This window comes from Falco rusticolus, chromosome 17 (assembly GCF_015220075.1).
Source record: "Falco rusticolus isolate bFalRus1 chromosome 17, bFalRus1.pri, whole genome shotgun sequence".
Classification (NCBI taxonomy): domain Eukaryota; kingdom Metazoa; phylum Chordata; class Aves; order Falconiformes; family Falconidae; genus Falco; species Falco rusticolus.
The window spans coordinates 5,943,971-6,221,149 of record NC_051203.1 but is presented as its reverse complement, the minus strand read 5'-3'; the positions used below and the strand labels follow the sequence as shown (position 1 = coordinate 6,221,149).

The 277,179-nt window shown below is 48.5% G+C and overlaps 16 protein-coding genes across 35 annotated transcripts in view; 6 read left to right on the top strand and 10 right to left on the bottom strand.

The window, feature by feature from the left end:
• Positions 1–40,447, bottom strand: part of RAP1A (RAP1A, member of RAS oncogene family) — a 42,440-nt gene extending 1,993 nt beyond the window's left edge. Inside the window, exons 1-8 of one of the 4 annotated variants that reach the window (XM_037410168.1) lie at positions 40,250–40,447; positions 20,378–20,448; positions 16,339–16,422; positions 12,589–12,657; positions 10,950–11,006; positions 9,352–9,492; positions 4,239–4,382; positions 858–973 (exon numbers count right to left, since the gene is read on the bottom strand). In XM_037410168.1, the coding sequence (XP_037266065.1) occupies positions 887–973; positions 4,239–4,382; positions 9,352–9,492; positions 10,950–11,006; positions 12,589–12,657; positions 16,339–16,395 (555 nt within the window). In that variant the 5' untranslated portion in view covers positions 16,396–16,422; positions 20,378–20,448; positions 40,250–40,447 and the 3' untranslated portion in view covers positions 858–886. Of the gene's footprint in view, positions 1–857; positions 974–4,238; positions 4,383–9,351; positions 9,493–10,949; positions 11,007–12,588; positions 12,658–16,338; positions 16,423–20,377; positions 20,449–31,749; positions 31,816–39,309; positions 39,433–39,766; positions 39,894–40,249 lie in introns of those variants that run through there. The other 3 variants (XM_037410166.1, XM_037410167.1, XM_037410169.1) reach the window with 3 other exon arrangements.
• Positions 40,448–62,208: 21,761 nt separating this feature from the next.
• On the bottom strand, positions 62,209–63,630 carry LOC119158351 (adenosine receptor A3-like). 3 transcript variants are annotated; one of them, XM_037410148.1, is made up of 2 exons: positions 63,266–63,630; positions 62,209–62,505 (listed from the first exon to the last, which is right to left on the bottom strand). In XM_037410148.1, the coding sequence occupies exons 1-2, from the start codon at positions 63,607–63,609 to the stop codon at positions 62,301–62,303; spliced, it is 549 nt and encodes a 182-aa protein (XP_037266045.1). In that variant the 5' UTR covers positions 63,610–63,630; the 3' UTR covers positions 62,209–62,300. The 3 variants fall into 3 exon arrangements, with proteins under 3 accessions (XP_037266045.1, XP_037266047.1, XP_037266046.1); XM_037410150.1 differs by lacking the exon at positions 62,209–62,505 and adding an exon at positions 62,622–62,877; XM_037410149.1 differs by lacking the exon at positions 62,209–62,505 and adding an exon at positions 62,785–63,183.
• A 2,308-nt stretch (positions 63,631–65,938) lies between these two features.
• ADORA3 (adenosine A3 receptor) lies at positions 65,939–69,223 on the top strand. The gene is made up of 2 exons (XM_037410147.1): positions 65,939–66,381; positions 67,383–69,223. The coding sequence occupies exons 1-2, from the start codon at positions 66,032–66,034 to the stop codon at positions 68,008–68,010; spliced, it is 978 nt and encodes a 325-aa protein (XP_037266044.1). The 5' UTR covers positions 65,939–66,031; the 3' UTR covers positions 68,011–69,223.
• Positions 69,224–77,039: 7,816 nt separating this feature from the next.
• On the bottom strand, positions 77,040–80,324 carry ATP5PB (ATP synthase peripheral stalk-membrane subunit b). The gene is made up of 7 exons (XM_037410151.1): positions 80,084–80,324; positions 79,923–79,965; positions 79,349–79,494; positions 78,689–78,852; positions 78,166–78,291; positions 77,776–77,955; positions 77,040–77,196 (listed from the first exon to the last, which is right to left on the bottom strand). The coding sequence occupies exons 1-7, from the start codon at positions 80,307–80,309 to the stop codon at positions 77,125–77,127; spliced, it is 957 nt and encodes a 318-aa protein (XP_037266048.1). The 5' UTR covers positions 80,310–80,324; the 3' UTR covers positions 77,040–77,124.
• WDR77 (WD repeat domain 77) lies at positions 80,249–85,483 on the top strand. Its single transcript, XM_037410146.1, has 10 exons — positions 80,249–80,458; positions 80,581–80,766; positions 80,949–81,090; positions 81,163–81,212; positions 81,872–81,942; positions 82,336–82,390; positions 82,664–82,735; positions 82,836–82,944; positions 83,409–83,477; positions 83,690–85,483. The coding sequence occupies exons 1-10, from the start codon at positions 80,308–80,310 to the stop codon at positions 83,847–83,849; spliced, it is 1,065 nt and encodes a 354-aa protein (XP_037266043.1). The 5' UTR covers positions 80,249–80,307; the 3' UTR covers positions 83,850–85,483.
• A 1,479-nt stretch (positions 85,484–86,962) lies between these two features.
• Positions 86,963–103,385, bottom strand: C17H6orf132 (chromosome 17 C6orf132 homolog). Its single transcript, XM_037410144.1, has 5 exons — positions 103,177–103,385; positions 98,614–98,729; positions 93,970–94,045; positions 90,774–93,627; positions 86,963–90,392 (listed from the first exon to the last, which is right to left on the bottom strand). The coding sequence occupies exons 1-5, from the start codon at positions 103,319–103,321 to the stop codon at positions 90,287–90,289; spliced, it is 3,297 nt and encodes a 1,098-aa protein (XP_037266041.1). The 5' UTR covers positions 103,322–103,385; the 3' UTR covers positions 86,963–90,286.
• Positions 103,386–111,639: 8,254 nt separating this feature from the next.
• LOC119158563 (guanylyl cyclase-activating protein 1) lies at positions 111,640–116,867 on the top strand. The gene is made up of 4 exons (XM_037410681.1): positions 111,640–112,075; positions 113,989–114,138; positions 114,696–114,786; positions 115,168–116,867. Exons 1-4 carry the CDS (start codon positions 111,878–111,880, stop codon positions 115,326–115,328), a joined length of 600 nt encoding a protein of 199 aa, XP_037266578.1. The 5' UTR covers positions 111,640–111,877; the 3' UTR covers positions 115,329–116,867.
• Positions 116,868–119,483: 2,616 nt separating this feature from the next.
• Positions 119,484–126,505, bottom strand: GUCA1B (guanylate cyclase activator 1B). Its single transcript, XM_037410682.1, has 4 exons — positions 126,027–126,505; positions 123,770–123,919; positions 122,241–122,355; positions 119,484–121,618 (listed from the first exon to the last, which is right to left on the bottom strand). Exons 1-4 carry the CDS (start codon positions 126,228–126,230, stop codon positions 121,491–121,493), a joined length of 597 nt encoding a protein of 198 aa, XP_037266579.1. The 5' UTR covers positions 126,231–126,505; the 3' UTR covers positions 119,484–121,490.
• Positions 126,506–130,703: 4,198 nt separating this feature from the next.
• Positions 130,704–138,213, top strand: IRF6 (interferon regulatory factor 6). Of its 2 annotated transcripts, none has more exons than XM_037410679.1 (8): positions 130,704–130,847; positions 134,058–134,234; positions 135,133–135,337; positions 135,787–135,909; positions 136,013–136,159; positions 136,389–136,781; positions 137,216–137,334; positions 137,643–138,213. In XM_037410679.1, exons 2-8 carry the CDS (start codon positions 134,061–134,063, stop codon positions 137,862–137,864), a joined length of 1,383 nt encoding a protein of 460 aa, XP_037266576.1. In that variant the 5' UTR covers positions 130,704–130,847; positions 134,058–134,060; the 3' UTR covers positions 137,865–138,213. The 2 variants fall into 2 exon arrangements, with proteins under 2 accessions (XP_037266576.1, XP_037266575.1); XM_037410678.1 differs by lacking the exon at positions 130,704–130,847 and adding an exon at positions 131,226–131,387.
• Positions 138,214–138,695: 482 nt separating this feature from the next.
• C17H1orf74 (chromosome 17 C1orf74 homolog) lies at positions 138,696–140,020 on the top strand. The gene has a single exon (XM_037410680.1). The coding sequence runs from the start codon at positions 138,857–138,859 to the stop codon at positions 139,694–139,696; it is 840 nt and encodes a 279-aa protein (XP_037266577.1). The 5' UTR covers positions 138,696–138,856; the 3' UTR covers positions 139,697–140,020.
• A 561-nt stretch (positions 140,021–140,581) lies between these two features.
• On the bottom strand, positions 140,582–156,637 carry TRAF3IP3 (TRAF3 interacting protein 3). 9 transcript variants are annotated; one of them, XM_037410501.1, is made up of 17 exons: positions 156,068–156,636; positions 155,749–155,958; positions 152,907–153,265; positions 151,497–151,611; positions 150,911–150,968; positions 150,661–150,685; positions 150,206–150,235; positions 149,865–149,960; positions 145,720–145,791; positions 145,312–145,452; positions 144,480–144,608; positions 144,128–144,263; positions 143,288–143,350; positions 143,147–143,206; positions 142,439–142,587; positions 141,020–141,292; positions 140,582–140,846 (listed from the first exon to the last, which is right to left on the bottom strand). In XM_037410501.1, the coding sequence occupies exons 3-17, from the start codon at positions 153,207–153,209 to the stop codon at positions 140,763–140,765; spliced, it is 1,734 nt and encodes a 577-aa protein (XP_037266398.1). In that variant the 5' UTR covers positions 153,210–153,265; positions 155,749–155,958; positions 156,068–156,636; the 3' UTR covers positions 140,582–140,762. The 9 variants fall into 9 exon arrangements, 8 of the variants coding, with proteins under 8 accessions (XP_037266398.1, XP_037266400.1, XP_037266397.1 ...); XM_037410503.1 differs by lacking the exon at positions 155,749–155,958 and having other exon boundaries at positions 141,020–141,133; positions 141,275–141,292; positions 156,068–156,634; XM_037410500.1 differs by lacking the exon at positions 155,749–155,958 and having other exon boundaries at positions 156,068–156,635.
• Positions 156,638–156,713: 76 nt separating this feature from the next.
• Positions 156,714–160,859, bottom strand: LOC119158489 (corticosteroid 11-beta-dehydrogenase isozyme 1-like). Its single transcript, XM_037410509.1, has 6 exons — positions 160,669–160,859; positions 159,574–159,704; positions 158,870–158,981; positions 158,552–158,737; positions 157,855–157,998; positions 156,714–157,422 (listed from the first exon to the last, which is right to left on the bottom strand). Exons 1-6 carry the CDS (start codon positions 160,754–160,756, stop codon positions 157,202–157,204), a joined length of 882 nt encoding a protein of 293 aa, XP_037266406.1. The 5' UTR covers positions 160,757–160,859; the 3' UTR covers positions 156,714–157,201.
• Positions 160,860–162,088: 1,229 nt separating this feature from the next.
• Positions 162,089–167,065, bottom strand: HSD11B1 (hydroxysteroid 11-beta dehydrogenase 1). 2 transcript variants are annotated; one of them, XM_037410807.1, is made up of 6 exons: positions 166,664–167,065; positions 165,877–166,007; positions 165,185–165,296; positions 164,365–164,550; positions 163,348–163,491; positions 162,089–162,665 (listed from the first exon to the last, which is right to left on the bottom strand). In XM_037410807.1, exons 1-6 carry the CDS (start codon positions 166,749–166,751, stop codon positions 162,445–162,447), a joined length of 882 nt encoding a protein of 293 aa, XP_037266704.1. In that variant the 5' UTR covers positions 166,752–167,065; the 3' UTR covers positions 162,089–162,444. The 2 variants fall into 2 exon arrangements, with proteins under 2 accessions (XP_037266704.1, XP_037266705.1); XM_037410808.1 differs by lacking the exon at positions 162,089–162,665 and adding an exon at positions 162,790–163,256 and having other exon boundaries at positions 166,664–167,053.
• Positions 167,066–173,415: 6,350 nt separating this feature from the next.
• On the bottom strand, positions 173,416–174,278 carry G0S2 (G0/G1 switch 2). The gene is made up of 2 exons (XM_037410476.1): positions 174,194–174,278; positions 173,416–174,003 (listed from the first exon to the last, which is right to left on the bottom strand). Exon 2 carries the CDS (start codon positions 173,971–173,973, stop codon positions 173,668–173,670), a length of 306 nt encoding a protein of 101 aa, XP_037266373.1. The 5' UTR covers positions 173,974–174,003; positions 174,194–174,278; the 3' UTR covers positions 173,416–173,667.
• Positions 174,279–179,349: 5,071 nt separating this feature from the next.
• LAMB3 (laminin subunit beta 3) lies at positions 179,350–211,634 on the top strand. Of its 4 annotated transcripts, none has more exons than XM_037410645.1 (25): positions 179,350–179,425; positions 183,255–183,333; positions 185,538–185,610; positions 186,218–186,282; positions 186,801–186,955; positions 195,964–196,078; positions 196,287–196,360; positions 196,818–197,000; positions 197,407–197,470; positions 197,809–197,984; positions 198,695–198,818; positions 199,202–199,390; positions 199,475–199,630; positions 200,111–200,307; positions 201,223–201,334; positions 202,108–202,480; positions 202,991–203,151; positions 204,207–204,415; positions 205,540–205,743; positions 206,439–206,583; positions 207,933–208,140; positions 209,121–209,262; positions 209,606–209,782; positions 210,247–210,400; positions 210,879–211,634. In XM_037410645.1, exons 2-25 carry the CDS (start codon positions 183,273–183,275, stop codon positions 211,013–211,015), a joined length of 3,654 nt encoding a protein of 1,217 aa, XP_037266542.1. In that variant the 5' UTR covers positions 179,350–179,425; positions 183,255–183,272; the 3' UTR covers positions 211,016–211,634. The 4 variants fall into 4 exon arrangements, with proteins under 4 accessions (XP_037266542.1, XP_037266541.1, XP_037266540.1 ...); XM_037410644.1 differs by lacking the exon at positions 179,350–179,425 and adding an exon at positions 180,078–180,172 and having other exon boundaries at positions 198,698–198,818; XM_037410643.1 differs by lacking the exon at positions 179,350–179,425 and adding an exon at positions 180,078–180,172.
• A 79-nt stretch (positions 211,635–211,713) lies between these two features.
• On the bottom strand, positions 211,714–227,775 carry CAMK1G (calcium/calmodulin dependent protein kinase IG). Of its 2 annotated transcripts, none has more exons than XM_037410647.1 (13): positions 227,590–227,775; positions 222,955–223,072; positions 219,896–220,024; positions 219,291–219,365; positions 218,407–218,545; positions 218,162–218,285; positions 217,521–217,596; positions 216,854–216,966; positions 215,736–215,814; positions 215,223–215,310; positions 214,018–214,445; positions 213,363–213,496; positions 211,714–212,348 (listed from the first exon to the last, which is right to left on the bottom strand). In XM_037410647.1, the coding sequence occupies exons 2-12, from the start codon at positions 223,044–223,046 to the stop codon at positions 213,400–213,402; spliced, it is 1,440 nt and encodes a 479-aa protein (XP_037266544.1). In that variant the 5' UTR covers positions 223,047–223,072; positions 227,590–227,775; the 3' UTR covers positions 211,714–212,348; positions 213,363–213,399. The 2 variants fall into 2 exon arrangements, with proteins under 2 accessions (XP_037266544.1, XP_037266545.1); XM_037410648.1 differs by having other exon boundaries at positions 213,363–213,493.
• Between the last annotated feature and the right edge of the window lie 49,404 nt (positions 227,776–277,179).

Below are 277,179 nucleotides of genomic sequence, written 5' to 3'. Positions count from 1 at the left end.
CAGCATTTACTCCTCCCCAACGCATGCCCGCTGCGCTCGCAGGCTGAACGCGCTTTGCACTACAACCAGGGCCCAGGACCACCTGCTTGCAGCCTGCCCATGTCTTACTGCCCAGCACCGAGATGGGCCGCTCACCCAACGCCCTTCTCTGCTCAGAACAGTGCCACGCAGCACACTCGGCACACTCGCGTGCTAACACGCTGACAGCTCACAGGGCAGCCTAGGTGGTATTTCTGTCCAAAACCTGAAGCTACAGAAATGCTGTTTTCTTTCAGGAGTGCGATGGAACAGCTGCAGGCACACAGAGTACCCTGCCAAGATACACAGGAAGATTATTTATAACTATGTCCAACCTCGGGGTGGCTTTTTTTTTTTTTTTTTTTTTTTTTGGTGGGGAGCTTTTTATTTCTGTGCCATTGATATCCATGTCCCACCCAAACCAATCTCCTATCGGCCCTGTAACACCTAGGACTGAGGCAGCAGCTGCAGCAATAACACAAGTCATATAGATGCTACCAGATTTCAGCAGAGGATAAGCAGGAAGCAAAACTGAGCCACGGTGGCTCAGAGCAGTGTCACAACACAGAGGAAGAACCTGCAAGAGTAAAAAGGAAGCTCCTGCTGTCACACTCATCAACCCAAGCAAAAGGAGAAAGGGAGAGAAGCAGGTATTGCTCTGCCAGGTCAGTCAGCGCCACTGACCTTTTAAAAAAACAGGTCCAACAACTGCAGAAGTTTGTATTTGGGAGCAGACAGAAGAAAGAGGAGTGGAGGGAAGGGCAGCGAGTCCTCTCTCCGCTGGGAGCAGCCCACGGTCTGAGCGCCTGAGCTGCAGGAAGAATTCAGACACCTCTTACCTGGCTCAGAGCTGCTGCGTGATGAGAGTCTAAAGCAGCAGACATGATTTCTTTTTAGGCTTCTTCTTTTCCACTGGTGTTTTTCTATTTATCTGTCTGACCAGGTCATAAAAGATCTGAAAATGAGAAACACAAATTGAAAAATCAAAGTGATAAAAACACTACACATGTCAAAAATTAGGCAGATTGGCAAACGGATACTCTTTCCTGGTGGCTGCAGTTTTATCAATTCATTTAAACTGCTTGCATTTACTCCAACATGCTTTCAAGCAGCCGCTCATGGAACAAGAGAGCACAGAGCTCACAGCAGCGTGCAGAATATAAGGGAGCTGCATCTTGCAACTCCTATCTTGCAGCATCCAGCTTTCTCCTTCAGGCTGCATACAACCAGAGGCTTCAGAGAGTACAGCAATGAAATGGCAACGAGTCCCTTGCTTTGGAAAAGTGGGAGAAAAGGAATGACAACAGGCTTTTTTAGAAGGCAGACATAATATCCTTAAGGATCATCTTCTCACTGGTGATCCCTGGGCTGGTAAGCGTCTCGGCAGAGCGCTGCTTCGCCAGCAGCAGCATGTTCTCACTGCTGTATGGAAAGGCATCTTTTTTCCTTGGCTGTCACCTTCAGAACCAGTCTTTGTTCACCCGCTGCATAGGATGTTGTGATAATTTCCCCCTTTGCCAAACAGATTTGAGCTGTTAATCACTTCACCTTTTTGCCTGGTCTAATCTTTTGAGTTTATTAATAAAACTAGCAAGTAGAAGCAAAACATCTGCCCTGAACTCAGACATTTCCAGACGGGGACGATTACAGGGGCCTCTTTCAGCTGCAGATACAAGTTTCTTGTGAACGCTTTTGCTGTGAGTTGTTTCCCCAGCAATACTCAACCCATTTATAGCAAAATGAGCTTTGCAAAAATGCTTGGAGCTGGGTCGCAGTATTGAGGAGAAATATTTAAACCTCCAGAAGGCTCCACCCTTGTCCTTGTTTACTTTCTTCCTTCCTGGAGTGGCTGACAGCTCACAAATTCTTGTTGATTCCAAGGAAATTCAGAAGATTAAGAAACAGTTTATAACAAATTGCAGCAACTGGTAGTTTAAGATTTTCCAGCTACTACCTACATGAAAAAGCACCCCTACACAGTTAAACAGTTGCAAATAAATGAACGTGACAAGTGGCTTTATCAAGTTCTCATGGAAAATATTTTGTAATATGCTACTGTCTTCTACTGTAAGATTCCAGCAAAAGTAGCAGTCTGTACTCGCAAGAGGACACAGCCAAAATGTTCAAAAGTGTACAGATGAGATACAAAGGAAAAGTTTCTGTAGGATAAACCGATTAATAAGTGGCATCTCCTATGCTGATGCAAACCAGCTTTCAGTATTTAAGCCTCTACAAACAAGAGCCAGGATAATCTGAGCGTGATCATGATGTGCAGGAGTCGTCAGAATTTCTGGAGGCACCAACCATCTCTGCTCTGGCAAATGAGATCCCTGAATGTTTTGAGGCAGTCCCCTCTAACCTTCTCAGGGCTAAGGTAGGGGAAAAGATCCCTCAAAAAAAAAAAAAAAATTCAGAGTTAGAGCACTTAAGTGCTAGTACTGACTGTAAGTACAGAAGTCTGCAACAAGGTTTGAGGAATGCCACTGTCTCTAAGGAAAGTCAGCGTGGTGCAAGAGCATCACACAGACCACCAGAAGGACACCTGAAGTGCTGCTACAGAGATTGACACTGTATTAAAAACTTACTATCTGGATGAAAGGCTTGTCTCACTTCCAGCAAACGCGTGCAGAAATTTATCTCCCTTTAGCCCAGATTTTAAGCAAGTTAGGAAGTCTAAAAGTAGTGAAAAAGCAAAACCAAAACCTAGAAAAATGCAAATGTTTCCTCAGTCCAAGAGCCAGCAGAACAAATAACCAGTAGAGTAAGGTGCTCGATTCACAGTGCTTCTTCTCTGATATCCTCATCTTTTCATAACTAGACAATATAAATTGGCATAAACCTAGAAAATTAAGATCACACTAAAACCAGCAACTGATCTTCCAGATAATTTTCTTCTCTATGATCTGAGTGTCACTGGAGGCAGTAGACGTGACAGGGAAATACGGAGACGCAGGATTCACATGTTAGGGCTGACTGTAGGTAAACCATGGGCGTGCTTTCGCCCCAGGACAGCTCAGTGTTCTGCCCGTGGGACAATCCCCTTTCCCACACAGCTCTGGGGACAGCTTTAAGGCACCTCTGGCTAACGAGAGGTCAGTATCTGGCACAAACTGTGGAAATACAAATAAAACCAGAACTTGTTATACTCCATGGTGATCTGTTCAACGACGGAGCCGCTAGTTTCCTCATTAACAGTCATGGTTTTACTACAGCTCAGACACACACACATGCACAAAAATCCCTTCTGGCAGGAGTCTAGCTCAGCGAGCTATATTTACCGGGTTAGATTAGTGCACACTACAGCTAGGCTAATCCCAGCCACAGGAGCTGCAATTCATGCAGCCCCGAGCTCCCTTCCCTTTCAACAGGGTAGCTGCAGTGCTGCACATGTCCCGCTTGCTGCCAACTTAACGCTGGGTCCAGTCCAAGATCCGACTGCTCCTGCTTATCACACAGCCTCCTAAACGGTCCCAGTTATCTCCTGGCACCAAACCAGCTATGCTCAATGGGGTCACCTTAGCTTTTGTGCCTGGAAACCTGGCCTCTGTCACAGTCAGATAATTCACAGCAGAGAATAAAAACTTGGTGCCTGATGTCAAGCAGAGCTCCCTCAGCAGAACTACTCTACCTCAGGTAGCAGTAGGAGGCACACCGATGGCAAAGGCATTTCTCACTTAAACACGGGAAACTGCTTAAACAGGTATATGTCTGGACACGGTCTAGTATGTTAGTGGCTTAACAGAGGCGACCGTGATGGGATCTCTGCTTGAGCAGCCAGATGTACCGGGAATGTGAAAGGCAAATACTTCAGAAACAGCCAGCACTACACAGCACGACAAGTAATACAATGGGGCATAATCCACCTTCTACATAGCAGCAGCAGCTATCTTGAAAAGGTACACTTTCCAGATAAAGTTTATCTGAGAGTCATCTAGTTAACTGGGCTTACTCAGGACCCTCTGCTATTCACACCCTCTTGACATAGGCTATAGAAAGCACTTATCTGCAGAAGTCACCCACCCTTACAGAGAGAAAGGAGCAGATCTCCTTAAAACAAACAGAAACCAGTAGCTAACACCCTGCGTTGCAAGACTTTCTCAGGCTGAGATTTCAGAATCATCCTGAATCTTCCCGATCAAGAGATATATGAAGGACCACATGCTGGATTAATGCAGCATTCATGCTGAAGTAGGAAAGACAAGGGAACAGTTCATAGTTACCTCATTAACGTTGATTTTGGACTTTGCAGACGATTCTAGAAAGGCACAGTTACACCACTGTCTTGCTAAGTTTTGACCCTGTTCTTTGCCGACTACACGCTCTTCCTCCAGGTCACATTTATTGCCAACCAGAATCATTGGAACCTGAAGAGGAGACAAGCAAGGACAAGAGATGCATCAGCAAGTTAATGTACAACATGGACTGTAATACTATGGCTTCCAAAGGCACATGAGGAGGGAGGAAAATACAGACAGTATGAAACCCAACGAAAATCAGAAGGTCAGCAGAGCCGACAGACTGCTGGGAAAGGGTGGAAGAAAGTCCATACTACAGACACCCTGGTTCACAAAAATTAAACACATGGAGGACACCGTAAAACCAAATGGCAATTTGTCAGCATAATCTAAAGTTAGTAAAGATTTATTTTCTGGTCTCTATATCCAACACCATTCTAGTAAAAAACTTCATTTCCAACTGAAATGCATTTCAGGACCTTCACAGGACAGTAGGCTCAACTGCCTGCCGACTTCATCTATTTCAGGCAACTGAACATACAGCACGTGTTTTAAGACACACATTATACATTTCAGCCCCTCTGACCTGTCTTGTCAACCTGTTGTCAAGCCACACAGCAAGAAATGGAAACACCTTCGAAAAGCACTTCCCTGGACACGGAATAAAAAGGAACAGTCCTGTGCAGCCAAGCACTCCCACAGCCCTGTGCACAGGATGACCTGCCTTTCTCAGTTCAACACAATATCACACTACTGACATGTTTTGCATGCACACAGAAAAGAGGATGTTCAGTACAAAAGCCACAAACGCTGTGCTTGGTATTTGCCAGCTTCGAGTAATTAAAATTTCCAGCTAGTGACCACCTAGCAGCTCAGCTCCTGAAAGCACATCGCTTCCAATAACTAACCTCATGCAATATTAAAACAAACATTTGATACATGTTCAACAGATTCATCCTACACCCATGGGGCAAACACAGGCAAATCATTTGTCCAAGACAATGATGAAAGGGCACCTGCCCTTCTCCTTAAGCCGCTGGCCTTCTAAAGTGTCTGGGCAAGTCACCTTCTCGCTCCTTCATGAGAAAGAAAGTGCCTTGGGGAAACCATTTTCCTTGTGACATTTCCTACAGAAAAGCAGAGAAATTTAATACCGTAGGAAAACGACCTTGGCTGCGGTAAATGCTTATTACCAACGTGTTTGCATCAGGCTGCGCAGAAAGGAGGGGTCCTTGGCTGACAGCCCTGCCACAAATGGCACAAGGGGCAACAGAAAGGACAGGGCTCTTGCTCAGCCATAGCTCACTGGTTTCTCACAGGGGCGGTGATTGTATTTGCTTGGTGCAGTGCGGAGCGCCAAGTACAATCTGCACTCATTAAGTTATAAATCCATTTGTCTCAAAGTATCAGGGTAAGCACTGGTGAGTGTAAGCAGTAGGAGACTTGCTCTCATCAGTTACGTTTAGATACTGAGTTAAAACTCTTTCAGCAGAAAGAAATAGGGCAAAAAGATTAAAACTAGTACTAAGACATCTTAGAAATTAAGGCCTGATATATAATCTCAGAAGGCCTTCTCTGCTTCTCAGGCAGTCTCTACCAAAACTGTAGCTCACCAAGAGGTCACAAATGGGTAGAAAAGACCTTAAACAAGCAAAAAGAAACCCCACTCAAAACACACACAAAAAATCTCTCTGTAACAACCCAAACTACCCACCCGCCGGTGCCATTTCCATACCTACACGGTGATGAGATCGCAGTGCAGCCCCTCCTGCAGGACCCCTCCCCAGCCTGACACCGCGCCCCAGCTCCAGCCCACGCGTTTTCACAGCCAGTTTGGAGACAGACACACAGTTCAGGACTGTCTACGCCTGAGAATTGCGGGTTACTTATCAGTCTGAAGTTTGCTTTTACCACCTGCATCTCTTGGATCGCAAGGGGCAAGAGAGCCAGGGCTCAGGTGGATTCTGAAAGGCGAGCCCACAGCAAGGTCTGCAGGACGCGCTGCAGCACACTGCGTGCACACAGCAGCACAGCATCCTGTTTCCCTTACACTGTGTAAAAGTAGAAAAAAATACCTAAAGAACTGCTGATAATGGGCGTGCACCCTGCTCCATTTCCTGAAACATTTAATTCTTTGAACAGAAAATGAGTACTTTCCAGCTGGAAAATACATCATTATCCACTTCCTTTGGTAATTTACAACACACTGTACATTTTTTATCTACTTCAATGTTAGTATTTGTAGTCTCTTCCCGATTCAACTACACTCAAGATTATTTTCTGTATTTAAAACTCACAGCCACACTGATTAGAAAGTGATCACATATTTATTTTTGAGAAGTTTTACTTATTACGTCAGAAACCTGGAGTCACAATACAGATGAGGCAAATCCAAATAAAAGCTTATTTCGCATTAGAGACTGACAGGGTATTAACAACTGTATCAGCTTAATCCCATTCTTTACAATTTTCTAGACAGTCAAGAGAAATTTTCTCACACCAAAACATGAAAATGTGTTTTCAACATGTTCAGCAATAAAAGATGTGAAACAATAGGGAAAAAGGGTGATACTTAGTTGGGTAAACACTGCACCTTTGGAAGACATGAAAACCTGCATCGGGTTATTTCAGAAGGTTAACTGTTCACCATGGACCCAAACCCAGAGTTTGATGAACAACTAGCTTTGGATCATTTACTATTTCATGTAGAAGACTGAAATTTAAACTTTGTTAGACATAGATAATTTAATGGCTTAAATACTGGGATTTAAAAAGACAAGTTCTGCGAGTAAATACAGGGAGGAGTGCATTTTCCTAACTCAGCAGAACGCTGCTCCAACGTTCAAAAGGTTCTCAAGCTTGGATTCAACAAGTAACATCTCCCTAACAAAATAAATACGTGAATTTTAATAATTAAATCAAATCACTGAAGTAAAAATGAAAGCAACAGTCTCTATTGTCCGACGAACTTGACCAGCTTACAGTGCAAATTCCCCTCCAGCGAGTGCAGCTGAGCGAAGCGCTGGGCTCTGAGCGAGAGGCTAATAAAGGACTCGCGTTACCAGGGATTTATGCAAGCATAATCCCTACCTAAATGAAAATCAGTTTTGCATAAATAGAAGTTGTGCTTGTTAAACCAAGGAGGGAACCAAAGCCATTCAAAACAAGGTAATCGGGATACGGGACAATGAAGATCCAGGAGAACAAAGCAGCCCGAGCGGTTGCCCTCGGCCGCCGAACAGCTGAGCTGCGGGCTGCGCCCGTCACCACACACTGCTCAGACTGCACCTTCCTGAATGGCCACTGAAATACAATGCACACTGCTTATTTAGGATTTGGCCTAAATACATGTGCCAGCCCTGTTTGCCTCTCACCACCGCTGCCCCAGCGCCGGACGGAGAGAAGGGCTGCGAGCAAGAGGCTGCTGCTTCCACCGCTCCGCTCCGGAGCCGCACGGCAGCTGACACAACCCAAAAGCAATCGGCATCGAAGTGGCTACGTTTAAACTGTCACTGGAAAAAAACAGACAATCTTTTTCACACTCCTCAGGGCAAACCCCTGAATACATTACCAGCTGTTAGGCAAAAAAAAATTTAAAAAAAAAAAAAAAATAAAATTCAGCTTCCTTTGGAGGAAGCCTACACAGCAAGAGTTCCCACTCATGTCCAACCAGCCACATGGCTACCACAGCAAAAGCCACCTGCAATCTCACCTACATCACATGTTTAGAAATTAAAAACCCACCAAGGAGTCCCCTGTGGGAGCTGGGGCCTGAACTGGAAACATGGTAAATAGTTTTCTGTTTTCTTCTGTCAAACAGGACTGAATGCAAACTATCTTAATGTAATTTTTCCTTATTTTAAAAGGGTTTTAAACAACTAAAATTATGACCTTGCATCACTAGCCAAGGCTCTTTCAGAGTCTCTTAATGATTTAATTCATTAACTGTGTGGTCTCCTTAGGGTTACAGATTTTGTATGACAGAATGAACGAAGAGATCTGTTGAGAATTTAAAAGCCTCAGACTGAGGGTGGCCTGCAGAGTGCCGTCACCGTTCACAGGGACGGGCACGCCGCAGTGCGAAGCTGAACCCTCCCTGCTCACACGTGCATGTCACAGGAGCAACAGACCCTTAAGCATCCTCCTGTCCTTCAGAAAGGGATAAGCACATTTTCACAGGATAACCTAAAATCCTGTAGAAGTTTTGGTTCTGACGGATTTGGGTGGAGCTCACAAACCAAGAGACTCCGCACAGCTGCAGTAAGGGCATCTCTACTTCACGCGACAAGACCCAGGGCTTGGGGTCTAACAAACCGCTTCAGTTACTGGAGCGGAGGCGACCAAACAGGCTCCCATCCCTCCTTACCAGCATTCTTGCACAGAGGAATGAAAATAAAGGAACATTCAGTGATTTTTTTTAAAAAAAAAGGCTGTTAATACTAATTACAATTAAATTACAAAGCACAGTTTGGCCAATAAGCTGAATGTGTCCTTTCTATTTGCAGTTCAAGTTCATCAACCTGGATTACGACCCGTACGCCTGTGAAGGGCACAGAGGGCGCAGCGTACAACACCGCCCCGCTCCAGCTGGAGAGCCCTCCCAGCTGACCTTCAGGAGACGCCATGGCTTTGGACTTCAACTTCTGCTTCGTACATTCGGGAAAAGCAATGCTAGAGTCTCCTTTAAGAGAGCTGCACACCTACTAAGAACATAATTACTGGCGAGTTCGACTGTTATTTTTCCTTAACTTTGAGGGAAATCAAGTACCACTAAAGCACAGTTAAAGAAGAAAAAGCAAATACTGGAGTTAAAAGGAGCGGGGCAGAAACTAAATGTTTTCAATCAGCTCCCACCATTTCCAAAGACTGTTACAGCTCCCAGCACATGTGAAGATCTGCTTTCACTATGCCCCTCAGCAGGTGTTGGACCTCAAACACCACCACTGAAAATAACAAACAATGCTAATGAAACTTCCTTCGACGCTAAACTCTGCTATACAAGCAAAGAATATTCATAGAAATGTTGCTCACAAACTCCTGGATGTTTACTTACAGACACATTTTAACCATTTGCAGAAGAAAAAAATAGTCTACTTACATCTTCAGTGTCCTTAACCCGTAAAATCTGTTCCCGCAGGTCCTGTAAGTCGTTAAATGTGGACTGTGCTGTTATAGAATATACTAGTGCAAACCCCTGGCCATTCTTCATATAGAGATCTCTCATTGCTGTAAATTGCTCCTGGAATCAAATATTTTTTTTAAATAATTAGCTAGTGAATGCAGCTAACGAACATTTACAAAGAAACACTTTTACTGTAATGGACAAAAAAATAAATCACCGTACAGCATGCATTTATATTTTTACTCCTTACAGAAATCTACTGATGCATGCAAATTTAATAAAAGCACTAACACATCTCTTTCGCTTTGTTCCCCCCCCCCCCCCCCCCCGAGAAAAAGACTTCTTGAAAAAATGGGAAAAAGATCAAGAAGAGCAATGAAAATGTATCTGCAGACAGACTGTTGTATGCCCCAAATATAATACAAGGTATTAAGATTTGGTTGACATATTTTGTAGTGATCTTCCATTTATTTTCTGATATGGTGTTAAGCACGAGTCTGCCATCGCAACAATTCCCCAGACAACAGATATGGACTGGAAATTCAGTTCCTCCTCTAACACCACATTGAAACAGGCCTAGGTGTCCCACACTCACGATTTACTGTGAGCACGACTGCGTGGGAAGGCACTGCCTGACCACCTCTGAACATACGCAACTGTACAGTAGTCATCTCTAGCATGAAAGTGGCTTAAAGGTTCAATGCAATGAAATGCAAGAGCAGGCTGGAAAATCTGTACCAGATCAGAGCTGCCTTTGTCCAAGCCTTTGAAAGGAAGCTTTACCAGAACTGTGTAACAATGATTTCTGCTTCCACGCCTTCACATTGCTGTTGATAGTTTTCAAAGCTTTCTAAATAAAACTAACTGTTAGGGAGCGTGTCCTCCCCTTGTGATGTGCACTCAACCATTACAAGGTCTGTTTACTTAGTGACAGGCCTGTGTGTGGCTGTCGGTGACACTGGTGTGGCAGTAGGCGACACTGGCACGGCAAAGGGCGCCGCGGCGTAGCCCCGGCTGCTCCCAGGCTGGAAGGATGACATGGGCCTCCCAAAGCTGCAACGGCAGCGCCAGGAAGGTGCCACCTGGGTAAAGGAGTATTCCTTGGCAGGTACAAAATCTTTACTGGTGCAATCCTCTCCACGTACGCTGAGGCGACCTGCTGTGAGGCACTCCCTATGCACTGCCTGGAAGCAGCTTCAGTCTGTGTCTGTGTGCTCTGGCCACCTGCAGACTTCACACGTAAAATTATCCCGTATCAGTATGCTGATAGCGCGACGACGGTGGATGGCAGAGCAGAGGTGAGTGGCACAGCACGCACCAACCTTTGTGTCCCAACACTGGGGCACCAGCTGGCAACAGGTTCACAACGCTGCTGGCAGGGCTGCAGAAGGCTCATTCACCACGCTGGGTTTTGGTTTGCTTAACAAAAGCATCCCGTTTAAATTACTGCAGCTGATCTATTGGTTTTGCTTGGGCCGGATTACTGTTCTAGTCTAAGTTGTAATCTTAACATCTCATCATCTCATTCTTAACAAAGAAACCCCATACCAATTAGAAAAAGAAATTATACTTACTGTCCCTGCTGTATCGAGGATTTCAAGCATACACTGTTGACAGTCTACTTCCACTTGCTGGGGAAAAAAAAAAAAAAGAGAAGAGACAAACACAATTAAAACTAAAATGTCTGAAATGGGACAGGCAAGAGGAATCTCAGCTTAATTTTTACTTCTGTCGCAAAGAGCTCTGTAAGCAAGCTGCCCAGCTGCACTTCACCAACACTAAGAGAAGCACCACTATTAGAGGATTAATTATGCCCCAAGCCAGGCATTTGGGTCAGCTCAGGGACTCTGCTGATTACAAAGGCTTAAATGAGCAGCTCATTGTAAACGTCTCAACATAAGTGAGATAACATCCACCCTTACAAATCCAAGGACCTTAAACTTCAATTTCTTTTTGCTGCTGGGGGAGAAGGGAGTAAGGAAAAAGAAAAAGTAAAATATTTAGTAATCCTCACAGTTAGGCTTAGCAAGTCTTCCACTCACTGAGAAATGTCTCAGATCCAACAACGGTAATTCCAGGAAAGTCAAATAAATTTAAAAGCAGAATTCATCACACAATTTACATTTAATTATCACAGGCACAAATGCTACAGGATTTTGTTTTATGTTTTGGTGCCTTTAATTATGGTAACATTTATGCTAATCTGTAAAACAATGGATTACTTGACATCAATCGAGTGAAGAAAGCGGCTCTGTTGGTAGAATTACGTAACATGGCAGCATCAGGGATCCTAACAAGGACTTTTGCTCAGCAATTACAAGCCTGCATCTAAAACAGCTGTAAAGAATTCTATATGCCTTCAAACCAAGCAGAATGCATTTATACTACATGGCAAATTAGCCATTCCTAAAAGAAAACAACAAAAGGCAACTGCTACGCTACAGTAATATAACCTCTGTGATGAATGGTGTATGTATCCTCTATAACAACTCCTACAGGTAGCACACATGTAGCAAATACGGGTATCTTTTATGTTTTGAAGTAATAATTATATGTCAAATTACAGCAAACAGATCTGAGTAACAGTCTGACCCTAGTTTGGTTGAGCTGTTTCTATCCCCAGGCATCCAGCAGAAGCACTGGCAGGAGGACAGGCAGTACATTCACCTGCCAACCACCACAGCTCATATCCCAGTACAAGTGGAAATTGGTGATGGTTCAGGAACACACACCAGACTGATCTCTGGGCAGGTGTAGTAACCTCTAATGAAGAAACAGGCAAAGAGTGGAGAGCTGCAGCCTCAAACCGCCTCAACTTGAGTCACCGGAGATTTAAAGTGAAAGCTCTTGGATGTATGGAGTAACACAGGTTTAATCCTCCTGTTAAACAGAGCTAAGTTAGGGAGCAGCCCAATTAACAGCAAAATTTGTCATTCCCTGGTAATAAAGCTTTATAGTAGCCGATACAATTTGTCTGATTGCATTCTGATGCCCTAAGCTAGCAAGCTCCCTTTGGCTTTACAGAGTACTTATCTGCATGAAACCATTTCCAAGACTGATGCTTTTCTACTCATCGCTTTCCTGCTCCGCTTTTATGCAGCCATTACATTTTCTCAGAAAAGATCCCTTCTCATTCCGATAAGCTTTTGTTGCACTATTAAAAAGAAGCGAGCTCTCTGAGACTTGAAAGAAATAAAAATGATGTTATTTTACCTTTCTGTATGAATCTTCTATTGTTGGGTCATATTTTTCAACAAAAATTCCCTGAACAAACTGTACAGTCTGAGGAGAAAGGAAAGAATAAAAAAGTTAAGTGAACTGAACAGGACCAGTAACATTTACCAAAAAGCAATTCATGAAAAAGTAACACCACAAAAACTACTCAACACTGCTGTTAAAACTCAACAGAGCACAAAAAACCACACAAATTTTCAATTTTTAAAATTAAAAGTTTGCATACATTCTCTTGTTTTAAGAACCGCTTTATTCAGGCTTTTTTTCCAAACTTTTTTGAAATGTAAACCATTTGCTTGCTTGCTTCTTTCATAGAAGATTATATCCTCAAAAATGTCTTTACTTCACATTGACTTTAGAAGACTAAAAAACACCAAATATGGAAGACTTGAAATTTAATCAGAAGATCTGGCAATCTGTACAGTGTGGAAAAGTACGGTATGGAAAATCCACATTTCAACTCAAATCATAGTAGAGTTACAGTGGAGCTACCCTGAATTACATGCCCTGAGCACAGACATATTTCAGAGCAGCAAGTTAAACCTGGAGTGTCTCCAGACACTCAATTTGTATTGAACCACTAAAGGAAGAGGCATCATTCATTTCAAAGAGGAAGCCTTTCTTCTATATAATTATTGAAAGCAAATCTACTCCAAACATTCCACCCAGCTGTCATTCGGACGTGGCCCGTCTCTGGACATGCAGGCTCTGTGCGTGGCCTGCTTTGGCTCCTGTCAGTCCGCAGCTTTACTGGTCCTCTGCACGGCAGAGCTTGCCGTTTCTTTTTGCCCCGCGTCCCCACGCTCTTACCTACAATAACCTGTAATAACAGTACTGCAGCACAGGAGTGTCCAGAGGTTGCGCTGATGTTGGTAAAACAAGGTGGTGTGTGTTTGTAAAATTAAGCGCCAAGATCCCAGCACTTAATTTTGTCTCTTTAAAAATCAACAAACGCACCCACTACCTTTTGCCAACTGAATTTCCCACAAGTTTTTAAATACAAATCCTGCAAAGTTGCTACCTGTTTTGAGAAGCTGTATTTTATCTGGACGGAAGGCTGAGACTTTTCTACAAGAGCATTCACACTTGTCACGCAAGTACTTGCAAGCTTTTTGAGTGGCATATGCCAGATACACATAGAACATCTTGCTGTATGCTGGAAACCGAGCAGTTCTTCAGTTTGCTTTCTTTTATCATAAGAAGAAAAGATTTCTAGCACTACCTCATTTAAAAATCATCCTGTATCACTAAACCTCTTTCACACTCTAACAATCAAAGCCTTTGCTTCTCCAATATTTTCTTGTCACACTGAATGGTTGTCCCAGCCTGCCTTTCAGATAACAGATCTCAGCAAAATCATCATCTTAAGATACCACTGTTAACGTGGGTTAGTGTTATACCAGCAATGGAAACCAATAATAATAATTGTAGGTTACAGATGACATTTTAGGATTCTCAGCAGAGCTGCTAATCAAAGAGGATCCAAAGAAGGTTTCTATTTGCCAGGAGGCTAACATTCGAGCACTGAAGTCTGTCACATCTGTACCACTCTATTCTGGGAACTGTGTTTGCGCACCAGCCTTCACTGTGGGACTCTGACAAACCACTCACGACATTTCAACTTTCTACAGTAACACTCAAGAGTCTTATTTCATATCCACAAACACAGTATTGCTCTGAAAGAAAATTAACTGAACCCACGCATTCTCTTTTCAAGTTGTTTTATTTCCAATAAATCGCTGTTCTAACTTTTGTTATCTCAGCGGGTGCTTGTGTGTTCACACAGACATCACTTACACACAAGCATAACTACGACAATATTCAGCTTCATTCATAACCTATGTTACTACGTAATACTCTTGATCTCTGATGTATTTCAGAGTATAGGTGGAAAGAGAGGCCCAGGGAGAAGATACAAATCTGGGGTTGTTTTCAGGTTATGCATGGATCCAAGATTTTTATAACTTTCCCTTTGTTTGGGGGTTGTGCATCCCAACTTCAGTTTCCAGCTCTACATAAGAACGATGCACAACTGGATACTCTTGGTAATACTGTCTACCCACTGACACTCCCGAAAATTTTTACCCTCAGAAATCAGGAGAAAACTACTGCACAGGAAACAAAGAAGTTACAAAATAACTGTGCCTTAATAACGGTGAAGTTTTTTCTGCTATCCCGTCATCCTTACCAAAAGGCACAATCAGCATCGTATCAGCACAGAAGAGTTAGAACAATAAGGAGGATTTGCAGGGAAACAACACCATCTTGTAACCTACACTCTCAATGAAAACACACAACTGAAAACGAACACCAGCCCCTTTGTCAGGCAGTTTAGTTTATACTGTTTGAATAAAGAAATTTTAAAGTGACCTCTGTATTATCTGAAATTCCACCTTGCAACCTTTCCTTGCTAAGGCTTGAAATAGGTAGACAGTCATCTTGAAAGCTAAATATTATTCACTCTTAGCTGCTAACTGGCACTTATTGTGTCCTGTTACAAACATAATGGATCAATGTTGCATATGAATTACAATATATGCTTACTTAGCACCCAGATTTTCAAAAGGAATTTAACTTTTGTTTACCAGACTCAGTATTTGCATTTCAGCTTTTAAAAAGGCCAGAGATGGATGCTGACTAAGATTTCACATCACAAATAAGGAAATTAAAGTATTTCAGATACTGAGTAATTTTTATGTACAGCATTATTACTAAAGTGCCCCATTTTACAGTGAGGTTTTCAATGTCATATAACAAAGGGAATATAGTCCATCAAGGGGATGCTGGTGGAAAAAGTAATACAGATTGCTTAAATTGCTCGAGAAGAATAGAGCGTATCAAAAAAATTTTACACCTACATCTTTTGAAGATTAGGATAGGATCTCTGAAAAAGTATACCAAATTTGATACCTAATTGAATAATCTTTCCTCCTGTTCATCTGGATTCTGCAGGTGATTTACCAAGATTATGAACAGCCCATTTCAGCAGAATAAACAATGGTGTAAGAAGCAGTGTCTACCACATGAACGGCTGGTCAGCTATTATCATCTTCTGTGAAAAGGAACACAGTGTTGTTCCTTGTTTTAAGATAACTTTACACTTGACCAGTTCTTCGCCTTTCTTGTTGGAGTGAGCTGCTTGACTGATCTGTGATAAATATGTGACAGAAATCTCTCTTACAATGCTTTACTATCAACTCTGCTATGTAAACCTCTTACTAGAAACAACACAAGTACTTAAGGATTGCAAAGTGTCATCAGTCCGCTCAACCCTCTGCTCTGCAACACGCTGGAGGTGCCTTTCTCATTCTGCCCTGTGCTTTCAGTCCTGGCTTTTCATCCAGGTTCTATCCAGGATGGAAAACACACAGCCTTCAAGGTACGTAAGGCTGCAACCATCCCTGATTCACTGCTGTGCACAGTGAGGCTTCACTCCCTGTCCCAGTGTAGGTTAGCCTTTTAATACTTGGATATAGCCATTCAGTCATTTATAATATTACACCATGCAGGAAGCAGAAATGAAATGCTGGCTATTGTAACAGTGACTAATCACCTGACGCTTCTCCAAAACATGACATGCACAGCTACTTCAGCAGCGTAAGAGTGGCTACATGGAAGTCACTACACGTTAGAAGTAACATATCCCAATGCATTTCATAAACGTCTGCAGCGACAGAGGCCAAGTTTGAAGCTTGTGTATGGGTTTCAGAACTGCTTCCCAAAACTCACCAAAGCGGACTTCCCCACACCTCCTGAACCAAGGACCACTAGCTTGTACTCACGCATGGTGTGGTCTGTTCAAATAGCGACAACCTGGAAAGGAGGAAGAAAGCCAACAGTTAAAAGCGTACCTGCGCATAGTACAAATACATGGCGCTGTCTTCTGAAAGCAGCAACGCTCCCCTGCTCCCACTACTCCTGAGAACAAAAATCTCTTTAGCAACAGCTATGGTTTTTATTTTTCCACTTGGGTTCTCATGTTTAGAAGGCTGCTCCAACAGCCCCAGGTTATACACGATGCGCAAAGCCGGACCGGTGAGGCTGCTGGTGCTGTGAGAGGAAGAGGATGAACACACCATGGCACAAACAGCGCAGCCACACGCACCCGCTCCCAGCTGCGCTGGGTACCACAAGCTCTCACTGCCTGTCCTCTGCGTTCTCAGCATTTTATAGCATAAAACAATGAGCGTTGGACAAGAAAATTAGATCAGAAAGATGCAAGTAGAGAGGTTTACTTCTCCCACCCAGCCCCAGCAGGGAAGGATTCAGGTCAGTATTTTCTCTCTGGAAAAGGTCAGGCCTAACTTACAGCTGCCAAGGCAGAACCTCTCTGCTCACCCAAGCAAGGACTCTGCCTTTTTATGGAAATCTTGCAACTCCTTCAACTCACTATGCAGCACCAGAAAACTTCTCTTTCTCATCGAGATTCCCTGACAAATAAGGCAAATGACAAAGCTGGTGATAAACATTTTACACTATGTTGACATTATAAGCCAGGCTGGGCTGTCCCTATCAACAGAGCTCAAGCAAACAATGACCTCAGCAGCTAATTATCTTCCCCAGCAAGATACGCTTTCTTCCCAAGTAAGGCTTCAGAAACACGAGCACTATGAGGCTGGGCAAGCTGCATTTCTCAAAGGCATTTCAAACTAACATTGCCATAGGATTCATGGGTTCACTGGCTACAGTTTGAAGATTGCTTTAAAAATCAAAATGTATTGCAAGTAGCTTGATAGAGAAATGCATCACCTTGTCGACTGCTGTTAACAACGGTCTGCAAAGAACAGGGATAGTATTTTTAGCTTTGCAACTGTGGACAATTCCCTGACAATCTGTGTCTCACATTTATATAATCATTAAATCAGGACAGGTTTTTTTCTATCATTTGAATTCCCAAGGGAAAGCTCTAAAACAGAGGCAAAGGGAAACCCACGTGCTGCTGCACACCCATAGCTAGTCCCTGCCTGGGCGCAGCAGCTGAACACATCACTGGAGACCTTGCCCAAACATCCTACTTTTAACCCTCATCCACAATATGTTTTATGGTCTAAATGTGACACAAGTACAGGTTTAAACAAAAATAAAAATCCCATGTGCAGCTGGAGAGGGGCATACAAATTCTGTGGCCCGTTCAGCACAACTGTAAGCTCATTTGCAAGAACAGAAATACAGGGTTTGCCTGCCCGCTTAGCCAAGCTGCCCATCCCTCACCCAGGCTTTAAAGGGGGAATAAAGCTGAAGCTATCAGCAGCAGCCCACAGTTTTAAGCACCCTGGGGTGGTTCTTCAACTCTTGCAGCCTATATTAACTGCCGTTGCTTAACTTCAGAGAAATTGTGAAATTAAGTCAAACTGAAAGGGATTTTCCAGAATGATAACTCTGAATATATCTAAAAGCAGAGCAAGCAATTATCTATGCACTCTAGTAAGTTGACAACATTTCTGGTTAAAATTCTGGCAGCTGTAAGCTCTTCTGCTTGAAAACTTCCGCAACAAGTAACATTCACTTCCTTTCTTTCAAAAATCATGACACTGGATGGGAAGGAAAGGGGAATTCCAATTAGCAATGATTTTCCCCTTGATAATCCTTAGAAATTAAAAGGTGATGCATTTTTTGTAAAGTATACATGCAACTTATTGATCCAGTTTCCTTTAATCTTCCTACAGTTCCACTGTCTGTTCCACCTAAGAAAACCCAGAAGGCAATTAAGCTAAGGGTTAAATTTAGCTGTGAACTCTTTCACTTCTTATTTATAGTAAAAATAGTTGTGGGAAAGTTTCATCTGGGAGCAGTACAAGACTAACTTCTCATTTCTTCGCTACAGTATTTGCTGATTTTTTTTTTTTCAGGTGCAACAGGAAACCAAGATCCTGAAACGCATGAGCCTTATTACTGTAAGCCCCACATGCCTTAATTATCTTGTAGTTCTTTCACAAGTCGGTTAATGCTATCTGTTTATACAACATGAATAGACTGCTCAAGAAATTACTATGCTGCATCCTAGCCAACTTTTCATTTGGCAACTGTTTATGCCCACCTATACAGTTAGACACAGTAGCATTCACTTCCATCCAGAGCTCTGTGTAGTGGAGTTAGATGCTGTGAAGCAACAGCAATGTTTGAAAATGCAATGAAATTATGGGTGTTAAGTGTTTCTTTCAAGGCAAGAAAAGAATATGATCACCAAAGACTGTAAAAAAGAAAGTAACTTTCAGTGCTGTCATAGATGTCGTGAAACTGGTCTCATTAGTTTTGAACGATGTGATGCAAAAATAAAGCAAAAGCTGAGCGTGTCTCCTTGCTCATGCTCCCTTTTCCCATACACACACAGCCACTAGCTGCGGCAGGACAACTGCAGGGCACAGAGCGTGTTTCACACCAACCCATCGCTGCCCAGCGCAGCAGGCTCCCTCTTCCCTGCTGTATCAGACTCTCCGACCTACCCAGCACCTGTACAGCCATTTTAAATACAGAGTAATAAATTAGCAGGGTTCGGATTTAATCTATATTAATTAACAAACTTTGCTTCTACACTGCAGAGCACCCGACATGTCAGGATTAATCTCTGCTTTTCTTTATTCTTTAACAGGGGCATCTAGGCTACTGTCCCCAGCACTGTCTGGGAAGTGACAGTAAAAGATGCTCAGCTATTCACAGCATCAGCCCTAAGATGACCAGCTCCTACACGAATGGTGAAGGGTCCTACCCTGTGAACAGATGAGAGGTGAGGAAGAGAGACAGAGCATTTGTTTTAATATACAAAAATGAAAGGCAGTGCAGGCAAGATGGCAGAAGGATCTCTGAGGAGGACCCGCAGATGAATGTAAATACAGATGAAGCTGGAACCTGAAACTCTGCTCTGAGGGCCTGCTCACCTGCACCTTTATTCAGCCAAGCACTCACGCACTCTCTTAACGGCACGAATCATCTTTCAGCCTGTTGCAACCGGGTGGCTGAATCAGGGTACAAAGCAGCAAAACTTTCAGGGTATTTCCCAACCAGCGGAAGAAGCAGGCAGAGGCTGCTGGGAGGGTGGCACAGAGAGAACAGCTGAAGCCCTTCAGAGATAAACCTGATGCAAATACTAGCCGCTCCACTTACAAAAATTTCACCAGTTTATCAAGAAGTTTATAATTTGGGTCGTGGGGGAGAGAGAAGTATGAACAAAGAAGATAAGCGAACACAGCACTGAGAGTGGGTGCAAGAACTTCACACTGACCTGAAATGCAACATGCACCCTGTGAAATGCAAATGCACGAGTACAGTTTTATACATCTGAAGGAGGCAGCTCGTGTTTATCAGTTTCTCCTTCCTCCTCCAAACACTGACAGAGCTACGAGTAACAGGAGGTGCAAATACATGGCTCAACGCGAAGAAGGCAGTGTAACAGCACGTGGTCTGATGGTTTTGCATAACCTGATGAAACGTTGGCCCTAACCGATGACACAATCTCCATTAAGACAATAATACAACTCTTAAAAAGATAAAAATCAGAGCAGACACATTCTCTGAAGATTCAGCCTTAAAAAGAAAAGCTATGGACTGTAATCACAGATCTGTATTTTGTACAATAGCAGAGACGACATCAGGAAAGACAATCCAAAACTTTGCGTTTCATTTCCCCACTACAGGAAACAAGATTCAGGCAACATTTTATTTTAAATGATGCATTACACACTTAATCAATTCTCAAATTTCCCCAACTGCCAATGTTTTCCAAGTCAGCAATTTAATTTGAAACATATTGGGAACATTAAAAAACTCATACCTTGGCATAAAAGATCTCTCATCAGTGTTAGCAGCCCCTACAGAAGGTTTTTCGAGGCTCCCTACAAGGGACTGGAAGAAAAAGAAGAATTAATAACTTTTCAAATGACAGTGTATACATCAAATATTCTCTTTATGGTTTCAAACCACAACACGCCTGTTAAAAAATTTGCTCTTTGCTTTACCAATGGAGCTCTACGTGATTTCTGAATACTCAAATCAAATTACCTTAAGAACAAGAACTCCAATACAATTTAACCTCAACAGCGAAAGATTGGGAGGGTCAGGTGGAAGCCAATGGCAAAACACAATTCCTACTTGATTATGTCATTAAAAAACACTTTACAAACTGGACTTGCAGTTACTGAGACACAACATTAAACTTTCTTAGGTTAAAAAGTAAAAATCAAGCTCACAACTGTAAAGTTCATGTTTCTGTTTAACACAGGACTGCACTGGCTTTTGGAAGCAAGAAGTAAAACTTGTCCCTGGGCTACACAGCGCCTGGAGCTGGATGGCTGAGCTGACACTATCTCACACATCCAGTGATGAAGCTTCAGCCCAAAAGCAGAGTAACCACAGCTGACGAGTCTCACGTTCCGAGAGCCACAGCGTCCCCACCGCCCTGCTCAGGGCGGGCTGGGCCAGCGCTCCAACATCTCTGGTCGCGGGACAGGCTGTGGCAGAACTGCAGCAGCGCAGGATCGTGCTCTGGCTCGGTCCTCCTTGCCTCCCATCGGCTCGGGCAAGGGCTGCTCACCCTGTCACCTTGTTGGATTGAGATTTCATTGACAGGCACAGGTTACTTGCGGTTTTGGGGTTTCCCTCCCCCCCTCCTTTTTTTAAACAAAAATTTCAAGTTCCTTATTTTTGCCTACCAGATTTGATAGCAATAAAATACAGTCTGCAGCCATGGTAGGAAAAGACAGCCATCACAGGGAAAAGTACTTCCCTTCTTATGCACAGTTTTCAAATCATTATCTAAATAGCTTGTCTGTTGTTCCCTTTACATCAGTTTTTACTGGATTTATGCAAAGTTGCCGCTTCTGTCCACGACCCCCTGTACCTGTTACTTGATGACTGCATTTGCAGAAAGTTCACACAGATTTCTGAAGTCCCACTTTTTCCCTTTCCTCTGACAACACTTTCTACCCCAATACCATGGATTTCACTCCTAAATAGATATTTACAGCTATCCTCTCTTGATTTCTAACCGTTCATTGTTCAGCTAACCTCGTGGGAGTTTTAAAGAACAGTTCAATGACCAACTACTATTGAAAGTCAACAGGATCTGGGCGGGCTCCCACCTCCCTTCTTCCAACTTACTTGGAACTCCCTGGCTGCCACTTTTGCACCTGCAGCATGCCGTGCCTGCACCAGCGTGGGAAAGCTTTACCCCAGAAACCTGGGGAAATGTGCTTCTGAAGAACAAGCTACAGATAACAGATCAGCAAAGATATTTAAAAACTGGGTTGGTACTAAATGAGTCAGAAGGTCATGGCTGGACTGAGAGGCAAGGGGGAGGCAGGGCAGACGGGGAGGCATCTGCTGCTCTGCAGCTCCCACGTGCTGCGGTGAAACCACCGGGGCAGGCGCTGGATTACTTGGCAGCTGAAGCAGGGCTGGAAACACCACCAGGGGTACCGGCTGGGCTTCCACTGTGTGCTGAGCACACGTCCAGTAGGTAGGTTTAAACAGACACAGCCAGACTTTAACAGATTAACAGACTACATCCACTCTGACAAACTGGATTAATCAAACCCTCACCGAAAGCTGGCTGCTATGGAGCTCCAAGCACACGGGAGCTTCCTGTGCTCTCTGGGTTCTCTCCTCATCTCCCACAGTTTGCTTTTCCCACAACAAAAAGACAATTTTCTCCTGCAGGAGGGATGGGCCCTGCTTAAGTCAAATCACCATGTTCCTGTGGACTTTTTCTCCCTAATATACTCTACACACGACTTCAGAAGACAAACTGAGGTCAGCCTAACCCCATTTGAGGTTGTATCAAGTTTGCAACGCGCTTCAGGAGATGAAAACTGTACTTTCTAATATCAAGAATGTAGGAGAAAGCCAGCTGTGTTTAAAGCATCCCCCAGCCCTGAGTGATTTTAAAGGGGAGAAAACATCACTTAACTACTCACAATCAGCACTGCCATAGTGAAATCTAATGACTGCTCCAACACCTACGAAGTAAAAATATTTTATGGAATCCATAAGGTTTCTTTTTTGTAAGGAACACACAACGCCTGTGCAACCACGCTGCACCTCCGCAGCAGAGCTGCATGATCTCGGCTGCTCACCCCTGCGGGGAGCTGCACCACGCACCAGTGCCAGGCGCAGTATCACCGCACACAGGAAACAGAAGCATCTGGCACTGATGCTATCGACGTCCCTCTGAAACGAATCTGGCATCCTGTTCCGTACCTCTCCAGCTCCTGCACCAGCCCTGCTGTGCCCCGGCCCCCGCTTCCTCCTCCAGCCACCTGGCTGGCCCCAAACCGCAGCAGGATGAGGGGGACAGGTCGTCCTCCCAGCCCTGCCCGGGCATCACCGACATCACATGTGTGACACTGCTTGAAGAGCACCTACAAGCTGTGACAAAAAGAAAAGGGCAGAGGGGAGAGCATGGAGGTGTACCCAGCCAGCAGATACAGCACGCTGCCAGTCCTCGAGAGCAGACTCGGTCCCAGCACCACTGTCTCCCTGCCCCAGTAATCCTGCTGGCTCCTTGTCCGTGTGCTTTAAAAGGCTGTACCACTTGCAATATCACAACTCACCAGGACTGAACTGCAACAACAATGTTACTTCCAATAGCAGTCACGGCCATGGCTACACCCTACAGCCTGCGAAGGGTCCTTTGCCTTCAGCCCTTCATAGCTTCATTGCCACCAGCTACACCAAAGTCTCTATCCACTACCAAAAGCTGACAGCTCAGTGTTTCTCTCTGGTTTCAGAGTAGCAGATCAACATCCATAGGTAAGCAAGGGCTGTAGTGCAGGAAGCCTCGCATTTTCCTTTTCCCTGACGACTCCGGGCTCCCCTGGCCGGGGTGGAAACCAGTACGCGCCAACTCCTGAGCCTGCAGCCTGGGGAGCGCAGACTTACCCGTCAATGTGGGGGGTAAGTTCAATGAAATCAATGAAAGCCACCATCTCCCTGGACACTGGACCACTGCAGCAGGGTCCTGTCCTGCTCCCAATGCGTCCATAAAGAGGCAGAAGACAAGGCGGTATTTCCCAGTCGCACGCTTGCCCTACGCTGCCAGCGGTGCGGGGGCACAGCGAGACAAGCCCTTGGAACATGTCCCTGGTCCTTCCAGTCCCAGATGAGGCTGTCTGGGTTTATGTGGCTACACACTCTTCCCAAGAGCATTTCTGAAAGCTTCCAAGGGATTAAAGAAACAACTGTTCCTCTTTTAATGCCAGAATCATAGGAAGTTTAAATGAAAACCTAGGAAATTATTTTTTTTTTCAAAATATTTCTTTTTAGTAGCTCTGCTTCCAATGCTCCAGAGCCATAGGCACATGCCACACTGGAGCCACAGAAATCAAAATTTTTAGAAAGATAATGAAGCTGTCATAATACTTGTCAAATATTTTTCCAAATGTAATAGGAATTGAGTGTACAGCAATGCAGAGAACATTCAGGCAGCTCTTGCTGCAAGCATCTGCCTGGATCTAATTTGTACAAACTTGAAAACAGGGATTTCTAGTGAAAGCACTGACAAAGTCTCAGCTGTAAGACTAAAGATAGACGAAAACTCAGCGCCGCAGACTGCATTTTCACTCAAGAAGCACCATGTGCAGCCCTACTTTAAAAAAGGGTGAGTGAAAAGGAACAGAAAAGCGAGGCACCGAATGCGCACACCCCAAACCACAAGCATCAGTCCCTAGAGACAACATGAAACGGCCTCTCAAGGTGCAGCTTCTACAGCCACATGCACTGTTAACCCGACATCTGTTTTGCTCTCTTGCTGTTCCCCAGAAAGATGCACTGGGACAGAGAAAGACAGGGAAAGGTGTCCTCAAGACAGAGGGGAGAGGTGCAAGGAGCAAACACCACTCCCTCAGCTTTAGAGAAGAAAAAAAAAAAAAAAAAAAAAAAAAAGAGAATAAACACCTCCTGAGTGCTGGCTTGCTTATCCTCCGCACCTCCCTTTTTCTAGCAGTTTGATGTTCACATGCGGAAATCAAAATATTTCCATGGGGAAATGTGCTGTCAGCATTTTACAGATTTGGGAGAGAAAGGCACAGATGTCTGTGTGAACTCCAGCACCCCCGGTCTGGAGTCACTTCAATGTGACTTTAAAGTACAATTATCCTGCTGCCACCCCAGCAGCCATCGCCTTCCCGTTTTCCCGAGAAAGGAGTAGATTCTTGGGACGTTACAGCCACATGTCTTGGTTATTTTTACCCTGGCAGCTAAATACTGGATCATGGCTACTATAAACAAACCTGTTTAATTTTGAACTTGTAAGTGTTGTTCGTGCCAGTTTTTTAAGTTACTATAAACCAGGCCATGAAAAGGGATGGATTTTTTTTTTTTAAAAAGCATCTACTAAACATTGCTTAATATCCTACCAAAATCCTTTCATTGCTCATAGCCATGTTTGCAAAACAAACTCAAATCCAGCACTTTCGCAAAGGAAAGATTTACGATGATCAAAATCACACTAAAACTGGCAGATCCCTTCCACAATAAAAAACCCAAACAAATACAAAGAATGATACGGCAATGAAGTCTGGAAACACGGGACCTGGGGCTGTACCCTTGGCTTCACCGAGGACCTGCACTCGTCAGACCACAGGCTGCAAAGCGCCAGCAGCACCGCACCAGTCCGACTGCCCAGCTCCAGCAGTGCCGAACCACAGCTCCACTCACCATCTGCTCCCTAATATGTTATACACCATGTTCTTAGATATTAAATTACTCAATGAAGTCAAAAGCATGTTAAATACTTCCCTAACATTAATCAAAGCTGCCAACAATTATGCAATTGTTACATGTGAGCTAAGGAAATGTGCCGGGAAGAGGGATGGTGGATCACACATGAAAGGGTGTTTGTCTGCAAATCACACAATTAATTAACAAATACCTTCCCTAAAAAGTAACGAGACAAACACCCCCATAGAGTTATCCTGTTAGTTAGCACAGAATTTACTTAAATAATAAAAATCACTGCCATGGACGCACTCGCCAAGTCCCTTCCCCAAGGCAGTCAATCTCCCCATCACCTTTAGGGTACACAGAAAGCCTGCTCCACCTTTCCTGAGGCCATCAACACCAGAAGAATGAGAGGGACAACGCACCCCCCCCCCCCCCCCCCCCCAAAAAAAAAAAAAAAAAAAAAAAGAGACAAAACTAAGCAGAAAGCAGGACTTCAATGTGACTTTAAAGTACAATTTGACAAACCTCCATTTGCCAGTCTTCAGAGTCTGCTTCTGTTTCATTAGTCGTTGTCACTGCGGTAGTTGACACCCAAGTCAATGTATTTTATATAATGACATTATATAATAGCATACATCTTCATACATTACGGCAGGAATCTCACCCCCAATTTTGCAGTTTTAACAGTAAAAATATTATCATTTCCACTGACTGCTTTCAACATCCGATCAAATACAAATCAAGACAAGTGTATAACCGTATGCATAATCATGTTGTAGGACGAGTCGCCACCCAACTGTGGAGCATTACTGCTTCTGCACTACACATCCAGTCCCTCCAGGTTTGTAAGCTTCTGTCCTCCTAAATTCAATGCAGGCCAAAACCTAAGTGATTTCGTGTAAAAACAAGGAAACATTTTGGTTCCAGGCAGGAATTTACATTGCCTAATCAACCTATTTTATAGTTCAGTAATTTCAGCATTTAGAAAACAGGTATTTTGGACATTCAGAAACACATGTGCTTCTCAGGGGAAGCCCAAGTATGCCAAAGAACTGAAGCAACTCACAAGTGAGTTCCAGTTCCCTACAAGAAGACTTGGGAATTCAATTTAATCCTGAGCCACTACTACACTAAAAAGCATTTTAATAAATTGAATTCACCGTGATGAGTGAAAAGCGTAACAGTATTTCAATATCGTAACATTCTAGTATTTCTAATTGAGAACTTTCATCGATAATTCATAAATTTACAAACAAGAAGGCAGCAACATTTTAATAATATACCTTGTCTAAGTGAGAGGCAATCACAAATCAGTAATTTCAATCTAAACATGGGGGGGTGGGTGTTTTTGAAGTACTAGATAAAAAAAAAAAAACAAAACCACAGCAAGAAGCACACACGAGAAATAAGCTAGTGACAAGCCAAGTAAGCAAACAGGTATTTGAGAACCCTTGAGAAGAACGTCATTGTTCTGAGATGTTACTTGAGGTGTTCAACCAGAAAATGCCAGAGACCAGCCTTCAAATCTCGCACGCATCCATTCTGAAAATCTCAAAGCCTGACCATGCGCTGCTCTGAGCCACATCCAAAACGCCAGTTTCTGCGTAATTCCACATCTTCCGTGGTGTATTGTGAAGGTTACTGATGCAGGGCCAAAGCCATAAAAGCCTGGGCTAAGAGTAAAGTCCTCTAGCAACAGAGCCGTCCTTTCCGACTTCAGTTTGTGCTGAACCGGAGCTTTCAGCAAATTAACTACAGCACACACAAACAAGTCGGCGACACAAACGTCTTTGAAAATAGCAGCAATTCTGTAATTTGAAAAAGTGATTTTACACACAAAGATACTGAGATTGATCCTCCCCAGTCTGCAATTTGCTGCAACCAGCTTCATGCTGAACTTGCAGTTTTGAATATCATAATGTTAACTTCTGCGGCAGTGACTGCCGACTTATTTTAAATTGCTTTGCAATAGAAGCCCTTCAGACAAGGAACAAGTACTCTGGGCAGCTAAAGCCTGCCCTGCTGAAATGGCTAATTTATTTTTTGTCCTATTGGTCTGCATTTGCAGAAAGTTGCTAGGGGCATGTGCCAGACTGACAAAGGCAGGGGAAAGGAAGCCAGGAGCAAAACTCAAAGACCAACACACACTGCATCCCCAAATTAGAACAAGCCTCTACGTCACTCGCTGTAATTGGCAGTCTCCCCTCCAAATGGACTGCAGCACTGCTGCAAATTTAATACTAATGAGCACTGATCTGCTAACAGGAGGAGAGACATCCACCTAAACTGTGCAGATTTAGGAGAAAATAGACTTTTTTCAATTATATATACAAAACAGTTTAAGAGTAAGTGTTGTGCAGCCACATTATGGAAACAGAATGGCAATGAATCAGACAGCCGATGCCTGCGTAGCAGCCAGCCGGCAGAACAGAGGTCCTCCCAAGCAACACCACCATCAGCCACAGCTCTCCTCATCTAGAGCTACTCGAGTATTTTCAGCAGAGAAATTTGCACAGTTCACAGGAGTTCTTGACAGCTTCTTCGAAAGAAAAAAAGAAAAATAATTCCTTTCCCCCTCCCTCATCAGCAAAACATGTAAATGGTTAAGGGCATAAACATCAGACCTAGAAGCTGTTCATGGGACTTCCTCCATCTGTTGTCTACCACATCCACCACTTGCCACGGAATTTTAAGTCCTATAAAGGTTTTCTTCCTCCCTTTTCTGTAGTGGAAAAAAGCGTTCTGACCCTTTCAAATACAGATTAAATTCCAAACAGACTCTAGGAGGCTCAATCACCGCAAAACACAAACTATATTATATTTTGTAAGAGCAATTCATTGTGCTGATAGTAGCTTGGCAACATTCTTAACTATGTTCTTCCTGGTTTATGTAATTAGAGTAAATAAGTGACATGAGGTAGGCAGACCGCCACTGCAATTTCAGCCTGTACTTTAATTATTTTATTTCTGCAGAAACAGTGACCAGACACTGGCCACAAAGCCCAGGCACTGGTCACTGCTGGGGGCTAGAACCCAGTTTGGCTGTATTTGGTCCCCAGCATCAAACCTTTCATGGAGAGACCGATACAGATTCCTCCCGATTAAGGTTTCTTTGAAACTTCTTGAAAAAACTGTAATGTTTAAACCACTCTTTGAAATGTATTTCTACCCATCAGTAATAAATTCCAAGACTAATATTAAGCCTCTAAAAACGTGTCATCTGTTAGCATGGACCACTGCCCAGCTTTTCAGGAGACTGGGCTAACTTACAAATTCCAGAAAATATTAAGATTCTTTAAATCTTACTGGCAAAGCTGCAATAATCAGTTTGTGTGTATATACTGGATGTGACCATGTAGACTGATCTAAAGGTCAGGTTTGCATATGCAGTCTAGAGATTTTCACTGCCTTAAAAATACTTTACTGTTTAGTGCATGTCAGCTACAAGCAACGAAAACACCTACTGTTCCCACACAACGGCGGCTAATTAAACGCCTGTTTTAACAATGATTTTTTGAATTAAAAGCCCCACTTACCATATGGCCACTTATTAATACTACATTGTTTATCAGTTTAACAAAAACCCCTACAGCAATGAGTATCCATGTAATGAGTACCTAAATACAGTTAATGATGGATGTGTTTTAGCATCACAAAGTGGAACAGTACCTCTTGAAATGTTTTCACTACAAATTTTAAGGCTTGATAGGAACCTGAATAGCAGTTCAGAATACCTAAAATAGAGGGGAAAGTAACAGTTTCATCACTTTTTATAAATTAAGTTCTTCAATACAGTACTTAATACTTCAGTATTTAGCTCAGTCCCTTTAATGCTGCTTTCTGGAACCTGGGGGCAGATGGGGGTGGAAACGGAATTTTCTTTTACAATGAAAATGAAATTTTCTTCTATGATTGTAACTGAAGGAATATTCAAAAATGTTATTAACACTTTAGTGCTGGAGCCTGAAGGGCATCACAAAGAGCACTTCCAGGTCAGGAGGGTAGAGAACCGAACCGCTGGCAGATCCCACCTCTGCACTGGGGATTCTCTGAAGTTTTTAAATCCTCCTGAATCGGCTGGGCCTAAGAGGGCAAAACTACTTAGACAATTCATCCTGGAATTTCCTTTATGGAAAATAAAAGGTGACATTAACCCCTAAAGGAAACAGCTCTGACAGTTTAAATCAGTTTTACATGAGCCATTTCAGTATTTATAGGTCAAACTTGATTACAACCAAAATAGATTATTATACAGCTGTCTTTAAACAACAACAACAAAAAAAACCCACAGGCAGTCAGACTCCTGCTCCCAGAAGAAGAGATGCTATGCTTAACTCACAAGGAAGAGAGGACACATCCTACAGCAGCTAACACGATGAGCACGACTGGCACCAGCCAGTTCTTCCCCTCCACCTCAGGAACAGTATTCAAACAGGAACAAAAAAAGTCATCTTTCTTTCTGTGTTTGAAATGATAAGGCATAAGGCAATAGGAAAAAAAACCTCTCCCATATTAGTATGCAAACTTGCTAAACGTATGGCCTGGAGACAGTCAGTTCTGCACTCTGAGCAAGACCTTAGAACATACCACACTTCATTTGAATGTTAATTGCCGTTATCCACGATTTCTATGATTTCCATTTTGGTTAAGACACCTTTCCATCAAAGTTCAAACCCCCATTCAACTGTTTTTCCTAGAGTAAATCTACAAATACAACATCAGCCACACAAACGCAATGGGCACTTACTGTCATTGGTTTTAAAATACTTTTCAAACTTTTTTCAAATTTCTGCCCATACAGATGCAGTTAATATGGACTTGGCATGAAAAGGACAATAAAAGAAGTTTCAGCCTCTCAGCCCTATAGACATGGCTTAGTCTTTCTGACACCTGCTGATGGTATGTGTAGCTACCCCACCGCCCCACTCAAGCTTGCTTTAGTACTAAACTGACTTGGACTTCGTATTGTGTTTACGGTGAAGGTTTAGAGAAAGCAGTTCATCTAACAGACAGAGGCTATGAAGTCCTGCAATTACAGAATAAAGGAAAAGGCCCACTTTCTTGGAATTGCACCATTGAGGAAAGCTCCCTGGACCATTAAACATCTGTTTGATCACTTTAAATGAGATTCCTGAAAAAGCTTTATTCTAAATTTGAGTGCATTCTAGTGATCAATATGCCAATGCAGTGTATTCATGAAACAAGACAAAGCCACAATAATATTGTAATCCCTATGAGTGATCTGATGAGTTAAAAGCCCTAAATGCATAAATATTTCATGAGAAAGGCTGTCTGGAACTATTTCAGTCAGTATCTTTAATCTTAATGTTATTTTCAACTACAATTACTGTTATAATCCAAAGCAGAAAGCAACAATTGGCTAAACTTATTTTATCTTCACCTGTATTTAAAACTTCTGCTCTTTAGGCCCAACAGCCAGTAATGGTTACGCAGCACAGTACTAACACACCAAATCTCAGGGTAAAACAAGATGTGCTGGAATGTAACTACTTACGCAAAAAAGGAGAATTGCACCAGAAATAACCTTACCCAGTGAACTATGATTTACTTTAAACTATCACATGATAGGCGGCATATAAATAGATATTATTCTGCATGTCAGCTGTCTGTAATGAAAGTTTTCCTCTTCACTGGAGCCCCTCCCTACAGCTTCAAGTTTATTTGCATTAGAGAAAAGTATATTACATAAAAAGCAACATAAAAGGCACTGCAACCAACACATCCAGCCAAACTGCTCCTCCCACATACTCTGCTTTCCAGAATAAGGGTCTATTTCCAACAAATGTGTTAAAAACGTGAGAGATGCCCAATTCCATACAGATTATTCACTTGGACAAAAGCTAATAGTGCTCTTACTTCTAAAAGCGCCAAGCTCTCAACTACAGCTGCAGCCAGCTACAGCCATAGGATGCTCAGATCTTTCAAAGAGCAGATTTCATACCTACCAGTTCACACACAACACCTGAATTTAAATTTCAAAAATTCAATTTTTTCCAGTATTATAGCACTCCAGAACACAACATCATTTGATTCAACAAATACTTCAACAAACCCCCCTGAAAATTCCAGCCAGCCCTGAATTTGCAGTTCTAGCCACTCAGAAGAGCAATGCAACTGTCTGTTTTTCTGTAATGCTCCAGCAAGCAGCAGTTATGCAACAAAACCGATTGACAAACACACTGCATGCTACTAGTTGCAGTGCATTTCCAAAAATAAGGTTTTTTGCAGTAACTTTTGACAGGGAAACAATTACCTATTACAGCAATTCTCGTTCTACACCTTACACGAGCGCATGAAGCACTAGCGCAGCAGATATTTTTGACTGCATCATTTAAACGATTAATAAAGATCTGTTTCAGCCATAACACTGCCACTGCTGTGGACATACCCAGACCTCTTGTTTACAGTGCCCCAGATGGACTTAAATATTTTCTCTCTTATCAATATTCAAAATAAACAACAAACCTTAATGACTCAGGCCACCTGCTCAACAGGACTGCTACTGCTTGGCTCACCATATTTTCAGTCAAAGTGAAAAAGTTGAGAAAGCCAAGCCAGTCACCTGCAGCCCTGGGCAGTAAGCAGCCTTTTTTTTTTTACCATTTGACCTACGTTACCTGTTACAAAAGTCCGGTGATGGGTCAGACTTTCTCCCCAGATAAAGGATTTTGTTCAAAGGAAAACAAACAGCAGCTTTCAAAACATACTGAGGTCTGCTTTTGTCAGCATCTGAATTTCTCAATCAAAAAAATTAAATATGCGCTTTCACCTGGGTCCATGTCAAGCCACTGCAGCTGCGCTGAGGAAGTGCCTGTTCAGGTATAGCAGGTATTTCCAACCCCCAGCACCCAGTACCTGCTGGGCCACTTGCAGCACGAAGCAGTAACACACATCAAAACATCGTCTTCATGTGGCCACATTCAGATTCACGCAGAGCTACCCTACCTGCTTCAGCCAGCTGACACTGTGAGAAACGAGCCCTTTGTCATGCCCTGTGGACTACTATCACAGGAGAAACAGAAACAACAGCTTTAAATCTCACCTTCAACTAGATGTACTGGCTACTACAGTGCTGTAAGTGCAATCTGCTAATAGGAAGTTGTAAAACCCAAAATGATTGGCAATCAAAATTAGGGAAGATTCCTGGTGTCCCATTTCTTCCCACACACACCTCAGAGGATCTTCCCACAGCAGATGAATGTAATTTAAGTTTAAACACACCATTTCTGATTAGGAATGTAACATTTAGTGCCTCCTCCTTGAACACCGCCCATCTTCCCACAGCCTCATCATTTTAATATCATTAAATGGACTACTTTAGACAACCTTAATTATTGCCGTATTTGCAAGAAGAGAAGCGATCTCTCAGTAACCAGTTTCTGTCCCATTCAGAGCTTTGAAGATGAAAACTTTTTTATACCAAACCTGGAACAGAAATGGCATCAGCAGGTCTATCACCGTAACAAAGCGCTTTGGTGTAAATACCAGGTACCAGAAGCACTGATGTGTCCTGACCGAAGCTCAGCTGTCCCTAGGGTCTCTACAGCTTCCCCCTGCACTCCCCTTTCTTCAGAAGGGACTCAGAAAACAGGCATTAATTAACAGATCTACCACTATCACAGCAAAGAACATGAAGATTCTAATAATGAGCCATTTAGCTCCAAATGGTTTTGGTCAGCCAGCAGACATGTAAAACCACTCATAGATGATGTCTTAACAGTCACCAACACAACAAGGAAAGCCAACCAAAAACCAAGCAGTGAGGATGCTAAATTTCTTGCAAAAGAAAGGCAGCTCGATACAAACTCCCATAAATGCAAGATGTTCCTTGCAAATAACAATATATTACCACTGAGGACAAAGAGCAAACATTCACCTATTTATCCACCATCCATAAGAAGCCACGGGTCACCTTCCTTCCAGATGCACCAGGCAAAGCAGATAGCCAACATGTCACCTCTACAGTCCCAGCCCAAGACCAACAGAAGGACACTGCCCTCAGCCAGATGCAGTCAGGAACTGCAGTTTCTCCTTCTCTGCAACTCCTTCCCTCTATCAGCAGTGGTACTTGCACAACCACACAATGAGTCAGAGCGAGAAGTGATCTGGTTGAAAATTACACATATATTTTTGGGATTAGCTCAGTTTTCAGCTCACTAAGCTCCCTGAATTACCTCAACATCTAAGAGCGCACGTACCAGGGCAAGGAGGACAACGCTGGAGTGTGTGACTATTTAGTGACCATGAAACCAACTGCCTGAAGCTCTGGCCACTGGAGCTTGCCAACTCCACCAGGTAATACAAATGTGCCACGTAAACACACTGAAACAGAGGGTAATTCAGATTGCAATGAATCTCCAAAGATCTCTGCTGCAACACCCTACTCCAAATGGGGCTAGCTTCAAAGTCAGATCAAGTCATTCAAGATCTTGCCCAGTCACGTTCTGCCTATCTCCAATGACAGCGACTCCAAAAGGTCCTGGGCAGGTCCACAGGGGCGGTCCATTCTTGCTTTAACCGAAGTCTCCCTTGCTGCCACTTGTCACCATGGCCTCTTGTTCCTTCAGCATGCGGTGCTGCCTTTCCCTTGCCATGGCAGGCTCCAAGAGACAGGTGGGGTCAGTCCTTGGTGACACATCTATGGATGCTGAGGCAAAACCAAACTCCCACCATGAAGTTTCAGAACCTATCTTGCTCATCCGCAAACAGAATTTGACAAACGTTCTCAATTTCCTTTGCTTCTAACACTACAATTGATCTCAACAAGCATGAAACATCTATGTCATACATCATACTACATATAATTTGAAAAAAGTTTGGGGTTTTTTTTGCACATGGAAGACACTATCTACAGAAATCTAAGTTACCTACTCTGCCCTCTCGGTACTGTCACACACAGCAAATCCACTCTGACCTTGGAAGATGCTTTTTCAGGGCCTGCTCTGACAACTGAGCAAAAAGCTAATCAACTCAAAGCACACTCAGCTGGAGCCTCAGAGCTTACATCAAAGCCATTTCATGTTATAGTTGCTTTCAATCCTGGTGATGATCCATGAAATACAACATTTTTTTATATACTACAACCAGGGTTCTCCTAAAAATCTGACATTATTGGAACAAATGCCAGGTCCACTAGCTAAAGAGCAATCTTAAAAAGCATGTAATTTGCATTTTTTAAAAACTCAAAAGGTATGGCTAGGAAAGCCAGCATTTACTCTAAATTCTTGTCTATTTTATAAATCAAAAGAAACCATGCATTCTGGAGAGCCTGTTCACGTATAAATCAAGAAATCTTAAGGAGAAAGTTGGACTAGATTGTAGATCCCTTCTAACCAAAATATTCCATTCTAAAAAGAAAAAAAAAAAAAGATACACACAAGGAATCTATTAGCTGTGATACAGGACTGTTTTCCAGAGAATCAGTCAGTCAACATATGGCTAAACTTCGCCTTGTTTATATAACATCACACTATGGAGTTCAAACCCTTCATTTGCCTTCTGGTCCCTGAGCAGTCCAACCCTAAAGCTGCTAACCCCCTGCAGAGGCAGCTCCATCCTCTGAGCGCTGGGACCTCCCTGGAAGCCTGCAGGCAGGGACACAAATACAGGCAGTAAAACAAGAGTGGGCAACGCTTCAGAGCAGAACCAGTCACCCAGCCAAGAGCAGGGCCTGACAACCTCACACCAAGCCACTTAGAACACAGACCTGTCTCAAACACAAATCTAAACTACATTTGGTTTGGACTATTAAAGAATATTTAAGTAAGTTATCATTCCTGCAATAACTTTCCCGGGTAGTATAGGGCTTTAGGGAAGAAAGCTAAAAGCAACACTGAAATACAGAAATAATGACATATGGCTAGATATTATTTTTTGAACATGTAATTTGCAAGTATATATGCAGGCTAATCAAAGGTTTATTCTATTTCAACATATTTATATAAAAGGTGTACCCACAGACAGTTTACATTCAGTAGTTTTAAATTTTTTTTAATCCATCTTACTCAGAAGCTATTAATGAAAGTGTATCTTCTTCACACTTATTTTAATCCTTTCTCTTCTGGAATATTATTTCAACAGTTTTTCATTTAACCAAAACAGATTTTTTTTTTTTAATTGTAATATTAGTGTTGGAGACACTAAACTGGATCAGTTAGACTCCTACTTGGTTCTCACTTCCAAGTGCTCCTGAATGCTCAGCAACAAAAATTCAAGAATGGGGAAGCAAAAGAGTTAAATCTATGGCTTGCCTAAGAGCTCTAGTCTTATTGTACAGAAGATTAATAACCTACTACTACTTCTAACTGTACAGCTTTAACAAGAAAAAGTTTTACCCATAAAAATTGTGCCTCTTTTCTTGGACTGACTAATGCAATCTATCACTTGTATATGTAGGATTGAAATAAATTAATCTTCACAGCTTTATGCTCTATTTAACCATTTCCATTAACTGAAATATGCTGAAGTTTATTGTATTTGCAACACTAGCAGTGGGAAGCATATTGTCTTTTCAGTCTGCTGGATAACATTCATGAGCCAACACAGCTGTAGTCTCATTCCAACCTGTGCTTTATGAACAAAAAGCTAGGTCCTCCTTTGTCCTCCCTGTGCTTACGATGCCAGGATATAATCCAAGGAGAAACCTGTTTGAGGGGTGAACTTTTTGGGACATCGATTTATATCCAAAGAGCAGTCTAGAAACCTGAAAAATCTCAAATCCTGGCTGCCACCAGACTTCAGTACTGCAGCAAGTAAAACGAAACACCTCACACAAGTTTTAGCATCTGAACAAGACCGACTGGATCAACCAAGATAGCTCAGCAAGATTAACTTTTCTTTCCAACTTTCTAATATCCTTATCTTGGCCATTAGGGGTCATGTTTCCAGGATCAGAAGCTTTTACAAAGTACAAACACAAATACCTAAATAAAAATTTGACCCTGGGATTTATAAGCACCCCTTTAAGAAGATGCTTTCATTAAAATTCTGCTTAATTTCCTATTACCTATTGAATAAATGAGTAAAAACAAATAACTACTTCAGAGCTCAGCATAAAAATTAATTCAGGCTGTACTCTTAACTACCATCCCCACTATCTCCTCTTAAAACCAACAAACATACAAATCAAGGCCAAAAAAAGTCCAAACACAACCCCAGGACTTGACCAAGTTTTAAACATTAGGTCTCCCTTGAACCTGCTTCTGCAGAATTAAACACACAAAGCTACCAGAAGTGCCTGATGTTTAACATTAATCTGGCTCATCAGAAATGAAAAGAAAGTGATAAAATATGAAGTCTCTGATATTACCCTAAAACAAACGCTTTGATCAGGATCCACAGCCAGACTCAGCTGGCCGAGCCCTGCAGCACTCTGCAGAACTGATTTCAGCAAGGTTGAAAGTTGACCAAGGGGAATTCCAAATTTCAAAGAGCTATCAGTAAAAAACATTTCAAATGTAAAGAGTAAAGACTTGAACTTTATGTACGTTCAAAAGACTCACTTCCTTTTCACTAGTATAAACAGATAGCGTGTTCCTGCTCTCAGAACAGTAGGATTCCTCTTGATTTTTTTAAGTATCTCTGTAAAGCTGCACAGAAGCAATCTGCTCTCCAAATACTCAGTACAAGTTTAAAGTGCCACCGCGTACACCCTGCATGTGCATGGCAGAAGAAAAAACACTGCAATATATAGTACAAACGTTTAGAGTTGTTTATGCCAAGACTATGATTCAATACACAATTAAAACTTTTATGTTAAGAGTATGTCCACATGTTGCGCTACTGCCACCTAATTACATTTCAGTTTTTTAAGAACAGTCCTCAGACTGGATGAACAGCCATGAAACGTATCACAAATAGTCTGCGTCTGTATACTTGCAGCTTAAGATTTCAAATATAAACCATTCTGATACACTGCATAAACATTAGTCTCCAAATAAAAGCATTAACGTGTCACTGGAATTATACTGTGCTAGTAGTTTAGTCCATTTGGCACGCAGTCCTCTCAAAACCTTCAGTAAAGCTACTTACCCTAAAAACTGCCACACGAGAGCCAAGACACGTGATGACAGGCACACCACTTAGCTTCCTTTGAGTCTTCAGAATTAACAACTCTTGGGTCTGCCAGCACCGGCTGGGCCTCCTAAAGGTCACCAAGGTTTCGTTTGCACCGTACATGGTCCCTTGATCAGGCCACCTACACCCTTCTGGCCATACTCTCCTACGGTTACAAAAGTTGTAAGAAATATCCGCTTTTAAGAAGTATAACTCACTTTTGTGGATGATCTTAGCCTGACAGAACACAAACACTCCTCCCTGGTGCATAGAAAATACTGCACATGAAAACAGATTATTTTTAGAAGCAGTGTATGTGAACACAGCATTTCCTGCCGACTCCACCTTGAAGAACGACATGCGTATCCTCATTCTCATTCCCAAAATGAGGATTTCACAACTTCTGCTACCTGGCACAACACGGAAGGAAGGGACAATCTGCTGAGAACGGCAAGTGACAATTTCCCGGCTCTTGACTCAACATTACAAACTTTTGTTAGAATATGCTGTCAGTCTTCAGACAATCACATCAATAAATCAATGGCATTTTTTCTGCCACAGTGATGAACGGGACATTAGATGTTTTTCTTTATCACACTGATATTTTCCACAGCAACAGGATGTGAACACAGCATTCCCAGCATAATGAAGTCACTATAGCAACGTGATAATGATGTCAGAATAATCAGACAGCATTTCATACTCGGGACACGGCAAACTATACCACTTCTAAAAAATAAAAAAGTTGCAGACAGCACAAAGGCAAGGGTGCCCCATCTAAAACTTCCCTTTAAGTTGCCTAATTTCAGATAACTTCTCATTAATGGCACAGACCTTTGATTGCCAACACCACTACTTTCTCCATAGCTTCATCCCGTACTGTCTAAAAGTCTCCCGTATTCCCACATTAAAACCCTTTCAGAATCTGAGGGATCTGCTAGCACCAGTGAGAGTTAATGACATACCGTTTTCAGTAAGAAAAAGCAACAAAAATCACAACAGTGAAACATTTTGTGGCAGACAGCCACTCTCAACAGCCAGTTTCCTCAACTTAACTCTTCAAATAATCTGGCGTCTCTTTTCACATGCAGCAATACTCAGGGAGAATTACAGAAGCAACAGAAATTATAGAGTGCCGATATAATACGCCGAAGGCAGACAGGCGTTTTCTAGTGAAACGACTATTTTAAGAAATATTATCTCCCTTGTTAAGCTACTGAAAGGAAAAAACCCAGCGTTTTCATGGTTTGCCCTTCCTGTTTGCAGCTCTTTCCAAGTCGTGAGCAAAGCAAAACCCAAGAGGCGATTCCCGTTCTGCGGTGGTTGGTATTGACTCGGTGTGTCCAAACCCTGACCCTCCTGCTGTGAATGTGTCGCACCAGAGCCACACGCACCGTGGCTCAAGCATCATACGCAAAGACGCAAATTAAGGAAAAGTACCGAAATAGAAAAGTTCCCCTAAACGGAGAACGGCTTCTCTTTAAACCATCTCTTCAGAGTGACTGCAGGAAGTGCGAGATACCATTTCAGAGCTGAACTGGTCCGAGGCAAGTGGTCCCCAGGCCTGGAGGACGAGGGTGGGCAGCGCATCGCTCAGCAAGGGGCTTCCAGCAGCAGGCCATGCCCTCGGCCTGGCCCACCTGCCCACGGCTCCAGCCCTCACCCGGGCAGGGCCGCAGGGGCTCGGCCAAGGCTCAGCCCTTGCCCCGCCAGGCGCCCACGGGCCTCGCTGCCCCATTACCTCCGGCGGTCCTGGGGGCCCTGGCGCGAGCGTCCCGCGCCCCTTCACACCTCGGGGAAGGGGGAGCCGCCGCACGCTCCCCTCGAGCGCTGGGCACACCTGACCATACGAAACACCGAAAGAATTTTGGTTATTTCCCGAGGCACGGCGACACCCTTCGCTGTGCCGACGGCCAGCCCGCCCCCGCCTCGGCCCCAGCAGTCTCCCGGCGTCTGGCCGCCTCCCCTCACCCGGAGCCCGGCCGCCCTCGCTGCCCGTCCGGGAGCCGGCGGCCCCGGCACAGCCGCACAAGATGGATGTCCAGCCTGCGCCCGTGGCCAGCCGGGCAGCGCCGCCGCCGCGGGACGGGCGGGCCCGGCAGCGGGGAGCCCCGCACCGCCCCGGGCCCAGCGCAGGCAGCCCTCCCGCCCCGCCGCGGCCAGGGCCGGGGCGAAGCCGCCTCCCACCCCGCGCTGCCGCCCGGGCTTCGCCGCGCCCCCGGGGAGGGAGCGCTCAGCCCGTCCCCGCTGACACCGCCTCGCCGCCCGGACCCCCGCCGCCCCCCCGACCCGCTCGCTCCCGCCCCGCCGCCGGGACGCGGCCCCGCGGCCTCAGCGCGGCCAGGCCCCAGCGGGAGCGCCCGGGGCCGGCCCGCCGCTGTCGCCGCCCGCGGGGCCCCCCGCCACCGGCCCCGGCCGCCCCGCTCACCCGCCGCCTTCCGGGCCGCCTCCCGCCGCCGCTCAGCTCGGGGCTCGGCTGCTGTGCGCGGCGGCGGCGCCGCGTCCGCTCCGCCCTCACCGGCCGCGGCCTGGGGAGGAGCCAGCGGGCCGGGGCGCGGAGCCGGGGCGGCGGGCGGGGACGTGACCGGGGAGGCCCGCGAAAAGTTCCGGGCGGCGGCGCCCGCGGGCCCGGGCAGGTGCCGGGGCCACCGCTCCCCCCCGCCGCGGGGACCCGCGGTTCTCCCTCCTCGCAGCCCGGGCGAAGGGCGCCGGCGAGGGCAGTCCCGGGCCTGCCTGCGGGGCCATGGCGGCAGCTGGGCCTCGGCCTCCCCTCAGGCCCACCGGGACCCTCCCGCCCGCCCGGACACCGGCCCGGCCCGCCGCCGCCACGGGCCTGGTGGAGACGGGCCGGGCGCTGGCACCGGGTGACCCCCCCCGCGGGCACCAAGCAAGGCCGAGCGCGGCTCCTTACCGAGGGGACGGTGCTGGCGGTGCCCGCGCAGGATGCGGGCGGTAGCTTCGAGGCCGCTGTGGCCATCGGCCCATCGCCTGCACGACTTAAGTTTCCTGAAACGCAGCACTTAATAACAGTGTGATTTCTTCTATTTTTTTAAAAAAAGAAGCATAAAGAATGAAGAGTCCTAACGTTGAAGTAAAGTATCTCTGTAGCCAAGGAGAAGCAGAGGAAATGCAGAAAGACAAAACGACACATGTATGTCCTGAGGCTGGTTTTGTGTCACTTGGGGTTTGCGAGCGATAGCAGCCCTGCCTGAAGAGGATTGGGTCAGAAGTTCACCAGTGTCACTGTGCAGGGTCCTGTGATCCGTTAGATTACCTCCTCAGTCCTAGCAAACTAGCTCAGCTTTAAAATACATACTCAAGAAGAGCTAATGTCAACAAATATCAGCAGAACTTTTTAATATTTTTCTGGTTAAAAAGCTATAAATGCACCACAAAGAGCCATAACAGCTCCCACGATCTGACTGCCTAGCTCTCCATGCACCTCTACCTCAAACGCAGAGGGCAGCTCTTGCTGGCCAGCCCAGCCTTGCCCCCTCCACATCACCGGGGACAGGGCGAGGGGCGCAGCCACCGTCCCCCGGGGTGCCCAAGGGCAGGCTGCAGGCAGTGGGCTGTGCCAGGCAGCGCGGGGGCCCTCCCCAGCACTCCGCTCCCTTCACTTGCGGAATTTCAGGGACACGAGCAGGGGATTTGTTGAAGTCTGAGGCTAGAGCAATAACATTTTTGCATTCACCCTGCCTTTCATCCGGCACTCCAACAAAAATGCTGAATATTACTCATCTCGCTTTACAGACAAGGAAACTTAAGACACAGAGATTAAATGACTTATCCAAAATCCCTAGCAAGTCGGTGGCCAGGAGACAAACACAGCTCAGAGCCCCCACTCATCCTCCGCTCTGACTGAGAGAAAACCATGCTCTAGTTCTCCCACTCACAGTCTTTGTGCATGCAGCAGAAATACGCAGTGCAATTTTGCTTCCAGGTACAACTCGTCGCTGCTGATACTGATCTATAAATCCCTGTTCTTAATGGCTCAAGTCCTAGCGAGGTATCTCCTTCCCTGGGGACCACCATGCTGGGAGCGAGCAGGTGAATCACTTTCTTAATTTGTATAGCTGGAGGCAGGGTAATCTCAGCAGAGGGATTTCCACATTTTCTTTCTCTGCAGGACTTGGCCTCTGCAGCCTCAGCAGCAGAGCTCAGCCACTCCTCTCGCAGTGGGGCAGTTGGTGTGGCAACATCATCTGCCTGTAAGGATGCTTAACACCGGTGGCTGAGCAACTTGTTTCCTCTAAATACAAACATTATTGTGAGATCTGTGAACCTTGGAAGTTACTAGCTCTACGTTAAAAACATGAGGCTGCATCTGGAAAACATGCAGAGACAAGATACCAGCAATAACTTCTGTTTCAAAAGCTGTAAAGTCAGTAAAAAACCCCAAACGTTCCCGTAGACAGAAACTGCACACGGAGACTCATGTCCTTTAAGAGGCTCGATATACATGGAAGGATGTGGGCATTCTGGAAGGCTTTACCCAAGGTTTCCTTTAAAATTAAAGGTTTAATAAACTTTGCCCCAAATACCAGGATATCTGCAGCTTTTCCCACTCAGCACTACTGACCAAAGAGTTTTATTGTATCCAATTAATCAAGCACATATCTGTTTTATGGGTTGTGCACCATCTTCTAAGTTTCAGAACAATAAGGGTCCAGGGACGCTCAGGGCCTGACTCAGCAAGACAAAGCACCTACTTAATGTCTGTTCTGGGAAGGCTGACTTTTTGTTTTCTTCAGTTTTCTGCACGTTTGAATGGGATCTGATAACATTTATTGCTGAGTCAGACTTTGAAAGTACAATTAGATCGGGACGAATGTGAACCTGATTATGAAATTATTAGAAGAGAAGGAGAAAGGGGTCCAATCTCAGCTGCTATCAGAGGGATTTTCCTAGCAAGTTCAAAAAGGAATATATCTGAATCTTCATTTCTTTCAGTTCCACGTGCCGCCTTTCTCCTTTAGCAGGAGGGATGTGACCCCATGGACAGACCCCACAGACAGACTGCCTGCGCTGGAGCCCATTTCACTGCTGTGCTGCTGCACCTTATCTCTTGTGCAATGGGGGACTGCTCGTCAGCAAATTCAGTCTGTCAACAGGGTGTTAAATCCTGTGTCCACACCTTGTCTCTCCCTCAGTGCATTTTCCAATTTATAACAAATCCGATTATTTCAGGGACATCTACAGTGTTATTGACGTCACCACTTACACCTGCTTGAAGCGGGTAAGACCTGCTGACATCCCCAAACAGTGGAGTTCTACCCCACACCACCTCAGCAGCAACACAAGGTTATAAGGCAAAGATAGTTGAGTCTCTGCATCCTGTCACATACAGGATACAACCTGCTATGTCCTAGACAGCCCAAAATATCCAGTGGCCCTTAACGTCGCGGTTTTGTAAAGAAATATTGCAATTTATTACAACCTTCTGTTTACATAAAACATGGGTCACCACAAGAATGTCTTTTCTGACCTCCCCGGTCTAAATCCATTGATATTGTTAAATTATACCAGCAGTTCACTCCCCTTTTCCTGGTATGTGGCGGCAGTGAAAGACTGAAGGGAAAACACTGTTATCCCCAGCACCTGCAGTGGGATTGCAATTCTTTGCCTGGTTTTGCAGCTGAATTGCAGGGGTTGCACTGAGACTTATGCAGACAAAGGAAAATGGATCATAATCCCTCAGGACTTTTTTATTCCAAAATAAAACCTGCCCAATTGGATAAATTATCACAAGTTCAGCTGATGTAAATATCTACCTAATGCCCATTTGCTGATTTAATGAAATCCAGAAACAATTTGCAATCACATAATGAGCTTGGATTCCTGGCTGATACAATCACAGGACTAGAGAGCAGAAGTCAGCTCAGTAACACACATCAACAGCACATTTAAATGAAAGCGTATTTCACACTGTACAGGCTAATAACACATTATTATTGCTCTAATTGTTAGAAGTAGAGGTGCTGACTGCATGATGATGGTGTCCTGATTGTCTGGACTTAAACTGCGCAGAAAAGGAACTGGTCCTCTCCCAACTTACAATAATAGTGTTTTTTAAACTATAGTCATGAAAGAGTCAGGAAGAGAAATGCGCATTACAAAGAGCTCAACATGAGCTTTTGAAGTGCAAGCATAATGTTTTCTTTACAGATGAGATTGCAGTGTCTCATTAGGAATAATGACTTAATTATGTTATTAACAGTGCATACCCACATCACTGACACTGTACTGACAGCAGCTCCTTTGCCTGATAACGTGGATGCAGGGGTCACTGAGCATGTACTTCATCTCGCATCAGCAGCCGCGCAGCACCCTGATGCAGTGCTCCAGAGGGTGCCATGTCCTTGCCAGGGATCAGACCATAAAGGATAGTTTAACACACACCAGCATCTGACAAGTTCTGTGGGGGCAGGCGAGCTCCAAAGCCATGAGTGTGCTACCAGAGCACACAGACGGGACTGAACAGACTCCTCTGCTGAAAACACCACCCCTCCTCTGACTGCAGCAGACCTGTTTTTTCCATGCCCACTGCCTGGCTGGGTGAAGCTACCAGCTAATTAGGCAGATGAGCTGGGAGGCGTGGAAGCTGGGGAGGGATGGCTGGTTGCAAGGCAGCGCTCCACAAAAGGCCCAACTTGTTGCCAAAGGGAAAGCCTGGGATGGCTTTTCCATGAGTTACAACCCTGGGGCAGCAGTGCTGCTGCCGATCGCCTCTCCCGACACCGCCAGTATCATTAAAGTTGCCTGAAATCACAAGAAAGGCTGAACCCCAACTGGTAGCCGCAAATGCTAAAGTACTTTCTGGGTTTAAGCTTTAAAGGTGTCCCCACCTGTGAGCAGGGGCACTGCAGAAAGGATGAGGAGGCAGGAACGGGGCTCCCTTTATCAAAAGTACCAGCAAGCCTGGGCTTTCCTCCTTTGTGACTTTAACCAGCCTCTCCAAAAGGGACGTAGGCTTCTTGTGCAGCTTCCCAAACATTATCCTACCTTTCAAGCATGCCAGAAAAGCCAGTGTCAGTCTGGTGTCTGCTCTTCATGATTCTGCAGGGTAGGGTTAAAGGCGGAGACTCGTGTGGGTTTCTGGTTCAAGGGTTTTATAAATAATATCATAGAGGAGGCTGTGAAACTCACTGGGGAAGGAAGAACAAAACACACTTCCCGCTGCTCAGGTATGGCAGGGAACTGCTTATTATCATACACAGGGTTTCCCGTTTTTTTGTTTTGTTTTTTTTAGTCTAATGGCAACATAATGGGCTGCTTTTACTATTTGCTTTCTGTGAACAAGAATTTACTTGTCCAAAATTGTAGCAGCCTGGCATTTACTGCCAGAGGAGACTGTTGGCAAGGAAATGACCCTCAGAGCTAAAACAGGAGCTGAGACATTAGCCTGTGTACCTCTCTTGTGTTTAATCACAGGTGTTGGTGGTGGAGCTATATTTGATATAGTCTTCCAAGCAATCTGTTATCCATGCATCTCCCCACTGCACAGCCAGTCTGTTCGTGGTAGAGAGCTGCTACCGAGCAGCTTGTGTGTCTGTTTGGGGATGGGAGAGGTGATTTTGTCTTTCAGAACCTGGCACACGCAATGGGAGATGGTCCCAGCTTGGGGTGGGATCTAACCCAGCAGCAGCTCATACCTGCACGAAGCATCTGCCCAAGCAGAATCGTAAGAGTGAGTTGGAGAGGGTGATGGGGAGGCTTGTATAATTTTTATGGCAGCAGCCTGGATGCCCAGAAACAAGTAGCCCTCCCCACACAGCTCTACACATATCCTGGTTTCAGCTGGGAACTCAGCTCTTCTCTGGTAAGGAAGCTGGAGGATGCATTGCCTGCAGTTCCTTTACCCTGGGACTTTCTCCAGCTACTGACGTTTCATGCCTCCTCCCAGCCCACTTGTCAACATGGAGAAACACTGGAGCGGTCCTACCCCTCTGCCAAGGCCGCCTGCCGCTTGCTTGTGCCAGGCAGTGAAAGTGAAACCAACAAAATATTTCACTCATCCTTGAAAAGGAAAGTTAGTTACCCCAGGTGAGGCTGTACAAGGCCAGGCAGTACACTCCAGGACTCCCCTAACGGTAGCCGATGAGAACGGAGCACGGTGATGCACGTTTGTAGGATACTTGACAAATCCTCTGACGTGTGCGGTGCAGGTCTGGCTAGCATTTCCAGAGACCAAGGTAACACAGCACAGCCCAGGGCCTGATTCTGCCCTCACTTATCCCATACACCATTTGCAAATGACTTGATCAAAGCTGCTGGATTTGCATGAGACAGAGCCAAGCAGAGGAGACTGAAGTCCCAGCCCCCCCAGCAACGGCCAGGAGGGGCACAGTCTCAAGCACAAGAGACCAGGACAGCAAAGTTCAAAGCGAACAATAAGAAGTGTTTTTCTTCCAGCTGACAAACTGTGCTCACTGTTCAAAGGCAGCTGCAAACCACATGTTTTCTGCTGTTACCCAACTTCTTCCTGCACAGCCCTTCGGAGCCAAGCACTCGCTCGCCCCACGTGCCTAGGCAGTGCCTCAGAGTGCCACCCAGGTACCAAACCTCATCCTCCGCAAGCAGCTGCCAGCTCGTTTCACCTGTTCCTAGGACAAATGCAGCTTCCATCTTGTAAAATTCCAACAGTATATGGAAGGGGCAGGAAGCACGGGGGAAAAAAAATAAAAATTTAAAGCTAATGTGTTTTAAGTACCAAAGGAAGTCAGAGACATTCCTTTGACTTTGTGGCTATGCTGGTAACCACACACAACGAGGCAAACATTGCCTTGAGATTAAGTGTCATATATATTGAAATGGGGGAAAGCCCAGTTCAGCAAGTGCTTGCTCCCATGTTTCCTTTCATGGCTTTTAAACACTTGTTTTCTTTAAACACATTCACACAATGACTGCATTGTAGCCGGGGGGTAATTTCTGATTAGTAGGCAAAAGTAGCAACTCAGCTACTTGTCTACAAGCTTCTGGAAACCCCTTGAGATCAATGAGATCTTTTCATTACCTGTTCCTGATTTCTCCCAGCTGGTAGCTGGTCCCTTCCAAGGTCAGTCCTGCCAACTGCCAGCATCCAGGGATGGGGTGGGGCAGGAGCTGCGAGCCCACAGACAGCCCTTCTTCCACCCTCAGCCAAGCCCCAGGCCAGCAGCACAGCCAGCCAAGGCAGGCACAGGGCTGCGGGACAGAACTTAATAAAGACATCAGTGAGTTAATGAACTCACCTCTACCTGGATAAGAAACGAGTGTTTCTAATTAGTGCTGCTTTGCTGTCCTAAGTGGACTTAATCATCCCTTAGCCTTGGAGACCCTCCAGCATGCTCCAGCAATTTCTTGCTCCTGCTTTCAGGGGTTGGTGGGAGCTTGTCTTAAAACAGCTGTTTCAGGAGAGGCTGTTTCTCAGCTCTTTTTACTAGTTGCTCCACTGTAATTACAGTAACACTTAGCCTTGTGATAGCACTTTTCATTCATTTACTGATTACAGTTGTTAATGATATTATTATTAATGATAATAGTAATGGCTTTATGTCCTTGCTCAGGAAAGAGTAGGTATTTTCCTAGAGAAAGGCTGTTACTTTATGTTACCAGTAAAGCCAACACTGAGTAAGAGGAAGCACAAGGCACTTGTGTCTCGTGGCAGCCTGTGCTGACAAGGAGGTGTTCCCCCCCCACCCCCCGAGCACAGCGGTCCTTGGCCCTTTGGGGCAGAAGCTGCACATCGCAGTTGCCATCCAGGCGGCAGCACAACCCTGAACTCATCTCTGAAATCAGCTGTTGCCTCCTCACCAGATCATGAGTCACTTCCACTCCAGTTATGACTCAGTTGACTGGAAACTTTGCCTGAGTAAGGGCTGGATGTCTTGTTCATGTTTCTCCAGCCCTGGTGAGGTTTGTCCCGGTGGCGCCCATGGGCAGGCAGGTCGGCCAGCTCCCGAGGGCTGGGCAGTGTCACCCCGTGGTGCCCAGGCACCTGCGGCCGCACAGGCTCATCGGCCTCTCTGCAGCTAAAGACAACCCCGAAGTGGTAAACCCTTCAAAAGATGAGCCGTCGTGCCTGTCGCTAGCGAGCAGCACGCATGTCTGCATCGCCAGCAGAAAAGCAGCCCAATTACATCCTAGAAACATTTGGGGGTGCTTTGGTTTTCAACACTTTCCTCTGTTGCCCTTTGAAAAGAAAGTGTTTGTATAAATAACAGCAGATGCATTTTAAAATAGCTCATCTCCCAGCCAGTGTTTAGCAATAGAAATGAGCAAAGATAAAACAGTTGCATATGATGTGAGAAACACAACAGATGGGTTTGCAGGGAGAAGCAGGCCAGCCTGCGCTATCTGTGTCAGCGTGAGTGGACCCCGCTGCTATCTGCCTGCGCAGATTGCAGCACTGGTGGCTGCGGCAGCTCCCTCCGAGGACTCAGCACCGGCAGAAACGTTCGCTTAGTGCTGCTGACTTTTTTTGCCTGCTTGTGTTCAGCATTAATGAGAGCGCCTGCGCGTGAGGTGCCGGCTCGACTCAGCGAGCTGTGGTGCAGATGCACGTTGGGCCAGTTCGCTGTGTCTCAGCTGGGGCAGCCTCGGGGGCAGCGGCTGCGGGGGCTCGCTCATCCCGCTGCGTGGCAAGTGCTGGCCCCCTGGCCTGAGCGCTCCTTGCAAAACACAGCCAGCCCTGGGGAGCAGCTGCAGCCTTCCCCGCTTCCTTCACTGGACACCCCTGCTTGGGTTTGCAAAACTAGTAACTGAGGCCAGAAGGTGGGAAATGGAGCATCTCCTAAAAGCACTGTTTGGCAAGAATTTCCATATTACCGGGAAATGTGTAATGACTCTGAGCTCCCACCGAAGCCACTGTTTTAATTTTTGTGTCTGAGAAGAGCAGCTTTACCTCGGGACGGGTGTACGGCTGGCACTGCTTTGTGACCGACTGCACGGAACGGCGGCTCCTCTCCCCACATTAACATGCAAAAGCTTCAGGATCTTTGCCTTCAACTCACAAGCCTTCAAAACAAATGCAGCCGTTTGGTCTCATACATGGTGCTTTGGTTTCCTTCTCTATTCACCACCAAAACCTCTTGCTTTCCAAAGGTGTGCTCACTTGGGTATGGCAAACTCTTGTACGTGAGTGTGACGATGGTACAGGTGTTTTTACTAGCGTTAAAGATATATTTATAGGTACCTAGGTTTATATATGTGTATATATATATTATTTTTTATATATAAAGTTATATAATGGTATAGGTGTAGGACTGACAGCAGTGAAGATTAAAGTTGTATCAGCATTTATGCCAGGCAATTGGAAAAAAAGCTGAACACCCTGACGGTGCAGCATGCAGCCCAGCAATGACCTGAGCAGTATGGGGGCAAACAGCTGGGGTTTGGGTCACCTACTTTCTTGGATTCCTACTAAAACAGACGGGTGGACGTCGGACTGAGCCCTGCTCCAGCCGGTGGGCAGTGCCAGCGAGGAGCAAGTCACCGGCATTGTACCTGCTCGCTGCGGGGGACTGGAACGAAGCTGAGCTCCCGCGGCTGTTTTCTGAAGGAACAGGCATGCCGGGGTGAGGGCAGTTATCCACCAGGAGAGCTCCCATTTACTCAAAACAGCCAGGAAGCCTCCCAAGGACTGCTACCCCGTTTGATATACCCGAATGTGTGCTGAGCTCGTGGGGTGACTGGGGCCAGTTCTTAGAGTTACCTTAATAACAGAAAACTCCACTTGTATTTCCAGAGTTACAGAAACCGCAGAGATATCAGAGCATTTAATCACTTGTTTTACTGCCTGCGCTGTATGTTGTGGTGAGGTGCCGCATACCAGACTGACGAGTTCTCGCTGATGGCTCCTGTCACCGCCAGACTGCTGTGGGGGCACGTCCCGGGGAGGGAGCCAGGGCTCCCCATCCCCGCCTGCAGCCCCTCCACTCATGCGCTGCGCTCTGTGCCCCCCGTCCCTTGGCAGCGAGCCGAGGGGTAGCTCAGTGCGAGCTCCAGCCTTGCCACGCTGAGCCCGCACTTGGAGCTGGGCTGCCAGGAACCAGAGAGGTGCCCTCCCTGCTTCTCTGACTGGGATGTCCCAGGCACGCCGCTGCCACCGCCTCGATGCCAGTGGGACACCAGCAGCTCTTTGACACTGGCTCTGCTGTGGCTTGGCTGCTTCTGCTGCTTTGCCAGGAGTCTTCCCAACTGGCAGGTGTCCTGGCAGCCCACACACAGGGCTTTTTCATTTCCATGCAGAATGAGAATGGCTAGTTTCTCGCAATTGCTAAGAAATGTCCTTGGTGTGGTTCTTCCAGTGTCACCATGTCTCCTGTGTGCACAGTAACTTGTGCTGGGACCTGCAGATCCCTCAGAGCAAGCCTCCGTGCTGCCTGCCCACTGCTGGCACCCTGTCAAACCTGCGATGCTTTTGGCTGAGCACTGCAGGTGGCAAGGACACCAGTTACAGAGGACAACAGGCGGGTTTGGGTCTGGAGCCGTGATTTGGAGCTGCTTCTCCTCCAAACCCCACCAATACTCCCCCAGCACTGGTGACACAGCCTGTCGTCCCAACCCCAGTGGTCAGTGAGGAGGAGGAGGGGGAGAGAATTCTTCCCACTCACCTGGCCACGGCCAAGCCCACAGCAAGTAGAGCTGCCTTGGAGAGCCGGCACACAGGGATGGAGCGGGTCCAGCACTCCTCTCCAAAGGCAGAGTGGCGCTGGTGGATCTGTGCTTTGCCAGGAGGGCTGGGAGGGATGTTTTTCTTGGGCCATGAGCAAGCGAGCGGTGCCAGCAGCAAACTTCGTGACCCCGAAGCAAGGCAAGTGCCGCTCCCTCAGACTCATCTCTTCCACGTCTTGCAGAGCAGTGGCTGCTCTGTCACCGTCCTTCGCCTGCTCCGAGCTGAGCTCCCATGCCATCCCAGCCAGGTGGTGTGGAGGGGCAGTGGGTACCCTCCAGCCCCCCATCCTGAGCAATCAGAGGGATGAAGTGGGTCTTGCAGACACCGGGATCGCCGCCTCCTAGTGATGCCCGCAGCTGCTTGCTTGGTGCTAAACAATCCACCTTGTACAGTAATCGTGCGTCCGGTGCTGCTTTTCCATTCCCGGTGGGCAGGAATCGGGAGCTGGCTGTGGGTCTGCAAGGGCCACTGGAACCCAGCACTGACCACGGCACTGGGTCCTGGTTCATACATCAAACTGGGCGTGAAACCATGGGAGAGAAGAGCCAGCAGGCTTCCATCTGTCCTGAAAAGCTTCTCTTGGGTTGAGACTTGAAAAGACTAGAACTGCTCTAAGGAGTGTTTAAAATGAGCTGATTGCAGCTTCGAAATATGCACCCAGGAAAATGGCACCACGTGGACAGGGTGGTTTTGGGCAGCAGAACATCACACGGAACATGGGACCAGGGCTTACAGCAAAAGAGTGATGCAGCCCTTAGACAGGGCAGACCCACAGCTCTTGGGCGATGCTAGCGAGAGCTGTGGCTTCTCTGCCCTTCAGAAACACAGACTGACTCGCTCCCTCAAAGGTGTGTTCCAGCACGGCCAGGCTGAGCCCACGGGGGGCCGGGCAGGGCAGCGAGCTCCCGGGCCTTACAGAGCTGCGTCCAGAGCGGGCACGTTCCCAGCGAAGGCCCCTGAAGGAGATCCCTGAGCCTCCGCTCCCGGGATGGCAAAGCCTTTCAGGCTGCAGCTCAAGGTGGCCATAAATTGCCCATTTGTCAGTGGCCTTACTATTTTGAGAGCTGATTGCAATGTTTGCTTTGGGTAACCAAGGAACCTGAAATGCTGTGATTTATCCTCCCGTGGCGTTATCTGCCGTGGACCCTTGGCTGCATGCTCGTTAGGCTGGTGGTAACGGGGCTGCCCTGAAGAACCTTCCTGCCCTAATGACTGCAGAGCACGGCATGAGGCCGTGCCAGTGCCAGGCAGGCAAAGGGGGACAGGATTTCCTCCACAAATTAAACTTCCACAAGATAAGGAAATCAAACACTTGCTGGTGTGTAGCAAACAGCTCTGTAAAGGGGCAGTGCTTGGCAGTGGGTCTGTCTGCTCCAGGTGCAGCTCTTCCCCCTGCTCTGACCCACAGCTGAGCACCAAGTTTTAGGGATGAGGACCTGCTGGAGAGATGCAGCAGCCATCCCTCCTGGAGGTGGCACACGCTCGCTCGTAGCTGGGGCTGGGGTGATGCAAGACCCACACTGCCTGGACTCCATCCTGCTACCTGATAATGGTGGGGTTATCTACCTGTCAATCTCTCTACATATATCTGTGTCCAACCCAGATCTTAGCTCAGGTGCCCTCCCTGTTCCCTGCTCATGGGTCCCACTCTTGCTAGCTCGTGGGCTCCCTCCACTCCATCCCTGCACGGAAACCTTGAGTGAGCATGATTTGCGTTTCCTGTCTGCAGAATGAGCAAAGCCCAGCTCAGCAGTTTCATCCCCCCTCCCGCCTCATGCTTTTGAAGCAGAGCGGAAACCGTGAGGAGCTGAGGACATGGAAACGCTAATGCTTTATCTTACCGTCCTTCCAGACGTGCATTTTCCATATTTCTTCTTCAGCAAAAAATGTAATGGTTGTGCCATCCAATCTCCCATAAATACAGCCATCCCATCACCTCGCAGCTCCTTCTGGGGCTCTGAGGTGCTGTAAAGCTGCACTAAATAGGTACTAAATCTTATTCTCAGGCCAATAACAAATGTTACGTTATTATTTAGCCAGCAACACGCTCTGTTTAAATTATCTTCCATGGTAGAGTAAGTGTCCTGCGACTCCTCCGGCACTAACCTATCTCACAGGCAAACTCCAGATACATTGTTAGGAGTCTCCAAAACTGTGTATTGGAGCAAGTGTTTAAGAACAATTTATTTCCCCCAAAATCAGGGCAGTGAGCTTGGCAATAAGTGTCATTAGGAAAGCTGAGTTTTTCCACTACAATGAGAGATCTCTGTGTGTTTTGCTGCAAATAGACAGTAAAGAAAAATATATCCTTTTTTTTCCCTAAGGAACCAAGTAACATCTCTGAGTTAACTGGAGAACAAAAGAGGCCTTGATTTCTGCCATCTATCATGGAAAGGGCTGGATCCAAATATACGTAAATTAAAAATAAAAAGGTATAAACAACGCTTCCTTCCTAAAGAGCCTCCCTGGTAAACCTGGACCCTGGAAGCCTCCTGAGCCCGGCTGCTCCAGCTCATCTTCCTGTTTGTGGAGGCTGGTCCGGCACGGAGACCAGCTCCCAGGGAGGCTCCGGGCACTTTGTGCCCTCTCAGCACCAGTCCCCTGGAAAACTTTGTTTTCAGTAGTATCATCTGATCAAATAAAGACCAAAAGTCTTTCTCTTCCTCCCTGGCAACTTTGTTTGTGACAGTCTTTCATTTTCTGCCTGGGTAAGCTGGTGCTGCCTGGCTGTGAGGTGGGCACTGAGCCTCGTGCCTTCTCCGCTCCGGCCACGCCACGTGTTGTGTTGCAGAGCAGAACGGGGTTGCCCAGCCCAGCCCAGGCGGGAGGGAGCGGCAAGCGGGCACTGCTGCTGCGGGGGCTGGGGGGCACGGCGAGGGCTGGGGGACGGGGGAGCGCCAGCCCTGCAGACACCCCGTGCAGCGGGACCGCCGTGCCGACAGCTCCTTGCCCCTTCAACAAGGGCCTGTGGGGTTTCGTTTGCTCGTTTTCATGGGAATTACTGTTCCTGCGGGGAAAGCCTCTGCTTCCACCTCCGAGAGGATTACTGCCGCCACAGGACCAAATCCCTCTGTTCGTTACACCCATGTAAATCTAGAGTAAATCCTTTTAAGCCATTGGGGCCACTCTGGGCTTACCCAGACATAAATGGCCATACTATAAATAAGACCTTGGTTTGATCAGAAAACTAAAGGCAGGAAAAAAGCACTTAAAAGATATCCAGGGGAAATACAAGCTCCCCCCTCCGCAAGCAGTTATGCTGACAATGATGAATTTGTCCATGAATGCCAGTCAGAGGGTGAGTCATGTTTCATAAATAAATTACACAAAGATGTTCCCCATCCTGGAGTACTCGCTCACCCACAGCAGGGGGTTTCTAAAAAACACAACAGGTGAGGAGCCAGACGCAGGGGAAGGAGAAGGATGGAGCAAGGCACACCACAGCACCCACAGCCTTCATCCGTGTGGCACCCAAAGTCCTGCGGGGTCCTGACCCAGGAATCCCCAGTTCTGGAGGTGGGTGACACCCCGCCGGCTCCCTGCAGCTGCATTCCTGGGGAATGGCCAGGGCAAGGAAGGGGATGGAGAGAGCCAAGAAAGGGGTAATGGACTTGGTTAACTCCCCCAGACACTCATTGCTCCCCCCTGGGGACTTCAGCAGCATCCAGATCCACAAACTGTGTGGCTCAGAGGAGGCAGAACACGGCACAAGCACCCCAGGAATTTTTGTGCCTGCTCGGAGGGAGCCTGAGCTCTGCACGCTTCTCACGCTGCTACTACTGTACCTATAGTTTGAGTAGCCATTAAGCCCCACTGCCTGACATGGGCAGAAGCCAGGCATTATCAGCTTTATTACTAGTAATAATAAAAACAACATTCTGCATATTATGAGCATCTTTCATCCTCACAAACTGCAGCGCAATCATTTTGCTCTGCAGCCTCCCAGGATGAAGGCGACTGTCCCGGTCCAGCCCACGGCATCGCTGGGCGCAGGCAGGGGCGGAAGGGGGGGTGAGCTCTGGTCAAGTACGCAAAGAGTTTGGAGAGGCTGAAAATAATTGTCTGACTTGAAAGGTAGCCAGGGCAAAGGAGCCAGCAGTGCAATTCAGAACGTGTTAATGGGCTTTTAAATGACAACAAATGGCCATGCCTTCAGTTTGGTGTTGGATCGAAGAGGCTGCATCTTCAATCATTTGTCTAAATTTTGGATTTTCACTCGGGAAACAGAAAGGCAGGCGTGTATTGTTCAAAAGTGAGCAAATGCTTTGCAGACCTCTGTTTAAGTGCCATGAACACAGCTTGTTTCCGGAGAGCTTTTTAGAGCCCAGCTGCAATCTGTGTACACCTCGGTAACATTCACCTGATCGGGACATTTTGTAGGCTGACATGCAGGTAAACATTTGAAATGAAGAATAATTCAGTGACCCAATATTAAGCACATATATTTATCGTGGCTGATGTTAGACCCACCCATTTCAGGCAATGTCTGTTCAGCCCTTGTTGGAGACAAACGGATAAGGAGAAACTGCTACACAGGGTTTACACCCCATGGCCTGTACCCCTGCCCTGGGGCTGGTGCGGGCAGGAGCGGCAGTGAGTGCTGCCTGTGCCAGGCGGCTTGTCTCCTCCAGCGGCTGCTCACCGGTGGATAACGGCACCTTCCTCCCTCTCTCTTTTAAGAGAAAGAGGCCGCTGTGAGTCCCAGTCTGCTGCAGTTAAATAATTTCCTGGTGGTCAAAAATAAGAGCTGGGAAGAGAGCTCAGGCCCTTGTCTTTGGCATTTCACCCTGTTCTGCCTCCCCCAGCCTTGCCATACTTAGATGCAAAATTATCAGCAGAAAAGTTTATAAAACATCCAAACAGTTTCTCTCATGTCAGCTGGACAATTTGTATAAATAGTGCCTCTTTAAAGAATCTCCTGCCAGCTCAAACCTTCCTTTCATCTCCCTGTGATTTATTTTATGCTATTTTCATGAGATTTTAAAACAATCTCTAATGAAGAGTGAGGACGGAAAGTTCTGTGCTGTGCAGCAGAGTCAGCGGCAGTGGTGGGTGCGTGGCAGGATCCTGTGTTTGCTGCCACCTGCCAGGTGCCCGGTAACAGCCACGCAGGAAAATTTTTACACAGAAATTGAGAGGTAATTTCCTCTCGTGTTACATGGGAGTTGAACACTCAGAACTGCTATCTTTTGATGGGTGATGTCTCTATATTGCTGTGCAACAAGTCAGAGAAGCACCTCTAGGAACAAAATATTCCAAAAAGCTGCATTTCCAAAGTGTTGCCAGTTGAAAGAGGAGAAGAAACCACCTGTTTATTCTGCAAAATAAACGGGCTGTCACCATGCCAGGTAGGCTTAGATGAATGGGGATAAATTCTGATTTAGAGGAGACGGGGCAGGGACAGCTGGGCAGCGGGAGGCGGCAGCCTTGCGATGGCACTGTCCGTGGGGAAACGCTCCTTTGCTTTGCTAAATCGCCGCTGCTGCGCAAGGGAGCGGGGGGGCTGGCTCAGCGCTCTGCCATGGCTGTGCGGGGTCCCGGGGTGGCCACGACCATCAGGATATTTTGCCCCAGTCGCAGTTTTCCTCCCCTTGTGCCAGGTTTGTTGGGGTGCGCTGGGTGCTGGTGGAGCTGCTCTCCTGCAAACCTGCCCCGCACACACAACAAGGCGAAGCTCATGCCACAGCGGTGAACACCTCGATGCCGGTGTTACCCGGGCTCTGCCAGGCTCCAGAGAGGTGCCAGCTGAGGAAGCAGGGAGCCCTGCAGGTTTGAGAGGACAGGGTGACCACCCTCAGCCTTTCCAGCAGCGCAGGACCAGCACTGCACGCACCCTGCCTCGCCAAACCCAGCCCAAACACAGCAGCTCCACAGCTGGGGCTGGGGTGTCTAACCCCAGGGTGGGTGTGCTGCAGGAGCGGCAGGTCCCATGACACGTCCTCAGCTGCTGGGACAATGGAACAGGGAGCAAAGGCAGCACTGTGCTTTCTGCCCAGGTTCTCTGGCATGATGTGACACAGTGGGACAAGGACCAGCCCACTGCTGTGTGACGTGTCGCAGCGCCAAAAGTCATCTGGTGTCCAATGGGGAAGAGAGAGGAGGGCCAAGACTGTGGAGGACTTCTGGCTACTGCACAAATGGAGGTCAGCTGTTTGCAGCAGCCCCCGAGTCCTTTTGGCCCATAACGCATGGGTCAGCAGGGAAAGCACGGCATGCTTCAGCTCAGTCACAGCCCTGGGTACTTCGAGAGAAAGGAACAGCCTCGGGCAGGGAGAGCCGGATGACCGGGTAATCGCTGCTCCCACGGGCTGGGAAAGGTCATTGCCGTGCGTGTGAACGGGTTTGGCATCAAATGGGGTCCTGTGCTGGTTGCTCTGCCCCAACTGTGGCTTCACCCACTCCATCGCCACACCTCAAGAAAACCACAAAAAACTCCAATTCTAATGCAATTAATTTTGAAACACACAAAAATAGCATTCATCCAAGCCCCTGTCCGTGTTCCTGCCCTGTTTGTATTTGGAGTTCCAGGGGCTGACAAGCGGGAGCCGTTTCAGAGCTGCAGCTGCTGCGTTCCTGCTGTCTGGCGGGCAAACCCACCGAGCCATACTGGTCTGACAGCCCCGTCTCCCTCCCACACAAGCACTGCACTCCCTAAGGAGCTGAGCAAGAAGAGCAAACAGATACACTCACTCCCAGGTTTCGGGAGGTTTCAAATCCAAAGCCACATAATCCAGACGAGCAAAACCACAGAGGGAGCAGAAGTATTGCACCGGTTCTTGCTGTTTTCTGAGTCAGGTTCCACTTGTGGAGCAGCATCTCCCACCACCCAGCGCAGGGCAGGGAAAGCGGCCGGCCGTGCCCGTGGAGAGGCAGCGGCCGCGGTGAGCACTGTCCCGGGACAGGGATGCCATCCCATACATGGAGACAGCTGCTTCGGGGAAGCTTTACCAGCCCCCTGGACTTAAAAGGAGCGAAGCTTTTCCTGTGGTGGCTGAGGGGCAGGAGCTGGCAGCCTGCTCCAGAGAGGTGCAGACCCACTCAGGAGGAAAACGGCTCCCTGCTTGCCCAGTAAGAGGGTTTGGGGCCATGGTTCCTGCGATGGGCACGTTGTCAGCATGAGCTCGTCCCCACTGCAGTGCCCTGTGAAGCCCTGGGAGCGATGCCGGTTGCTCCACTCCCACTTGCAGTACCAAAGCTGTCTCTGCAGGAGATGCCCAGGTCACCATGCATGCTCCTTGAGAAATCAGGCAAAGCCACAGATTGCTGCCTCCCAGGAATTAAAATACCGAGGGAACACCAGTGATGCAGTTTACCCCAGTGCTGCCATGGTCCTCAAGGCATTAACACTGTGTATTACTACGCTGATCTCTCCTGCTCTGTGAGTGTGGGCTATGGCCGCCCTGGAGGGCTGCGGTCACGCGTGCCGTGGGCTGTACGTGCCGGCAGCACCGGGGTGCAGAGCAGCGATGCAGAGGGCCAGGGGCCGGCGGGAGCAGAGGCCAGCGGGTTCCCACGCTGCTGCATCGACAGGCAGCCACCGGCTGCTGCAGGCACTGGTGCATCTTGCAGCACCATCTGCCAGCTCCGGCCACCGTTGGGCTGATCGAGGCCGGCGCTTTATACACTCTCCAGCTTTATTGCTCTGCTTTAAATAATATTCAGGACCAGGCAAGACTGAGGCTATGCACTGCTGTTGCACTGAAGAGCAGGCAGCAGCAGATACACGTCTGCACCTTTTCTGGCTGTTCAAAACACTGCGGGGGTTGAGTCACCAGGAGAAAGTCTCTGATTTCCAGCACAGTTCAAGTTCAGAGAATGGGATGTGGAAGCGAGAAAGAGCTTTCCAGATCTGATTCTCCTCTGACAATTTGTTTTTGACAGTGGTTGATATCATCTTTGGAACAAAATCTGGATTCTAAGGACAGCGAACTTTGTCTTCCAGCAAAGCTGTATGTGTACCAGTTTTCCCATCTGTAAGAAAGGCTGACAGCAGTGTTCTATCACCATCCCTCCACATCCAAGGGGGGCAGATGGAACAAAGCCCAAATGGGAAGTTTCAGAAGGAAACCAAAAGGACTGTGCTCCTGTCCAGCCCTTCCCAGCTCGTGGAACGCTCTGTCAGGACCAGACTGACCCTCTTCCCATGATGGGGAACCTGAGGCACAGAGCAGTGACACGACATCAGTCACCAGCGCCAGGCTCCAGACGCTCATTCTGGCTCGTCATTCACTGGGCCACAATCTGTCTCTGTTAAACCAGATGTGACCCTTCCTCACATTCACATCCTCCCTGCTTTGCTCTCGCTTCCTTTCAAGGCAGGGAAGAGCCAGGACAGCACTTGCCACTCACCACCTCTTGCTTTATAAGCTACTGCTGCTTTTTATTTTCCTTTAAGGTAAATATTAAATTTTACAGTCCCAGGAAAAAAACCCTCCTCCACAGCTCCTGGCACAAGAGCAGAAGCTGCTGGAAAGTAAGGGAAGAGGAATGAGAGCGCGGTGCGTTGATGCCTCAAAGTGCGGAGGCCAGGCTGCAGCAGGGGCACACCGGGACCATGCGGGAGCAGGTCTTGGGGGACAGCCCAGGTCTTGGGGGACAGCCGGGAGCCCCGAGCCCGAGCAGGGTGCGTGGGCAGGGCAGCCTGCTCTCCCTGCAAGTGTTTTACAGCCCCACCAGAACAAAGGCGGCTGTCGCTGTTGTTGACTCACTTGATAAGATCATTGTTGTGGGACTTTTTTTTTTCTTCTGCCTCTGCGTGTCACTTTCAGAAATATTTTTTTTTTTTACTAGAAAATCTGCTCTCCTCCCCTCCACCCCCAATTCGAAAAGGGAATCTGTGCTCAAAGCCGCAGCTGAGATTGCAGATAGACCTTCCCTTCCTGATCCTTATCTCACCAGGATGTAGGAGGATCCTTGGGGAATAGCTGGAAGCCTTTCACTGGAGCCATCCAAGAAGTGAGCAAGCTGACTACAGCCTTTGGATGGCAAATCCATCAAGTGCTTGGGGACTACGATCTGAAACACTGTTTAACCCCATCAGACTACCACATCCCTGGGCTCTGCCCAGCCCAACCTGCTCCCGGCACGGGCTCCTTCCCGAGCCGCCTGCTCCGCAGAGCTCTGCGGGCACCACTGCGTCAGCTAAATAATATGATCTAAAAATACACCTTTGAATCCTAATCTAAACCAAAGCCTTAAATTGCTGGCTTGCAAACTTACTCCAGCTGCAACCTGCTCGCAGGCGGGCGGTTTTGTGTGGCAGCAGATCTGTGGCTGAGTTTCTCTAGGGCTGTGAGTGCTCTGGGGGTGCCCCAGCTCCCAGAGCCCAGCCCGCAGCCTGGGGAGCAGGAGCGGGGACAGCAGAGCCCGCTGGATGTAAGCAGCAGGATTGGGAGTAAAAGGTGGTGGGGAACAAAGAGGGGTCTGGTGGTTCCCACCACCTGGGGCTGGGTCACACCAGCACTTCTGGATGCAGCTCTGAACTACAGCAGGGAGGGAGCTCTCAACAGGGAACCAGCAGCAGGGAAGGACAGAGCTGCCCTGGGTGACTGGAGAGGGCTGGGGGTCAGCAGGTCATGAAGTTCTCAGTGCCAGCCATGAACCCAGGGACTGAGGAAGACTGCATCATCCACCTCAGCACCATCCTCCCACTTGTCCAGAGCAGGCTACTGAGATGTCCGACAGCCTCTCTGCCGTTGCTCGATGGCTGATGCCCTCCTGAAACCAGGGAGGAATAGAAAAATAAAACCTGGATCCCTGCACAGCCCAGTTTGATCCTTCTTACCTACAGTCCCTCCTCCTGCCAGCTTTATTGGCATGCACCAGGTGGCCTGCTTCAAATCACAACTGTTTTTATGAAAAAACATTAACGTATGTGGCAGCAAAGGCATTCAAATACACCAACCACACCGCCACAACTAGCAAAAGGATTATATATTATGGCAGCACACATTTATATGTATACACTTGCGCGCACACAGAGAGCGTAGCCGCCAGCAGCGGTAAGCGGAGGGCTGTTAGCAGCGATGTTCGGGGCTCTGCTGCCTGAGCTCAGCCATATGTTTCCCTAAGCCTCTTGGCAGGAGCACAACCCGTGCTTACGGGAGAGCGGTTTGGTAGAGGGGCAAAGGAGGGAGCCCTTCAGCTGGGGGCTGGGTGCCTGCAAATAAGCGGTGGGAAGGGGAGAGCAGAGCTGGTTTCCACACCAAAACGCTCCCTGATCACACACACTGGCCCCATTTGGCTCCTCGGTGCAGGGAGTGTTTAATCACTTTGCAAGCCATAAAAACATCCAGCCCAGTGTTTCCTGATGCTGGGGCTGAAGGAGGGCAGTGGGAGAAGAGCCGAGCACCCAGGGAAGGAGTATGCGGGGCCGCGGGGAGGGATGCAGCACCCCGGGGTGGGGGGAAGCCATGCTCGTGCCTGGCAGAGACAGGGGAAGAGCACAGGCTCATCCTCCTCTGGTGACAGAGGCGTCACAGCAGCCCAGCAACCCAGTTCTTTCATATTTAGGACAGGAAACAGATGCTGCCTGGTGGAGGAAGCATCTGAAGAAAATAAGCGCACCTTGTGCCTTCCCCGGCAGGAACCCGGTGGGAACAGGGGGTGCTGGGTGGAAACACCCCCATTCGGCCCCAGTCAGGGCAGGTGCAGCTCTGCTGGGTTCGATGGCATTGGTCTTGGCTGCATCAGTGGGCACAGCGACCCAAAGGGCTTTTTTGTTTGGATCATTTATTTCTTCATAGAAGCACGGGGAGCCGGGGCAGCGAAGGCTTCAGGTCAGTCACATCCCTGTTGGGAAGGCGATGTCCCCTCCTCTCGCAGTAGTGGCTGCAGCAGCCTCTTGCACAATCTGACCTGAGCGTCACGGGATGAACCGATGAAGCATTTCTCACCTCACCTGGCTCAGTGTGCCACGCACTCCAGGTGTGAAGCAAGACCCCTGTCCCTCTGCTCAGCGGCAGGTTTCCAGTCCCAGGTCACACACCTGCGCAGGCACATGGATGTGGGCTTACTGCAGACAGGGGGGGTTCTGAACACAGCTGCAGTCCACAGCTGCTAAAAAGGAAGACAAAAAGAAACCCAACAGCCTGTGCCCTGGTAGGACCAGCAGCGTTGTGGGCATCCTTTAGACAGACTGCGCTTCCATGGGAAAGCACCTGCCTTCTAAGAAAAAGCTGTGGGAAGATCCAATGCTATTAAACTTCACGGGCTGGCGCAAACAAAACCTTGCACACAGGCTGCTTGTTTTCTTTCCGTTCCAAAGCACCTTTCCACAAGTGGGTGCTGCTGCCCCATTGAACCAGGTCAGAGTATTTTCAGATGGTGAAGCACTCCCCTGCCAGCAGCTGGCCTCTGAGCCCCCCGCCCAGACCCGTGTCCTTTTTGACTGGGTTTTGCTGTGCCGCTCTTTGTGCGGCCAGGAATCTGGCAGCCAGCGGCTCGTTACATCCTATAGCCTCAGCATTTATAGACGTATGTTCTGTGGCGACGTGCCAGAGCATTTCTTTGTAGCTCCATGTAGTGGGTTTGCGTGGCAAGGTTTTGGTAGCAGGGGGGCTGCAGGGGTGGCTTCTGTGAGAAGCTGCTAGAAGCTTCCCCCACATCTGATGGAGCCAAGGCTGGCCGGCTCCGAGGCAGACCTGCTGTTGGCCAAGGCTGAGTCCATCAGTGATGATGGTAGTGCCTCTGGGATAATGGGGGAAAAATCCTCAAACCAGGCAAATGTAGCCAAAGAGAGGGGTGAGACTGCGAGAGCAACAGTCCTGCAGCACGAGCAACGTTCATCTCTCCCCCACACCCAGCTACCACTCTGTTCCAAACCTCTCACACCTTTTGCCTTGGAAATGCAAAGGAGTTTATTGTGGGAGTTATCTGGGGACCTGAACTCGGCATCGCATTGCTCAGAGCTTAATTAGCTGAACAGAGAAATACACACACAACTGTTGCTCCAGAACGCGTGAGCTGAGAAATGTGTCTTGGCGTCTGTGCCATTTCTCCCCATTCTTGTGGCTTCCACACTCTTTCAGTTCTTGTTTCCAGCCCAGACAGACAGACAAGCAGGACACAGCTCAGATGGTGCTCACTCCCAGCTCTGCTGTGGGCTCTGCGCTAGAAATAACCGGCTCTGACTTCTAGAGCAGGATGTAAGTCCTCAGAATGAAAGTGTATGTTTCTTTGAACTTCTGTATTTTGAAGGCATAGACAATGGGGTTCACGGCTGAGTTGGCATGAGACAGCAGGATGCTCAGGTACGTCAGGGGCTGCGGGATGGCACAGGATGGGCAGAAATAAAAAATGCAGTTCAGGATGCCCAGAGGCAGCCAAGACACTGCAAACAAGACGAGGATGAAGGCCAGATATTTGGCCATTCTGTATTCCTTCCCACAAACTGTTCCTCCTTCTGGAGGACTTTCTGTGCTCGGCTGAGTTTTATCCACATGACGTAGAAAATCTCAGTGCAGAGGGCACACATGACGAGCAAGGGAAGGAGGATCCAGGTGAAGAAGCTGAAATACACCACATAATCCATTCTCATCACAGCCAAATAGCGGCACTCGATGTAGCTGGAGCTGCCCATGTGCTGGTTCCACCCCAGCATGGGGACCAGCCCCACCAGCACAGACACAAGCCAGCAGATTCCCAGAATCACACAAATCCTTTTCTTCGTGAAGATTGCCCTGTACCTGGGTGGGCAGGAAGCGTCAGCCACATTAGATGTGATTCTTCAGAAAAAAGAACTACAATATGCAGGAACGTGGGCTTTTAAGCACTCATTTGTGGTTGGCCTCACTTGCAGTAAGCACAGTTCTGTGCAGTTGGTCCTTAACAGCTTTGGCCACGTTGAAACTACAGGGGCACTTCTGAATAGTGACTGGGTCCTTTTAAATGAGAACCCACAGATGCAGGGTCAAAACGTTTTCTCAGAAATACCGGTTCATTTTGACCTGCACCAGTATAGAATATGGTTGTGTCTCAGGGGAAAACCTTAAAGACGACCACCTTATTCAGACTTCAAGCATATACACTTTATGAGCAACCCTGCTCTCTTTAGCTTAAGATTTTCAGGCATTGCTGAATTTCCAGGAGTGCCCAGGCAGCTGGTGCTCCATTGCCTGCTCTTTGGGAACCTCTGCCTTTGCGTGAGTTTCTCTGAGACCTGACAATGCCCAGGAAACCTTATGATGCTGCAAGCAAGGGAGAAGGAAAACGTGAGGGAGGAGAGAAACAGGGAAAAGATGAGAAGACAGGACCTTCACTCAGACTCACCTGGTCGGCAGCTTCACTCGCAGGTACCTGTCGACTGCGATGGCCAGGAGAGACAGGATCGAGGCATGAGAAAAGATCATCATCAGGCAGCACATAAACAGGCAGGAGTAGAAATGGATGATGACTCCCAGGCTCACCATGACAGCCAGCGGTATGACAAGGATCCCCATGGCAATGTCAGTGAGTGCTAGGGAAACGAAGTAAAAGAAGGTGGTCTTCTGCAGAGCTGGGTTCAGCTTCACTGCCCAGGTCACCAAGGCATTGCCGACCACTGCAAAGATCCCAGTCACAGACTCCAATGTGATATAGATCACTTCCAGGCTGCCTACAGACATTTTGGACATCTGAGGCTGTTTATGTGCAAAATTAAGAAATACTGCACTGAATTCTCTTTTTCCTCCAACAGCCAGGTCAGAAGCCAGCTCCACCCCGATCTGCCTTAAATTAAGTCCCTCATTCAGAATTTTGCACGCTTTCCGATCTGCATACACAACCCTTTAAAGATGAGCCGAGCAACTTGTCCACAGAAACCCATGTACCGGACATTTTATAAGAAACCTGCAACACCCTTCTTTCTGCCTCCTTGGGGTTTCAGCACATTTAACGGGTGCTTTTGCAGAAAAGCCAACACTATATAATGGCAGCATCATGCTATCAGCAAACCACAAGGGGCTGTTACATGTGGTAATTTTGCTAGTCTAGTTTAGCCCCAAGGGCTCGGTCTCCTCCCCAGCCGGGTGCCTAGCAGGGTGAATTAGCTGATGCACAGCTCTAAGGCATTGTGGCTAGACTGCTCTGTCTCTGAGCTTCTTTAAAACCTGCTCAGCCTATACTATACGCGGTGTAGGAGCAGCATCAAAGAAAACAGGGCCAGGGGACCTCGAGTGGTCCAGTCTGTTCCCCTGCCACAAAAAAAGGGGTGGGGAGGGCAAATCTGAAGACATTCAGCTGGATTTTGGGTAAGCAAAAGGCAAATGGAGGGAGAAACGTTTTCTGTTGACTCCGTGGCACAAGCTGCTGCCCCTAGGGCCCTGGGCAGTACTAAGTTCTCGTTCTCAGGAGCCGCGTTTACAGCGGGCACGGGGCGGCAGAGGAGGGTGGCCCCACTGAAGCCCCTGTAACTCAGCTTTGCAGTAGCTGTCTCTACAGGAGGCATCTGGCTGCAGCTACAAGGGTAGATGGCAGAAGAAGGAAGCTGGTGCTGAAGTCGAGGAGATGCATAGCAAGGGCAGGAAGCAGGGAGCACTCTTGCCCAAGCATGGCTGGCAGCCAGGAGGGCACAGGCTCCCCATGCCTGCTCAGAGCTGCAAAGTGCCAGCTGCCCACTCCATCCCAGGTACTTCCTGGAGAAACAACACATTCACCTTACAAAAGCCCAGCACACATCCCAGCTGTGACCTTCACATGCCTCTCCTGGGATTTATCCTGCACCCACAGACATCCTGTGTCAGATCTGATTAGAAAACCAGCAGAGCCCAGTTCAGCTGCAGACTAGGACTGTCTGTAGATGGTTCACCATCTTCCCAGCAGTAATTCTACCAAAACACCCCCTAGTCAAGAAGCACTTATATCAATTTCATGGTAGCGGAATTGAAGTCTCATAGTTTTCTGGCTCTGTCTCCTCCCAGGGCTGGTTTTACTTCCCCATTCTCAGTTTTGCCAGACAGCTGGGTGGAAGAGATGGTGGATTTGGTGTATGGGAAATCAAACGTTGCCCATGTTTGCTGAAGGCTTCGTTACACTAATACGGCACCATCTACCTAATCGTTTACTTGCTATTTGCTCATTCCCGGAAAGCGTGCATTTCTACGTGCCCGGGAGCCAGGCTACCCTCTGACCTGCAGGCTGACATGAGCTCACACGTTTGCATCCCTTTGCAGTTTCATCTGAAATGGAAGCAGCTCTTTCACTGCAGACCCACACCGAGGAGCAAGGCACCATGCACTGCCGGGCTCACCTGCAGCAAGCGGATCCCAGGTTTTGCACCCTCTCCCTGCTACTTCACGTCCCACACCTCCCCTCAGTTTCTCCACAGACAAAGCATAGGAAAGTATGCCAGTCTTTGAACACGCCTTGGTTGGTCACCTTACTGATTTCTAGCAGAAATGAGGGCTGTCACCACAAACACCACATGCATTACGACTGTTCTTGTGAGACTGAGAAAGGTCCAAGTAAAGAGCATTTTTCAGCCACCTCAGGGGCCTTAACTGAAATGGTATGCTTTGAATTAAATCAAGTATTGGAAATTAACAAAACACCCTTCTAAACCGCCCCGAACTGCTTCATTTCCTATAGTGACTGCAGAGGGATTATTTAGATTGATAAGTGACAGCTTTCACAGTAAATTCTGGTTACACTTCTCCCACTTCTAGAACTGTGGCTCGGAAGAGGAAGCAGCTGAAGTGTTTGCTTATAACACTGCTGGTACAGAGGCTTGTGGAAGCTTTTCCATTTTTTTTCCATCAAAATAGCTTTCCAAAGTACCTCACTGACAGCAGGCTGCTGAAGGGATGCTGTGAGCTTCAGGAGATGTGTCCAGAGAGGGGAGCGTTTCCTCGATGTTAAGGTATTTGTAGCTCTGTGGAAAGGCAACAGCTGATTTGCTGCCCGAGTGCTGAGGATTTGAATTCCTGGAAGAGGTTTGCAGACTGGAGAGTCACTGGAACTGAGCACCAGACGTTGAGGACAAATCCCACGCAGAGTCATCAATGCCCATGCCCCCTTCTGCAGTTCAAGCCAGGGTGGGAGCATCTCCAGCAACTCGCCATGCCAAACGACAGCCTGGTGCTGAGCAGCCTGGATTGGGTTTACATCAGTACCGAGTGCCTGGTTGCTTTGTTTGCCACCTTGGGTAACATCCTGGTCATCTGGGTGGTGAAGCTGAACTCGACATTTCAGAACACAACTCTGTACTTCGTTGTTTCCCTGGCGCTGGCTGACATCGCAGTAGGGGTCCTTGTCATGCCCCTGGCCATCGTGGTGAGTCTGGGCATCAGCATCCACTTCTACAACTGCCTATTTATGTGCTGCCTGATGGTGGTTTTCACCAATGCCTCCATCCTCTCCCTCCTGGCCATTGCAATCGACAGGTACCTGCGAGTGAAGCTGCCAACCAGGTGAGCACCGGACTGCCGTGGGCCCCTCCACCCACCCCCTCCTCCCAGCTTTCCCACACCCAGCCTCTGCCCCACAGGTGCCACCTCTTCCCTCCTACTTCACCTGGCCCTTTTCTGAGAAATAGTTACTCTCAATGCACACTTGCACATGGAGACAATAACCTGTGCCTAAAAGCCCACCCAAGCTGAGCTCTCTAGAGCAGGGACCACCCCCTGCAGCTGACAGTGCCACGCAGACAGACCCCGGGGCTGTTCGTGCACAGCTGGCACCTTGCTGTTATTGCCGGTCAGAATTTGGCCACAGCATGAGCGTGTGGTCAAACAGTTCGGTTCTCCAGCTGTTCTGTTAATTGCACAGGATACTGAGAGTACTACAAATTTCTTTGGGTTTCTGAGGCTAGTCTTAAATAAAATTCCTTTTAGTGTTTGCTGAAAATACAAAAGTAGTAACAGACTTACTAAGGGCTAACCTAAGAAGTCATTCACTTTCTATATTTGAATGGAAAAGTATGTAAGCTAGAAATGCAAAGCATAACCTCATACTAACAGGGAAAGGACCTATGAAACTGAAGAATGAAAGAAGAGTTTGGTCCTACAAATGGCATAAGCCAAATGTAAAGAGTGAGGTACACCCACGGAGGCAAAGAAATACAATAGGACTGCTAATGGTAGGAAAGCAATATGTAGGCAAGAGGGGCACTAAGATCATAATGAAACAAGAAATAGCCAAAACCATCAAATTATAAAGGTTTGCAAAAAGCAAAAACCATCAAAAAAAAAGAAGTTGTTAAGCATATTTCTTCTTATGGGTGCTGCAAAGCTACTGTTACAAATGAAGAGTTCGGGCTTGTCTCAAGATTCCATTTCCCTCCCACAAAAAGAGTTAATGCTCCATTTTGTGACAATGAACCTACAGTATTTGAACATGCGAGTTCTTGAAACCATCCTGAAGTATTTTAAACACTTCTGTTTAACACAACCTGGCTTTTCTTCCCCAACAGATATAAACTAATCACCACAGAGAGAAGAGTTTGGTGGGCACTGGGTTTGTGCTGGTCTCTGTCCCTGCTGGTAGGGTTAGTTCCCATGTTTGGATGGAACAAGGCAGAACCAAGAAGCTCTGACTTTCTCGTGTGTCGATTTACCTCTGTGATGAGGATGGATTACATGGTATATTTTGGCTTCTTCACATGGACCCTTGTCCCTCTGCTCATCATGTGTGCTCTGTATGTTGAGATCTTTTACATCATCCGGACAAAGCTAAGTCAAGGTACAACCAGTGTGAGAGGAGCAGGAGGTTTTTACAGACAGGAGTTCAAGACAGCCAAATCTCTAGCACTTGTTCTCTTCCTGTTTGCAATATCCTGGTTGCCTCTGTGCATTATAAACTGCATTTCCTATTTTTACCCTGAGTCTCAGATCCCCCCGTATTTCATGTACTTGGGAATCCTGTTATCCCATGCCAATTCTGCCATGAACCCCATTGTCTATGCTTGCAAGATAAAGAAGTTCAAAACCACATACCTTTTAATTTTAAGGACCTATATCCTGTGCAAAAACCCAGGCCCATTTGTTACAAACAACAGACCAACAGTCACAAATAAAGAGCGAGCGTTGACCTGCCAGTGAATACCAGACCACTGATAAACTGCTTGGTTAAGAAGCTCATGGGAAAAATGCGTGTTCTGTTTAATCTACTCCCACTCTCACACAAAGTGTTTTATGATAAGGGCAAGCTCCTCTCACTCAATCTGATGCACATTTGACATTAAACCCCAAAGGATCATTTATGATCTCCTGCCTTGTTGTACCCCAGAGAATTCTGCTTAGTTGTTGCTGTACCAAGCCCAGCTCTTTCAGGCAGGTGTTTTCATCTAACAGGACCTTCCAGTTCCAATTTGTTGGCTTGAGCGTTATTTGGTAGGCCAGCAACCCAAAGCACTATTTAAGGCGGCAGACTCTTTGCTCCCAGTTCCTCAGCAGGGATCCGTGACCAGCTGGTAAAAAAGTGTTGGCTCATTTCTAGTTTTAACTCAAAGCTAAGAATTCTTTTCATTATAACTTTGATTTCTCTTTTTGCCCATATAGGCCCTTTGCTCACACACAGCCAGGCTTGCCCCGACTTTTTTTTGGTCCAGTAGTACCAGTCCAATAAAATTAGAGCAGCAACACCACCACCTGCAGCTGACCCGCCTTGTGAAATTACCCCCACCTGCTCCTGCTGGCCCCACCGCTGTCCATGTCAGCTGGAAGGCCAGAAGCTGTGCTGACTTTGGTAAGTCTCCTCTTCTTTGGAGGGGATCCTGTCAGAGGGAGACTTTCACTGCTTTTAAGTCAGGACAGTGCTCACCCCAGAAGCCTGCAAAACAGACCTTGGACACAGAGCACCAGGCAAGAGCTGAACACACTGAAGCTATTCATTAGTGAGCTATGTTGGGGACAGGGCAGCATGCCAGGAAGAGATGACTGTCAAAAAGTCAATTAATGATATCTTTAAGTTCTTCCCTCCTCCCTCAGCTACCTGACAAGGATAGAATCAACTATCCCAAAACAACCAAGGATGCATTTCCCCGATTTGTTACTAAAACACATCCATTGCGGGGATTCTTCGTGCACAGTATATTCCCATGCTTAATTCTCCCTACAATCACAAACTGTTCTCATAACACCTGATATAAATGTAATTTGCTCAAGTCTTCTCTGTAAACCTGAGGAACAATTACTCTTTTGGTAGCAACCTGTTACAGATCTGAAGACTACTCTAAAGGTGTATGTAGGTATGTGTCTATATATGCTTTTGTATTAAATAGTTTCAAAATACAGAAAAGATACTTAAGAGAAATTCTGTGTGGGGTTGGTTTTTTTGGTTTTGTGCATATTTTTTTTGTTTTTGTTTTGTTCTGTTGTTTTTTTGGGTTTTTTTAGTAAGGATTGGTTGGGTCCACTGAAAAATAAGATAGATGTGTTCTTTGTTGTTGGTAATACAGCAGCTCACAATCCAGGCATGTCCTCACTGACTATTCTTACATCCTTTGTCTTCTCTGTCAGTTTAGACTAAATTTGAGTCTGGTCAACCTGTGCTGCAGCCAGTCTTGTCACATTTTCATGAATAATATAAATATTAGATGGATTTTATATTAATTCAGCCTGCTTGTCTCCTATGGCAATCAAAAAAGCAGCCTGCGTGAAACCTCCACACTGTTTTAAATTGATGTCCTGACTAGGACAGGACAGAAATTGCAGTAAATATTACACCACAGCTCACACAGCCTGTTTTTAGGCAACACAGGTCAAACTGAAAATAAGCCATTAAAGGTCAGGCTCTTTTTTCCCTATCTTTAAATAATAAAAGTGGTCTAGAAGAAGCAGAAAAGGGAGTGCATCATTCTGTTATTTATCTCAGAAAGTGTTGGCATCTGCTCCTTTAGCTGAGATCAGACATCTCAATTTATTATCTGATGTAACCCTCGTCACAGGCCAAAGCTCTGCCCTGTTACACAGTTCAACTCTATAAATAAACAGGCCAGCAAAGGAAGTCACTGCATAAGTACCTCAGAATTTTGCTGCATAATCTGTCATTATGAGTTGATAGGACTGATTGCTTTCAGCAGAAAAAACAGGTCTCACCTAAAGAGCAGAAAATTACTCGTTAGAATGATGCACAGCAAACTTTGCCTATGTAATTCTGAGAAACTGAGAGAAGAGGGAGCAACAGCACACCAAATTCCCAGCAGGCTGCCAGACAAGCTCCAAGAGAACAAGGCATAAGGATACGGAGGAAGAACAGAAACAGAGAGAACGGAGTAGGGGAAGCCGCTCTGCCTTCTGAAAGCAAGCTGCAAAGGAGAGCAGTCTCAGCGAGCTGACTGACCCTGCTCAGCCCCCCAAGAGGGAACTCCAGGCAACGGCTCCCTTCTTAGTGACGAAGCAGGACGCTCACCACAGCGGGACCCAGCCTCTCTCCGTAAGGCACCCAGAGGAGGTGTCCCACTGCAGGAGAGGGCTCATCAGCTGGCTTCTGCCCGTGGCGGTGCCAACTGGAAGAAGTTCACAGGTCTAGGTCCCTGGCTCCCACTCCCAGCAGTTACTCTGGAAATGGTTGTGGCATTCAGCTCCAGAGACAGATCAAACAGGCTGAATGATGCTTAAACTAGATGTGAAGATGGGTGAAGGTATGTACCAACAGTCCACGTGTATACAAAGTATCACTCAGGGAGAGCAATCAATTTAGCTCTCCTGTGAGAGCTGACTCATTGCTGGCTGAGGGAAATGCACCCTGACAATCACGTCAGCATCACCGCTGTAGCTCTAATAATTCATCCTTTTAACACTGCAACCAGATGTCAATTGCAAAATGCCAGGAAATATCATAAGGCACTACCGTCCATGCATCCTCCAAAGCGTCATTTAACCCGTGAGCCATTTCCACCCACCCTCCTAGGGCTGGACAATTTGTACCGGACTTGCCCACACCTAGGCAAATCCCTTGCGAATTCCTGCTGTGAAAGCTTGTCTTTAGGTAGACCACGAGTACAAACACCTCTAGCAGAAACTTACTGAAGTAGTGAAAATAGGAGAGCCAGAACAGTGAAACAAAGAGCACACAACCCCTCCTCTATTCAGATTAGAAGATGCAATTGTCCCAAATTCTGCTAGCTGTCTATATAACACAGTTGGCTGGTGGCTACCATTAAAAGCTGTGTACAACTATACAGAGCTCTTGGCACAGGAAAGGGAGAGACAGACAGATGCTCTGGGATGAGGGGACTCACTAGCAGCCACACAACAAATAGGGGGATGTCTGTCACCCTCCTTCTGCAAGGGCTGTTTACACACTCTGCTCTCTAGGTAGGCACACAAAATCGCCGCACTGTAGTCTGCAGTGTTTCACAGAGTACATGAAATGGTCATGTTCAGTCTCAGTACAACTCAGAGTGAGGAAACACCTACGTGAAAAACACAGTAGCTGGGCTGGGGGTAGCCTGTGGTATGTCACCTTTTCTTGAATTTCTAACATAAGATCTAACAGCATCTTACACAGGAAGGTAGTGTTCTTGTTGGTATGGTGGAATAACCTCTGTACAAGCCAAGTAAATTTTCAGATCTCCTTATTTCTCAACTGCTGTCAGGCAGCAGAGTAACACTTATATTAAACAAAACCAAAAAAAACCCCCAAACACAAAAATGTGCACCAACCACAATTATCCCTTGTGAATCTCTCAGCAGCTAGCTGCACATTTTGAGGAGTAATGCGGTATTTTCGCTATTAAATAGTACTTGAAGAAACTGCCACGACTTGAGATGAGAATAGATAACAGGAAAACAAAGACCGCAAGTTCTACCCCTGACCCCGTAAAACTGTCGGGCCACAATGCCTCTTCAGGCAGACTCTGGAATGTAACAGTGTTTGTACATCTGCTTTTCGGTGGTCGCCCGAACTTCTACCAACTTCTGCAGTCACAAAGGCAGGACAACCCAAGAGAGCTGGCAGAGGTGGAGCCACTGCTCTGCTAACTGCTCGTTGGAAAGACACCGAAGGCACCACAGCCGAGCTGAGCGGCAGCCAGCTGCCCATCTGCGGCTTCGTGCTGCCATCAGGCGGTACGACCCGAGGCAATGGTCCTGCCAAAGAGGTTCCTCTAGAGGGGTGTTCGCAACAGCAGGCACGCGAACATCTGCATTTGCAGAAAAGAGAAATACCTGCAAGAATCTGACATGCTCTGGTGACCAGAAACAAGGAGGCTGCCGACGCCCTGAAGGCTGAGGCGGCAGGGAACTCCGCTCGGATTCAGCCTTGCAGGAGAAGTGCTGAACAACAGATGGAGATCACTATACTTACCCAGGCAACAAACCTTCCACCCCTGGGCACAGAATGTGCAGAGAAGCTTCTCTGTGGCTGCTAAGACGGAGTCATTCGTGGTAATTTATTCCCCAGTTTATGAAAAAGGGATGATTTCTCACTCTTTACAATATATTTAGAATGCTACAGGTAATAACACGTAAATGAGCATTTCCCAAAATGTTCACTGTCACACTATGACTGTGCATTCTTTTATGCGACCCAATCAGGAAGCAGATGTTTGTATACAAACAGTTCATTATCATAACTTCAATAAGCAGAAAATAACTAATCAGGGCACTTGGCAATCAAAAACCAAGAAAAATGCTATAGTCTGTGACGGAAAAGGGAAATGTTAGGGCAGACAAACAGGTGCAGAGTATCACTTCCATTGTTCAACTCCCTTTGGTAGCTCAAAGCAATAGTAAACACACAAACAGAAACTTTAAAAGTGCAGCAAGATTTCTACAGGAAATATGGTATAAAAAGCCATTTGTCCACAGCCATTGACAAGCAGTTTGGAATAGGAGACATTAGTTTCCCTCTGTAGCTATAGGATCAGTTGATGGTACCTACAGCAGTGCTGGCATTTCTCAGAGCAACACAGGCCTTAATATAACGTCCTGGTAGCATTTGATGTCAGCATCTTCATTTCACTAGAAACTTCATCATCACACAGCCATTGGCATCCCACTCTGCTGGAAGACCAGAGTGGCATAGGCAACCTCATTCTGGGGCTGTGAAAGAAACTGCAAATATTAGAGAGTGTGCAAGCATCGCATCTCAGCATGAATGTCTTGCTTTTAATTTGTCCTCAATGCTACACACCATAAACAGTCACAGTGTGTCCCTGCACATGGGAAATTAGTAAATGCTATGGCGCTGGATCAGACCAGTTTTCAGTCTAGCTCAGGATCCTGGGTCAACTCTGCATCAACTCCAAAGAATCAACATAATGAAGGAAAACTGCAGAAATGCTTGCCCTTTGAAAAGGTTTTCCCCTGACCTGCCTTATTAGTGGTTTAGTTCTGTCCCAGAACCCTTGAAATACATGGGGAGTATGGCATTTGAGCCCTGTGATAACAGAGAAGGAATGTCTTTCCTCCTACTGTCCAGGTACCTCCCTCAGGTAACTCCCTGGACTACTTATAAACACAGGCTGAAGCCTTGGATGCACAAAAGAGAGCACGTTTCCTTAGCCAAAAGAACTGTCGACTAACACTCAAGTCTCACAAACACAAATCTCTTTTCTCCCTATTCAGATTTGTATTTACCATTCTATCAAGAATCTGAAGTCTCTGCCCGAAGTATTAGAAATAGTAGCTGTGACCTTTACCTGGACGTTCCTAGCACATTCCTCAGTCACCGTCTGAGAGGGAACTTGCTCTTGTGAACTTTGGTGGCATCTCTTACACCCTAGGCAGGAGAGGGATACCAGCCTCAGCTGTCTGCACCATGCTTGGAGAGACAGCGCAAGAGAGGCTCAAACGCATGGTGACAGAGCGTGTGGCTTAGACGCAGCTTGTAAAGCCTGTCACAGCCCTTTGCTGCAAAGCGAGCAGCTTGGTAGCCCAAGTCCCTGCACACCTGTTGGAAGTGGCTAGGATGAAAGCAATTGACACATCTGGTGAGAATTCTGTGTGGCCAGTGTTAGGACAAGAAAAAACAACAAAACAACCCACCACAACTCATCAGTGCTGAAGTTAATTCTTCCATGAAAACAGCCCCTGGGATAACTCCTCATTACTGTCAGGAATGATGTGTTGGTCAATACATTAATTATTCAAGGCAGACATCATTTGAGCCTCTTTCAAAGTAACTTCTGTAGAAGTTACTTTGAAACCCTAGTGCTCCAAGATGCAGCTCAAAGAACATGGAAACAGCACCATCAGGTTAAGATGTGCAGCACGAGGTGTTAAACACTTCCCTGCCACTAGCTCTGGATCATCCTGCTGCTGTTATTCCCTCTGCTGTGCCACTTACTTTTTCTGAAGATGTGGGTGATTGCAAAAAACAGAAAAGTCAACACGATGCCAGAGATAAAGGCTAGCGACACGTAGAGTATTTCATGGCTGTTGATAGACAGAAAATAGTGTCAGAATCCCCAGTTTTAACAGGTGTTGAAGAATCAGTGGTGCTCAAATTCAAACTTTATGAACACATCATTTACCCCAAGCCCCACAAGATTAAAAGGTGTGTGTTAAGCATCACTGTGAATTATCTAGTGCAGACTAAGAAATTCTAAGCAGCCTTTTAAAATCCCAAGACAAATGCATTACATTTAACTCCTCCCTTACGGGAGGAGTCCGCAGTCTCAGGGAACCCTGTGTTTGAAGTCAGGAAATAAAGGTGGAACATTTACTTATCAATCCAGCATTTGACTTCTGAAGATTTCAAATCAGCTGCAGAGGTATATACAGTGGTATACCAAGTAACAGTAGTGGGAATGGGTTCTGGTGTAACTGGAAGTGAATAGAAAAAATAATAAATATATATACACATACCAAAAACAACATATATCAACACCTGCTTTTAAAACGTGGTAGTTTCTCCAGTAAAATTACAAGCAGCAAGAGGCATGTGCCTATCCAAGTTAATATTATTGTAAGCATAACTCTTCTCTGTCAGAGGGCTGAAGGTGGAAACACCAGGCAGAAAAATCATAGTTTCTAACATTACTGTCACACAGCAGCCTTCAGGAGCCATGCAGTTCTTCCCCAAATGCATACATCTGCTAAGCTGCCCCCACAGCAGCCCTTTTTGACTCAGGACAGTATCAACTTAGTCAAGAATACTGCACCTAAGAAAACTCCGTAAGGAAAAAAAATACCTGTATTCGCATTTGAGGAACCACTTCCCATTCTCGCTCCAAACACTAACAGTGAGAGAAGCTAAAAGGAAGGGGGTGAGGGGGAAGAAAAAAAAAGGTTGTATTTATGTATATATATGTACACACATACACTAGAGCAAAACAAACCTGTCACCATCTTTCTAACTCATACACTTTATTTAGTTTTTATCCATTTCTCAGACCTCTTACACAAAGCGGCACAAAGCCACAGCAGCAAACCTGGCAACTACTCAGGCGGACTCCTACTTCCCAGTGTCTTGGTCCTACACCTGTATGTGCATGCTCACTATGCTTTGATGAACATGCTATCTTCTTTCAAAAAAATGCAGTATATTTAATAACTAAAAAAGCACCCACAGTATTATTTTTGCAGCAGCTAGAACAGTGAGCTTTATGGACATTATCATCAGAAGCACCTTTGAAAAAAAAAAAAGTGCCTTTATGTTTTGCTTTCTCAAGTTACACTTGATTTTTTTCCACCAAAGCAAGAACTATAACTTTTTTTTCTCAAGTTTGGGGGTGGAATTGTAAAGATAGGGAAAGATTGGTCTACTACATATTTCCTACCCTGGTTTTTCTCACTACACAACTTGCAAACTGCACATTACAACATGAAAGTTTTGCCAACAACTTCAAAGTAAGCATCCTGATCTCTGTTGCTGTCATCTTCTTCTACCACACGTCACTCGCTGCCCAAATTCCAAGAGTCAAACCGTTAAAATGCCCCAGTTTCCTACACGGCATCTGAAAGTGCATCATTTGCAGTAATAAGACAATTAAGCAATACAGCTCTATCTTACCTCCCACCATAGAGCTGCTGCCCACCTGCCGGTGGAAAACTCCTGGAGTGTTAGCACAGCAGTTTACCACTTGCTTTGTGAAAACTCTATCAAACTAGTTAAAGCTCAAGTGTCATTCGACTATGGGGTTACACAAATGTGGAAGTTGAGCAACTTCACTTTTTTTTTAATTAAAAAGAAACAGGAAACTATGAAAGATGTCTGCAATCTCAGAAGAGTTATAAAGTCAGCTTCAGCTTAAGTTACCTTACTTTTAAGTAAGGTTCTTACCCTCTAAAGAACACCTGTTTTGCTTAACTATTGTATTGAAAAGCATAGAAAAGTGCTATTTTACCAACTCCACTAGAAGCATTTCCCTACTGTGGACCCAATCCATACAAAGGAAGCACATAAGCACACCCTTAGTCTGCCTAAGTTTATTTACTAAATAAATCGCTTTCCAACACAGAAAGGATGAGATTTCACATAGGTAGGTGCTTTCCTCAGCTAGGTCATTTGAGATGTAACAAAATCCTTTAGGGAGAAAGTTTTCTCTAAGAAAATGAAAGGGCTTATACTGCATATTATCATAATACACATAAAACAGTTTTCCTCATTACACAAAAAAAGAATCTTTCCGAAAATGTCCACCCTCTAGAATAAGGTTATCCGTTTCATTGTTTTAAACTTAATATTGGTGACTTCACTTGAAGCCAAGTTTTCTGGTAGCTTCTGGTAAGTTTCTTACCAGCTACGTCCTCATTTCCACAGAACAGGAAGGTGCTTTCACCGCTGCTTGAAGCTTTGTTATAAGAAGTGCTCCTTCCAGTACACTTTTAAAATGAGGATATTCATTTAGAGGACCTCCCAGTATTGGACCAGATGAACAAGAGCACTGGCACTCATTTTGATTTTAGAACACATTTACAGCTACAGCCAATATCTACAGGTCATTATCACACAGAATTCTAAACCAAAAACTGACCACTGTACTAGCACCAGATTTTTCACTGCGAAGTTCTGTTATCTCTGGAAGTGCTCATGACCAAACAAGGAACCAAACAGAACAGCACATACTGCGGTTGCAAATAATTGCCCACTACAAACTGGACTGGCTTATGTGACTGATCTGGCTACTTCAAACATGAAAAGGAAATCTTTGTCGCTACTGCTAGTGAAAGACAGCAGATTGTTTTGTTTGTTTGTTTAATGACACTTTAGAATTATACAGTTTCCAACAGTAATGCGACAAATGTCAGTGGAATCAGACGTAGCTACACTGCTGCCTGGGCACTCTTCGATAACGCCTTCAGGTCCAAAATGCACTTTGCAATGCTTTCCTTCTGCTGCAAAAGAAAGGAAGAGAGCTTTCAGATGACAGACTTTATGAAACACATTGAAACAAGCAAAATATGCATTCTAATGCATTTTAGATAATCCTTTCTAGACCCGTAAAATGAGTTACAGATTAAAAGGGATAGAATTATAGCTCATGAAGTCAGAGATTCAAATCCAAACAGTGATCTGCATGCAGTGCTAGGAACATGTTTTCTTTTTTTCTTCTCAGCTTCATCCCGTAAGAGAAAGGACATTTAGAGCCCATCTGCAGATTTTAAACTGCCATTGTCTTACACTGAGAATTTTGCAAGTGAGTTCCCTCATCTGTTACCTACACAATTTATCACAAGCTTAGCTCTGCTGCAACAAACCCACACATGATTCTAGCTTAAATCACCAGCAACACAAGCACCTGGTACCTAGTAAGTGGACTCATTAGCTTTTAATCAGCAGCAGGAATGCCCTGCAGCCACATTTAGAAGTCACCCAAAGATGACCTATCATCTTCTGGCTTAAGCCAGAATCACTGGACAGCAAATGTTTGTATAGGCTAAAATGTAAAACAGATTTTAAAAAAAAGCAAGTACCTGTTGAGGTGTGATGCTCTGAACCACATTCTTCTCCACCCACTGAATCATGTGATCTTGTTCTTTCTGACGCTTTAAATTCTGCATAGCCACTTGATAGTCCAGCCTTTTCTTTACTTCATTGTACACTGTCAGTAATCTTTCTCGATAATTAGTTTCCAGCAACATAGCAATATTATTCTAGACACAGAAAATGAAATTAAAAGGTTAACATTCAGCAAGAATACAACACAGCAGAACACATTCTATAACAAAAGATCAGGTGGAACTGGTCCTGTCTGCAATACACAGAGGGTAAATGGTTTGTTACTTGTTAGCAGTTTAAAAGGCACCCAGATTACATAGCAGAGGATCACAGTGGAAATGAACAGCAGCACTGCAACTACGTACTCGCTTAGCGTCAAAGAGGTAACTGCGGCCTTCGACCCGCCATTGCTCCTTCTTCTCCTGTTCAATGGCAGTCTCAAGGTCCTTGATAGCTGCATTTTTCACAGCTGAAGCTTCAGCAATTTTGTCCTGAAAGAAACAAAACATATGTTTCAGAATGAAAGTATGATGCAAGGTGATGTGTAATTAACAGTGATCTGTAATTACTTCTGAAGTTCTGCACTAACATTTGAAAAATGTCTGCATGAACTGGATTGTGCCAGGGCTGAGGTTAAAGGATGGCAAGAGGGAAGAATCAGGGTTTATAATCAACTATCCTTTCAAAAAAAAATTCTGCTGGCATATTTTATTTTTTAAGACTTATGCAACACCACCAACACAAGATCTAACCTATACCTTATTTTAGCATCATTCTGAAAATATTAAGACTCAGATTTTTATGATAGCCTGGACACAGTACTCTTAAATATTTAAGCAAACAACTTAGAATAGTTACTACTACATTTGATTTGGTTTCTTTTGTTACCTCATTAAGTTTGTCAGCAAAAGCTGCTACAGCAGACCCATATTTTTTTACACCATAAATGATGATTGATATTATGCAGGCAGCTGCAACTGTCTCATGGTTAACAACATAGATTTCCTTAGAAAGCAAGTAAAGCACAAGTCCAGTTCCCAACATGTAAGGACCTAAAGAGAAAATGAACAGCATTATTTACACAAAGCATAAAGAGGCTCACTGAAGTCAGACCTAAGAAACAGCTAGTTTAAGGCTTACAAGATCAGGAAACGTTCCCTCCTACTGTAACAGAAAGTAGAAACCCAACACCACCACAAAGAAGGGTGCTCACCAGAAGTGGAAGCAACCTGCACCTTACATGGGATGTGCTGCTTCTGCTTATTCAGAACCAAGCAAAAATCTCTGTTTAAATATTCTGAGGGTCAGCAAGCAAATAAATTCCCCTGCAAGACCAAGCTCGTGATGCTCTTTTAGCCTTTATTTGAAGCACAGGTACCTAGCTTCAGAGCCAGGAAGCACTGCACTGGCTCATCCTTCACACCCTCCTTCTGCATATGCAAAAAATAATCTTCCCTAGTATTTTACCTTTTCAGCATCCAGAAGCAGTGGACAGAACTAAATAACTACATATACATTTTTAGAAAAAAGTAAAAGCATATTATTAACCTGTAACTCCTGTTTTAGGATAGAGAAACTGGAAAAACTCCTCAGGGATCAAACCATAACGAACTTCTCCTCCTTTCTCAGGCAGAGGTGGCAAAGGAGCCAAACACTGCTGAGTGGTATGCAGGGGTCTTGAGGTGTGCAATACTCTATAAACAATAAAAGAGTTTCTATTAAGCTTCTTATTAAAAAGACCCCAAAAGCCAACACAAAAAAAGCCACCCTTAGATAAGGCTCACACACACTTCCAATTAAATAGGCTGGCATTCATTAGACACGCCTCCTTTGAAGAAGTGGGTGGGACTAGATAACCTCCAGAGGTTCCTGCCGACCGTAATTATTTTATAACGCTACAACATTAATTAGAAACATAAAGACAAGACCCCAGAGCAACATTATTTCCAAACAACCACCAGCAGGTTTCCAAGTCGCTCCCAGGCCTCCTCAGAGCCCATCGCTAGGAGGGGCCGCCAGCCCAGCCGGGCCACCCGGTTCACCAGCGGCGCCGCTAGGCCCCAGCCAGAGGTCAAAGCCCTCAGGCTGACTGCCGAGGCCCCGGGCCGTCCCCGGTACTCACCCCACGGCGACGGGAGGCGCCAGGCTCCTCAGCGCAGCCGGGGCTGAGGGAAGAAGAGGGACAGCGAGGGCGTCAGGACAGAACTCAGCTAGGACAGGACAACCCACTGCCCACCACCCCCACCCCAGGTAGAAGGTACTTCCCCCCCCCCCGCGGCTCACCAGCGCGAAGAACGAGGCGGGAGAGCATGGCGGGCGGGCCGAGCCGGGCAGCGACACGACCCACTTCGTCCCGGTGACCGCCTGGCGCCTCCGCACCAAGATGGCGGTAGGGAAGATCTCGCGAGAGGAGCACGACGGGGCGGGCCGGGCCGGGAACTCTCGCGAGAGGCAACGGCGCGGGAGCACGTGGGGGCGCCACCGGCCCCGCTCCCGCCGCTGCCGCCATGGAGGAGCCGCCGCCCGAGCAGCCCCCGCCGCCCCCCGCGGCCCCGGCGGACGGGGAGGCCGCAGCCGCGGCCGGCCCCGAGTGGAACATCCCGCCCAACGCGCCCGCCTGCATGGAGCGGCACCTGGAGGGCGCGCACTACCGCGCAGGTAGCGGGGCCGCGGGCAGGCCGGGCCGGGGAGGGAGCGGGGGCGCGGGGGCCGGGCCGGGCCGGGCCTGTCGGGGAGCGGCGGCGGGCGTTCACCGGTCTGTCCCCTCGGCTCTCCCGCAGACGGGGCCCTGCTGCTGGGCGCCTCGGGGCTGAGCGGGCGCTGCTGGACTGGCTCCCTCTGGGTCTTCGCCGACCCCCGCCGCGCCCCCAGCGAGGGCTTCTGCACCGCCGGCGTCCAGACGGAAGCGGGTGTCGCCGACCTGTGCTGGGTGGCGGACAGGGGCATCCTGGTGGCCTCCGACTCCGGTAAGCAATGGGGATCCCCCCCCAGGCTGAGGTGTGTGCACCCCCTCACCCGCCCGCCCGGTAGATGTGGGTCCTCCCCCCTCACTGTGGGTGGGTGTCCCCCCCCTTACTCCCCCCACTCTAGGTGGGTCTCCCCCACCTCACCCCCCAGCTGAGGTGGGTGCTCCCCCGGCTTCCCCCAGGCGCCGTGGAGCTGTGGGAGCTGGATGAGAACGAAACCCTCATCGTTAACAAGTTCTGTAAATACGAGCACGATGACATCACGATGACGGTGGCCGTCCTGGCCGGCAGCACTCAGGCTGTCAGCGGTGGCATGGACTTCTGGTGAGTGTCCCCAGGCTGGCTGCCATGTGCTAGGGCTGGTGCTGGGTGCTGACTGCTCACTCTTGTCCACAGCGTGAAGGTCTGGGACCTCCCACAGCAAACGGTGCTACACTCCTACAGAGGTGAGTGCCACGCTGGCCCTGGCCCCTAGCTCCTCCTGGCCCCTCACTGGTTGCTGCAGCATCACTGGTTGTCTCCCACCTACTGAGCCACGCTTGGGGCCGTGATCTAATGTTTACTAGTCTGTGAAGTTTCTGACACAGCCTTTTATTTTGTCTGTTGTTCATTTCTGTCTGCAGAACGAATGCTGTAAGGCTTACCTTGCCATGCATTTCTTAAGTGTATTTTAGAGTACTACTTCTGTACTGAAATCTTTCCTTCACCTGCATATGATTGTGTGATCTCCTAACCCATATTTGTTTTGAACAGCAGCACATTAGAGATGTTGATCTCTGGAGATGTGGTATTGTGATCTCCAGCCACAGCAGAGGCCATACTCTGCTTGATCCTCTCCCCCCAGCCCCTTTGTAACTGCCCTCTTGTCTGGAGAGTCTTCCTCAAGCTTATGCATGTCACAGGGACTTGACTGCAGTGGCTGTGGTTCGATTTGGCAGCTCATCAGTTTGGTACAAAGCAGTTGGCTATTACCAAGTAGAAGTTACCCTGTATCTGGGCATAAACTATTCTTATTTATATTGCTGTGCCTTCAGAGGTCCTTGGGAATACGTGGGAAAGTTGGATACAATCTTTGAGCCTCTTTATCCTTTTGTGCTTTTGGTAGCTCACTCCGATTCAGTGACATGTGTGGCTTCCTGTCCTGGTAAGGACACTGTGTTCCTGTCCTGTGCTGAGGTAAAGCTCTCTCTCGCTCGTTCTCTAATTCTACCCAATAAAAATGAGATACAGCTTCAGTTATTTACAGTTAAATGCACTTACTGAGAAACCACCTGTTGTGTTGCAAGCTGCATACATGTGTTATTTCAGTTTGCAGTCTGATGAGTTGACAGTCGGCTTACCAAGCTGATTTCTACAGGTTTGTATTAAAATGTGGGAGCTCCTTGGCTTGTCCTGGGGATGACTGAAGGAGCTAACTTGCAGTTAACGGCAGCATCATTTCAACACAAAGGAAGAGGTGGTGTGGTTTTGAATTTGGGTCAATAGTAGTTCTGCAGTGAATCTGAATTTATGCCTACTCCCTACCACAAAGAAATTGTAAAAATCTTTTTGTTCACTTTGGATTTGTAGGACAGCAGAACTCTACTCTGGGACACCAGATGCCCCAAACCAGCTACTCGAATTGGTATGTTTCTCTATGCAGTCACTGCTTGTGTATGAGTTTTTGTTGGAAGAAACAAAGTATTTTATGCCAGACTTCGCTACATCTAATGACAAATCGAGGGGTGTGACCATTTAGGCAGAAAAGTCTATTAAAACCAAAAGGAGTCTAACTATCACAGAAGTACAATAAGTGTTAAAATATTTGTCTTAGTGGCCTAGCAGTGCTAAATGAGATAGTGCGGCAACATCTTTGTGCTGACTCTTTTCACACTCATCCCACTTCATTTACTCACAGTTTGCAGTGCCTGTAATCATGTCCCTACCTCAGTCATGTGGCATCCACAGAAAAGTGACATCTTTGCTTTGGGTAAGAAGTGACCTTATTATTTGACTTTTCATCAGACAAATCAAGGTCTGTCTGTTCTCATGACAGTTTTGCTAATAACTTCATTCTTTCTCTCTTAAAGGTGATGAAAATGGAACAGTCGCACTAGTAGACACAAGGAATCCCGATTCTGCCCTCAGCGCCACTGTGCATACCCGAAGTATCACAGGGTTTGCATTTTCTGCACATAGGTACAGTCTGATGTACTGGCATAGAATGTGTGATTACATACACTTGAAAGCCTTATTTCTTTTTAGAATAAATGTATGAGTACTAGGTTTGGTCTTTTTATCAAGAAGATCAATAGTGAAGAATAGAGGAAAACGAACAATATCTCATTTTTTATAAGACGTGTGAATGTACATGAGAACACTTTGGCAGTATTCAGATTTATTGACCTGGTCACTGTGGGAATTTTTCTAATTACAGTCACCTCTGCCTGAAGGAGGATTACTTGCTTTCCAATGCTAATAGAATATTCTTGCTTCATATGCTGCAACCTGCCAAATGATGAAGAAAACATTTTTCTAAGACTTAGTGTGTTAATTTACTGTACCTCGGTCAGCTCACTAAGTGTGTTTTTCACAAGTTTATCCTCAAGAAGCTTTCTTGTATTTGATTGTTCTAACTGTGGTCTCATCTCTGTCCTCTCTAGTTCACCCTTACTGGCTTCGATCAGTGAAGACTGCTCAGTAGCTGTTCTTGACTCAGAGCTCTCAGAGGTGTAAGTACTAGGCGGACTGTATTCACTACTGTGGCTGTTTGTCTTGCTGCCTTCCCATTAAGTTGGTTATTTATCCATACGCTGAGTGGAAAACGCGATTCTGCTTAAGTGGGGGAGCATCATTCTAATAAACTAGCAGTTAGGAATTGCAGAAGCCCATAAACTGTTAAGTGACAATGCTTTATGGCTAACGGACTGTTTGTGTCTTCCAGGTTCAGAAACCGTTCTCATCAAGACTTTGTAAAAGGCTTATCATGGTCTCCTTCAGACAATGCCTTGCTCACCACAGTTGGATGGGATCATCAGGTTTTACATCACACTGTCCCCATACCAACTGGTGAAGCTTCTGGAGTCAACTGTGTAAAAGAATAGTTTTATAAACTCACGGTCCAAATTCCTTCCTGGCATTACTTTGATTCTGCTGAAGTCAAAGGTGTGTGTGAACTGGAGCGGGTATGGTCTGTTGTCTGCCTTGAAGCTTGTGACTAAGAAGATTCCTGTAGTAATTTTGAGTTAGGCATAAGTTAGTTACAAACCAAGCTTTACCCTCTCAGGAGCTGGCTTCACCTGTGATAAGACTTCAGTATTTTACCCAGAGAAAATTGACTTCAGGCACAGAGGAGAGAGACAGGGAATTAGGTATAATTGGGGAAAAAAAAAAAAAAAAAAAAGGACTTGATCCCTCCCTCAGTTCTGCAAACCATCCATGGAATTAATAGAAGCATTTTTTTGGGGAGGTTAAAAACAGAACCTCTTGTTAGTTGGATGTGAGAGCCTCACTTTTGCGTAAAGTTCTTTGCTACATAAATAAATTCTTCCAACCCAATGGGGAGACATGTTAGCATTTAAAGACTAGAAGGGTACCACTGTTGTCCTTAAAGCAGCATTTGGTTTAGGGCTGGTCTTCAATATCTGCTAGCCTGGATCCTGTGGCGAGCGCTGTTGTATGTGCTGGTATCGGAATAGCAGCGTTTGGTGTGAGGAGTCTCAGATGCTGTGTGATAAGGATCCCAGCTGTAGCCCTGTAATTAAACACCTTCGTGATAGCACGTGATACTGCAACCTGTGATGCTCAGCATTGGCCTGGCAGCTGAGGCCAGCTCAAAGGGGCTGTTAACTGTAGGAAGTTAGCACTGTTTGACACCGTGCTTCATCTCCTCTGTGCTGAAGACAACTTATTCAGAGATAAGACCTGTGAACAAAAGTTTATGTAAGGGGAAAAACTGGACTAAGGACTTCAGTTTTCGTTTGCTTGCTCCTAGAAACAGACTCTGCTTAGTGATAAATAAGCCTCCTTATGCACTTGTGATAAGTGACTTTGTGCTGGTGACTGAGGGGGTCACGCATTCCCAGAATCCCCAAAATGGACTCCATGTAATCCTTAGAGGTGTTTTTGTAATATACCACATACTTTTCAAACTAAACTGTTGCCCTGGAACATACTTAACTGACAAAAATATCATTGCTCTGCATGCATTGCCACTGCTCTAGGCTCCTGGACAGAATAAAGCAGGTCCTGACTAATGAAACAAAAATACTATCGAAGTGAATGCTACTCCTGTTCCTTTAGCATGATGGCAACGCTAAAGTGTACACCGCTTCCAGTTCCATTATGCAGTTCCACCCCTGCATAAACGTAGGTTTTAGTTGATCCACATTGTGCAGAGCCCACAAGAGATTTTTAGGCAGACTAAGCCTTCCCAGGCTCTGTACTTTTTTCATCTTTTTCAACCTCATTTGCTGCTTTTTTAATTCCCACGTGATATAGGTGTTTACAGAGCAAACTTCTCCATCTAGAGCAGTGTATGACAAGGAAAAGGTAACTGATTATAAGAACTGACAAGTTTCCTCAAAAGTACCCCTTGAACAACCAGAAGAGTTACCTGTTACGGACCTCTGATGTGTACTGCAAACTAAAACAGGTCTTGTGCTGTTTGTGAAAAAGTTGTTTTGGAAAAAGTGGAAGACTGTTTTTAAATAAATCATAGTTTTCATTTGTAACTGGGTATATGTTTCACCAGGCTACTTCTGTAGTATCGAAGAGCCACCTGAGATCATTCACACAGTCAAAGTTGTGATTTCAGTCCCTGAAATTAATACCGTTCTTAAATAAATGTGCACCGTATTACTGTTTAATGCTAGGGTACTACGATTCTTCAGCACTGGTGCAAGGCACGCTCTAAGTCCTGTTTATTTTCAGGAAGCTTTTCTTTCCAAAACCTGAAGTAGGGTTTCCATTGTGCATAGCTAAAAATAAAAGCGTCAAATGTCCAGGTATTAAACCCACAGTACGTTCCTCACGTTGCCACCCTGTGAGCAAAATACAAAAGTCGATGGCAAAAAGTACGATGGTGCAAGGTGAAGCCTATATGGACAACAAAGGTCATTACTGATGTATTAATCTTGGTTTTACAATTGCTTAAAGACTTTGTGTGACAATACCAAAAAAAAAAATATAATTTCAGCATCTGGTAAATCTTTGGGCAAGGCTTTGTTTTGCCACAGGAGGGCAGCAGCTGCCAGCTTGACAAGCGCCACGGCAGCATCTGCCCCAACATCTGCACAGTTCTTTAAAAAGTACCTATTCTTTTACCACTTGTGATGGCAAAAGAATCAAGTGTACAAGAGAAACTCAGAAGAGCGACAGCTTATCTAGGAGTCACTCACATTGCGTTAGCTTGGCTCCTAGTTGTACCATTGCTAGCAAGGCTGTATTAGTCCCACGGACATGCAGGCAGCGTGGCAGAAATGCTGGCAATACCACACCAACGTTTGTTGACTTTGTAGTTATCTGCAAAGGAGGTGGAGCGAATTCTCTGGGTTTTGCGGTATGCTCACACCATCTCTGGACTACATGCTGTTCAGGTTTGGGGACACTTCTGTAAATACGTTGTGGCTAGAGGTAAAAGCTTCAAGATACTCATTGCGTACTTTCCTCATAAAAACCTGGTTCTGTAGCCAGAGCTGGATTAAAGAGATGAGAATGTAAATAAGTGTAATTTTTGAGTGGAGAGAATAAGCCACTACGAAGACAAGCCTGCCTTTTATGGTGCTGCTTGCATTGCTCATGCTGCACTTTCAGTTTTAACTACAACATTCTAGTTAGGACTTGCAAATGAATATGCAAGTTTCATTACTAATGAAACACTCAAAACCAAGAACTATTTATAGAAGCAGCACAGGCTGAACTGCACGAGCTCCTTTGCCAGCCTACCTAAGCAGCTGGGTGTGAGGGGTGTTTAGAGTGACAGGGCAGTTAGGGCTAGCTGCCCGTGCATTCCTTGACTGGGCTTCCAAAAACACTTAAAATTGCCAGCTCTCAGCAGAAATTGGACCAAGCCCTAGGAAAGCTGAAATTCAGAGTTGCTGAGGCCAGTTTGAGCTGTTTCCCTGTCCTTTTAATCTTACACGCAAAGATCAGTCTTAACAGCAGACAGACCACTTAAGCCATACTAAAAAAAAAAAAAAGTCAGATCACACATGCAATAAAACAATACGTCCAGACATATTTAATGCAAGAAGGTTCAATGGCACTCATAAATAAGACACTGTTCAACACTTTACAAGTAAAGGTCTCAGTTATACGACATTAGCAGGTACTTTTGAGGAAGAGGCAACTGCAGGGGATGATTTTAAGTTGTATCAAGACTTGAATGACCAAACTGCATCAGAGAGGGTTGATGTGGGAATAATTCCATTGTCAGGCTGCAAGACTGCTGTCAGTGCTAAGGCTATAAGGTTGCTTTGCTCCATCGCTACCCCTTAGTCTCTTCCTCTTCTATTGCTAAATTTATACAGCTGGGAAGGAGCAGGAACGGGAATCAGAGTGCAGTTTATCTATGCGCTATCCTGACAGTCACCTGGCCAAGGAAGAGGGAGCTCTTCCCCATCCCTGCATCCTCGCTCTTCACTAGGGATTTAACTTTCTGTGTAAGCGCTTTGGCTGCCAACCACTCCAACAGTGGTTTCTTTGTAACACAAACAGTTCCCGATGGCCCCAGCATAGATGTCTAGTTGTTACTGAAATAACTAGAATTTTGCTTAAGGCATTCAGGAGCTGCGATAGCCCAAAGTGTTTAAAGAATAGAATAGTTCCATTGCTTAAAACATTCATGCTAATCAGTTTCACAACTGTGAGCCAAGTCCTAGCTGATTTAGTTATAGCTTAGTCCACTGTGCGTTCCCAGAATGGGTGTTCTTTGAATGAATAATGGCTGTTTCATAAAACTGACTTACATTATCATGCTTCTAATATTTAATACAAACAAATACCTGTCTGCTAGAAACAAGACACTCCGCACTACATAACACCAAATTACAACTACATACGAATTGCGTGTCTGGGTGAAATACTAAAAGTGAAATTCAAAGCAAGTTGCCACCCTTGGAGTTTCACATTTTACTTTAAAAAAACCACAACAACCAACCCTAAAAGCAAACAAAAAAAAACCCCAAACACCACCAAACCAAAACCAACTTGTGTTGGGGATACACTTACACTTAGGAGAACTTTTGAGGGGTAAAGTCGCACACACCCACCTCCATTTCTGGGCAAAGTCAATCTTGAAGGCTGAAGTCTCCCAACAAGCCTTTAAATTTAAAACTGCTTTTGAGAATTAATTTGCAGTTATAACTTAATAATTTTTTGGGGAAAAAAAAAGTAACGGGAAATAAAAACAATGAGGTTGCAATATTGTCAGAGAGGCTTTCTCATTGTTTCAAGTTAAGCTGGTGAAGCTTCATCCAATACTAAGACATGACCCTGAAGCCACCCAAGCAGTGTCACAGCTTTGCTTCCATAGGTAAGTAAGAATCCTCGAGATGCTCCTCTTACAGAAAAACTTCCATGTTTTAAGGGCGGGGTGGGGGTGGAAGCTATGCTACATGACACTGGCACACTTAAATACCCAGGGAGTTACTCCATAGTCACTTTTCTCCATAAACATTGTTTAAAAAACAAACACCCAGATATTTAAAATGTGTTATTTCAATACTGGCTGGGGTGAGCATGTCTGGGAATCTTTCAAGTCACTGTGACTTACTGGCATAAAAACGCCATTTCAATTAGCTATTGGACTGATTATGGTACTTGGGTTTTCATTTTATTCACAGCAAAGTAAAGTTCAGAATACTTTGAAGCTGCTGCAATATTGGAAACAGCAGTTAAATTATTAGATAAAGTTGGAAATAACATAAAACGTAGAACTCAATGACATGACATTAATAAAAACTTCTGGAAATTCCACCGTGAAGGAAAATTTATCACTGAATTTTGAGTTGAATTGTAGAGCAAAATCTGCTTATATGCACACATGCATACGTGCATGCAACACAGGATAAGCTGGAGTGGAACTAATGACACTGTATAGTACTGAAAATAGAAAGTGCTTTCCATAAAAATAGACTAATGTCTCAAAGTGCTTTTAGTTTGTCAGTGACTAGAAAACATTCTCTACAAGTTTTTACACTTATCTTACAGTGATTTTCAGCAAGTTTACCTATGAGGAAGATTATATATTTCTAATTTCAGCAAGTTGGCTATTCAAAACTTTGGTCAGCTATTGTGGCACTGTATTGCTTGCTCTGTAGTATGAAATACCTTCTTTAAGGCTACTTGTATCTCCCACCCTGCCCCACAGCCATCATTAGGTCCTTCGGAGAAGCACTGGCGGGAAGCAAGGACAGGCTTGCACGCAGGTCCAGCACCCGGACAAGCACTTAGGGGAACAGCGGGAGCCAGCTGCCTTCGGTGTGCCACTGCAGGCATTCCACGCACCAGCAGCACCTGCAACCACGCTGAAACTTACCTTCTTAGTCCCCCAAAGCAGACAAACTAAAGCCAAGTCTCAGTATAACAGTTCATAAGGACTCTGTGGCTTTGCTTTTAGAGGCGGGGTTTACATAGGCATGAAGTGGCAAGAGACCCCCGAGGAAAGCACCATCAGCACAGCACCTTGGCGAGTCACTGGCACTCACCAGCTGATAAAGGAAAAGAAGGGCTGCTCAATGTCTGAGGTCTCCAAAGTGCTTTACAGGCAGCCATCCAGGCCTCACAGCCTTCTTCCATGAGGAATAATTACCAACAGAAACATTTACAGTGACCAAAAGGTGCAGGAAAGCAAAGGGCCCCCAGAGGAGGGGGCTCAGCCCTTTGCGGCAGAGCTGCCCCCAGCTCGGCAGGACAGGCACCGAGAGCCAGGAGCTGTTTTTAAGGCATCAGCACAACAGATTCGCTCAAGGCTGTTGAAAGAGGTGGGGACAGAAGAGGTTAGGACCTAGACATCCTGAATGCTTTTCTATCCCATTGGCCTCACATTCTTATTTTCAATCCCCTACACGTAGCTATACACCAGCTTGCTTCCATTATGCACAGCTCCCACTTGGTCTCTCCCTACTCCCAACACATGTTGGATTTAAACCAATTAAGAAAACAAACAGAAAACAATCTCTCCAGTGGGGATGCTCTTCAAAGAGAACTAAGGATGCTTTTTGGTTTTCTTAGACCTATCAGGCTGCAATTTTGAAAATAATACAGGGCGGGAGGGAAACAGGAGAAGGAAAACCATGTTTGCTTACGTAACAAGGCAGCAGCCTGACCTCTGTAGTAACTACTCTCCGTGACGGTCCTTTGACAAGAGTCCAAGTCCCAGGTTCACTCCCCGCATTCTGCAGCAGCGGCTTCAAGCAGTGTGTTTGCTGGCTGGGTTGGGACCATCCCTGGTGCCCGTGGAGAAGGAGACGACCAACCCAGGCACCTTCTCACCCCTTCCCAGCTGGATGAAGGCGGCGGAGCAGCCCTGCGGACAAACCTATCGGTGGCCGCTCTGGTAGGCGTAGGAGATGGGCTGTCGTGTCCCAGGCCTGACCGTGAAGGTGTTGGTAGGTCCGCCGTACTGCGAGCTGCCGTGGGCAGGTCTGGAGGGAAAACAGGGAAAGTCACTGAAAGCCAAGGAAACACCCTTTATTGTTGTTCAATATTGCAATTATATATTTTATTTTATTTCTAGTGGAGCAAGGTGACTTTTGTTGCCTCGCATCCCTGTTCAGCAAGATGGGGAGGACACAGCGATGGGCGCCAGGGTCACGGCTGGCACCAGGAAGGAGCCATGCCACAGCCATGGCCCCGGGGCGAGGCGGCGGCAGGAGACCCCGGCTACGAGCCAGCGCAGCCCAGCAGCACCGCGCGAGCCACGGGGCAACAACTTCCCCCAGGCCCCTGCTGCCCAGAGCCCAGCCTGCCTCTTCATCAAGGGGACACAGAACACAGGGAAGGGGTCAGCTCAGGGCGGCACATACCTGCTGGCTGCCACCATGCTGGTGGGTGAGAAATCCCCATTCTGCCCCTTGTACTTGGCATCGGCCCCGGCGCTGCCATACGGCGCTGCTTTCCCAGTGGCATCAATGGACGTCCGCCTGCCCTGCGTGCTCGTGGGGCCGTTCCTGTGGGCAGAGCCAAGGCGGCGGACCCCCTCCCCGGCCGGGGAGCTGTATCCCCCAGGGACGTAGGAGGAGAGGGCACCCGTGCCCCGGGGAGCTGCAGCTGCCCGGGGGTAGGAGCTGTCGGGCTCAGAGACATACAGGCGCTTCTTGATCAGCGGGCGGGGGTTCGGGCAGCGGCTGAAGTAACCGGCAGAGCTGCTGTAATCGGGGTACTGGGGCACAAAGTCCCCGTTCCTCCTGCTCTTCCCCGAGGGCAGCGGGGCGGGCGGCTCATGGCTGCCCCCGTAGCTGCGGCCGTAGCCGGGCCACCTGAAATACCGCGGTGCCTCCGAGCCCCGGCTGCTGTCGGGGAAGCTGGGGCACTTGCGGTTCTCCTGACGTGGGAGAGGTCCCTCGGCCTCGTCCACCTCGTTGCTGAACTCAGGGGGTGGGGGGATGATCCCGTAGTCCAGCGCCGTCTCCCCGTTCTCCTCCTCCCTGGGCACGTCGTGGCGGGCTGGGCCGGTCTGGGTCGGCTGCCCGGCCTCAAAGAGGCCCCGCAGGAGGCTGGAGGCAGAGGCCCGCGGGTGCCCGGCGAGGCTGGGGGGCTGCGCCTCGCCCACTGCCCGCGTGTCCCGGCCCTGCTCCGAGGAGCTGGAGAAGGATGGAACTTTGCTCCGTCCTGACCCCGCTGCAGGCGGCCGGGGCACCACGGTGAAGGAGCAGGGCTTGGACTCATGGCGGTAGAAGCTGGTGGAGGTGGTGTCCGATGAGGCGCTGCCGAGTTTCAGGGGCGGCTTCACCCGCGGCACAGGTCCCACCTCAGCGCCCTGCCGGCCCCGCTGGGCACGCTGCCGGGCTGCCAGGAGCAGCGCCATGGGGGAGCCCCGCTCCACCCGCTCGCCCGTCACGGGGTGGATCAGCACCTCCTCCGGCCCCGCGGCCGAGGCGCTCGGGGGGCTCCGAGCCAGGCTCACGGGGCAGGGCGGTTCAGCCAAGCTGGAGCCACTGGGCTGCTCGGCTGAGCTGGCTCCAGCCCGGTGCACTTTGTACTGGAAGACAGCTGTGTTGGGCTGGGGTGCTGGGCTCTGGGTGGGAGAAATGGGGGGCGTGGGGGAGGTGGGAGCAGGGGGCTCCTCTGCTGGTGCCTGAGGTGGGTCTGAGGGGCTCATGGTGCTGTTGGGGGACCCTGGATCAGGGATCAAGATCTCTGTGGCCTTGCTAACGGCAGGGGTGGGATGGTCCTCGTGCCCCGTCTCATCCTTCTCCACTGCAGCCGCTGGTGCTGGGAGTGGGCTCAGGGATGGTTTTGGCAGCACCGATTCACCTGGGTCTGGGGGGCTCTTCCTCACACGTGGGGTGCTGCCGCCATCCTCGGGGCCCTGCTTCTGGGTGCCGAGCCCCAGGGCAAGCTTCCCTTCTTTCTTCAGCGCCAGCACAGCCTCCAACTCGTTCCTGATTTTAATCACGCTGCGGGTCTGCGTGGTTGGGCTGCTCTCCGGAGCGGGAAGCGCCATGCTGGGAGAGCCCCCCTTGGCACCGGGGGGGCTGCTGGGCACCTCCTTCTTCTCACTCTCCCCTCCCGTGGGCAGCTGCGTGTCCTTCCCGGCGGGTCTCGCAGGTTGGGGCCCACTGAGACTGGGCTCATGGCTGCCAGCGTGGTCAGTACCGCCGTCCGTGGGCCGCGGGGCGGCTGGCTTCTCCAGCGGCCTCTCCTCCCGCCGTGGGGAGCGCAGGAGGGCCGAGAGCTCGTGCCGCAGCCTGCTCAGGTTGCTGGCATCCCTCCAGTCATCCTCACAGATCGGGTAGTCCGGAGGGGGAAGGTCAAGGTCATTTGCAGAGAGAGGTTCGGGCTTTGGAGGAGAGTCTCTCTCAGCTGGTTTTGGCTGGGGAACCTTCTCCGTCTCAGAGCCTGGCAGTGGGGACCGGGGACTGGCAGGATTGGTCCCTTGGCCGAGCCCTGGAGCCAGCTTGGGGCTCAGCGGTGGGGGTGTGGGCACAGCCGGCTTCGCGACAGCCTGACGCAACGGGGAATTTCTTTGCTCGGCTTCTCCTCTTGCGTGAGCTTTGGCCGCGGGTCTTATGGTGAAGCATGGTGGGAGGGGAGGCCGGGCATGAGGCTGCCTGGGGAAGGGCTCCTGCCGGGGCGGCTGGCTCTCCGGCACCGGGATGGAGGAGGACCGGGCTGGGGCCGGGGGAGGCACCTTGAAGGACCTGGGGAAGGTGAGGTGGGGCTCAGGACACTGCTTGGGCTGCAGACTCTCCTTCGGGGTGGGCGCAGCTGGCACCCCAGCCTCAGCATGGCAGAGCGGCCCCTCAGCGTCCGCCTGCCGCGTGTTCAGCACCGTCTCGGACTTCCACTTGGAGATGCCGGTGGCGAAAGGTGCCGGGGCCCAGCTGAGCGGTGAGGCACCCGGTGGGGCTGGTGGGATGAAGTCTGGAGGAGCCGGCGTGCTGGGGGATGACAGGGCAGAGGCCGGAGGCGGCGGCGGTGCCATGGCGGGAGGTGGCGGCACTGTCTCGGGTGGTGGCGGTGGTGGCGGAGGAAGCATTTCGGGTGGTGGTGGGACTGGTGAGGCTGGAGGTGCTGGTGCCATTGGAGGGGGCGGTGGGGGCACCGACGGTGGCGGCGGGATGTCTTCATCCAGGTCATCTCCCTCAAGAGCCTGCAGGTGCAGGTCCCCCACAGAGCTGTACATTCGGTAGTTCCCATTGATCTGGGAGCCAGAGCCTGCAAGGAAGAGCAAGAGCACGGCGGTGTGAGCACCTTCTCCCTCAGCGCTGCGACGGCCGGCATCGCCTCCAGCCAGCTATCCTCCTAGGAAGCCAGTTTATTTTGCTCAGCAGCTGTCTAAAGCCTGCTGAACTGTAACAGCCACTACGCCTCACCCCTTAGAAATGAATTCACTTTCAATGACTTCAAAAAATAATTAAGAGGAGACTCTGTTTTCGCATGAAAATCTCATGATCAGACTGTCTGCTCCAGAGCTCGGTACACATCCTTCCTTCCCCAAGGGCATGGTACTGCCGAGTGCTCAGAGCCGGCCAGGACTCGGCAGAGAAGTTTCCTTACCAAGAGCTGCTTTTTCCTCAAAGTGTTCTGGCACCGACGGCGTTGGCACAGCCACCCCGTGGGATTCTTGGGCATTCTGCAATAGTTCAGAAAAGGGAGCTGTTAGTTTTATGCCCAGGGTATCAGAGCGAAGCGCTGACAAGCCGGCCCTCGCCTGCGCACTGGTAATTTGTCTACACAAGCAGCAGCCTGATGGGATCCAGGGCCATTCCCAAGACCGTGCGGTCCCTGCTGTTGACAGGGTTTAAGGGGATGTGTGAAGTGACAAGGGTTGCACAAGCCATGGATACATCCCCCGCGCTGGCCAGGCGCAGAGGGGCTGGAGAGGAGCACGGCTATTTCGCATCCAAGATTAGGGCTCTCCAGCCCACAATCAGCAGCACCAGTTTCTCACCATTCATGTACCAAGCAAACATAATAGCTCCCACGGGTTTTTGTGGGTATTGCTCTCCAGCAAACACTGCCAGTTCATGCCGCAGTCACGTACGCACCACACTGAAGTCACGGACAGACTTCCAGCTTTTTGGGAAACTGGCACCAGCATAGCTGAACACTCCGGGGAAAACTGCTATTTGTGCGGTTTGTGTTTCACTCTCAATTACTCCCTCCGTGTTCGTGCTGAAAACTCAGCAGTGTATTTAGCTGGTACAGGACCATGCAATTTAGCAGCCTACACATTTGCAAGGATGCTTACAGCTAGGGTACTTTGGATAATTACAGCTACCCATGGTGAGATATTCATGGCACGCTGACTCACCTAGAGTGCTGACCAGGGCTCCTGCCCCGTACACCTGCCAGCAGCAGAAAGCCTCTCCTTTTCTCCGGTGACTCACTGCTAAGATTGCTCTGCAGAGGGGCTGGAGCTGCTCGTGAAATGTACACTAACGCACCCATGTCCAAAAACAAACCGGTGCTGAATCAGGCCGTCAGCACAGATCTAAGTGACTGAGGCAGTGGACTGGACTTTCACATACCAGCGTTGGGAGAGACCCACAGCAAGGAAATTACACTCCATGAGCAGCGCAAGCTCGCAGACCCCATGGGCTGTGGTCAGGGACATCTCGTCCGGTTCCCAGGCTCCGGGGTCCACTCTGTTGTACCCCTGTCCACCCCAGGCAGCCGTTTGCATTAGCTGTTCACAGCCCCTTGTGCAAAGGAAAAGTTATCCGGCCATCAGCCTGCACCGCTCAGTGTGGTGGCTGTCTGCATACAAACGCCTAGATAATGATTGAGCCAGTGTCCCCTGCCTTTCACTGGCATTATCGCTATTTTTACAAGAGATTGCTATAGGATTCCAAAGTCTCCTCAATCAAAGGTCACGCTGGGTTTATACAGCCAGCCCCATGCAGGGCTCAGGCTGCACATTATTGTTACTCACTGCCCTGGGTGTAGCAGGAACACAGGAGCCGCTGGGACAGAGCCGACATTAAGAGCAGCAGCCGGGGCTCCTTCAGAAGAGCCCTGGAATCCCCCAGCTTTTGACAGAATAAGATAATACACATGCCTTGCTTGCAAAGTCCGTCGCCCTGCAGACGACCAAAGACCCCCTATAACCACAGGGGAATGAAGCAGGTATTGGTGAGCCAGGAGAGCACGAGTGGGAATTCGCATCCCTGGGATTGCACAACTGATCAGACAGCTTTGTGCCGATGGATGATGGACAAGCCAAGGTCTGACAGGGCCTTAGGACAGATCTGGTAGTAGCAAAACACGAGGTGAGCCTTACAGCCTCATCTCAGCCCTCTTTACTGGTCCCAACAGATACAGTACGAGGCAGAGGAAAGATCCTTAACTTCAGCTGAAAGCCAGAGGGAAGGCAAAGGCTGACAGAGGCATTTCAAGAGCTGGTAATGAAATTGTGCAGAACAGTGAGATACAAACACCACAAAGAAAAAAACCCCAGCAGTCCCCATTTGCTATGGAAATTCATTGCTGCCAGTCTGCAGGGCACACTGAGGATACCTGCTCATTTACAGGGAAACAAAGATGCCTGAGCGCTGAATTAAAAGCAACAAATGCGTCACATGTTTGGACAGGAGTGGAGAGGGAATGGCAGTCGGAAGAGATCTATGCAAAGCTGGAGGAAACAGTCCACATTTCATAAACGAGTGGTAATTTTGGACATGTCATTCCAACAGGTCCTAAAAACTGGGCAAGCCTGTTTCACACCAAAAATTTCTATTGCAGTTGCTAATGCTCAGCTTCTCTCTCAAAAACCACCCATCCTCACGTCATGAGCTGGCTTCTAAAATGGAAAGCATCTCCAGCACGCTGCCAGTCCCCAGAGATGACTAGAAAGATTGTTTCCCGCTGCTGCGTCTGCTGGGGTGTGACCAGCCCAGCAAACCTCCAGCTGGTTCAGAGCAGGCTGCTGCGCTCCTGGTGTGCCAGGAACCTGCATTTCCAGTTTGCAGTTCCTGAATCAGATTTATGTATGCCGAGGATCCTGTTGGGGGGAGCTTTCACTGTAACCACCGGGAATGGCTTTTCAGTGCTGGAACAGGGTTAGGTACCCCCTGGCCCCAGTGAAGGGGAGCCTGCCTGTGCTCACGGTCCCCAGCTCACCCAGTCTCTCAGGAGCCCATGCTTCCTACCCATCATGTAGACCAGGTCCAAAAAACCGCACCAAAATACAAATGCTTCGCATCCTGGGGTCTCAGAGAGGCCAAGGATCTCTCCGAATATAAAGAGCTACCCCTAAACTCCTTGTTTTGAAGCAGAGCTAAAGCAGATAGGTGGTCAAAGGAATTTATTCCCCCAGGACGCCAAAGTCCTTCCTGCACCTGCAGTGCCTGGGAAGCCGGGTGGGCAGGGGGACACAGTGGTACCCGAGCAGCCCCCTCTCCTGCAATCCCTGCTGCGACTCAGCTCGGGACAGCCAAGGGCCGGGTGATCTGGGGGGAAGCTGCTGGCGCAGGGGGAGCTGCCAGGCACACAAAGCCCAGCGGCCCCGCTGCCGGGCAGGGTGTGTGCGTCCTCCTGACTCACAGCTACCCAGGCAGCTGCTTCTCAGCCTCCCCCCGCGCAGGATGGTGTGGGGGTGGAAAGAAAGGGTTAAGGTGGGAGCTGCTGAACAGCCCAGTGCAGATATGTATGTGACAGCAGAAGTGTCTGTGCCAGATCAAATCATCATCAAACCTAATCAAGGTAATGCAAATATCCAACACAGGCTGGTCCTTAAAAACACTGCTTATTCCTACTAACTTCTTCAGTTAAACCTGCTACACTCGGAAAAGAAGCACAGGTTTGTGAGGGACCCTCACAAAGGCAACCGAGGGGGAAGAGAGCCCCAGGACCAGCTGTGCCTCTGCAGGCAGGAAGCAAGCACCTGGCTAGGGTGACAGCCCTGAGTATTTGTCACAGGGACCTTGGTGCTATTTATTCCTTTGCCACATACACTTCCACTAGTAGTAAAGCACTAGAAAGCTCTAAAAAGACACGAAAGGCCAGTTGCACTCTAAAAACCTGGTGATACGGGGTACCAGCAACAGTTGCACACCCACGCTTGTGCTACTGGAGAGGAGTTTCTCAGGCACTGGTCCTACAGTTACTTGACTCAGATCCCAGACGAGATTTTCACCTGCTGTGATCTTTTGGAAACCATCACAGAGGGCACAACCCCTTTTTAAAGCCTGTATAACCCCATAACTTCCTAATTATGCTCTCAAATAGATATATAAACTCCTGCAGCCCAGTTGTCCTCCCAATGACACCTGCACAACTCCATTAGCTCCTAATTGCACCCAGGTGACAGCAGACCAGCCCATTTTCTGCTGAAGGTGACGGCTGCTCCAAAAGACAGGGTTATACAAGGGAAAACATCCCTCGCTCTCAGAGAGGATTTCCTTGTCAAGACCAAAGGCTTTTAAGTGCTTTAGTGCCTTCAGTGACCTGCATGTGTCCCCACAGATTTAGCTATTGCCACCTCCAGAACACTTCTGAGCAATCGTCCGCTTCACTGTACCCTTCAAGGGATAAGACCTTTGGAAAGGTGTGCTACACCGGGGAGGAAAGCCCGCTCAGCACACCTGGCAGCAGAGCATGGAAGCCTACAAGGAGCACGTGTGGCTCCTGGAGTCCCAGCTGGGTTAAAGCCACCTCCGAGCCCCCTGCGTCCAGCTGCGCTGGCACTTGCTGCTCCAGTCCCTGCACCCGGCTGCTACGGGAGCACTGGCAGCTTTGCAGGGAACGGTTTCCCTCACCCAGAGATTGAAAAATCAGACTCTGCACAAACACCTCCTGCATTGCCTCCTCATTCCTCTGCTGTAAACAGGACACAGTTTTGCTATTGCTCTCTCCAGCAACATGCCTGATCCAGAGAGAGATATGACAGTAGCGGTTAGATAAAATGCAGTGCAAGCCAGATCTATCATCTACACGCTCAGCAATTTTTTTTTTTAATTGAAAATGCAAGTCTGATGATGCTTACGTCTCTCGCCTGAGCACCTCGCCTATGTCCAACACAAGCCTTGAACTCAAATCACCTCCTAATCCCTCGTATCCAGCATTATTATAGAGTGGTTTTGCTTTTCATTTATTTTCTTCCCTCAGGTAGGGGATGAGAGCAGCAGCCAGCCTGGCTGGTTCTGGGCACCAGTTACACACGCTGCTGTACCAAATCCCAGCGGCGAGCTGGATACTCACAAGGGGTAAGAAAGTCAGCAGTGGCCGGACTCTCGGACGAGGTTTAAGCGTTGCTGTGCCAGAGTCAGTCATCGTCCCAAAGCGATTGTCACCATAATACACTTCAATCACATCACCTGAGGGGAAGAGAAGACTGTTAGCAGCACTGCATCTGAGGCAACAGGAAAAATAACATGGGACAGATTTGGAGGAGTAGCTGGGTGTTTTGGAGCCGAGCTGGAGATGGAGGGCAGGGGGAAGTCCCAGGTGTGCAGGACCCCCGGGCAGGTGCTGTCACACCCCTGCGAGGCACAGGGAGCCTCCCTAGAGCTCCACATGCTCTAGTTTAATGAGCACAGACGTCAAAGCCTGTTCTGAAAGGCTTATTTCCAAGAGTAGCCAACTTAAACTTACCTCAAGAGGGTCAACAGTTAGCACAAGCACTCAGTGCACTCCCCACCCAGATTACATGTAGGGAGGGAAAAAGCTTCAGAAGTGACCGGATCGTCTCTTTATAGTGCCGCGAGGCTCTGACTCCCAGGAGAGCCGGCCTGGGTCCAGGGCAGGTGCCCACAGAAGTGACAAACCAGCTTGTAAGCTTGGGCAGAATCTGACCTTGGCTGAGCCGTCAGCGGCTGGAATTGAGGGGGGAGGCAACAGCAGAGCCTGACCACCAACCACACCAGCTGGAGGGAGAGAGCTCCTGCCCTTCCTCACCTGCCTCCCTCATTAAAGGACAGAGTTAATTACAGGTTCGTCACTCAGCCCTATCGTGACAACAGGGCCCTGTCACTTATGCAGCGGAGAGGGACAGCAGAGGCGTCCCTGACCCCTGGCTTGTGCTGAGCAGCAGCGGGGCGAGCGGAGGGAACGGCTCACTGCACCGCTCGGGGACAGCAATGCGGATGGGACGTGCGGGGGCTGCCCAGGGAGGTTTTTCCCCTCCGCGTTTTGCTGCCATCGGCTGAGGGCAGCAGGAGGGGGCTGCCACAGCCGCTCTCCCTGCTGCGGAGGGACACCGCCAGCGCCCACAGCATCCTCATGCATGCTGCTGGAACAACTGGTTTCTGACCCCCGTTGCAATTGGTATGGGGGGGCAAACCGTGCTTGTCACAACACTTTCACACTTCAGCCTGCCTTACGGAGAAACGCTCTGAATGTCTTCCCACAAAACACTGCTATGAATGGAGACGCTACGGCAGGAAGCAGTCGCAGAGCCTTGGTGTTACAAGCAGGAGAAGCCATCGGGTTCTCTGGGTTCCCAGCCCTGTGCTTTTACCTTGAACCACACCTTTTGGGCCGGTTTATTTCTGACAGTGAATAAAGCTCATAAAATTAGTTTAATTACGTTCTTTGTGTCTGATTAACAGCATGAATTAACAAGCAGAAGCACTGAAGCATGTAAACCCCACCTTGGCTGGAAGGAGATACACAAATAATTTGTAGCCAAGGAGACCAACATTAAAGAAAAAACAAGGTTTGAGGAGGAAGGGGGAAAAGCAAGAAAAATGGCTGTGATCAGAGAGCAAACTGCAGGAGTGTCCCCACCTAACAGACTGCGATAGTGGTTTCAGTGAGAAGGAAGAAGCAAACAGCCTCCCTCTCTTCCCCAAAACACAAACACCAAGAAGTTGGTGGGTTCTTTCCCCACCCTCCCTAAAAGCTGTTTTTGAAGAGCTGTGTTTGAAAGCACAGTCCTCAAACCTGACCCCATGTGAAAGTGTGAAGTACAGAAACTGTTTCTGTCAAGTATCGTACAGCAATTAAAAGCCAAGGAGCAGAAAGGTGAAGGTTGTATAAGCTCCGCATGCAGGCAAAGGGGCTGGGCTGCATTTCTGAGCCTCCAAAACCCAAAGGCAGCGCTTGCCAAAGCAGGGCTGCTGCCTGGGGCACCAGCTGTGCCCCAGAGTCCCTGACCGAGACTGTGCAAGTAACTGGTTACTGCCCCAGCCAGTGTCCCCGCTCCCTCCCACGTGCCCCTGCTCCCACACAGCCCCTCGCTGGCCCGAAGCACTGCCTGTGCCCTCCACACACTGCCAGACCCGATGACTGGGGTCCCCAACCCATCACGGACTGCCATGGCATGTAGCTGTGGTGGTCACCAAGTCTCTGCCCTCCTTGGCCAGGCACAGATCAGGCAAGCAGCTCCCAGGGAAACAGAGCTTTACACCAAGTTTAGTGAAGGGGGAAAAAAAAAAAAAAAAAAAAAAAAGGAGGAAGGCAAATGGTTCTGTGAGTGTTCCCACAGAAAAGCACTTGCATGAACACCTGGAATGAAGAACCTGACCACGCCAGGGGCTGGGCATGAGCTACCACAGCCTCTGCTGAAGGTATGGTTTGAAGGCAAATGAATTCCACACAGCCTTGAAAAATGCCACTGAGTCCAGCAAGCATGCAAGCTTTTCCTTTCTCCCACCCACTACACCACAAGTTACCCTGGGATACACCCAGGAGTATCCATCATGCTATCACTGTCCATACGGTCAGTCATGGCATCCTCTCCTTTATCCCAAACTTCTCCCACTACACAGGATTCTTTAAAAAAATGACATTTTCTTCAGCTTTCAAAATACTAGTTAGCCTGCACTTCACTTAGTGTGGTCCTACCAACAGTTTAACCCTTCCCTGCCTGTGAGGGGCCCAAGCACAGAGGAGCTGCTGGAGTCGCGAGGACAGCAGAGATGTCAGCAAATGATTGCTTTTGCATAACCCCCTGGGTGACCCCACGTTCGGCGAGAAAGCAGCAAGGATTAAGGCTAATGCAACATGAGAGTTTGAATTCAGACAGCTCTGTGGAGCGGCGATAGAGTAGTTCAGAAACTTGAAAGTTTTCTATTAAACAAGACACTAGGTAAACTCAGTGAGAAACTGGATTAAAGATCACAAGGTCTTTGATCCTAGATTACTAAGCATCGCTAACCTGAATGCATTTAATTAAAGTAAAATGAAGTGCTTGTAGTTGTGTTTTCTTTGCTAGATAAACAGGACTTGCCTGCTAAGAGCCTGTCACCAGTAAGACCTGTGCTCTACCAGCTTCGTTTCCTGGAAGGAGGGATCGGGAAACACACCCTCGGAGGCTGTCAGAAGCCGCTGGCCCTGGCTATGCTTTGGCCACTTTTTGACATTCAGCCCGTCTCGGAGACATTAGTGTCCTCTCAGTCATGGGAAATAAAATAAGCAATCTGCAACACAAGTAATGGAACTTCTTCCTACTCCGGTGTTGCATCACCTGGAGTAGGTGTAGCAGGTTTGACGCTGGGATATCCACAGCTCACAGCGAGGAGAGGAGGCGGCATCAGTCACTATATTCAGGAATCTCTGAGTCAGTGACATGCAAACCTACACCCATTCCACATTGCCTAACTTGTGTTTACTTTGTATGAAAAACTAAGGTGGGGATTAGCAGAAGCAATGGACTCCTTTTGGCAGTGGCGGTGGCATGAAGCTATGCAGCCAATGTTCAAGAAACATGGCCAGGGACGAGGCTTCACTAGGTAAGGCCGTGGCACCGTGGAAATCAAGGCACAATAAAGCTGCCCCTTGGACTGCTTAGCTGCGAGCGTGCCATTCCCCGTTCGCCACAACCAGCCCACACCGCAGCACGCGTTACTCCAAACGCGGTCACTCAGCTTCGGTGTGTCACCCTACCCTACACAAATTAAATTAATGATATAAAAGCCGAGAGGATGCTAAGGAGTGATTCAACAGCTTTGCTTTATGCTCAGATTTCAAGGACTCCTGGCTTTCACTTTGCAAACTGATCCGCACAGCAGTTCCCCACACCTGAAAGGAATGCCTTTGTACTGCAATTGCAGCCACGGAAATCAGGCTTGTAATAAGCAGGCACAGCGACTTTTTTTTTTCTCTCTTTCTTTTTAAATCCAAACCACATCAGAGAGAGGCTTGAATCCTCCTCAGATTTACAACAGTTAGAAATCAGCAGTTTTTCTTTGGTGTTTGAGAGTTGCATGAAACTCTCCGTCACATTTTCATTTTATCTCGGTTTCACCAGCTTGGCCTTCAGGGTGTAACCACCTCGCAAGAGCTTCCGTGGCCAATGCTCCCCATCGAACAGCCCAGCGAGCAGCGCTTCCCTTCTCCAGCTTGTAAAGTGTTTGTTGGAGTCTCACAGCCACCAAACTTTACCCACCAAGCGCTATCTTTTATCTGCCTGGCTCCATTACTATTAATTTGGCTCCCTCCTACATGAGCCTCCAGGGCACAGTATTGCAATTAAAACCACAAAGAAATACAAATAAATCCTGAGGAATATGCAACCCGCAACTCCCCCTTCGCGCACCGGCCTTCAAGAAACAGGTTTACAAGTAAATAACCCCAACCTGGGCAGGAGCAGATCTAACATGGCGTGGGAAAGCGTTGTGGAAGCGAGAAAAAACAACGGCTTCGCAAGTACTTAGCGGCCTGAAACTGTTCCTCGGTCAAGTTTCGCCCCCCGCTCCGCAGCCGAACGCGGGTCGCAGCTGGAGCGCGCGGCCCCCGCGCCCCCCGCCCGGTGCTTCCCGGCTGGGCGGGCAACGCGCCCCCGCCCCCCCGGGTCCCCCCGCCGCCCCCCCGGACACTGACCGGTGCCACCCGCGCTGTCCGAGGTCACCTCCTGCGTGAGGCTCCAGGGCGGGTTGGTGGCGAAGAGGGAGGCGGCGGCGGGGCTGGCGTGGCGCTTGCCGAAGAGGCGGCTGAAGGTGCCCTGCACGGAGTGATGCTTCTTCATCCTGGCAGAGCCCCCGCCGCGCTCCCAGCCGGGCACCCCCGCCGCGGGGAGCGGGGCCGGGGCCGCCGGGGGTGGGGCGGGGCGGGGCGGGAGCCACCCCCGGCCCCTCCCTCCGCCCCGGTGCCTCCCGCCCCGGTGCCTCCTCCCGCCGCCCCGGTGCCTCCCCCCGCAGCGTCCCAGCCCGAGGGGCTTCTCGCAGCGCCCCCCGCCGCGGGCCCGAGGCGAGAGGCCCGGGGGTCGGCGGGCCCGCGGGGTGCAGGCAGCGTCTGGTCCCTCCGACAAACCCCCCAGCACCGGCCGTCGACCCTCGCCAGTTGCCTGTCCAGCGAGCGCCTGGGCCTGGGCGGCTGGAGCTCTCGCCTTCCCCCGGGTTTACCCCTTTGCTCACCTGCCCCTGTGGTGCTGACCTGGGGCTCGCGCTGCCCCCAGACTCTGCCGACCCGCTCGCAGGGCGCGTTGGGACCCAGAGCCCCTCTCTGGGACCTGCGGGTGTCCTGGCGATACAGGGAAACCTCAGCCGGAGCCGGGGGGAGCTGAAGTGTAATCCTTTCCCCCTGCCCTCTCTATGCTAGGAAGCAAATTACCGCTGAGTTTTTTGGAAGCGTCTTACTAAGCACCAAAGTCCCCGTCCTCTATGTGGATGAGCCCCCCCGCAGATCTGTACCAGCTTCCACGGGACCAGACACTGCCAGAAACATCCCCCTCCCCAACACGACCCCCGTGTTATTAGGGCTTGGGGCATTTTGTGATGCAAAGCTCGAAGGCGGTGGGACTTGACCCCAAATCATTTCTTGTTTCAGGTACAAAAGCTAGTGTCTAGCATTGCCAAGGATTTTCTGTGTCATACAAGTAAAAAAGGAGAGTTAATGAGTAACATTGATTATTAATAAATGCTGGGAGTTCTGGAGAACTTTAAACCCAAAATAGCTGTCAAAACATTAACTTGGCAATGAGCTCACGGGTAAGTTCATCCTATCTAATAGCTATTCTATTTCCACCACATTTTGAGAGTCAAAATGATATAGATTTCTTTTTTTCAGTGATAAGTATCACTTATTTAATCACTTTGAAACTACCTTTTCACAACCTTTTTTTGCCACAAAGTATAGGTAGGGCAGCACATTAACTCAACCATGAACAATGCAAAATGAGCACTGTTATGATATTTCAAAAGGAAAATCTAATCACGGCATAAATTGTCAGGCAGCACTTAAATAAAGTGAATTGACATGAATGGCAACTGGGGAAAGAAAAAGAGAGTTAAAATGTACCACGTGGATTCAATCCTGTGCTTGTAGTACTGGGGTTATAATTATTTACGACATTTTTCAGAGAATTTAGCCTGATCTGCAGACGTGCAGCTCCATCCAGCGGGTCAGACACCTTTTCCCACTCTGGAGCAGGGAGGCTCCACAGCCTGCGCCCGGCTCCTGCTGCTGCTCCCAAGATCCGCTCTAGGAGCAGCGGGTGATGCCGAAGGGACAGCTCTGTGCCGTGCACACGGCCTGCAATTAGTGTGGCTCGCGCCCTTTCTGACAGTTATCTTAACTGCTGTTTGCATGAGACAGGGAGAGGAAAAGATCCTGCAAACGCTTGCACGAGCGTGACTCCTGCATGCCCTGGGCTCATTGCACAGGGAGCACGCTGCAGGGACCTGCCGTCGTGCTTTAGCCGAGATCGCAGGGCAAGGGATAGTGCTGCCTGCAGATAGGAGTGGTAATAGGATGGAAAATGGGAAAGTGCATCCCTCCTGAGACCAGTGCTGGAGCCAGCTCTTCACGGGAACCCACCTCACTGAGCCCCAGGCATTTAACAAAAATTCACTGGCACCTCTCAAAAGCAGAAATCAGATGAACTGGACCCACTCACTTCTGGAAAGACAAAGGACACAATATCTTCACGAGACGGCCAAGACATACGTGCTTGCTGGTATTCACAGCCTTTGACTGAAAAAATTGGACAGGAAATACAGAGAGACAAAGTCAAGGAAAAGAAGAGGGACTATTTTAAGAAAAGAAGCCAATAAACTCCCATGGAATGAGAAAGCCAGGGCTCGTGCGCGAAGGTGTCCCACAAAATGTCATTACACCAAAGAGACTTCAAAGAGGCCGCAGGGCTGCAGCGATGCTCTGTGGGAACAGGCAAGTGTGATTCAGCTCCCTGAGGATTGCTCCGAGGTGCTGCTCTGCCCCAGGGGCAGGGGGGACTGCAGCGCAGCACCTGCGGGCGCAGGGGCGGTGAGCTGTGCCTGTGCCACCCTGCAACGATGGTGGTGTCTCACCCTGGGTGGTGAGCGTAGGAAAACATCCCTCACAACATGAAGGCATGCGTGTTTTGAGGTGGTTACCCCAGTGAACACAAGCTGCTAAACAATTCTGCAAGAGCTTATATGCACACTCCCATTTATTTGTTCCAGCTGAAAAATATTTGTTCTTTACCTTCCACCTCCCAGTAAAGCACGGACTTCCCCCCCAGAAGGCCAGAAAAAGCTCAGGACTAGCAAGAAGAACGTGCTAGGTATGCTGCTGGGCAGGCTGGCTTCTGCCAAGTGCAAACTCAAAAGAGGCGGAAAAGATGCCCGGTTTGGTGGCACGGCTGTATTTTTAAGCGAGGACGACTGCCACCCACCGTGATCTCCTGAGTGACAGAGGCCACACAGCTAAACGGACCAGTGGACCGGGCTGGGCACAAAGCATGGGAAAGCACTTGGCAGATGGCCAGCAGATTTTATGGCATAGAAATAGCCATGTGAGCACTGCTCTGATGTAACACACCGCAGTGTGAGGCTGCTTTTGATCCTAATACGGGTAAACACCCCAGAACAATCTGCCTTTGCATCAGCGTGAGGAGCTGCACCCTGCGGATGCAGATCGTTCCCTGCCGCGCTCACAGGTGTGTGAAGGGCTTGTGCAGCACAGCTCCCTGGCCAGACCCAAAGGAGGGGGGGACACACGGGAGGAGAAACCCTCAAGAGTGGCTGCAGAACCGCAAACTGCACCTGTGGAAAGGGAAACGGCTCCTGTCCTTGGGGGGTGGGGGTCTGCACTGCCAAGGCCACATTTTGGTGGGGGTGGTAGGGCCAGCAGAGCAGCCCGCAGCCGCCTCAGCTGTGCTGCGTGGTCCCGTGGGCCAGGAGAAACAGCACCCTCGTCTCCATGGCTGAGCCCCTGCGCTCCTCTGCACCCTCTGCCTGAGCAGCCCTGCCCAGCCTGGGCACCCCAGTGACACCCCTGTTGTCACAATGGTCCTGATGGCCAGCACTGTCCACGCCGGCAGTGCTGCCTCCAGCCTCCGCACCATACAGCCCCCCGTGCTGGGGTCCTCACCGGGGACATGACCACGCAGGTGGGAGCCTGGGGCTCACAGTTTGGCAGGAGGGACTCCCGCTTGCCATGTCCCTGTGGGCAAGGGGCTGGAAGACCCTTGGTGGCCAGGACAAAAGGGTCTTGATGGTGTTGGTGTGATGCGTCATCCCTCCCCTGCTGTGCAAATCCCGGTTGCACCGACAACAGCTGGCCTTGCCCCTGTGGCCACTTACACCTCCGAGCAAACCGCATGTGGTAGCCCCGGGATGGCTCTGCGGGGACAAGCGAGGAGCTGCAGGAGTGGGGACTCGCTATGGAGCGAGGGGCTGGCAGCAGCGCAGGGACAGGGCAGGCAGTGCTGGTGGCCAGGCAGGGCTTCAGCAGCCGCCCGGGGGAACGCTTCGTCTGCGGCGGGTGTCTGAGCCCTTCTGCTGTCGTGATTAATGGAGGCAGCCTTCCCTCTGTGACTCCACCTGTGAGGATCCTCTCTGAGAGACAACAGACAATTTGGGAGGGATTAGAGGTCTCTAAATGTGTGTCGGGATGCAATAGGATTATGTGGGACTTGTAATTCAGGCACGGAGCTCCGGCAGTGCCATAAATAGCACTGTGGACACTGAGCTGGTGCTTCCCCTCAAAGGCAGCGATCACGTAAGCAGGTGCACTCACCCGGGCACAAAGGGTGTTTCTGCCAAGCTTTAGACACCCCAGAGGATGAGCGGGAACCCCCAGGGCAGATAAACCCCATGGCAAGAGCAAAACCCAAAGCTCAGCACTCCCTGGCACGGTGTCCTGCCCATCACTGGAAATTACTGTCAGCCCTCTTATCACCAAGCGCATGCAGGGCTAGCACATCTCGAAAGCATCTACGTGACTTAGCAGCTGGGTTTTCAAAGTAACTACGGCCCCACCTCTGCACCCCAAGCGCGTTGCTTTAATAACATCAACGCCTCCCTGCTGGGTGGGTGCAGTTGCAGCAGCGCAGTCATGTGTGTACTTGTCTCTTATCTTCCAAAGCAAGAAAAACCATGAGCTGTAATCTTGCGTGGATGTGAATATAATAATTTCTGAACAAATCTACATGTGTTCAGAGCGGGGATACACAAACCACCATGAAACGACTGTAGTGGTACAAAATCTGCTCTTCAGGAGTCAAAATCCCATTATTTTATCCCCCGTGTTAAAAATGGGCTGACGTTTCCTTGCAGCAGCGACTGCTGAAATAATGCTTGTCCTGAGCTCCAGCGACAGAGGCTTTCAAGCACCTGGCAGGTGGCTGTGCTGGGGAAATGAATGACAAAAAGCGGTGGTGAACCTGTGGGGATCTGGTAATTTCCCTCAAAGGCTTTAAGGAGATTTCTAAGTGGCGGGTGTCCCCCTCCTAATAGGTTTAGGAGCCCGAGTTCAGAGCCAGCTACAGGGAACAGAAATAGAGCACCAAGTAAGCCAGAGCATCACGGAAACTAGGAAACCTCTTTACAAAGTTAAAAATAAAGCCAGACAGCAAAGTGTTTATTTAGGACAAGAGTAAAGTAGCTAATTGCTGGGGGAAGAGCCCGTTTCCATTAGCACAGAGGTGTCACCAGTGAAAACAAGATAACTGAGTCACAGTTAAATAACAGCAGCAGAAGTACTTTCCCAGTCGAGCACAGCCTCGGAGCAGCCATGGGTGACAGGTCAGCCCCGTGTGTGTCCCGGGGCAGGCATCCACACCACCTCCCCCGCAAAGGGGTCATGCAAAGGCACAGGCAAAACCTACTGGTTCTGCAGTCCCTGGTCCCCCGTGCCGTGCATACAGGTGACAGCACTGACTTTGCTCCAAGACATCAGAAATGTGACCCAACTGATGATGAGGAAGAGCTTGTGTCGTAAGATTCAACAACGCCGCTTTTCCCTTCACATTTCTGGCAGGGTGCAAAACCCACTTAGAGATTCGGTAAGAGCAATGAGTGCAGCAATACGAGGCACAGGGTGGTGTTAGGTATCAGCAGAGGGACCTGGAGCCTGCTGAGCTGATGCCCCAGGCTGTGTTTGTTAAGGGTCAGTGTTACGTTTCTGTCATCCCCGGTACGCCCCATTGCGTCCTGTGGGTCAGACTGGGTTGACCCATTTTCACGGCTGGTTTGCCATGGCTGTGGTTTGGTGAAGCATTAACAAGGAGCATGTATTGCTGTCATTCAGAGCTCTTATAATTGAGATGCTGACTGGGGACCGGGGCTCCCCTGTGCCAAACACAGAAGGAAAACGTAGTAGCCCCTAAAAGTGGTAACAGGGTGAGCCAGGTCAGACTGACAGCAGGAGCACCAGAAACTGGGCAGGACTTCATATTGACTCTGCACTGTTACAAATAACCAGCTGAAATGCAAGTCGAGAGAATCAAAGCCCTTAAGCCTCCTCATGTGCATTCCTTCAATATGTATTGTCACTAAATAGTTTCCATATTTCCAGTACATCATTTGATTTTAACCTCACTTTCTCTTTAAGTAACACCATCTTAAATTTTTTAGCTAAAAAAAAATGTAAACCCCTGACTTCTCAGCATTTATACTGTGTATTAACTGCCCCTGCAGCAAGTGTAGGCAGGCTGGCACTCCCTAACTCTCCTGGTTTGTTTAACTTGCCGCTTTCTGGTCACCAGTATGCAACTCTTGGGTCGGGGCCTTAAGCACTGATAACGATGGCAAAGTGTGGGGGGCAATTGCAATGCATTTGTCTGGTTCTTTTGCTCCACAGGTGACTAAAACACCAGAAGCCCCTGGCAAAGACCGCAAGAGACCAAAGGGAATGGAGGAGACCAAAGCAATGCAGGAGGTTTCCCACGTGCTGCCCATCCCAACGAGCCAGCAGTGTCCAGCACGTCACCACCAGGACCAGCCTTTGGCCACTCGCTTCATTCCTTTTGTTGCCCATTTCTGGGGCCGACAGCCCAGCTTCTTCGAGTTTCTCTTCTACAAACCAAGTTGCTCCAACTCGTACAGCCCCTTCTACACTGCACAGAAACCAACCTGCGGGTACCGCTACTGCTGCGACACCGATCACACCAGGAAGGTGATGGATGTCTCGAGTGCAAACGTTGTGAAATGGAGACCCGTTTGTGGGCACAAAGCCGTAGGCGAGAGCCATAAAGCCCAAGCAATGAAACCAGTGACCACTGTGACTTCAGCTTCCCACTGAGTGTCCGAGTTAGGACCGCAGTGAGCATGTGAGCCGAGCAATGGGTGGTGAGGCTGTGTCACTGCTCCCCAGAAAAACACACAGTGTCGATTGTGTTCTAAAAACCTGGTCTGACTTGTCCTGTCATTTATTGCCAACTGCTTACACAGAGGCACTGGGTGTCAGCAGCGCACAGCACTGCATGGGTGGCCACCCAGCCAGGCTTGTCTGCACGAGCCTGGCCTCAGCACGCGCTGCAAAACCTGGGAAGGTTCTGCCAGCTTCTTCGGCAGAGCCTAAATTCTGCTCCGTCTTTGAAAGGACATCTTCTTTCACTAGGCTTTCCTAAACACAGGCAAAGTATTGTTCTTTGTGAATGGAAAAACACGTCTCATTTGTGGCACTCAGAAACGAGCTAGTGATGGGAGCTGGAGTTGGGGTGGCACGTCCCTGCAGCTCTTCTCCAGCAGGCAGCGTTAAACGGCTCAGCTTTTGCATTGCCCGTTCTGGAGAACAGGATGCACCTTCAGCAAGTACTTCTTGAAAGAGTTGGCGAGCCTGTATCCACATTTAATATGCAACCTTTGTGCTAGTAATGAATGCCTCAATATCGCAACCCCTCTGTGTGCTTCAGGAGGGCCTACCCCAGCCGTGCCCCCTGTAGTGGGTGGCTCAGAGCCCAGGGCACCCGCTGAAGGCTCACCTTGCTCACAGGTGCTGTACACGGTGGGGACCTGGCCCTGCTGCCGCCGGTGAGTGCAGGATTAGCACATCCAATTAGCGCTCCTCAGTCTACTTCCTTTTTCCTAACTGTTTTACACTTGTGTGACCGCTTGCTCTAGCAGAGCTATTTCTAATTTGCTTCAGTGCAGAAGCAATACCGAGCGCTGCAACATGTAAAAGTTGGGTACTTTGCCTTAAAGTTGCCAGATATAAAAAAGTAAGTGTTCTGGGTCAGGCTCTCTGGGTGGAGATCCGGTAGTCACATTTATTTCATTTCTAGTGGAGGAGCTGGCCCATGCTGCTCCCTGAGGATATACTTTTTTATCTCCCAGTCCTCCTCTGAATGCTGTGTGTCAGAGTAAAACAACATTAGTTTCGGTCATGTTTCCATGGAGAATTTTTCATGGTAATTCATCATCAATGAAAATCAAAGCTGTGAATTCAACCCCACCGGTGTCAGCAGAGTGCTGGTAATGCAGCAGCCAGGACACGCTCCGGAGACGTGCCACAAGTGGGGAGATTCCGTGGAAGAAACACTCAGCTGGCAGGACCAGAGAGACGGAACACGGGGACCCAGCCGCTGGGAGGGGAGGGAGCTGCCCCGGGAGAAGGTCACCGTAGCATCCGGTGTCTTCATTTAAAGCACTTAAAGCTTTACCATTCAAAGCAATTATGTTTCTATGTTTGTCTCAGCACACCAAATTTACCCTCAGAGCATCTCTTGTAGGAGCTGCAACGGCACTTCCCCCTCCCTGAATTTCAGGCTCAAGCTGACAGCCCGTCTGGCAACCCGCCAGCCGCCGCAGGCTGCGGGGCACCGAAGAGACAGTAACACAGCACAGCGCCTTCCCAGTGGTTTTTTTCTTTCTTTCTTATTACTCTGATTTTGATGCAAAAGTTACCGCTCGTGTGACCCCACACAAAATCATAAATGAAGTGGATTAGGAGATTACATCATCATGGAGAAAATTCCACCCTCATAATCTCCTGCTGGGCCTGTAATCTGCAAGATTCCCATTTTACCGCCTTTCTATTTTAACCCTGAGCTCTTAATGCCTGGCAGGAGCCCATCACCCTCCTGAGCCTCATTGGCCGGGGAGGGATTTGCTGGGTGCTTAAATGCCACCCGCATGTCCAAGGAGGGTCCTGTGCTTTTGGGTTTTCCTGGGGAGAGGTGTCTTCTTCATCCATCACCACCACCACTGAAGCGGTACAGCCCACGCGCCAAGCAGTCTGGTTTTTCCCCATACTGTCATCCCTGCAGTGCTTAGGGACATTTGGACTTTAAAGGCAAGAAGCAGAATTTAAAAGCAAGCCGTTGACTTTCAGAAAACATCCATTTTTGGCTGCAAAGTGACCAGCACTTGGTGTGGAGATGGGGAACATGGACGGGAAAGCCGTGGAGGAGCTGAGCACTACCGAGTGCCACCAGTGGTACAAGAAGTTCATGACGGAGTGTCCGTCTGGCCAGCTCACCCTGTATGAGTTCAAACAGTTTTTTGGCTTGAAGAACCTGAGTCCATCAGCGAACAAATACGTTGAGCAAATGTTTGAGACATTTGACTTTAACAAGGTAAATATTGTCCTTCCCACTTAGCCCGTGCAGGGACCGGCTGTGCTCTGCTCCCTGCGTGTGATGGTGTGCGGTGTATTTGTGTGTGTGCAATACAGATGTGCATGTAAGTACGTATGGTCTGGTGCTCTAGATTGTAAAAGTTATGTAAGGCAAAAAATGTCAGCAAAACCTCCTCAGCTGCCGACTGCTCTGGGAGAATATAGACTTCTTTCAGAATTTATATTTTCCTTTTGGTTTAAAATTATTGAAATAGTGGGGGTTTTATCTGGTAGCCTGTGATCCCTTTAAAATGAAGTGCCCTTTAATCCTTAAATATCGAATGTTGTGACAGCAAAGAACAAGCGAGCAGCGTGAGAACAAGCGCTGCATTCATGCAGAAACAGTGAGTTCCCGAGCCATGCAGCGTGGCAGGAGCTATGGTTTACAGAACAGCGTGGGTTTGTTTTTCTATTGTTTTAAATTATAACCGGATTACAGTTTCATTGATTTTATTACATGTGCTCAGTCCCACATGATAAGGAGCTCAGGTCCCTTGCTCCCTGCGGAGAGGCTTTGCACCCCAGGCTGTCGCTGAGCCGGAGCCCCGGAGCAGGGCAGTCCCGGAGCACCTGCACACCTTTGGGAGCACGGTTTGCCCAGCTCAGGAGCCGAGCCAGTGAAGCAGATGGATGCTGTGTCTCCGAGAGGAAACAACATCCTCCTTTACTTGCAAATGATTTGAAATTGCACCTCGTGAGATGAGAAATTTATTTTATGACAATCCGAAGGGTTTAGTGGGCTTAATCCCACCAAAAATAAGACAGTTCCGGTCCTAAATCCCTTAGGTGTCTTGCTTGTGCCTTGGCCCTGCCTGAAGAGGGAATTGGTGTGCAGGAAATCCTGCTGGCGGGGGCTCAGGAGCTATTTATACCTAATCTGGCTCCCGCAGCAGTGGGATAAAGCAGATGATCTTTTCTTGAACCGGCCCCATGCTCCGGTGGCTCTGTTCATTGACAAGACTGGTTCATTCTCTAACGAAGGCTGTTTGTGGTTTGTAGCAGGTACCATTGTCCTCCAAAGTGCTTTGTGCCTTCATGGTGTGTGCCATCGACGCGCTGTGTGGAGGCACTAGGCACTTTAGCAGGCTTCCTACAGGCTGTGAAGGTCATGGGGCAACGTCTGGGGGCAGGTTTCTGGCACGTGAGCTCACCCCGGCAGCTTTGCGTTGGTAACCTGGCTGGAGAGCAGTCTGCGGGTCCAGCCGAACGTCTCTTAATGCTGTGGAGTGAGCTGGTGGTGAGCAAACACTTAGGAGGAAAGTCAAAGATAAAACTGTTTGTGCTTTTGACGTGATCAAACGTGAAGCAGACACACAAATGGCAGAGGGACAGAGCAGCGCCTGCCCGGCCTGAGATGTCAGCAACATGCTGGGGTAACTCCGTAGTTCACTCCTCTCCCAGAGGTCTGCATGTGAGACCCTTTTGCAGCGAAGAGCTATAGGTGTGTGCAGCCAGGGTAAGGTTAGGTAATCCTTCAGATACCTAACCATCAGGGTTCATCTGCATAAGCCTGCTCCTCTTTGACCGCTCAATTACCACTGCTTTGCATAGAGCGATTTCCTTAGCACAGGCTCGCTTTCGAGGCTTTGCCAGTCCTCAGGCCAGGTGCACACACCAGTCGGTTTGTTACCAGCATGCCACGGCTCTGCACAGATTCACATGGAGCCCTCACCGTATGGTGCATTGGTTTTAACTGGTGGGCACGCGGGGACCTGTGCCGGAGCCTTGCTGCTCCCCCAGCCCCTGCTCTCAGGGTGGTGGCCACACGCTGAGGTCTTCCAGCGGGGACTTCCAAAAGTGACACCAGGAAAATCACTTACTGCCTGACTCTTTGCTTTTCATCTCACCTAGCTTCTAACCTTCTGCTTTCAGGATGGCTACATAGATTTTATGGAGTACGTGGCAGCTCTGAGTCTGGTCCTGAAAGGGAAGGTGGATCAGAAGCTGCGGTGGTATTTCAAGCTCTACGATGTGGACGGGAACGGCTGCATTGACCGGGGAGAATTGCTGAACATCTTCAAAGTGAGTGGGCTCAGCTTTTCCCGTTTCTATCACGGACAACTGTCATCAGTCACAGGTAGCTAAGAAGGTTGTAACAAGGGTATTCCAACCCAAAAGTCAGCTCCCTGGTACAATTAGCAGGCTCTGGCCCAACCAGCTGCTTGTCCCCCGCTGGTGCTCCTGCCAGGCTGGCTGCCCTGGCCAGACCTGTCTCGAACACCCTCCACGGGCACCTGCACGCTCCGACACGCAGCAACCCCTCGTCTCTTTGCACATTGCTTAACCACGTCCACTGAAACCCGGGCTGAGATAAGCACTTGAATTTAATCTAAGGATTTTCAGAGGTGAACAGCTCCTGGTTTGTCTCAGTATGCCCACTTAATCTCTTAATGCATTGATTGCCTTTTAAAGTTATTTTAATCTCCAGATTTTTAGAAAGGACTTACTCCCTTTAGAACCTAACTGCCTGCAAAAAAAGTTTGGCTTCTCATGTGCAGTCACTCAGCCACTTGTGCCGATGGACACCCAAACCTATGCAACGCTCAGTAATTGTCCTCTGTGTCCTTCTTTCCCTCCAGGCTATTCGAGCTATCAACCGGTGCAATGAAACGATGACAGCTGAGGAATTCACAAACATGGTGTTCGACAAAATTGATATAAACGGAGACGGTGAGGAACTTTCTTATGCAATGCCAAATACTGCTTCCACCTTCCCCGGTTCAGTCGGCCAGAGCAATTCCAGATGCTGGATGTCCCAAAACATGGGGAGAGCCAGCAGAGAGCAGCTCCCTGTGAAGGGTTGGCTCCCCAGCCGCTCCGTGGGCTGCAGCCAGCCCGAGGGGATGCTGCAAACTGCCCCTCGCCATGCCGGCGGGGATCTGCACGGGGTTTAGCTGTGATGGGGTTTGGGGAGTACGACACGCAGACCCAAGCCCTCAGGAAAGGTCCCATTTTATAGTCGGTGCCACTGCTGGGGGGCTGCTCCGAGGCGGTGGCGGGGGGAGAAAGGCTGCAGGATTTAACGGACCTTTTCTGAACGTGCTCTCGCAGGCGAGCTCTCCCTGGAGGAGTTCATGGAGGGCGTGCAAAAGGACGAAGTGCTGCTCGAGATCCTCACCCGCAGCCTGGACCTGACACACATCGTCCAGTTGATCCAGAACGACGGGAAGAACCCGCACGAGCTGGAGCAGGCAGCGGAGCCTGCCCAGTAGGCTCCCAGGATGCTTCCCTGCATCTCTACCTTTCCCCCCTCACATTACTCAAACAACTCGGGTTGCGGTGGTGGCAGCCGGTGAGCTGTCCCAGCACCAGTGCGACCGCGGTAGATTCCCCCGCTAGCACAGGGACCAGGATCTGCTCCGAAGGCGCTGCTGCCCTGGCAGATGGTGTGGGGAGCCTGGGGCCCACTGGGACTGCCTGGCCCAGCCTGGCCCCGCTGCGCCAGCCGGTGAGGGGAAGGCTGCTGTGCGGAGAGGGTGCTGCGACAGCTGCTCGTCACGCTGGAAGCCCACAGCCTCCCCCGGGCTGCCAACGGGGCCCTTTGCTGGCCTGGGTGCTCTGGATATTGCTGCTGAGCGGGGGTAGAGTCTCATCCCCCCCGGGAAGGGGGAGCGGCACCAGGCGATGCAGTTAGATAACGCACCAAGGGAACCTCAAATTTCACACCAAGGCAGTGGCCAACACCAGCGTCTGTGGGGGACGAACCGCAGGGCTGCCTGGCACCTGGCCCCGGTGAGAAGGGATCCCCAAAGGACCTCAACAGCAAACCTGAACCTTCTCTTCCCATATATATTTCCAGAGCACAAGATCAGCGGTTTTGGTCATTCCGTCTTTGATTTGTTATTCTGTTAGCAATTGTTAGGGATAATTAAGGTAAAAACATCTATGAGCTAGAAAAAGGGGAGTGGTGAATGCAGTGGATTTTCTTTGTTTAAAAGCATTCAAAACATAGAATGGTGCCTTTTTATAACAACCATCTGAACTTCAGGGGCATGTTTCTCCTTGAAATATCTGGAAGGGCTGCAATGGCAGTAACCTGAGAGGGGAAAGTTTTGATGTTTGTAGGAATATTCCTGCATGTCTTATCACCTCTATGACAAACTTAAACTCTCCTGTCAGTAACACTCTGTGGCACGCTCGAGCATCAGGTGGTTTTAACGGCAGCAGCAGCAGCAAATCGCCTGCATGGAGTTCAGAGGGGTGCGCTGCTGGAGACGGGCTAGGCACAGTGTCCGTGCCACGAGTGGCCACAAGTACCTGAGTATTCCTGAGCAGGCAACGGGTACCATCACCCCCACAGCACAGTGGGCTCAAGTACCATCCCCTGTGGAATTAAACCCAGTCACCTCTTAATACAGCATCCTGGGCACAGCAACCTCACCTGCTGGTGCCACGAGCAGGGGCCGTGCCCAGGAGCCAGCATACGCACAAGGGAGGCTGCGGCAGCAGTAGCCTTGCCCCCCCCCCCCCCCTCTGTTCCCGCACCTAGCGGGGGCTGTGCCTCAGCTGCTCCTGGAGAGGAGGTTCCTCATCTGATGGGAGCAAGTTTCAGGTGCAGTGAGGCAATACAGGACACCAGGAAGGATTTCTTGTCCAGCTGAAAGACTTGTTACTTAGCACTGAATATTTGCAATGCATAAGCAACTTTCTGACCATCTTTCCTGTGCATCTTTTTAATTTTTTGTGTTTTACCTGGAAGCTTTTGTACTTCCAGTGTTATAGTGAACTAATAAAGGTATTTTACAACATTATTCCAGGCTGTGTTTTTTCTCTCTTTCAATCGATCGTTCTGTTTCCAGCAGGACAGATTAGCTGTCTTGTACAAGTGCAGGAACCTTTGTTTTGGCTTTGTTAAGGTAGTTCTTTTGCAAGAACAGCACAAGCGTGGGGAGAGGTCTGTTTTCTTCAGAATCAGGGCAGAAAAGGGGCTGCTCCCTGAGGTTCTTGCATCCCGTGGGTGTTGCCTGCTCTTCTGAACCTCATCTGCATTGAGCAAGCGTTGCTTGCTTTAATAAAACCTCACCCGCTGGGTAGTCCTACAATTCTTTCTTTCAGAGCTCTGCTTTACCCTCCCACATTTCCAGGCACCTCCTGCTTTCCTCCCTGCTGCCTTCTGGGCCACGTGTGGCAGCCCCACAGGTCCCTCCTGCCCCTGCTCTCTGCCCAGACAGGCAGCGGGTGTGGGATGCTCAGCCACGGCCCCTGACAGCCCGGTTCGGGCTCCGGTGGTGCTGGGTGGGCGCACAAACCATGGGTCACAGAGAGGAACCCTTTGATGGGCCAGCTTGTCCAGCCACTCCGCTTACACCAGTGCAAGAAAGAACAGGCTGCAATTGTCTTGTTAGAGCCAGGCTGAGCTGTTTACTCAGGGTGCAATACTTCTTGCAACAACATTAATTCCCCCTCAAAAGACCGGCACAAAAGTTACCGCACTTTGTCTTTACAACAGCAGCGAGGAGGGAGCTTGAGAGACACGGTCAGTCCTGCCCGTGCTTCCTTCAGCTCTCTCCTCTGCGTGCCCCAGAAGCTGCGAGAAGCAGCCCTGACAAGCCCGATTTCTATTTATAAAGACAAAGTTATTCTAAAAGGGCTGTCTCAGAACTGCTGGCTGGCCGAAGGCACCTTTCAAACCTCAGCGTCTCTCTCCAAAGGATGTTATTTCAGCCTCTAAGAAAGCAAATTAAAAATAATTAAAAACTAATATTGTGACTCTCTTTGCCCTAACTCAGGCATAATTATTTCAAACTAGTGGTGGCTGTTTGGGTGCCAGCACAGACGCACTGCTCACTCTTGTGACAATATCCCTGGTGATGAGGCAGCACAGCCCCTCTGGTGAGCATGGGAGAGGCTTTTTTTGGGAGCTGCCGTGGTGAGGGGCTGACAGGGCTGCACAGCAGGTCCCACCTCTGCCCCCCCTTTGCCATGACCTGGGACAAGTCTCTGGTGCCAGGTTTGTTAAGAGTTACAGCTACACTAAAAGCTTTCGGTTTTTCACCATGCCATTTATCTCAGCAGGGTAATACGCTCGAGATACTTCCTAAACTCCTGAGGTGCACTTTCCTTTGAAGAGGAGGAGGAACGAAAGGTTTCCCCATACTGCCAGAGCTGAGCATGGGTGCTGGGAGAAAATGACAGTGCGGCAAGACCACAAAAAGTCCCCATAGCAATCAGCATGGGGATGTGTAAGCCCCTGCCTGGCCACTCTGTTTTTCAGCACGATGTTTTCAAGGGGAGGCTGCACACGGGTGCTTTGGGAATGACCTGGACACAAATCTTTCCTCTGGGCAGCCACCAAACTCCAGCTACCCATGGGCGAACATCCCCTCTCAGAACATCAAGTGTATAGACAAATGAAGAATATGGCTAAGCATCAAGTTCAATGTAATTATCCTCTCTTTTTCTCAGCCTCATCATTTTGCTGCTCAGCACTTTCCCCAGGAATGCACCTTCTGTAGTATTTTAGGATGCGATACCCCCCTGGCTCCTTTTCCCTGGTGCCTCTCCCCATCAGCCCCCTTCAACAACAGCCTCACCTTCAGCTTTCTAACCCGTTTGTTTCACCTTCAATCCTACCCAACCTCAGGGGCATCAAACATCAGAGCAGATGGTAGAAGCTCAGAAAAATCACACAGCATTTGCCTTTTCCAAACCATCCTGTTTCCCAGTTTAGACCAAAAAGAAATCCGATCAGTCAAATCCAATTCTAGCTGGCCTGTAAGTCTGGAAAATGGATTATGCAAAATGCCTGGCAAACAGCTTGATGTGAATGTTGAACTGAGTTTGGGAAGAGATCAAAGTGTTTATACCTATGGATTTAAAAATAGGACTAAGACTAAAGCACTTTGTGATTTCTTGACAAAAGATTATGCATTCGATAAGAGGAACAATTTTCCACTGGGTTATGCCAGCACTCACACAAGCGTTACCGGCCGTGTGCACCGCTGCCATCCTAGGTCTGCCCAGGCCAGGGGATGTGGAACCACCTGGCTGCCAAGTCCAACACTTGGAGCCCTAAATTCTTCAAGGTTCCCATTTCAGCCCCAGCAGGGTTAAAACAGGGGCCACGTGACTGCAGCGCTGCCAGCTCACTTCATTGTATGCATCCAGAGAAATTATTTTTAACTCTACACTTACCTTTTTTGTTGTCATTACACGTAAGTTAACCAGAAAGACTCCTTTCTGACTCTGCATCCACAACAGCAGCAGCATCTCTGCCTTACACTTGTCTCATCCAGGTTAGCTGTCACACCTCACAACTCCCTTTAATTCATTTACCTAAGTCTTAAAGGCTACAGTTTTGGTCAGACACTCAGGTGCTCACACAGGTCTTCACCTTCAAAGTGAAAAATAAATACTACAAAGCAGAATTGTAATAAATGATTCTTTATTAAATTCATGGTTACAAAATTTCTGCCAACTGCCCAAGTGCTCAGTGTTAGGATGCCCTCTACCACCGCAGCAGAGGACTGCCGGCGTGGGGGGGCCAGCCAGCTCCTTCCCCGCCTGATCTGACCAGCTGAACAGAACAAGAGAATTTCAAGCACTGAAGCAAACCTGCAGCGTGCAGCTGTAGGAACTAAACATCCACTTAACAACTGTGTGAGAAGCAGAGCGTGTTAATGTTGGTTGAGATGCTGAAATTTAAGGAATTAGATACTTGTATCCTCCCATGAAAACATTTGTCCACAAGTTGGAAAAAAATCAGTAAAGTGAATATTTTCTTCCAGGGCCCCAATTCAGAAGTTAAGATTTTTCTTTCTGATCTCTGGCTGATAAACTATTGAATTAAACAAGCTTTAAACAGCTGCCTTACAGCATGAACCAGGAGTCTAATCAGTTCCTATAAGTAAGCATGTCACAAGCTAGTGTGTATTTACAGAGAACTCTTAGAAAGGTTATTTAGAAGTCGAAATGTATATGCATTTGAACTCTAGCACTGATTGTGCCTTATCCTGAATACTTCCTCTAGTTCCTGAATTTGAACATCGGTCAAATTGATGAGACCACAAACCAGCAAACTAATGAACTAATGAAAGATACTGCAGTCATAATTAAAGGCCACAAAAAAAGGATTGCAAATCTTTTCATGGGCATGACCTGGCCCCCTGGTCCCATGGGAAAATTAAAATAAAACAATCTCATGTTACTTCCCTGGGGAAATTTTTCTTGCAAATAAGCCAATACATTTAATAAAGGTGAGCCAAAATGTTGGTTCAACACAAAATCTCTTTCCAGATACACGTATATATGTAGGAATGTGGATTAGAATAGCAGAGCTCAGCCTAGAACCTGTGCAAATTTTATATCTATAGTTGGTGGCTAAATTAAGTCCAGTGTAAAACCACTGTACTACTGCCGTAACTCCCTCAGATTTTCTGTCACTTGTTCCAGCCTGTGGTCCTGCCGATAAAGCAGTGCTAGTCCTCTTGTTACAGAGGCACCGCCGAGCAAAACCCTGCTCTTCCCTTCTCTCCCCTTCCACACAAAATTCCTCCCAGTGCAGTGACGGTCCTGGAGCTCCTGGAGCTCATTCAGTCTCCACAGGGCAGGAAAAGCTGTTCTAGAGTGATGGTTCAGTAAGAAACAGGGGCTCCAAAAAGGAGCAGAATCACACTTGTGCAAATCTGTCCTCTGAATGTGACTGTCAAGAAGTACAGTTTCCACTGCTGCTCACTGTTTGGAAATTGCATTTTTCCAGCCCCACAGAAACCCAGGTCTCTGAACAGGTACAAGGAACAAACTCCGGTTCACACGGGGGAGATGCAAGGAGTTCCTGCTCCACCTGTCCAGCCCAAACATTAGGTTTTCCTCAGCTCTGTCTATTGTTTTGGCTATCGCTTATAATCCAATTCTCATTTTTGATAGTGATATGCTAGTGTTCAATAATTTTACATTAGTGTAGTCTACTAAACATACATAAAGGCTGCCAGAGCACCTCTTCTGGTGTCTCTTTGGGTTTGATGTTGTTTGTATCTCTGCAGGCATGAGTGATGCAACTAGTCCGCACTGGAGACAGTACCACTGTGTCAGGATTTCTCACTTCCCCATCCAGCCTGTCATCAGAATAAAACCCTGCCCAGGATCCACTGCAGGAAGCCACAATAAGTTTGTTCCTTGGGGTGTAACCAAAAACCAGAGCTGGCAAACATGGTATTGTGTACACAGAAATAGTTATTCATGGGCCAAAAATAGTCTCTGGGTACCAGCAGTATGAAGCACATGGGTTTTAGATTGAGATATGGCTTCTTAAACCACTGAAGTTTTCATCTGGGTGCTGAGATTGTAATAAAAAGGAAAGCCACTACCACCCTAGAGTAAGAGAGCCACAGTTGTAGTCAGCATCGGGTTTTCAGCTGTATCAAACCCCAATTTTCTCAAAACAAAGCACTCTTTCTTCTCTGCTCAGAGATCCATCCCCCAGGGTTTACATCCATTTGCAACATCTTCATCACCCACTTATCTTTCCTGGCCCCATCAATGAACTCATCAAGAGATAACTGCCCTGTGGGTGAGATGAGGAGGACACAGGATGGGAAGACAAAACATGACAGATAAGAAGGTGGCAGGAAGTAAAAGCCATCTGAGTTTCAGAAAATATGCTAGTAAGACAAAAGTCAGGCTTCATTTCCCCATGTAGGGGAAGGCCAGCTAGCTGCAAGACAAACCACCGCGCTGTAACCCAACGCATTCACACCTGCCCCGTCCCGTGGGCTAACGTGGAATGGGGCAGTAGCTTGCACATGCTCCTCCAGGACGATTGCAAGTCTGATCCTGCATGCTCCAGTTCAACTGGAGCCACTGTCTTTGCTCAGGCTAGTTGTGCTGGGCCTGGGACCAGTGCTCTGGCTACTGGGGCTTTCAGAGGATGAGAACGGTGTGGCAAAATCCCGACAGAACAGTGACCCCTCTGCACTTTACATTAAAATAACAATGAAAACTATTTCGTCCTGCAGCACCAAGTTTCTCTTGATTCTAACAAACAGACCAGAACCAAACCCAACGTGTCTAACATGACTAACAATGCTGAGTGACTTCTCGATAGATAGCCGTGATTAAAGCTAGCCTGCCCAGCACAGATAACTCCTCACTGCGCATGAATGCGATCTGAGCCATCAGTCACTTACCATCCCCGTTCTCATCCACTAACTGAAATATCCTGTCCACCACCTCCTCCGGCGTGAGCAACGGGGTCCTCTCCTCCACCTCTGACCGACACACTTTCTTCAGCTTGTAGATAGACTGAAAAGAAGTCCACAGATTAAGAGAAGGGCTGGAAAATGAGAAGCAGTGAACTCCATTATCTTCCCAATAGCGTAAAGGTCTCTCACACTGGCTGCGGTTTTAACCTTTCTAGAAAGGTCTGCCACTCAGCAGCCTCAGACCTGTAATGAAACCTCCAACCTTACGCTCACACACACCGCAGATTATTTCATTTGCTCTTTGAAGCTGCTGTCCTCCTGTTTTCCCTACGCATATTGGTGAGACCTCAGGGTTCCTTTGCAAAGAGAGTTTCAAAAACCGGGAAAATCATCTGACATTTGAGAGTGATTTTTTCCCTAACATCTGAGGCCAGGCACATCTGGACTTACCCAGCCCTCTCTCCCAGGGAACTTGTGGCCCAGCTGCAAGATCAAACCTGTATTAGCACATATTTTGAACCATAGTTTCTGTTCCACTTTGTCACTGGAAAGGGGAAGATTTTATCTATTCCTCCCATGACAACCACCTGTTCATTATTAACTTTACTCCTTAGGCTGACAGGTTTTGTCTGAAGTCTGCCCAGAAAGGGGATTAGCAAGGGCCTAACACAGCTCCGGCCAATTCCTTGCTGACCTCAAAACTATAATTGAGCTTCCCCAGATGCTCCCACACCGCTGCTGCTGCTGCAGGTAACAGGCTGGTCAGACTTCCCAGTCTGTGAAAAAGGAATCTGTGGAAAGCAGGCCCTTTCTGCTGTGTCCTTGACATTGCATTTCACCCAAGATCCTACAACGTTTGATAAGCATTAAGCCTCACAAGCACTGCTGTGTGAGGGTAACAGCACCTGTGGTGCAGGGGTGATCCAGCACCATCGCCAGGGTATTCACCTACAGTGACACCCAGGTGCCCTGTGTCTGGCTGTCTGCTAAGCCCCATGCCTCCCCCCCACCCTCACACAGTCACTAAACTGTGCTTCAAAGCTAAGCACAGAACACGGCAGAAACCCAGAAAGGAACAATTACAGAAGCGGTTTCTGTACTAATTTGTGCCCTCAGTGCATTCCCAGCAGCTCCTTGGGCAGGAAACTTGGCTCCTGTAAGGGACACGGGGCGAAACCCTCTTCCACTGGCCAGTGCCACGCATCTTGCTGTAGGAAGGTGGAACGGGAAGGCAGTGCAGAGACACAGGAGCTCCACTACAGCACCCAGGTGCTGCACTTCTGGACAGCTTCAGCAGCAGCAGGGGCCAGGCTGGCCACAGGGGGTATAAGTGATCCCTCAGCCACACCATCGGGCTCCAAACCACTGAACCCTTTCACCAAGGTCAGGCATTTTCACTTCATCACTCCCCACAGCTGCCTTGAAACCTAATTATCACCAACCCATATAACATCATTACATTGCCAAAGAACAGCGATTGCTTAAAAAAAAGTGATTAGGCAATGCCTACTTACCTCAACAATTTCCAGCAGCTCAGGTTTATCTATGCAACCGTTCCCATCCTTGTCATATACTTTGAATGTCCACCTCAGCTTGTGTTCCAGTTTTCCTCGTAAAACAAGATTCAAGGCCGCTACATATTCCAGGAAATCGATGGTATTATCCTGTCGAAACAGAAAAGCAGCAGCTGAATGACACTTAACTGGGTATGGCTGATAGAAAACTGCTTACAAAACCTGGAGAAAAACTGCCAAAAAGATAACCCCTGGGACAGCTATTTATTTATATAATCACTTCGCAGAAGAGTTGTGCCAGCCCAGGCCATCAGCAAGCACAGCCGTACCCCTCCGCACCCAGGATGAGCCATGAGGAGCGTGACAGTGGAGAGCAAAGCAATCCTCCTGCAGTGCAATAAGGGGGGACACCCACCAGGACCCCAGGAGTGAGCAATTTAAACACCCCAAGACAAGACAGATTACATGGAGGATGGGGAGGCGGATGAGGACCAGTGCAGGAGGTGTTGACTTTTTGGGAAGGGATTGCCCTTCTCAATGTTCTCAATGACCACAGCTGCTTCATTGCTGAGACCGACACCCAGCCATGACCCCTTCCTTCCATCCTTGCCTCTCGTTTGATCTTGAGTCACCAGAGCAAGACTATGACAATGAAAGGTCACCGTTCAGGATGGAGCAACAATGATACCCACAATAAAAGCTTCACATCGAGTGCTCATCCTCCTCAAAACCCAGAGGTGGCGGGGAAGCAGGGCTCCTCGGCAGCCTCCAGCAGATGGCCGGCATGCAGATCAGCAGCACCCCAGGGCTCAGCCCCGTCCTCATCCCCGTACCCCCGCTCAGCCTTCCCACCCAGTTAACAGAACCCTCTGGAGGATCTGGGCTGTTCATCCCCCCCCGCAGGCTCTGCTGGGGGCACCAAAACCTCCGCCAGTTACTTACTCCGCAAGTGAAAACTGCTGCTCCTGGGCTGTGGAGGCCAGCAAGCATAACAAGGCAAACAGAGAATTGTTTGTTTTCTTACCATATTCCTAATGATCCTTTAGACTGTTGAGTCCTGCTCAACTGATTATATACCATGGGCATATTTAAGCAAAAGCATGAACCCAGGACTAATTTAGCGTTCCTAATAAATGCAAGTACCAGCATCCCTTGAAAACAGATTTTCAGCCTTACTAGGCAACCCTATAAACTAGGAACGGGACTTTGCTTTTTATGTGTACCATTTGCTCTGCAACCCTTTCTGAACAGCTTTCAGAACTGAATTTGGACCTGGACTTCGAGGTTTTTGCAGGAATTTGGGTTTTGCCAGCTTCAGATTCTGAGACAAGTCTGACCTGCCCATGCCTTCCATAGCTTCTTTATCCTTTCCCAAAAAATTACTTTTGTTGTTACCTCAGTGTGACTTTGCCTCTTGTTTTAAAGGAAGCTTAAGGGAAATTGGTATATCCGAGATGACAGACTTGTCTCCTCTTTTCCCATCTTGATACACAGCAACAAATAACCCTGTATTTTGAATATGATCAAGACCTTCAGGAAAAAAAAAACCAACCAAACCTGAACTGTTCGGCCACCGTTGCTTAGCCATTTCAAGATGAGAAAGGCAACTGTATCACATTTCTTTTGAGTATCTAAAATATCGCAGGCTAGTATCACGCTGGCTTTTGCAGCAGCACATGGGTATGCATGAACTGCTACTAAACCAGAAAGCCCACTTTTCCCAGGTGTCTAATGACAAATACAGCAAAGGGAATCAAAACCAGAATGTCTGAATTGTTCAGCATTCCTTTGCTTTTGATCAGCTAAAATCAATATTTTGTTACCTGCCACCTATTCATACTGTATATATGCTTCCTTCAATGTATAGCAAGCCTGAATAGGACTTTTCTCCACTATAATTCCCTCTTTATCATAACAGATAGATATTTTTTTCCATGTAGCAACTTTGGCTATTTGAGGACCTTTCAACAATACAGTCTCAAAATGTAACTGCCTAAATGTCAACCTTTTAATCCCTCCTTAGTCCCTTAAGGGTACATTCTGTCTTTAATTTGCGTACAGACCTATGAGAAGGTAAATCCATACCAGCCCACACAGTAGTGCAGCATGTGCTCCTTCTGCCCCAGCAGATCCATCCCCCTTGCCTTAGTCTCATGAAGCATGGCACCAATGGTGAGAACTGCACCAAACCACACCCAATTTACAGAAAATGTGCAAACTATGAGACAAATAATTGTAAAAACCCTTCACCACTTACCCCGTTCTTATCAAAAGCTCTGAACATGTTTTCAATATACTCTGCTGCTTCACGGTTATCCTGGACCCCGAAGAACCGCTTGAATTCGTGCATGAAGAGGGTCCCACTAGGACATTCAACCACAAATTTCTTATACCATTCCTGCAGTTCTGCAACATCAATCTCCGTCTGCTCCCCTTCGGCGTTGGTGAACTGCTGTCCCATTTTGCTCCGTAAAGCAAAATTAAAAAAAGAAGGAGCAAAAGGAAAACGCTGCCAAAGTCCTTTGCTTGTACGGTCCTTTTATCACCTTTAGGTTTTTTTGTTCTTTTTCTTCTCCCTGTCTTGTTCCTTTATTTGATGCCAATATTGTGTCTTGCTATTTCACCTTTTTGTGTGTGTTTTACTTTCTTCTTCCTCTTTCTCTCCTGCAGTTTTCACCACCACGGTCTTGTGTGCTCGCTTGGTGATTGTAGAATTGCTTCTCTGCATTAGGGCAGTATAACGTGTGGCATCGGGCATGTATAAAAATAGCTAAGATCATTAGGAGATTCTCACCCATGAGTAAGAGACCTTCAGGTGTTCTGAGCTGTGCCCTATTTAGGAGCAGATCCCAGAGGCTCAGGGTCCTCCAGCACTTTAATGCCTTCATAACAAAGAAAATGGGAGCCAGTCTTCCCTTTACACATGACTTATAACCCCATTCACTTTACTGTAGTATTTCTAGAAAACAAAAAGGGATTGTAAGCAAACTTCCCTAACATTAGTTTTTTTGATACCAGCATGTATCACCTGCTTGTGGGGGATACCCAATGTTTCAGTGAAATAGGACGGAGTAACAAACAACAATTGCAGAGAGCAAACCCTAAAAAAAATAAGACAAATCAAGTAACACGGCTCACATGAAAAAAAGCTGCTAATGCATAAAGTTAATTGAATACCTACTATAGGCTTCACTCTGTACAGATCAGGAGAACCAGTAAATACACACAGACAAATATGCACATTTCTCTCATTTCACAATTCATTCTTAAAACTCCCAGGAGCAACAGGAACATTTTATTGCCTGATATTTTATTAAGTATGGACTTTTCCTTTTCCCCTTCCCTCTCTTGTGCTTTTATCTGCTGAAATACACTTCCTGCTTACTCTTACCACTTCTATTGCAGGTACAACATACAACCACCCCAGCCTCTTTCTGTCCTGCAGCCGCTCCCCCCAGCCTGGCAGCACAGCTCACAGCCACCCGCAGCCAGAGATCAAGCCCCCCCTCGCTCCGTGCAGCCTCCTGCTCTTCTTTCCTTTCCTTACTGGAGCCACCAGCTTTCATCCGTATCACACGCTGTGTTCTGCATCCAGCCATTATTTGTGTCAGCCAGAAAGCAATGACCTGTAGGTATAAACGTGTTTGAGCCAGCCCGGCATCCAGGTGGGATTCCTCTTTTAAGAGGATTGGGGTAGTATTGATAGGAAACAATAGATTCCCTATTATAGCAGTGCTAAGGCCCAGAAGGATTTAAACTGTTCACTTTTTTTGGATTTCTTTTTTTCCCCCTGCTACTTTAGAATAGAAGAGTTTCTCAGGTGGAAAAACACTGGCTAGGAATCAGTCTAAAATTTGATACTACAGAACAGTGCAGCAATTCATATCCTCCTGTAAGAACAGGGTTTGCTCTGAATCTACTCATACCTGTAAGTAACCCATCAGAGGTACTACATGTACATACAGATTTGCGGCAGTATGGTATAACTTTGTACTTCTGTGCATAAGGGTACCCAGGCAATACATGGCTTCGCTCTTAAGAGTCTTAAGCAAGAAGAGGCTACAAGCAGTACAGCAGCAAGATGAAGATGGGTGGCAAGGACCAGAGGGGTTGCTAAAAAGGTTAAAACTGCTCTCTTTCAACAAAATGGTGCGTTTTAACCTAATAATGTAGAGGAATCCCGTTTGCATATCTTTGTGCCTAGAAGAATGCAACACAATTAGTAAACTCAGCCCGTCCTTTTGTAGATGCTTTAGCCCCTGGCTCCAGGATCACTTGTCTGCAGCAGAGCAGCTTGAGGTCTGGCTCGTCCAAAAAAGTTATATGGGATCTGTCCCCCAGCATTTGTCTCTTCGCTAGACCTACGCGAAAGAAGTCTTTAGCAGCCACAGTCAGTGGTACTTATACGATACTTCTGTTGCATTCTCCGTTTCCCCATGCTCAGTTACCATATACCATGTAAAGAAATAGCTTTTTCCTTCAACCCTATTTCTTGAATCATCTCTGCTAGCATCAGGTGAGGGCACGGGTTTTCTTTAAAGCAGCAGAGGTGCTGCTGCCGGGACAGGGGTGCAGAGGGCTCATCGTGCTTTTGCCTGGGGCGCAGTGGGGAGTTTTGCACGCGCTGGTGTGAAGCCTTCCACCATTTTGTGCTGCCCTCCTGCACCGAAGCTGCACGCTGGAATGCGAGTGCCGAGAGCAGCAAGACTCCACATGCCCAGGACATTGTCTTGCCTCATTGCATAATTTTGTTTTGCCTTATGGGAACTTAGTGATCTGTTCCCAGGAGAGAAAATGGTTCCCCTTTGTTTTGATGACTACTGCCTTTTCCAGGAGGAACAAAGGGCCGTGAGAGACCTGGGTTACAAAGCCTAGCCCCTGCTATTGCAGGTATCATGACATACAATCATGTTGATAAAAGTACTGATGTTAATTTGGCACTGAAATAGAGTAAATCCTATAGCTCCTGGTATGAAAATTCCTCTGCCTATACTCTCATTGTCCCAAGTGTGTTCTCTGCAGACTGTACTGAAAGAGCTGCTGTCTCTCAGCCAGCATGATGTCACTTTATGAAGTATTGTTTATCAGCCAAAGGATTTCTTCATTTGATTTGGAAACAAGATGCAGATACAGGTAAACATAAGCAGGCAGAACTAAAAAGAAATAGAATGCTTCCTAGAAAACACTGCAATAAAGAGGTTGGTGCTATTTGGCTGCCTGAAGGGTTAGGATCAATCCTTTATACTTCAGAGTGAACACTTTGGATGATCAGCTGCAAAAGGTAACATCTGATTACATGTCCTGCCTAGCGAGCCATCCCTAGATTATCACCTATACAGCTCAAAAGCTGCAGAGTTTCACAGCCAAGAGCATGGAAAAAGACAACTTACTTCCCGTCAGTTCACTAACCCAACACGCTGCCACATGCTTCGGCAGAGGCTGGTAGAAACTCAAGAAAAAAAAAACCACCAAACCCTGCAGAGAGCTGGGAAGACTCATTTGTTTGGCATCTGCGTTACCACTCGGTGGAGGCAGTGGAGGCTGTAACAAAGGCTGCAGGGTGCAGGTGGACGCAGCTGCCCGGCCTGAAAGGACCAACTTAGTGAAACTGGAGGCAAGGCGAGCTCATTCGCCCACGCCAGAGCAGCTCTCGCCTTGTTTTGCCACATTGCTCCATTATTTTAAATACTCCAGCCCTGACCTGCCCTAAGACCCCTCTCGGCGGCTTGGGCAATCTCAAGTGACCTTACAGCAGGCCAAGAAAGAGCAAAGCTGTGCCCAGGGCTGGTCCCAGCTCTCTGACAGCCCAAGGCATGTGGGTGAGTGTGCAGCATCACTGCTGGTGTCTGCTTCCAGCGCTCCCCGAGCACCAGACCACAAAGAAAGCAAACCTGAAGCATCCTTAAATTTACCCACAGACAGCAGGAATGCAGGGAGGATGAGCGGCAACTTTTGTGCTGACCCATCTGAGAGATCAAAGATCCCTCATACTTTGGCCAGAAGCTCAGCCCAACAGCTCTGTGTCTCTTCCCAGTTGCTCACCGAATTGGCTGGACCGTTGCATGTTTTTATACAGCAGGAACAATGATGTGGTAGAAGCTATTAGAGGAGCTCCTGCTCCTTGTTTTGCATGTAAAAATGGTCCGGTATAACTGAGCAAATGCAGCTAAAGCCCACCACGGCCGTGCTACCCCAAAAAGGGTAACCTTAGAGTGTCACCTACTGCCTTTTGCTTATTGCCAGAAAGATTTTACTACATGCAAACTCCTGGTAAAGCGTTACCGCGGGGCAGCTGTATTTCAGTGATGAATGAAGCTTGAAGTATCTGCCTTGCACCTGGCACCTTGCAAGGCAAACTTTCCAAGAAAAATGCCGAATTAACGTTGTCTTTGTGGGTGAAGATTTTCAAGATGTTGTATAGTTCCGAAGCCTTGGCACAGGATTGAGCTTCGGATGCGAGTCAGCATCTCCCAAACGGGGACGCAGCACCATCCCTAATGTTCATGATGGGAAGAAGGGAAATTCCCACTGGCTTTTTCCGGCTCATTGAAACCGAACAGTAAAGTATCGTATGATCTCTTGAAACCAAGATTCACCGCTGAGTCACGGCTCTCCACCTACGAGAAAAAGCAATGAGACCTGCGGACGGCGGTAGGGGGCTGCAGCCCGGCCGAGGGGCCACGCCGCGGAGCCCCCCCGCAGCCGCAGGTGGGGCTGGCGGCACGAAGGGAGCTTTAACCCTTTCCTGAGGCAACCCCGCCGGTCCCAGCCGACTTGAGCGTTTGCTCTTCGCTCCGCGCTGGGCCAAGCACCCTTCGAGCCGCGACCCCCGGCCCCAGCGCTGCGCAGGGGGCGGGCGGGGCGGGGCGAGGGGCGGGGCGAGCGGCGGGGCGGGGCGGGGCGAGCGGCGGGGCGGGGCGGGGCGGGCGGCGCGGCTGCGCCCGGCGCACCTGGGCAGGTGAGGGCGGGCGGTGAGAGTCGCGGCCCCGCTCCCCGCCGCTGCGCCCACGCGTGGGCCCCGCTGGGCGGCACGGAACCCCCCCCCACCCGAGGAGTCGGCCCCCTGCTCGCCGGAGCGGTGAGTTGCTGTGGGGTCGCGGTGCTCGGTGGGGACCGGCCCCGCCCGGCGGTGGTGCGTCCTCCGTGGGGCTGGGGGGGGCGCTGGGAGACGCGTGGGGCGGCGGGGCCCCGGCGTGCGGGACGGGCGGGTGTCCGTGGGAGGGGGCGCGGCTCGGGGCCGCAGCGCGGGGCGGGGGGTCCGCAGGCAGCCGGGGGGAGCGAAACCCGCTGAAAATGCTGATTTATTGCTCCATTCCCGCTCCGCGCCCGCGGCTTGGGCCGGGTTAGCCCAAGGCTACGTCTTTCAAGTTGGTGTAAACCCAGGCCTAAAGTTACGGGAGGGTGAGATTTGCGCCCCCCCCCCCCCCCCCGCCCCGGTCACCCACGGGTGCTTTCGGACCCCACGCCAGGACCCCCGTTACCGCTCACGGCTCCGGCCCCTTCCAGCCTGCAGCGCCGGGCTGGGGTTGGGGGCGCTGGGCAGGGAGCACGGCGGGCCGCGGGAGAGGTGATGTACGGAACCCCGAAGCGTGGGAGCTGTAGGTTCCGCTGTGGGGAGGTAAGTGTCAGACACTGGGATGAAAACCCAGCCTGTTTCTCTGTAGGAAGGCTAATAAGGGTTGAGCTGCTTGTCTTTGAAAATAACGCATACATATCCATGAAAGGTGGGATAATGTAATCGAAGATAACAAGCACAGAATGAGGTCTGTGGCATCGCAGCAATGGACCTGGAGAAGACCCCATCCTCCTTTAGGGGCTTGAGCAGGGTGGAGCAGGAGCACTGCATGCACCCAGGCGGAGGGTGAAAAATATCTGTGGAGGAAGCCTGAGACAGGCTGCCGGTCACCTTTTCCTGCTGTGCTGCGTCTTGTTAACCTGGCTGGCACCGTGCTGGAGCCCCGAGAGTCACCGCCGGTCACCGGGGATGCCCCTGACCTTGGCCACTCGGTGAGGTGGCTGCAGCGTGCCTGCTCAGTCCCGAGTTCGCTTGAGTTGTTCTTGGGGTCATCATCTTGCCTCCATGGAAAAAGTCTCAGTTATAATAACTGGGGTGCAGGGAATAATTACGTTACTGACTAGAGATGCATTAGCAGCAGAGGGGGTGCTAATTACACCGCCACCCCCCAGCCAATTTGAGTGGGAATGAAGCAAACTGGGTATGTGCACTGATGGGTGTTGAGTGAGGGCCAAGGCTCCCTTGGCGAATCCAGCTCGTGGTGTGATGACGTTCCCCGAGCTCACCCTAGCAGCTCTCTGAGCGGGACCAGCCTCCGGCATTCATGGATCCCACCGGATCGAAGTTGAAGGTTGTAGGAGGCTGACTCACCGTCTGAGCTGAGCAATGGGATTCAAGTTGATTTGCTCTTGGTTATTGTGTCAACAAGTCTGTGGTGATAACAGGCCATAAAGCATTGTAATGTCACGTATTGACAGATGCTGTCTGTGATCCTGTCTGTGATCCAAGGGACAATTCAAACCTCGTATGGCAGCACCAGCACACCTTCCATGTGACCGAATTTGTTTTGGTTGATGAGAGGCATGAATTTTCCTCCTTGGTGTGTGGGTTTGAATTTATTCCTGGTCTGGCAAATGTGTTGTACACAGAGTAGAAGAGGGGACTGCTTGGAAAGTTAAGTGTAAAAGAGATTGTGGAAAGAAGCTTTAGTTAGGATTTCTTCATTATGATGAGAAGTCACTTTTTTTTTTTTCTTTTCTTCCTTTACAAGGAAAATCGATACCTGGTTTTGGTCTCAATTATAAGTCTGGGATTAACCTGGACTTCGTGTCTTTGCAAAAACACTACTGAAAGTTTGATTCTGGTAGCATTTTCAACATGGATAACTAATACAGCAGAGCTTCAGAAACACAAAAATAATTTTGACAGTTGCTTTCTGATCCTTTGCAGTTCCTGGGAAGCAGTCTGCTAACGTGCGCAGGTCCTTGCTGAAGCACGTTTTCCAACTATTATTAAAAGATGATTTCCAATTGAATCTAAACTTTTTCTTTGCTTAACAGATAAAGTAAGTTTTGTTAGATTAATTTTGTATGAACACTTGCAACTGAATGGGATCTGCAGGTATTTGAACAAATAAAATCTGTTCCTAGACTAGTTCTTGGATAGGGTTTTTTAATCTTCTCTATCTCTGCTACTAGACACATTTTGCAACTCCTACAGCAGTATTCAGGGCTTATGGCAAAGGTTTTACTTATCCTGTCACTGCTTTATTAATGGGAATATTTCTAATTTCTCACATCTGTTTCAAGATTTGCAAATGAATATGGGAGATACACCTTCTAAGCACACATGTAGCATAAAAGTTCCCTCCCAACATCTAAAGATACCAAATGCTCCCTCTTCTTGCAGAGGGACAGTCGTTAATTTTGTTTGTTGGCTTTGTATCTGTTCTGCACAAGAAAAATATTGTTGGTTGGCTGCAAATGTAGTAGCAACAAAGGGCTACTTAACAACAGGTTTGATCAGTTAACTACAGCACTTTTAAAAAAAAACCCAGAAACCTAAACCTTAAGTCATCATCACTTGATTTTTAGCACAAGTGCTGGCAGACCTGCAGTTACTGTCCTTCTGGATAAACATCCTGGTTATTATGGGTCAGCAATGTTTGTGAATTATGATACTGCATTCAGAGCATTCATGAAAAAGTCACAAAATGACTCTGAGGCACACTTGTCTGATAAAACAGGCCCCTCCGCTTCAGCCTGATGCTTCCACCTTTACCTCAGCTGGGGCACATTAGTTTTTCCCTCCTCGATGCAGGTGTGACACACCGGAGAAGAGCAGGATCAGATAGGCCCTTCGCTAAGGCGTACGTGGAGGCTTTTGAAATTCTGCTGCCTGTTCTTGCTGTGGCTTGTTTGTGGCTTTCTCTCCTGTGCAGCCTTCACAGCTCAGGTTTGATCGGGGCTCGCCCTCCGCGCACCCAGTTAACACAAATAATGTGCCGTCTCTGCTTACCTGGAATATTTAATAATGAGTTGTTGTTCTTGTAACAGTTATGTTCCCCGTTTAGTGATGCGTTTGTAATGCCTCCTGTCAGAAGAGTCATCTAGCTGGATCTGAATGAGCCGTTTCAGTGTGCAGTAACATAACAAACAATAGCAGTAACACAGCATAGGGTCCTTTTTCATTAAATTACTTTTTTTTTTTTAAAGCATATGAGTCTCAACTAACTTTTAGCAGTTGGTCTAGTATTATCCCTGTCTTTTGCAGACGATGGCGTTACATCCGCGAAGAGTTCGCTTGAAGCCGTGGCTGGTAGCCCAGGTGGATAGCGGTATGTATCCTGGCCTCATCTGGCTAAACCGAGAAGCAAAGCGGTTTCAGATCCCCTGGAAGCATGCGACTCGGCACAGCCCGCAGCACGAGGAGGAGAACACCATCTTCAAGGTGAGGGAGGGGAAGGCTTGGATATATCATGGTTCTTAAACAGAGACAAAGGGCTGAATTGTTGGCTCAGGAGCTGGACAGGCATCTCAGTAGCTCTTTCCAGGCACATTTTGTCCTATTTCTTTGACCTCAGAAAAGCCACTTTGTGCACCTGGATCCAGACTTGGCACAGCCTGAGACGGTGTTGAGTTCTTTAACTCTTTCCAACCACCAAAGGCCAGACCATGTCTGATTGCCTAGGCTCTGGAAGATTACTGCTGTTTACTTCATCTGCTTGGTTTAGGATGTGGTAGCTGGCTTGTTCTTAGCAGCAAACCATTAAGTACTGTTAGATAAATCTTGAGATGTCCACCACAAACTGTTAGTACTCATCACTGCAGTCCCTAATAGTCTCATCCCAAGGGATTCATTATAACTCCTGCACTCCTTGGAGGAATTTCTGACCTCTGCCTTGGAGGGATCTTGGACCAATAGTCCGATTGTGGGGTGAGAGAGGGAGAGGGCCAGCTGGGTGTCTGTGGCTGCTCTTCCACTCCATTTTAACCAAGCCCCTTCCTCCTGTGCAGAGTGAAGCTCACTGTCGAAAATGACTTCTGGTTTTGGACCTGAGACACCTAGAAAAACTCAGTGCACAATCCAGTACAATTTATACTTTCTTAACTTGTATGAAGATGCACATTCAGAATGGCTAATGGTTTTGAAAATTTGGATTTACATCCTCTTTCTCCCCTTTCTTTTAATGGGAAAAATTATTAAAGTGGGAATTGTTATCAGAAGAGCTATAGTTAAGACTTCTGCAAGAGAAGAATTTTACATTGAATTTGTCTGAAAATTTGATTTCTGATAAAAGCTGCTCTGTTGAGAGGGCTGGACTGAGCACAGTGTACTTTGTCCCCAGGCATGGGCTGTGGAAACGGGAAAGTACCAGGAAGGAGTCGATGAGCCAGACCCTGCAAAGTGGAAAGCCCAGCTTCGATGTGCTCTTAACAAAAGCCGGGAATTTAATTTGATGTATGATGGCACCAAGGAGGTGCCCATGAATCCTATTAAAATTTATGAAGTGTGCGATATCCCGCAGTCCCAGGGATCAATCATTAATCCAGGTGAGGGCCTTGCTGACACAGGGCTGGTTACTGAGCAGGCATCTGTCCAACGCAAGTTCCTTTCCCTCTGTGGCATTAACTCTCAAGCTGCCTGTGCGTGCAGCAGAAAGCAGCTGCCATGCGTAAGCCCGGTTGTACTTAAACTAGGAGGACTGTGAACCACATCGTACCTGTACTAAAATTATTAAAGCTGTACATGGTTGCATGTTTTCTGCTGAACGGTCCAATATTGGCAACAGTTTGCCTGTATCCTTAGCTTTCCACAGTTATGTATTAAACTGAAAATAGTATGTTGTACAGATCAGATTTTCCCTTTTTTTACTTATTTGGAAAATACACAAATAAATTCCCAGTATTGTGCAGAGCCAATGTGAGGATTACATTACTTGTTCAAGAAATGCATCGCAGTGTTACACACTGACTACCCACAAGAACGTGCTTGTTTGCAGGTTCCACTGGCTCAGCTCCATGGGATGAAAAGGATAATGATCTTGATGATGAAGAGGAGGAAGAACTGAATCAATCTCAGCATGTCCCTATTCAAGAGACGTTTCCATTTCTTAATATCAATGGTTGGTGGTGTAGGCTAATGTGTTAGTGAAGGTATTTGCTTGTAAATTGGTGCGTGCTTGAAATAAAATCTCGGTTTATTGGAGAACTGTTTCCTTTTTGTAGATTCTCCAATGGCTCCAGCCAGTGCAGAAAACTGCAGCCCTGAAGCTGTGTGGCCGAAGAATGAACCTCTAGATATGGAAATGCCCCCAACTGCACTGCAGCATGACTTCTTCAGCAGCCCTGAGCTCTGGATCAGCTCTCTGCCAAGTATGTATATGGATTTATAGTGCTTCCATCATCACACTTTAAAAAAAGACTAGTTTTTTTTTTTTTTTTTTTTTTTTCCTTTTTACCTGTGGGTCTTTGCTTGTTAGCATGGAGAATTGTGTATAGTTTAAACATCCCCTGGTGTAACATAAATTCTGTGGTGTGTCTCTGCTGCTGATGCAGCACATGCAAAGGTCCAGGAAAGCCAGCCTGACAATTTCTCTCTCAGTGACAGACCTAGAAATCAAGTTTGAATATCGAGGAAAGGAGACCGGAGCGACGACGACTGTAAGCAACCCGCAGGGATGCAGACTTTTCTATGGAGAGCTGGGTCCTATGCCAGACCAGGAAGAGCTCTTTGGGCCTATTAGTTTGGAGCAAGTAAAGTTTCCAGGAACAGAGCAAATCACCAATGAAAGGCAGAAGATCTTCACAAGTCGGCTGCTGGATGTTATGGACAGGGGACTGATCCTGGAGGTCAGTGGCCATGCCATCTATGCAGTCCGCCTCTGCCAGTGCAAGGTGTACTGGTCTGGTCCCTGTGCGCCTTCCTCCACCACACCAAATTTGATCGAGAGGCAAAAGAAAGTCAAACTCTTCTGTCTGGAAACTTTTCTAAGCGGTAGGTAACTTCTGCTTTTGGAAGATAGCTTGGGATACTGGCCTGGGCACTTGGCACTGTTGTTAAGGGTGGTTTGCACTGGGGCTCAGCCTGGATGCACGAATCTGTTTGCTCGTGTGTGTGTGACAGCACTTCCCTGACTCCAGCGGACCATGGAGCAGGTGCACATCAGAAGAAAATGAACTTACACTCATGTAATGCTCTGCAAAACATTGGAGGATCTTGATTTTAAAGAAAGCTCCTCTGGGTGCAAGAAGTAAACTGTAGTTGCGTATGTACAGCATAATGTTGTGCATACAATTGTGTGTAAGAGGTGGCTCTGACAAGGAACGGTGTGTAGGTAAGACCTGGGATGATACAAGGGGGTGGGAGATGATACAACGTGTTTCTAGTGGAAAGAGGACAACTCTGCAGCATTCTGCTTTTCTTCCTAGAGCTGATTGCCCATCAGAAAGGACAAATTGAGAAACAGCCACCATACGAGATATACTTCTGTTTTGGAGAAGAATGGCCTGATGGAAAGCCCAGGGAGAGGAAGCTGATTGTGGTTCAGGTAGGAACTGAGGCTGAGAAGTGACACTGTGAAGCAAGGCTGGGGCTGGTGCGTTGGCCCTGGATTGGTGCCCACGGATACCTGAGACCTGTTCTTTTCTGTTGTGGTTACTGACACCAGGAAACCCCAGTAAGGCTGGTGGGTTTTGTCACAGCAAATACAAATGCTATGTGCGCCGAATAGCATCAGTCTGTGATGTGCTCTAGGTTCTTGTGGGAGCCGTCCCCTGCATCCAGGGGATTCCTGCAAAATAACAGGAATATACTGCGTGACCGTTAGGCTAAAACAACTGGCTTCTTCCTGAACAGGTCATTCCAGTTGTGGCCCGCATGATCTATGAAATGTTTTCTGGTGACTTCACACGCTCCTTTGACAGTGGCAGTGTGCGACTCCAGATCTCTACTCCTGACATCAAGGACAACATCGTGGCTCACCTGAAGCAGCTGTACCGGCTGCTGCAGAACCATCAGGAGGGGTGGCCCATGCAGGCCCCCGCCATGCACATGGCGCAGCCGCTCCCAGCACAGTGACAGGCGCTTGGCTTTGCCCTGTGGTTTCTTAGGTTGTACATACAGAAAAGTATTTCCTAACGAGTGCCTTGCCTAAATCTGAATAAAAAGCTGTAGATCTGGTCATCTAATTAAATTTCAGCAGTCTATGGTGCTTTTGTTTTGGAAGTGTTCAAAACAGGGGATTACAGAAGTCCTCTGGCTCCACCACTGCTTTCAGCTGTTTGCTTAAGCAATTGATATGTATAAATTAGATTTTCAATTCTGTAATATTTTTTTAATCCACTATCGATACATTGTATATAAGTACTGGATCATTAGAGGGAAAAAAATAATGATCTGTGCTCTATTAAAACCGCCTGGAGAAGAACATCTTGTCTAGCTTTATTCTCTCTTTAACTGGTCTGTAGCTGCCAGCTGGGAGGCTGACACTTCTTCCAGTGTGCTTATTTTACAGAAATGTCTGTGTACACACATATATACTTTAAAAAGCCCAGCTCTGTATGGTCTGAGAAGCCACCTGATGCTGGAAGCTCGCTAATAGTGCAGCTCTGGAAGCTGGGAGATGGCTCTGGGCTGTGCCCCGCCGTGCCTCGTCGCTTCTCCAAGCTCTGGCTTAAGTGGTGGCAGCGGCCTGGTCCCACACCGCGCTGGCCTTGTCACAGAGGCCGCAGGGGCCCGGAGCTGCCCAGGGCGGGCGGCTCGGCCAGGGCCCAGGCCCGTCCGAGGAGACCTAGGCCCGGGCGGAGCGGAGCGGCCCTGCCGGGCGGGACCGGAACAAAGCGGCGCAGACCTGCCGGGCGGGACCCGCACCGGGGCAGAGCGGAGCGCCCCTGCCTGGCGGGCCCGGCGCCGGGGCCCGGGCGGAACCGACACCAGGGTCGGAGCCGGGGCGGAGCGTCCCTCCCGGGCGGGACCCAGCCGCTCCGCCCCGGACCACCGCCCACGCCAGCGCCGAGCCCGACCCGGAAGCGCTGGGGCCGGCGGTGCGTTCCCGTCGGCGCAGGGCGGCCATGGGCCCGGCGGCCGGGGCGGAGGCGGAGGCCCTGGCGGGCAGCGGCCTGTCGGCGCCGCGGCTGGTGGCGGCGGCGCGGGAGGAGCTGGGGGCCGGGGCCCGGCGGCGGTTGCCGGCAGGCCGCGCCCTGCAGCTGGCCGGGGAGGTGCTGGCGGTGGCGGCGGGGCTGAAGCCGGCCTTGCTGTACGACTGCGGCGCGGCGGGCCCCGCCGAGCTGCGGCGGTACCTGGCGCGGCTGAGGGAGGCCGGGCTGGCCCCGGGCCGCCTCCACTTGCTGGGCGCGGAGGGCGCGGCCCTGGTGCTGCACCCGGGCCTGGCCCGGCGGAGGCTGGCGGCCGTGCTGCGTGCCCGCCCGGCGCCCTTCATGGATGTCTCGGCGGGGCGGCGGTGCCCGGCCCTCTGCGGCCCCGCGGAGGCCGAGGCCATCAGGGGCCACCTTGCCACCCTCCTGGCACACCTAGGGGCTGCTGAGGCCGCCAGCGCCGGCCCCGTGTCCTCCAGCGAAGTTGTCCCCGCGGGCTGGAACCTCTGCACCATCGTTGGGGTGCTGCTGGGCTACCCGGCGGCCTACGCCTTCTCTGTGGAGGAAGACACCGAGAACTGCCTGGCGCTGACGCCGCTGAGGGTGTTCACGGTCCAGGCCTCCTGCCCCAGGATAAGGGACGGTCTCAGGGTCCAGATCTACTCCTTCAGCATCCCGGAGAGCCTCTGCATGGAGCTGAAGGAGGTGCTGGACGCCTGGTGCGAGGAGCTGAAGGAAGCCTTCAGAGCACAGAGTGACTTTGTAGGACTCTGCATTTCCAGCGAGGTGGTGTCTCTTCCAGCAGTTGCCTTGTAGAACTCAGACTCTTTGGCCTTTCTCACTCGCATCAGGAAGTGAGGCGAGGCATCTGGCTCCCCGTGTGCACGGCCCACTGAGGCTCCTGCCAGAGGCCCCTGAGCACCAAGGGCCGACCTCTGATGATCTCGGGCCCCCGACCTTGTAGGCCAGTTGCAAATCAAATACGTGTACTTGCCAGAAGAGCAGCGTGTGGATGTCCGCGCTCAGAGCTGCTCTGCAGCCTGGATCCTGGCTGTGGTGAGCATCATGTAACCTCAGGGTATGTTTATTTGCTGCCGACAGCTGAGGATTAATAAAAAAATCAAACACCGTGTTATTTTAGATTTGTGGAGTTTTTTGTAGGCTCCATGTCATTTACTACTAGTGCGAGGTGGTGTCACACACTGCCTTGTAGCTAAGCCTGTGCTTGAACCAGGGCCATAAAACCTGCACAGTGCAGCTTCTAAAGGGGCTTAAAACCCCTGTCTCCGTTGAACTAATGTGGTGCTGGCAGTGGAAGGGAGGCAGACATGGCTGCAGGGACATTTGGCCACGAGGCAGGCCAGACGAACAGTAGGGTGAACTGGGAAAATTGCTCAGGAGAGGTAGTGTGCGGGGGAGTATGAGGGGGCTGTGCTAAAAAGCCTCCCTGAGCTGTCAGGTACCAGTAGGGGTGGCCCAGGTTCAAATACCTCCCATTTAGGGAGGCAATAAATAAAGGGAGAGAATTTTGTAGTCCTCTCAGCTGCTGGGCATGAAAACGGGGGAGGCTGGATCCCAAGGGCAGGGGGTGCCCCCTCCCTCCTGCCCCAGCAGCGGCAGCTGGAGTGGCTTTGTCCCTCAGCAACACAGGGACTGGCAGCGCAACCTTCAACTGGAGCCAAGTAACTAAGGCAGCCGAGGGAAGGGGTGATCTCCCAGCTTTTATTGGAGCCGCAGGGGTTTGTCTGGAGTGAGACCAGGTCAGGACATGAACCAAACATGTAACTACAAAACAGCAGAGTGTGCGCTGCAGCGAGAGCACGTTTCTGTTGGTGAAGCACAAGTCAGTTCCTGCAGTGAAGTCAGTCATTGAGAAGGTACTTCATGGTCTGTAACTTGCGAGGAAGGTGGCTATAGCCATTGCTATCATTGCCACCAGGAGAGGGATCCAGTGACCGTGCTGTCTCTGCAAGAAGCAGCAAGTGTTACTAGGAAATTAGTGGGAAGAGGAAACTTCTCATCCCAAGCAAACATGTCATTCATCTTTCCACACTGCACAAATAAATGGGAATTTTTCCCAGACCGATCTGCAGCCCCGGTCTGAAAGTACTGAGAGCTGGGGTGAGGAACGCCTCCCACCTTTCCCTGCTTGCTCTGGAAGCGGTTGAGCTCATCCCGGCACTGGCGCAGCCTGGTCAGGCAGGAGCGGTACTCCTCGCTCAGGGCCTCCAGCTCGGAGTGCAGCTCTGCGCACTGCAAGCACAGCAAGGGTCCGTTAGCAGGAGGGATCCCCTCGCTTTTGTACACACCGAGACTGGCGGGACTCCCGCAGCAGCTGCAGCGCTTCGCCTGCGCATGGGTGCTGCAGCGACAGGGGATTTTCGCTTCTGCTACCTGTATGTCCGTGTGTACCTACAGGGGACAGAGCAGAACTCAGTGTTACTGGGAATGTGGTGACAAAGGCAATGCCTGGTCTGTTACCATCCCATGACCTGCTTGGCTTAGTTGCCATCTTCCACATCACATGGGAGAAAGAAGCAATAATTATTTTTATGACTGTAGAAGCATGCAGGTCAGGAAGAAGATGTGGAGTGCAAACTCATGGCAGGGTTTACCTCTTATTCTGAAATTCAATATGCATTTCACCAACTGTGAGAGCAATTGCAGAGTCCTTTAAACACTCCAAGACATGGGACAGATGCCTTCATTGCGCTGCACAACAAAACCCAGGGAGCACCTTTTATCCTGAAGGGCCGTGCAGCATGAGACCCTGCTGCCTTCCTCGTGCGTGAGCAGCAGCTGTGGAAGGAGGCGGCAAGGGCCAACGCGGGGGCAGCTGCCCCACACCCAGCTGTTCCCTTTTGCTGTGATTGTGCTTTACAAAATCCCTTCCGCAGGTGATACTGGGTGATGCTTGATGTAGGTGGTGCACTCACTGGCACGGGTTAGTAGGACAAGCTCTTCTCCCATGTGGCTCTAAGCTCTGCTAAAGTAAGTTATAAATCCTTTTTTGTAAATCCTTGCTGAGTAATGCTGTAAGAACTGCGGGGCTGTTGGTTGGCTGAAGGCATGGTTAGATGGGAAAGAACATGTATGAGGTCTGAAAGCCTTGAATTTTTTGCAGCCCGGTTGGAAGGGCGTTACTTTTGTTAGTAGTCCCTTCCTGTTATTTGCAAGGCTTTTGTTTTCCTCCTCTCCTTCCTTTGTGCTCAGGGTTTCAGCTCTTAAAAGCGTGGCTTTAGCTTTTTCTCCGTGAGACTGTTGACTCCTGTCTGTGAGAGCAGAAATGGGTTTGTATGGGGAGGGCCCTACTGCCACGGCCCCGGGTGCCAGGCTACTGGTGCCCTCCCCTTGCATGGAGATGCTACATTAGGGGTTTAGGTAAGGCTGGTACCAGGATAAAAATTCAGCAGAGAGAATCCTTACAGGAGATAGCAAGCTTAGGCTACTTCCAGGAGCTTTTGCGTGATGTGTTGTGCTTCTGCTGGAGCACTTGCACCAGCAGCTCGCTCCCTGGCAGGTAACTCAGTCCCAGTTGTGATTCAGTGACTTCCTCACCTCGTTCTCCTTTGCTGTAAGTTGGGATGTCCTTTTCTGCATCTCATCCGTCAGATTTTCTTCTCCCTCCTCCTCTGGCTGCTCTAATAGAGTGTCTGTTTTTTCCTTGGCAGGAGTGAGAGGTGGGGTCTGCGTGGTGAAAACCTGGTCTAGAAAAGAGTCAGGCTTCTGATGAGAAACAGGTCCAGGCTTTGAGTTTGCTTTAGATCTTGTTTACCAGTGCAGTTTAAAGATAACATTTGTGTGCTATGCACGCAGCAGAGGACACAGGAGCAGAGTTAATTATCACAGTTCTGGCTCTGCTGTAGCTGCAAGTTAATCATCTTCAGAACACTATTTCTAAGCAGTTGCCAGAAATGGAGGGAAGGGAGAGTTAAAATGCCTTTTATTACTTCCCCCCCACCCCCCCCCCCCCCTCCCCTCAAGTACAGCTGTAATGCGTTATAACTGGAATGTATTTTGTTTGGAAAAAAACCGGGTGTAGCCACTGAAGTAGAATTTGCAATTAAATCGATTTATTTTTTTAAAGTGTTTGCATCATAAATACACTTACATTTTAATGTTAACTAGCAAAATCTAGTAACTTGCTTTGTGCAGCTTTAAAATAATCCTTTATTCTAAACCAATGCAGACTTCTTCTAGAGTCAGGTCTAATGTTCCCGTGGCCAGTGAGAGGAGTGCTAGGTGGGAGTTACAAAGTGTGCTGACCTTGCCTTTGCACCGCCGCCTCCAGGGTCTTCTGTTCCTTCCTCTGGTTCTCTATCAAGTCTGTGAATGCAAAAAGCTGCTTGTTATCTTCCGCATCGCTAATGCAGGCCTCTTACTCTGCACATCTTTTGTGTTACTTACCGTGCAAGTGGCTGATTGTTGCCTCTAGCATTACCTTCTGATTTTGTTCTTTTTGCAATTTATCTGAAATGGAAGGAAAATCGAGGCTGGGGTAAATCTCTGTTTATCTCTATGCAAGGATGGCAGCTTTCCCCTTCTATATGTGTGTAAAATGGAGTGGATATTACTGAACTTTCCTCTCGGAAGGGATGTGATCTTTTAAATTTTTTTTAGCTGTTAATTGCCTTTCCAGCTTTGGCAGCTGTTTCTAGTGTGCCTTACATTCTATTAATATATGGCTTATTTTAAAGCTGCTTGTGTGAGGCCTGTTATGAAAACAGAACTACCACCCATTTACTTTTCCTTGTGTTTTCAAATAGCCATGTGAAGTATGTGTGAGTTTCCTTGCCTTTATCTGAATTGGTGCTTTGGGAGCTATTAGCAGATACTTACAAGCTGGTAATCCCTAGCACCAGGCAGCAGCCCCTCAGACAGTAAGGGGCACCAGTGGGCTTGCATTGCTGGGTTTGATGGGTCTGATAAGGATGCAAAAGTCCTCATCAAAGCTGAGGACTCCTCTTTGATTTTTTTTTTTTTTTGAGGTCTCCCATTCCATCCTTTCTTCTAGAAGAGTCACTTGACTTTTTTTGAAGTCCTTGAATCTAGTTAGAAACAACTTTAGGAACCCTTTGGAAACCAGAAGCTTGCTTGGCAAGATGAGGTGTGCAGTACGTTCAGAGAGAGCGAGCCTTCTGCCTGTGTGTGTGTACTTGGCTTTGCACCAGGACTTTAAGAGTAATTTCGTTATATACTCTGTTGGTCTGGAGAATGGAGCCCCCCGCCATCCCCAGCAGACAGTACCTTCGATGGTGCTGATGTGCTCGGCCTTGAGGTGGTTGTCCTCCCGCAGGGTGCTGGCTTGCTGACGGAGCGCGGTGTGCTCACTCTGCAGGCTGCGCAGAGCTTGCTGGAGCTGCTCCTTCTGCGTGGCCGCTCGCTGGGGGCGAGAAGGGCCCCAGCATCAGCCCAGCCCTGGGCAGCCCGTGGGCCAGCCAGCTGTCTGGCAAGGAAAGGTGGCCACGAGCTGAGAACCGAGTTGTGCTTGGTCAACAGGGACTTATGATCTAGTGATCTCAACCTGGGGGCTTCCCTACTTTGCAAATGGGAAAATGTGAGCTCCCGTGGATGCTGTTCCTGCGGGGAACTGGCGTACCTGCAGTTCGCTTTGCAAAACGTGGAAGCTGTTTTCCAGCTCGGTGTGCGCCTTGGTCATTTCGGCTTTGAGCGTAGTGTAGTGCTCCTTCCAGAAGGCAAGGTCCTCTCTCGTCGCTGCCAGGCTTCTCTAGGGAAGAAGGCAAGGACCCTCGGGTGGGCTGTGACCCATGGCCGAGTGGCACTGTGCCAGACTGCCCTGAAAGCCATCCTCGGGGCTGGGGCATCGCTGCCTGTGCATCAGGGCCACGATAACCCGCGTGGGGCTGATGCCATCTGATGGCCAGAGCGAATGTGGGCAGAGGCTTTGCTGTGGGGCTGAGCTCCTGTGCTGCCAGGAGGATTTAGAAGCCTGGTAGTATCTGGGATAAGATTTACTTGTTTTTCTAAAAATACCAGTTATCCTGTAGGTCAAAGCAAATGGCTACCTCTTGGGGAACATCCATTTTCATATAAAAGAGCATCTCCAGAGGAGGCACCTCTGGAGACCTTGTCCCCAGATGTCTGTGTGTGGCTTGTCACTCCCTCTGTGTGTGCAGTGCAGAGGATGGGCCAAAGGGATGGTGGAGGGAGAAGGGATTACTGTTAAAACTGTCAAACAACAGTGTATTTCCCCAGTTGTGTGCTGGTTTTATAACCTGATGCGTGGCTCACAAAATGAGCCCAGGTTATCACTAAACTGCTTTGGACTTTGCTCAGTAGCTAAAAAATGATATTTTTGCATCTTTGTTGCTAATAACAAGCTAGTCCTTGCCTTTCCCTGAAATGTGGGGGCTCTTTGTCACTGTTGGGACTTGTTTAAAGCAAAGCCAGGTGTAAAACATGTTGCTTACCTGAGAGTTTTGCAGCTGCTGCTCTGTTTGGAGTTTGTCCTCCAGCATCTTCTGAAGAGCCTCTTTTGCCTTCTGCTCGTAGGTCTGCTTCTGGTCCTCCATCTCTATCAGGATCTTCTTCACACACTCCTTTGAGTAACTCTTGAAAGGAAGCATTAAAGTACTTGAAGGGTCTCATCTGATGTATTCCTAATCCTGCTAAATTTGAAGATTAGCACATCCAGAGTGTGTAAATGCTATTGCTGATTTGCTGTATAGCATTGCTTCAGCAAAGAGGAAAAATCGTTTTCAGATCCATATCTAATCAGATTGCTCTAGAAACTGAGACCCAACCTAATTACATGGTCTGGTATTTCATTTTGGTGCCTTTATTCTCCCATGTTTGTTTCTCAGTCAATCAGACATTACCTGGGTGCAAGCCTGCAGCTGATTTTCAAGCGCCCTTAGTTTACACTTTAGTTTATCTTCATTCAGCTGACCCTGGGGAAAAAACACAATTGAATTGATATGTGGAATCATGAACTATACAATAAGACCCCAGTATTTTGTTAGCTTGCGGTTTTGATCCCCTTTCTCACTCCATCTGTAATAGTGTGGTCAAAGTCTTTTCAATGCTCAGAGCTCAAATAAACCTTCACCATCTCAGAATAAATGGGATATGGGGGAAGTAAAACTTCTATGCATTGAAAAATTCTCCTGAGGCAGTTCTACTGGTTGCTGGGTGCAGGTATGTGCAGCGAGATGAGAAGTTAAGAGCAAGGGGATTTCAGGTTCGTCTGGACAGGTCTGGCAGAAGCCTAGCTGCCGCCTGTCCCCATGTGCAGCCCTCTTCCCTGGCTGGTGGTTCCTCCTTGCAGCGCTCCTTGCCTAAAGCTCCAGCTGGTGCTAAGGTCTTGTCTTGCTGGTTCCCTTAGGAAATAGGTTGGGTCCGCATTGCAACATCTAGCAGTTGGGCAGGGGGATAGAGGACAACAGCGATGATTCATTTTCCTTATTATAATCTCCTCTCGGTGTTAGTCAGGCTTCTTGGGTTTTGTGAAACCAAACTGCATGCAAATTCAGATAAAATTTCTAGCAAAGAGTTCATGTAGGCTGTTTTTCCACCACCAGTACTGAGAACGCTGGTATCCTCTCAGCTTACTGCTGTTTGAAGTCAAGCCTGTGAAAACAACCCCTTGATGCTGCAGGAATGGCTGTTAGACCCAAGCAAAACCAGATTCTCTGGCGTCTTAGCACTGTTTACATTTGCACAGAAGTTTACGTTCCCAAAGACCAAATCTTCCCAGTTCAGTTGTTGATACAAAGAACTGAAGGCTCTGTCCTCTTAGAGTAGGTGGAGTTTTGAGAAGTATTTTCATACATGAAATATTATGCCTAGTTTTTCCTCTGCAGTGTAATTTATTCTGCTCTCTGCAAAGGTTCACGTTGGATGGCGGTGGTGTTACGGCTGTTGTGCACAGATGTAAATGACTGTGCAAAGTACAAGGCGACAGAGCACTGGGCCCTTCCTACGCTTTAGAGCAGAAATGTGCTGGTGAACTCCTTTCATGGAGATGCAGCTTATAAATTGGCAAAAACATATAGTGTAAAGATTTCTCTAAATGGCATAAGCTGTCTGTTAGGGCTGTTAGCAGAACAGCATGGCAGTGAGGAGTGACTGCATGTGTGCGTATATGTGGGAGGGGATAAGAAATTATGCTTCTGACCAGTAAAGTTATGAGCAAATCTCGATCAAGCGCTTATATTGAAGATTACCTACATGAAAGGGGTGGCTTAAAAACCCCCCAAAACCCCAAACACCCCCCACCCCAAACAAAATAAATAAATAAAAAAACCCCAAAACACACACACAACCCCCCCAAACAGAAACCCCCACAAAACCACAAAAAACCAAACCCAAAACAAACAAACAAACAAACCAACCCCAAACCAACCAACCAAAACAACAGCAAAAACCCCTCTGCCAGCCACCACTGTCAGATGGTGGTAGCTTTTCCTCTCTTTGCAGTGGCTCTGGTGACACTGTTTGAACGCTACCTGGGGATCCCTGCACTGAGCCTCACTGGAGCGCACAAAGACACCGATTTTAAAGCAAGGCGGAGAAAGGGATTAGGGCTAATGTGCTCAAAAATACGCCCACTCTTGCAAATACAGTATTTGAATCCTGTGCAGCCCTCTCCTTCAGAGAGTCAGAGGTTACCTGAATGGGCGGCTCCAAAACCTCTCCCAAACTCTTCTGCGTTTCTCTACTGCTGTCATTTAAAGTGCCATGTAAGTATTTTAAATTGGTTTTGGCTGACGGCCGTAGTGTTTTGGTTGTTCTGTGATCAGTGAATTCTCTGATACTCCTTCCCTTAATCATATTAAATAGTTGGTTTAAAGCAGTAACAATCAATGCTGTTTCTGGAAGGCTTCCAGTTTGCCCAAACACAATGCTGGCGCTAGAAAAAGAACTAGTAGCGATGCACTGGAAAAGACAAAGAGCTTAAACTTTACAGAGCTGCGAGGGACTCCCAAAAGTCAGGCTCAGCTTCAGAGGTCAGGAGGGGAAGAATAATATATTAAAGTAGCGATTTTCTTCTGTATTAAGAGTAATTAATTTCAAGCTGTTCTCTTCTTAATTATAATCGAGACTTACTTAGCTTCCTTCATCTGGCTGCCTTTTTGAATCAACTAAGCAAATTTTACCACAGATGGGGGATTTAAGGTACAGACCTGTAGTAGGAAGGTCTCCCTAACCCAGAAGTAAAATCATGGGAGGGGGGAGGAACTGAATGCTTTATCCCTTCAGTTTAATGACACCGCCGTCCTCCTGCGGAGTATTCACTTGCTCCATCAAGACAGAAGCACCCATGAACACAAGCAGCGCCTCAAAAATTACTCTGGGGCTGTTTCAGGAGCTACTGCCGTAGCGTTCACATGTGTGCAATAGCATTTCTTTGAAACCCAAAATATTAGAAAGGATTAAAAAGCTGCTGCAACAAACATTCAGCATCTTGCCTCAGCCTGCAAGTGGGCAACCAAGCCTCAGTTTCCACAGCACAGGGTTAAGGTATAGGACCTGTCCATACCTCCCCTTGCCAGCACCTCCTGGAGCAGCCCCTTGCCCCTGCCCGCAGCTACCAGGAGACTCCCTCCGAGCAGACAGCAGCTGCCTTGCTTGCCCTGTTGTCTCCATTGCCAGCGGCAAGTTAATTTTTAGTCTGCCAAAAGGCTGAATGCAAGATGCAGCAGCAAAGTCTCTCTTCTGCAGCAGAGATAGCAAGAAGCAAAGTGCACCCACCTGTTTCTAATCTGAGGTTTCATGGCTACTTCCTGCAGAGTGTGTCAGGGTGTTTTTTCCTGCTCATATTATATTTGAAGAAGCAAGCGAAGGCGGAAGTTTCTAACCACAGAACATCTAACGCAAGTTTTTTGTACTATCTCACCCAATCATTCGCTTTTCTGCCCCAACAGAACTTTCAAACTGCTTTTTTAATGGCACAATGAACTTTAAATTAATGTTTGATTTAATAATCCTTTGTAAAACACTATATATATTGCATAAAATGCATCACCTTAATTTTACCCCCTGATAACAAAAAATTTTTCCCTTGGTCCTTGTTCAACACTGCCCAGAGGATTTTCTTTGAGCTGCAGGGAAACAGGTTGATGAAGGGCCATGATTCCACAGTGCACTTAAGGCTAAGCAGGCGTGTGAGAGCATCGTGGTACTGAGTCCCTCGACCTGTGTTTGGGGCCCAGGACCCATCTCTGAAAGGGACAGGGGCAGTGGTGTGTTCGGAGGATGTCCCTGCGCATCCCAGTGAGGAGCACACTGGTGGCTGGCAGCTTGGCAGGAGCTGCGTGTGCTGGGTGGGTGGGTTAGCTGTTGTGTGCTCAGGTTAAGAAACCGTCTGGCTTTTCCCCCATCCAGTACTTGGGTGCACCGGTTTGGTGCACCTAAAATTTTTAGGGGCGGGGGGGGAGGGGGAAGGAAAAAATAAATTGGTTCAAGATACTTGAAACTTGTTTTGACTAGGAAAGAAAACTTGGTGGAAGATGGTTGTTTGGGTTTATTCTGATTATTTGCTTCCATTTACATGCTTCTGTTCTTTATTTAAGAACAAGTGGGAAAGGCGAGTATAAACAACCCAAACCTTACAGGAGAAACGGGTTTTACATTTCCTGTTGATCTGAGAGCAAAGTACTTTTGTAACTATTTTTAGGGCACAAAAGGGAAAACTTCAAGCAAAGCGACCCCCTAACTTCTGAGTTTATATTCAACCCTCCCTAAAAGGAAAGGCGATAGCAAGGAAAGAGGCAGAGCAAACAGCTTCTCGTGGGGAACGGTTCTGCGTGGTGTCTTCCCTGTGAGGTGACAACGTTGCGTTTAAAACCTGTAACGTTTCCATGCCTGTAGAGGCACCGAAGCTGGGCAGAGATAGAGCTTGGCTCCGAGCGAGGAGGGGAGACATGTGGGGTGCTCCTGCTTCTGCACACAAGCCCCCTCCCATCGAGGCAAAACCTCCCCCCAGCACCAGCAGGAATTGCCTCCTGCAGCTCTCTGGTACCTGCCAGGATTTTTCTGATGCTTGCAGCAGCGTGGAGAAAAGCTCCTGCAAAATTACCATCTTCTGCTTGAGCAGCAGCTCGCGGTGCAGGGCCTCCTGTGGGGAAGAGAGAGCTGGTCAGCGGGGACCCTCTGCTCCCCTCTGGCTCGGGCCCAGGGCTTGGGCCACTCGGGGGGTTTCGGGCAGGTCTTTGAATTCAGTGGCTTATCTGTAGGTTTTCTTGGCCACATTGAAATCTGGTGTGTAACACCCATTTGGTTAATAATAATTAAAAACAAGGTATTGCTGTGCTTGCCCAAGACCTGTTTTCCCAGTGGGTACTTCACATATTTGGTACCTACCTTCAGGTAGTTGGACAGCTGCACGATTTCCTGAAAGGGAAAGGGCAAATGTTGGAAAAGGATGGGGTTGTTTCAGTTTGGAAACATTTTATGAGCTGGCTACAAAATCCAAATATTTTGAAGTACAGCTGAAGTTGACAGGCTGTGTCTGGGTGGAGGAGCAGAGCCTGCTGGGGATTCGTTTGCTTTGTCCAGGGAAGCAAAAATATTTTCTGCAGCAGCGTACAGCATTGGGGTTATGGCATCTTTGCCACGCAGTGTATCAAATCAGGGCAGGGACTGAATGAGAACAGTTGATATCCATGGGACAGGAGTGCCTTTTTCTCCTATGGGAGCAGTGTCATTATTTTTGAAACTATAGAAATTTAGCACTAGTCAGTGTCCCAGTCAGAAATTTTAGAAACTGATTTCATTTGCAGGAGTTCAAGGTTAGTTGTTATCTGTATTTTCCTTACCTTATTTAAAACTGCTATTCCACAACTAAAAAAATATAAAAATAAAAATTGTGTTACTGAAGTACGGGGATGCAGGGGTTTGCAGCAGTCCATGGCTCTGGACACCAGCTGCTCGCCCCCAGCCCCAGCAGAGTGCAGGTGTTTGCCCAGCCAAAGCCGGTGCTGGGGTGAAGCGTGTTTGGGCATCGGGGGCCGCTGCCCTGCGGTATCTGAATTCACAGCCCAGGGAGCTGGGGGAGGACCGGCTTACTCTGTCTGCTGGCTTGAGTCTTTCACTCCTGCGCCTGGGTTTGTAAGGGTCTGGGTTCCTGTGAAAGCAGAGCGAAAGGACGTGAATGATCCCTGCCCTGTCTGAGGGGCCGTGATGTTCTTCTGTTTGGGTGTCTCTCTCTGCTCTCAGACGGCATTGCATCTAGGATGGAGAGCAGTTCTTTAAACAGTGCCCAGTAATGTAGCGCAATAGGGACAAGAGGCAGAGTCCTGCTCAGATGGACAGAGAAGTAGAAGTTAAGTAACCCTGCTGACTGAAGCTAGCCCCCAGACCCCTGAATAGTCTGGGGTGCTTACAGGGAAGTTGTAGGGCAGAGCATTGCTCAGCAGCACTGGTGGTTAAGCTGTGAGCTGGGCTTGTTTATTCCTCCACAGGAAAAATAGTCTTAACACCTGCAGTCTGCAAGGGAAACTCCAACCAGGATGGTAAAGCTTAGCACAGGTGTGGGGCTGCTGACAGGGGAGCTCGTGTTAGGGGGGAGCCACCAGCTCGATGGAGGCTTAGAGGTGGGAGGGAAACGTGGCAGCTGCTGCTGTGCCGGGAAACCCGAGCATCCCTCACCTACCTTGGGTGTTCATGGAGGCACCTTGCCTGGGGACAGCTTCTGCCGAAATGCCGAGGGGGACACTGAGGCTGAGCGGGGGGTGTGCAGGAAGGAACGTGGGGCAGCTCCATGGGTGCTGGAACAAGAGGGCAAGCGCGAGTCAGCATCTCACAGCCCATTCTGGAGAGGAATGGAGGGGAAGGGGCTGTGGCTGGGCCAGGCTTTGTACCTGCAGTGACCTGTGGGTGAAAAACATCCAGGAGATGCCAAGAAACCATGGCAAATCCATGAGGACCTGCTGCTTTTGCTGCAGCAGCTCTAGAGCTCTGTGGGGAAGTGGAGGAAACCTGCTGGCTTCTGTGGGGGTGGGGCACACACACCCCAGAACAGGACAAGGAACCTCCTCAAAGTGTCTTGAGCTGTTTTTGGAAAAGTTGAGGACTCATGGTGGCAGTGGGCTGGGTCCCTGGGTCAGGTCTCTGCTAACTCTTTGGCCTCCTTGGAGCAGAGGTACCTGTTCTGCAGCGCTTCCCCCCAGGGCTGGGGAGCAGAGTGCTCACCCCCTCGCCCCTCTGCACGCCCCCCAGCCTCTTGCCCCTGGCTACCTCTGCAAAACCAAACAGGGGAAGGTGCTGTGCATGGGCCGTGTGCATGTAAATGCTTGTTCCAGATTCCTGCTGTCTAGCGGGTGATTAAACCCGGTGAACCAAGCGGCAACAGGAGGCAGGTAATTGCTGTGCACGCTCCTGTGCTGCGAAGGGAGCTTGAGGGTGTGCCTGTGTTAAGTCATCTCGCGTTCCACCATCCCTGCTCACGTAGCTTTGTGAAGCCTCTAGGATGAACTTGCAATGTACCGGGAAAATTGTTTGTTTTGCATGGGGATACCAATTTGGAAGGAAATCTGTTTGGCTCTCAGGTTGGGGTGTTTTGCGCTGCATCATTCTATAGGTGATACTCGAGGTGGTGAGCCCTCTGGGTTACTGTGTTAGCTGTGCAGCACAGGGTAGGTAATGAGTACCAGGGAGTTGCCAAATTCCTGCACCCCTCCTGCTAACAGCAAAGGTGATGGAGGGAAGCCAGGTGTTTAGAGCTTAGTTTTCAAGGGTAAAAATAATTTGTGTAAGTGCAAAACTGTAGTCTAGTGGCTAGGATGTGGGGCTGTACTTGGAGAAACGGCAGAAAATCTCTTGTCTGGTTCAGGGTTTGGAAAACAGGAGAGGAGTATGCTGGGGGTGAGGTGACAGCATTTACCTGTTCCCAGCTCTGCGGTTTATAAGGAAATGCACGTTTTTGTTTGTGCATTCTCACTTACTGGCTGTACTGTGTTTGGATCCCAATGCTGTTGCGATCGTTGGACAGGTTGTGGATGCTTTAGTGGGTGCTAGCTGGAGCAGGCAGAGCAGTGAGCTGTGCTCCGGGGGCGGGCGTTACCTGGAGCAGGTCGGGTGGTCTTGACTCCACCTGTGAGGAGGGGTCCAGCGGGATGCATGCTTTAGGCTCGCGTCCCAGCAGTGTCTTTCCAGCATCGCTTGCCAGGTTTCTCCTTCTCAGGAATTCCTTTTCCCGAGGACTCTGCAACGGTTCCTCCACTCCCCTCCCGAGGCGCCGGCAGGTTGTCACATTGTTTCGCCGTCGCAGGGTCTCCCGCAACTCATGCCGCCGCTCGCACTTCTCATCGTAGCTCTCGCTCGGGCGCCTGTGCTGCAGCCGTGCCTTCTCAGGCTGGCTGATCATGTTGGGTGCAGATCTACTGGTGAGACGCCCCCTCTTTTGCTCTGGGGTCCTCTGCCCTGATGAAACCAAGGGAAAAGACGCGATCTGAGTGAAAACTAGTTATTTCTAAGATTAAGTGAATGTGCAGTATTGGACACTGATCCTGGAGTCTCGTGCAGTGGATGCAAGTGATGCTCCTGGAGAAATCTGTTGTCTGTGAACTTGTGTGTAAAACACACCACACTGCGCCTGCGCATCCCTCGGGTGGCTGCTGACCCAGGGGGTGCTGAGAACAGAATTTCCAACAGTTAACACAACCTCATGAAGCTGGCCTGATTACCAAGCAATGATGCTTCCACTGCTTCCCCTGAGAGAATTCCTTTCCTAATAAAATAAAATCCATCTGTTATTCAAACAAATTCTTTTGTGCATACTTCTAGAGCTCTTTAGGCAACATAAAACCCAGGAAGAAAGATAGCTGCTATTTCTGCAGTAAACTTCTTCTAAGTGTGTTTTTCTTTTGCCCGGGTGTGGGTTTTTTTGTTTTTGGGGTTTTTTTTGATGGGTCCAAATATAGTGGTGCTGTGGTGTGACTTACTCTTCAAGCAGTTGCATTTTATTTCTTAGTAGTAGCTGCCTTTTCTGTGTGCCGACAGAGATCTGGAGCAATGGAAACCTTGTAGTGTTGTAGGGGTTGGGTGGGTTTTTTTGGTGGGGTGGGTTGGTTGGTTGCATTTTTTTAATGGACTGCCTGGCAAAGTCCCTGCAGGTCTGAGCACACCTGCTCTCTGACGGCCACAGCTGCAAAGTGCTTTTCTCCTGGTTGCTCCCTCCCTCCCCAGCTCTTGGGTCAGGTGCTGTGTACCACTTGACCCTCTGCTTGCCCGCCCTACGGGCTGCAGCCCTGGGTCTGCGTTAGCCAAGCTGTGACTTGGTCCCTTCACTGCAAATACAAGAGCGGTGACTGATCATTGCGATTTGGGATTAATTCATCGTTAAGCTGTGCTCAAGAACTGGGGGCACAGGCTCTCAATGGTACCAGGTTGCCTTGGGCACGAATTCTGCCTCTGTTTCTGTGGCCTGGCCAAAGGAGGAGCTCCTCCGTTTCAGCACTGCTCCACTGTCTGTGTGCATGACAGGGCATAGATATGAAACCGCCTCCCTCCCTCTGCACAGCTGCAAGCTGCCAGTGCATTGGTTTTTACTGTACTTTGGTCATATTGAGTGTATCGGGGCCTTTGCCTCTGCATCAGTCTAAGAGAAAGCTGAGCAATAACTTCTCATGACTGCTCCTCTTCTTTCCTCCCCTTGAGCAAAAGCCCTGTCCCCTTCTCTTCCTTTACCCCATCGGCAGGGAAGAGGCTCGTCACCCCCGTGCATATCCCATGAGCATTTCTCAGCGGGTGCCAAGCCCCAGGGGTCTCGGCCTGGGAGCTGCTGTGGCCGTGTCTGTTGTGGGGCTTTTCTCATATTTAGTAAATCATGTTAATGTAGGAAGAGGGGGGCGGAATTTTGTCTCAAACTGCAGGTTAAATATTCTCCAGTGTCAAACAAAACCGCCAAAACTTCATTGGTCTCATTCGGTCTCGAGCAATTAGGAAGTTGTTGAGTCTAATGGAAAAAAAAATGGGAACAAGTAAACCCCATTTACATAATACTTCCGTGCTTTTTAGTCTGCGTTAAAATCTGCTCCATAATTCTTTTTATTGTCCTTGTGCTGGCTCTGGTGTACTCAAAGCTCATCACTAGTGCACCTCTTCGCTGCAGGGGCTCCCTTTGGAAGGGGAGTGGCACTTTTGGGCCGTCAGCTCTTGCTCTGGGCAGGGAAGGTGCCTGCAACCCCCCCCGCCAGGACACTGCTCCCGGCGCTGCGCCACGGGGGTGGAGGCTTTGAGACCCCTGAAGCATGGCACTGCACTTCTGTTCATTTTTATTTGAATATTCTCCTCTTTGAATAGTTTCTGAAGCAGCTCTAATTTTAGCTTAATTTTTCTGAAGGATCCCAAAATTATTTCATTATTCAGGTGTTTCTTATTGTGATGTGCTTACAGCTAGAGGGGTATAAAAGGCTGAGCAAGTTGTTCCTGTGCAGCTTTCATGTCCGTACCATAAGGATCCCTTTCCTTTTGGAGCACACGTGCTTTCCTTGGCCCGACAGGCAAGGCAAGGTCTGGCCAACAGCTTCACGCAGAGAAATGCAGGTTGGATGTATGCCAACAGCCCGCAACGTGCTCCCTTGAAGCTGGGTATGAAATCTGTAGCTTGTATCTGCAGTGAAACTTCTCCAAACTCTTCAGGGCGCTTGAAAAGCATTTTTCAACCAATTTTTTCTTAATTTTAGAAACTGTTCAATTGCATGTTCAATCCCAGACTCGGATGTCCTGCTCGCTTCCCACTCATCCAGCTTGTCCTGTTGGGAATAGCTGAGCCCCTCTCCCACCTGCACTGCCTCTGGCTGCCCAGCCTGTCCCAAGAGCAGCTGTTGTAATAGCCTCAGTTAACCAAAAAATGTGCTTTAAAGGAAGGTAAGGCTTAAAGAAATACACAGTCCATTACTCACCCCAAGCTGAGCAAACTGTTGAGGCCTTCTTGACAAGCTAATACTCTATTTCCGCCTTCTGTTACCCCAAACTACCCTCTCTAATTAAAAAACATGTCCTTTATCTTTGCTTGCCAAGCTGTTGCGCTTCTCGCTTCAAGGGAAACAAAAAAAAAAAAAAAATACTTCTTGCTGGTTCATGTTACAACCTCCTGGTGTCAATCCTGTCGGCTGAAAGCGGGGTGAAAAAAGAGGGGAAAAAGGTGGGTGCTGCTGCCTTGGGCGCGGCAGCCTCTGCGCCCCTCTACCCCTCGCCAGCCCCAGCGCTGCGGGCACTTACCTGGCCCGAGGGGTCCCGTCCTACCCTGTGAGCGCAGTGGAGGAGCCAGGGGTTATCAGGCACGAACACGCTCCAACTGTCATCTTCACGCCAACCACCTCATTTTGCTGCTCTCACTCTTTTTCTTGCTCTGTAAAACAGGAAACGTTGCAGCCGCAGCCGAGCCCCGGTTCCTGTCTCTGCTGACAGCCCGGCTGCGGGGCGCAGGGGCCTGCCTCGCGGGGGATTCGGGGTATCCTGGGACCCCAAGGTGTCTAGCTTCTCTCTACGCAGAGCTAGCAGTTATCTTTTGGGCCATCTGCCTTTACTAGTCTCCAACAGGCGGAGGTTGAGCGCTGGTTCGCAGAGCTGCTTGTGGCACTTGGTGACGGAGTCTCCCCGAGCTGCTTTGGGGTAGAGAAATCCAGACTTAGGGAAGTACAGTAATGCTATTATTTTAAGGCTTCTTGCAGATTGGAAAGGAAAAAAAGTGTGTATCGGCAGCTGAGGAGAGGTCATGTATGGCAGAAATTCATTAAGGTCTTTAGGAAGTGAAAGCAGCGTTAATGCAAATCATGCAGGGAGGTTGGTTTAACCAGCTGGGCGCTGATAAGGGCTCTATGCCTGTTTGCATGGAAGAGGAATGTAAGTAAAAGCAGAGATCTTGTAAAATAATACAGAATTTATTTTTTTCAAAGACCAGCCTAGAAAGGGATACATGACCAAAAAAAAAAAAATAATCCCCGTTTCAAAGGCCCTCTTGTAGCTTTGGGTGGTTTGTGCTGCTGGCCCTAATCCTTGTTCTGGGCCACGGCTCAGCTCGCCTCCTGCAGCGCTCAGCACCACTGCTGCCGTGGCTTTCGATGGGGGAGTGGTTCCGGCTGGTGAGCAGGACACTGGCAGCAGATCCTGCCACCTGGAGCTTCTCTGAAGTGCGTCTTGGTTGGAAAAAGCCAGTTGCAAGAGTTTGTTACTAAAAAGGATGTTTTCATGCTGTGTGTTGTAGTCTTCTGGTGCATCCCGTCTCAGGCTGCCAGGGTGCATCAGCATGGGGCTGCCCCAGTGATGTGGAAAAGGGCGCTGGAATAGCTGGATTAAAACCCAGTTCCCTCGTGCCTGGCACAAGGTGTCCTGGCGTGCTCGCTGCCCCGGTAGCTATGTTCTTTTGATGTTTTCCACCTTATAGTTGCTCCTGATGAAGGAGTCAAGGAAGTCGGGGGCTATGGCATGAAGGAGGAGCAGGCTGCTCACCGCTGAGGACGGGTAGTGCAGCTCCCGCTGGCGCAGCGTCCCGCTCTTGATGATCTCAAGCGCGCACTCCTCCTTCGGCGCTGGTGTGCCCCGGATGGCGTGCGAGACTGCTCGGACAGCGTTCTCTGCAGGGATGGGAGGACAGGGAGGGAAGGAGCAGTGTCAGATGGAGGGGCTGCCACAGGCACCACCAGCCTAGTCGGGGTGTCTGTAGCTTCCTCTGACAAACTCTGGGGACCAGACCTACTTAACGAGGCTTAGAATAGTTCAATAACAATTATGGCGATATCCTTCCCATTCCTTTCACCTCTTGAGCGACACTGGATGGAATCCCCACCTCCCCTGGGTTTACTTCAAGGATAGCAGAGTCAAAGGTCTCGGGCCACACTTTTAAGGAGCGGAGGTCCCGTTTCCACGATTGCCCAGCCACTGCAGGCTGAGGGTCCAGCAGCGGTGGGAAGCAGTGTGCTGAGCAGCCCAGGGCCGGAGGGTGGCTGGTGGGCTCAGCCCTGTCTGAAATGCACGGAGTTGCGAGGCCCCAGTGATGCCAAGCTTACCTGTGTCGATGTAGCCCAGGATGCAGAGTGTGATGGAGACATTGACCTGGTCTGTGATGAATTCATGTCGCAAGGAGCTGAAAAATCCATCTAAGGCGAACTTTGTTGCAGAGTAGGGAGCAGCAAATGGGGAGCCAATTTTACCTGGAGCAGGGACACAAAGTTGGGGTTTGTGTACTGGGCAGGTGTCGAGCTGCATGGCTCTCTGTTCCTCTTGCCCTTCAAGTAACTATAATATTGTGATTTAGGGTGACACAGTAAGCTGTCACAAATGCTTGAGAGAAATAAACAAATGCAGGAATGTTTAAAATGTAACATATGGCATACAGTGGCATAAAGTACCTTCAGTTGTGGGTGATTCTGTTCTTGTATTCCTGCGTGCATACCCACGTATAGCAAATGTGTGTGTAATCTGTGGCCACGCACATAAAATAACCTGCTGTGGTGTACCGTTGACTCCAATGCACGAAGGTGATTAGTGGGTGCAAAGAGACTAGCAGGACAGGGCATAGAATATAAATGGCCCAGAGGACTCAAACTGTGCATCTGGGATACCTTACACTGATCCTGACTCCCAGCGGGGTGGCTGTCTGCCTTATGGTCCTTATTCTGTCTTTGAAGAAGAGCCGCAGCAGGGATCCCTTGCAGGCAGAGGAAGGGATGCGGGCGGGGAGCGCCTGGCGCCTTGTGTGCTCACCTGCCACGGATGAAACAACTACGATGCTGCCCTCGCTCTCCTTCAGCATGGGCAGCGCAGACACGGTCATGGCCACGTAGCTGAGGAAGTTGATCTCCAGGAGCTTTCGTACATGCCCAACATCCCCGTTGAAGTAGCTGAAGTAGGAGTAACCGATGTGATTTAGGATGAGCATATCGAGGCCTCCTGCAAGCAGAGCATGTTTGCTATTGGCAACCAGCATCTCAAACCAAAGCAGCTTCTTGGTGGCCAGGATGGCCCCACAACGTAGCACGGGGTGTGCTGGGGAGTGAGGAGGGGCAGCTCCCCGCCACCTACCCCAGGTGTTCTCAGCCTCCCTCACCACCACCTCGGGGAATGCGGTGTCCTCCATAGAGCCACTCACATAGCGGGCAGACGCGGCGCCCAGCTGGAGGCACCGCTCCACAACCTGCAGTGACAGCGAGAGCGGTGTTGGCAGTGGACTCCCCTCCGCAGACCCCCCCATCCCACGAAGGCTGAGGCTGTCTTGGGGCAGATGGGCAGTGCATCTCTCTGTCCCACTGGAAACCCGTCTCCCTTCACGGGAGGAGGCACATTGCTCAGAGAAATGTTTCTGGCTGCAGACTTAGACGATGGCACATCTGAGCCAAATATTTAATATTTATAAATAGGAATGTGATTGCTTAATTTGGATTCTGTTGTATACGGGATGCAAAAACGGTTCAGGCTTTAAGAAAGGGCAAGGGCTGAGCAGACCAGGACTTGGGCAGACTAGTGTTGTCTTTGGTGGTGGCAGAATTCATAGCTGAAGACTGCGGAGAAAGAAATGCCATGCTGTTAGCATTGAATACGCAATTTGTTGCAGTGGGCTCTGTGTGTGTTCAAACAGGCTCATGCTGGGGAAATGCTGTGGTGGATCTGTAGGGTATCTGGCATCTCTGCATGCCTGGGCCAAGGTGAATATCTGCATTCTGCCTGCCTGTGGGGTTCTGGATTGCAAATGTGTTTTGCCAGCCTGGCACACTCTGCTTGCCATTTACTTTCTGCAGCTTGGCCTCCGTCCGTGCCGTGAGCAGTAGGTGGGCCTCCATGCGTGCCAAGTGATATGCCATCTGCTCCCCGATGCCACTGCTGGCTCCGGTCACGATCACTCGTTTTCCCCGCAGCATCTCTGGAGAGGAGGATGCAGAGCTCAGAGCTGGCATAGCCCACACCATCACCCCGCATGCAGGTACCGCAGCTCTTTGCCCCTCGCCTTCAGGTGCAGGGAGCTGCAGGCAGCACCACTGCCCTGCTGCAGTGTGCGCTGCTCATGCAGACCCTGACCGGAGCCCGGTTGTTAATCCCGGTTTGGTGGGGAGCACGTGTGAGGCTTGAGCTTTGCACCCAGCCTGGTCTGGGAGCAGCTTTAGGAAATGGCGAGAGTTGGGTAATAAAAGTATTAAATGTTTAAAGTGGAAAATTCTGTATTTCATAGAATCATCAAATGGTTTGGGTTGGAAGGGACCTTACAGACCATCTGGTTCCCACCCCCTGCCATGGGCAGGGACACCTGCCACCAGCCCAGGTTGCTCCCAGCCCCGTCCAACCTGGCCTTGAACCCTTCCAGGGATGGGGCACCCACAGCTGCTCTGGGCACCCTGTGCCAGCACCTCGTCACCCTCACAGCAAAGAATTTCTTCCTGATATCTAATCTAAATCTCCACTCTTTCAGTTTATAGCCATTCCCCTTGTCCTGTCGCTGCATGCTCTTGTAAAAAGCCCCTCCCCAGCTTTCTTGTCAGCCCCTTCAGGCACTGCAAGTTGCTCTAAGCTCTCCCCGGAGCCTTCTCTGCTCCAGGCTGAATAATTTCCAAAATGCATCATCTACTGGATCAGACACCGTGTGTCCCAGCAGATCCAGTATAATCCTGTGAGGTTTCCCGTGCAGCACAGGGTGCTCTGACCCCTTGTCCCAGGAGCTGCCTGAACTCCCCTCCGAGCCCTCAGCCCCCTGCCCCCCGTGCCTTGGCTTTTCCAGCTGTGCTATGAAAGGCCCTTCAAACGGCCTGCGCGCTCCTGCGTGGGCACACACTGCCGCTCTGGCAGCAGCCTTGCTGCCAGTGGTTTTAAAGCATCTTTTTCCAATGACTTACCTTCATTGAAATTCTCGGGTGCTGAATAAAAATAAAAGGCCAGTACCAGTCCCAGCAAGGGAATGAAAAACTTCAGGAGCAGCCCCATCCCTCTGCAGCAGTACAGGCAGGAGCAACAGGCTCCGTGGCTCTGGCTGTGGGTGGTGAACGGGGCTGGGAGTGATTGCAGTTTTGCACGGGTTCTTATCTTGCACAAGTTTGCTGTATCTGTTGGACCTTTTCTTTGTGCTTCCTGTGATTTAGCAAACATTAACCTAACAGAGAGTGTCGCTTTGGACTTTAGGCTGTCCCTTGCACCCTTGTCCTGCCAGGACTTTCAGGTGTGGTTTCTTAAGGCACTGAAAAGCTTCTAGCTCCATAGAGCGGTGGGCGTGTTGTTCAGTGCCAGCCTTTGGGGCTGGGACACCTGCGTCCCCTCAGTGCAGACCTCCACGGGATGGATGTCCTTCCCTCTCTCTCCATTCCACTTCTCAAACAGAGGCAACGCTTCCCTTCCTCGCAGGCTGCTGCAAGGGTTTATTGATCAGCAGTATCACTGTGGTACAGGTTAATGTGAAAATCTAGAGAGCAGGGCTGGCAAAGTTTGTGGTTTTAGACCTTACTGGTACTCTTGGCTTATCCTGCATGGTATCGCCATTGGTGTAACACTGAGAGTTTGTTGGGTTTGTTTTATACCTCAAACGTTGCACTCTTGTCTTGAGGAATCCACCGATTGCAAAAGGCAGTAAAAGAGCCAAGCAGGTGAATAATAAAGATCTTTAGCTTTCGTAAGGGTTGAGTGTCACACTGCTCAGCATCTGCTTGGGCATATGGTGAACGGGTTTGCAAATAACTTTCTGAAAGAGAAAGTTTAAAGGGCAAAACCTACTCTGTGTGCACTGGTTTGTGTAGGCGATCCTGGCGTAAGGAGAACAGAAATGCCGGTTCCTGATTTTCTTTAGAAAGTGAGGAGGAAACCGTCCCGAGGAGCGCTTCAGCGGGAAGGGTTGGGGGAGGTTTTGTAATTGGTGCTGGGATGGCCAGGACCGTGGTAGATGTAACTGCATCAGCTAGGGCAGTGCTGCCAGTCGGGGAAGCAGTGCAGGGCTCGCTGCGGGCTTGGCCTTTGCTTTGGCACTCAGTGTGCGTGGCTCCTGGTGCCCGAGCGCTCGGCTTAGGGTAGCAGTTCAGCAGCTCTGTGCATCTAGAAGGCATTTTCCAGTTATGATGTTTGTGTAAGAAACTGTCTACCAAGTTTGGGAAGTTTTGCTGGGGGTAAAATTTGCATTTAATTGAGCCATTAAAAAAAAATAGGCTAAAAGACGGTTATTCCTAAAATAATGAAGGACTATTGTAAGGCTTTCCTGTCAAAGTGGAGTTACTCGCAGCAGCTTTCGGTAGTGGAGAAAACGGGGATAAAAAACCCCCACAGAACACACAGAACTGTTAGTAAATTTTATTGACTGAGTAGTTTGTGCCTACGTTTTCCCTAGTGTGGGGAAGGGAATGGGTCTAACCAGGTGGGATGCTGCAGATGCAGGGGATCCCCCCCGCCCCGAGCCGCCCCCTCGGGGGTGCCGCGTCTGCTTCCAAGTGCACCCCTCCTTCCGAAAGCGCAAGCAGAGGCTGCGCGGGGGGGGCACACGGGACACCCCGTCCCACCGCGCGAGGTGAGGCGGCTGCAAGCGCCGTCCCCGCCGGCAGAGGAGGGTGTTGCACCGGGGAACCCTCCCGAGCCGCCGGTGAGGGCCGCTCCGTTAAGCCGGGCGGTGCCGGGGGGGGGCGGGGGGGACAGCGCTAATTCTTCTCCGCGCTGTCCAGGCGGTAGCGGCTCCTGACCAGGTAGTCCAGCAGCTCGGCGGCCCAGTCCCGCAGGAGCAGCGGGAGCCGCGTGGAGCCGTAGCGGTAGTAGAGCTCCCGGCGGCGCAGCGCTCCGCCCTTGAGGATCTCCAGCGCGCACTCCTCCCGCGGCGCCGGCGGCACCAGCAGCCGGTGCGCGGCTGCGCGCACCGCGTTCTCTGCGCGGGAGCGGAACGGCGTCAGCCGGGGATGCTCCCCCCCCCCCCCGCCCGGGAGATGCTCTGCTCCCCCTCGGGATGCATGTTCCTGCTCGCCCCGGAATGTTCCTGCTCCCCCCGGGATGCTGGTCCTCAGCCTGGCTGGGGGTGAAGAGCCAGCGGCGGGGCGGAGGGAGGCCGGCGTGCGCATGGGGAAGCGGGGAGAAGCGGGGCTGGGGAAATGTCTTGTGGAAACCGGGTGTATCGGTACGGGGGTTGGGGGGGGGGGGGGGGGGTCGCTTGTGGGGTTGAGCCCAGCGCCCGCAGAACGCTTCCAGCCGCCCACGCCGCATCCCCGTACCTTCTTGTCGCATCAATAGGTGGGATTAACGGGAGAGAGGTGGCTGGCACATCCATGCGGGCTCATGGAACGTTACACTGTGCCGGCCGGTATGCAGTGGCTGGTTTAATGTAGCGTGGGGAAAGAAGTGAGTTTTGAGACTGTTTTTTGGTGGAAGAGAGGTGGACCCCCCAGAGAGTGGAGGGTTTTTGCATGCACTCACACCACAGCAGGGCTGGAGGGAAAGCAGCAGCGCAGGTAAAAGGGGAGAGCTGGTGGCAGAGGGAGGCGAAAGGTGGGATTAGAAACTGAGAAGGTGATGCTCAGCTCCTGATCAGCCGGATCAAACAGCACTGATCTTACCAGTATCAATGAAGCCAAGGATGCAGAGCGTGATGGAAACATTAACGCTCTGAATGCTGAATTCCTGCCTCAGTGAGCTGAAAAATCCGTCCAAGGCAAACTTAGTTGCAGAGTAGGGGACCGTAAAGGGAAACCCGACTTTACCTGGACACAGAGTGAAGTTCTGTTACAGCACAGAAAGCTGCTCTGCCTGAACCTCTGTTTTGCCCATCGTCAGATAAAGTATTTTACCCCAAAGGGACTTTGCTGTTGGTGCAATATCATCCTGGCACCTGAACAGCAGCACCACAAATGTTCCCCTCAGCCTCTGGCTCTTTTAAGGTCTTAAGGCCTTAACACCCATGGCTCATGTCTCTGCTCAGGGTACAAGCAACCCGCAGTAACTATGAAACCCTCAGAGGGGAGAGATGGAGCAAAGTTTGAGTTCTTGTCTCTGGACACTGAGCTAAGCTGATCATCAGAAGACTAAAATACCAGCTGTGAGTGGGGACATCTGTTAGTAATTTAGTTTCCTGACTGAAGGGAAATTTATTCAAACAGAGTCATGTTTTTGTGAATAGAATCAGTCTAACTCACTCCACAAATATTAGCAGGAACTTGACCTACCAAACCAAGATTGTCAGAGAACCAACGCAGTGAGAAATTACTGCATTTCCACTTTTCTCCATAAAATAGGGGGTATATGAGCTCTGCTGCTATAATGAGCCTGACACCAGGGTGTGGGGTTTAATTACAGGGCTGGTCAGAAAGCAAGCTGGCGCAATTGGATTCTATCAGAGAACAAATTCCATCAAGAAAATACAAAAAAAAGATCTCGATGGTTTCTTTCTTTTTTTTCCTTTTTTTTTCTTTTTTTTTTTTTTTCCCCGCGTGTGTGTGGTTTGTTTTTTCTTTTTGAGTGTATTAAGCAGTTACAGCTCCTTTAGGATGCCTGGTGTCTCTGCATGCTACTTCTGAAAATCAGCCCATGGTGCCTTTTGACTGAACCCCATGTCACCCACCTCACTTCCCACTCACCTGCCATGGATGAAACAACTACGATGCTGCCCTCGCTCTCCTTCAGCATGGGCAGCGCAGACACGGTCATGGCCACGTAGCTGAGGAAGTTGATCTCCAGGAGCTTTCGTACATGCCCAACATCCCCGTTAAAATAATCGAAGTACGACGTGCCAACGTGATTAAGAATCAGCATGTCTAGGCCTCCTGCAAGCAGAGGAACAGGTGTTAGTGCTGGGCGGGAGAGGGCTGCAACCAGCAAAACGGAGCCTTTCCGGGGAGCAGAATACACATAATCGAAAGAAATCAGGTTTTTGGGTCAGAGCTGTGGCCTGTCTTCTCTGGAGTAGGGCTATAGTCCGGATGGTGGCTGCCAGTAAAAATTTTGCTGTGGTTTTGTTTTTTGGCTCAATACAAAACCACCATGGCACAAGAGCAATCACCCTTGGGCTGTCTGTGGGCCTGGGGTGGGGGAGGGAGCGCTCCATGCAGAGCTGAGACACTATGTTTCCGCAGCCGTGACCCATGCCCACAATAGCGAGGCTGCAAGGGGCCTGATGGACGGTTTCAGACCGCAGTAGCTTGGGGTGATGAAATCCAGGATTATGGTACTGTTACAGGATGTTATGAGGGCACAGCGCTGAAATCGGGAGCGCAGTTCAGTTTGAGCTGGAGTGATGAAGCTGGGCAGAACTGGGGACAAATCTTCCCCATCTCCATGTCTCCTGTGTTGTTTTTTGGTTGTTTTTTTTTTTTTAGTGGGTGCATGGCAAAAAGCAGCATGGCCAAGGTGAGAAGTGATGTTCTGCTGTCGCTTGCAGCAAGCAGGCTGTAAACGTACCCAGCGAGGTCTCTGCCTCCTTCACCACGTGCTCGGCGAAGGCCATGTCCTCCATGGTGCCGCTGATGTACCGCGCAGAGGCTGCCCCCAGCTCCCGGCACCGCTCCGCCACCTGCCACACCAACACCACATGTCAGAAACCCCCTTCCCCGCCCCGGGCAGCAAGAGCATCTGTGCTCCCTGTGATGTGTCCCTGCCTTAGAAAAGTGGTTTGGAGTTTTTGGAGCATGTTTGGAGCCTTTTAAGCTTCAAAGGGAGCCTGAAAAATTCTTCCTTTGGTGAATGCGTTACCCAAGGCAGTCTGGCTCTTTATCCATGCGGTCTGTGCTGGAGTTGCGTGCGTGCAGGGTGAGCAGGAGCCTGTATATCACTGCAGTGGAATGAGGGTGGGTGTGTGCACTGAGGGAGCCTGTGTGTATGGGGGTATGTGTACATAACCGTGCAAGTTCAAATAACCTCTATGTGCTACACAGAGTGCGTGCATCTGTAGGAGAGGGACTTCTGTGCATGTGGAAGCCCCAGACAGCACAAGGATGCATCCCCATGAACGTAACCACCTATCTGGTATGTGTGCCACGGCAATTACGTGTGCATATATTAATGTATGTACCTGTGGTGTGAGATTGGCCTTCACATGTTTGTGTGTGCACTGCTATGAACACGCATGTGTGAGTGCTCAGCTTGCCATTTACTTTCTGGAGCTTGGCTTCTGTCCGTGCTGTGATCAAAATGTGGGATCCCATCCGTGCCAGGTGATATGCCATCTGCTCTCCAATTCCAGTGCTTGCTCCAGTGACAATCACCCGCTTCCCTTTCAGCATCTCTGGGGACCAAGGCACAGGAATTTAATTTATCCAAATGCTATTTAAAACTAAAATAATAAAAAAAAAACCCGAAAAAAAAATCCCTTTAATGCCTTCAGGGTAAGTAGTTAATTGGAAGCTAAGTGAGCCTGCAAGTGCAAAGTGTCCCGTACCAGGACGTCTCTTCCATCTGCTGGAAAAAGCAGCGCTGAGGAGCAGCTGCAGCTCCTCACTGAATGCAGTGACACAGGGACGGTGCTCGAATCTTTCAGCAGTTTTTTCCACAAGTCAGGACACCGTTTATAAACGCCCTGACTGTTTTGTAATAAAAATCATGGACTAAGTGCATGCTTCAAAACTTGCAATCCAACCTGTAGAAGTCATGTTTATAAATTCTTCTGCTATACACTGGAAAATGGAGTGCTCAGAGCCTCTCCGTCTCAGACCCCTCTCCATCTCAGACCCCTTGGCTCACCTGCTCCCTCAGGAAGTATTTCTGCATATTACTTGCTCAGTTTGGTTTCCAATCTTTTTTTTGAAACAACTTTCCAGTATCAGCGACCACACAAAGGCTCAGACATGGTTTGGTCCAAGCGCTGCACAGTTTCTATGCAAAACACTCAAACATGGCTTTTAGTATTTTTTCCTTAAAGACAGATTCACTTTTAATACTTACCCGGTTTGAAATTCTCCCTCGCAGAATAAAACCAGAAGGCCAAAACCAATCCCAAAAAGGGAATGAGAATCTTTTGCAACTGACCCATCCTACTGTGGAGTCAGGAAATAAAGCATGAGAGAGAAGAAGGGAGGGAAAAAATCCCTCTGCAGAGCTGCTCCAGGGGGAAACAGCAATGCCAATCCTTTAAAACCTGTTAGCGAAGGAGCTGCAACTTCCAAAGCACTGGAAAATCACGGGTGGATGGATGAGTGAAGCAAACCCTTTGATCTGCTTCCCCGCTGGAGCTGGCGAGCCTCGGCCTAACCGGCGGTGCTGTTTGGGTTCTGCCCGGCTCTTTTCATATTTCCTGTCCTACGTTAAAATGCTGAACTTTGCACAACACCCTGGAAGAGGTGTGTCTTTGCTCAGCAGCGTCAAGTTTCACTTGGAGAATATTAGAGGCAGCCCAGTGCAGGTGGTTAAACATTGTCTCTTATTCCTGCTGGCACGTCCGTGGGTCCGCGTGGATGTGCAGTCCGGGTCCCATTGCTCGCAGCGGGTCAGGGACTGGGGGCTGCTGTGCGTGTGTGGGGGGGTGCAGCAAAGGTCCTGTGCTCCCCAGGGCATCACTGCTCCATGACCCGAAGCAGCTGCCTGCCGCCGGGATGCTGGGCAGCGGGGCCCAGCAGTGCGTACCACCTCTAAATGGCTCCAAAAATGCTGTGCAGAGGCAGGGTTTATTTTTTTCATCTCTGCCTGCTCCTGTGAGCAGATGAGGGAGCAGGGGCTGAGCTGAGCCCACCACCGGGGCTGTGACCACCCCAGCTCCAGGGGGCCGTGCAGGCACAGGAAGGTTTGCAATGCAATATTGAATGCTGTTTTCTGCAGGGAAAAATGGTCCTTGCTGCCGTGGTTCCTGCTTTGAGTTTTGCAAGAGTTTTGTTCTTTCTTTTTAAGCGAATATGGTCTGAAGAAAACCCACGTAATATCCGCTAGCTCCCTGAGCAGCAGCAAATTCACAGCCATCGATCTTGCGCAATAGGTGTAAGCTATGTTCCAGCTTTGGTTTGGCACCGGTATCTTTGTTGTGGAGTACCAGTACCGGCTGTGGTACATGGGATGGGGACGCACTGCGGGAGCTTTGTGTGCCCCTGGATCTGCTCGCTAGAGCTCCTGAGCCGGCGGAACATCGCGTTTGCTGGGACAAGAGCCTGATCTGCAGTGCGGGGGCTGCACCGTGCTCTGATATAAGTGGGCACAATGCCGTGGTTGTCCCTCTCAGACCCCCCCCCCCCCTACTGTAACCAGTCAGAAAGAATTATGTAAAGAATTATTTTTTTTCCCCCCTATCACAGCTTTAAAATAAAGATGGTTTAATTTAGTGGCATACCTGGTATGGCAGTGGAGCTCTCTGGCATTGCTTCTGCTTTATGGATTGTGGGTTTTTTTCTGCCTTCCTACTTCTGTCTCAACTTTCCCTCTGATAAGAAGCACTCAACCCCCTTTGGTCAGGTTGGACCAGTACAGCCACTCTGCCTCTTCCTGCCCCCTTTTGCTTTTAACTTGGGTCATGGTCATGGGGCAACCATTTCATTCCTTGGCTTGGGAGAAAAAAAAAAACCAAACAAAAAACCAAAAACTCATTAACCTTACCTCTGCTGTGGTCTTGTCTGTGTTGCCAGCAGGGAGAGAGGCTCTTTTCAGATGTTGTCTTTTGTTACTAGCGTTAGGATACTGCAGTAGAGCAATAACTGTCAACCTTTGTGCACTGGCTGCAAGCACGTTGGGAGGGTATCGTGCTCTTTGCTCTGCCTGGTGCGAGGAGATGCGTGGCCGGAGGCAGCCTGGTGACTATGGAGCCGAACGCTGCGCTTGCCCTGCCGGTGTGGTGTTTGATGGCAATTGTCTGTTTGGGTTGGGTTTTTGTGTGAAACAAAGTAGCTGATAAGAAAGGACTGCGATACAGAGTATTTTGGACATAACTTAAACTTTTTATAAAAGAAAATTTTGCGTGTGCCATTTAGGGTGTCCTGTGTGAGGTGAAGCGTGGGGCGGTGCTGGCGTGGTCCCCGGGAGGGCTGGGGGCTGCGGCGGCAGCAGGAGCTGCCGGATCCGTCCCTGCTTTGCTGTCCGCGTGGGTTTGCTCTTTGCCGCCTGTTGCCCTTCCAGGGTGCTGCTGCTCCTCACTCCTACTCGCAGCTTTTTCTGGGTTTGTTTTGCTGTGTGCAACTTAAGAACTTGTTTTTAACCTTTTCCTGAGGGCGGGGAGCGAGGGATGGGAGAGGAGGGCAGGAAGAAGTGACTGTGGAGAAGCGTTTTCTGATCTCAGCTGGTCCTGGCCCTGCTGCTGCCAAACACTCCTGCTCTGGCAGAGGGGAGCTGGGTGGCACGGCATGCCCGCTCCGCAGACAGGGCGCCCCGGGGGGAGGGGGGCAGCCTGTTGATTCTGAAACAGCTTCACCCAAGTTTTCCTGGATGTGTCCCCCTGCTACAAGTCCCTTCTCTATTGCTTGTTTTTTTGAAGCCGCGTTGTTCAAGGGGTGATGCTAGGCGCTGTGCTGCTCTGTGCAGGGGGGTGGCTTCATTTTGTGCCCCCGGAGCTCGCTTGGAGGAAATGGGTATGGAAAGGGACTTGTTCTGACAGCAAACGGGCAGAGCAGCCGAGGGGGGCTGCTGGAGAGCCCCCGCCGTGCCCGCAGCCTGTGCTGCCTGGAGGGAGCGCGTTCCGGGGCAGGGCTGAGGCTCAGGCAGGTTTGTGCGTGCAGCTCAGAGACTCTAAAGCACTTGGCAGAAATTGGGATACCGCTTCTATTTTTTCTCTTTTGAGTAATATTTGGCTTTTTTCAACCCGTCATCAAATCTTTGTTAAAGCAGGGCGTTTTCCTCCCGCCACCGCCCCTTGCTCTCCTTTATCACATAGACATTAAAATGTTAATTTCGCAGACCCGGCATACTTTACCATGAACACAGATTTAATTCCTTTCTTTACAGATAGGGATATCACCTTTATAAAGGGCCACCCTCAGTGACACTTTAGGCTGATGTGCCTGTCAGCGGGATGCTGTTGCACCATGACAGACGTGCGTGTGTCCTGGCACGGCTGCACGCCGTCTCACTGTGGCTTCTGGGCATGGCCCGCGGGCAGTGCTGACACCCTGCAAACTCCATCACTGTCCCAGCTGCACCGTTTCGGGAAAATGCACTCTCAGGTCCCAAGGGAGACTTGAGGTGATTGCAGGACTGTGTTTGTTTTGACATGGTATTTCTACTCACTGCCAGTTTAGAGAAAATACTGTGATGTTCAAGTCATTTCTAAGCGCGACATTGATTTTCTTCCTGTGTGACCAAATCAGGAATTGCTGCTTTGATATTTGATTGTTGGTGCTGTGGCTGCTTTGAGTCTTGGCCGCTGTCCATGTTCCCGGTGCCCTTGGTGTTGGGTGGCAGAGGCTGATATGCTTATCTTGGGCCCCTAAATTTAGCCTGGCCGCTCTTGAAACATCCAGAGTCCAAACCACAAATAGCAAGTGAGGGCTTCTAAAGATGTTCGGCTCATGCCCTTGAACCAATTGGCCTGTGCAGGGAGGGCTGCAGGGTCTTAGGTGGCCTTCAACTTTGTGTGATGAAAGCCTGGACAAGAGCTCCAAGCTGAAATAAGATCTTTGAAGGATGGGTGCAGACAAATGCTCACCAGAGCTCATGCCAGCTGCAACTTGCCTGAGGATTTAATGCACCAGGAAAACATCACGTTTTGTAGGTTAAACTAGATTCGGCTGAGTCTTAAAGAGAATAATAGAAATAAACCTCATGCAAACTTGGCAATGTAACTCCCACCTCGGGCAATGTGTGGCTCTCCTCAGGAGCTTATCCCTCAGGACTTCAGTTTAACTTAGCCTTAAATGCTCCATGTGCTTCCACACCATAGCTTGCCTCAGGTGTCCTTACTAGTACTGACTGTACATCTTATTCCATCTGGTTGCTTTCTGGTATATCCCAGCAGTTACAATTAAAATTTGCCTTTGCAGTTCACACACAGGCTTTCGGAATGACTCTGCTGTGCTCCGCTGCCGACGTGTGTGGATGTTCTTTGCTGGTTGCATGGGTTTGCATTTGTGGCCATTGTGTTGGCCAGGATTTGCTGCGATTGTCTGGTGTCAGGATAGAGCTGTGAGGGGTTGGAGATGGGGCTGGGAAACAGGCCGGTTTGGAGAGTCGTGCCGTGGTTTAAAGGCAGGGAAGTTTGCTGAAGCTTTTTAATCTACTGCACCTGGCAAGTCCGTCATTCATCATAGTTAAAGTGATGTTAAATGGATTACCAAGCTTCCATGCACCCCGAATTTATTGTTGTGTGGTTTTAAATAAGACTTTATATGGTCATTGTGGTAAAATCAGACATTAATACATGTCTAATTCATCACTCTGCAGAAAGCGGGTGCTGTCTAATATCAATGCAATTCTAATATCAGTGCAATCTGCCGTGGAAATGGTAACGCGTAGGCTTGACCTCTCAGGCTGAACTTTCAGGGTAATATGTGGGTGGTAATGACCTCTGAGATTGCAGTACGTCAAGAGGCAGGAGATTGTCTTCTGCAGGACATGATTTTACCAAGTTGGCTCCAGAACTGCTGGCGCAGTGCGGTGGTTTAGCTGTCTAATCCCATTAGCTGTCTTAGGAGCAGCTATTTTGATTGTTCCACAAACCTCTTTGCTTTAAGCTCATAAACCCTGTGACTAGATAACTGTGGAGAGGAGATGTGGGCAGCAGGGTGCTGGCATGATGTGAGGAGGCCACATATGTGGTGTGAAGGCAAACCTGAGGTCCAGAGCCAGAAGTGGTGGAGGTCAGCCTGGCTGCGTTCACCTGGAGCTCCCTGGTTGCCTCTGGACTCACAAGCTGGGCAGCTCTATCTCCTCATTTTTAAAATCTTCCCTTTCTCCTAGGGCAGGATGAGACAGCTATAACTTGTAGAGAAGTCCTAATCTTGGGAACCGAAGTGTGATTAACAGAGTTTGCAGCTGCCTTGGACAAAGACGTGATTGTCATCTCAGTTTAATCCGTTTGTCAACTGTTTAGCTCTGCTTGTCGCAGCAGTGATGCTTCTAAATGACAGTAACGCGTGAGAGCTCAGACCTGGCAGTAATTTTGTTTGCAGCTGGCAGACAGCATCCACACACACCGGCAATGGAGCATGGCAGAGTCACTCCGAAAGCTCGTGAATTGCAAAGACAAATTTTAACTATAAGTACTGGGACGCAGCCACAGACATTCAGGCCCTTGGTTTATCCATGCAGTAAGTGTGCCACAGGGAATTCCAGGTCAGCCTTCCCTGTCCCTGAGGGTGTGCTGCAAGCGTAGGACCTGTTTAAAGCTGGAATTGGGGAGGAGGGGGAGGATGACAGAGATTCATCAGCTGATGGCTTTCTTCAGGCCTGAATTCTCCTTTCTTGTTTCCCTATGGAATTACCATTGGTATCAATGAGGTGTTGGATTGTTCAACCTTGCCAGAGACCGAAGGCTTGGTCAGGGACTATATGAAGTGTTTCTTGAAGGCCATTTTTAATTGGACTCTCCTCTTTTCCCCATAAGGAAAAGGAACCTCATACTTGATTCAAAGCTTGAAGAGTTTTTGTGAGGACTCGGTAAGACTCCTCCTCCGCAATGTGCTGCTGGGTTTATTTTAACAGAAATAATTGTCAACAAAATCGATTGTTGGTTGTACATTATGAAAATGTAAGGGTGAACTTGTCTGCGTTCTTATGTGCTGGGATTCTGATCTTAACTTGTGCAGCTCTAGGAAGAGCCATGCATTCGGCACCGGTGTCAGGCAGCATTCCTTTTCCATAATCTCCTGCTGTTTGTGTCAATTGTTTTGCTTTTAGCTAAATAGTGGCATATTGCTGGTACATCTCCCCCCAGTTTGTGTACAAGGTGTGTAGCCTGCTCCTGCCTCTGCCCTGCTGCCCCTGTCTCTGCCACTGAGCGGGTTAAGAGGGATTTTCTGCCCCAGTCATGACTGGCAGGACTCTTTCCCTTCTGCGCCTTGGGCAGGATCTTTCAGCTGTAGCTGTCTGGAGGGTTAATTTGAGCAACGTGACATAGTCCTGAATGCAACAGATTCTTACCAAGTCTGGGAGAGATTTTTAAATAGGTGAAAGTCCTCCAATATTAGAGTCTGGCAGTGCTCTGGGTGCAGCCCTGAAGTGTGGATGTGTTTCCATACCCTCCAGGATGACTGTGCCATTGTGTGTCTCCATGCTTCAATTTTTCCATTTGTGACACCCCAATAAGCCTGGAAGCTAGTATTACTCTAGCTAGTATATTCTGTATTAGATGGCTGTAGTGGCTTTGTGAGGGAGCCCAGAAAAGATAGAATATTTAAATTATTTTTTTTTTCAGCTGTGCAGCAGCTGTAGCCTGTTAGGAGGATGGCTTTTTTAAATAGCTCTGGGCACAAGGCACAGATCTGTGCCATTAAACCCAGATAACCCTCTCTCAACTTGGGCATGTCTGTCACCGTGTGAGACAAGTGCCCCCCTTCCCCAATGGCCCGTGTCAGAAGGGAGGTGCTGCCAGAGGTACAGGACCACCAGCCCACTTGCTCCCAGAGCGGTCTCACCGAGGGGGGCTTCATGGGGAGGGTGAGGCCACCACCCTCAGCTCTTCCCTGGGGCCCCCCAGCTGCCCCCGGAGTGGAGCCAGAAGCACAAGTGAAACCAATTTGCCCATCGGTGAGAAGGCTTTGAAAATAAACATAGCTAGAAAGCACTGGTACTGTATAAAATATTTATTGATTTTGCAAAATGTTGTAAAATGCAACTGTAAGAAAAATAAGAAACCGTGCTGTGCATCTTGCACATTTTTATACCAACAAAAGGTATTTTTCCCCCCACTGCTGCACAGCAGCAAATAGAACCGTTCACTCCTTCCGAGCCCGGTGGTCTCCTCCAGGCAGCCCTTCTCCCTCCTCGCTGGAACCACCGCGGGTACAAGCAGACAGCAGAGTCTCTCGTGCGTGGGGCGCTCAGGACGCATGCGGTCTGGTCACCAGGGCCCTCTGCACCACCGCCGCCTTCGCGCCCTTGCCCAAGATCACATCCTCCCGTTTCTGGGCGAGCATCTGCCCTCGCCTCGGGGCAGGTGTCCTCTCCTCCTCCTCCTCCAGCCTGCCCTGGGCGGTGAAGGGGCTGCACACCGTCTCCACCAGGCCGATGACCACGCCGAGGAAGGCCAGCACGCTGCCCAGCACGTACAGCTTCACCATCTTCCTGCCGGGCTTCTGGCTCAGCATCTCCCTGGCGAAGGGGATCAGCTCCTGCACGGTTTCCATCTCCCGGCGGCCGCTCGGAGGGTGCCGGTTCTGCAGGAGAGGAGGGGGCACGTCAGGCACCGCCGGGCGCTTCTCCCCGCGCCGCTCGGACCCCCCGCCCGCCCCCGCCCCGCTCGGAGCGCGCCCGGGTGATGGATGTTCCGCCCCGGCGGGGGCTGCCCGGCAGCGCGGACCCTTCACAGCCGCCCCCCCCGCGGCGTGCCCCCGCGCACCCCCTTACCCAGAGCCGGGGCGGTGGGCGAGCGCTGCGGGCTGGCTCGGCTCGGCAGCTGCTGCCCGGCGCCACCGCCGCCGCCTTATATGGCCGCCGGGGCGGGCGGGGCCGGGGCGGGCGGGGCCGGAGCAGCCGCCAGCACGGGCCGCCCCCCGCCGCCTTGGCCGCGCTTGCCCTTGATCCGGCCAGGCTAAAAAAAACCCCTTTTTATTTCTTTTCCTCCCCCCTCTTCTTTTTTTATCCTTCTTTCCTTTTTTTTTTTCTTTTTTCTTTTTTCTTTTTCCTTTATTCCCCTGTCTTCTTCTCTTCTTTCCTTCTCTTTTCTTCCTCTCTTATCTTCTTCCTTTTTTCTCATCTTCTCTTCTTTTTCTTCTTCTTCTCTTCTTTCCTTCTCTTTTCTTCCTCTCTTCTCTTCTTCTTCTTTTTTCTCATCTTCTTTTTCTTCTTCTTCTTCTCTTCTTTCCTTCTCTTTTCTTCCTCTCTTCTCTTCTTCTTCTTTTTTCTCATCTTCTCTTCTTCTTCTCTTCTTTCCTTCTTTTCTTCCTCTCTTCTCTTCTTCTTCTTTTTTCTCATCTTCTCTTCTTCTTCTCTTCTTTCCTTCTTTTCTTCCTCTCTTCTCTTCTTCTTCTTTTTTCTCATCTTCTCTTCTTCTTTTCTTTCCTTCTCTTTTCTTCCTCTCTTCTCCTTTTTTTCTCATCTTCTCTTCTTTTTCTTCTTCTCTTCTTTCCTTCTCTTTTCTTCCTCTCTTCTTCTTTTCTTCTTCTCCTCTTCTTTTTTCTCATCTTCTCTTCTTTTTCTTCTTCTCTTCTTCTTCTGTTCTTCTCAACTCTTCTTCTTCTTTTCTTCTCCTTTTCTTCTTCTCTTTTCCCTCATCTTATCTTCTTTTTCTTCTTCCTCTCTTCTGTTCTTACTCACTTGCCTCTTCTTTTTCTTCTTCTCTTCTTCTTCTGTTCTTCTCAACTCTTCTTCTTCTTTTCTTCTCCTTTTCTTCTTCTCTTCTCTTCTTTTTTCTCCTCTTCTTTTTCTTCCTTTTTTCCTCCTTCTCTTCTTCTTTTCCTTTTCTTCTTCTTCCTCCTTTTCTTCTTCTTTTCCTTCTCTTCTTCTTTTCCTTTTCTTCTTCTTTTCCTTCTCTTCTTCTCTCCATCTTCTCTGCATCTTCTCTTCTTCTTTTCTTCTTCTACAAAACTCATTACTCTTTCCCTCCCCCCACCCCCCAAAAAATAAATTGACCTCAAAGTCTGATTTCAGAGCCAAGACATCATACGTGCAACTTGCAGTGCAGCTCCATGCCTGCTTCTGTAAGAAATGTTCAATATATTAGCAGGAGCTTTGCTGAGCCAGCCCTTTGGAGCAAGGGAGAGAGTCTGTGCCCATAGCTCATAAAATATTACAGCGTTTGGGTCTAGAGCTTGGTTTGTGCATGGTCCCATTCAGCAAAGAGGTGTCTTTGCTTTGCTGCCCTTTCTTGCAGTGAAGTGGGTAAAAAAAGTGCCTTGGGGAGGCGTAGCAAAGGCGTTACCCAGGACAAGGCGTGAAGACGTTAAAGGTTTCTATAGGTGGTTCATGGCAAAGGGAACCATTAGATAGCAGATAGACGTGACGTGTGACAGCACATTGATGTCTTGGAAATGAGAGAATAACTGGGAATTCCCAAGCTAGTGAAAGTTACTGTTAAGACCCTGTTTTTCAGTTTTCCTACACTTGATGCTGAAACTCTGTAATACCCACTTGTGTCACTCCTTGTGATTCACCTAAAGGACAGCACATTTCCATTTTGGGGAAAAAACAGAAGGCTCCACTGTCACACTTCTTCCCTGGCTTGCTGCCGAAGAGCGTTGCATCAATAACACACAGCAAATTACATCATCTGCTGGCTCCGTCAGCACACATATACTGCACTGGCTGGGAGGGCCATATGCATTTCAGTGGCTGCTGACCTTAGGGAAGTTGCTAAAGCCGCAAGAAGTTGTTGGGATTTACAACTTCTGATTTCGCATGGCAGGTGATGGTGTCTGGGCAGATTTCTCACGTGATCCGTGTGGCTGAGGGTGGGAATTGTGCTGCCAGGGCAGCAATACAAACTACCCCACGGTGTGAGCTGATGCGATAGCAGTGTTTTTAAGGAGCGGTTGGTGTGTGGGAAGAGGTGAAGGCTCAGAGGGAGCCTTCGGAAGATGCTGTAAAGGAGGCTGCAGCCCAGCGGCTCCCCAGGCTGGATTTCCTGGAGTGGCACCCCGGGGTGTTCGAACCCTGGCGAGGCACAGCCCGGACGGTGGGCAGGCGGCCCCCAAAGCAAACTGGAGCTGGAGGGGGCTTGTCCTCAAACCAGGCAGAGAAAAATGGGGGTTCTCTTACTCCGTGCCCCCAGCACATGGAAAAGGACTGTGGCACAGGGAATGGGGGTTTGATGCTGCTGAGCTGGGTTTTATCTTGGCCCACCTGGGAGAAACCTCCGTGTGATGTGAATGACTGGGGCTGTGTTTCCCCTTCCTGCTGCTGCTGCGACATCGCTGGTGCCGCAGCTGGCGCATCCGTGTGCCTGGCAGAGCCGAGGCTGAGCACCGCTTCTGTTCTGGGTGTGGGACGGGGCAGAAGAGAGCTCTGAGAAATGGGGGAACTGCTGGAGTGTGTGTTCATTAGCTAGAGAACTTCCTTCTTTCATTAGAGGTTTTGAACACCTTCCTTTCTGGAAACCTGCCCTGCGAGGTGATACTGCCCAAATTCTGATCGAAAATCACTGAACTGGCTCATAAGGGTTGGATCAGATGATCTTTAAGGTCCCTTCCAACCCATTCTCTGATTCAGTAATTAAAACCAGCCTAAAGTCTGGCTTCTGTTGGGGTCACAACTCCAAATTCTTGTTTGCACTCCTCCATGCTGTTTTCCTGCCATCTTCTCCTGCCCTGCCCGGGGTTCTGGGCATTAACGCCCCACTTGGCTCCTGACGGTGGGAACGCGGGCGCTGACTGTCCCGCCTCACAAAGGGACAAGCTGCTTGAGTTTGTTTGGGGTTTTGTTTTGGTCGTCCCCCCCCTTCCTTGCTGAGCTCTGCTGTGGGCATGTGTGGAGCAGTGAGTCACCCCTCGCTCCTCACATCCCGCACGTGGGAGGGTGGCTGGTGGCTTTCCCCACTGCCACCCCTCCTGCCACCCGCAGCACCCGCCCTGGGCGGGAGAGCATTGCACAGCAAGCAGAGCGCTCCAAGGAAACACTGCTGGTGAAAACTTGGGGATTTTTCTGCAAGTTTTGAATGTGCTTAGGAAACTGGATTGCAGGACTGGCTGTAAAAGTTGCTAAAGACTTGTCTATCCCTCCTCAGCGTCTGCTTTTTTTTTTTTTCTTTAAATAAAAGGTCCTTATCTTCTCTGCCAACTTGGCAGCAAAGGTTGCAGCTGATTCCTGCATTCAAGCTGTTTTTTTCTTCTGCAACGCTTTGAAAAATGACCATTGCAGAAACGATAGCTGAAGGAGACAGCAATTAGACAGGGAAAGTTCAAGGTCACCGTACCTCCAGCCAGGGCTGGCTGCATGGCGAGGCTACCAGCTCTTTGCAGTGTAAGATGTGCTCTCGCCTTCCAGCCCCAGAGCATGATGAGCAGTGTGAGCTGCTCAGGCCCTGCACAAACACTCGAAAGCAGCATGTCTGTGCAGTGCACAGCCCCAGAAACAAAGGTCAGTGTGAAGTGTTGGAGTAGTGACATTTTGCCTAAAAAAAGTTGAGGTGTTTTTTTTTTGGTTTTCTTTTAGCTTTTTTTGGGGTTTTTTTTTTGTTTGTTTGTTTTTTTTTGAGGCAGGATTTTCTTTGCCTCCCGAGCCTTCTATTTCAAGGTCTCTTTTCCAACATGAGGGCTGGGAATGGTACTTTTTAATTCATTAAATACTGATGGAGATGTCCGTGCAATCCTGAAGTACTAAGAGCTGGAGCTGTGGGGGGAGCACAGAGCTCAGGATAATTCTAAGCATTAACCAAGCAGCTGATAGTCATCTGTGGCAAATGCCTCTTATAGCAGCACTCAGATTGTGTTGATTTAATTAAATAATATTTAATTCAATTTTGTTTTGAATTTGAGTAACAAAGTCTGTGCAAGCTCGTTGTGTGGACATTTAAATTGGATTAAGAGTAGATAAAAGGATTAATGATTAACACTAAATTAGACTAATTTTAGCTGTTCCTAATCTTATTTAGGAGAGTCTGCACAAGGAGGTTGTCAGGTTTAATTGCAGCGTTGATTAAACCAGGCTTTATAGCTGGGAGAACTGCAGGAGTTTAACGTCATCTGGAAGAAGGGCTCTGCCTGAATGTGTAAAGCAGTGTGAGCACTTCAGGCTTAACCTAAATGTTGCTGGCTGGGGGAAGGCCCAGGTGTGTGACTGCTCGGGGTGCCTCAGTGAGACGATGCTCCGCAGCCTGGCTCCACTCACCGGCTTCGCACGCGCTGAGCTTGGCTGATGCCTGGTGCGCAGCGCTGGAGCTGCCAGCTCGTGTAACGCTGCTCTGAGTTTGCTTCGGGGGCGCAGGCGAAGGTGCGCTGCAACCATTGCTGCGCCGGGGCAGCTCTGCAGGAGCCCAAAGTGAAGTCGCCTGCTTGCACGGCTTGCTTCGCACAGGGATGACCTTGGTGCTGCTGTCGGGAACCAGAGCACCGGGAGTGACGCGATGGGTGGGTGTGCGTGAGGAGAGGAGCAGGGAGCATTTCCAGCTCTGCAGAAGGGCTGGAGAGGGGTCGCTCCCCGGGCTGTGAGCCCTGGGGCTTGCACGTGGCTCGGCTCTGGTTTCAGCTGTGGCCCTTGGCCGGCGCTCAGCTCCATGCTGGCAGCGTGGCCACGTCCTGCGCAGGGGCATGGCAGGCGCTGGCCATGCCGCGGGTGCGTGCTGGTGGCTTGGCAGGGAGAGCTACGCTGGGAGGTGCTGGAAGGGAAACAATCGTGGTGTAAGGACCAGCCCCTGCTGCCAGAGCATCTCCATATGAAGCTCCAAGGAATCTTTGGGACAGCTGGCCTGCTCAGGCACAAGTATGCTGTATGCGTTGTTCCCCCAAAACACTTGAGTCAAATGGGGTATAAAAAGAAAAGGAAACCCCAAAGGCCAGCAAGGCATATTAAGGGCTTGTCCCTATTAAAAATGAATAAAATGATAAAACTTTGGTTTCATTACTCCGGCAGTTTGCGCTGTACTGAAGCACTGCGTGCCTGCTCGGTGCGTCCCCGCGAGCCGCCATGGGCACAGAGTGAAGCCAGGTAAATGTGAAGTGTGGGATGGCCACGTGGCTCAGCTGTGGTGACCCAGCTCTGCTGTGCCATCTAGAGGAATGGTAGCTGCCTCCTGGAGAGGAGGAGGTCACAGAGAAACAGCCACAGGGACTTTGGTGCTTTGCACCTAATATCACCCCGTTTCGTGCAGTTTTGCACCCTGGTGGTCCTCCAGCTGACCTGTGGAAGGCCTGGCCAAGTTCCTTTGTCTGAATCCAAAATATTATTTTTTTTTCGTTTTGTATTACTTACCTTGGAGGAAGACATTCAAATGCAATTAACACAATGCTTTTGTTCGAGAGCTGTGAGTGTGGGAGGCCAGCCCCACGGCGAGTGGCACCTTGGCCTCGGTGGCTGCTGGAGGTCCCTTCCCAAGCCCAGCCCATGGCTCTGGGTTTTGTAGAGTTGTGGAGGGGAAACTTGAGCCAAAACACTGAGCTGACCTCTGCTTCTTGGAGGCATTTCCCAAAATATAGTGTAGTATCATCTCAGTGGGTCTCAGCAAGAGCACTGCTGAGGTGGAAGGATGTGTTGCCTCATCTGCCACACGTCCGTGTGGGACAAGGGTCAGGCTCTGCTGAACTTTGTCACTGGTAAGCGCGAGCTCTGCGGTGGGGCGTGCTGGGACGTGGGGCTGTGCTCACCTGCTCCAGCCTGATGTGCCACCCGGGGAGGGGAGCAAAGATGGGGCAAAACACTTGTATTTTACCCTGGCAGGATCAAACCCCATGCATGGTGAGTCCCTTGTTCCAATTCCAGCAGGTGGGTGGAGGAACAAGCTGGCAGCCAGGAGCAGAAAATAGCGTGATCTCCTTTTCAGTCACCACTTGCAGTGTCAGGGCAGATATAGGGCTTTAAGGGGGCTCCTAAATACCCCATTGGTTTAAACTTTCTGCCAGCGATGGCTGCAGGTGGAGGCAGGGTAGCTGTGCAGAGGGGCTCACTGGCTGGCAACAGTGGGAATGCAGAGACCCCCTCCCTGCTCCATCACCATAGCCTGGAAAAGCCAAAATCCTGCAGAAAACAGCCGGACACTTTCCTAATGGAATATTTTCCCCTTTAGAAAATGTGGACGTGACAAAACCAAAGATGTTCCCCTGCAAGGATAACTTTATCGAACCTGGTGGAAGCAGGCAGGCTTCCCAGCCCGCTGACCCTGCCAGCATTGCTGCCCTGTCGGTGTGCGCCTGGGGAGGGCTGTGCTGCGGGAGGTGGGCAGCCACAGACCCCCCGCGCCGTGCGGGCTCCTGTGCTGCTGGTAGCTGCCTCCTACAAAACAGCAGCATTAAGTATTGTTTAATTTTGATATGCTTGAGCTATAAATGCGGGCTCCTGTGCTGAGCTTGTGTGCATCTGAGCATGTGGAAGGGAGCTGGCAGGGAAAAAAAAGAAAATTCTGACCTAAGGGCGAATAGTGACAGCCTTTGCTTTAGCTGCCACCGGCCCGGTGCGTGCTGTAGCGGGGCCACAGAAGACGGCAGCAGCTTAAGTAGGCTGAGTTGGAGGCGCACTGCTCCCAGGGTAACTGGAACTTAAACCTAAACTAGGCCAGCCAGTTTTCAGTTCAAAGTTTTATTCGCTTTCAGAGCAGGTGTAGAGTTTTCAGGACATGAATTGGAATTTCATTAGAAATTCCCGAAACGCTTTTAAAAGAAAATACGACAATTAGCACAGAAGGTGTTTTAAATCGTCTGCATATGCTGGAATGAGGAGGTGGTTTGCTGGTCAGGTTTTAATTAAAATGGAGAATGAAAGATTAGGTGGAGGAAATGTTTTATTACTGAAATCAGCAGAGAGAGTTGTCAAAAAGTTATGACATGGGACAGCTTTTCTTACCCCAGACAAAACCAGTTTCCCTTTTCCCACTTCCAGCTCCAGGTCTCGTGCCACCTTCCAGGTTTTTGCCACAAATGTTTGTGTGGGTCTAACAAGACGCACGCAGGCAGTACCTGGCCTAAGGATGGAAAGCATGGGAGGTTTCATCCCAGATCTGGGAAGGCAGGGGCCAGAGGGACTGGGACTCTGGAGTCTGCCCTCCCCTGTGTCAAGATCCTGCTCGGCATCACTGAGCAAATCACCCCTCTTGTAATAGCAGCCACCTGTATAGCAAATGTGCTTTCAGGAATTGTGTTTCAGGCATTTATTAATCCTTCAATGAAAAATGCAACAGCAGCATTAAGTATTGTTGAATTTTGATATGCTCGAGCTATAAAATTATACTCAGTTAGCATCCTTTTTCCTTAATGGAGGTTTTGTGTTTCAAGAGATTAAGTGTTCTTGCATGCAGTGCTCTGCCCCGATTGCCAGTTACCTTTGTGCTCCTCTGAACTCCAGAGAGAGAAGTTGGAAACTAATCGAGCATGATCATTCTAGACTGGTCAGTGCTGACTAATTGGTATCACACCTTGGCTGAGTCAAAAGCTACTGAACTCGGATGGGTTCCTTGGAAAAGCTCCTGAAGGAGTAAAGTGCCTGTAATTCAAACAGAAAGCAAGTGTCTGATCAGAAGTAAAACAAAGCGACTCATGCAGGAGTCACATCCTTTTCAGCTCTGGCTGCTGCCGCCTGAGTGCATTTGTTACCGAGTTCACTCTGGGTGCAGCACCCGGCGGGCTGCCCGAGGATGATGAACCCGCGGTGCCTTCCTCTGCTGCAGCTCCATCGCCATCGGAGCCTAGAAAGACTGTGGGGAATGTGACCACACGTGGTGGTGGGGCTCTGGCTGAGGACCCTAGTTAGAAATGCAGAGGCTTGGCAGGGATTAGCCATCGCAGAATGTGAGCTTGTGACACGGAGTGACACACGTGTCCCCAGCTGGCGGGGCTGTTCTGCCCCCTCCCTTGTTTTTGGAGGGAGATTGGTTGTTGAACAGCTGGCTGTGAGTCATTTCTGTTCCCAATGCTGTGACCTCTTCCCACCTGAAACTTAAAATCAGCCCAGCAGCACCTTTCTTGGTTGCTGCCAGCGTGGGAGGGACACGGTCCTCTAAATCATGTCCCCTTCAGCCCACCGCTGGCACGAAGACCTGATGCCAGCCCACTGCCACGGGTACAGGATTGCACAATGTGGAGCTTTTCTGCCTCTGACAAGTGCCTCTGGGTAGGAGAGAGAAGCTGCTTAGCAGGTCACACACGTGCACCACAGAGCAGGAGCTCAAATTATCCTGCCCACACCGATGTCACCAGGTGTGAGGAGGCAGCAGCTCGGTGATGGTGTGGGAGCTCCTCAGGAGCTGGTCACACATCTCAACCTGGAGAAGAGACAAGGCGCAGGGGATCCCTGATGCAGCCCCCTGGCCCTGATGGGACTCAGGAGATCGGGCTGCAGTGCTGCTCCAGGCCGTACTCTGCAGGCTTTACTGTGGACAGATGACAGCGTCGCCCTGGGTACCAGGGAGTGAGGACGTGTTACAGATTGAGACACATCAAGACAGCACAGCCAGCTAAATACAGAGGAGACATAATAGTAAAAATGCACTATGAAAAATGAAATATAAATGTTGTAGCAATCCTCTGTGATCAGTGGGAAGGAGCAGAAAGATGCTGCTGGGACTTCCAGTGCCTTTTCCATTTAGCCTACTACGGCACCAGCCTGTGCTGGGCTGTCAGAGCCCACAAGCCTTGGAGGGCTGGGTAAGACTTTCCCTGGGAAACAAATAAAACTGCAGGAAATGGTGCTCCGACTCATGGGATGTACCCTGCCCTAACACGGTGTCAGGGGACACTGCTGCTTTTTTTCTTTTGTGCTTTTATTGATCTGCAGTAGATATTTTGAAAATGAGACTGTTCCTTGCTTTTGTTCTTGTTTGAACTTGCAGAGCCTGAAATTCCAGGTGATGGATTACCTTGCTTTGGCAAGTCACTGGAGGCAGGCTGGAGGAGCAGAAGATGATGAAGGTATTTTGGTTGTGATTGAGGAAGCACTTTGCAGTTCTTGTTTGTGTGGCAGAATCGCAGTGTCCCATGCTTTACAGTAATTTGGGGTGGAGCATCACCATTTCAGAGCATATTAATGCTCAACATTGCTGAGCTCTGGCAGAATCAATAGGTGGCATTTACAGTCTTCCCAAGAGCAGCTTCAGCCTCCCCGTTAGCCCACCACTGCTTTAGGGTATGGCTTTATACGGGGCAGAGCAGGCACCCAGCAGTGGATGTTTACCCAGGGCTTGCAGGAGTGCCACCTCCAGCATCCCCAGCAGCCTTTCAGAAACCCAAATCAGTCAGATCTTCCTCTCCTTTGCCTTCTCCAGCATAGTCACCCACCAGAGGAGGAGGCTAGGGTTTGGTGGGATTTCTTGCAGAGGCTGGGGTGGGTGGTTAGCGCTTGGCTGCATGAGGTTGCACTGTCGATGGGTTTGACTGCATGTGGGTCCGCTCACGGCCAGAGTACAGGAATGGTGACGGCAACTCGCGGCTCGTCTCATCTCTCAATTTCTCTGTAAAACATTCCAGTGTTTCTTCCCGTTTCCTTTTCACTGCCAGGTGAGATGGGGAGGAGGCATCATTGCAGGAGGAGGAATGTGGTGTTACTGCATTGCTGAGCAGTAACAGGGTAAGGGCGGGCACACCCCAGCTGCCGGCACACCTCAGCGGAGGAGAAGCTGAGCCAGTGCTTCACATATTGTAGCCTTAGGGACAATATTTTTTTTCCCAGCTCCCTATATACCTTTTCTCTGAGCTTCTGATCCTTGGCTTGCACATGCCTGTGTTGCTAGCATGGGGAATGGGGAGGAAGGTAGCGCACGCCAGCAAAGCAACAGGAGCAAAGATCCAGAGTCATCTGTTGTGCTCTGCTCAGCCGCTGAGCGGTATGGGAGAGGATGTGATTTTGGGGTTGTTTCAGTAAAGTAAATGGAAAAGGCTTGATGCAAGTTTTTACGGGGATGAAAAACTGGTTCAGCTGAAATGCAGCATGTCAGCAGTGCCTGGGGGGGTGGGGGTGGTGTGCAAGCTGCTGAGCTGTGCTCCCAGCTGCATTCACTGAACACCCTCAGTTTAAACACATTTGTTAAAATTTTGGTACTTTGCTGGCACAGTAAAACAAATAAACTTCTGATAGTGTTTCCATTAATACTCATGTAAAGCACCAGTGACCACTCAAACAGAAACTGCAAGAGAGCTCTAAATTAAGTCTGAAGTAGAGGAGAAAGGTTTCTCATCAGCTGGCATGCAGCGAGGTACCCAAATAAGAATTCTGTATCTTAAAAAATCTGGCACACTGACTTTTTTGACTGCTGATGAGTTCACAGGACTGCATTTTGTAGGTAACTCTCAAGGACCTCTTGGACAATCCTGTCTCTTGAGAAATCCCAGTGCTGCGGACCGGAGAGGGGCTGTGTGACCGAGCCTGCCTGTAACACCCGGGCGCTGTGCTTGAGGTCGCCTTCGCACTGAAGTCTGATATATGAACACACGATGTGATTACAGTTCACGTGGACATCCCAAATTAGGCTTTAAATGATCAGGTTGAGGTGCTGATAGCAGCACTGCCTTGCCATCGCGATGCAAAGCAAAATGTGCAAAACCTGAGCGGGTGGGTAAAGCCCTGCCGGGGCTCTGGAGGGAGCTGGTTTCAAGCCGACTTGGTGGTGTCCTGGTGGTGGCCGTGTGAGCCCGGGTGGGTTAGCTGTGATGGGCTTTCACTTGCCGGTTACCTGGCTTACACTGCCGTCATCCTCGTCTGAAGTGATTTATGTCTGCGGCCATGCGCCCTGTCTAGGAGCTGTCATGAGTTATACAGTAACTGGGCGTGTATGTCTGAGGATCCCTGAATCACTCCCTTTATCGTTACTGCACCCACAGGCACCTTCTCTCCCAGGTGAGGCAGACGCGTGTTAAAAGCCAGGAGAGGAGAGGGCCGGGGCTCAGAGGGCTCTGGCGGTTGCAGGTCGGCTGCCGGGGGCACGGAGGGGGAGAGCCCTTGCTGTGAGCCAGGGACGTGCGGGACACTGCGGGGACCGGGGACGGGGTGAGGTTTCTGGCTGCTGGGGGTGTGCTGGCAGCACTGCTTCCCCTGCACTCTCCCGCCGGGCTTCGCCACAGAGACCCTGCAGGAGACACATATTCTGCAGGGAGTTTTAAGAGTTGGTTTTTTTTCACAGAACGCGGCTTTGGGCCATCGCGTGTGCTGGCGAGTTTTGATCTGGAATCGGTTCTGGAAACGCAGGGCAAAGGGTGAGGCTGGAGGACAGAAAATGCGGTGTGCCTGGGAAGAGGTGGCTGTGGGGGTGTGTATGGGGAGTGTGCCTGTGCCTGTGTGTGTTGTGTGTGCGTGTGTGCATTGTGTGTGTGTGCGCACCTCATGCTCCTCAGGGCATCGTCTCTAGCCCTGCATTGCGACCTGGCATTGGTGCCGGCTCCCTGCCCATGGCACATCGCGGTGCTGGGGGCTGTGGCTTCTCCATGTCCCCACGGAGCCGGCAGTCAGCAACTCCAGCTTTGCTGCGAGCAAGGTGCTGTGCTGGTACCTGTGGTTCACCTCAGCAATAACATAAAGATCCAAAGATAGTGTTTGGGGAAGAGGGCAATCTCATACGGACTTCAGGGGAATCTTGTGCGTGCTTCATGAGTTAGATGAAAGGCTGGGATTCTTTGTGCATTACATATAATCTGAGCATCTGATTTTCCTCTTAATTATTCTTGATTTTTCACCCATCTTATTCTGTTGTAGATCAATTGAAATTATCTCCCTGTAAACTGAGGAGGAACGTGGAGGACCTGGACTGAGCTTTAGCCTGGCATTTTCTGCTCATTTTTGCTCATGCTGAAAATTCTTCCCTAGGTGTGTCCCTGGCAGCATGGAGTCACGCTGCCAGCTTTGGCCGTGGGCAGTATTTGTCCTCTTGGGTAAGGCTCACCATCCAGTGTTTCTGAAAGGATACGGGGGAAGCTGACTAAACAGAAACACTCCTAATGTAAGCTTTGTATTAGCAGCAGTATTGTGGCAGCAGCTGGGAGACCGGTGTTTGATAATGGTGCTGGTGTTTGGCAAAAGGCTGCTCTCTGACCTGAGCAACCCACTATGGGGCTGGCTGTGCAGGTATATAACAGGGGCCACCAAACAGGGCTGTTCAGTATGATGGGCAGGGAACTGAGCATCCCTGCAGCCCAAACGCTGAGGTCATGGCAAAAGAAGAGTTTCAGAAATAACTGTTAATACAAAGCACTTTAAAAGTGCCTTTTTCATATTAAAACTGAAGGTAATTCAGAGGCAAAGTACCTTTGTCCTTTTTGCCATATGCATTGTGTAGGTCATCCCACGCATGACCTTGTAGTCGGCCTGTTGTAGAAAACAGCCGATGTGCAGGTTGATGCCTGTGTGCCACCCTGACACAACCCCAAGTCCTGTTTTCCTGCTGTTCCAGCTGCCCCGCAGCTGCTGGGCGCACAGCAAGCCTGCTCCCGTGGAGCCTGCTACCCCCCCGCCGGAGATGTCCTGCTGGGACGAGTCCACCTCCTGAGAGCCTCCTCCACCTGCGGCCTCACCAAGCCCGAGACGTACTGCACACCCCACGGAGAGGTACGTTCACCTCCTCCCTCTGCGCTCCTAAACCTCACGTAGGGATCTAGTGCCTTTACCCATCCTGTCCTTCCTACCCTTTTGCAGGGATGCGTTTAACCTGTTTCAGGTGTTTATCCCCCTTCCAACCGTGCTGGGTTGTTGCAGCATCTCTGGTGTCCCCTCAAGCCCTTCTCTACCATCCCAATGGTTGAGAAGAGGAGCAGAGCACAAACGCAGTGGCAGGGAAAGGGCAGTAAAGCTCTGGCGCGAAGCACTGGAGGCAAAGGAAACTTTTGCATCCGAAATATCCCAAGCCTTCCTATCCCCAGACTTTTTAGTTATAAGTTAGACTCGTATTTCACTCATCAAAAATGGGAACATTTCAGGTCTTTCACAAAGACTTGGAAAAGCTCCTGAGCTGAACAACTGTTTTCAATTACGCTGGCTGTGCGGGGGCAGGAGATCACGCTGGGCAGGATGACGTTTCAGCCAGCTGCGGGTTCCCAGGCTCCAAAGCTGCCACCAGATCAGAGGAAGAGTTTAAGGATAAGTCTGCCCGAGCACCGAGCTAAAAGCTGCAGGGGTGGTGTCCCTTCCTAGAGCTTTTTTCTGTCAGTCTGGCAAAGTTAACCCTGTGAGAACCGTGGGAGGAGATGGAAAGGGAGAGGGTTCAATGCAGGACAGGCAAAAAGGGTGTTGGAAAAGATGCTGGAGAGGAAAGGAAATGGCAGACCTCCAGTGTTTCCTACAGTGAAATCCAGCTTGAGAAAGGCAGCCTTCTTTGGGTTTTAATTCCCTTTCAAGTTGAAGGCCAGGATGTGGCAGTAAGTGGATTTGTTGCAGAACTGGTGGTGTTCTCCTGGGCCGGAGAGATTTTCACTCCTCTGTGGGCTCAGGGGTGGCTGTTGGCTGGTGTGAAGCTGAGGCAGGTCCCTGGCCCTGAGGGGTGCGAGCATCACATCCTCCTGGATGCTGGGCTGGCTGCGGCGTCTGTCCTTTGCCGGCTCGTGTTCCAGGCTGACCGTGGTGGTCAGGCATTTCCGCCGTTCAGGCTCCCACTCGCTTTTTTGGGAGCTGTTTTGCTGCTCCCAGGGAGCAGGGCTGTTTGCAAACCCCTGCTGCTTCATGCAGGTGCCGTGGCCCACGGACAGGAAAAAAAGCAAGCAATTAGTTCTGCTCTGACTTCATCTCCTTTTTTCTTCCTCATTTCTGTTTATACTTGAGGAACATTGTACATACATGTACCTCTGAAATCTTCACTTAACATTGACCTTTGACACGTGGCGAGGAGGCTTGTACTGTGGGAAGCAAGTGTCTGCAAAACCCTGATGAAGCTGGTCGTCCTAATGCCAGCTGGAGTGGACTAGTTATCCCCTTTGCCTGGCCTGGAGAAGAGTGGTCTTCAGCTGTGGTCACCGGCATCACCGGTGATCTCTGAAGCAGGAGCTGCGCATCTCTCTGAGGGCTGTTGTACCTCCAACAGAAATGATCCACTCGCTGCAGAAGTAGTGAGTGAGGGCTCAGGGTGGTACTGCGGAGGAAGGCAGGGAGCAGGATTGCAGCAGTCTCTTCTAGTCTTCAAGCCCCTAAAATATTTAGTTTTCATATTCCTTATACCTTGCCTTATGAGTACCAGAGTTAAATGGAATATGGAACAATTAATGCCGGTACGTTGAACTGGATTCTCCAATTCTAGCTTTGGGAACGGGACTTTGCTTCTTATATGTGTTCCTGTCCTTCACTGAAATGAGAGATTCATCATTACTGCTAGCAAATTCCTCAAAGACCCTTAGTTCCATTCTGCAGCTGTAATGGCTAATGGGGGCTTTCAGTATACCAGCTCCTATCTTTGCAGGAGAAATCCCCATGCATTGAGCATTTCCTAATTTTTTCCTCTCTTTTTCTACTTACCTAATTTAAGCAAAAATTAGTCCCCTGATCTCAGTTTTCCTATTCTTATCCCATAAAAAGTAAGCACATATAATTTATTGGTTCTTATGGCTTTTTTTATTTTGTTACAGTCCTCGCTCTCGTTTTGTTGCCAAATAGGTACAGATTTGGAGCGGGTTTTGCAGTCTCAGCAGAGGGCATGGGATGAGGGGTTGCTCTTGCTGGCTGGTGTGGCGGTGCCAGCTGGCGGGCCCGTGCTGTCTGGCCCCGCTGCCTGCCCATGCCGCCCCCAGGGTCCTCTTTTGCAATCCTGGTGGGTCACTCACAGTGGGCATCAGTTTCAGCCTCTGCTCCATTGTCTGCTCCGGCTCCAAATCCCTCTAACCTTTATATTTTGCACTACTGATTGCTCCATTCCTTGGCTGTAGGCTCAGTCTAGCGAAATCCAGGAGGGACACTCAGCATTGCCATTTATAGCGCAGGGGACTGCAGCGATGATTAGAAAAGTGATGGGGGTGGAAACCAGGCAGACCAATGCTCTGGCTTGGAAATCATTTAGCGCTTGGGAACTGGCTGTTCAACACAGCAGGGGAAGTAAAAGCCAAGAGGGAAACTGAAAATAAAATAGAAAAATAAGTGAGTCTGAATTTGGAGTTGTAAAGGCGCTGGTGTATGTGGAAAGCAGCTCATTGACCAAGGTGTGTTTCATGGCCCAGTTAATTAATCTCTTTATTTAAATGCTAAGTATAGCACTTTGGTAGGAATATGGAGCGTCTCACACTGCCTAGCTCTAGCTAGGGAAGGCATGGTGTGGCTTTCACGTGGATTAGCAGGTTCCCAAGTCCCCTGGCCTGGCCCGGCCCTTCCAGGTGACAGCACAAGGGCTGTGCATACCTTCGGCTCTCTGGGTACCCGTGCCGTCGTGTGTTTGCACCCCGTGAGATGAGTGCTTCTCTAGAGGGAGAGCATCTCTTTCCTCTGGGCTTGTGCGATGCTTTCAGTTTTAAAGACATATTCAGAACTGGAGAATAGCTACAGGCTTTTCTGGTTGGTTTCTTAATCTAGAAGAGATTCTTCAAATACCCTGCATGCTGCTGTGAAATCTTTTGCCAAAGAATAGGCAAGAGAGGAGCGAAGCTGGGTGTCCTTGTGCTTGTGTGGCTGCTCCATTTCCTGCATCCTACAGCAGAGCAGTTTGTGTGGGGTGACTACGTGGGTCCTCGTGCCCCAACCCTGGGAGGTTTTGGATATTAAAATGTTGTTTGCATAAGGTCAAGGACAAAGATTTTCTGCCTTCTCTCACCTGCTTTTCGTGGGCACTTGGTGAATGTGAGGGATGAAGGATGGGAAGTCACCTTTGTTACCCCTTGTGTCATGGTGAGGTGGGGTCATCAGGGTAGGAATTGAGAGGCACCGGAGAAACCGAATCCGTACCTGAGTTGGTGGGAGGGGAGTGGGAGCCACGGGGCGGGAGAGCTCCTGGCAAGGCAGCGGGTTCCTCCTCCTGCTGACAGATGGTCGCAGCTGCCTGGCAGGAGTTGGTCTGTAGCATCTCTCCCTGTGGTGTCTCAGCACTGAGTCGTCTTTGGTTGCTTCCAAAAATACAGGCCAATGTCTGTGGAGGAGAGTATGTGCAAGACTAATGCTTCTGCCTGCTTTATTGCTAGCGTCTGATGGTTACATCTGCTTGCCCACCTGCATGAGTCAGTCGGGGAGCTCGGTACTGATCCAAGACATGCTGCCTGCTGGGTGCTTCAGCGGGCCCTAGGCGTGTTGGAACAGGGGAGAGCATGCTGAAAAGCCACTGTGCCTCCCAGCTCATTTGCTTTCCAGACCCACGTCGTCAGTCAAACTCAGGATTTTTTACACAGAAAAATGCATCCACAAAATCGTCAAATAACCATGGTCAGACGGGACTGCAGGAGGACCAATGCCTTGCTCAAAGCAGGGCTTCTGGTTTGGGGTATTGCGACATCATGTCAGGGGTTTGGACCGAATAATTTGTATTCCCGACCTGTTGAAGGTAATACAGCAACCAGGAGTTGCTGCTTAGTGCTTATCTTATTCTGGCATTCAGACACACCCCGCTCTTTGCAGCAGGGATATGTCCCTACTCGCAGTGAATGTGCAGAAGAAAAACCCTATTTCCCATTATTTTTTCCTCCTACTCTTCCCTTCTCTGTATCTTTTTTGCCACATGACTGCAAATTGACACATATGCTGGGAGACATCACGTCATTCCCTTGCAGACAAGTTGCAGAGGCAACAGGACCCCGGCAATGTGTGCGGGGCGTGGAGATAAGCTGGTGCAGTATAGGTTTTGCAGACTGTCATCCTGGCAGATTTAAAACGAAGTTTTGCTGGGGGAAAATGATGTGAGAACAGACGGGGTGAGGAAAACAGGCACCCACATGCTTGCGTTTAAGCAAAGGAAATGAACTTCTTTTCCTTAAAGCCCATACCTAGGATGTTTGTGCACCTTGTGTCTCCTTCCCCATCTCTGCTGGCGCCTCTGAATTTGGGGGTCACCAGTAAAACCAAGCTGAGGGGCAGAGCCCTCTAGTTGTGTTTTGAGCATGGCCTTGGAGCTCGTTTTCCAGTGTGACCTCTGACTAGCCAAGCAAGGATGTGACATTAGATGTTACGGCTAGGAGACAGATCGGTGTTTCAAAACCAAAGCAGTCCAGTGCAGCAGACACCAGCTGCTCACTGAGATGTTCAGCTGTGATGCCATAACCGTGGGTAACTTCTACCACCTCTTCCCATGGGAAATGTATAGAGTGCTTTGCAGGTGAGACAAGCGCTGCTCTGCAAGCCTGGCACAGCGGTGTCCTGCAGCTGGTGTTAACGGGGAATGAAAATGGGTTGAAAGAGAGAATTGCGTTTAACAGGTGCCTTTGCTCCCAAGGTAACTTATTCTTGCTGCCCACCCTATTTTTTAATAACCCTTGATCTCTCTGTATGCAGATAAATTCCCACTGCTTTCCAGACTGTCCCCAGATACACTAGGAACTATAATCACTGTCCTTATACAATATTAATTGTGCAAGACCACACGAGGCTGCCGTATGGGAGGCTGCGTGCCAGGAGCCCGACTGACACAGTGCCTCTCACTGACACGCAGCTGGGCTAAATGCGGAGCCACCAAGGTCTCCGCAGCTATGAAAGGTCTTCATTTCATGACTGGAGAGAAGCAGCTTCCCATTTTTGCTGATGAATAACTTCAGTTTATTTTGGGTTGTGCACCTATGCCAGGAGGTTTTATTTCAAGGGCTCTCTACTCATATTAAAATGGCAGCTAAAGCTACTTAAAATACTTTGGTCAGAGTCCATCAGCTTGAAATTGTTTGAGGTTTTCTGCCCCTGCATGAGCGGGGAAGCATGGGAGGCTGGTCGGCAGCTGGTTCACAAGGTCAGAACAGGAGCAGAGCACCAAAAACCCGCAGCAGAGCTGTGGAGATTGCACGGGTGAGGGCTGGCTCTGCGCCCCTGTACCTGCATGCACCACACAGGAGTATCCCAGCGCATCATGTACTATAAGGGCATTTTTACAATAGCTAGTTGTTCTACATGGCTATTTTTTTTTTTCTTTCCACCATTTATTTCTGAGACATGAATCTGTTTATTCTCAACATACTAACTTTCCCTCCAAAATGACAGCGTTGTGGATTACCTTTCCAAAGGCTGGGATGAGTTTCCTTTAGTCTCTGAACCTCCATAACCCGTACTGTGGGCAACTCTTAAGTGTAGCTTGGAGGCACAGAGGGCAATCAGTGGTTTTCACGCAGACCTACAACCTCTTTTACCTTCCTGTAGACCTTTTCAGCCCCACACCCATAGCTGCTCAGACACGTACCGATTCCCTTCTGCTGTGGTCCCGCATGGGCTGGGGCGCTCGGTGCCTGGCAGGGAGGGGACGACGTGCTGGAGAGCCCAGGGCTGCCCTGGAGGTCGGTGACCCAGCTTAGACTGTGACCTCTTCGTTTCCATTTGTCACGTAGCCCAGCAGCCCCAGTCTTTTCCCGGCAAGCCCAGCTCCGAGGGACCTACTGAGCCCATTGCTACGCTGGGAAAAAACCAAGAAGGGGGGAGCTGGGGAAAGGTGTGAGCTGGGGAAATCTCAGCCCGGTGGTGGGCTGTCATTTTTGGTAATTCCCTCTGTCCTGAGGAACTTTGAGACATATAGTCACAGTCAGGAATAGCAAATCCTGCTGTTGTGCAACAGAGGGGTTTCACAATTCTCTCCAAGGACGTGAAATGGATTTTGCTTCTAGTGTTAATTTTAGCTTTAATTAAAAAACACGGGGGTGGGGGGAAGAGAAAAAATAGGAGCAGGTTTTTGCAGGGAGCTCAGCTCCCTGGCTGCCTGGGGAGGGTCTGTCTCACAGTTTAAGCCCCATTTTGACTTGGTGCAGCATTGTTAAGTGTCCTTGCAGCTTCGTTGCCAGGATCACATTGTAGCTACTAGAAGGCACTTGTGACTTTGGCCCTGTGAATGGTCTAGTAAGTATGCATGAATCACTCCTAATGAATAATTTAGCTGAGATTAACCTTTCCCCTTGCAGAAAGCCTTTCTTCTCCCTTTGCTAATCACAGTCAGAACGGTTGTGAAGTTTAATCATTATTAGGAATTGTTTGCTAGATTACTTCTGTGGATAATTCCTGTAGCTTCCTGACAATTTGCTGCTAGTAGTCATTATCTGAAATGAGTTTTTCTGCCTGGACCCGATTATATTATTACTGATTCTTACTGGCAGAGCCAGGAGGAGTTGGTAGAGCCAGGGAAATTGCATGATTATATATTTTTGAGTTCTCTGTTTGCTTACTTTGCAATATTGTTATAAATATTGTAGTTAGCTAACTCCTGTGTGGGATATTTATAGACAGAGAACATAAAGACTGTGGAAAATATTATGGAAACAGATCAGTTTAAAGTGACAATCTCTCCTCAATAGCTGCCTAACTGCTGAAAGGTTCCCAGGTCTGGGTTTAGTTCCTAAACCCAATCCATGCCCTGAGCTCCCATCTGTCTGGTGCTGCCCGGCCCCCTCGCCGTGTGCCGCTTGGTGCTGCGGCATCAGCATGGCCTGGGCAGCTTTGCATCTGGTGTGGTACCAGTTAGTGCTTTCTGGTCAAGGGCAGCCTACTCCTTGTGTGGGTTTGTGTGAGAGCAAGCAAAAAGGTAATTCTGGGCAAAATTTTCTGTTAATTTTTCTTGAAGTTAAAAAAAAAAAAAAAAAAAAAAGCAGTTCTTATGAAGCCAAGTCCCTTCTTGTAGGAATAAGCGACCTGGCTGGCTTAGATGAGCCTGGTTCAAGAGTAAGGCAATACATGTAAGCCATGAATTAATCTTTTAAAAGGGAAACGAGAAATGTTGGTGGCCCGCTGGCCACCACCTCCCGCTGCCTCTTGGAGCAGGGATCCCTCCCTACCCCAGCATGTGTGTAGGGTCATCCTTGGTGTTGGGGTTGGAATTGGCTGATTTCTTGTAAGTATCAGATGGAAAGATTTTAGCACAGAGGTGATTATAAAGTGCTACTTGTCACTTGTCACGCAGTGTCTCCGCTCCCCCACTGAAAGCTGATCTCATCACTGGGATCCCAAACATGCTGCTGTCTCTGGTGTCACCTTATGCCACCCCAGCAACTGCCAGCCCTCGCAGTGGGGTATCGTGTTGCCTTCCCCGTGTCGGCGGTTAGGCTTTGTGCCAGACGTGCTCCCCTCCTCTCCCCCAAACCCGCTTTCCTTCCAAGATGACCCTTCTGGGCCGTCCTGTCCTGTGTCGCTGAGACCAGCGCCGGCCATCGCTGGCAAACACCACACTCCATCTTCCCCAAGTTCTCAGGCTTTGGGACGTGTCGGTGTGAAGCACGTGTCCCACTGCCCCGTTTGGGTGGCTGCTGCCCAGGCCGCTGGCAACTGCAATTTCTAGTTGAAATGTTTTACATCACTTTTGCTTTTGGGAGAGCGTTATCCCATGGCTTGACCAGCTCTGTCCGCCTCAGTGCGCAGCCCTGGGAGCCTTTGTGAAGAGTGGGATCTGCTCTTCCTTTCCATTTCATCAGGCTGGAGATGCCAAGCCCTTCGTTTTGTGCCTTGAGTACCAGCCTTCCCCGCCCCGGCAGCCTCTGCACCCCCTTGCGTTTGCTCCACTCCGAGCATGGGTGGTACTGAGCGCTCTGGACAGGGCCTGCCTGTGTCCCCCATGGGATGCTGCTGCAGGCTCTGTCACCACCTCCTATGCTAACATCCCTCTGGGACCTGCCCTTCCCCACCTTGGCCTCACCTGGGTGCCTACCCCCTGTTGTGTGGTGGTCCTCGCCCAGCCTGCTTGCCTACCCTCTACCCTGCACCTGCCTCTCCCCTCGGCCAGCGTTTGGACCTTCCCCGCTCCCCATCTCTTGCTCAATCACTTCCCTGCCACTTTCTACCTATTTCTGAGCCTGCTCGTGCGGCCCCATGCTAGTGGCTGCATGGAGCGTTGCTTGGTTAGTGAAAATTTGGGTATTTGTTTGCTCCTCAGGGACCCTGTTTTCTCCTGTCCCCATGTTCCCTGTGCCACATCTCTGCTTGCTCCTTGAATTACTTGCTCAAGTGATGGGCTGAACTTTGAGCCACTCGACTTCCCACCCGCTGACTTCTCACCCGCTGAGCTGTTTGCTCCCGCTCTGCTCCCCAGGGGCACTGAGCATCGCCCAAGGCTTCTGGATGCGAGAGAAAGGCCTTTCTGTTCACCCGAACAAGCAGCCCCCTCGGCTGTGTGGAAAAGGCAAACTGGTCCTGAAAAGCTGGAAAGAGCTTTCTAACAAGCATTGTCATTGTGGAAAACAGGGAGTTTGCTTAAAAAAGGCATTTGTGGTGGTTTGCCAAAAATGTGTTTTAGTCGAAAGCATTTTGGTTTTAGTTTTCAGTCCATAAAACCATGAATTATGTTTTTTAATGGGGTGTGAAGGAGACAACTTGAGTCCTGTGTACCATTAGTCTTGCTGATTGCGGTTCTTCACGTCTCTAATAAACCAGCTTTACTGATGCTGAGTCTGTGCTACGCTTGGGCCCCTCGCCTGCAGGGTCCGCAGCGGGGTCTTTCCCTCTGACTGAGCCAGGACAGTCACTTCCACCTGCTCTTTCTCTTCCAGTGGAGCATGCGATGCTGCAGGTGTGACTCACGGCTGCCGCACGCCTACAACGGCCACCGCGTGGAGAACGTCCTGTCCTCCGCCGGGCACTCGCGCTGGTGGCAGTCCCAGAATGGTGAGTACCACTGGGCATGCTGAGGTCCCCAGGACACTACAGCTCCTCATCCCTGGCAGTAAACAGCACGAAGGGAAGAGCAGGAGGTGTTGAATCAATAGATTGGAAGGAAAGGAGAAAATAGCTGACTTGGCTCAGGCAGCGAAGCAACTTATTTTCCTTGAAGCCCTCAGTCTGCACCTCTGAAGCTGCCTTTCTGTACCCGCAGGCATCGAGCGCGTCTCTTTGCAGCTGGACCTGGACCAGACATTCCAGCTCAGCAGCATCGTGCTTCACTTCAGGGTTTGTGTGCAGCATCTCTGCTTGTGAGGAGGTCACAGATGATGGCAGATGGGCCCTGTTGGCTCTCCGCGAGATGTGGGGTTCACAGTGCGCAGCTCCCTTTGGGCTCCTAATAGGAAGCATGCCAGGGTCCCCATCCCTCCTTTCTCCCTGTTTTTCATGGCCATTCTCCCGGGTGCTTGGGAGGAGCAGAGCAGGGTGATGGGTTCCCATCCCATGAATGTCTGCTGAAGAATCTCCTTGGTGCTGGTGTGTACTTTGTGGCTGCAGCAGGGCTGACCGAGGGGAGGTGGGGACCCACAAGTTGTTGGTAAACTGCAGGGGAGGGGATTGCCCCAGCACCCTCCTGAGACCTGTGCCTGGAGGGAGGAGGAGGAGGAAGGCATCCCTAGACCCCAGGGTGGGAGCCAGCTGGGATGTGCGGTGTTACAGATGTGCCTCTTTCCCCATTCTGCAGTACCTGCTGCCCACTGCCATGCTGATAGAGCGCTCCACTGACTTTGGCAAGACCTGGGAGGTGTACCAGTACCTGGCCTCTGACTGTGCCGCCGCCTTCCCCCACATCCCCCGGGGCTCCCCGGAGAGCTGGCAGGATGCTCGGTGCCAGGTGCTGCAGGGGTACCCTCTGCATGGCGGCAAGGTAGGATTTGTGGGGTTTTGTAGCAGGGACTGCCATGTGTGCCCGTTCTCCCTGCTGTGACCCTGGGTTTGGGGTGGGTGGTCTGTGCAATGCTGCAGAAACACGTGGTGGCCTGGAAGCCTTTTACACCTATTACACCTGGTGAGGGATGGAGCCTGTGGACATCTAGCATGGCTAAGGGGAGTCCTTGGGAGGAATCCTGCTCCTCTGGGAGGAAAGCCCTCACTGCTTTGTGACAAGCGAGGTGTTACATTGGTTCCTTGCAAAATCCTCTGCACCTCTGAAGTCTTTTAGCTGTGTTATGTGATGTTCTGCAGAGGCAGGTCCAGAGCACGTGCTTCCCAGAGCATAAGAAGAAAGCACCTTGTGTTTCCTGCTTTTTAACATTTTTTTTTTTCCTTCTAAGGTGAAATTCAGTGTCCGAGACCTGGCATCTACCATCACTACCTCTTACAGCCAGACCATTGACAGTAAGTGACTGGCCTCTTTCATATCTGAGAAAGGGAGAAGGGGGGTGATGCACCTCGTGCTTCTTCTTACATGTGATGGAGAGCGCTGAGACAGGGTAACCCCATGGGGGAGCAGATTCTCTGCAAACAGGGCCTTGAGCTGCATGTTAGACTGCTGCCCTGGTGCCTCTGAGGTAGCAAGGAACAGCGTTTGGTCTTTGCTGATGACTCCAGCTGCTGCTCTTTGTGCAGCTGCCTCTGTCCCTTGCTCCAAGCCCTCCACGTGAACCGCAGTGCCCTTCTGCAGCCGGTGCCTGGGTGCCTGCTGTGCCCTCACCCCTCTCCTCCATCCCCAACAGGGCTGGGGCAGTTCACAAACCTGCGGATCAACTTCACCGAGCTCCCCCACATAGCGCGCCAGGGCTACCGCTCGCCCAGCACCTTCTATGCTGTGACGGAGATGCAGGTGCTGGGGAGCTGCTTCTGCCATGGACATGCTGACCGCTGCGACTCTTCGGGAGACCTGCATGCTGCAGTGAGCATCTGGGCAAAGCAAAAAGCCTAGAGATGAGCTCTGTGGTATCAAGCTCCATCACATGCCCTGAGACAGCTCCTCGGGAAACCTTGACTGGGATGACCAGTGGTGGGATATGAGAGTCTTTCCTCTCGCTGGAGTCTGCGTATAACTGGGGGAAACTGCCTCATTTTGCCTGCAGCAATGGGGTGGTGGCCACGGGACAGCAGCCTGTGCTACCCCCACAAAAAAACCCACCTTTTTTGTGTTGGGAAGAAGGTGCAGGGGCTTTATAAGGAGTTCCAAAGCTCAGTGGCTGTGGGAGGTCATGCTCTGGGGGCAACTGCTCCTGCTGGCACTGGGTCTCTCGGCTGGGCAGAGGATGTGCAGGAGGTTTCAGCAGGCTCCTTCCTGCCCAGGAGGATTTGCCAGTGCAGGTTGTTAGCTGTTGTGGGATCTTCCTGGCCTCAGCTTATGATTGCCCGCTGATCATGGTTGTCCTTGGGTGGGTGGTAGAGGTGGTGGGAATCACCCTGTCACTGCGAGTGAGGAGCAGCCTGTCCCTCGTGCTGCCGCAGCCCTGTCTGGGTGCTGGAGCTTCATCTCTGTGCGGGGAGCCAGGGCTGCGCGGGGGCAGGAGCGGGCCAGCCGTATGCCGGGAAGGTGGGGGGAGGATGAAGCTCTGAACTGAGCAGCTCCCATCCAGGAGGGCTAAAGCATCATCTCTGCAGCAGGTCCACGGGCACTGTGTGTGTCAGCACAACACTGCCGGTCCCAACTGCGATCGCTGCGCTGCCCTCTACAATGACCGGCCGTGGGCACCCGCGGAGGACGACGATCCCCACGAGTGCCAGAGTACGGCGAGTGCCTTTCCCCGCTCCTCTTCCCGAGACCTTTCCTAAACCCTTCCCAGATGTGAGCAACGGGAGCCAGCTCCGAGACCTTTTACTGGGACGCGTGTGGGGCTGGATGTTAATGTGGGTCCCTGCAAAAGGCACCCCCGACACGTTTGCACGCGGGGCTTTGCTCCGCAGGGCTGCGGGCGGGTGGTGCTGGCTCACGCACTGCACCAGCGCTCAGCCACACTGTCCGACCGATGCCACTTTCTCTGGGGCAGCGAGCGGGTGTCACCGTGTCACACAGGGGACTTGGGCACCCTCTAGTGCTGCAGCTGCCACTTGCCGGAGGGGTTTGCAGGGTTGCAGCACTACCTGGGCTGTTTTGTTGGGCTTTTTTAGGGTGCAACTGCAACGGTCACTCGGCATCGTGCCGCTTTGACCCGGAGCTGTACCGTGCCAGCGGAGGGGTGAGCGGGGGTGTCTGTGATGACTGCCAGCACAACACTGAAGGCAACAACTGTGAGCAGTGCAAAACTAACTATTTTCGCAACCAGCAGCAAGATCTCACCCATCCTGAAGCCTGTTTGCGTGAGTGCCCAGTTATCCCCCCATAGCACCTTTCCTGGAGCCCCCGGCCTCCCCTCAGCCGTCCTATTTCTTGCATGTTTCCAGCCTGTGAATGTGACCCGGATGGCACCATGCCAGGCTCCATCTGTGACCCGCTGACAGGGCGCTGCGTGTGCAAGGAGAATGTGCAGGGGGACCGCTGCCACCTCTGCAAGCCGGGGTTCACCCAGCTGGCTAACGCCAACCCCATGGGGTGCCGCAGTGAGTATACTCTGAGACACCCCCTGCTTCCCAGCCTGCTCCCACCCCGCCTCTGTGCTCAGCATCCTCAAGATGAGGAATCTGAAAAATCTGAATGGGATCTGGTTCCTGGCCAGCTTTGATTTGGGGTTTCCAAGTCAAAGGCCTGTTTTGCAAAGGCTTATAAAACCTCCTTGCTCAGGCTGCCTCAGGTATCAGTTTGGCAAAAAGCAAAGGGAGGTTTTCTGGCAAAAAAGCAAAGGTTGGGCTGGAGGGAAGCTGAGGCCTCTGGGGGTGCCGAGTCCTGCTGCAGCGCTTGAGGGGTTAGCACAGTGTTGGAGCAGGGCTGTGGGTCCTTTGTGCAGCGCGCAGGTATGAAGGGAGAGACAGAAGAGCTCACCTCTGGGTGGTTGCAAGGTCCTTCTGTAGACCTGGCTTTGTGGGAAGCTGGGCTGGTGCTCTGCACCCATTTTTAATATGACAAAACCCTCCCTGTTTCAGGATGCACCTGCAACGTGCTGGGAACGCGGCAGGACATGCCCTGTGACGATGAGACGGGGAGGTGCTTCTGTCTGCCCAACGTGGTGGGGAACGACTGCGACCAGTGCGCAGCTGAGCACTGGGAGATAGGGAGTGGCCAGGGCTGCCAGCCCTGTGGCTGCCACCCGCACGGCTCCCACAGCCCCCAGTGCAACCAGGTACCACCCAGCCCACCCTGAGCATCCTCAGGGTAGATTCAGCATCTTTCAGCAATATTTCTTTTTCGTTTCCCTGCCTTCTTTCATGCATGCACCTGCAAGCTTGCTCTATTTCTTCCTTTCCCACCTCTGCAAATGCTGCTGCAAAGGGCTGCTGGTGGCTGTGGTGGGTTTGAGCTGTGCAGCCGAGTGCCATGGCCAACGGAGCCGTGTCCCCACTGGGGATCGTTCAGAGCATCGAAACCACCTGTTGGATGGTTCCATCATCCCCTCCCATCCCATCCATGGGAGCCTCCACAAAAAGGGCTGTCTGTTCCCTGGTATGTCCTGCTCTTATTTTCCTTTTTCCATTTCCTAGAAAACACTATGACAGGCTATTCAGGAAAATGAAAGAAGGTAGTAATTATTGAGACACGATTAAGCCATTTTAAAAGGCCTGATATTTAGAAAGTAAGTCCTAATAAGAGATCTTCATTCAGGCAAGGCAAGTTAATTATCCTCATTTGTCAAAGAAAAGCGTGTGTGTCACTTCAGGCTTAAGAGACAACTGGGAAAATTAAAGTAAAATGTAAAAAAAAAACCCCAACAAAACCGTGACAAATTCTAAGAGCCAAAGACATGTCCCAAATGAGCTCAGTGCAGGGAGGAGACCTGGGATTGCAAAGTGGCTGCCTATGGGCTATTCCTTTGTCTTTGAAGCAAAGCTTAAAACTCTGCTTTGCGGTGCTTGGGCTGTGCAGAGACTGTTGGCATCGCTGTGGCAGAGCCTGCAGCCTGGCAGGAGCAGCACGGGCATGTCCTGGGGCGCAGGCTGAGTAGAGGTTGTCTGGCTTTAGTGTTGGGAGCAGTCGAGGGAGGGCTTTCCCTGGAAAGTGCCCAGAGCTGGGTCTCCCTGATGTGTTTCTCTTTCCCCAGTTCACAGGACAGTGTCCGTGCAGAGAAGGCTTCACGGGACGGACGTGCTCTGCCATGCAGATGCAGGTTTGCCCAGACAGGCACTACGGAGTCATCCAAAGAGGGTGCACAGGTAGGGAGCATCCGTCTCGCTTTGACGTGGTGTTTCTTAGCGCTGTGAAATTAGAGGTTATCTGGGAAAGAGCACCTGGCCCGTGTCCTGACATCAACATTTCCCACGTTATTTTGCAAGAGAGCTTCCCTGTCTGGAACAGTCTCCCAGTTCATCCCCATCTCCCAGTTCAGCCCCATCTCCAAGTATCCACCAGTACCCTCCCAGCAGCCCTGGGCAAGCCCCTTGGCCATGCTGGTCTGGTTCTGCAGGGTCAGGGGCTCGGCAAGTTGCTGGGCTTGGGGGCTCTTCCCGTTCCTCTGCCATGCCACCTTCTTCCCAGGTGCTGCAGGGTCTGACTGGTGGAGCTGGGCTTTAGGTTGTGTTGGCATCCAATTAACAGGGTCTGGTTTTATACATACAGGGGCTGACAAGAAAGCTGGGGAGGGGCTTTTTACAAGAGCATGTAGTGACAGGACAAGGGGGAATGGCTATAAACTGAAAGAGGGGAGATTTAGATTAGATATCAGAAAGAAATTCTTTGCTGTGAGGGTGACGAGGTGCTGGCACAGGGTGCCCAGAGCAGCTGTGGGTGCCCCATCCCTGGAAGGGTTCAAGGCCAGGTTGGAGCAACCTGGGCTGGTGGCAGGTGTCCCTGCCATGTCAGAGGTTGGGAAAGAGATGGTCTAGATCTAGATGAACCCAAACCATTTTATCATTCTATATATAAATTCATTTTTTCTTGCCTTTTGGTGGGCTTCACCTCTATATCTCTCCACCTTTCCATCACCCAGAGTGTGACTGCGACTTCCAGGGCACCGAGGATGTGGGGTGTGACAAGACCACGGGCCAATGTCTTTGCCGCCCAGGTGTCACTGGCCCCCGCTGCGACCAGTGCCAGCGGGGCCACTGCAACACCTACCCTGGCTGCGAGCTGTGCCACCCTTGCTTTCGTGCCTATGACGGGGACATCCAGCGCCTGCACCTGCGCCAGGCTGGCCTCAGCAACTCCACCTCACGGATGCCCCTGGGGAGTGGGGGCTCCCGCCTCGGCCCCCGCCTCTCACAGGCAGAGGCCAACGTGCAGCAGGCGCAGAGCATCCTCGGCCACTCCTCTGTGACAGAGCAGAGCTTTGCCCAGGTGGGCAGTGCGCTCGCTGCCATCAGGTGAGGGAAAGATGCTGCTAATGGGGTGCATCCCTTAGCCGGGAGGAGTTGCTGGCTTTTTTCAGTCTGTGCGCTCGTCTTACTGAGCTCCTTGCATGTGTTCTGATTTCTTTCTGTACCTGAAAGTCTTGCTCTGCTCATGAGGTCACCAGGGGTGCAAGAGGACAGTGCTTCCGTATATGCCTGTCCTGTGCAAAATGTTGCAAAGGCAGGAGGCTGGCGGACAGGCTCCGGATAGTCAGCATCCTCAGGGCTTACTCAGTGTGCCTGGTCCCTGGCTGGGCACAGCCCTGCGAGCTGGCCTGGTGTGGGGGAGCTGCAGCCCGGCCACACTCTCTGCCACCTCTGCAAACCTGCAACGCCACAGCGTGTCCTCGGCTGCCAGCTCTCTGGGCTCAGAATTGCCTTTTCACCGGGTGCTGGCAGTGTCCCAGCCCAGATGAGCCCTGCTCTGTCTACAGGTGCTTTGCTCTCTACTTGAACTCACATTTTCTGCTTTTTCTCTCCCAGAGAGCAGGTCCAAGGCATAAATCCTGATCTTCATTTTCTGGATGAGACTGCCTCTCTATCAAGGGAGCTCGAAGCCCTCAACAGCAGCTTGCTCATCACTAACACCCAGTATCAGAGCAAGAAGACCCAGTTTGAAACCAGCCACAGCACGGATCTGTCAGGTACAGTGCTGCAGCTGTAAAATCTCTTAATTTGCAGCCATTAATTTAGCTCAACGTGACTGTGCCTGGTGGTTTCCCAGTGGCTGGGTGGATGAGATGGAGTTTTTAACCTGCTGTCAGCTTAGGAACAGCAAATAGATCTTCCCTCCCCAGTGAGAGGGGTGCTTCCTACCCAGCCCCTGGCCCATGACCCAGGGTTTCACTCTGGTGGGTTTTTTGCTCTGGTTTTGGGGCTAGGCAGCCCGCTCCGCAGGCACTGTGTTCCTCTCCCCCAGCCAGCACAAACTCCGCTGCCGCTGCTGGGGTGCAGCAGAAGCGGTGGGAAGGGGGGAGCCCCGCTGGGACCGTGTCACTGAACCTGGGAGGAAGCTGAGATAATGACGGCTGTGTGCAGATGGAAGGGATGGAGGGGTGGGGAAGAGAGCCAGGTGGCTGTCAGGCGCTTAGGAGAAGAGCTAATTAAGCCCTGTGATGATGCTGGTGGTAGGCTGCCATTATATCCCTGCTACAGCTAATTCTCTCCCAGTGTCTTGTTGCTGCCCCCCCCCTCCCCGCTGCAGCGGCTCAGCTGGCCGGGGACGTATGAGCCGTGGCGAGCGGCTGCTGCCCGGGCAGGTTCGCTCTGCACCTCGCTGGCCGAGCAGGGCTCACGGTCCGTGTCCTGACCGCTCTTCTTGCAGGCTGTACCGGAGGGGAAAGGTGGGCCCTGCTCGGAGCCAGGGAGGGGGTCCTGCCCCACCAAAGCCCTTCTGGGCTGCACGGAGCGAAGCCTGGGATCAGCACGTGCATGTTGTCGTGCTTTAGTTTTGTTTCAATTTTAACCCCAACCCAGAGTTCAGTCCTTCAAGGAGAGCTCTGCAGCTCACCGGAGGAATGGCTGAAAGGCATTTGGCAATAACAAGAGCTTTCTCATTATGCGTTAGTGACTAATCATGCTGGCTGTGTCCCGCTCTCTCTGTGCACGCAGTGTGTAGTCAGTGCCTTCATTTAGGTGACTGTGCTGCATTTATGAGTCACGGAGGCATTTGTGTCGTTTATCGGTTTTATTCCTGCAGGAGCCTTCAAGACAATCAGATCTGCTTATCAGACATCCACCAATGCCAGCAGCCTTGTTGCTGGTGCCTCTGGGCTGCTGGCCGAGTCCCGGGAGAGCCGCAGGAGTGCCGCGGGGCTGGAGGGGGGGCTGGCAGAGGCCACCTCCAGGCTGCTGGCCCTGAAGGGCGAGATAGCCTCATCCCCCAACCTGACCCCTGTCATAAATAAGGTGAAGATACAAAGCAGTTTTCTGACTTCCTTGCTGCAAGTGTCTAGTTTTCGAGAGGGCCCCGTGGTGCTCAGGAGGCAGACGTCTCATCCTACAGTCATGCATCTTTCCTCAAACAATCTGGCATGGCAGGACAAAGTCTCTGTCCAGAGAGGCTCATAAATGGCATCCAAACAGCCTGATGCTTTGGGGCATCAGTGGAGAACTGTTTGAGCATCCTTTCCCCTGCCTGGAGATGACAGATACCAAAGCATTGCCCCCCGCCCCCTCCCCAGCACACACTTTTTCCTCCAAGGACTCTCTCATGTGTCAGTTCTTGTATCTCAAAGACCCACTTAATTTCTGGATGAGGTTTCTTTCATTTCTCCTTTGCTGCTTTGTTATTGCCATGGAGATCCATTTCGGTGTCTCCTAATGTACGGTTGCTGTGGAGACCACCAACCTCCCCTCTCTGCTTTTCAGGGCACCAACATGTTCCCAAGCGACCAGCCAGTGCTGGTGCTTGCACTGGCTCTGGGTTTGCATGTGCCCCTGCTGCAGTGTGCTCTCTGGTGGGTGGTAGCTCCAGAAGATGCTTACGATGAAAACCATTGATGCCCAGGCAGAAGGGCAGGGTCTTCTCATCCCATTCCCCCTCCCAAAGCAAACTACACAGGTTGGAGAGGGTTCCCCTGCCACGAGGGATGAGGTTCTGCCCTGAGAGTAAATGAGGTGTTTGTTCCATGCAGACATGCTCTGTTATGCTTCATGAGCCACTGGGGTTTAGCCCCTCGTTGCTCCTGTTTATGCTCTGGCTTGGGGTGGTGAGGAGATGCCGACCTTGTCTCAGGTGAGGGCATTCAGCACTGCCGTAGCTCTGCCTGCCCTTCTCTGACACAGTTATGGTCTCCAGTCATTGGGGCTGTGCTGCAGGCATTGCCGCCAGCCCTGCTGGGATGGATGGCTCCATCCCTCACCCCATGCCGAGCTCCTGCGGCACGAGCACAACAAGTTCCCCAGCTCCCTTGGCGAGGGTCTGTCAAAACTCTGAGCGCTGTGACGTGCTGGTTTGCCTCCCCAAGGGCACCGAGGTCTCACCAGTAAGCCCAGCGCCCTCGCTGCCCCACCACTCTCTCCCTCTCCAGATCTGCGGTGGCTTCCGAGTGGAGACATGCACACCTGCCCGGTGCCAGGGGCTGCTCTGCCCGCGGGACAACAGCACTACCTGCGGGGCCACCCGCCCCTGCCGCGGCATCTTCCCGCTCGCCAGTGCGGCCCTTGCCACGGCTGGGGAAGCTGCCAGGGAGTTTCGCAGCCTGAGCACCCGGCTGCAGGAGACGGTGCAGCTGGTGAGTGTGGCAGCCCTGCCTGTCCCACGGCCGAGCCCCGCACTCGGCCCTGTGGTATCAAGCAGCAGAGCCTGGGGACGCAGCTGTGGAGGGAGTGAGCTGTCATAAATACCCAGTCGCAAAGTCTGTTGGAGACTTGATCAGTTGGGCGGCTTTGGAAATTCAGGCATTTTTGCGTAGGAGACTTGCTGCTGCGTGTGTGGGTCCTGCCTCCCCTCAGCACAGGAGCCGCAGAGCTGAAGGCACGTGAGCGGCTCTGGAAATGTCACGAGGAAGCCTGTCCTCCTCCTGGTTTGGGATTAGCATGGCAGAAGGGCTGGGGCTGCAGCAGCCTCCCTGATTCCGCAGGTCTATCTGCTCTTACCATTTGATGCAACCTAGTAGAGCACGTGTGTTGGTGCTGTTGCAGCTTCTTTCTAAGGTGCTTGCAAAGATAAAGTGAGTTTGCAAAATAATTCAAAATCCATTTCAAAGGTGTTTTAAAAAGCTAAACAGTACCGTCCCTCTTGGACAGCTTCCTTTGCAAAGCCAACCCTCAATCTTTGACATTTACAAACCTTTAAAGTGGTGGCATATTAAGAATGAGGAATAGCGTAATTTCAAAGTGCCTTGCCCAGTTCACTCAGAGTTGAGGTAGGGCTGTTGGGCTTCCACATCAAGAAGAAATAGCTCCATCAGGATATTGCTGTTTGCAGGTTAAAACGACAGAGATGTCTGCAAACCAGATTCAGAGCAGTACTCGGCGGCTTGTGGAGCAGATGACCGTAACGAGGACCCAGATAGAAGGAGATGTGCGGCGCATCCAGCAGTTCATCCAGCAAGTTCGGAACTTCTTGTCAGGTAGCACTCTAGAATCTGTAAAGCATGTGTATGCAGGTTGATTTGTGTGTGGAAAAAACCTATTTTTTACAGTAATGTTATGTATGAGAGTACAGTACAAGGGAGGCAGCTGAATGGCTCACCCCCAGTTAAGCTCTCACGTATCCAGTTTATCTGCAGGTGGGTATTTATGTCACAAAGGTAGTGCACATCCTCTGAGGCAGCAAGGCAGGCTTGGACAGTGTTTTCTGAAAAACAGAGAAGAAATTTCAGCAGTACACAAGTCTGACTGTCAGCAATTGCAGTTTGGCCAGCTGATTTGCTCAGGCTGAACTGTGCGTTCAGATTGACGCAAATTAATCCCGACTGTTTTATCTGTGTCAACTTCCCTGCAGTGCCACCAGGGCAAGTCCTGTCCGCTTCCTTACAGAGGTGTTTGGGAGCCATCTATGAGGTCCACAGAGCAGGAGGTACCGCATGGCCTTGACCTTCTGTACCTGGGACTTTGTGGAGGGGTCTCCAACATCCCCCCAGGAGCAGCTCTCAAATATTACCTCTAAAACAATGAGCTGAATTAAGGCAAGTGGGAAGCCGTGGAGGAGGTGGGCTTTTGTCTGTAGCACGGACCACAGCTCGCTTCGAGTCCCGCTCTCTGCCACGGTGCCTTGTGCCATCTCCAGGGCTCGGGGGCAAACCCATCCCCATGGCGGGCGCTCCCCCAGGATTTGCGGTCGGCATTGACCCGACACAGAGAAGCTCACCGGCAGCGCTCCCTGACAGGAGATAAACAGACTAACCTTCTCTGGAGCAGGCTATTAATCGGACGAGAATTCCTTGTTGTCCTATAAACCAACGGGATGACTTATTGTTCGCAGACAGATTGTAATAACATAATGAGCCTCACGAGCATTAGCTGAATAAGAGAATCAGGTCACTCAGTGCTGCCTGGTGTTAATGATGAGTGAAGATATTTGAGCTAATCGCTGGGCTAATGTCCCTTGGGCTCTGCCTGCTTCTGATTCCTCAGATTTATTAACTTTTATTTGTGAAATAAAAAAAGGCTTGTCTTGACACACAACCTCATCTGCTCAGTGAGGTGTACCTGACTGTGCCCTGGGCTTAGCCATGGTGTTCTCATTGCCAAATTAAAGGTGTCATTGCAGTCCCTTCCTGAAAGTTTTGCCGATGTGAATGAGAAGCACATTGAATTCAAGGGGATTAGATTCAGGTGGATCCTGGCAGCTGTCTGAAATGAAGAGACTGTGTGGAGAGCACGCATGGCTGGCTGGCTGCCCTCATCCTCCTTTGCATTTGTACTCCCACCTTTCCCCTCTCCCTTCTCTGACACTGTCTGCCCCTTTGCTCTGTAGACAAGGACACGGACCCTGCCACAATCCAGGAAATCAGTGAGTCTGTTCTCTCCTTACGTCTCCCCACGGATGCTGCTGCTGTCCTGAGAAAAATGACTGAGATCCAAAAATTGGCGACTAAGCTGCAGTGCCCAGAGAGCATACTTGCCCAGACAGCCGAGGACATCGCAAAGGCCAAGCAGCTTCAGCAGGAGGCTGAACAAGCCAGGTCGGTTGGGGTTCAAGGGTTTTTGGCAGCTGAGGGTTACTCAGCTGGAGTGAACGTGGTGGTTCTCAGTTGGGTTGAAATCTTGCATAATCTGAAGTTTTAGGCCAGGATCATCTTATGTCCGTATAGTGCCTAAAAGAATGAGTCTGCAGTCTCCACAGACACCTCCCTGGTGCCCCAGTACCAACAAGAAAACCTGGCTGCCAAGAATAAGTAGTTGCTGTTATAGATACGAGAACAAAACAAGGTCTTTACCAAAAGTAATGGAGGCTTTTCTCTATCTCTTGAGTCCCTGTGATGAGAGATGACAGGATTGCCCTAGTATTACTTGATATCGGTGACCTACATCCTAAATTGCACAAGAGAGCATGAGGAGATTAAATGGGCTATTTGTTTTCTGGGTGAAAGTTGGGAGGATTATCCCATGGTCCCTTAAAAAGTAATTACAGAGTGTCCTTGCAAATTTGGAGCATCTACTTTGTCACATGTTGACTTGCAGCAATATCCCAGAGAGAAGGTTAGTGGGATAAGTATGTAAACTCCTTGGTAGTGTCTGACACCTGCTTAACCTGCTGGAAACGATGAGCCAAGGGAGCCTGGCTTTCCTGAACAGCCCCACTGCAAGCAGAAAAGTATTCACTGAAACCGGTTCAGTGGTTATTGCTTTCCCTTCAATACTTTTTCTTGCACTGCCTCAAAATAAATGCGTCTAACTAGTTTGAAGGAAGGTGTTTCTCTCCCCTTCTCAGTTTGTCTCCTCTGCATGGGGGTATGAGGTGGAACTGACACTTCTCTTGAAACCTGCTGGAGTGCAGTGTGTCCAGATGTGGGGGTTTGTGGCTTTTGTGTGAGAGAGGTTGCAACCTTCTCAATAACCATCCTGATGCTTCTCAAGCTTCCTTCTTTTGTCTCTGCAACCTTGACTTCCAGTCCATGCAATTACCCGCGCTCACTCCTGGCTGTTTCCCATGTTTCCCCAGGAACAGGGCGAATGCTGTGGAGGGCAGCATGGAAGAGGTGGTCAGGAACCTGCGGCGAGCAAACACAGTGCTCCTGGAGGCCCAGGGCGCTATCAGGGGCTCTGGCTCTTCCCTTCGGTTCATCCAGGAGCGCATTGATGAAGTGAGTGATGCTCAGTGACTTCCAGATAACGATACTGTGCCCTGCTCACTGCTCCTTTGAAACTTCCCTGCTTGGTAGAGTCCTGCACCATGCAGCCGGGAAAGGGGATCTGGTGATGCTTTTGCTGTAAAAATCTCTTCTTTCTGCTGTGCCTCACTTGTGTGCTTCTCCAAGCTCCAGTCATGGTCCCTGCTGGGGCCTGCAGGAGCTGGGGCTGCTGCGCTGCCTGCTGAAACCCCACTTCTGCGACATACCTGTTGGGCAGCGCAGAGGAAAAAAACCATCAGCAGCGGGGTTTGGGGTTTGGATTTGATTTCCTTAACATGGAGCACTCTGCTTGTAGATTGAGGCTGTTCTTGGTCCAGCTGACAGGAGTGTGAAGTCCATGGCAAGCCAGCTGGACGTGCTGACGGAGAGGCTCTCACAGCTGCAGCGCGGCGCGGACCAGAACCGCCTGCGGGCCACCGACGCGCAGCAGACGGCTGGGGTGGCGGGCGAGCAGGCCAGGGGCGCGCAGCAGGTACGGGGCTCCGGCTGGCCACCGGCCGGGGTGGGCACAGCTGCCTGCCGCCTCCCCGCTGCCGTTAGACAGCAGAGCCGGCCGCGTCCTGGCGTGGGTTTTAGATAAGACAAAGAGGTTTTCCTGTTCAAGCTGTGGCTCACCCGCTGTTGTGTCACTTATTAATGTCACGCACGGTATCCCACTACTGAATTTTTCCAGGACCTTTCTCAATCCTGATGCCTTTTGCTGGAAACTTATTTTTGCTGTATCTCCTGCCTGAGGCAGAGCAGCCCATACAGCTGTCGGTCAGCATCTTTGAGAGAACATCACAAACTGTGAAGCGTTTGTACGATAGCACAGTGACAGAGCTCTAGCACAGTGTCTGTTTAATATTTAAAATGGTTTCAACACTGGAAAATCCCCTTCCCCCCCCCAGTCTATTCGCTTGATACTACCTGTACTCCTTATTTGCTTTTCCACAGGCTTTCGAACAAGTGAAACAAATGTACGCTGAGCTGAAGAGAAGGATGGAGCAGAGCCCAGCACTGGGAGAGCAGGGCAGCAGGGTGCAAAGCATAGACCTGGAGGCACAGGCTCTTTTTGAGGAGACTTCGGCCATAATGCTCAGGATGGAAAGTAAGACTCTTTGTGAACTCACTGTAATGATCTCATGCACTGGGGAAAGGCTTTGGACTCCCAGAGGGGTGAGGGGAAAAGAATTACGAGGAAGACGACATGCTTTTGGCAGTGAGACGGTGCAGATTTGGGCTGTATCTGCTGGTGCTGTGCCAGTAAATTTAGAGTTTGCAAGGGGGGGCGTGCCGCCGTGGAAGGGACCCCCTGCATGCGGTGCCATTGTGCCCCCCTTTTCCTCCACGTGCTCGCTTCCGTTTTTAAGCATTCAAAACTAATGGCTTTGTTCGGAGCAGTTGTTTCGGGGTTTTTTTTTTTGGCAGGGGAGAAGGGGGAACGCAAGATGGTCGGCGTTTTTCTTGCCCCACCAGAGCTGTGCAGGAGGGAGGTGGAGGCTCAGCCCAACCTGCTGGGGAGGGCAATGGCCTTGGTGTCTCCCTCCCGTCCAGCTGCACAACCCTTTCCTGCCCTCTCTCCTCAGCTTTACAGACAGAAATTCAGGAAAGCAACAAGGCTTTGGTGTCCAAGTCGGCCAGGCTGTCGGGCCTGGAGGAGCGGGTGGGCAGGATCCGGGACGCCATCAACACGCAAGTGGCCTACTACGAGAGCTGCTCCTGAGCGGGCGCCCCAGCGGCGTTGCCTTCCTTCTCTGCAGACACTGACTTGTGTATTTATTCCCGTTTTCTGGCTGGAGTTCTCATGTGCCTATTTTTAGCAAATGGAGTCTCTGTACCTCTGGAAAACAGCTGCACTGAGCCAAAGGAGCAACCCCACGGAGAGGGCTAACCTTGGCTGGCCTGGCCGAAGCTGCCCGGTGGTTGGGGGAAACGGGGGGAGAGACATCGGTCTCTGATGGCAAATAAAAATATCCCCAAAGCTGTTATTTCCACAGGGCTTTATAAACCAAGAAAGTATTTCTTTTTCTTTTGTTCTTTGTTTTAGCCAATTCAAGCTCTTCAAGCTGAGTTTCATGGTTCAAATTAAAACCCTCATGTGGGGTCTTTTAATACCTTTATCTATATTACAGTTAATCCTTAAAACTTGCTGTGGCTTCAGTACTTCTCTCCTAGATCTTTCTTCAAATAACCAGACCACAGAAATGGAGGATTTTATCTCCGTTGTATCTATACAAATAAGAGGAACACAATCTCGTACTCAAAGGTGAAGTCAAATGTCTTGTTTGACTTCCCACCACAATTTGCTTATTTGCCAGAAAAACACCAGAGTGAGCAGGACTGCAGATGCACGGGGAATGCTTTACAAGGGACTTAACAGACCATTTCCACATCAAATTTCTGTGAATAACCAAGAGGCACTTTACAAAACAAAAGTCAGCTTTATTAAGCAAGTATTTATTGTGCAATTACAGACTTGGAAGCAGGAAACTTAGACCTTGCTGTGATTATTATCAGACATATGGAGGTTGCTAGCAGGTTGTCTCTCCTCTTGTAGCTGAAATGAGAACTGCACAGCCCGGGCAGCTGGTGGATGCTGAACTCCAGAGTGCCGAAGCCTGAGAGTAACCAAAACCCAGGGAGTGAATAGGGTGAAGACTGTAAAAATAATTGACCTGCCACTGAGTAAAACTCTACATGGCTTTGGTTTATAGGATTTACATTGTGCAGTGCACTTCTTATGCATTGGACAACTAAACAGTGTACAGAAACAAAAGCTTATAGCACTGAGCAATGTATGGATAATATACACTGAATATGCTAGCAGTAGCCTCAGACTTTGCGTTGCCTTCTCCCAGCTTTAACGATCCAGAAACACTCCAAGGTCACTGCATGGATGGATTCCTGGGACTAACGTGCTGCTTGGAACCAGTCGGTTGCTGCTTTCTGAGACGCTGCTGCCTGCCTGCTCCTGGCAGGACACAGCCTCCTTTCTTGCTTGCACTGCTGATGTCTGGCTTTGAAGTGCAGAAAAGAGTAAAACAGCCCTTCTGTTTCTGCAAGAGAGAGAAATTCTGTTGAGGATTGAACTTGTTTCACTAGACTGCTGCCTTCAGAACGTGCTCTGTTAATAAGCAGTAGCATGGGTGTTAGGGACAGCTTAGATCTCTTTGTGTGCCCTAGTTATAAAGGGTTGTTACATGTCTGATCATTGGAATGGATCTTTTTGGAGCCTATAGTAGATTTTACTTGCATTTGTCTCTTCTAGTAATCCTTTGTATATTACAGTCCCGTTCCTACAATCTCATCAGTAGGCAGTGCCATAAAATATGACAGGTAGCTCACTTTATGGAGCTTTTGTGGAGAGCTGTGCTAGCATATGCTCACCTTTGAGGAACATTCTTTATTGCAGGATCTAATAGCAATGCTTCTTACCGCTCATATATCATGTGGTACAAATGATAACAATTTAGCTAGTCCGGAATTAATCCAAGCTGTAGTCAAACAGGATTTTGAGTGTGCTCTGCTCAGCTACAAAACGAACCCCTCCATGCTCTACTCTGGTGACAAAGCACCTTCAGCTGACCTGCCTGGACCCAACCTGGGAAAGGGCACAGCCCCTCGGGCTGCAGCGATGTCCCGCCTGCGCTCAGCCGCGGGCCAGCAACCTGTTGTCAGCCCTTTGCTCATGCCCATAGCTGAGACCCAGCTGAAAAGCCCCAATACCAGCTGATGGAGCTGTTTCATTCCAGTGTGATTCCCAGTGAGTAGCTTTGAGTAATAGTAGGGTTCGATATGACAGGTCCATGCTTGGCTTCCCCGCACACATTCCTGGGGCAACCCTGTTGTAAATGTAGAAGTCAAATTCAGAATCACTGGGCTGGCCTTAATGGAGGCTGAAAGATGATTTCTTCCTTAAAAGATGTTTTAGTTAAGGCTTTTTCTGTTGCAAAAAGCCTGTAAGTCAATTTATTTCATGTACAATCACTTTGCTGTTTCTGCCTTTCCCTTTTTTATGCCATAATGGTATTAATTAAAAGCAGCTGGTGATTGGGTTGCAGATCACTTACCGCTGGCGATGTGGGGAGCCCAGTGGCTGCCTCCTTATCACATGATCAAACAGACTCCAGTTTGCCCAGTGCCACAGTGAGAAGAGTGTTTACTGGTTTTCATTGGAACAATAACTTCTGATTTGAAATGACTGCTTTGAAATGGAAGAATCGGAAAAGAAAAGAAAAAAGAGAAACAGCAATATTTACAATCATTCTGCAGGTGAACTGAAATTGTGTTTTTAATACAAAGAGCATCAGCTGCTGAAAGCAAAGCTTAGCTGGGTGCGAGTCAACACTGCAGCAAAGGCAGGGTCCAGTCGCTTGGCACCAGCTGAAAAATTGGCATCAGCAGCTTTAACCACCGGCAGTTTCAGTTTCTGGAAAGAAAATGGGCTGGAGCCACCGGAGCGTGGCAGCGGAGCCTGCTGCCTCAGCTCCCTGAAGCTTTGCCACGCTGCCTGCGCGATGTGCCTCACCTGATGCTGGTACGAGCATGGAAGACGCTTGGCTGGGCACTGCTACCCGGCCAGCCAAAGCATCTGCTTCTGTCCTTATTCCTCCCTCCTTTCTACTTCCACCTGGGCTGGCAACTTATGTGCCAAGGAACTCCTTCCCGAGATGGTTATTCCCGTACACCTCATTGGAAGTTATGGCTAATGACTGGGATACCTACTGGGATTTTGCAGATTTTTTAAGCAGCACAGTCTCGGAGCAGAAGGAGGTCTTTGTTTTCTCGTGCCCCATGCAGGCTGGACTGCAGCCACAAGAAGTTCTGGTGGGTGGGCTATAGTTATCCGGCAGGACCAGGTGGCTGCCCGCGGGCAGTGCTCCGTTCTCCGAGTGGCTTTGCAGCTTCGTCTCTGTCATTCCTGTGTCTTGCTCCAGCTGCGTGGGAGGGTTCGGGCAGCCCTGCGTGGGGACTAGGGGGAGCGATGCATCCTTGTCTTCATTTGGTGCTTCTGGCTGGGTGGCCACCATGGCTGTGTCGGGTCTGGACGCCTCTGAGACTTGTATAACCGGGGGGCTGTTTTCAGCCGCCGCATGACCGTTCATGTGGAGCTTTCTCATGTGGTGCACGACGGCCGCGGCGTTGAAGGCTTGCTGGGGAAGAAGACAAAAAGCCCACAGTGAGCACTGGGGGATGCCAGGCTGGGTGGGTGCTGCGGGCCAGCAGACTGGCCCCCTGAGGGCAATGGCTGTGTGTGGGGAGGGGGGGACAGTACTGTCCCGGTTAGCACGCACTGTCTGTTTGCACAATATGTGGGAAGTGGGATGTGCTTGTTCCTGGCGTAAACATCGTAGTTTCCACTGAGTGCAAACTGCTGATGCTTTTGAAGATTACAACCACTTCTACATGAGGAAATCGGGGGAACAGCTGTAAATTACCCCACAGTGTGAAATGGAGACTAGAGCTGAATTTTGAACATATTTAAAATGCTATTGTACACGTGCTTCTTAATGGCATTTTTCTCTCCACCTAAATTCTGACTAAAATTCTTGATATAAATGAAGTACCAACTTATCTTTGAGGCTGAAAGGAGGAAAAGCTGGGTTAAGCTCCCTGAAAGACCTGCTGATGGAGCATCAATTTCACTCCCTCAGTATAAAGGCAATTATTTCTTTCCCCCTCCCCATTACTTTCTTGGTGAGGCCACTCCAGCGCAATGTTTGTGGCGAACCTACCAGTATGTGTTGCAGCAGGGAATATTGGTCCAAACATAGTATAAAGAGGAACCACACACAATTTTCAGGCAGCCTTTGGAGGATCTCAGCTTTTGGGTGCTTACCCACAGGGCTGAAGCCTTGCTTATTGCTAGGTGGCAGCAACTGGCGTTTGTTAGTGAAGTGGCTCTAGGCTCCCACCAGCAAACGACTTACCCTCCATTTGCTCTTTGCAAAGTTTTTCTGAATCTGAGCGCTGACAGATGGGTATATGTCACGGTGAAGGGCTGTATTTCCATTAATCCTGCAGATGGGGAGAGAAGAAAATGGGCTCGTAGGCAGATGGCATTTGTAAGGCATTCCGCATTCTGGAGGCAACTAACTGCTTTGTACGTTCAATCAGCAATAATTAAACCCAAAGGAAAAACAGCAACAAAATGTAACACAAACACACACTTCAAAGCTTGGAAAAGCTTGGGATGGGATTTCTTCTTTGCCTCTGTTTATGGAGGCAAATATGCACAAATTGCATCTTTAATTATTCATCATTTTCTTTCTTTGCACACAAAAAAGGAACACCCAGGGCCACGCGGGGGCAGGTGGTGACGTTAATAAGGGGGGCTGGGGAGACACCCCTGTTCGCAGCTACCACCGAGGACACGGAGCCCGATGCGGAGGCTGGTAAATCCCCGAGGCCACCAGCTACTGCCGGGGCCCCGGTCCCCTCACCATGGGTGCCGCAGGGCTTCTTCACAGGTAAACCTCTTGTTTGGGTTTTTCTCCAGTAAGTGTCTGATGAAATCCTTGGCTGTGTGGGAGGGGAGGAGAAGCAGAGAGAAAAGGTTATTTCGTCCGTGTTCCGAGGTGCGATCCTAACAGACGGGGCAAACGCTAGTGCATAAACATCGCAAGGGTCAGCCCTGGGAAGGAGGTGTTGGTACAGCTTCATCACTCCATTAAAGGGAGATTTTTGTAGTGAAGGGCTCCAGATGAAAAAATGTTAGCCAGGGATGTACCAAACTTCACGCTTAGATTATGTGAATTTGAGATGAATTATTCAGCTAAAGAGTAACTCTAAAACCCATAAGACACTGCAAACTGAGCAGATGTAGAAGTTGCTTTAAAGAGCACCTACATCCCTCCTTTTTAAAAAAATCTTGTTTTCTTTTTTTGAAAGGAGGGTTGTGGTGTTTGTTAATAAGTCCTAACAAACCTCCTGCTAGTTTTGTTTGTATGTACAAAAGATTGATGTTCAAAATACGCTGCTAAGATGCTGGCTTCAGTAAACTCGGTGCAGGCGAGCTCCACAAGCAGATTAGTCTGGTGGAAGTGTGCAGTGGTGGCTGACACGGCTCGCTGCGTTGCTGCAAGAAAGTGTGATTTGATGGGAAGACAAGCAAAGGGGAAGAGAAAAAACCCCAGAAAAATAAGGTTACCCGCCCTGGAGTTCCTCTAATTCTAAGGGAAACCTAAGCCCACTCTGAGGTCACTTATCATTTCTGAAAAACTGGGTTATGTTTAAGAGAGGCTTCAGCCGAGGATGCTGCATTACAGGCAGGTTGCAAAGTACCCCAAGCTCTGCCAGTGCAGCCTGGCTTTGGTGTCATCCCCCCACTACCGCAGTGCCAGGAGCCTCTGCAACCGATTCCCATGGCTGGGGGGGTTGCTGCTGTGTGGGTGACTCAGTTCAGTGATTCATCCTTTCCCATCCCTGCCGAAGCAAGCGAAGGGCGTTCGGGGGGTGTCCGGGGTGTGTGGGGGCTGGTGCAGGCTCGTGCCCACAGGTCACTGGGCTCTGGGTGGCAGCTTGTGGGGGGAGCGCAGGGCTTTACCTGATGGAGCTTTACCTGACTCGGAGATATCATCCCAAAACGGAGACTCGAACTCATAGTAGCCTTCCTTAATCTTTTCAAACAGTTTGGATTCGGTCTCTTCGTAGAAAGGAGGATACCCGCACAGCCTGGAAGAGCAGAAAGCAGCGGTGCTTCAGCACTGCTGCCCGCATCTGCACGGCCACGCTGGGCACGCGCGGGCAGCACGAGTGAGTGAGCAACAGAGGTGGCTGCTCTATCCATCCATCTGTCCTCACAGCTAAGCATATCGGTAAAGCTGCAGAAAAGAGTTAAAAACTTAACTACAGCAGCGAAAGGACAAAGCCACAGCTGGTACATAGCTGCGTGGTGTGGGAGGAAATGAAACAAAAAGTATCGAGGGAGACTGAATGATATTTGTAGGCAACTGAAAAAAAATCCAAAGCATAGGATGAGGCACATAATGGAGGAGATGTGATTCCTTTCATCTCTGCTCCAGTACTTGATTCCCCACATCCCTTTCATTTCTATAGTCTAGTGAATCTGTGCAAAGGCAGAATAGAGCGCTGCTGTATTTCCGCAGCAAAATGGGAGGTCTGGTATCACCTCCACTTGCACCACTGCTCTGCAGAGGTGTATGAAGCGATGAAGGAGTTGGGAAGCTCATGGAAAAATAATTGGGATGCTGCTTGCTCTTACTCACAGGATGTAGGTGATGACCCCGATGGACCAGCAGTCTACGGCTTTGCTGTATGGTTTCTGGGCAAGGACTTCAGGAGCTGCAGAACAGCAAAACCAAATGAAAATTCTGAGCAATAATAAATTATCCAATAGTGGGAAAAGCAGTAGCTTCTTGTACACTCAGCCTCTGAGGTGCCAGTGCAAAGAAACAGCCAGTAAGAGCCCTATTTACCAGTTGGATTGGTCTGTGCTTTTTGTATCTATTTTGTGCCATTGAATAGAAAGAACAACGGACAATTTCTGCCTGCATCCTGAGGTTTTAACCAGTAAGCTGTGGGTGAAGCCAATGCAGTCTGGTGGACGTGAAGCAAAATCCTATTGTGTTAAAATTATTTCCGTAATTGTTTGATAAATGCATGACTAACACTGAAATATATGGCTTTGAAAGTTATCTTTTTCTTTGTACTTTTAAACATTCTGAGATTTTTCAGTCTCTACCCTCATTTGTAATGCAGTCTTTTACGTGGGCCATGCAGTGCATCTGTGGGTAACATGTTGTTAATGTAATTATATATTCTTTTCCTTTCTTCTAGGCAATGCACTGTATGTGCGCAACCTTTTTTCCAGACAGTCCACTGGCACGAGCCCACTCCTGGTCCTTACCAACGTATCCCGGAGTCCCACAGGCAGTGGACATGATGCCGTTCTGTTCCATTTTAGACAAGCCAAAATCCGTGATCATGATTTTGGAGTTCTCTTCAGGAGTAAGGTAAAGAAGGTTTTCAGGCTGTGAATGCAGAGCGGTCAGAGGTTGAAATTTATGGTAGAAAAATGGAAAGGAACAACAGAAAGTCGTGGGGCAGAGCAGGCAAAGCCTGCAGTCACGCCAGCTCCCCGAGAGGTCCCACCTTCAGGTCACGGTGAACTATTCCGTTTTCATGGAGGTACTTCACTGCTGTCAGGACCTGGTGGATCACCACACTTGCATCTTTCTCAGTGTAAACTCCTCGTTCCAAAATTCGGTCGAACAGCTCTCCCCCGGATACCCTATGGAAATGGTAGTTCAGAAAGAAAAAAAATTTAAACAAAGCTAATCATACTTTTGTGTTAAGCAAGCTAACCTTCTGGTCATTTTACAACTCCACCTCTAGCAAAACTGTTCCTTGGGCAGCAGTTTTTGTGAGGCTGAGGCTGATGGAAGCTCTTGAGTGCAATTTCAGGGTGCCAGTAAGCGGGACTGGTGAGCCCAGGGGATTTGGTTAAGGGCACGAGGCACCTCCCGGCAGGTCTGACCGCAGGCATCCTGCTCTGCCTCCAGGCTCTGGTCCACGGATATATGTTTTTATGTGATTGTTTCCTTTAGCTAAATTTGCAAGCTAGCAGTAGCAGCCGGGTGCTCAGAGCTGATGCCCGCAGCAAGCTGCTTTCTCTGTAGCTGACATGTTGCCCATTTTCATTTCTAGAAACCCTGCATGGCACAGCTTTAATTAGAAATACTTCTGTCTCTGCCCTGCTAAACTGTGATGAATTAATTTGCATAAATAGATCCTCATCTTGGTTTAGAAACTTGCTGCTAAAATGAGCATGGGCCAAGGCAGTATGAGAAGTGTCCAGGTTAGTTCAAACCACGCGGCTCTCGCCTGGTGAGTGAGGGGTGCTTGAATCGCTCCTGTGCGTGCAACTTTTACGTGTGAGGGACTCCTGTGTGTAGGGGCAGAAAGGCAGTGCATCGCCCTCGTCCTGCCACTCCTTCCTCTGTGGCCTGCAAAGAAGTGGCTCTGCTGATACTTACAGCTGCATGACCAGGTAGAAGTGGGTTGTGCTCTCATAAATATCTTCTAAAGTCACGATGTTTTCATGCTTTATTCTGCAAAGATAAATGTGGGTCAGAAACAAACCTGGCAAGGACGAAGGTGGCTTTTCAAGTGGAGAATCCAACAGTCCTCTTGCTTTAATTGCCAGTGAAAGTTCACTGGGTTGTTCTGTGGCTGATCTCCCTCACCCTGCGTGGCAGAGGATCGTTGATGTGACTGCAAACTCCCTTTGGAGCACCAGGCACCAAAGCGGAGGACCAGACCCTTTGTTTCTAACAGCTGCCTGCTCTGCGTCAGGTGCGTTTCTTGGACTGCAACAGCGTTTGCTCTGTCCCTCCTTCCCCTGCGTCTGCTCTGCTTCATCTATTTCCTTCCACAGATCTGGGGCAGCACGGCTGTGTTGGGGTTACAAACCCAGCCAAGGAATGATGGAAGAAACTTTACTAATCTACTAATTCACAGTAATCTTTATATATTCTTTTAAAAAGAAAGACTTATTTCTTTATCTTATTCTTACTGTAGAGCCACACGTTTTAGGAAGGGACATTTGTTCTACTTTACGTTACAATGTCTACGTACTCACTTTTTCAACACTGCTATTTCGTTCTCCAAGCTGCTATCCCTTGTGAGAGGAGACTTCTTGATGCATTTCAGAGCAAAGAGCTTGCCAGTGCTTCTTTGCTTCACTAGGAAAACTTCTGAAAAGGCACCTCTGCAGAGAGCAGAAGAAGTTGTACTTCAGTATATGCTGCTGCTGTGAATAGGAAGGATACTCACAGAGAGAAAGAGGAAATAGCAAGAAAGAACAATACGGTACTCATTTAACTCTAAGTGGATGCTGGTTGTAAAGCTAGAACTGCATCTCCAGCAGCCCTGAACTTAGGATATTCAATGCAAGATTATGCAATATGTAGAAAAAAAAAAAAGCCAGCCACAGTTTTCTCTGTTTGTAGAGAAAAGATTATTATTGCTTAATTCATCATGAAGCTATGTTGAGGCGGTGGACAAAAAAGACCCCTGCAATGAAATGAAATCGCATCCTTCAGCACTGCCTCAGTCAAGAGTTTTACCCCGGCCTGTGCCAGGCTGTGGGTGAGCTTTGGTGCTGCCCAGTCCAGGGCACACCCGGGGGCGGGGGGGGGCAGGCAGATGGCAAATGTGGTTTCAGCGTTCAGGGATGCTATTGCAGCAAACCCAATAAACAAGGGCAGTGCCTCGGGGGTGCAGGAGGAGGCTCCGTCACAGAATCATTTAGGTTGCAAAAGACATTTAAGACCGGCGAGTCAAACCGTCCTCCCCGCAGGTCCGGTACCGCGGCTCACAGCTCGCTGCTGCTCCAGGAATTGTGCGCTTGAACCCATTGGGACGGGGGCGGATTTTCCTGGGGGAAGCGTGAGCCCAGCCGAGGGGCTGTATCCATAGCCACCTCGTGCTGGGGTGGTCTGCAGCTCGGCTGCCCACTGGGGTTAGCAACCCCCCCGTGGAAAGGTCTCAACAGCCTCCACTCTAAGAGGGACAAATTCCTGCTTAATACAAATTGTGTTTCCTCGGAGTCCCCATCGGCTTAGAGCCGTCCTTCACTTTCCCTGGTCAGCGTCGCCCTGAGGACTGAGATAGCCAAACTGCAGTGAGGAGAGCCCAGTTAAACTGCAGTTTGGGTATATCAGCCAATGTTCTGTATATCCAAAGTGCAAAACAACTGGATAACCTCAGTTAATATTCTAATTCGTCATCTGCTGTGTTTTCCTTTCTGCAGACACTGCTCGTACCATTAGTGACAAAGTGACAATGAGTGTCATGTACGTTCCTGATAAGGGTTCAGCCCAGTGCAGCGATGAGCAGGTATTTATAACATGTCTAAAGCTCACAATCCTGTTAAAGGTTTGTCTTGGGCAGCTGAACACTTGTCCTGGGGTAGTGACAGTGCATACTTTGCCAGGTCAGTCCTCAATAATCCTTATCAAATGAGCAACAGATTAATTGATGGCAGTTAAATGGAACTTGCCACTGAGTCTGCAAAGCCCTGCAGGGAGCCGGAGGGCAGAGCGAGGAAGGTGAGCGCGGAGAAAGCACCTTCTTGGTTGGGAAGCTATTGCAGCAAACCCAATACGCAAGGGCAGAAACCCTCTGTCTCCTGTAACCCCCTACACAAAGAATGCAGCACGCTGTGCGAAGGATGGGCTGAGCACGGAGCTGTACCCATCTGGCATGCGGCGCTTTGCTCGGGTGCCTTCGTTAGCAAGTGGCAGCCGGCGGTGACGCAGGGGGCTCCTCCTCCTCCTGTGGGCCCTTGGGTGCTGCCAAAACAATGTGCAAGACCACTGGGGTTGCAGGGAACTCGGCTGTGCCAGGACTGGTTCCTAGCAAGGAACCCCCCTGCTGAAACCAACAAAAAGCCCCATAGATTTTTGGGAAAGCATTCCAACAAATTAATTAGAATCTTCACATCGCTCTGTAAATGATATGTAATAGTCTTCTCTCTTCTGGCCCAAAAAGCAGGTGGTGTTGGGAGCTTTTCCTTGTGTCACACATTTTTCTCCTTTCATCGATATAAAGTCTGAAGGCTGTTTCATGGAAATGCCTTTTAAGTTCCCGAGAGCATTCAGGGAATAGACAGGGACGTCCTTGCTAAGGTCCCTAATCCAACAGCTGTGGGTGCTGGGGGAAGGCGATGGTAAGTTACCAGGTAGTTTTAGGTCCTGGATCTTCATTTATGTTCTTCAGCTAGCTGAAGTGGTGCATGTGGAAAAAATCCCAATTTCTAATGCTAAATTTTCCTATTAATGTAATAGTAGGAAATGAACAACCTACAAATCAGATGCTGGGGCATCTGTTCTATGTATCTGTCCCAAACAGTTTATAATAATTATACCCCTTATTAAAAAATGATAAATCAACAAGTTGACTAGGAGAGAACAAAGCTTTTTCTAATCTCATTTCTTTAGAGAAGGCTGCTGGATAATTCAACTGATTTCTGAGGCTGACCAGGAACATGATAATTTAAAATGTTGCTGAGCTCTGGGGTAGCTGTTTTTTGGGAGCTTTGTTGTGGTTTCTGAAGTCACAGAAAATCTGGCTGTGACAGAACTTGCTGGTGGAGGTAATTCAATTCCTCCTTCACCACCTTGGAAATGTTTCCTTATCTCATCCGCATGAATAGGCAAATTAAGCCGTTAGCCTACAGAGAAGTATTGTATAACTTGAACATCCTTTTTCTTGTTTCATCCCTCAACTGAGTCAGAGTTGAGAGGCTAAATATATGACTTATTGTTACAATACCTCTCTCTGAGCCATCCCTTGACCTTGCTTGACCTTGCGGCAGCAGCAGACCAGTGTGCTCAGTGGGAAAAGACCAAAACTTAATGAAGCTGCTGTTCAGGCTTAGTGGGAAAGGAGGAGAGGGCAGAGCTGACCGGGAGCCTGGGGCTGGTGGGGAAGTTGCTGCTTCGGTGCTGCTTGGCAGGCGTAAGCCATGAATCAGAGCATCAGCAGCAACCGTGCAGCAGTGACGGGGCACCCCCACACACACCTGGAGACTGGGGTTTGTCTCGGAGGGAGCTGCGTTCTTGGGACATTGGCCAGTGCCAGATGGGAGCCGCTGTCTAGAGGTGGCTCTGCCTGGGAAGCAGCTGCGGTACTTACGATCCCAGGGCCTCCATGAAAATGAATGTTTTTCGGATGTTGCTCGTCTGTTTCTTCCAGGAGCTGCTGTCGTCCTCTTCCTTGCGACCCATCTCCTCCAGAGTGGAAGCAGGGCACGCTGTGAGGAAGAGGAAGAGGAGTGGTGACTGATGTGGCAGGTGCTCGCATGAAGAAGACGACTACCCAGGAGCTAGCTGGATTCAGGATCCCGTGAATGGCTTTTGCTTGGTCAGAGGAGTCGGACTTTTCAAGCATGTGAAATTTTGTGCTGCTTTTTCTACTCACAACTGTTTGTGCTGCACGTGCCCTTGACGGTGTGTCCCGCTTCAGCCATCAGTGCAGCATAATACCAGATCAGCTGGGTAGGAGCTGGTGGCCATATGGTAATACTTTCTTGTCAGTATACTCATTTAGCGCGTGTTGGCAATTACAAATGTTTATATTGTGCTTCATATTTAGTGGTTAAAAAAACCCTTCTTGAAAAGTTGCTAATTTTACCTACAGCATCTATGACTTAATGGATTAAAAGTTAGGTGCAAATAGCAATGGAGATGGATTATAGTTGAGCTGCTTTGTTGCTCAAATAATAAATAGTTTAAAGAGCTCATGACTGCAGGGAGGGGAATTGATAGAAAACGTTTTGTTGATCTGTCTTGTGCAGTTTGTGCTGCTGTCATCTTTAATTTTTGTTAATTGACAGATTGCTTTTGCTCTGAGTCATAACCTTCCCATTGCCTTTTTCTGGCAGGGCTGCAATGCCAGGGTGCTGGCTGGTGGGAGAGCGCCGGCGAGGCGAGGGGGTGCCCAGCCTTTAGTGTCCTGCCCTGCTGGTGCATCTCTGTGCTGCAGACGGGGAGCAAGCAGTGCCAGCGTGCAGGGGGTGGCGAGAGCAGCTTCCAGAAAATTCAGCTTTCTGGAGTCACCCAGCTCTGCGGGGCGGCAGCTGAGCTCATCTCGGTGTTGGAGGACAGAGCTGCAGGACATCTGGTTTGTCGGTAAATGCAGCTGTGGGACTCCTGGCTGATCCACATGTCCGAAACATGCACCGCCGCTCACGGGCAGCTTGCCCTTGGTCAGGTCCAGGTCCCCCACCTCCCCCCCACCCCCACTAAGCTCTTTAGATGCGGGCTGGGCAGCCCCGCTGTAATGCAGAAAGTGACACTGTCAGCCCAGGGGGAGCTCATCGGGACGGTGCTTAGAGCTTAGAGCTTGCACAAGGTCTGGGAGGTGTGAAATGTTATACAAACATCTAAGCCCCATTAATAAGATCAGATCTAACATTACAGAACTGGAAGTACACTGGAAGGTGAGAAAGAAGCCCTCAGGCTAGAAAAAAATAATAATAAAAAGAAGTGGCTTGTCTACACTATCGGGATACAAAAGAAATGGGCTGAAAATATCCCCAGGCAGCAGGGGCTTGGGTGCTGATGGCAGCACGCTCAGCACATGGAGCAGCCCCTTGGTATGTGGAGCATCGCACTCCCTGAGAGCAGGAACGCCTGCCCCAAAGCCTATGAGATACAGCCGAGCCTTTGAAAGATAAAGCCCTTTTTTTTTTTTTTTTTGTGTAAAAATAAGTGTTTGGAAGAGGCAGAAGTATTAAAGCAGAGAAAAAGCTGAAAGATCGTGTGTCATGACAGACATGTTAGATACTGAATTCCTCCTGAACCTAGTTTATTTCCTTAATTAGCACAGTTTCAGGGTTTTAAGCTCCTTGACACAATTTTTTAAAGGTTAATTTAACATTATTGAAAACAAAATTGGCTCACTTGTAAACAGTTGAAGGCTTCAGTCCATAAAATCACCAAAGGCCAGGGTACACCTGATCTTTATTTACCTTCTGGTTTCTGATGCATGTGTAACTCCTAGAAATACAGCTCCTTATCAAAACCAGCCATACGCTGCTGTTTAGGATCTGTGAAGATCAAAAGTTCTTCACAAAAATGCCCATGAGTTAGTAGAAACATTTCTGCTGGTATTTTGAGCCCCCAAATGAAGCTTTCTTTCGCAGTCATCCACCCATCCCAAATCTCTACAGATCTGGAATGTCAAAAAAAGAGAACTTTCAGCAGAGACATGCAGCTGCCGGTGGAAGGTGAGTTTCACCCACTTTAAATAAATACCAAATGTATGATGCCAGTACGGTGTTGAATGATGGGTAAAATTCAGATGACCTCTCTGAGGTCTTTCCAAGCCTACTGTCAAACAAAGAATACGAACTAAAAAAACAGAAAAAAACCAAACCCAAAACCCAAGTAGGTCGGCCTGGCCCCAGGGACAAACGGTATTTTAGTCTCCGTTCCCATGCAGCTCGGCTGGCACAAGGTCTTTGGGGCAGCCCGAGAGTGGCGGGGAGCAGAGATCCCTCCTGGGGAGGCTGGACCATGCTGGCAGCCCCAGGCAGAGGTGGCTGTGTGCCCCCCAGCAGAAGGGGACAGTGGAGCCACGGACACCCACTTCTGTGAATTTGGCCCATTGGAGCACGTGTCAAATTTGCCCAACATTTGCTCATTGAAGCTTGATTCCCTGAGTATTTTCATGTTTAATTCTTTGTGAATTCAAGTTTCTTTTTTAAAAAGGATTTTGCTTCCATAGGAAGGTAGTACCGTGTTTTCTTTAGCCTCCTGTGAATCATCTGTTCATCTTATAGTTCCTCCTTCTGCCACTCTCTGCGTACGGCAGTTGGTTTTGCTGCTGGCTGCAGGGAAGGCTGGATGAATAGCTCTGACTCCCTACACGTGTATTTGATTTCCTGCTTTCTCAGTTTCCCTGTGCCATCATGAGCAACTCATCTCCTGCCTCCCCTCGCCTTCCTGTGAGGAAGGGGGATAAACGCTGCTATTTTGAGAGCAAAATAACAAAATGTTTGAATTGCCCAAAATGAAAAGCTGCATATGTGCTGGGGTGATGAATGCTTGCCCACCTTCCTCCTTCCTCCTACTGGGTCACGTTCTTCTCAATACTTTTTCCTCTTTTGATACACGAGAGAGTGTTTGTAGAGGGGCTTGATGCAGGATGCAAGGGCCTCGGTCCAGCCACGATTACGGGCTGATGAGACCCGTGACTTTCCTGATGCAGGCTCCGGGAACTCCTCTGACTTTCTCTCTCAATCTAGTTAAGCCACTTGTTGCACCTCACAGCAGTTTGTGAGAAGGTAACGTTTGATTTATTTGTTGTCTGGTTTTGGTTATCTATTCAGGCACTGGCTCAGCGATGCCCTGACCTTTCTCAGTGCTAGTACACAGCATATGGGTACGTGGGGTTCAACGTATCTGCTCGCTTAGCTGAAGAAACTTTACTTTCCACAGGAATAGAAAACATCATAACAAAAGTTGGGCAAACAGACTCTGTGCTTGGGTGAGCAGGTTCTCCTGCCATATGATGTGTCTGTCTGTGCGCTTCCATCACGCTCCTGACATACATTTTTGTCAGATCCATCCTGACACCCCGTTCACATCTGCATCACCCCTGGATTGGTGGGCATGTCTGCCAGCCACAGCAGTGGGATGCACGGACAGAGTGCACCCAGTATGCACTTGAAAAATGCATCATTTTAAACACCTAATCTAGAGAAGGGTCCGTGTTTGCCCTTTTGCCCGTTTACCTTTTGATAGTGCAGGAACAGCGGTGTGTTAAGATTACATAATAAAATGGAATTGATGTAGGTAAAGACCTTTGGAGATTAAAATGAAGTACATAACATTGCTTTAATTTGTTTAGCTTCCCTCTTTCCCATCATAACAAATTAAGCAATATACAGGACTCCAGTCTGATTGAGTATGTGCTGAAGGTAGTAAATAGTTTCAATATTAATGTCTAACCTTTGGGCCCTTCTACAGACTGAGTCAATAAATGTGACTGCTGCTATACTCTGTTTGATCCAGCAAATGACACATCATTGCTTAGAATGTAATGAATGTTATTATGACCTTGCTTAAATATTTTCTGAAGAAATTTGTTCCGCTTTCACATCTCACAGTAACAAATCCATCTGCAGACAGACACTCAGCTTCTGAATGGATATACTGCATTAGCAAAATTGTTGTAAGACATGATTAATAGTCTTGTGACAAAGTTACATGTGGAGGGGGAAGATACATGCTGCTTTCATGGTTTTGCCTTTAGAATTAGAAAGAAGTTTACAGAAAAAAAGTCAAAGGGCTTTGGTTTAAAAAAGAACACCAAAACAAGCAATCTGCATGTGAATGAATGAACTGCCAGGCCAGCCTCTGTGTTCAGGGACAAAAGAACAAGAAATTGGAAACATGAGCTTGCTCTTAGAAACAAACCCAGGTTAAACACTCTGTCGATTCAAAAGCAGTGTGTTAACTTAGCAGTCCTTGACGAACACTTACAAAATCACAATTTTCATTATAAACGTTTCAGATTCCTTACAATACCTTTGAAGTAAAACGTCAGAAGGCAGCTTTCTATGAAATTGCTAAATATAGCACGAGAGCTGGAGGATACTAGACTAACAGCCTGTGCAGGGAAGTCCTCCAGCATTTTCCTGTTACAAGATAAAAATCGATTTAAAAACCCAAACCAAACAGGTTAGCCAGCATCCCACCTGCTTCACTGCACAGAACAGACAGGAAAAGCGAACGGCTATGAAGGAAATAACGTTTTGCTTACCCAAGTCAGCACAAAGCGAGCAACTCCCGTCCGCTGCTGCTCCGGCTCAGCTCCCGCGGTCTGCGGGGATTAGAGCCCCCAGCTCAGCGCAGCGGGAGGAGGGATGGCTGCGCCGTGGTGCTGGTGCTGGTAACCAGGCAGCACCCCACACCCCACGGGGAGCAAATCCACCAGCACGAGCTGCCTGTGGGTGTGCGTGTGCGTGCACGTCGCCGCTGCCGGCAGCAATGGGGCACGGTGGGCAGCGGCAGCCGCGCCCCGCGCGCGCCGAGTTGGGTATTGAAATGTTCCTGGGTGGAATGCAAATATAATTTGCTTTAATCAAACAAATGGCTTCTTGGTATTTAAAAAAAAAACAAACCACCCACCCTGTTTTCTTTTGTGTGGTGTTGGGAGATCGCTGGGGCTGCACAGTGTGGAGCGGGACAGTTTCCCACTGGGATGCTCTGGCACCCCAGCCCTCCCATCCCCAACACGGGGATGGCGATGCTCTCCACCATTTTTAGATAGTACAAAACCATGGGGAAAAATCATTGCAGCAGAGATTAATCTCCATCACCAGAGTTCTGGACTATTTTCAACCATACAATGGGTTTATTTTGACTTTCCAAAACTCTGTGTGTGTGCCTTCCCAAGAAGCACGGCACATATGAATATAGGAAATATTCATAATTCTTTGAATCTTTTATATAGTGTAGGATTTTTAGAGATGGCAATAACAGCTTTACTGACTGCACTCTCAGTTGATTTACACTGCCATCTAGAATAATGCATGAAAAAAGTGCATATCACTGCGAAGTTTAGTTTTATATGAGGAATAAATCAACTCTGAGGCAATGCTAGAAAATCACATTATTTTTTCTTAAGATTTTTTTCTTCAGCAACTTAGTTCCAAGGCAAAGGCTGCTTGGTATTCTTCATTTCTTTGTTGGCCAGGCTCTGTCACTGTGAACTTCATAGTGTTAAGGATTTTGGTCAGAATTTCTGGATGGGGATTTGAATGCTAAGGTTTTCTTTAGTGCTAGGTTTCAGTGGAATTTGCATTGATCTGATCTTGAAATCCATGTAAAGCTTCACCTATTCCTCCCTTCAATGTCTTCCATGAGGCAGCACCACAAGCTGTTGCGTGTCCTCGGCCGTAGCTCCTCCTGCGTCCCGCTGCTGGCATCCTGGGGGAGACACCAAAATCAGAGTGACTTGAGGTCATTTATTAGGCTATATATACACTGTACATATAGATATAGGCCCTATAGATATGTGGGCGTAAACATGGATGTACAGGTCAACGCCTCTGGTCCTGCTGCCACAGTGTTTCCACTTGCACCCTGGTGTAGCAGAAACCCTTGGCAGGGAGGCACGGGATAGACCTGGGGTGGGAAAGGTGCTGGCCACTTCTGCCTCTTGCTCTTTCATTCCCATCTCTTAATTCCCATTTTAAGGTATAAAACCAATTTAATGCTTTCAGTATTATTGTTTTGGTCACATTCAGTTCTCAGCTAGTTTCTTATTATTTTATACAATTTTGGATGTTCTTATTAACTTCTTTTACTTTACCAAAGGCTTTTGGTCATTGTATCCTAACTAGAAATTTAATAGCCAGTTAAAACTCGTGTTGTGAGATAACACAGAAACCGAGGACACCCCGGACCACGGGGTGTGGGGGCGTCGAGATCGATTCTGCAGAAGGAACCCACGCACCTGCAGCAGAGCCAAGCGCTGCCCGCAGGCGCCGTGAGGCGGCCGGTAGATGCGCAGAGGGGAGGCAGAGGAGGAAAGCAACAAGTCCTTTCTTTATTGAAATAGGTTCATTATGATCATAATTCCAGTTAGAGTGCCAATAAGGAGAACAAACCGGCATCTCTGCCTGAGCATCCATATTCCCTGCCATGCTGGTGTCTGACCTCTGGCTCTGGTTTGCCCTGCGCGGGGGGCACCGAGTCAGCCCAGGCTGGGTTAGTTGTAGGGTGGTAAAGAGGAAATTAAATTAAAAATGGCGTGATTCGTGATAATGCAGTTGCTTTGGGAGAATTTTAAGGCAGAGATAATGAGGATGAAAGGGAAGCATTTACTGTGCTCCAGTCCTTGGAATGTGTGGTGTTATTAGTTGTGTTGAGGAGGAGGAGGGGGCGGCTGTGATAAACTGGAGTGGGTACGCACACCTTTGTCTTGCTCTTGTAGCACTTGCTGTAAATGTATTATAAATCCTACAGGAAGAACATGACTGCAGCAGGATGGTACTAGGGACAGCCGTCAGTTAGGAGGAGGAAGAAACTTGCCTGAAAAAATGGAGCAGGGCTCTTCAGTATGCGAGAACTGCAATGTTCTCCACATCAAGAGTGTTCAGAGTTTGGCCTTCAGAAACACACTGCGAAAAACACCAAGAATCCAGTGGGAGCGAGAGGGAAAAGCTCCCTCGTGTGCTTGGCTGTGGAAAGAATCAGTCGAGATGGTGGCTCTCGACCTTGCCCGACAGAATCTAGGACAACAGGCAATTCAGTTCAGGGACTTTTGCTGAGCTCTCAGTGGGCTCGAGTTAAAATAGCAGTTATTAACCAAAGACACTCAGAACGAGCGACAATCTACTTTTTAATGGCATGAATCAGAAGTGAGGAGGTGTGATGGAAGCCAAGAGCACAATGTGCAAATTACAGCAGCCTGTTTGCAGAGGTGTTCGAAAGGCGCCGTCAGTCCCGGCCCTGCGGGCTCTGCTCTTCTGGTGGGAAGTGACCTGGAACACTTCTGTCAGTTTTTGCAAAGAAGCGAGAGAAGAAAATACCTCCTGAATATTATCAGTGAAAGGGCAGCAGGGCTGTTTGTGCAGGAGGCGCATGCGCTGGGGTGTTCAAACAGAGCAGTTTTGAGATGTGACACCCTGAACGTAAATACACGCTCATAAAGCAAATACAAAGAGCCAGTGTTGGTAAACTCAGGATTTTCCAGTAGCTTGACTCATGGGTTGTAAATCCTTGGGCCTGGCAGCCCAGAAGTGCCATCCACAGGTGGACGGGCTGCCTGGCCGCTGCCTTGGCTCTGCTGGAGCATCCCTGGGCTCCCAGGCTGGTGCCAGCAGAGAGCACTGCAGCACAGCCCATGGAACAGCATGGCCTTTGGAGCAACAGGAAAAATTCAAAATAAGGACTTGTACGTGCAATGCAGATGGGATTTCTGAGCGGTTGTCTGGGGAAAGGCATCATTCTAGATGAGCTCCTTGAAATAATGTGCAATTCGATAACGTATTCCTCTCGAGCGGAATCTATAAGCATTATCTGCTTTCCTTTGTTGCCTTAAAACAGAGGCACTGACTAGAAAGCAGGGAGGTTCCCTCATTTGTAGAGTGATTGGGAATGAGTTGGTGTGGAACTACATGCTGCTGCTTTGAATGCCATCGTCTCTGTTGGAAAGAGTTGTTCCTTTCTACAGGCTTTGTTTTTATAAATAAAGCAGTTAAATTGGCAACCGAGTTATCGAAAGAACTTAGCTGCAGGTTTTGCGCATTCTTCTTAACCTGGTAATTATGATCCTGGGAGCTAAGTGGTAACAATTCATTTTCAAATGGTGAAGAATCGTGTAATTAGCTCCTGATAGGCATGCGCTGTTAATTAAGCTGTTCAGTGGTACATTTACTGTACAGCTTGATTATCTGTCCCTAAATAATTCCAGCTAGCATGTCTCTCATATGGCCATTGTTTTCATTAGAAAACTGTCTGTCTGGGACATGTCCTGACCCACTATACAAGCCACCAGCCGAAAATTTACAACCCCCCCCAACCTAAAGATCAAACATTAAGGGGTTGGGTTCGAGAGTGAATTTCTTCAACCAAAGAATGGGTACTTTTGAATGCTATTTAGTCTGTATTGCACAACGCTATCCACATGAGGTGTATCTGATCGTGTGCCCAGACGCGTGCCCGTCCGGCTTGCCAGCTTTCAGCCTCGCGTTCCTGGTCTGCACAGCTCCTGCCGTGTAGTGCACTTCCCATGTTGATAGTTCATACTTGGAGTTGACTAATAGGAAGTAGCAGCCAATTAGGAACCTAAAAGGGCCTTTCATTAGCTTTTTGAAAAATTAAGTACTAATTATGTAGGTTTGAATAGATGTTTACTCAAGGGGTTAATTATGCATCCATAAAAAGCAAAACTTAATTTTGTGCATCTGGGGAGGAGAGGCTCAGGAAATCATGGTGGCTGCTGGCTGGTGAGGCATGCGAAACCTTGGAAAGATCACCCTTTCCAACTGCTGCCATGGCCGCTCGTCTCTTTGGAGAACCACAGAGGGACTGACCATCCCTCACTGGAAAGATGGAGGTAAGTGCTGAAAAGCGCAGACTAGGAGAGCCAGTCTCCACACTTCACCTTATTTTCTGCATCCTAACCATGTAAGTGCTGTGATACATAGAGGGCTGCTCCTGGGCTGCCTTGCCTGGTGCTCCTGGGCTCTGCTCCCCACTGCCATCCCCTGGGCTCGTTCTGGCCGTTGCCCTGGGAACTTAGGCTGGTGCGGGGCCAGGGGCTGGGACCATGGTGGAAAGCAGGCTTTGGCCTCGGCAGTGTGCCTGGCAGCATCCTCTAGAAGTCTTCAGTGAAGTGCCTGTTCTAAATGGGAAACTGGACACCTCCCTGCTACGTAATCCCAATGAGGAGATGGTTAAATATATCAGTTGTTACAGAAAAAAAAAGGTATCAGGAACAGTAAAGTTCAGAATTTCCAGAACAACTATTTTTACACCATGTGATGGCTGTTAAACACCAACGTTACTAAGGCATTCCCAGTAAAAATATAGCTTTCTTTTTTTGGTCAAAAATTAAATCTTTTGGTTTACTGAAATCTGGCTGAAAGACTTTACCAAGAGCAATTTTTCTTTGTCTGCTTATTACTGTGTGCAGTAAATAATCAGGGAGATAAAGGGATTGTAGAATTTAGCTTAAGAAAGAATCCAATTAGATTCTTCTGGGCCCGTCTCATATGGGATTATGTGTGTTTCTGTTAAGATTTTTTTCCCTCCTGGGCTAGATAACAGCTTCAAATAACTTTTTCTATTTTATCTGTGATTACAGGCACAAAACCAAGAAGAAAACCCTCCTGTGATACACCACCACCACCACCTTCCTGATCTGCCCAGCACTCTGGGGGGAGGATGGAGACAGCCTTGATCTGGGGTTGCATTCCGTCCCTCGGTGCAGCCAGTCGCACCCCAGCCCTACGCGTGCCTGGGGATCACAGAGAACTCCGGGAAGGGCAGCCAAGGTGTAAGGTCGAGATGCTGAAGTGCTGCCTATGTCACTGCTGGAGAAGTATGTGGGAGTCCGGCCAAACCAGCTCCACATTTTGAGGTATCACTTGAGAAACATCATGAAACTGGGAGAGCACCTCGAAGTGTCAGAAAGAAAATGGGCATTTGTAATAAACTGATATCCCGGCTGCTTTTGTGTTACCCAGAGTTTGTAGGTGGCTCCGCGTACCTGCAAAATACCCTCTCGAGACAGAGGAACTCACATGGTGAAAATACCAACAAACACACTGGCTAGACATCACTGTTTGGGAGGTTGTTAATGAAATAATTTTTCATGACTCCCTCTGGATTACCTGCTGCTCTCAGGTACAGTGTGATGGCGTTCCAGATATTTTTCACATGGGTGATATCGTCAGTGTAATTGCAATGTACTGTGATTTACAGTTTCCTGGGCTCCCTGTTGCTGCTTCTCTGGGGCTTCACAGCAAGTTTTAAGGAAGGTGGGACCACCCTACGGACCGAAAGGAACCGTCGTCCACAGGGAACATCGAGCAAACGTGCGGCGAGGCAGAGCAGCGGGACACGAGGCCTAATTTTTGCAGGAGCAGGAGTGTTTGTTTTGCTTTTTGAGTGATGACAAGTGAGCAAACAAGATCTGAATTTCACATCTGCTCCAAAGACTTCTCTTACTCTCTGTAAGTAGCCAAAACATATCAGGAGTTGGTAAGACAACATGTCTGATGGATTTATGCTTTTTTTTCATCAGCTTGCTAAAAAGTGGAAGCTAGATGACAAAACATTTCATAAGCAGTCACGGAGTCCATCTCTCGGCATGTGGGAGTACTGATAAAAGCCAGCTTTGCCTGAAATTGTAAACTGCACTTTAATTGCCTTGGTTGCAGCTCTGTAGCATCATCCTTACATTTCCCACAAGGCTTGGGTGACCATCAGCACCTGGAAGTGTTCACGTTACTCACCTACGCCTAAGATGACCAGAGACGTGGTTTTGTATGATTTCCCGAGGTGCTGTTACTCACAACGGGCCGGTCCCTGGGTCTGGTGATGTTCAGAGACATTTTTGTCTGACTGGTTCCTGCTAGATGTAATTATTCTGAATATCTGCTTTCTGACCATTTGCAAATATATGTGGGATGGCTGCTGGCAGCTAACATGTCTGCTGTGACACAGGGAATATATCCAAGCCTATTTAAATAATTTTTTCTCTGTTCTGTTTAAAGAGATGGCAGTTATCCTTACGGGTAAATAGACTACCTTCCAGGTACTCTGTCATCTTTAGACACACCGCACAGTTCGTTATAGCAGCACTAAATCAAAACCACTTCTTGTCAGATGGAACCTGCCCGCCTCCTTCCTATGAAATCTGACAGTTACACGGCGGGTAATGGCTTTCCTGCTCAGGTGACCCGCCGGTCCCTCTCAGCCGCACGGTCTAAGTGGGTAATTGGGATGGTGACATAGTGTCTTGGTTTTTTTTCCCTAGAAGCACAATTTTTCTAAGCACGTTAGAGAATAAGGCAAGAATAGCTGAGTAACGAAGGGGATGCATTACTCAGGTATGTGCTGGATGTCCCTGGCATTTGGCGTGCCGGGAAGGCAGACCACAGAAGGTGGTGAGGGAATGGAGCCGACGTGCCTGGAGGCTCTAGCCCTAGGCACACCCCGGGGTTTGCAGCCTTTCTTTAGCTAAACCCTTTTCACAGCTGTTCCCAGATGTGCAGTCTCTGCTCCTCACACCACCACAGAGGCACAGTGCCTGCAGCGGGGGCTGTCCCCACTCCGGCACCCCAGGTCCCCTCATCCCACACAGGCTCATGTGTCTGGATGTTGTGAACTGCATGGCAATAGTGAAAGAGGTGCTTAGACATCAATGGGCTGAAAATGATTATATATTATTAAGGTCTAAAAGCGAGTCAAGCTGCCTAGGTGGCCAAGTGGAAGAAGGTGAATTTTAGGTTCATTTTTCCCATCCCCAAATATCCAATATTTTTAGTGAAATTGGCGGCAAGAGAGTTGTCTCCCAGTGAATGACAATGATTTAGTGTACAGTGATGGACATAAACCCCAAAGCTAGAGTGGTGCAGGCGTGTTCTTCAGCCCAGCCTTTTGCCAAGGATCTTTCATGTAAGACCAGAATTATGACAATGCTTAAAACTGGCATGAAAGTGCTATAGCTTCTGACATCTGAGATTTATATTGATTGGTTTTGTACCAGAGCCACCTCCCTCCTCATGAAGCTGCACATCAGCTTCGAGGTGCTGGACAAGAGACCACCTGCCTTTCTCCTGATTTATTGCAAGAGTCATCTGGTGCCATTTGATTCCTCCCGGTATGAAACCATTCATTATTTATATTGCAAAGAACTAGAAATAGCTGTCAGGTGTCTGTTTTCACATTGGCATTGGCAGAAAGGAACGCAGAGTATTCTGAGCATACTTACCAACATGCAAGATGTAAAAGAGAAACTGCCTTGAGGCCACCTTAGAAGGAGCAAAATGTGGAATTAAAGTGTAATTTCTATGTGAGATGCTGCTCGGGGCTCCCGTGCTGGCATGCAGAGCACCAGCGCGCTGTGGGGAGATGCACGTCCTGCTTACCACCGCCCGTATGCTCACAAACAGCTCTAGACAGCACAGAGAGGACTTAGAACTTACTTTTTTTTTTTTTTTTTTTTTTTTTCTGCTTAAACCAGTCTGTATGGTTTGAGCTCCAGTGACCTTGGTCTGGGAGGTTCACCTGAGTTTACACAGTTGATTTGGTTTTGCTTGGTGAACAGGTTTCTGGGCTGTGACCCTTATTGTTTTACATCGTGGTTTCATTTCAAGCTTCTGGTTCATGATAATGTCACAGCTCAAATTGCAACTAAAGCTCTAAGCATCTCTCACAAGGAGATGGGGGGAAATCACAGAAAGAGTTTGAAGTACAAGATGGTGATAGCACACCACCACACAAGGTGAAGGTGGATTTAATATGAAAACTTCATGGTTACGGCATCATATTTTTTATTTCTTGTGTGCATGTGGGCACACAAGGCAGTGCTGCCTTCTCTTCAGTTACAGTGTAAAACCAGATTTGGAAAGCGAGGCGAAAGGACAGACAGGGTGGGAGCTGGAAGGAGGTATGGGATTCAGAGCCAGGAAAATCGGGCTTCTTTGGAAAAGGTGGTCCTTCTGCAACAGAGAGGCCTCTGTAGATGTAAATGCAGACTTTAAATCATTCTCACATGGTGTTTCACTGAATTAATGTTAATATTTTCTGCAGATAATTAATCGAGAAGCAGATGAACAGTGAAGACGACTCTACCAGATACTTCCTAACAAAGCATTTTCTCCTTACTGTCTTCTATTGCCTTCCTACTCTGCTTAAAAAAATATATCCAATCACGTATGATATATTAGTGCAGATTGCTGCCAGCGCAAGGAGCCAAACGGTGAGTATCCTGGAGGGTGCGGATGCCAGTTCCTCAGAGAACAAGAGGGACACTTGCCAAAAGGACGGCAGTTTCTAGAACTTACTAATGAATTTGCAGAGACATCCCAAAATGGTATGTCCAGGCATCTCACTAGTAGGATAAATATTTATTCATCTTGTTTTTACTTTATGCTCTTGTTCAGCACAAAACACTTCATATTTGATTTATTAAGTGTGAGTGACCGATTTTACCAGCACTGGGGTGCACCAGCGGGACACGGGGTCTGTGGTTCTTACCAGCATTTCGATCCAGTTGAGCAGCTGCCCTTGACCCTGCTGTTGGCAGGGTGACACCGTTTGCTTTAGATGACCTTTAATTGCTGCTCTTTCCTCTCCATTGTCTTTTTAATGTGTTTTGGATGCACCTTTAGCAGACAGCGATGATTCTCTACAGACCTCTCTGGGTACCTTTTATCAGAAGCATAGCACAGGGTGCTACTGCTCTCTGCCTCTTCCCATGGGAATGGACTTTCACAGGGACCGTATGTTTTACTGTGGAAAAAAAAAAAAAGGCGGCCATACGCATGCTGTTGAGTTGCAAAATGTTTACTCTTTGAGCAAAGGTTTTGCCACAGAACGGCTTTTGCTGTTGGGAGACAGCAGACTATGGGAGAGTTTTGCAGGATGCTATGGGAATGGGATTTCAACCCAGTGCTGGCGTATGGCTCACTGGGAGCAGGCAACGTGGAATCCAACTCTACAACGAGGAGAGTTACAAAGCAGGTACGTTTATTGCAGTGCAGGGGGGATCACTCCTCCTAACTTGCACCCCGTTTCAACAAGCAAACGGGTATTTATTATAAAATGTCATGCATATACGTAAGGTTTCTGAAATCTCAGAATCTCCTCCCTCTGGCGCCTCTTCAAGATGTACTTTTTGCCTTCTTGGGCAGTTACCTAAAGTTCTTGTTTATCTTTGCATACCTTAGCAGTCTTTGTTATTTGGTTTCTGTTATCTACTGGAGTTCTTTATACGTCATCCATTATCCAGCTGTTGTTCAAGGGTAACACATCTGCTGGGCAATGATGAGCCCTTCCTTACGGCCCGCTCTAACCATGCCAATTTAATGCGTGCCCACTGGGCTGGTTTAAATCTGTATCAGCCTGATCCTCCAGCAGGGATCCATCCTCTTCGGGGTGGGGGCCATTGCAGTAGGAGGTCGCTTTTTCTTCTAGCAGGTCCCCTGTAGCAGCAGAGCTGGAGGTTTGTCACTATATCACAGGTACAGTCCCACAGGCTGGGCTGGCACCGTGGTCATGTAACACCCCCCACCCCCGTGCCTCACATTCTGTCAATAAAATCATGTTTATTAGCAAAAGTTTGTTTGAACATTATTAATCTTTGAGGCTTGGTATTTGCTTGCTTCTCTCCCCATACTGCAGAAGTCTAGGCTTACTTCTCTCCCTTAGGAAAAATAAATTAAAAAACTTTTTGTGCAAGAGAAGGAAGAAAAAAATCAGACCATTTTCCCAAGGCTACAGAATTTCTCAGATATCCATTTCAAGGTGTTTATTACAGCCTTTCATCCCATCCCTTCACTGTTGAAACTAAATTTCCTGCCTGGCAACAGATGGGGTGCCAATTTATTTTTAGCAGTTTGTTTGCTTTGCTTGAACCCTTACCAGTATCCTGCTTTTAAGCCCTTGAATTACCCTGGGGGCTAACGAGCTGGGCTGAACTTCTCTGCAAGGAAATTCAGGAGAGAAGCTACCTGTGACAAGGAACTATCCTGGCTGCATAAACCCAATGTTTTACTCCATCTAGGGGACCTGGAGTATGTTTTGACTGTTAACTGGCATGCTGAGCAGGCAGGTATTAATTTATTTTTACAGGAAGGAAAACAGCAGAGATTAATGTCACCTCAGCAAGGGCTGGATGAGCGTGTAAGGTCGTCTTCAGTCTTAGCTCTCCACAAATCTGACAAAAGATAGAAATGCATCAAATAGCCTTAGGACAGGCATGTCACCCCTGTTTGCATGATCCTGTGCATACATTTTTTCCTGGGAAAGCAACAGTTCTATACAAAACTTCTCGTTGCTTTTGTCTACATAAGGGCAGCTGTAAACACCACAAGCTTCCTTGCAATTTAGGAGGAAAATAAAGGAAGTAAGATAAATATATCATTCCTCTGTGCTTTTCAGACTTTTGAACCTTCTAGTGTCATTTTTTTGTATGAGACATCAGGTGTGTTGGCAGTGGACCAGCCCGTTGGCCTTGCTAATCTAATAAACCCCCTGGATTAAAACCGTTTCTGTGGGCAGCAGCCGGGAGCCGCGGCTCCATCCCAGCCCCCCATGCTACCCCAACGCGGCCCCTTCCTGCGGGGTGGAGAGAGGTGATGGGGCAGCGAGACACAGGGATGCAGACAGAGAATTTTTGCATCAAAATTAGAGCATCCCACTGTGCTGGAGCCTATTATGTGTTAGGAAGGGGTTACTCCTGCGAAATATATTCACGTATAAATAAAGTAATATTGTCCTCTGCCTTATGAATTTGTGAAAAGCTAAAGCGGAGTGAGGAAAAAGGCACACTGCTGGGAGCAAGGCTCTGCTCAGGTGGGGCAAAACGCAGCACCTGTGCCAGCCCCTGGCACCTGCTTCCCTGCTCTTGGCTCTGCAGAGAGGCCAACCACCCCAGCTGCCGCCTCTGCCCCTCACGTTTTGGCCAAACAAACAAAGCCAAGTCCCGTTCTCGCTCATCACCACAAGCGTTCTGCAGCAGGACTTGCTTTCTTGCTCTCCGGGCTGGGAGGTACGCATATGGATGCACAAATCCACGCAAAAACTCTTTGGAGGACTTTTTAATGCTTTCTGTAATGAATGTCACAGGGATCATTTCTTTTAATCGGCCAACGTCTCTGCAAGCTGTCAGCTGCTGCTGCACAGAGAACAAAGCATCTCCCTTGCCTGCTACTGAAAAGGTCTTAATGAAGCTCTGCCCGTTTCTGGGGAGCCTAAAAATCTTTGTGCTCATTCCAGCATAAAGGTGTATACAAAATACCAGAGTTACCATGTCTCTCTCTCGGGGCCTGGCTAGAAAATGAATTGCTTTTATTGAAGATATTTTTCTGCTGGTCTCCTCTCACCCATTTGTTTAGTTGTTTGCTAAAATGATCCTTTGAGTTGCAGAGAGCTCTTTTAGACCCCTCCTTTTGGTTTTCTCCCCCTAAATGGCTTTTAATAATTAAGTGTAATGGAGAAGCTTTGATTGGATTCCTCACTCAGATGGTTAATTAGGTATACCTAAATAAGTTACAAAATTTATTCCTTTGGACTCAATTCCTTTTCCTTTATCCAAACCAAAATACACCATTCTCTAGAGATTTCTTGTTTGAGAATTGACTGAAGGTAATTATTTCACATAATTAAGATCACTAAGCAAAGTAATTTAATTTTCTTCCCTGCCTCTTCCTCCCTCCAAGAAATGTAAATGTCTGTGTAACACTAGATCAATAAAAAAAACCTTTTCAAAGGTTAAGTTGGCCAAGTATGCTGTTAAGTTAGAAGCGGCTAGCATGACATGAAATCTAGTAAAGATGTTTAGAAAAGTAATGAAATTTCCAATGGAATGATTTTTTTTTTTTTTGCCTCCCCCAAGGATTTTGGGGTTTAGGTCAGTTTTTTTTGTTTGAGTTGGGTTTTTTTTTTTTTCATTCTGCTGAGGGCAGAGCAGGGACAGCAGGTACAAAGACATGACCTCTGTGGCCAGATGAGTTGTATTGAAATCAGCTGTGCTGGGGCAGGGCTGGCCTGGCTGGGACCCAGCAGGTGAAGGAGATGTAAAATCATTGGAGAAAGGTGAATCGCATTGAAATGCTGAGGCTCCATGAGTGACATGTGCAGCAAACTCTATTTAGCAAGGACTGTACGAGGGCAGTAAGAGAGAGATGGAAGTTCAGGGCCTTGCAAGATTGGAGAAGTTGGGTAAGAAAAGGTATTTGGTGTTTTTACTTTCTTTTTCCTTCTTGGGTTTTTGTGATCTCTGAGTGTGGTTGCTACACAACTTAGGTACAATATGGTTAGGGAAGAAATTTGCTCTGATCTTTTTGTTGGTGTGAGGTAATGGGGGAGGAGAAGGTTGTTTTTCTCTAAATCATGTTTTTCACGTTTACTAACCTTTCCTTTTAAAGCTGGAGAAGGGATGAAGTTGGGAACTTTCCTTTTGTGCTTGTTCTTGGGGCTATGAGACAGGGACCTCTTCACCAAACCCGTTTTATGTAACCAAAGAAACTGTAAAGCAATGAGGTTTCTTTGTTCAGCGAGACTCTGAGTCCTTCAAGTTCCTACCAGTTTTACCCACTTCTTGGTTGTGGTTTTTTTTTTGTCTCTTTGCAAATGTTTCTTCTTGTATGAGCTATATCCTGTCTGCATCCCATGCTGCCTGTGCAGAGCTGGTGATACTTGTATAGAAAGCATCTTTTTGTAGTTCCCTTTCCCTCTAGCTCTGTGGTGTCTCAAACTGCAAGTTCAGAAAGTGCTTAGTCTCCCAGTGTGGGTCTGAGTACAGGCAAGCAAAAAATAGCGATGCTAAGTCTTAAGCAGCTTTTAAGGATTTAAACTTTATTCAATCCTGTATCCTGGGCTGTGCCTTAAGCCCAAACCTCATCTGCAGTTGGGTCAAACCTTCCTGACCTCGTTCGTGTTGCCTGAATGCAAAAGCCTTGGGCTGTGCGGGAGCTGGCAGCTCCCTCCAGGTGTGCGGGCAAGGGGGTGCTGAGCCGGCCGTCTTCTGGTGGTGGTGAAATCTCTCACTGCTGCTAAGGAATAAGCTACAGGCTGAAATGTTGGGGCTGTGTCTGCATGTTTGGGGTAGTTCTCCTTGCTGAAGTGATTTTTAGAAGGCAGAGTCCCTGCCCACGTGTTTACTACCTTGCGCCGCTTTGGCCTCGCTGTTTGGAGTTTACTGGATGCTATTGCTGCTTTTTATGGTTGTTTGTAATATGATGAATGCTTTAGAGAAGCAAAAGGTCTGGGGCTGTTTAAATGTGACTTTGCAGAAAGGACAGATCCTGAACAGCATGTCCAGGTCTCTAATAAGTGCCTGCAGAGCATTTGGGAACAGTGGTGACTTTCCATAGCACCACGTTTCCCACCTGTTAATTTCCAAAGCTTAGCTCAGTTGTTTTTTTTTTTTTTTTTTAATTTCAGTCACTACTGGATAATAATGACTCCATGCTTTTATTAAAGCTTTCTGGTGTGTGTTTGTTACAATTTCTGTTTTACAAGGGCCACTCACTGAAATGCACAAGCACTTCAGCAATCTGCCAGTGCTCGGCTTTGAAGGCAGTGTAGAGACGAATACCAAAGATCTGCTATCTTAATTAGTACAAGAGGTTACGGAGATGTTAATACCTGATTGTACAGGGCTGACAGAAAGGATTAAAGGTGGTGGAATTAGTTGCCTGTAAAACAGAGGGTTCTGGACGTTACTGTTTTTCCTGAGCTCAAGTTTGCAGGCTGAGGTGAAGGTGCTTGTGGGTAGAGTCTGAGCTGGAGCACGGGGAGACGTGTGGCTTGAGCTTTGGCTGGGGTGGGAGCTGCCAGGAAGGTCTTAATTCCTTCAAGCTTTGGTGGTATCAAATTCTATCAGAAATAGTTGAAATAATGCCTATGCCTTGTGGCTATGAAATATGATCTTTCAATTTGTGTTTTGCAAACAGCCTTGCTGCTGGGAAGCTTTTGTGGGGCACCAGCACACGGCATGTGTCTTATCAGCACCTATTCCTGTGGCCTGAGCAATGTGACCGGTGCCTGCGGCACCTGCCTGAGGCTCGGTACGCAGCAGCCAGGAACGCATCTTCTCCAGCACCGTGGCAAACGGGAATGGTTGTTTCTGTAGTGCTGGGATGCTGAGCAGCTTGTGTGTGAGGGTCAACACCAGGGAACAGGCACCTCAGGAGCCCAGCTTGCTGCAGGGCTGTGGGCCAGGGCGCTTACACTGGGGAAAGGGTCACTCCAGCGGGTGTTTGTGGCAATTAATGGAAATTGGATACTGGACAAGATGTACCTTTCGCAAACCTGTTCTCTCTGGCCTTGTCCAATCTCTTCTTACAGATTATGTCATGAAATTCTTGAGATGCAGTCAGTCCCCTGTAACAGCCAGAAGCCCTGCTCGTAGTCCTACAGCAGCCGCTGTGTGGGCATGGAATAAGAGATGTTTCAGTCTTATTTGTAGCCCTTAAGGTTCTGTGGTGTAGGAGCCTTAAGCCCACACTGCTTCCACAGTCCTTACCCTGAAACGTTTGTACTTTCAGGCCCCGATTTGCAGTAAGGTGGTTTTGGCTGAATCTGTCAGGATATCTGTATGTGACAAGTAATACTCAACCTGTCTAAAGGTGGTGAAAATCTTGCTGTAATTAATTAACTTATTGTATTTTATGATGTTTGGTGTGTCTCCTTGGCACTTAGAGGATCTCAGATCTTTGATCTGGAGGGTGTGATTTATTGGGCAATTATACATCTACACACCATCACTCATGCTGGAAAGAGGCCCTGTGATCTCATCAGTCTGGGAGAACGTGACATGGAAGGACTTTTATCAAATGAAGGGGGGGGCTGATGGATGGAGAAGTCAGGGAAGTATTGATTCAAGCCAATATATTATTTTCTACATTAATATTGTGCAGACAGTAGCAAATAGAGACCCTGTGCTAGTGTTGGTGTTTTTTCCATAATGAAGAATTACCCTTCTGTGAAGTTTCATTTCAATGAGGAATGATGTTCTGGGACGTTAAATGATTTCTTATGGAAATGTTAGTTCTTTCATTATACAAAGAAACGGGCAAAATGCACAATTATTTTTCTTGTGCTATCAGGAAGAAATGATGTGAGGTGAATCCTCCTGGGAGCAAAGTCTGGGAGAAGAGTTTTCTGGGTGTGCTGCTCTGCTTTGGGAGAGGGCTTAGAATATCAGATGCTGCAGGTCCTGGCGGGGGTGTGCGACTCTTGGAGCCCATCTGAGGGAGCACAAGTGACGTGTTTTGTCTCTCCAAGAACAAGCTGCAGAAGATGTGGTATGTTTATATAGGTGCGTTAAAAGGAATGGTGGCCCAGGCCATCCACTTGTAGGTAAACGTTACTGTAGGTCTTGGGCCTGGATGGTGGTTATGGAAAGGTGAGATCAGGAGAAAGTTTCTAATCTTTCACCCTGCTGACCTTCCAAATGGCTCCTCGTAGGGGCCAGAAGGTGTGTTATATGCCACAGGTTTTGCCCTTCTTTTTAATTTGAAGGTCATTCCTTGGAGTTTAGCAGAAGCTTTTCTGGTGATGACGGATGCATTCTTCCTGCTATCTGTTCCACCTTGTAATAGTGGATTTATTAACATATCAACAGAGCGCTTCCCATATTCATCAGGGCCAGATGGTGATAAGAAGGACCTCTGCTTTAAAAATTACCGTAGTCATTTTCTTCCCTGGCTCCCACTAACAGAAGAAAGGGAGGGGATTAATCTTAGACTGAAAGTGTTTCAGTTGGCGCCAGCCTCCAGAAGTCATTAGTAAGATAACCAGCTAACGAGACTGATGTAAGAGACCTTGACTTGTGCCAACAGAGGAGTGGGTGAACCACTATGCAGCGTTTTTGTTTTCATTGGGATCAGGCTGCTTTGTGCAAGATGTGGCACAGCTCTCCAACAGCAGCTGCTGGTAGAGGTGGTCTTTGCTCTGCAGACCACACATGTTCCGTTACTCTGGCAGAGATAACCGACCCCCACTGGAGAGATTCAAGAGGTTAGCGTGCCCTGTAGACTTCTCATGGCTTGTGTTTCTTGACATACTAAGTTTAGGGTAAAACAACTGAAGATGCTCTATCAGCGTGCACGGGTTTAATTCTGAACTTGGAGCACAATGAACTATTTACAAATGAGGTACCCTATTTTCAGTAAATTAACCCCTTTCAGCTCAAGAGCGTTAATGCTGGTTTTCTCCTGACATCAAGCATTTGGCTGTTCTGTGTGCTTGCCATGTGTGTTGGCTCGTGTTGTCTTCTTGTGTTTTTCATGTCCCATGAAAACATGAACCCAGGCTTGGAGACCAGCAAGGTCTCGGTGTGAATTCCCCCGCCCCCACCTTTACTGTTATCGGAACAGGGAAGACTTTCACCTGACTTCCCTACCCGCTGGAGGGATGCGAAGGCTAGTTTGGACTTCTTTGGATGAAAATGCCACGGAGGATGCCTCGGGCCACCTGGCCCGCCTGTCCATCAGGCGGTGAAACCCGGCAGCCTCTGCAGGAGCATCCCAGCCCAAACTGCCGCTGCTCGTTGTGCAAACCGAAAGAGCTCTGCTCCACCGAGCAGGGGATGGCTGTATTTTCCCCTGGTCCCCACTGGAGGTCACTGGAACATTGTTTACCATTGTCTGTTAGAACAAAGGAACTGCAAAACTGACTTCTCATTAAATGAATGTTTTAAATTTTCAGAAACTGTATCAATTTTACATATGAAAATAAATATTCAATTTGCTCGTAATCCCTGTGTGTAAAGGGTATTTTATAAATGTTTTTTACACCCTGAGGAGGCATCGGCAGTCTTTTATTTTGCAAAAGTATGAATCAACTGATAGAAATTTTGAGAAAGGTTCCTCTAATGGGTTCTCTGTGCCCCAGCTTTCTTTGTCTTACTCTGATGGACGTGTCCTAAATGGAAAAACCATACCTTAAGCCATTCGATGTTTGTAGTCAGGAAACATAAATATTGCCAATCATTTTGCTGCGTATGTGTTATTGTATATATTGGAAAGAAGATAAGCAGTTTGGTGTTCTGCAGAGGTCATTGTATTAAAATTGGTTCAGACCAAGGAGGCAAAGAACATCTTTCCCTCTCTGCCTTTGTGGGCAGCAGTTCCTGCCCACTCAGATTTTTGGGAAGTCTGCTCAGGTACCCCTCCTGTCCTAGGTAGAGACCCCCCTCAGGCATGCACTTGGTGCTGGAGCAGAAGCAGATGCTAGACTAACAGGATCTAATTATCGGTAATAAGAGCAGTTTGGCAACTAGTCACGGAATCGGCAATGAAAAAAATATCCAAACCCCAAAGCTTCTTCTCAACCCATTTATCAAAATGTGTGCAGTTGCTGTTAATGATAGACCAAATAATAATTAGTATTAACTAAAAGGATCCTTTTGTATTTCCCAGTGATATTTAAAGCCAAGAAAAAGACTCCTGACTTCTGGGTGATATCCAGTTTTAATATAGCACTGGGATTTATATTTTAGTCTTTAAATCTAAAGTGTGTTTGTGAAATGTATCAGCTTATGGTAAATTACGTGCCATTTGCTGTGAGTTCTTGACTGCGAGAGCACATGGAGTCCATCAATTAGAGCAGTGCTTGGTCTCCTTGGAAAATGTGTGGGAGGAGTTGGGGATTTCCATTTCAGATGTAGGTACTGCCTTTAAATGTGTTCCCACAGGCAGCTGATGGATCCCAAAACCCTGCTGGAGTATTTCTCAGATAAATAGCTATGCGTACATGAAAAAAAATCTCAGAATGCAACACTCCACAAACATTTGTTACAGAAACACCGTTTGCTATTGAAAAACTTTCAGCAGAAGTTTAAACTGCTCAGAAGTCCATGGGGAGCTTGGGTCTGGGGCAAGGAGGGAGCAGGGGCAGCCTGAGCAGCCTCCCGTGGCAGGCGCTGTGTGGGTCTCTTGCTGCTGCCTTTCCCTGGTGCCATGACAAAGTGTCTGTCCGGTGCGTTAAGATAATGTACCTCTTGGCCTCTGACAGTCGTCAGAAGCCTCATGGGAAAGTAGTTTTGGTTGTTTGTTTTTTTTTCTTTTTTCATGGTTGGCAACATGTTTTCTCATATAGCCCCCTTTAAGCTCCCTGTTGGGAAAAAGATGAGTAAGGGACCCCCCCAGTTTCAGTTGTGTGGCAGCACGGTGCAGAGCAGCAGGCTTGTCAGGGTTTGAAGGAGCCTCTGGCACACAGAAAATGCTGGAATTGGTCTATTTGCCTGGCTGGAGTGTTGGCTTCAGACATGCTCTCCAGGTGAAGGGCTAAATTGAAGTGAGATAAATATCTTACCAGTGGCTCTTAAGATGCTTGCCCACTCTGCTGCCCCGCACCTGGGAGGATGCGGGAGGATCAGCCCAAGGGAGATCTGCTGTCGGGCTCTTCACAATGAACACGCTCTTGTTACAAAGACTTCAGAAAAGTAACGCTTGATTGTGTTTAGTGAGTAATTTTCTGAACCTAAATAACAGGTTCATTTCAAATTGATGATGAATGCAGGGACTTCAGTCCTGAACCACGGAGATTTGATTAACACATTAAAACAGTGAGGTACTCAGCTGGAATAAGAATCTACTTGCCCGTAAGCCCTCTGTAATATACTGCGCTGGAGAGATCCATGCTGAATGTTTGAGAATACAGTGGTTTTTTTGTGTTTGTTTTTGTAGGTGAGAATGGGGCAGGCCATCTCCTGTAACACTACTGCCAGGTATTAAATTCCAGAGGTGGAGGTCTCTGGTGCTGCCCTTATTTGAATTTTTTGGTGAATGTGGGGGACAAGAAAGCTGGCTTGATATAAGCTGCCAGTAACACTTTATCCCAGAACGTGCCCGAGAACTATCCCTTTATTTGTCAAATGCATCAGTTGCCTCGAGGGATGTGTAAGAATCGGAGCAAGCCAGGAGAGATGCAGCACGGCACCAAAACTGAGCCTGGACTGGAGTTCTGGAGCAGAACTGCTTGTGCTTCATGTAAGAGCTTATCTTTAAATGTTTGCGCTAAAGCCCTGGAGCCTTAAGAAAGAAGATGCAAATAACTTGACTTTTTTTTTTTTTTCCCATGGAAGCAATTAAGGAACTGTGTTAATAAGAAATAAAGTTGTTTGTAAATTTTAATGGTTTAAAAGATGCCCTAGGGAAATCACAGACAAATAGGACACTGTTTGATGTGGACCCTTGCTAGCCAAGCAGTTCCATCTATGTTGTAGATGTGATCAATTAAAAAATTATCAGGAGAAAATGACGCATTCTTTTAATGTGTTTAGCCAGAAGGATTTTGTAACATAATGATTAGAGGCTAGAAGGAGAGTGTCATTTTATTTTATTTCCTCTCCATTTAAGAAAAAGGGGAACTACCACATCTTGCTGTAGGCGGGTTGGGAATGCTAGGAGCAAGATCGGTGGGAAGTTACATTAATATTGCATGGGATGACCAAAAATGGATTCAAGTGTGCTGGTAGGCAAATGGCATCAACTGTGTTTGTTCGAATATCGGGACCCGTCTCCGGTGTGGGTTTGATGCTCGCTGGTGTCACGGCCCCCTGTGCCAGTGAGGGGTGGCCAGGGTGAGATACACCAGCCGTGGTGGTGTGAGGCAGTGTCCCCAGTGGGGCTGGAGATGTGGGGCTTAAAACCTGGTGCCTGGAAGTGCTGCTGCTCCTCAGCTGACTTCGCCTCCCTGATTATTTTAGGCAGGCAGCAAGACACCCCCTTGCAGGGGTTAACCCCCTCCTCGCCGCCTTGCTGGCAGGGTGGCTTGGTCCCTGTGCTGAAGATGGCTTTCCTGGGTGCTCGTGGGGCCAGGAGGTGACCAAGCACGGCACTGTGCGCTCATACAGGAGCGTCCCCGCTGTCTTACACCTCTGTTTAGTGTTTGATGTGCCTGTGAGGGTTCATCTTTCTGTGGAGTTTCACATACCACCTGCTTGCTGACACCAGTTGGTGCTGCACTTTTGTCACTGGTATGCAGTGGGCTGAGAAAATCGGGAGTACAGGTAGCAGTTTAGAAGCAAAAAAAAAAAAAAAAAAATTAGACAGCAGATTTGTTTTATCTTTCAAATCTGTGACTTCAAAGCCCATTTCATCATTTTGAGGCCCAGCTTGTGCTTTATGCAGCGTGAGGGTTGGCAGCACCACTTCTGCTGTGGCTTGGAAACAGTCCTGCAGAAAAGTCCTTTTGGTTTCGAAATGCGCTAATATCTGACATATGCGAAGAGCGTGAGCTGTGGTTTTCGTACTGCGTCGGTAGCTAAGGAAAATATTAATGTGACAGGAATATAAGATGGAGCTTAAGGCACAATACTTTTGAGGCAGGTGAGAGCTGGGGAGTGACTAAGTGACAACTGCATTTACCGCTGTCTGGGTATGTGATACGTATGTGGTCTCCATAGGGCTGAATTATTGTGATTTACAAGAAATTCACGGAACTACATTTAGTTTTATTTAATGTATGTCTACACATACATGAAAATCAACAGAAGATTTTGTTATTGCCATGACATGTTCCTTCTGACTTGTTCACTCCTATGATTATTGCAATTTGTTTCTCCTGAAATTCCTGTAAGGCATGACAAGACACCAAAGTTCTGGTGAGTTACACAAAGGGCTCCTTTGCATATTAAAGACTTTGTATTGTCACTTGACTAAATTTGGGAAAACATCTACCACTGTGAGTGTCATTAGAGAGAGATGCATTCCGGTGCTCATTACTGGGGTGCTGTGACAAATAGGTGGAGGAAGGACTATAAAGTGGCAGTGTGCTTTTTTTTTTTTCCCCCAAGCCTTGTCGAGGCTCATTTTGCTTCTCTCCATCTCTAGCAGTCTCAATCCCTTGATAATAAATGCAGCTCGCATATGAACAACCCCCCGGACTGATTTCTTTCCACTGGAAGAAGTGATTTAAAAGAAGACGGAAAAAGACATTGAATGTGTTCATTATTGATAATCTTAAAGATTTACTGTGGGCTTTCAGAAAAGCTGCTGCCTTAAAGCAAACCGCTTTTATCTTCTTTTTGTTTGCTTAGTTGGCTTTTGTGGGTTTTGTGGTGGTTTTATTTTTTTGTTCAGTAGCTCATGTAGGTAGAAGCTTGAATTTTTTTTTGAGTGGGGAAAATTGCCAGCCCCACTAGCAGTGGGAAAGCTCAGTGGGAACTGCATGAGCATGCGCTTTGCCAGCAGAGTGGTGTGTGACTACATCAGACCTGGCTTTGGGTGTCTGTAGCCACTCGAGGCAGCTGGCTCTGCCCGTGCTGGGGAGCATTGTGGCATTACCAGCACAGCAGCCAAGTGCCTTGGTTTCTGGGAAAGGGCTAGGCTCCTACCCTTAGGCACCTGACTTCTTTAAAGCATTCTGAATTAGGCATTAATTGCAAATATTTAAACCAAGAAAAAACACCTTGCCAAAATAATGGTGAAATGAGCTCAACAGCTGAAGCTGTTTCTAGTCTTGTCCTTCTGAGCCCATGTGGCAATACCTGGTCTCTGTTCCCCTGGACCATTTCAGAGCACCTGTCTTGGGTGCAGGGATAAACCATTCTTCACATGGTATGCAATTGTGTTACAGTGCAAGAAGCCAGGAGGAAATGGAAGAGTAAAGGGGAGTTTAACTTGGATAACTCCCCAACTGCTCCTTCGTGCTAGCTCAAGGAAAGATGTCGATGATGTAATTATCACAGTGGCTGGTGTTTTGCTGCTTCCAGCTTTCTCCTTGAGGGAGCAGAAGCAGTTGATGTGGTGCGAGAGGTGGGATGGCAGATGGGAGTGGGGTGCATATGGACTAAGCCAAAACACAGCAAACCGGAAGAAAGGGAATCCATGCTAAAATGCCTGAGAACAGTGAATTTCTTCATTGGGTTCTGACCTTCCTCGGTGCATGTTAAAGGGCAGAGGCAGTCACCCTGTGCTGAGAGTCACTAGGAATTAGGGATGTTTAAAGTACAAGATACCAAGCTGGGAGGTGTGGACCAGATGTGCTCATTCACCTCTTTGCCCTTCAGTCAAAGGGCAAAGTCTCCAGAAGTTCCAGAATCTCTAGTTAAAGCCAAAAATAGGTTCAGGGAAGAGCAGATGGCAGTGAGAATCGGGAGGTGTGAATGAGCTGCCATGGGGATATGAACTTGTTTCACCCATGTAACCTCCTGATGGGCACTGTGCTGCCCTGACACAGCTGCCTGCCGGAGCCAGGTGGGGAGATGATCCTGGGGAGAGCCGGTGGGTTATGAGCTTCAGATCTGTGCAAAGCATGCTTGTTATATCAGAGTAATTAAGTTTCCTATATGGATGACTTGGGAAGTGGAGAGCACCAACCCAAAGGTCCATGAAATTGAGAAGCAGCAGGTGCTCAATACCTTGAAAAATTCATGGACCTCCAGTAGAAGTTTATTCACTTTTTTCCCTCCCTCTGTCAGGCATCTCCGAACTTGAGAGTATTTGCAAACAAACACAAACTTTCTGGAATTTAAATCCCAGAATAAAAGAGGAGGGTCCAAACTGTCGTGGGGGAGGAACCAAAACAACCTCGTAATATCTTAACTAAGTTGAGTTGTACAGATGGATACTATAAAAGCAGAGCAGGGAAAACTTCACCCTGATGTTAAAGCAAGGAAATAACTTTATCTACTTGTCTGGGGACTCTGGGCATGTCATCATCTCCCTGTTTATGCTCTCCTTTTGCAGAGTGTGCTTTCCTCCGTAATTGCCATGCAGGACCTTGGGGGGAAAGTGCCACGTAATAGCTTTTGGCACAGAAGGCATAATTGGCTGGTTGAGCTCTTGGGCCGTTAGGAGCCTGATGACTAAAAAGGTTTTGCAGAGTTCAAAGCGAAAAAAGCTGGGTATGTTTAGCACAATACTAATAGGAAATACAAAAAACTTGGTGTATTTTTCTTGTTGGATTCAGTAGAATGTGTCTTCAACTAAAGACCCTCTGGTTACAGGGTTTTCCTGCATGTGTAAGCTTATCAGGCAGATGTAAATCTGGTGATGTGGGGCAAAAGCAGAACTGAATGAACTTTGTTTTCCTAAGAGGCAGAATGAGCCAGGTACCTTGTGTGGGAATTGGTCGATCGTGCGCTCTCGTTCGCTGTTTCCTCGAGTGCCTCTGCCTTCCACATCGTGGCATTTGCTTCTGAAGTGAGAGAGATTTCCCCAAGGTCTCTGGGCATGTGTAGCTGTATTTCATCCCCGCAGTTAATTCAGCAAAGAGTACTGGAACACAGAGTATCAGAAAACATTTTCTCTGTGTTCAGAAAGCAAAACCATATGCTCAAACCCTGTCATCAGTTCAGAGGCATTTAATAACCTCATACTTCACCAATCAGAATAATTAAACAGGCTCATTATTTTAAATATTCATTGCGTCCAGATTCCATGTTTGGCTTTCTTGGTCAATTTGGTTCTTGTTAATCTGGGGGAAGGAAAGAATGTTCTCTAGTGCTTAATTTGCATTAAAAACACTATAATTTGTAAGTAAATTGGAAAGCTTTTAAGTGAAGAGGGAACATCAGCGACTTGACAGTCAAAGCTCTCCTTTGTTTTTCACGCATAATGTTCCAGAAAGATGATCTTCTTTTCTTGGAATTACATGGTAGTAAGAATGAAGCCTTGTAATTGTTCATTAATCCATGATTATCAGAGTGGTGGAAGAAAGCACCAGAAAAGAAAAACAAACCCAGAACGGGTAGTGTCTTGCCTGTGATACCTTTACTAGAAAATTGATTTTAAATTTCTAAAGTTATTTAAGAGGGGGTAAATTATGGTCAGAAGAGTTGCCGCTGGTCTGGGGGATGGAGGCTGGGGGATGGAAGAACTCTGCAAGGTGCAGGGAGCCCTCTCCCCGCTGGCTCATGTGCCGAGCCTGGCCGGCTGTTCAGCCCTGGCTGATCCTTCCTTGGATCCAATTCTTGTTTTTTCCTTTCTATTATTCCCAATTGTACGAGACTACTGGTAAGAGTGGCCTGCAAGGAGTAACAGCTGGAACTTGGCCAAAAGGAGTAAAAAGATATGAAGATGTGTCACTGTAGCTAAACAGTGTGTGTGTAAATTTCTCCAATTTTTGTACTTGACCAACCTGACACAAAGAAAATTACTTAATTGGCTTGGTTTTAAAAAATGCCCAGACAGGCTGTGTTCTTACCTTTCTGGTAGATCTGATTGCATGGATATTTCTTGGAAAAAAAATCTTTGTGTTGTATTGAAGATGTTGCTTTCTTTGTTGCTTCCACCTCTTTATTTAGGAGGAGGAGGGGAGAGGAGTGAGAAATGCAGCAGAGAAGCTTATTTCAGTGCAAATCTATTGTTCATAATTGCAGTTTTAAAATCTTCTCAACCTTCAGTTGAACAATGATAAAAGAATAATGGCTGTGAATTATTAGCTTGTTCCTCTTACCTTCAAAATAGTTCTTACATTGTGATACTTGTATTTTTGTACATTGTTAATGTGTGTGGCTTCTATGGCCTTCATTTTCTTTAGGACCTCTGATAATTCTGCATCTATATTTTTGTTATGGATATGTATCTAGGGCTAAAATAAATTAAAAAAAACCCTCTTTATTCCATGCTTCCAAAGTAATTGGATCCATTTTTCCATTATTCTGTTTCTAGGCCAGGGTAATGCAACAAATACTGGTATAAAAAATAAGCAGCCTAGGGAGGCTGGAGGGGCTGGTTTTGTACCGCACTGAATCATTGCTGTAGGTGTTTGCAGAGATGGGCTCAATTCTGAGCTGTGAAGCTGCTTGCTGTCACTGAAGTCCAAATTTCTACCAGCTCTGGTACTTGCACAGCGAGCACAGAAAGCAGCCAGGGTGAGGTGCAGTGTTTTACACCCGTTATGTATTTCTTCTGCATATAAATGGCCTCCGGGTTATACGGGGTGTAGGGAAACCAACCCAAGGGATTCTTACCTTATGCATGCCGATAGCTGACAGTCTGGATCTGCTCACAGAGCAGAGGGTACTTCTTCATTTTTATTTGATTTTATTTTCATTTCTCAATTTTCTTTTTTGCAGACATTTTAGAGATTTAATGGCAGCCATGAAAATTTCTCAGAAGGAGAGGGAGAGAAGATTTGAATAGCAGTAAATAATAACAGAAAGAGCCAAGGCTCCTAAATGTGTATGCTATAAGCCTTGCTTTTTTCCAGGCTTGGTGTTAAACGCCTTGCCTTCCAAATCATGGAGCCTTGCTTGTAGCAAGCAAGTGCTGTAACTGATGATTATTTATTTTCTGTGGCAAAAGAATGGCAAATCGAGATGGATGTGTTTCCACCTGTCTAAACTGACAATTTATCATCCTAATTCCTAATGGATCAAACATTTGCTAAAAGAGGATAATTGTTTGGATGTGGAACTTGGCTTTCTGATGCAAGAGATTTATGATGTGTCAGGTTGTGGACATAAAGTATAACATCATATTATGCTAATTCTTGTCATGCTTATGCATGTCATGATAGTGTAAGATGATGTGACTAACGTGTGAAAGTAGCAAGTGTGTCTGAAATGGGGAATGCCCACTACTGATTCAGAGGGCAAGTCGTACAGAGACATGTCCTGGAAGTAGAACCGTCTTAAGACAACTAATTAACTGAGGTGGAATGCTGGGTTATTCTGCCTCTGTCCTCAGAGCCAGCTCTTGGTATGGCAAACTCTAAGCCATGGTGTTCCTGCACAGAAAAATCGGTGCTTTCTGGTCCATGTGTGGACGTGTGCTCCTTCTCATGCCCAAAGAGGGCATTGGTTTTGTGGTTTTTTCGCCAACACCCCCCCCGGAACTGCATGAACAGTAAGAGAAGAAGGTAGCATTTTCTGTAGCAGAAAGCATTTGTAAAAGGAGCACCAAAGTTCCCAGTGACCGAGTGAGAGTAATGTTAAGGACAACTAATAACAAGCAGATGAAGGAGCTCTGCCTTGGCTAAATGGCTTTCACTGCCTGCCAAAGTAGCAAAGACATGTCTCATCACCATGGAGAAGGTAGGACCAGACTGCTAATGTAGAAGTAGGAAGATAAATGATCAATGTGTGGAGCAGGAACATCTTCTGCAGCCCTGTAGTTCAGGATCTGAGCCTCTTAATCGGCCATCTGGCTGGTGCGGGCTGCGTTGGGGGTAGGAAAAGCCTGGCTTGTCGTGGAGGGCATTACACCCGTAAAATTCAGGTAACTTTGATTGGAAGCTGCTGCTGGCATATGTTATCTATGGCTGTTGAACACACATTCGATTCTGAGGACAAACATGGAGTTGTCAAGGATTTGATTGTGTTTTTTCTCAGCTGCCTGAGGAGTGTTAAACCCTATTGTTTTTGACAATGCACCTCAATTAGGTCTTAAAAATAAAATTGGTAGTACATGCTCTGTGAAATTGGAGGAGCTGTGGTGGATTCCTTGGAGAGCAGAGCTGCTTGATTTAGGCTTAAGGATGATGTTTCTCCACAAGGGAGTCACCAGTCACAATAATTACATTGCTGTCTTCTCATAATATGATTTATTTAGATGTTGCCGTATGAATTAATTCTCTCTAATTGCTGCTCTTCTCACTGTAAATCAAGGTTTCTTGCTTTCTGGAGAGTAGTGAACATGATCCTACACTGAAGTAATTAGTCCAATTAGAAAGGAAAGCAGATGTGGAAAACCAATTACTTTCAGGAATATGTCTGCTCCTATGTAGTCCAAATGCTATTCAATCAAAATGTAATAGTTTAATAAAACACTGTTTTATTTGTGAAATCTATCCAGCGTTAAGGCTACACTGGCTCTTTGGGAGGAACCAGTCTGGCTTAGCTTTGTGGCTGGTGAGCTTTCTTCTGGCTTGTTCCTGGTTTGTACAGCTCCGGTGAGAGGAAGCAAACGGTGATCCCTGTGAGCGAGGCAGGATCTCCCTTCTCGGAGATGTTGTCCTGCAGTGAGAACGGAACAAGCTGCCCTTGGCATTGGCTCACTTGTCAAGAAAACATCCAGCAGGGAAAATACCGGCAGAGGCTGAGGAAACGGGAGAAAGAGGAATAACAACAGAGGGTTGTGACAGTTGCACCCTGGTTTTGGCTGGTGGATCCCACCAGAGGTTTTGCCCGCAGCTAAAACTACACCAAAGGGATGAAATTGGAGTGTGAGCGTGGCCCCATCCGGCTTGCTGGGGCTGTGCCGGTGCTCGCTGCTCTCCAGTCATCTGAGCTGTGGGCACAAACTGGTCAGCAAATGCCCATCGGCACCTGGATCATGTCCTGAGCCAATTAAGAGCTGCTGTTAAAAAGGAAATGCCAAAGAACAGTCGTTATGCTGGTGGTGTGAGAGCCCACCATCCCTGCCAGGTCTGGCTGGAAAGTTCTCTGTGGAACCTTTGCTGGCGTGTGCGGTGCAGGTCAGACTTGCCTGACCCTATCTATGGGGTTGCAGTGACTGATGTTGCTGGAGAATTTAAACCTCCGAAGCTCAAGATACTTCAGAAGACTAAATAAATCTAGAGGAGGAGAAATGCAGCTACCAAAGTGAAAGGGAGGAAGCAGAGATTTGAAAGGGAATTGAGAGTTGACAGCAGTGCTGCAGGAATTCGAGGATGAATCGTGCTGCTGAGCTGAGAGTCTCTGGGGAAAGAACTAATCTTGAAAGGGTGTGTGGAGCGGGAGGAAAAGAGAAGGCACAGAAAATCCTAATGCATGTTGCAGAACTGAAACCATGAGCCAAACCTAGCTGTCTTTATGCAGTGCGCTCATTTGCCTCCACTGCTGGAGCAGAATGAGCCCAGTAATGAACTTGCATTTACCAGCGGTAGCACTGCGTGTGGGGCTGGACCTGTCAGTCTTGCTCTCGCTCTCTCACTTTACATCTGAGTTCTACAGTGTTTATCAGCAGGGACTTTTCAAATTTACAAGCAGCAGCAAGCTTCCCCCAGTCTCTTCCACTCAACACAGTTGTCAAATCCAGCATTTCTGCCCAGCCTGAAGTAGCGCATGCTTATTTCTGAGAGAATGGCCACCAGACTGCAGCCAGTGCTTGCAGGTGAGTTTCATCAAAGCTAATTCTGCAAAGTTTTAGTTGAACAGATTTCTGTTACAGCAGGAGCCTGCATAGTTGGAAGAGGTGGTCCTGTGTTCCTATGCCCACCATGCTTCCCCCAGTTTGGAAACAGGATTTATTTTACAAAGGACACACCTAGTTTAGCATACAGAAATAACCAATAAAACATCAAGCGTGAGAAATGGAGGGAGGCAAATGCTCGGTGCTTTTCCCGGTAATTAATTTCACAGTGCTGTCCTCAGAGCAGCAGCTGTCACAGCCCAGCACCAGGAGGGGCTCGGCCAGAGAGCAGAGTGTGGGGCTCGCCTGCCGGCAGTGAGCCAAGCAAAATCCGAATGGCCACTTTGGGGTTTGTTTTTAAGTTCTTCATTAAAATACCTGCAGAGGAGTTTTGCATTGGAGGTTCACCCATCTATTTTCTTCTATCTACTGCAGAAGAAGACAAGTGTTCTCATAATTGGGCCATTAAAGGAGGTGTTGAAATGTTACTAATTGTCAAAGGCAATTAAGTGTAGCAACATGTCACAGGTAAATTAACGAGACTCCAGGTGTTTTCAACAAACTGCGTTTATGTGAGTGTAAAACAATTCTGATCTTCTCTGCTAGTTGTCTGTACAGTTTTAGTATACTGTTTTTTTATTGTTTTGTGTTTGTTTTTTTTTTCCAGAGGAATGTAGCTATGCATCAGTGCCTGAGCTGGCTGTATTTATAGGGTCTTTGATAGCCTATATATTGTATAGCCCTGATTTTCTTCTAAGATGTTTGAAATCCGTAGCTACTGTTTTCTGGAGGATGTTCCTTTTTCTAACCAGGCCTGTGTATCCAGACTGTTCCAGACTTTCTGACCCCACAGGAGCAGAAATTATGCCAGTTTCTGTTGCTTTTCCAGACTAAGAGGTGCTTCAGAGGGAGATCCAGCTACTGAAGCAATAACTTGTAATCAGTGTTCCAACAGATTTAACTTTTTCTCTCTCTCTCAACGTCTTTCTGAAGCTGTCAATCTGTAATTCATAGTTTTGGTGCCTCTTTGTCATGGCCTCGCATGAGATGTATGAGCAACTGCTGCATCTGCCTGGGTGCAGAGAGTGGGTTCAAGGGCAGGAAACCAGATGGTAGACACCACTGCAGGCTCTGCTGTGCCTTGCAATAGACATCCTTCCCTCTTTATCCCACTTGCCGTCATTCAGCTTCCCTTTGATCCTCATGTCTCAAGGCCTCGTTGCCTTTCACTTGGTGCTCAGCTGCTGCCTCCCCCTCCCTAACACAGGGGTCTTGCTGCTGTGGGTGGCTCCAGCCTTCCTGGTGCTGCATGTCCCAGTTGCTGCATCTGTGACCCCCTTGCAATAACTGACCTGAGGCTGCTGCCCTCCTCTCAGACCTCTGAACACGTGGGGCTCTGCTGGGCTGCATGTTGGCAGGCAGGACATGTTGCAAGGGCAGCAAGTCACCTCCTTCATAATGCCCCAAGCAGAAATGTTCATAGCACTGTGTGCATGGGAAGTGCAGCCAGGCAGCGTGGGGCTCTGGGATGACCCTAAAAATCTTCCTGGGGATCACTGCTGTAAAAGGGTGATGTTACCTTCAGTTATCCCTCCTTTGGTCACTAGCCCAGGGCTTGGCTCCGGTTCTGCCACAGAGCTTGTAGGTGGCCTGAGCTGGCTGCTGGCCAGGAAATCTTTTGAAGACCCAGATAAGAATTAGAGGTCGGTCGGTCTTTGTGCTCAGACCCTCAGCAGGTATAATAGAGCTACTGCTTGGAAATGTAGTGAGGATAAACATGCTGATGATATTGTGATTCCCACAATGATTTGCATGCAGCAGTAGTGCAAGTATCTCTTAATACCCTGCAGCTACTTTTTTTTTTTTATGGACTAGCACATCTAGTTAATAATGAGATTTTGTAAATGTGACTTTATCACTAAAAATATTATGAGGAAAAGTGCACACATCCAGATTAGTTTCTGCTTATTTGTGCACCATACACACTATATGTACAAGCTATTCTAACATGGGTTTAAGCTTTGCATTCACTAAAATACTGATGCGTCTATAGAGAAGTATAGGAAGCCGTAATCGCAAGGTTCCTGCAGACACTTCTTATTACAAACAGTAAGAATGCTGTTATCTTTACTCCATGCATAGCTGTTTTCAGGAGGACCTGCAGTGACCCAAAATCACCGCCGAGAATATTCAGAGTTTTAACCTTTGAACAAATCTCATGGGTTTTATTTCTGGTTACAATTTTAACATGCAAAATCTGGAGTTACTAAATAGAGAGTGGCCAGCAGCTGTATCGCTCCTGCCAAACCCAATGGCATACTGCCCTCCCCCTCAGCTCACAACACTGTAGATATTAGGAGGGACCACAAAAGGGTGGAACTGTCACATGGTCCCATAATTATCGCTCTTTGTTCCTTTTCTCTTCCTGCTGTATTAGATGCCCTCCCTGCAAAAAGATTTGTGATTGTGTGTGTGTGCACACGCGTGTTTGAGAGTGGGTGAAACCCTAATTGTATATTATTAAAATATTATGATTTTTCCCTTTCCAAGCTGTAGCAATATGTGGCACCTCCCCGATGTCTTGTGCAGCTGGCTTTGACTGGCACTTGCAAGGTTATCCTCCAGGTGCTGCATCAGAAATCTTTTGACACAGTGTCAGTAATTAAGTGTACAATTAAGAGAATGTCTGCAATTAAGTTCAATCAGTCAGTCAATCAAACCTACATTTGTAAAGGGTTTCTAAAGGGCCTCTTCTCCAGCCTCCCCTCTGCTTCAGAGCTCTGCGAAGTTACCACCAGCCACAAGGCATCGTTTGTTTGAAGCGACTTGAAGGGCTGTAAGGTTTGTTGGGAGGGTGCCTCGGTCTAGCTGCCTACTGAATGAAAACTGACTTTAGGTAAGGAATTGAGGCACAACACTGAAATGTAACTATTAAAAAGGCTGAGAACTTCTGCCTTTTCTAGCTGTCTGTCTCCCTGGGCATTCAGCTCAGTAGTATTATTTCTCCTCTTTTTTCCCCTATGGGAAAGAGTCAAAAAGGACAGATATTTTGCTGATTTTGTGCCATTTCAGGCACCTCTCAGCTTATGTCTTAGTTTTTGACAGGGGAGCTGGCGTGGCTGTGCACTTGCTGCTTTTGTGCTCCCCAGTAAATGAGTCTTAAGTGAAAGCACTGCCCTGCTTGGGGTAGTTATTGGTGGTAATCTTTTTCCAACTGTGCCATGCTTGAGGTTTTTATTTTAGTCCCCCTCAACACAGCAGATGAGTCGCAGGTGCAGGGGACTGTGCCGTGGTTTCTGTGCCCAAGCCCTTTCTGGGAGCGGAGCAGCTCTGGGTCGCAAAGCACGTGGTGGAAGCCACCAGCGTCGAAGTACTTGTCCGTGGCTTGTGGGTCTTTGTAATGGGAGTTCAAGAAATGCTCTTTGAAGTCAAAGCTGCTGGCATGGCTCCTGCTCTTGCTAACATGCCCCTTCCCAGAGAGAGGTGTCACTTGGGAGGCTTGGCTACCACATTTGTCCAGCTTATAGTCTGTACTCTGTGAAGTTAACGCTGAGCCTGTTGGTAACCAACATTTCAAACAATTACGCTCCAAATCAACCCATTTTAATGGGCTTCTCCAGTCTCCCAGCACCAAGTTGCAGTGACAGACCCTACTCAGGGCTCGGGATTCACAAATACCAGCAGGAGAGGGCTCTGGGTTTTAAGTTCTTCTGTGCCTGTGAACTTTGTGGTGTTGTGAGCCTGCAAATTGGGAAGAGTGAGTGGGGAGCAAAGCAATTAGGAAAGCACTGGTTTCTCTGTATGGGTGTACCTGGTGTTAATAGAAGCCCCTTTGATAAGTATAGGCTTAATATAATGCCTCAAGTACCAGTGCTGGTAGCCCCAAGAAGCAGCTTCACTCACACATTTGGAAGGCTAGTGGCTGGTGGTACTTTCACTGTTTTGCTTCAATCTCATTCCTGTTGCCTGGAAGTAAGTTGGTGGTGTTTGGGGTTTTTTTTTTTTTGTCTGAATTGCCAGTTCTGTACTATCAATTGCTTTCTAAGGCCTGGAAATAGTCAGCCTTTAGACTATATTTTACTCTAGAGAGTAACTTGAGGTGGTGTTTTATTTTTCCTTCTGGTGCTACATCAGTGTGAGCAACAAGCCATGGTTCCTTTGATAATGAGCTTGCATTTACATAGCGCCTGTCATCCCTTAAAGGAGTTTTGCTAACTGCACAGTGTATTGACTAAGACTTGTCCATAGCAATGTGTGCTCTGGCACTTTGTCTGGTCTCATTATATTCATTCCTTTAATGTATGGGAAGCTGTTGGCCAAAATGTCCTTCATGTGGAGGAAAAAAGAACAAATGGCAAAGTGATGCATTACTTGTAGCGCTGTAAATATTCCCGAGCATATCACTAATTCCCAACTATATTTCTGTCTTGATCCGTAGAGCTCACGGTGCCCTACAAATGAAGACCTCTTATGCCTGGGAAGCTGATGCCAGCCAGGGCGGGAAGGGCGAGAAGGCGGCGAGTGCTGTATTGTGCTTCAGGGACCTATGGCACAGCCAAGCAGCTTCCCAGCGTGGAGTCCTGCCCTTGGGACCTGTTGCTGCCCAGGCAGTGGGAAGGTAGGTACCCTTATTTTATTACCCTTAACTGGTAAATAGACAAACTTATGCATTTTTTCATCTGCTTATGCTTGACACTCTCGCGTGTTCACTCTTTGTCTTGCTAAAAAAACTTGCAATTTGCTGCCACTGTTCTTGTTACCCTCCACCGCTAATTACCACCAGAACTTTAAGGAATGGCTTGTTAAGGTTTTGGTTGTTTGGGGATGCCCTGAAAAAAATACCTTGGGAAAAGATATGGAACTTGTTTGTTTTGCTTTGTATTTCAAGATACCTACAGAGATGGGGTGTTAGATGAATAGATAAAAAGTACAGAAAACTGAAACAGTACAAGGTTGGCTAGACTCAGATTTGAAAATACGTTGTGGTCCTGTTATTGTGATTTTGGTTTGAAATAGAGTGTAACTTTAACACTAAGCAGAGAAATAATTTTTTTGTATGATAAGGAACACCCACCCCCCCATCTCAGGCTTAAGAATGAGCCTGGAAATAAATGTCAGATAACTTCCAGTTGCTGTTGTTGATAACTTCCAGTGCTGCCTGGAAGAGCTCAGCAGCACTGCACGTGGACGCTGGCTGTTGGCTTTCAAGGGAGCAAGCCCTTCAGTGGTCTGTGTGTGTTAAGAAAAGCCATCAGCAAGTAGTTTTTGAATTCTTTCCCCCTCCCCCTTCTATTTGACTGATTTTAAAAGCAGGATTAGGCAGGCAGCTGAGAAATAATTCAGGATGATAAATTCTTGAAATCTGGTACTAAATCTATCAAGGCAAATAATATGTCCTGATGGTAGGAGGACGTTATTTTGATTTTGTTTTAAATTCACCAGACCTCATTTTTTTGGGGGCGTTTGTCTCGGGGAGGTGAGGACTTTGAAAAGGCAATTACAAATTGGTGAATGATTAGTGTTAGATGTGACACTTTTATGCATCAAATATACTTAACTGCATTAACCTTCAAGGAATTTACACTGACACCTTAAAAGATCTATCTCATGCTCAGCCTGAAAAATCTAAATTCCCCCTCAACTTAAATCTTATTTACACTCATTTTATTACAAAATAAATGGGTCTAAAATTTTAATGGAGTTTTGCCAGATTCTGAAGGCAGTGTGGCAGGAGAGTTGGAAGGAAGCAGGCATTGCTGGTGTGATTCTTTAGAGAAAGTCCCTCAAGGGAATGCAGAGCAGTGCCCATGTGCTGAAACGAGGTTGCATTCTGGTTTCTTCACTGGCTGTAGCAGCCTAGAAGGAAGATGACTGAAAGCAATGAGGTTACATGTCTAATTTATCCACATTAGTGTTTAATTTCCTGCTAATAATGTATTTAAGCCTTCCAGAAGCAGCTTGTGGTCTCTGTAGACTTTTAATCTTTGTATGTTAAGCAGAAAGTAAGTACATTTTCAAAATGGGATTCTTACTGGAGACCTTCAAAAAATATTCAGGTCGCTAAAATGCCCAGGTGCTCTCCGTTCACCCAGCGTGCTCAACCTCTGTTTAGGTGCCTGGTGTGTCCACATTTCCATGCAGTTGCCCTTCTCTGTCAGTGGGAAGCGGTTCCTCTTGTTGCTGATTCATCTCCATGTCTCTTGTGCTTCACTCCACTGAAATCTGGTTAGGTATGAGACAGACTCCGGTGGAATGAAGGACAACAGAACCCATGGATCGTCCTCATTTCACGCAGAAAACGCAGGCGAGTTTATCGCATATTAACGTACCTTTTAGGGGGGAGCACAGCTGGTACGCCTGAGATGTTTGAATCTTACGTAGGAGTGAAACTCCACGATGAGTGCTCACGGGGATGCTACGCACTGAAACTTTCATTGGCTCTTTTTTTCCCTTATCCCTGATTTTTTTTTTCATCTACTTCAATTTTAGCCTGTAACAAAGTAGCCAGGTATGCTTTGTAATGTTAACTGTGGGAACAACTTACCAAAGGATATAGCAATTCCCCATCTTTTGAAGGTATTAAACTATTAGGAGCTTCTCCAAATTAAATGCTCAAGGGTTTCAGTTTTATGGCTTTTACAAGGGAGGTCCAACAAGATAATCACCATAGTCTCTTCTGGCCTGAAACCCCTGAATCTGCAAAAGCCGAAGAATGCCAGTAGGCAATTTCCTTCTACGTGCGGGTTCTTTTTAAAGACCTTTGGCAATAACAATAATGTGTTAAGCTACTACTTCCCTTTAGCCTAGATAGGGGAGAAATAATCTTTCTTAGTCACAGCCCCACATGATGTGGTAATTGGAGTCTGCTTGCTTCAGGCTTCTTGTAAAGCATGGGCAGAGAGCAGAGCAAGGAACGCATCGCTTGTCCCAACACAGCACTGCCGGCTGCCGCTGCTCATGCACATGCCTTGGTGCATCTGTGAAATGGATTATGCATATTATGGGATTGCCCTAAGGCACTATGAAGATTCAAATAGTTAAGCTAAGCTCTGTCCAAACCCTCTAAAAGATGTGTAGCCTCTTCCAAAGAACTTTCAATCTGTGAAAAAGACGAAAATAAAGAAGACTGTGAGAAATACTCCCCCCACAAAAACCCAGCTCAACCCATCCCTGCATCTATGCAGTAAAGGTGTTTCTGTGATCCTTGCGAAGGAATCTGATTATAGATTGAAGTATCTTACTTGTTTCAGTTATGTCCTGTTTTCATCTGTGAAATTAATACTGAAGTCTGAATATAATGCATACACTTAGCATTGCATGCTGCTTCTCATCTAAAGAATGGAAAAACTGCGACTCTCAAAGTGCCTAACGGAATGAAGGGTCCAGTTCTGAGCAGCGACATGTTCTGGCAGCTCTCCCATGCACTTGGGTAATTTAAGATTTCAACTTTTAATTTGCTTGTACTTTGCAGCTTGGGAAAAGATAGGTTAGGATGCAAAAATTTGAAGGTGAACTGAAATGCTTGCCTGTACTTAAAAAAAAACAAACACAAAACCCACAACAACAACAACAACAAAAAAAACCCCAACCAAAACCAAACCCAACACCCCACCCCAAAAAACTAACCCACAAAATCTCCTACTAGGGAGGTGCTGATAGAGGGTTTAACAGAACAAATAGTTTAGGATATTCTCTTTCCCTTTTGCTTTTAAATATAAACCTGCTGCCTGTTGCTGCGTTGAAGCCTCTCCCTTCGTTTTGTCAAGACATGTTAAAAGCTTTTGGGTAAGTCCTGAGAAAGGGTGGCCTAGGCAGGAACCCATCAACTGAAATTCCTCTATGCAATCCTGGCTTATTTGAAATGCCTTTTATCAGGCAAGTTACAACGGGCTTTAGCACCATAAATGCCTTAATGCACAGCTTCCAGCTATTAACCACTTCGTGCCTGGAATTCACAAAGCCAGTATGCCCAGGAGAGAAAATAAACAGCAGCAAGGCTGGCTTTGGCTTTGGCTTCCTTCAGGAACAGCTCAAATTATTAAAGGTGCTTATCGACAAAATCTTACATTAAAACAATGGTAATAAACTTGAAAGACAAGCTCCAGGGACCCACCTCCAACAGCTAACTACCCTTCAGTCTTAAACAACCAATTTAAAGTAAATTAAAGGTTACTAGTAAGAGGTTGGGTTGAGTTCTTTTTTTTGTTCTTTCCAACCTTTTAATGAGATACCACTTGTTTTTTGCTTCTCTCTGGGGAGAAGTTTGAGAGTCAGGCTGTGGTCTTTTGCATCTACCTGAGCAACAGCAAAGGTCTGCTGCATCCTCAGAAGTGGCAAACCTTTCACTGAAGGTCAGACAAAATTGAACTGGACTTCTCTGAACTTTAAAGTGAGCAAATGTTTCTATATTTCTTTTGTCTGTAGGGGAATTGAGAGATATGGATGCTCTGAGCCAAAGCTCATTGCATTTGTTACATTAAATGGGCTTTGTGTTAGGCCTGGTGATTTCAAGCCCTTGGGACCTTTGGTGCAACGCCCTGCCTGCACCCACAGCGCCAGTCACTCAGTCCTGGCTAGAAAGGTACAGAGTAACTTGTCTACAGTGAAACATAAGCTTGTGTTTAAAATTAAGCATAAGTCAAAAACTGCTTTCTGAAGCTCAGATCTGACACGAACTGTGACGTCCAGAGGCAATGCTCTCCTGCAGCCCCCCCCCGACCCAGGTGGACCTTTGCTTGGGCTTTTTCTAGGAAACACTCCTACTCAAAGCATGTTCTGTAGCTCATTTAGGGATTTCCATTTCTCTGCTGTACTCCAGCATTACCCTCATGTTTTCCCAAAGCCTTCACTTGAAATTATCACGATTCATTTTTAAAGGGAAAACAGTTTTGTGTTACTCTTGATTTTTGGGCAAGTTTTACAACATAGAAGTTGAATTTGTAGTTGGCTTTACACCTGTGCATTGCGCTCAGAGAGGAACGCGGTTTCACAGCAGTAGCTGGAGTAATTGACAGAGGTCAATATTCCCTTTTAAAAGTGAGTGAGAAGGCCTTTGGATTTCTCTCTTGCTGGAATGCAATAGCATTAACCAGACATCCACAGAAGGGCTGGGGAGGGGGGTGGGTGTGTGTGTAAGCAGCCTGAGCATGCTGCCCTCCCCCCCCCCCCCCCGCCCCCCAATCCCAGGGATCAGCTCTGGCTTTTGGGAGAGCGCTTGCCTAGCCCAATCCTTGAGCATCGAGCATCCATATATGCTGAATTAGAATAGCAGCATGGGACTTCTGGACTTCAAAGACCTTAGCAAATGTGCCAAACTAAAGCAAATTAAAATTTTCTACAAGAACCACCCACCCTCCATATCACTACTTTCTTGAATATTTCACTTCTCGATATCTCTGGATAGGTAAGAGAGCATATTTCAAGTGATTTGCATAGAAAATCAAGAGAAGAATCAACTGATTGAAACTAAGCTAAATTCTTACAAATGGTAGTTGAGAAGGCAGCTCAAATGAGGTGTTCATTCCACTAGCGTAATTCCAGAGCAACTCACTGGGTTCTAATTGATTTACACTGTTCTTTAAAGACCAGTGCGAACCACATAATTCCTACCAGTTTAGGAAATAACTTTCCATGTATCACCAGTTGCTGCTTTGAATAACTTTGCTATAACTATGACTTAAAATACCATAGAAAATGTTTAAGAAGCTTGCGCTTTTCCTTTTAAAAGCTGTTTCCTGGCCTCAGTTTCCAATAAGCAAAGGGCAGCTGTGTTGATGTTCATAGGGAACGAGCAGCGCTTCTGTGGGATGAGTGACATCAATATGGCTCGTTACAGCATCCTGCATCTTCTCGCCAATGCAGCAGCCTTCCAAGGAAACCACCTTTACACAAAGCGACTCCCAGCCACAGCGCTCCCCCAGTTCACCAGAGTTTTAGGGAAGATATAAGGACACGTGGTCGTGCTGTTCACTCACCTGTCTTGGTTAGCTAGGTACCAATCCTGTCTTGCAACCGCTTTACTTAACTTTAAACCAGAACGAAAAAAATATATATTAAAAAAAAAAAAACACAACAAAAAAACAAAGCAAACAAAAACCTAGGTAGACAAACTAAAATAAATCAGCTGGCAAATAAATACACTCAGGGGCTACTTCTTGTCGTCTTTTCCAGCCGCCTTGTGAACAGAATCCCAGGGGTGGTGGAACGGCGTGAGGGAATGGTCCTTGTGCGGGTGGCACCGAGCGCTGGGCTGCCCGGCCCGGCCGGCAGTGATGCAGCGGCGGAGGGGTGCTGCACGCCTTGCACAAAAAAAGCGCAGGGAGGGTTAGAACAACGCGGAGGTGGTGGGGCGCGGAGGAGGAGCTCTGCCCCGTCCAGGTGCCGCCGCAGGTGCACTCTTTATTTGCGCGCCCGCTCAGGAGGCCGCGCTCGCCCGCGGGCGCAGCCAATGGAGAGGGCGGCTGGGCGGCCCCTCCCCCGCTGCGCGGCTGCCTGCGCGGGGGCGCAGGGCCGGGGTGTGCGGGCTGTGCGCTGCCTGCGCGGGGGCGCAGGGCCGGGCTGTGCGGGTCCTGCCCGCGCCGGGATGCGCTGAGTGGCCGCTGCGAGGTGGCCCTTGGCTGGTGCAGGGCTTCAACGCACAGCAGCAGGCGTTCTCCTTCACGTCTTAATTCTTGTTGCATCAAACTGCCTGAATTCTGTACTTGCCTTTCCACGTGAGAAACACTTTGCTCTGCTTTTGCAGAGCTGCTAAAGAAACAGAAAACACATTTGAGAGTGAGCACTTGATGCGATGTGTTGCAAGATTGGTACCATGATGTAATAATCCCTGTAAACTGCTCGGGTAGCAAGAACCCAATAGAGTGGGGGTAACGCTGTGTAAAGCATTTGAATAGAAGAACCTGGCAGAGTTTGGGGGTATCACCCTGTAAAGGGTTTGAATAGGAGAACCCGACAGAGTGAGGGTATCGCCCTGTAAAGGGTTTGAATAGAAGAACTTCATGGAGCACGAAGATGCTCTGCCAAAGTGCTTCCGTGCAATGGTTTTAATTCCAGCTCTAAAGGAAGTCAGTTCATAGCGAGACTCCTCCAGCTGCACTGTGTGAATCTGTTGAGTCTTCCCCCCTTTTTTCTTCTTTAAAAATAAACCTTGATCTTTGCCCTCCTTTCCCGCACAGTGCAGGCTGGAAGGTGCCCAGCCCCCACCTGGCACTGGCGATGACATGCTGGAGCAGGGGCTGCCCCTCAGCATCCCGCACCACTGCTGTGGGAGAGCTCTGCAGGCCAGGGTTGCGGTGCCTGTGCTTTGCATTTAGCAAAAATATTCTGGAAAGCAGACTAGTTTTTCATCTTTTAAGTTTACTAATCTGCACAAATCAAAATATTTCAATAAGCTTGCCTTTCTGGTGGAGCAGGCTGTAGATAACTAACTGAACTACACACACACTCCACCCCCCCAAATTTCACTTCTTTGTCTTTTTATAGTGCTAACAACTTGCTACCGTTCTTCCATGCTGTTTTCCATGTAAGGACTGCACATAAATCCTGCTTTTCCATTTGTTCGTTGGGTGAACCAGAGATTTTAAATCCAGGCTGCTTTGGTTATGACATAGGTCACAAGGTTTGCAGCTTTAATTTTGATTGTGCTGAATTGCACTGAGCAGCAGTGCCTGTCCTGACTATCTACAATTATGAATTAAAAGTTCTGATTATTTTTTATTTTTGCCACACATTTTAATCGTGGAGGTGAATATATCGGTCTGTAAATGCATCTGATGGAATACTTTTAGAGACAAGGAAGTTAGTGTTTTTTGTATAAGAAATATGTACTGAAGTTTATTTCTATTCATTGCTTGCTTTTATTTTCTTAGGGCTGTGTGAAACAAGCCAAACTCTCCACAATTTTGCACTGCTGCACAGTTTGAAGCCAGGGCAGTAGTTCTTTTAGATACAAATCGGTTCTTTGTTTTATTTGCTACTGCAAAATAACAAATACCCTTAAAGTTTATAACTACTACTGTCAAGGACAGATGCGGCGGGACTGGCTGTGGCATGGATAGCTGGGTAGGAACGTAATGTTGTTCCATAATACCCAATCATATCAACTGTCAGTTCCCTTAAACTTTCAACACGTACCCGTTAGGTAGAAAAAACTGCCAACACATCATAAAACTGCTGCTGCAAGCTCTCAAACCTTGCTGATGGAAATATGTCAGGGGATGAAGGCTCTTCCCTGCAGTATCTGAAAGGCACATTCCACTGTTTGGCTTCCAAGGAGGAAACCTGTGTGGTCTTGAAGGCTTGTCAGCTTTGACCTCTAAATTTGTCCAATAAATGGAATCAAATTATTTACTTGGTCTGCAGGTTTGAGACATCAAACACAGCAGAGGAAAGCTCAGGGCCACGTCTCCTGAAATTGCCCACTGTAAATTCAGTCCACAAGCAGGTGGAGAATAATTACTTGAGGGCTTTCCCCCGTTCGACTCCAAAGGTTATTTATGATTGTGAAAAACATCTTTATAAAGCAACTGCCTACATAGGCGTAAGGATTAAATGGAGCCCTCAGACTATACATTGTTAGTATTTCCCATCACAGAAAAATGAACCACAGTGTAACACCACATTTTGCTTTTTTATTTTTCATGGTCTCTTTGACTCTGCTGTGCTGCAGCATGACCAGCCTTCCTGCACCCTTTCCCTGTGCAGCACTTACTCTCCCACATGCATAAAAGGAAAACCATCTTGTAACCTTTCTGAAGTGAAGCCAAAAAACCTTGTTTGATCCTAGGGAGTCATCTTCCCCTCTCTGTTCTGCAATCTCCTCAAACCGTAGCTACGGTGAGACATGTGGTGCTTGCAAGTCATCCGTGGGAGCGCGGTTCGTTTTGTTCGACGCTGACCTGAGCACGTGCATCACTCGCTCAGTCCATCTCTTCAGCTGCTCCTGCCTCTGGAGACAGGCATGTGCTGAATGAAGCTTATTGCTGTGAATAGCGGGAAATACTTGTTGCAGAATTAAGACTTAAAGCTTGTAAGAAAGCCTTTGTATTCCAGAACAATAGAGGAAAGGACAAAGATTGAGACTTGCTTAGGTTTCTCTGAGATTTATCCCTGTACCATTGCCTAACCACTTGTTTGAGACTACAGATCTATCATTTGAGTTACCGATAACTCTTGCTTCTTTTCAAAGCCTGCTTCACAGGTATTCTTGCTTTCTGACGGTAGCTACTCAGAAACCTATGTTCTCATTTACATCACAGTGATACAGGAAACATGTCGTGTTTCACCATTCAGATGAGTTCTGCTCATCCCTGACAGGCAGATGGCTCTGGGATGGCATAGGACACCTGTAGCAACTTTAAGACTGCATCTACTAGAACTTGCAAAGAAAAAGACAGGTTATGCCAAAATGTTTCCAGGGCCCTTGCCCCCGTGAATTCCCATCTACGCTAAATGCCATTAGATCCTTAATGGCTTGGTATAGTCAAGACTCCAGTCATGCTCCTCATTCAATGAGATGCCTGTACAGAGGTCAATCAACTGGTGACGGGTCCCAGTAATTTTATTTCAAATATTCTCAGCCATAATTGTTCATTTGCAACTTGCAGAGGAAAGAAACCCAATTACACCAACCTCTCATCATCTTCACCCCATCCCCAGGCTCCATGCAAGTTTACTTTCTCCCTTTCACTTCCAAATTTAAAAGAAAACACTGCCTCTGCTCTGTTCCCATTGCCCCTTTGGCAATGGGAGTTGGCATGAGCTAACACACCTGGTTCTGCAGCATAGTTAAGTATCTGGCTCTTCCACATTAATAGGTTTGGTTCTTCTCTTCCTTTAGAGGCACCCAGTTCGACTGCAGCTTGCATCCTTGGCAGTCCCGTGCATCTCCCCTGGGCGTTTGGTATCAGTGAGCCGGCAGGAAGGCTCCCAGCTCCTCCTCGCTGCCCGGTCTGGGGAACGGGGCTTCTTCCACGCTCAGGCTCTCGCACCCTCTGGCTGCAGGGAGGACATGGCAAAGCAAGACTGAGCGGGAAGGGTTGGAGCGAAACCCAAGTGTGCAACAAATAGTAGGTAGAGCTTCCAAAGCAGAGAAGTTACAAAAAAGGTGCCCAGGGGTGCTCGGGCAGGGTAACTCACGCAGCCTGTGCTCCTTGCCCGGAGCTCCCTGCACAGGGCTAGGGAGGGTTCTCGCCCTGTTGTTTTCAGCAGGGATCCTCAGACCGAACCAGTGTGCGAATAAACACACGGGAGCACAATGGGGCATTGGACTCCTTATTTGGTTATGACTTCTGGAAGAAAAAAAAAATTAAAAAATTGAGACTTTAAGGTCTTTTTTTTTCCAAGTTTGGTTTTGTCATTTCCCGCTTGTTCTCCTCGTTTATCATTAAAGAAGTAAAACAAAAAAAATAAGCAGAAAAAGGAAAAGATGGAAAATAGAGAAGCCGAGGAAGAAAACTATTTTACAGGAGACTTAATTCTGTCCTTGCAACAGGGAACACTTCCATGAAAAATATTTGCTTCTTCAAAAGAAGGAAGCTCTTGAGGAAAAATTATTTGTACATGTTTAGGGGTCTTTTTGCTCGGCTTTACTGGATCACTTTGCAAGTACCATTCACTTAAGACACCACTGAAAAGAACCAACAAGCTGTAACCTGCTCGCCTGCACTGTTACTTCTAGGTGCCAGGTCCATGTTTCAACACAGCACTCGGGGCTTATAAAAGGACGCTGGTGACACATCGCATTAGCTTTGTATTTCCCACCGATGTTTATGGGATGGCAAACTAAGGCTGAGTTTAAGAGCATGCCTACAGGTGCTGAGAGATTGGAAAGGATCTTTCTGTCTTTCCAGTAAAGTAGAAAATCGGATACCTTGCTGTTTCTTCCATAGTGTTTTTCATTTTGCTGTCTCAGACTTGCACGTTCTTGGAGGTGTGAAGTATTAAGCAGCTAAATCCTAAACCAGGAAAAAGAAGGAAGCCCAACCTTTAACCGTAATAAGATGGTCTCTCCTGCTGTTTCAGTAAACAGAAAATTAGCCCCAGTGTTCAAATGATGCAGATTTGTGTTGGGGTGGAAAGGAGTGACTCTTGATAGGAACAACTGAAAAAGTACATAAATTTGAGCATGAAAAAAATTCCCAGTCTAAAGCCATTGATGGTGTGGGTGTCTGGATGCAGTTGTGTTGCTGAAGTGAGCTGATATGGACACGAAGCTCCTGGAGAAGACTATGAGATACCTCCATGCTGACATATCTTCTCTTGCTAGATGAAGTGCTGTGTATATTAATTTTTGTGTAAAAACTGCACACTCTGCCAATGTAGCTGCATACATAGCCAACAGGAGATCTGTGCGGGGAGTGACGTGCAGCAGGGTGAGGAGGAGACTCAGCTGCTGCTGCCCCATCTCTGCTAAGGCTTTCTGGAGGGGCTGTCATAAGGGAAGGGCTCAAATAACCTTCAGGCAAAATAATTAAAGATTGATTAGACAGTAATTGTAGATCAGTATCCCAAGGCTCTAAAGGTAACAGGTCTTTTCTCTCCTCTGCCTTGGAAGATCAGGCAGAATGGCAATGTTTTAATTACTGGAAGGTTACCTCCGTTTTCTGTGTCTGTAAGAGACTGAGAACTGAAATTTGGAGTAATTCTTGAATTTCTACTTTAGAACATAACCATATGCTGTTACGTTTTTACTTGGGTTTTAGATCTGGGTTTATAAACAGCAGTATTGGAAGATGAATGAAATACAAGCTTTGGATGTCACTTTATCTCCTCCTGTGTTTGTAACAGTCCTGCACCAACATGTGGCTCCCTGCCTGGTGTTTGCAGGTAACTCTGAAAGCCAAACCGCTTTACGCACGGTGCGATGGATAAGTGTGTGAGAGAACCTCCACGAACCGCTCGTGGGTAATCTTTCAGGCCAACAAATGACCTTAACCCGGTGTTTTAGCTGGGGTAGCTCAGACGCGTTGCTGGCAGTGAGTTTCAGCTGTAAAGTCTGTCTAACTCTTACTGAAAGAAGCTATTTGTGCAGAGAGGCAGGTTCCAGACCTGCACGCTGCAGAGCCATCAGGCAAAACAGCCTCTGCAGTCACAGGTCGCTTCAGAATTAAAACTCCCTGGGCACACTTGGGTCCGCACGCTTGGTTTGATTACAAGGCAGAATGTTCCATCCGTTTGACAAGACCAATGCAACAGTAATTTAAAAATGAACCTTTTATGTGGCTCAAAGCCACCACAGCACTGCTAAGGAGTATACTTTTGAGTTTTATTTTTATCTCAGCTTAAAAAAAAAATAAAAAGGTGGGGGGGAAGAGGGGCATGAAAAAAGTCTCAGCATCTGCTCTCACAGGTAATGAACTTATAAGCAGAAAGGATGAAATTTCTGACTTCTCTGAATTTTAATGCCTTGCTGCCCTTTTCATGCCCTGAAAGAAACATTTGGCATTGTTTTAGCTTCTCGGTCTGTGGAGGTCTCTGCCTTTCTGTACGCAGCTGCATTTTAAGAGCCCTGTTTGCCCGTTCCCAGGCCAGTCTCGCTGGCTGCATTCTCTCGACAAAACGGAATAACTGATGGCACAAGTTCAGGGCTAAGGAGGGAACGTATCGGGAAGCCGTTATAACTGAATCATAGATACAAATATGTGTCTATAGAGATATGTGTAGTTATGCTATAAAAATGTACAGAGACATAGCACAGGGTGGAAAATTAAATTACTCAGAAACCTATTTCCTGGAAAATATGGAGGTAATATTCCTCCCTCTGTTCTGTAGTTTAGAGCAGTACTAAAAAGTAACTTTCCACAATAGCAGACGTTTTAAAGAATCTGATAACTTTTGTGGGTGGGAGGGACAGAGGACAATTTGTTTTCCAAGGAATCTGTGTGCTACAGGCACAGTTATTTTTTTAAAAAAAAAAACTAGGAAAGCCATAAAGAATGAAGCCAAGCCTCTGTGGCCCACCGTGGGCATACATCTGCAGCTGCACGATCTGTAAGTCAGCAGTATGTCTGCAGAAGATAAATAAGTTATATTGCTGTACACAATAGGAGACCCAGGCCCAAAAATTACATGAAACCCCCACCTGCAGGAGGAGTCAATATCTTAGTTATTACACCGAAATGAAATGCACTGCCTGCTCTTTTAGAAAGCTTTTCCTAAAAGTTGTTGGGTTTTAGTTTCATTCCTGTTGCCTGGCTCAAACAAGCCACTCCTGGGAAGTTCATCCAGTGTGCAAACAGATGAAGCGAATATGAGATTTCACAACTGAGGAAGGGCAGCGGCACGAGGGCAGTTCTGCAGCCGGGGCTGGTGCTGGAGCGTGGCAGCGCGTTAGCCGGGGCTGGTGCAACGTTCCCCCTGAGCAGCTCAGCCTGACCTCTGCCACCTTCGTACTTGCGGCACGGATGGGAACGCTGCTGGCAGGCCTGACGTTATTTGCAGATACTGTTTTCTCCTGGTTTGTGCAATTAATCTATTTGTGATATCCTGCAGGCTGGGTTTTGTTTCCTGCAGTGACATTTTCGTTACCTTTAACACGTGCCAGCACATTCCTTTTAAAGAGGAATGGGGCGAGCTGTGCAACCATGCCTGTGCCCTTTCTGCCCCAGTTTCTAAAGAATTTATTTGGGCACAGACATCTGTCAGACCCTTCATCTTGGATTTGCTCGCTTGGGGGGGCACAGGCTTGGGGGGAGACAGTAAGCTTTCCTTTGCCTCTCTGTGCAAAGGGGGTATGCCAGTCTTTAGTGAAAAACTACCTGCTTTGGTGAAAAACGTTTATCCCTCAGCTTGTGTGAGACAATTATTAGATAAAGCAGTGTTACGTAGTACTTGTGCCATCTTGATATTTTCTGGGAAACTTAAGGTTTCTTGTGAAATGGCGTGCACTGCTGCACTGGGATTATGCAACTGTTGTTAATGAGTCCAGAGGTGTTCACAGAGCAAAATTACCAGCAGTTGTTCTGACTCTGTCCTTATAAAGCTACAAGTGCTGACAAAGCTGAGATTCAAAATGTAGTAGTGAAAACTTTTAGTTTGGATAAGTATTCTTGGAATTCTGGAGGCTTTTTCATAATGTTCTAGACTTTTCTGATATTTTTTCCTAAATCCATCTACTGATAATGCCAAGGAGTCAGGATGTGATTTTTTTTTTTTTTTTTAATTATTTGAGTCAAGCTGAAAATACTGTGAAATGTGTTTTCTGGTTTGGGTTCTTTGTGTTTTTACTGAGTAGAAGTAGGAAGCAACTCAAAAGTTTCTGCAGCTGTTGACCGCATCTGCTTGCAACTTTGTGCTGGGGAAAAGTCTCTCCCAGCATTTGATGCGTGCAATTAAGAGACATCCTTGGAGAAGTGACGGTGTTGAGGACAGGCTTAGCAACACAGGTCCTGGCTCGACCCACTCCCTGCTTTAACCCCTTCCCCGTGGCCTCGGTGCCCATCCCCAGCACCTGTCTCCTGCCCAGCTCGCTCTGGGATGCTCGCTGCCATGGTGGGTCAGACAGACCTTCCTGCCCGGCTCCTCGGAGCTGTTCCAGCACGCTGAGCTGCAAGGCTTTGTCAACTCATTCCTGGCCTTTTGTCTGCAGCTCAGAGTGCAGCTTGTGAGTAACCTGAGCCCTTCCCTTTCCCCGACATGAAGGTACACGCTGGCTTATCTGAGCAGCAATTCCAGCCTGGGCCAAGGACACGCCTTTGGGAACGCTCAACGCTCCTTTCTTTAGTCTTATTCAACTTTGCATTGCCCCGACTTGTTCTGCGATGCTCTCTAGGCTAACAGTGCATCTGCGAGCGAACCCTACGTGTGAGCTTTCCCTGCCTGGTAATGCCCATTCAAATCCAAAGAAAATGACTTGGCCTTTGAGCGTAGCCACGCTTCGGCTGGTGCCACCTACGGTGGATGCTGACAAGCTGCCGTGGGTGACACGCACTCATGTGTGGACTCTGGCTTTAGCTGGGTGTGTTAAAGTACCACCCAGATGGTTTTAGATGGTGTTTAAATAAATAATATCTAATCTGAGGCTTCATTCTTCTGACCAAGTCAAGTACTGGCAGCATTTAGGAACATGCACGCGGAGACTGGCAGCTGTATAACGCGGTCTGAAATGCGAAGCTTGCTGTCCTGAAGTGGAAAACCAACCGTTTCCACTTCTGTAAGCGACATCTCCAAAGGCAAACCCACCTTCTTGGGGGGTGTCTTTGCAACTCCACTCAAACCCCGTACCGTAACCCCCCTGAAAATGCAAGGAAGAGGCGAAGCGCGGCTGGAGGCTGTGCTGCAGGGGCAAGGCAGCGGGTTCCCGAGGGCTCGGGGTGACCTCGCATGTCAGGGTTGTCAAAGGGAGCCCCTGCAGCTCCCCTCCCCCCCTTCCCACGTGTGGGAACGATGGCACTGTTCTGTTCAGAGCCATATATTAAAATAAGAGATGGATAATTTTAACTGTACTGCATAATAGCTGATGTTCTGATCTTTATGTAGATTGGGGGGAACAGGGGAGTATTCGTGTATGTGTGGCTTTGGTTGAGCAGGAGATGAAAGGGTTCAGGGAAGTATTTAAAGTATATGCCTCAGCTTTGCTGGAAGTTGGAGGAACTGAGGCCCAGCCAATGCTAATAATACGTATTTCATTATTTTGGGTTAGAAGTGTGATGTTTTTACCAGGGCAGTTACTTGGGCGCGTCCCCACGGGTGGCAAGTCGCAAGCCTGCCTTGCTCCAGCGGGGCTTCAGCTTGATGAAAACGAGTTGTGTTAGAAACAGCATCAGTGGAACACCAGACCTGCGCACGGGCTTCACTGGTGTTGGACTGGGGTAGCTGGGGTGATAAAGAAACTGTTGGCAAGGACTGAAGCACGTGGTTTAAGTTGCGTACATCTCAGAGTGCTTTGCTGAATCAGGACCAGGACGGCCGCGTGCGTTACTAACAGCTCAAGTGCCGATGTGCTGGCTGGCTCCTCTTTTAGTTTTCCCCTGTGCCTTCTGCCGCTCCCAGTGTGGGATGCATAGCTTCAGGCCATATTCACTTCATAAACAATGTCTACCTCAGTAACTTTGACCACACCTTGGGGGAAAAAAAAAATTAAGAACTGCAAGGTACTCTGCTTGCAAATGGTGGGCTGTTACTACCTTCCAGCATCACACAAGCAAAAGACATAAAACGGATGCTATGTCCTAATATTCTTCTCTTGCACTATTTACTGTTGCAACGTGTATTCCCATGCTCTCCTGTCTAAGGTGACATCCTCAGCCCTGGGTTTTTGATGATGACTATTATAATGAGACAAAGGAAGAGAGGCAGCTCACGTTTGATTTGGATCCCTTTGCCTTTTTAAAACTCGAGGATTTCTAACTCTCAGCAAAATCCCTACCACATGAGACCACATTTTACACGTTACTTGTTTGCAGACCTGATGTATAGGGTCTTTATGCAGAATCCCAGTATGCCATTGTTCTGTTAATGATTAAGTGAGGTGTTAGCTTGCCTTTCCTGATGCTATCTTGTATTTTCATGTTCTGAGAGAGCATTTTTTGATGTGTACAAAACCAATGTTAAATATAGGCATAGATGCTACTTTAGGGAATCTTTCTCATTCAGACAAGAATGAAAGCCATTTCACAGTTTAAAAGTCTTTTTTTTTTTTTTATTTCATTTCATGAACGTTGAAAAAGTCTGCACTAACTGCTATAAAGATACAAGTGATTTATCTTGACTTGGGATGGACAGAAGGTAATTTTGCAGAGGTTATAGGTGTTCCCAGAAGAAATCCAAGACTCACTCCCTCAATCCCATTGAGAAAAATGCAGAATTCTTCCTTTGCCTCTGCAAAGCTGAGCCAGAGCACCCAGGGGCTGAGCTTAAAAGCTGTGAAGAGTATTCACCCCCAAACCGTGCTCCCTCTGCATGAGCCGTGCTTTTTCTTAGGAGGGCTGTGTAGGCAAGACTCTTGAAATGGGAGACCCTGCCGCAAATTCAATGTCGTATGTGCTCCGTCTCCTTTTCCTCCACAAGTTTTCCCACCTTAAAGAATAGTCTGGGGCATAGAGGCAAGGTTTGCTCCTGCTCGGTGCTGGCCATGCTCCTGGCAGCATTTTCACATGCTGGTAAAGGGGCGATGCTCCGGCTGCCTGCAGGGAGCT

Coding starts and splice junctions, on each gene's coding strand:
- LOC119158351 (XM_037410148.1), bottom strand. CDS start 63,609: ATGTCCAAAATGTCTGTAGGCAGCCTGGAAGTGATCTATATCACATTG. Junction 62,506..63,265: donor CGAGTGAAGCTGCCGACCAG/GTGAGTCTGAGT, acceptor GGTGTATTTCAG/CTTCTTCACCTGGATCCTCC.
- ADORA3 (XM_037410147.1), top strand. CDS start 66,032: ATGCCAAACGACAGCCTGGTGCTGAGCAGCCTGGATTGGGTTTACATC. Junction 66,382..67,382: donor CGAGTGAAGCTGCCAACCAG/GTGAGCACCGGA, acceptor CTTCCCCAACAG/ATATAAACTAATCACCACAG.
- WDR77 (XM_037410146.1), top strand. CDS start 80,308: ATGGAGGAGCCGCCGCCCGAGCAGCCCCCGCCGCCCCCCGCGGCCCCG. Junction 82,736..82,835: donor AAGTGACATCTTTGCTTTGG/GTAAGAAGTGAC, acceptor TCTCTCTTAAAG/GTGATGAAAATGGAACAGTC. Junction 83,478..83,689: donor GACTCAGAGCTCTCAGAGGT/GTAAGTACTAGG, acceptor TGTGTCTTCCAG/GTTCAGAAACCGTTCTCATC.
- ATP5PB (XM_037410151.1), bottom strand. CDS start 80,309: ATGGCGGCAGCGGCGGGAGCGGGGCCGGTGGCGCCCCCACGTGCTCCC. Junction 79,495..79,922: donor GCGCCTCCCGTCGCCGTGGG/GTGAGTACCGGG, acceptor TATTGTTTATAG/AGTATTGCACACCTCAAGAC. Junction 77,956..78,165: donor ACCTCTTTGACGCTAAGCGA/GTACGTAGTTGC, acceptor TTCTGTGTCTAG/AATAATATTGCTATGTTGCT.
- C17H6orf132 (XM_037410144.1), bottom strand. CDS start 103,321: ATGAAGAAGCATCACTCCGTGCAGGGCACCTTCAGCCGCCTCTTCGGC. Junction 98,730..103,176: donor GGACAGCGCGGGTGGCACCG/GTCAGTGTCCGG, acceptor TCTTCCCCTCAG/GTGATGTGATTGAAGTGTAT. Junction 93,628..93,969: donor TGAGGAAAAAGCAGCTCTTG/GTAAGGAAACTT, acceptor TCTTCCTTGCAG/GCTCTGGCTCCCAGATCAAT.
- LOC119158563 (XM_037410681.1), top strand. CDS start 111,878: ATGGGGAACATGGACGGGAAAGCCGTGGAGGAGCTGAGCACTACCGAG. Junction 114,139..114,695: donor AATTGCTGAACATCTTCAAA/GTGAGTGGGCTC, acceptor CTTTCCCTCCAG/GCTATTCGAGCTATCAACCG. Junction 114,787..115,167: donor AATTGATATAAACGGAGACG/GTGAGGAACTTT, acceptor GTGCTCTCGCAG/GCGAGCTCTCCCTGGAGGAG.
- GUCA1B (XM_037410682.1), bottom strand. CDS start 126,230: ATGGGACAGCAGTTCACCAACGCCGAAGGGGAGCAGACGGAGATTGAT. Junction 123,920..126,026: donor GAGCTTTTGATAAGAACGGG/GTAAGTGGTGAA, acceptor CTGTTTCGACAG/GATAATACCATCGATTTCCT. Junction 122,356..123,769: donor AGCTGCTGGAAATTGTTGAG/GTAAGTAGGCAT, acceptor ACTTCTTTTCAG/TCTATCTACAAGCTGAAGAA.
- IRF6 (XM_037410678.1), top strand. CDS start 131,340: ATGTACGGAACCCCGAAGCGTGGGAGCTGTAGGTTCCGCTGTGGGGAG. Junction 134,235..135,132: donor AGGAGAACACCATCTTCAAG/GTGAGGGAGGGG, acceptor CTTTGTCCCCAG/GCATGGGCTGTGGAAACGGG. Junction 136,160..136,388: donor CTGGATCAGCTCTCTGCCAA/GTATGTATATGG, acceptor TTTCTCTCTCAG/TGACAGACCTAGAAATCAAG.
- C17H1orf74 (XM_037410680.1), top strand. CDS start 138,857: ATGGGCCCGGCGGCCGGGGCGGAGGCGGAGGCCCTGGCGGGCAGCGGC.
- TRAF3IP3 (XM_037410501.1), bottom strand. CDS start 153,209: ATGATCAGCCAGCCTGAGAAGGCACGGCTGCAGCACAGGCGCCCGAGC. Junction 145,792..149,864: donor CATCAGAAAAATCCTGGCAG/GTACCAGAGAGC, acceptor TTTTTTCCCCAG/GGTCAGCTGAATGAAGATAA. Junction 142,588..143,146: donor GGCGGCGGTGCAAAGGCAAG/GTCAGCACACTT, acceptor ACTCTTTTCTAG/ACCAGGTTTTCACCACGCAG.
- LOC119158489 (XM_037410509.1), bottom strand. CDS start 160,756: ATGGGGCTGCTCCTGAAGTTTTTCATTCCCTTGCTGGGACTGGTACTG. Junction 158,982..159,573: donor CGGAGGCCAAGCTGCAGAAA/GTAAATGGCAAG, acceptor CTGTCACTGCAG/GTTGTGGAGCGGTGCCTCCA. Junction 157,999..158,551: donor AGTTGTTTCATCCGTGGCAG/GTGAGCACACAA, acceptor TCCCTGCTCCAG/GTAAAATTGGCTCCCCATTT.
- HSD11B1 (XM_037410807.1), bottom strand. CDS start 166,751: ATGGGTCAGTTGCAAAAGATTCTCATTCCCTTTTTGGGATTGGTTTTG. Junction 164,551..165,184: donor GGAGGCAGAGACCTCGCTGG/GTACGTTTACAG, acceptor CTCTGCTTGCAG/GAGGCCTAGACATGCTGATT. Junction 163,492..164,364: donor AGTTGTTTCATCCATGGCAG/GTGAGTGGGAAG, acceptor CTCTGTGTCCAG/GTAAAGTCGGGTTTCCCTTT.
- G0S2 (XM_037410476.1), bottom strand. CDS start 173,973: ATGGAAACCGTGCAGGAGCTGATCCCCTTCGCCAGGGAGATGCTGAGC.
- LAMB3 (XM_037410643.1), top strand. CDS start 180,095: ATGTGCCACCCGGGGAGGGGAGCAAAGATGGGGCAAAACACTTGTATT. Junction 197,985..198,694: donor CGGGAGACCTGCATGCTGCA/GTGAGCATCTGG, acceptor TCATCTCTGCAG/CAGGTCCACGGGCACTGTGT. Junction 206,584..207,932: donor AGTTCGGAACTTCTTGTCAG/GTAGCACTCTAG, acceptor TTTGCTCTGTAG/ACAAGGACACGGACCCTGCC.
- CAMK1G (XM_037410647.1), bottom strand. CDS start 223,046: ATGGGTCGCAAGGAAGAGGACGACAGCAGCTCCTGGAAGAAACAGACG. Junction 218,286..218,406: donor TAGTTCACCGTGACCTGAAG/GTGGGACCTCTC, acceptor CTGCATTCACAG/CCTGAAAACCTTCTTTACCT. Junction 213,497..214,017: donor AAAAAATCTGCAAAATCCCA/GTAGGTATCCCA, acceptor TCCATTTCAAAG/CAGTCATTTCAAATCAGAAG.